At 41.1% G+C, this 284,916-nt stretch overlaps 17 protein-coding genes across 30 annotated transcripts in view; 4 read left to right on the forward strand and 13 right to left on the reverse strand.

Moving 5' to 3' along the window:
- Positions 1-18,736: 18,736 nt before the first annotated feature.
- lrrc69 (leucine rich repeat containing 69) lies at positions 18,737-20,666 on the reverse strand. Its single transcript, XM_065470442.1, is given in 7 exon segments — positions 18,737-18,835; positions 19,003-19,182; positions 19,276-19,369; positions 19,683-19,850; positions 20,039-20,111; positions 20,212-20,338; positions 20,472-20,666. Coding segments are annotated over 7 exon segments (936 nt in total).
- A 425-nt stretch (positions 20,667-21,091) lies between these two features.
- Positions 21,092-27,351, reverse strand: otud6b (OTU deubiquitinase 6B). Its single transcript, XM_065470909.1, has 8 exons — positions 27,084-27,351; positions 25,795-25,943; positions 23,305-23,406; positions 22,864-23,064; positions 22,249-22,369; positions 22,096-22,157; positions 21,880-21,986; positions 21,092-21,558 (listed from the first exon to the last, which is right to left on the reverse strand). The coding sequence occupies exons 1-8, from the start codon at positions 27,151-27,153 to the stop codon at positions 21,474-21,476; spliced, it is 897 nt and encodes a 298-aa protein (XP_065326981.1). The 5' UTR covers positions 27,154-27,351; the 3' UTR covers positions 21,092-21,473.
- Positions 27,352-28,295: 944 nt separating this feature from the next.
- On the forward strand, positions 28,296-36,172 carry LOC135933044 (ras-related protein Rab-5A). Of its 2 annotated transcripts, none has more exons than XM_065470912.1 (6): positions 28,296-28,477; positions 31,725-31,942; positions 32,180-32,331; positions 32,449-32,571; positions 33,062-33,155; positions 33,570-36,172. In XM_065470912.1, the coding sequence occupies exons 2-6, from the start codon at positions 31,777-31,779 to the stop codon at positions 33,683-33,685; spliced, it is 651 nt and encodes a 216-aa protein (XP_065326984.1). In that variant the 5' UTR covers positions 28,296-28,477; positions 31,725-31,776; the 3' UTR covers positions 33,686-36,172. The 2 variants fall into 2 exon arrangements, with proteins under 2 accessions (XP_065326984.1, XP_065326982.1); XM_065470910.1 differs by having other exon boundaries at positions 28,297-28,477; positions 31,722-31,942.
- Positions 36,173-36,614: 442 nt separating this feature from the next.
- On the forward strand, positions 36,615-47,296 carry kat2b (K(lysine) acetyltransferase 2B). The gene is made up of 18 exons (XM_065470913.1): positions 36,615-37,036; positions 37,910-38,036; positions 38,131-38,276; positions 38,368-38,454; positions 38,556-38,737; positions 38,828-39,019; positions 39,187-39,290; positions 39,415-39,540; positions 40,360-40,493; positions 41,439-41,647; positions 41,735-41,861; positions 41,961-42,071; positions 42,174-42,317; positions 42,419-42,533; positions 43,452-43,482; positions 43,688-43,751; positions 45,494-45,578; positions 45,841-47,296. Exons 1-18 carry the CDS (start codon positions 36,836-36,838, stop codon positions 46,032-46,034), a joined length of 2,379 nt encoding a protein of 792 aa, XP_065326985.1. The 5' UTR covers positions 36,615-36,835; the 3' UTR covers positions 46,035-47,296.
- Positions 47,297-47,861: 565 nt separating this feature from the next.
- Positions 47,862-51,545, reverse strand: sgo1 (shugoshin 1). The gene is made up of 9 exons (XM_065470455.1): positions 51,257-51,545; positions 50,509-50,717; positions 50,314-50,357; positions 50,159-50,220; positions 49,082-49,948; positions 48,823-48,954; positions 48,535-48,705; positions 48,128-48,311; positions 47,862-48,036 (listed from the first exon to the last, which is right to left on the reverse strand). The coding sequence occupies exons 1-9, from the start codon at positions 51,399-51,401 to the stop codon at positions 47,877-47,879; spliced, it is 1,974 nt and encodes a 657-aa protein (XP_065326527.1). The 5' UTR covers positions 51,402-51,545; the 3' UTR covers positions 47,862-47,876.
- Positions 51,546-57,248: 5,703 nt separating this feature from the next.
- Positions 57,249-71,409, reverse strand: LOC135932137 (zinc finger protein 385D-like). The gene is made up of 8 exons (XM_065469476.1): positions 71,256-71,409; positions 69,001-69,116; positions 62,389-62,496; positions 61,698-61,860; positions 59,947-60,195; positions 59,679-59,860; positions 58,165-58,266; positions 57,249-57,799 (listed from the first exon to the last, which is right to left on the reverse strand). Exons 1-8 carry the CDS (start codon positions 71,263-71,265, stop codon positions 57,551-57,553), a joined length of 1,179 nt encoding a protein of 392 aa, XP_065325548.1. The 5' UTR covers positions 71,266-71,409; the 3' UTR covers positions 57,249-57,550.
- Positions 71,410-78,011: 6,602 nt separating this feature from the next.
- On the reverse strand, positions 78,012-79,764 carry LOC135932139 (ras-related protein Rab-25-like). Its single transcript, XM_065469479.1, has 5 exons — positions 79,687-79,764; positions 78,958-79,153; positions 78,538-78,731; positions 78,278-78,358; positions 78,012-78,189 (listed from the first exon to the last, which is right to left on the reverse strand). The coding sequence occupies exons 1-5, from the start codon at positions 79,721-79,723 to the stop codon at positions 78,065-78,067; spliced, it is 633 nt and encodes a 210-aa protein (XP_065325551.1). The 5' UTR covers positions 79,724-79,764; the 3' UTR covers positions 78,012-78,064.
- Positions 79,765-81,955: 2,191 nt separating this feature from the next.
- ubqln4 (ubiquilin 4) lies at positions 81,956-90,112 on the reverse strand. The gene is made up of 11 exons (XM_065470914.1): positions 89,910-90,112; positions 88,193-88,344; positions 87,869-88,017; positions 87,507-87,769; positions 87,191-87,349; positions 86,805-87,027; positions 86,511-86,650; positions 85,935-86,018; positions 84,906-85,021; positions 84,662-84,827; positions 81,956-83,417 (listed from the first exon to the last, which is right to left on the reverse strand). The coding sequence occupies exons 1-11, from the start codon at positions 90,051-90,053 to the stop codon at positions 83,265-83,267; spliced, it is 1,749 nt and encodes a 582-aa protein (XP_065326986.1). The 5' UTR covers positions 90,054-90,112; the 3' UTR covers positions 81,956-83,264.
- A 3,186-nt stretch (positions 90,113-93,298) lies between these two features.
- On the forward strand, positions 93,299-94,238 carry LOC135932140 (lens fiber membrane intrinsic protein-like). 2 transcript variants are annotated; one of them, XM_065469484.1, is made up of 4 exons: positions 93,299-93,544; positions 93,676-93,829; positions 93,928-94,062; positions 94,177-94,238. In XM_065469484.1, the coding sequence occupies exons 1-4, from the start codon at positions 93,299-93,301 to the stop codon at positions 94,236-94,238; spliced, it is 597 nt and encodes a 198-aa protein (XP_065325556.1). The 2 variants fall into 2 exon arrangements, with proteins under 2 accessions (XP_065325556.1, XP_065325559.1); XM_065469487.1 differs by having other exon boundaries at positions 93,299-93,473; positions 93,680-93,829.
- A 2,359-nt stretch (positions 94,239-96,597) lies between these two features.
- tinagl1 (tubulointerstitial nephritis antigen-like 1) lies at positions 96,598-118,374 on the reverse strand. Its single transcript, XM_065470916.1, has 12 exons — positions 118,027-118,374; positions 115,292-115,602; positions 113,534-113,600; positions 108,393-108,485; positions 108,188-108,302; positions 105,646-105,772; positions 105,298-105,448; positions 105,026-105,212; positions 104,074-104,119; positions 103,164-103,287; positions 100,339-100,384; positions 96,598-99,722 (listed from the first exon to the last, which is right to left on the reverse strand). Exons 2-12 carry the CDS (start codon positions 115,593-115,595, stop codon positions 99,555-99,557), a joined length of 1,428 nt encoding a protein of 475 aa, XP_065326988.1. The 5' UTR covers positions 115,596-115,602; positions 118,027-118,374; the 3' UTR covers positions 96,598-99,554.
- A 16,810-nt stretch (positions 118,375-135,184) lies between these two features.
- cfap300 (cilia and flagella associated protein 300) lies at positions 135,185-137,357 on the forward strand. Its single transcript, XM_065469493.1, has 7 exons — positions 135,185-135,294; positions 135,404-135,485; positions 135,614-135,683; positions 135,808-135,965; positions 136,068-136,240; positions 136,326-136,392; positions 137,226-137,357. The coding sequence occupies exons 1-7, from the start codon at positions 135,185-135,187 to the stop codon at positions 137,355-137,357; spliced, it is 792 nt and encodes a 263-aa protein (XP_065325565.1).
- Positions 137,358-138,315: 958 nt separating this feature from the next.
- Positions 138,316-190,971, reverse strand: LOC135933048 (potassium voltage-gated channel subfamily KQT member 4). Its single transcript, XM_065470917.1, has 14 exons — positions 189,808-190,971; positions 160,267-160,357; positions 158,911-159,037; positions 158,426-158,601; positions 157,279-157,404; positions 156,437-156,547; positions 156,244-156,339; positions 156,046-156,134; positions 153,713-153,838; positions 150,630-150,859; positions 150,454-150,550; positions 142,619-142,750; positions 141,568-141,706; positions 138,316-141,417 (listed from the first exon to the last, which is right to left on the reverse strand). Exons 1-14 carry the CDS (start codon positions 190,107-190,109, stop codon positions 141,214-141,216), a joined length of 2,046 nt encoding a protein of 681 aa, XP_065326989.1. The 5' UTR covers positions 190,110-190,971; the 3' UTR covers positions 138,316-141,213.
- An 8,249-nt stretch (positions 190,972-199,220) lies between these two features.
- nfyc (nuclear transcription factor Y, gamma) lies at positions 199,221-219,879 on the reverse strand. 9 transcript variants are annotated; one of them, XM_065470919.1, is made up of 11 exons: positions 219,764-219,879; positions 208,931-209,037; positions 208,771-208,842; positions 206,968-207,081; positions 205,043-205,138; positions 203,823-203,999; positions 201,979-202,047; positions 201,376-201,534; positions 200,962-201,066; positions 200,760-200,819; positions 199,221-200,402 (listed from the first exon to the last, which is right to left on the reverse strand). In XM_065470919.1, exons 2-11 carry the CDS (start codon positions 209,027-209,029, stop codon positions 200,283-200,285), a joined length of 1,071 nt encoding a protein of 356 aa, XP_065326991.1. In that variant the 5' UTR covers positions 209,030-209,037; positions 219,764-219,879; the 3' UTR covers positions 199,221-200,282. The 9 variants fall into 9 exon arrangements, with proteins under 9 accessions (XP_065326991.1, XP_065326993.1, XP_065326992.1 ...); XM_065470921.1 differs by lacking the exon at positions 219,764-219,879 and adding an exon at positions 219,122-219,209; XM_065470920.1 differs by lacking the exon at positions 219,764-219,879 and adding an exon at positions 216,668-216,785.
- A 961-nt stretch (positions 219,880-220,840) lies between these two features.
- On the reverse strand, positions 220,841-233,525 carry si:ch211-13c6.2 (uncharacterized protein LOC100000125 homolog). 3 transcript variants are annotated; one of them, XM_065470929.1, is made up of 13 exons: positions 233,208-233,525; positions 231,788-231,856; positions 229,423-229,447; positions 224,936-225,034; positions 224,697-224,836; positions 224,473-224,592; positions 224,314-224,359; positions 223,281-224,196; positions 223,079-223,187; positions 222,934-222,999; positions 222,708-222,809; positions 222,373-222,601; positions 220,841-221,289 (listed from the first exon to the last, which is right to left on the reverse strand). In XM_065470929.1, the coding sequence occupies exons 1-13, from the start codon at positions 233,265-233,267 to the stop codon at positions 221,051-221,053; spliced, it is 2,220 nt and encodes a 739-aa protein (XP_065327001.1). In that variant the 5' UTR covers positions 233,268-233,525; the 3' UTR covers positions 220,841-221,050. The 3 variants fall into 3 exon arrangements, with proteins under 3 accessions (XP_065327001.1, XP_065327002.1, XP_065327000.1); XM_065470930.1 differs by having other exon boundaries at positions 220,842-221,289; positions 222,373-222,604; positions 224,936-225,019; XM_065470928.1 differs by having other exon boundaries at positions 220,842-221,289; positions 222,373-222,604.
- Positions 233,526-233,635: 110 nt separating this feature from the next.
- LOC135933052 (regulation of nuclear pre-mRNA domain-containing protein 1A-like) lies at positions 233,636-241,863 on the reverse strand. The gene is made up of 7 exons (XM_065470931.1): positions 241,480-241,863; positions 239,141-239,270; positions 238,610-238,716; positions 238,243-238,337; positions 237,917-238,043; positions 236,321-236,496; positions 233,636-234,664 (listed from the first exon to the last, which is right to left on the reverse strand). The coding sequence occupies exons 1-7, from the start codon at positions 241,628-241,630 to the stop codon at positions 234,566-234,568; spliced, it is 885 nt and encodes a 294-aa protein (XP_065327003.1). The 5' UTR covers positions 241,631-241,863; the 3' UTR covers positions 233,636-234,565.
- Positions 241,864-243,119: 1,256 nt separating this feature from the next.
- si:ch211-199g17.2 (uncharacterized) lies at positions 243,120-251,195 on the reverse strand. Its single transcript, XM_065470932.1, has 13 exons — positions 250,946-251,195; positions 249,098-249,131; positions 248,941-249,018; positions 248,711-248,853; positions 248,488-248,610; positions 248,341-248,398; positions 248,037-248,198; positions 247,848-247,898; positions 247,331-247,467; positions 247,099-247,215; positions 246,901-246,958; positions 245,252-245,317; positions 243,120-245,174 (listed from the first exon to the last, which is right to left on the reverse strand). Exons 2-13 carry the CDS (start codon positions 249,105-249,107, stop codon positions 244,021-244,023), a joined length of 2,157 nt encoding a protein of 718 aa, XP_065327004.1. The 5' UTR covers positions 249,108-249,131; positions 250,946-251,195; the 3' UTR covers positions 243,120-244,020.
- Positions 251,196-262,727: 11,532 nt separating this feature from the next.
- LOC135933054 (uncharacterized) overlaps positions 262,728-284,916 on the reverse strand; it is a 45,375-nt gene continuing 23,186 nt past the window's right edge. Inside the window, exons 12-48 of one of the 2 annotated variants that reach the window (XM_065470933.1) lie at positions 283,024-283,149; positions 282,866-282,923; positions 282,697-282,765; positions 281,346-281,434; positions 281,126-281,194; positions 281,001-281,022; positions 280,896-280,922; positions 280,714-280,779; positions 280,489-280,628; positions 280,102-280,221; positions 279,786-279,843; positions 277,864-277,908; positions 277,701-277,757; positions 277,047-277,195; positions 274,825-274,926; positions 274,683-274,731; positions 274,512-274,592; positions 273,735-274,283; positions 272,679-272,815; positions 272,189-272,246; positions 271,926-272,062; positions 270,732-271,563; positions 270,482-270,609; positions 270,264-270,377; positions 270,052-270,109; positions 269,112-269,219; positions 268,937-269,026; positions 268,726-268,854; positions 268,563-268,634; positions 268,156-268,452; positions 267,994-268,077; positions 267,774-267,907; positions 267,560-267,685; positions 267,404-267,461; positions 267,227-267,325; positions 267,041-267,136; positions 262,728-264,638 (exon numbers count right to left, since the gene is read on the reverse strand). In XM_065470933.1, the coding sequence (XP_065327005.1) occupies positions 263,332-264,638; positions 267,041-267,136; positions 267,227-267,325; positions 267,404-267,461; positions 267,560-267,685; positions 267,774-267,907; positions 267,994-268,077; positions 268,156-268,452; positions 268,563-268,634; positions 268,726-268,854; positions 268,937-269,026; positions 269,112-269,219; positions 270,052-270,109; positions 270,264-270,377; positions 270,482-270,609; positions 270,732-271,563; positions 271,926-272,062; positions 272,189-272,246; positions 272,679-272,815; positions 273,735-274,283; positions 274,512-274,592; positions 274,683-274,731; positions 274,825-274,926; positions 277,047-277,195; positions 277,701-277,757; positions 277,864-277,908; positions 279,786-279,843; positions 280,102-280,221; positions 280,489-280,628; positions 280,714-280,779; positions 280,896-280,922; positions 281,001-281,022; positions 281,126-281,194; positions 281,346-281,434; positions 282,697-282,765; positions 282,866-282,923; positions 283,024-283,149 (5,940 nt within the window). In that variant the 3' untranslated portion in view covers positions 262,728-263,331. The remainder of the gene's footprint in view (positions 264,639-267,040; positions 267,137-267,226; positions 267,326-267,403; positions 267,462-267,559; positions 267,686-267,773; positions 267,908-267,993; positions 268,078-268,155; positions 268,453-268,562; positions 268,635-268,725; positions 268,855-268,936; positions 269,027-269,111; positions 269,220-270,051; positions 270,110-270,263; positions 270,378-270,481; positions 270,610-270,731; positions 271,564-271,925; positions 272,063-272,188; positions 272,247-272,678; positions 272,816-273,734; positions 274,284-274,511; positions 274,593-274,682; positions 274,732-274,824; positions 274,927-277,046; positions 277,196-277,700; positions 277,758-277,863; positions 277,909-279,785; positions 279,844-280,101; positions 280,222-280,488; positions 280,629-280,713; positions 280,780-280,895; positions 280,923-281,000; positions 281,023-281,125; positions 281,195-281,345; positions 281,435-282,696; positions 282,766-282,865; positions 282,924-283,023; positions 283,150-284,916) is intronic. The other variant, XM_065470934.1, reaches the window with a different exon arrangement.

Below are 284,916 nucleotides of genomic sequence, written 5' to 3' on the forward strand. Positions count from 1 at the left end.
AGGAAAAGAAAAATCGCAAAAGAGACAGGGGCCAGAGATAGATGAGCAGAGCTGGTGGAAGAGATAGGAGTTGAGGAATCAGAGACGCAGAGAGAGGACGAGGAAGCACGGGGAAGTCTAGGGGTAAAGGATATGACGCTGAAATGCTCTCCTTTTATCAGCAGGGTTTGGTAATAATGCCCAAATCGCAAAGTTCAAAATGATTTATGACTCAGTGAAAGCAAATAACTCCAAACCTGTGAGTATTGTGTTGAGCACTGTGAGCTGCAAACCACTTTGGTTAAGCAAAGCCTGCATTATGTTTAGGTGATCCAGCAGAATGGGACGGAGAAAGTCCTTGCAGTAAAAGACAAAATCAAACACCAGTTCCACAGACACTCTGTATCTTGCTGTGCGCAGGGAAAGCACAGCCTTACATCTCCTCAACACTACAGTGTATTCAGCTGTGGAGGACAAAAGCTATTGCAGCTATCAATGTTAAGTAATGGCCTCCATACACTGCCCAGCAGGTGAAGTAGAAAAAATACACAAAGCCTCTTATGTCCCCGGGGAACAGTGAAAACTCAACACAAGAAGTCAATGAAAAAAAAAAAAACTCTTTCCTTTTCATTTCGTTACACTCCATCCCACCTCCTGCAATCTCACCCTTAACCGTGATAGCATCCTGTAATCCACCATGTGGTTGTTCTGGTTCAAACAAACACAGTTGTTTCACACAGATGTAGATGCACATTCAGTTCATACACACATGCAGCTTGAACAGATCATACAGTGAACATATAGTAACTGCTTTTAGCCCATTTTCAGTTATACAAATGCTGAAAACAAAGTTGAAATTTGGACATACATTCCTGTACAACAGACTACGCAGGAGATGGCCTCACATCTCACCTGGCTCTGGTGATAATAAGATACCCAAGATTCCTGTTCTAAATTCTCCTCCCAGTTTTACATGCCCTGAGAATCACCTATTTGTCCTATGTGTCCACCAAGCATCCCTGTCAGATACCTGAACCAATTTAATGAGCTCTTCTTTGGCTCAACTTTGAGATCCATCCAAATAACCAAGCTCTTCACCTGATCTCCAAGAATGAACCCAGATGCTCTAGAGCTCTCAATTTTCTTCTTCACTCTTCCTCCACATGTGAACAAGAACAACCTAGCTTTTCTAATTGAAGCATTAACTTATCTCTAATCCAGCAGGCAAGCCACCCTTTGTCAAAGCTTTGAACTTGTTTGCTAATTCTTATTCCCGAAACTTCACACTTGGCTGAAAACCAACCCAAGAACAAGCTTGAGCTCACTGCTCCTCAGACCAAAAAGAAAAACCTTATCATTTAATTATTAGGGTTTTTATTCCAAAGGTTTCCCACAAACTACAATTTTCAAAAGAAGAAAAATTCTAGAAACCAAGCAAATTCACTGGGAACAGGGACATCAAACCCATGCTGGATCCTGGATTATGGAGGACATGATTAACGGTGAGCAAATGGCAGCCTGCCCATTGTACCTAGCTGGGCTTAGCCCAAACAAGCCACACAAGATCCACCTCCTGTGGGAAGTAGAAGCCATAGGGGTGCTTTGTGAATAAAGCGGCAGTCAAAGGAGGCCTTGGTAGTCAAACTGGCTTCATGTTCAAAATAAGCTTGAAACAATTTTTAAAAGGAAAGATCTTAACCTTTTGCAAAGTTTATAGTATCCATGGACTTTCCGTGACATTTCCAAAAGATAAACAGGACAAACAAGCCATTTAACTTTAGGAACATGCAGACCTTCCACCTGCTCTCAGTAAGCAAACATTTCTCTGAAACTCTTTGACATTGTCTTCTTGAGGATGAGCGAGTATGTGTTTTTACTGTTTGCACATGTGGCTGTGTGTGGGCGAGTGTTTTAAGTGCCAAACTGAAGATCTTGCTAGGATGTGAAGTCAGGAGGTCTCTTCCCATGCAGGCAGCCAGTAGAGAGGAGGTGATTGATGGCTAATGAGGGCTGAACGAGGAGTCGAGGCCAAACACACAGTATACTGCCTACTGTGGCTTTACCACATGATGGATAGCATGCTGGGATACAGTACCCACACATACACATGATGCAGTTCCAAGTGTATGTGGAAAGGCTTCTTTGTGTGGTCTTAGTGGATGTGTCAGCATCAGACATGCATACTGATATCGAAAGTTGTTTTTTTCCTTTGTTTTTTTCAGTTCGGGTATTCTTGGGCGCATGCCCTTTATTTCACAGTTTCATGAACCAGCAAAAAAAAAAAAATCACATCTGGAAGTTAAAACAAATCTTGTGGTACCCCTGGAGCATTTCTGCTATGTTGTATCTTGTCTTCAGCCCATTTGGTTACAATCTAAGCCCACTGAGCCAAATCACATCCAGAAAGTTCACCGCGACACTCAGTGGGACATCACAGCCCATCAGTCATCTCGAACCCCACTGTTTCCTGCTCAGTGAATCCATCCCATACCATTCAAAAATTCCACAGACTTCACCTATATACACAGTGTGAAGCCTTGTATAAACCCTGCAACATATGGAGAGCTAGGAAACCGTGTTTTATCCTCCAGGTTGGCTCGGTGATTAATTGTTCTGTGTGGAGTCCTGACCTTGACAGAGTTCCCTGCATATCTAAGAAAATACACAGACAATGACACTTACAAGAGTAGTCCTACTAATTATTAGTTTCATCATTGCTTGTGATGCTTTTTTTAATTGTCCAACAGCTGAATCTATCAAATGTATTATAAACCATAAGATAACTTACATTGTTTTTCCCAGCAACATCGACATGGCATTTAAAGAATTTTGTTCCTAAGAGAAAAATATATATATATGTATATATAACACTTTATATTAACACTATTTTTTTTAAGTGGCTAGAAAATAATCAACAAATGTCATAATAACGAATCAATCATGGCTGTCTGCGACCTCAAGCTGAAGAAACTTGACATTATTCAAGTTACATCAACTCTTGACATTATTCAGCGTATTTAAACTTTCTTTTTCTGAATTGCGAACAGCAGTAGGGAGCCGTATCCATTACTGTGATATAAAGGTGATGGCAGTATATTTCCCTGAAAGGTGCCTGCTGCTAGAACAAGTGCGATCAACCTTTTTCTGCCTGGCACTTGAGGCTTGAGACTTGAGAATTTGTGGTTAAACATTGGTTGCATACTTCTGAGCCTTTTACCGCATTGTGAAAGTGACTGACAGTTGGTCCGATTGAACAGTAAGCCACCGTGCCTTTGAGTGCCTACGATGTATCTCTCTGAAGCCTAAATGAAGCACTGCTTATGCAACACATTTCTTTTGAGCTTTACCGCTTCTTTTTTGTTGTCTTTCTTTTGTGCGAATCGCCATGCTGCTTTCTCCTTTCAACTCTTGTCCGTCAACGGAGACAGCAGAGAGCACAGAGCAAAGTTTACGCTCGGAGGGGGAAGCAGCTGTGACCAAGGGGGTGTGATGAAATTGAGTTCACCACCACAGCAACAGTGAAGATTAGTAGTTCTGTTGCAATGGACAGGAAGAAGCCATAAGCACCCTTTACATCCCCTGGCCCCACTTCCATCCACCCATCCCTGGTCTACTGAGTCCCCAACTCTCCTTTCCCAGCACACTCTCCATGGCTTCCCCAGCTGTTATGCACCTGGATGCTAGCCTAGAAGAGAGGCAGCAATGCATGCCATCCATCTCTGTAAGGGGGCACACGTGGTGTGTGCGCACATGTGTGAGTGTGTGTTCACTTCCAGAAAGCCAAAGGTCATGATGGGCGATGGTTTGTGGGTAAAACTGAATGACAAAGATGTAGTTTTGTGTTGTTCGATTGCCCCTGTAATCAGTGTTGTTTAATCCTAAATAAAAATCATAACTATGTCTACCAAAGGAAACTTAAGAACACCATGTTATTGCATTAAAACATGTCTATTTATTTCGAGCCTGAAAGCAGGAGGTAAGATGTAAAAATAATAAAACCCAAGAGTGAGATGTGGTTTGGCATCAACCAGCATACATGCAAAGGTTAGGGAAAAGAAGAAATGTAATTTATTGATCTGTATGAACCTCTGAGATACCACAGATGAAAGAAATGTTTTAAAAAAATATGAACTCCTAGAACTTTTAAATTCGAGTGAAGGTCTCAAGGTTTATAACCCCGAGAATTGTGGCAACACGGGTTGCTACAATAATGGATGCAGAAGACATTCAGTCTAAAAACTATGAATGTATTGAAACGCTTTTTAAGGTCAGTCGGGAAACTTTTAAGCATCACAAAACAAAGTACCTCCTCTGCAAGTCTGCTGAGTGCATTGATTCAGATCCACAGTGAAACAAAGCAGCAGTCTAAATAGACTGTTAAAAAAGTTCAAATATAGGTTTGTTCTTCCCTGGTAGACACGAAGCTGTCTCTGTGTGATTTCAAGAAGGTAAGATTATACTATACAGCACAAGACAAACATACAATAATAACCAAACATTCTAGATTAACGGTAAACACCGAAGGAAAATGCATCATTTTACAAAACAAACAGTTCTTGTGTTTTTCAGAATTAGCAAGAAAAATACCTTGGAAATTAAAAAATACAATACAGTGGTTGGAGACTGTGGCAAGAGATAAATTATTACAAGTGTTCCTTTGAACATGGGAACCCGTTCTGCTACTACTTGCAGTAAGTTGCCATCTTCAAAGCAACTTCGTCAAGATGGTGATAAAACGGCAATAAGACTGAATCAGTCTGCTATCAGTCTCGAGTTGGCATGCAATCAGTTTGTGATAATTCAGCGATTAACTGTGATAAACCTGTGAAAATGACAAATCTGTTGTTGTCTACATGCAATCACATTAACCACTCACACTCAAAGTCCACATTCAAAGTAATTGCTGCAGGCTGGCAATTTATAGCAGAATGACATGGGTGCTAAGCAACCCTGCTTTTATGCAGGCATATAAACAGCTGGCAACCAGTTCAATAGAGACCCCTATTGCAAATACATCACAGACGACTTGGAGTCATCATCGCACACTGACTCTGAGTGTAACATGTTGGCAATTTGTCTGTGTTTACAAATTAGGCAGCAGTTATTTGCAACCCTTGACTACTTTTTCTGAGAGTGACTGTAGTCGGTTTACATGAGACCACAATTTTTGGAGGCCTTGCAATTGCCTTGCAATTAAAAGTGTTTGTCCCAGCTATTTATAGCAAATGCACAAAAATCACCTGTTCATTACAGTTTGCTACATATTGCACATAATTCTCCAAGAACAACTGAGAAGGCAAGGCTTCAAGCTATCAAACAATGCATCTGAAATGCAGTCAGGCTGACTTTGCTGTGACTCAATAGAGAATGTTTCAAACCTGAACCAAAAGAAAACTAAAAAAGGAAGACATTGTTGTTGATTAAATAAAATTTAAAGTTGACAGAGGGTATTTTAAGAATTTAGGATATCATAAAAATGTTCCAAAGTTGACAAAAAGTTGAAAAACCATAACAGAGCCAATAAAATATTAATAGTGAAATACTTAATGAGGCTGTCTCTGTGGACAATACAAAATTAATTATTTCCAATGCCATGTATTAATAAAAATATTAAAATGTGATAGCGGCACTGCAGGCGTGTCAAGCCAACATCTTGATTAAAAGCAATTTATTCCGGAACGGCTTGTTTGCAAAATCAATTTTTCATTCTAAATGTCACATTCCTCCAAGTTTTGCAATGCAGATTGGCTGAGATATTTTGTTGAAATATACATGGGACTTCTTTGCTCTCCCATGGCACACAAATTTGATTGGTTTGAGACGGAAGGAAGATGGATGAAGATTGTCCGTGGTTTGTTGTCAAGGGACCCGGAGAGGTTGAAACGTTGCTCTATATCTGCGTGAAATGTCTACGATCAGAAATGGCAGCTCCCATATGGATTTGAATCCAGGCACAACCGGCATACTAATAAATAAACTGCACACGGGCAGGGACGTACTTAGAGGCTTGCACAGGCAACAAATGGAGGAGAAACACAGTCGGCTGAAAGAAACTAAACAATATCTTCTAATGGGGTCTTAAATTTGTGGCATGGTCAGTTTGAATCTATGCTAACAAGAGATGTTAGGCTTAAAAATGTTGCATATTTAGTTTTATGGAAAAAAAACACCAATTTTTTTCTTTCAAATTGTGAATTAAACACAATTATATACCTGTACTGAGATTATACCTTATTCTGCCAGTAAATGGTGCTTTTGATGTGCTATGGATCTACTAGAAAGACTATAGCTAAAAGCTGAGCCCGTGTGCAGCAAAACCCAAATTTTGATTTCCCCTCTATTAATCTACAGGTCCTCAAAGCTTACATTAATATTGCTAAATTGTTTATAAAATAATTTTCATAGATCTGGCTTCACAGTGCTCCCTAGTCTGTGTGTGCTGTTTGCACCAGATTCCCCATAGGTCTGCGGTTGGTAGTACAGAATAAAGCAAATGATACTAAACTGTATTACCCAGGGTCTTCCTATGATTTCTTAATGCTATATGAAATACTGTTTCTTTATTTTAGATATCAATTTTTAATCAGTTGACTTCCAGTTATACTGAGAATCAACAAGCAACACTCAGTAATGAAGAACATCACTTAAAAAAAACAGGAACATCACTCCTACGTACACCAAAGAGTCTTTATTCATGTTTTTTTTTCAGGAGATGTGAAGTCAAACCAGAGCTGGCCTTGTATTTGATAGAAAGCAAGCAAAAGGACTCCTGTGGCTTGTGTCACTCTTTTTTTGTTGAATGAGTAAGCAATGTAAGGCGTTTGCAGCTTAACAGGTCCATGTCTGTTAAGCTGCAGAGACTGTTTTTTTAATACTTAGCTCAGTGAGAAATCGAGTTAAGGGGATTTAATGAGCTACTTGAAGTTGTTTTCACACGTGCCTTACAGCCCTAAACTTTGGACATCATCCAGTAGAGGTGTGTGTGAGAATGCGAATGTCTGTGTGATTTAATCAGACACTAAGCAGTTTAGTGATGGTATAGTCGACGTGATGTCTGATTGTACCCATGTAAGGATACCTGAGAGCTGTCTGGTGAATTAAAAGCGCTTAAGTGGTGGAGCATGTGTGCTACCTCCTGCATGCTCTATCCAGCAGCACCCTCACCTCAACCTCCAGTATTTCCACTACTGAAAGCACAGCTGAAGGTGACTGTCTCCTGCTCATGTGACCAAGGACAAGTTCCTCTTTTACTCTCACTGGGTTCTGAGCAGTGTTTGCATTTTGGAGGAGGACACAGCTTTTACACAAATGTCTCTGTGAGAATATTAAATTTAAGGATCTGCTAATGTCTAAAATCACCACTGCCTGTTGCTAAGCTTTGGGCTTTTTACCAAAAGTCACCAAAAAGAAATAAAAATATCTTTAAAAACATTAAAGGTATTATAAGTCCTTTCACCTGACCATTTTTAGCAGAATGTGTTTTTGTTTGTTAGACCACTTAACACTCACCTGTAAATCATTCCAGCATAAAAAAAGCATCTAACTCAAAGGATGAACCAGTGCTGTGTTACACATAACAGATACTTTAATAAGGTCCAGATACTGGACCTTTAGGCACTTTGTTGCAAGCAGGCATTCACAAAAACACACACATATCCCAATTTTTTTAGTCCAATCTGTGAAAAATGCCAAAGATAACACACTTTGGCAGATGTAAAACAGTGTTTTTGCACCAACAATGTGATTCCCAAAGAGGTAGTAGCCAAAAACATGGTATATGTGTGCAATGTTTCCATAAAAAATGTGAGGAAACTGGACAAGTGGAAAAGAAAATGTGGCAGCCCTAAAAAGGTATCTCCAGCATGTGAACAGTATCTGAAAGTCTTCTCTTGAAGAAATAAGAGAAAAAAAATCCAGTAACAACCTGACACACGATCTGAGAGATGCATCTGACCCTTCAGTTGATCTACTGTTCACAGAAGCTTCATCAGAAATGGTCTCAGTGGAAGGGTGACTGTCAAGAGACTATTTCTGATGAATGGAAAGTGGGAGAAAAGGCTGAAGTATGCCATATTACACAAGACCTGGGCTTAAAATCAGTGGCAACAGATCTGATGGAGTGATGAATCCAAAATTTTGGTTCAAATAGTTTGAACAGCTACTGACAGACCACTGTGAGCTTATTTCCTTGACCTCCCCACTCTGCCTGTCTGTCTTCCTCCTCTGACATCATATTTTCTTGCTACCACCCAGCTATTCTCCACTGTAACGTCTTGTATCTATGACTTCATCTGTTTATTTCCTTTCACTATCACACCACAAATGTCATCTTGCATTCATCAATCAACTATTTACTAGTCTAATAGGTTGGACGCATCTATTCTTTGTCACTTCATCACTCCATCCGTCTCAGTCTCGCTGTCTCTTTCTTGGATCTACAACAAATGTTTGACCAAGCTGTTCCCCACTGTATTATTCAGCACTGTGTGTGAGCCGGTATCATCAGACATGTATGCCTGACATGATGCATTGGCTCTGTTTAATTATAGAGATGCTGAATAAATATTTACAGATGGCCGATTCGTCTTCTCCAGCACAGGCCCAAAAGTGCAGCTTATGAACCGTCAGCTATGCAGAAGAAACTACTGTCATTGTTTCTATACAGAGGCTGAGCATTAAAATGCATGCATGTTTTAAAACCAGCCGTATTCAGGTCTCAGGCGCTGCTGTGTTAACACATGCAAGTAGAAGCTGTTATGAGGATGAAATCTGTCATTTAAACAGGTTCTTGAGGCTGTATTAACCTATAGAAGCATTGCTGTGTTATTAGCTTCAAAAGCTGGCAGGTCTTGTCAGATACGGAGGGCCTACTGGCAAGGTGAAAGAGTAAATGGAATATATTAAAGTTTTAAAACTCTACACTGGAAATGATCTGACTCAACCTGGTGTGAAATCTGTTTTAACTTGACCTTTACTGCAATAACATGTCACTTTAACCCTGACTTACTATTTAAATTGTTGTAAAATTACCTTTGTAAGAGCCCTTTGTTAACTGTAGATTCTGAATTGCACCTCAGCAGGCGGATAACAGGAAATCACTGGGTATTAACATCAAAAGTTAAAAAAAAAAAAGGAAAAATAAGACGAGAAACCTTGTTACATTCTAAATATTCTATAAATCTATAAAATTTTAAAACAATACAGTTTGAGAGGAGAAATTAGGAATTAAAATAAGGCTGGATCTGGAAGTCAAACAACCCCTTAACCCAAAGCAAAGTTATATATGATGAAGTATACAAATATAAGCAGTGTCAATCAGGTTAAATAATAAAGCAGAAGGGAAAAAATCAATATGAAATTGTTAACTTATAAATTAAGCAACAAATGCCTGCATAGTGTCTCTAATTCTTTAGGAACCATCGCTTGATCAAAGGGCAGGTCTCGTGGTAGCTAAAGTGATCAAGTGGCTCTGTAGAAGGAAGTAAGTGAAAGTACAATGTGGAAATATAATCCTCAAGAAGCTTGGAAAGACTCGTTTTTGCAAAGGATTTTGTGGGTACAGCAGATCAAAGGAAAAAAGCAAACCTCAACCCATGTTCGATCATTATTCACACAGTGTACCGTACCATATACAAACATGTGAATGCTTAGCAGACCCGTATTTAGAAAATATGATACCGCTTTAAAGTGCAGCAAAAGTTTCCATTAGTAGCTCGAGTCGCACGCCAAAAAGTCTTTATACACCACAACTGGAGCCTCATAAACTTGAAAATTCTTCCTGATGCAGTCCAGCTTTAGACTTTGTGAGTGACATTTATGTGAGCTCCGAGGTGCAGAGAGTTGTATATCGCCTTGTTGTGCATGAGTTCCACCTTGGCCACTGGGAGAGAACTACAGTAAAAGCACATTAAGCATTTCACATCCAAACTCACTGGAGGGCTGCAGTGTTTCCTAATGCTCGACTTTTTATAGCACACATCAGAGCGCCTGTGTGCGCGCGTATGTAAAATATGTGCGAGAAGGTCCGCTTGCATGAGCGCCTACGCATGCTCTCGTGTGTGTGCGTATCGTTGTACTTGCCAGCTTGCTGGTGCTCCAAAGCCATCTGGTATCTGGTCAGTCTAGTGAGCTTCTGGAGGGCACCTGGCCAGCAGCTTGCTCACCTGGCTCTGCTAGCCCCTGCCAACCACCACACCTGGTCTGGCCAGCGCACAAGGAAAGGGAACAGATTGCACAGTGCAGTTAAAAGTGCTCCAACACTAAAGCATGAAATATTGGATATGTTTACTATTTGATGTATATTGTAGGATTTATAAAGAATACGTCTCTCTCTGTGAGCTGTTAAATATCAGCGACCACACAGATCTCAGTGATTTTAGAAGACGCTGCACACACTCCTATAAGATTCCATAATGACAAATGTTCACTTCTATCACATCTGTCCCAACAGTTCGTGCCAGATTGTGCCTACCCATCCATTTAGCATATGATGGCACTTCCTTCCTGCAGGTTGTCCTCTACTATCAATTACACACTCCTCTCCCAGCAAGAAAGATGCTCTTTGTCCCCTGATGTACGCACACAAACAAACGCGCGCGCGCACCGCGGACACAGAGGGACAGACACCTGCAGAGTGTTTGTCACCTCTTCTGTTGACATCTGCGACCGCATGGCATTGTGGGAGAGACGGCCATCTGTTGTCGGCAAGGCTGGATTAGAAGGGGACAAGGGGGCGAGATGCATCACGCTGCTCTTTTCTGTTGGTCTGAGCTGTGTGAAGTGTTGTGCCGTGACGGCACATGGCGTTTGTTGTTTTCACTCCTATTGGTGTTACTCAAGTGAAATAATACAGCAACAGAAAAATTTACTTTTTAAATTATTATCATTTTTGTTATTATTATTAAATAGACTACAACTCCCCCTGCAAATGCTGCAAATTTAAAAGTAACTGGAGCTTCTCTTGTGGGCATTACCACCTTTTTTTTCCAGGAATTCAACATGCGTGCTAATTACACAAAAGCAGTGTCCTGTAAAGAATGTTTTGGATTCATTAAAACCACATTTAATGGTTGCTTTTTGTCAAATTGTACTCCCTCCTAATTATCTTGGAAATGTTTAGCCCGCTTCACAGGGAGACAGCACATGAATGCTTGATTGACATGATAGTGACTGCAAAGTTTCTTCAATTATCCTGGCAAGGTTACGATGCCTGCCTCTTGTTTCACAGCAGGTCCTATTCTGAGCACAGAAGTACTAAACTCTACACTTCAGTAACCTATGAATTTCAAGCCCATTGAGATTGTATATAAAAGACAAACGTGGAGTTCGAACCATTTAAAAAAAAGATTTTGATATTTAAAACATGTGGCTGATATTTGTCAGTCAGTTGGAGGCTATTCAGTCCACTTTTGTCTATATTAAAGTACATCAATAACTACTGGATTGACTTCATGATTTTTTTTTACAGCTTTGATCCTTGGAAGAGGAATCCTATACTGACTCAGATGATCAGTTATCTCACCATTTAGAGGCATCATCAGGTCAAAATCGTAATTTGTTATGATTCTTAATAAAATCATTTTAAAAATGGCATCCCTTTTAGCTGTGGTTTATGGAATGAGTAAAAAAAAAAGCAAATGTAAGGATGCTAACTGCCATCATGAGCATGTACTAAGTCACACGGGACTAAAAATAGGACGGCTCCCTGTGACTAGGAAATTCCATGGTTAAATTGTTGAATTGCTTTGCTAGGAGAGTGGTGGAACGACCAGTTGTTTGCGCAGAAGGTTGAGAGTGTTGCACGCTCAAACCTCTGTGCAACCCCTTTGGACTGCAAGGCAAACAGACTTGCCTGCAGTAACTCTCAGAGAGATTAGCAAATGATTGGTTGGTTGAATTCTGGATGTAAGTAGCTGATGTGAATTTATGTCTACGCAGATGGCAACAAAACAGATGAAAAGTAACTGCTATCTTAACCCCATTCAACTGCAAACTGAAAGCAAACTAACTCCACCTTGTTGCAGTTTCATCACCATCTTGACTCACCAAAGTTGCTTTGAAGATGGCAAGTTCCTGCGAGTGGCTGCAGACCTGTTCCTCATTGTTAAATGGACCATTTCAAAGGCTACGAGATCTCAAGTTCATTGCACACAGTTACAGTCATTTAGGTCTTGTTGAGTCTCCCAACTGTTTTCCCTTTTGTGACTGTAGCATTAGCGTTCTGATACTAGCATTTAGCTCAAAAGCAGCATCGTGCCTAATGTGCTTGAAGGACTGTAGGCTTGTTCAATATGATATCGTGCAGAATTTTAGCCATCTTCATTACTGTATGGATATTTTAAAAGCAGGCATAGACATAATTACAAAGAGTTTAAATTCAAGGAATCATTTAGCCCAGACCTCAAAAACACTGAATCAGTCAAGGATAGTATGGATAGAACCTGCTTATCTTAAAAACACGAGTTATTTAAAGTTAGTTTGAGAATTTACTGCAATTTGTATAAATATATGAATAACTATTAACGGTAGGGCTATATCTTTTGAAAAAATGCAGACTTTACTTTGATGCCTAAAGCTTTTGCACAACACAGTACAATCCCCAGAATGTTTTCGCGCAGAGAGTCAGCACCTATTCGCTGTGCTGAGAAAATTCATTCATGTAATACCCATATTTACAACATCAGGTTTGCTGGAAATACAAAACATATTGTTCAGAGGGTTAGAAAATACAAACTGAGCAACCATTTTCATGACTATGTAAAATTCTTCAATGTTAAGAATATACATGGCATCTTACTGTTAAAACAAAGGCAAATATTTGGTTTAAATAGGCACGGATAGAGTTCACTGGCGGCAACGGTACTCTGAGCCATGTGATGTTGGGAGAATAAATTTGCTTCACAAGAAACGAAGCGTTAACAAACAAGCAACTTCAGAGGATGTGGTCTTTATCTTCAGGGATCGCTGCAGAACGAAAAACAAACACCGACAGCAGCTTTGGAAAAAGTGATACCCCGACAGGAACGAGTAACGTACGGCTGAGATAACGAAGACATTAACCCACATATTCCTGAAGGACGTTCATGTCTGCAGGACGTTCATTTGGCTGGCTGGGTTGTGGGTCTGCTCATCCAGCCGGCCTGCACACCGCAGACAGATGTTTGGCCAGCCAAGCCTGCAGCGCCACAGGCAGTGTGTGTTCTAGAAAAACCCAGAGCAGATGCTTCTACCTGGTGTCCCACCCGCTTGCCGCTCCGCTCTTGTGGGTATGCTTCAGTGGCCATCACATGACCTCAAAGCCGGCTTTTCAGATTGTGCGCTGTCAGTCACACTGGTGACAAAGTGGAGCGGCTCTGGAACTGATAGATGTCCTCGGGTCGACTCAGCATGCTCGTCAAGGTGTATCTGACAGGCTGAATTCATTTGTTTTGAATAATGAAATCCGATAGTGACAATACATTAGAAAGTATAAGATGATTAAATCTTGGAAAATTGCATCAAAATATACATAAAAACACATCACATAGATGCTACTTCTGATAGCTATTGAGTAAGTAAGATCAAAAGATACAATGCCGCATCGACATCTCTTTCAGCCTCATTTTCCCATGTTGTTTGCTTCCCAAACATAAAAACAGTCACCATTCCAAACAAACAGAAACACACAATCTTTGTCCCTCTCCACGCTCCCTGTGTTATTACCAAACCCGAGGAAACTTTGAAGAGATTCAAAGACACTCAAGATTAAAGATTTATTTGTTCTTTTGATGTTGCTGCAGCATTTTTGTCTTATTTCTGCAGCAAATGCAGTCTGGTAATGGTGGTTGTTTTTTTTGTTTTTTGTTTTTGCAGTGTGGCTGGTGGTGACCCAGAACTGCCAGAGACAGGGAGCTGGCCTGACGGCTGGGCTCTTGTCTTACATCCCCCTCTAATGAGGAACAGTTCAGTAATGGTATCACTTCCTTGTAACCTCAAAGGACAGACAGTTTACTTGCTTCTGTTCATTTACAATATTCTATGGTGAGAGAAAGAAGAGAAAAAAACAAAAGAGTAGTAAGAAGCCTGGATGGCTTTGTTTTGCAGCATTTCTTGACAGTCGGGTGCACTTCAAGTCTAGCTCGTCTACATTATTACTTTTTACTTTCTCGCCTGTATGAGGGAACTTCTTTTGTTGCATTGTGTCGATTTTGATAAAGAGATTGTACAGTTATTGTCTTGTACATCTGGTGTCTTTGCCATTTTTTTCCTATTGCTATGCAACAATGAATGCAATGAAACTTTCTCCCTTTTCACCAAGGACTCTTTGGTCGCACTGATAAGATTTAAAAGTCAAACATGTCTTTGAATGTTTTGATTTGATGCGTAGATTCCAATTAAGCTTTGAATTCCAATAACAGCTCATTGTTCTTGCTTTTATTAACTGCTCTATCTCTTAGACTCGTCAGGCATATCTCAGTGTGCTGTGTGCATCAGTGCATCTCTCTCCCATCTGGTCAACAGCCAGCAGAGAATCACACTGCCCCCTAGTGCCCGTACTCATTAGTAACACAACAGGATTGTTGGGGCAGCTGTCAACCAGACAATGCTCTGGTACTCTGCCAGTGGCTCGATACCAAGATCTGTCATGGGCAGCAATGCACAACAATAGAATCTACTGATTGGAGTGGTGCACACTCCTGGCTATGACACTGGTCCACCGCTCGCTATCGAATGCCTGTTGTTCCCCTCTCTCCATTCACAAGACCTCTACTTCAGCAATCAAGCTACACATTTCAATAGACCCTGTGCTGCTGCCCCAAGGAGAGAAGATGAGGAATCCACGTGAGCTATTGTCAAATAATTCTGGTGAAGACCACAATCTTGGCTTTGCTGGATCTCTGAAAATGACCGAATGACCGGGCATATCACATCGTGGTGTTTGTTTCTGGAGTGAGCTGGAAATCCTTTGCTTTAAAGGGAGCTATTATGGTCATTTCCAGTTCCACGTTTTGAATTTTGGACACTGTCAAAGTAGCTTTGCATGACTCACAGTTAAAAGTCTTATTTAAATTTCATTGGACCTAGATGTATCCCCTCAATTAATCCTCTGAATAAAAAAGCATCATATTTTGGCACCATTTAAAACTAACTTTATTCTAATTGGCTGCCCCTAGCAAACAGAAGGCTTCAACGGCAGGTGGGAGGGGCTTCTGTCCCTAAGAAGATAAGATTAAGGATATCAACTCTGACGTCACACAGAGCCGAGAGAAGAAAAAACTCTGAAACTGAGCATTTAAAGGAGTCTGATTACTGGTACAAACACTTATTATTGGCTGTGTTTAAAATGAGCATCCACCATTGTAACAATATAACAGAAACTAAGCGAGAGCATAATATGTCCAGTTTAAGCATAATATATTTAAGATACTAAAAGGTGGGGATTCATATACAGAAGGGATAATAGTAGTGATGGATTGAGCTTTAACACCAAATAAGCGATGAGCAGATAAAATTAACCTGATATCTTCAGCAGCAACAACACACACTTTCATCATAATCACAGTCAAATCTTGTAACTAGTATCTAATCTTATATTTCAGTTTACATATCACTTGTCTTTCTGGCCCCAAGATACAATGTAAGCTCAAACATCCAAAGTAAATGCTCCAAATGACAAGACAGACTAAATACCTCCAAACAAACGATGCAAGACTACAGAAGGCGCTTTAACAAAGGAAGTATGTAATGAACCTAAGGTGCCTTCTCCCCAATATATCATCCTGAGTGAATTTGCCAACATCACTCTCTTTACCTCCAAGCATGGTAAATGAGAATTTATGCCCCCACTACTTTATCATTCTTTACTTTTTTTTTCACCCCCATGAGGTAGCCATGCCATGCGAGACGGATATTTTCACCAAAGGCAATATCCCCTCGCAGTAATTATATCAGAGTGAGAGAATGGCTCATTAACATATGTTAGGCATGTCAGGAATTTACAAGCGCCTTTTGTAGATGCCTCTCGTCAGTGTGCTGCTCCCATCCGTATGGTATCTCCTTTGAGGATGTAACCTCCTCATTTCCATACACGTCAATCATGCTGCGCATGATGTTAAGAAACACGCAGCACACTCTGTATGTGGCAATCATAAGGAAGAGCTCAGTGATATGGAAAAGGAATGCATGTGCACACGTGTGGGGGGTGTGTGACTATGCGTTTTGTGAAACATGATGAAAACAACGCTATGTGGGGAAAAAATATTGTGATGATGTGCCATCAGTGCAGAGCGAGTGAAGTGAGCGTGTCTGCTCCTCTGTAGTGCGTTAAAGGGGTGTGTGTGTGTGTTTGTAAGTGCAAAGACACGCACAAAGCTTGACACCAGAGACCAGACACCAGACCCACTAACAGACAAGTCCTGAGGCCACTGAGCGAGTGCGGCTGCTGCTGCACTGCTGCAGGACCCAACATCTGCTGCCCGCAAGAAGGCACATACTGTTGCCCTTTCACCCATTAGTATGATGCCAGCTGCAATGACCTATTTATCAGTTGTGGTCTTATAAAGTACTCAAATATATACATAGATTTTTGCCCATTGTGAAGATGTAAATAATGATATAAAGCTGGTCAATAGTTTTAGTTTCGTAGCCCTAACCTAATACTAGCTCCATAGTGTAGTGGTTTACATGTTTGCTTAACAAGTGAAAGATACCTGGTTTGATCCAAGGAAGACACACAGATCTATTTGGTGTTATGTGAGGAAGGGCATGTAGTTTAAAAAAAAACATGTGGAGCTATTTTAGGTTTAAGAATGTTCAAACAACTTTGTTTGAGGGTCTACACGGAGTAGTTTGGCATTTTCAGAACCGTGATTACTGTTAGCTTTGATCCTGTATGCTCAGAGACTTGTTGTTGCCATCAAATCTTGAATATTGAAACAATACAGGTCTGCACCCAAAAATTCCAGATATTTGGATATTCATTTATTGTGTCAGCTTTAAATATCAGCATTCATATGTTTGTCTTTTTGGTGAGTTTTGTGGAGGGAAATTCTAACCACCTCAACTTCTTCACCTCACGGCTGCTAACTCAGCAACTTTTTCAGTAGTTTTAGCCACAGCCAAAATGATCAGTACCCTACTGCTTTGCAGCAGTGTCTCCTGGAAGAGGAACAGCACTCTTTCTCTCTCTGTTGCGCCCACTGGTCGAGCGGCCAGCAAGGCTTCAGAGAGCGACAGAGAGCAGCAGTGCTCTGTGGGAGAGAAAAAGTAAAAGACCTTGTGCTGCACCTAACTTTCTCTCTGAGTGATCATTTTACATGTAAGTGTAGCTGAGATCACAGCACCCGTGTGCAGTAATAAAGTCACAGTTATAAAATCACGAGGCGTTGTGGCCTTACATGATAGTTCAAGACTGACTTGCGTGGTGTTCAGTTCTGTGACCTGGCCCTCGTACTCTCCCAATAAACTAATTAGGTTGACTGAAAAGGGAAATAAAAGCATGTCCACTCGAGCAACTTCACATTTCTTTCTTTCTTTTTAAAATGGATGTGGTACGTGAAAATGACTCAAGAATACAGATCCATTAGCTGAGATTTTTTTTAAAGCAACCCAACTACAGCAAAGCAGGGGTCTGACAGATAAACCTATAAAGAGAGAGAGGGAGAGAGATAAAAGCGTTTGGTCCAGTCCTGCCTTTTTGCTCCAGCAAATGTCGTAACAATGACTGAAGACACAACGTCCATTTCCATCACCGTCCGCGCTCTCCATCTCTCCCTTTCATTCTCATTCATTGTCATTGCTTTTTTCCTTTAAGTGCACTTTCGCCCACACCACTTGGAAATTGATTGAAACAAAATGTCACAATTATGCCCTGTAGCTCGCCGCTTCAATTATTCATCAATTAGGGGCTAGGCTCCTTTTTTTCTCTCCTCTGAGCTGATTTTTCATTCAGTTTGCTCGAGATGTATGGCTCCCCTGCTGTTAACCAGTCCAAAGTCATTAGTTTCTGGGTTTGCAATTAAACCTGATGCATTATGCATGAGGCTCCGACTCAGCAGACACACGCAGCAGCGGCCGCAGCAGCTAGCGAACGAGCTAGTAAGCTCTGGAGGCGTGGATGGGAAATTAATTTGCTAGAAATGAAGTTCTCTCTAGCCCTCCCTCCCTCTCTCTATCTTTCTCTTGTCTGGCAGGTTGGAACAGATGCCACTTTCTGTAGAAGCCGATAGAGATGGGGCAGCTATAGCTGTGCAGTTTGATCAGCGCTGACATGGGAAAAGGATGTGCCAAGGTGGACACAGACAGAAAAATAAAATATTCCATTGCTAAATGTAAATGGGTCTTCATATAGATTTTGTGCAGGTTAAACCCAGTGAAGGTCTCCACAGAATTATCTCTTTACTGAGAAAAAACAGGTGTAACAGGTCTTCTCTTACAAAGGTTTTTATGTTCAAGTATTTGTAAATAAAGTTTTTTTAACTGTGTTGTTTTATCTGTTTTCAAGGATTTTACATCGTTGTAGCTGGCATAAAGCCTGCATTTTAGAGCCCCATTGAAACGAGGGTCCTATCAATGTTCATTTGCTGCCATCTAGTGGCTACAGAGTGAAATGTCAAATAAATTTAAAGGACAAAATCACTGAGGAATGAATCCATGTATGCTTCCAGACCTACACACATCACTTTGATATTTATTGAAACATTTTGTGCCTTCAGTTTAAGAGATGAAAAAAAAATGTATGAGATGAAAAAGAAGACTGTATCTTTAAATAAACTTGTGTTTATCTTGTAGCAACGCCAAAGTAGGCGTGTCCTTCTGTGTTAAAGCACCTGTATGAACAGAGAACTGAAATAGTGAGCATACTCCTCATTTTCATGTCCTGTAACACAAAGGCAACAGAGCTCATTTACCTACTTCAGTCATTATGTATGTAGCATTTTTCAGCGCTGTATTGCATACTAATGTAGTCATATCTGCTTAGCAGGTGTCATAGAATTATGTTGTTTAAATTATGCAAATAGAATAGGGAAAAAGCAATGGATTCACCTTCTTTAGATTTACAAAATGCACACAATGCAGCCAGGTGGTGAGGAAGGGGCTGCAGCAGACCGCACAAGAGCTGGCGGTATCCAGCAGCGTCTTCAGATTTGGATAAGGGGGAAGCATCACATGGATTAGAGAGAACCTGTTTCTGTCCTACCCCAATACAAACCTAGCAACCAGTTCCTACTGGTAAAAAAGGAAAAGACAGCAATGATACGGGAACAAAGCCAGCATTAAAGGAGCAAAATATCTATGTTTTAAAAGACTGACATTTACCTTTAATGTAAGTACTTCAGCATACTGCACCGAAGTCATCAGCTCACACTGCACAAACCTGTTCCCTTCACAGTGGAGTTCCGTTACGGCCAAATTATTTCACAGTACAAAAGTAGAAGCAGAGATACAGCTTGACACAAATATCTTAAAAGCTACCTTATCAATATAGGAACACTATTTTCAGTCAAAGATTAACTTCAGGCAAATTTAGTTCGTGTGAGTGGCCAATCAAATTACTGATTTTCCTGAAATTCTTGATTTGCTGACTAAAACCAGAAAAGAAAAGAAAAGAAAAGAAAAGAAAAGAAAAGAAAAGAAAAGAGAAAAAACATGGAAAACTCAACAGGTAACTGGTGTGGGATTTTATGAGAACCCTCCTCTGGTAGGCTGGTCAAGTAGTTTCTGGCTGCATATACAGCTTTGTCAGCTCTTTGCACTGGTACAGCTGCCGAGGAAGCCAGGACAGCTTGCTGAAGTTTAGGTTTATCTCAGACAAGCGAGTGAGATGACCAAGCTCTGCAGGAACTTCCTCCAGCTTATTGTCCAGCACGCTGAGGTGTTCAAGCATACTCAAGCTAAAAAGAAGAAACAGACCTGAATTTGAGGGGGAGAGGGGTGCTTTTTTTTTACATGTAGCATTTTCACACTGTGTGCAAATGTGTATCAGAATTAAACTGTCGCATATTAAATGATTTGTTGACTTCAGAACCTATAATTGCAGGTATAGGGAGCCATTTTGCACACTGAGGCGCCATTAATGCACCTTTTAATCCCTGGCGGAAGTCTTTGAATCTGGTTGTGGTTCAGATTGAGGACAACAAGGTTCTTGAAGCCACCTGTGAAACATGAATATTGCACAGACACACACACACACACACACACACACGCAGATGACTGGAGCTTTGTGTTAATCATACAAAACCAGTAAGAGCCTACCTATCACATCAGGTGGCACTACAGTAATTTGGTTTCTGAACAGGTACAGCTTTTTCAAGGACTCCAGATGGCCCAGAACAGCGGGTAACTCCTTCAAGGCATTATTTCCTAAATTCAGTTCAGCCAGCTTTCAGGCGTTGCAGGAGGAAAAGTATTTAATCACAAATCTGCGTGATGTGTAAAACATTTCAAGTGGCACCTTGGCAATTTTCCAGCAAATAGATAAGCTGCGAGCAAACAAACGAAGCGAGAAGACTCACTTGATGTAAGGAGAGCAGCTCAGTGGGAAGGCCTGTGATGGAGTTGTTGTTTAACAGGAGGACTGACAGGTTTGTGAGTCTGGAAAAGCACTTGGGAACTTCCTTTACGTGCGTCGAGCTTAAATTTAAAGCGGTTGCTCCGGCATATAAAACCCTTATCACCCACTTTCTAGCCGCCGATTCCCTTTTAGCCATTTCTTTACGCCTATCGTAACGTTCTGTGAAGTTACCGTGGCAACAGCACGCTCTTTAACAAGTCAGATCTGATTGGGAGCAGCTGCGACCTCTGGTGGACACAGCTGGATATTAAACTGTTAAATGTGGATTGATTATAATGGCCAGTTTTACCATGACACACCCATGACAGTGAGGGTTTTTCATTTTTAATGCATGGTATATAAATTGTGGTGCCTATGAGGAATACAAGGATGCTCATTAGAAACATTCAGAATAAAGCTGTGACACACACACACTCATGGTATTGTATGCATTTATGTAACTTGGTATGATTTACACATTCAACAGCTCATTTCAGCCAAACAACACTTGGTAGTCACAGATGATAAGCAGCTCCTGAATCCTCAACTGCATGAGTGGAATTGTATTCTTTTTTCTTAAAAAAAAAAAAAAAAAAAAAGATTCAGCGATGCCTCTAAAAATGAGCTAAAAGGTAACCCTATAATCATTAGGATTAGCCAGGGGTGACCCATGTAAAATCTTTTCACACATCAACTTCTGTTCAATTGTGTTTTTTATTATTACTATCATCATTAACACAATGTTATTGTTTTAAAAGTTATTTATTCATTTAGGTTTCACTCTCCGTATCTGACTTCAACACAGACATTTAACCGATGTGAAAACAGAAGCATTCTCTGTTGAGCTCAGCAATGTCTCGCTTGACCAGGGGTCTCCCTTCAAATATGTCATATTTTAGGGTGCTTTGTGTTAGAAGTTTGAACACTCTCTGCATTACGCCAACAGGCTTATGTTAACTCTCTCTCAGCTGTCCTCAGCATTGACTGGGTCCTTTAGCTGTTCCACAGAATTGTAGTGCTCTCCTAGACCATAAGCGTGCCGCATATAGCTACAAGCAAAGAGACAGAGAAAAGGTTATTGTATAGGGGGAAAAAAATAACGGTATCAGTTTCCTAGCTTTGACATGCAGTTACATGAAAATCCAAACAGTCACATGTGACACATAGTCACATGACTATATCATGTATTTGGAATATTATTGATTGGATATTACAGATTGGATTTAGACTGGCAGTAGTGAAAAATGTGTTTGTAAATTTGTGATTGTCAATTTAAAATGTTTAAATGTTTACTACAACTACATTCATTTGCACATTTTTACTGATAGTGTTGTACTCTGAGCAAAAAACATATTTGGAAACATTCTTACACAAGTGTGATGGGTTCACCGTCATATTCCTCCCCAATTTTTATGGTAGGAGAGTCCGCCTGGATCACTTCGATCGGCAAATGAAGAACTTGCGTCAAAGCTCGAAGCTGCAAAATTTGAAAAATTAAAAAAATACATTATTAAAATGAATTGAAAAGTACAACAAAATACTTCACTGTGTATAGTACAGTATATGACAGTTAAGGAGGAACTCACTTCCAGTTGTCCACCCCAAGCTGATGTGTGCTCCACATCACTGCAGTATTTCTCAAACTCGTCTGGAAGCAAAAGACAAACATGTCAATTGAATATTAACAAATATAGCAGTGAAAGTTTTACTTTCATTACCAAAAACACAGATGGTCTCACCTGTTGTGTACATGTCACCTGTGCTTGGGTTGGTGAGGAAAGGCAGGAAGTCGTCAGGATGGCCTCTCATGTGCTCGGCAGTGCGGGATCGCAGTTCCTTCACACTTGTGGGTAATTGGAGCTAAAACAGAACAGAATGCAGTAGAAAATGTGTTCTGTGTGTCTAAACTTGACAGTTTCTCATTGAGTCATTTTCTGTATGACAAGCTGTACAGACTGCAAACACAGAAGGTGTCAAAGATTGTCAGCAATGCTCAATTTCTTATGTAATTCCTGATTCAGTATATAAACTACAGCTACAGTTATTATTCAATTCAATTCAATTTTGTTTATACAGCACCAAATCACAACAACAGTCGCCTCAAGACAATTGATATTGTAAGGTGGACCCTACAATAACTCATACAGAGAAGAACCCAACAATCATATGACTCCCTATGAGCAAGCACTTTGGCGACAGTGGGAAGGAAAAATTCCATTTTAACAGGAAGAAACCTCCAGGCCTTAGAGGGTCAGGGCTCAGGAAAGGCGGCCATCTGCCATGACCAGTTGGGTGAGAGAAGGACGACAGGACAAAAGACATGCTGTGGAAGATGCCTCTATAACAACATGTACCTTTGATCGCCGTGTCAGCTGATCTTCAATAGCACGGTACATGCAGTGGCCATCAGAGGAGATCTCCTTGATCTGAAGCTTTTGCTGGGCGAGTTTTTGGGCCAGCTTTAAACCCTCCTGATGTCTCACACCCTGCAGGTTCTGCACCTCAGCCTCTGCTATCCTGATCTCCCTCTCCTTCTCCTGTGCAGCCTTTTTGTCCTATACGAAATAATTTAAAAGTCAAAAGCAGGTAAATACGGGTGATTTATTAGACTCCAACTTATATCTAGCAGGCAGAACTGATCATCAGAGACCTCTCTAAAGCAGAGACATCATGAATGTGAACTGTGGTAAACAAGGACGATTGACTATGAGTTCTAAGTGTTCTTCTTCAGGAAAACCTAAAATGTAAATGCATAAAGGTTTGACAACACACAAGTCTTTAAAGTTGCACCTCACCCTTCTCTTCTGGGCTTTGGTTACTCGCGGCTGTTTCGCCTCGTCTTGTTCTCCATCTTCCACCTTTACATTCTCCACTCCATTTATGACCTCTTCCACCTTCTAATATTGAGTAAAGAGAGAAATGGTTATGTTGTAAACTGCAGCTGATACAGCACAAAGGCTAGAGTCATTTACATACTGAATGTATACTGAACAGGGGTAGGGACAGGCTTAGGGCGTCGGGGGGTTCCTCGGGAGCATCTTCCTTGGGGGGCTCAACCTGGGGTAGCGGTCATGGCCAATTAAGGGCTCTGTTGGCTCTTAGGTGACGGTTTCCTCGTGGCTGCGTGCAGCGGGGCTAGGGGAGGGTCTGTGCTGACGGACGTGGGTTACTGACCTGGTAGCCTGGCTGCCCCTGGGTGGGTCCGGGACGGGCGTGAGTTTCTGGGGGCGCTCCGTCTCTGGGCTGGGGCCCTGGCCGGGCCTCGGGCACTTGGGTCCTAGTTGGTGTGTTGCCGGGGTTGTGGGCGGGTGGGTGTATGGGGGCCCAGCCCTGGCGCAGGGTGCCGCCAGTGCATCGAGCCACCTGGGGGGCTCTTCAACTGGTGGGGGAGGTTGTCACATCTTGCAGGAGCTTTCCTCTCTTCAGGAACTCTCTCTGCAGGAGGGGGAGATACAGGAGAGGTGGAGGAAGATCTCAGCCTGGGCGTCTATTGTCTTGTGTAGTCTGGAAGATGAGTGGATGATGGGGTGGGTGCAGTTTTCTCTGTGGTGGGGTCAGGTGGACTGTCCCGGGCTCTGTGGGGCCGGGCGGCGCTGCTGCACTGGCCCCACAGTGCAGCGCTGCTGCACTACTCCGCAACCCGCCAGGGTTGCGGAGTATGGGGGTGCCTACTGGGGTCAGTGGGGGAGCTGGCCCCAGGGAGGGGTCACTTGCCCCTCCCTTCCTTCCCTCCCCATCTCCAGCTGCCTCCCTCTTCCCGCTCCACCACAATCACCCACACATGCAGGGCCTTAGGGTAGGGGTGTGTCACCAGGGTGCAGAGGAGGCATCCCCCCCCCGTCCCCTTCTGGCTACCTCTGCCTCAATTTTATCTCACAACTTAGACATTCACATTACTCACACTCTCATAACACATACATATAGGATCTTGGGGGTGGGCAGGCTACACGGAATCCAATTTACCATCAGGGTGTACAACCTCACCCCTGGCGTCGTTGCCCACCTCTCAATTTTAAATACACATGCCCTCCTGGGTTTTAAATGCACCTTAGAACACACATACATCAACACTACATATGAGCGGGTGGAGGGAGGTTTGGAGTCTTCTCACACCCCCGTTCTCTGCGGCCTGCTGGAGCGGGGGGGCTAGGAGGAGGAGCTGGCCGTCCGACTGGGGTCTGGAATGTGGGGCCTCCCTGCTGCTGCGGAGTCGGGTGGGTCTGCTTCTCCCCACCGCAGGGAAAAGGGTAACACCACCTAGGTTTGGGTGCAGTTTCCCCCTCCAGGGGCAAGGGTACCTAGACCCGGTTCTTAGAGTACGCTTGGGGAGTGTGATTGTGTGTACAGCGTCTCTTTATGTCTGTCTCCACGTTGGTTGAGTGTGGAGTAATTGCCTATGAGAGCATGAGGGTGGGAATGGATGTTTGTATCTGTGTGTGCCTGTATGTCTGTGTCTATATGTCAGGTTGGGTATCAGACGCCACCTCTCTGGGGACATCTCAGGCCCTCCAAGGTTTGGAGGCCTATCTCCCCCCACCACTTCCCCTGCCGGTGGCGGACGCCTTCAGACATCGGTGCGTTGGTGGTTCTTTGTGTCCGGGAATGGGCGTCCAGGTACACACCAGCTCACTCCTTGGCAGCTGCTTATCGGGGCCTGGAGCCTGGGCTTGCTCGGGCCACTTCGGAGGTGGGGTGCCCTCGGCCTCTCGGCCTGGGGCTCGGTCACTCAGGCACAGCTGGCTGCCGGCGGAGCTCACGGGCACGTCACTGCAACCCCCCCCTGGCTCCTGCTCCGCTGAGTGACCCCTCATCTGGGACTCTCCTCAGCTCTTTCTGGGATAGTGGCGCGGCTGCCCCTCTGTTGGTCTTCCTTGGTCTCTTGTGTTCTGGGGGCCTCTGGATGTCTGGAGTTTTGATCTCCTCCATACCTGCTTCATGCCTTGGAGGACGGGACTGTGGCTCCCCACACCCTCTAGCAGATCATTACATGAAGGAACCTTTTAAAAAAACAAGCGCGTCCATGCTCACAGGTGTACACACGGGTGCTCACACACACAAACTACACCCTTGTTGGCTGTCCAAAGCACACTGTTACACTGATATAGCACAAAGGCTAGAGTCATTTACATACTGAATGTATACTGAACACATACAAAAACCTTTTAACAGCTGTGTTCTTTCCCTTTCCATCTTACACTTGTTACCCCATTATGAAAGAGTGCTGCTACATTAATTACTAATCAAACTCTACCCAATTTGTCGACCATCTAAACATAATAAGTCACCTTTGTGTCAGCTGTTGCTTTGAGCTGCCTGAATTCCTCCTCGTGTTTCTGACTGAGGTCAGCCTCAAGTTTGGAGATCTCCTCTGTCAGCTGTTTCCTCCTCTTCTTGTCATTTTTTGGGACTGCATTTTTCATGCCCTGGATTTTAGCTGAAAATGACACAAAGCAGGCTATCAAACAAAACAGTACAACACAACAATACAGATCATGCTGCATACTGGTTAGAAAAGTTATACATGCACAAAACTGCCAACATAGTGAAGGATACACTGTCACAGACAGCACTAATGCACCTAAAAAAAAAAAAAAAGATTAAAATGTTTCTGCACCTGTCTACACAAACTGCACAAACAGCTGATTTTACATTATCAGACATTATTAATTATTTTGCCACATGTGGCATGTGAAAGAAATGTTTTGATATCAGTGGTCAGCTAAAGCAGCAACTCATTTTACATCATGAGCTACATACAGCCAACTTTCATAGTAAGTGAGCCAGACCAGTGAAACACCTTCTTTCAGCCAGTGTAAAGCAGTTAAACCACAAATTTAATCCTTGAGACATCTAAAAATAAGACAAAGAAGTGCAATTTCAAAAAATATCTCAGTTTTTTTCTACATGATAAAGAAATACTGCAGTAGCAAATGAAAGAAATCTTTCAAAATGACTCTTTGGGTTTAAACCGTAGGAAACAAAGGTGTAAAACTACAGAAGCATTTCTGGTGGCTAACTTGCAAGACTGTACTTATAAAACAGAAAGTTTTGTTAATTGACAAAATTCTCTTTTTATTTCTTTTCTGTTGTTTAATTACTTATCTATTACCTAATTACTTGGGTGTAGTATGAAATGCCATTGTGAAGATCTTTTTCATTCGGAAAAACTATAAAGCTTATTAAAATACAGATCACATTTTCCAAAGCCGTCCAGTGGGGCCGGATTGGTGTCGTTGTCAGACCGAATCTGGCCCTCGTGCCTTATGTTGGACACCCCCTGGGCTAAAGTCATCAAATCCTTAAAAGTTTCTCCCAACAGTGATCTGTGTATTAGAGGTTTATTACTCTAAAAGCAAAACAAACTACGCGATCAGGCTGGAAGTTGCCTCACAATAGTAACCACAGAAACGTCTGCGGTGACCATTATTTATTTACTTGCTGGTCACTTAATAGCGGCTAAAGTGAGACTACACTCCAACACATAAACAACACACGGGCACGCTAACTAGCTACCAGCAAAGGCTGAAATGTTAGCCCACCAAACAAAAGAGCACTGTTAATTAAAAGTAGCTACCCTGCAGATCCTTCTTCTCCTTGCGGTGCTGCTTTGCCAGGAGCTCCTCTAGTGTCTCCACCTCCTCCATGACTGGATGCTGCTGTTAAGGTCAACCACTGACAGTGCTTACGAGGTACATGAACCTGACTACCATATGTGTTATTAATGACTTGTTATAAAATGTAGCTCATCATTAGCACAAGATAAAAGCACTCAAATACAGTGAACGATAAATAAAACGTGCTGATATGGCCTTATCCGGAAGACAGGGTGGGGCTTCTTCTTCTTCGCCAAAGATAAACTCCGAGATTGTCTCTCTACCGCCACCTCTCGGTATGTTGTGTACTACAGTTCCAGGCTGTCTCGGGACTACGTTCTTTATTTTAATACATTTTTATTAAATATATTTTAAATAAATATATTTTCTAGACACGTCTTGTTCATTTAATCTCATCTTTATCTAAGAGTGGACAGGAAAAAGTGTTTCCTCTTTCTTCGTATCTTGTTTTTAGATCTTTATCACTGGTTTGCAACCTGGGGAATAACAATAACCCTCTGAGACATGAAAAAGAAAACAAATATTTTGAATATGAGGGTTAGTGGTTATACTGAACAAAGGATGTTGAAGGTGGACCTACCGGGAGGGAGGAGAAGAGGAAGACCTGAGAGGACATTTGTGGATACAGGAGTGAATACAGAGGGCCTTTGTGACAGAGGAGGATGCTAGAAGTAGGGTGAGATGGAGGCAGATGATCTACTAAAGGGAGCAGATGAAAGAAGAAGAAACGCCAAGAAGATCCAGTGGGTTTAAAATAGATTGCATGCTTCTTTTCAAAAGGGTATAACAATACTTGTCTGTAAATATTAATTTCAAATTAAAGGAACAAAAATGTATGTGACTATTAAAATGCCTTTGTCCTCGTGACAAGGTCATCTTTAACCCAAGATTACCATAGAAAAAGGTATGTATATTGTACCGAGTCTATCTATCTAAATATCAGCTGTGCCTGATTTCCTTTTGTTAAATTATCCAGTATGATCAAATACACATGAAAATATTATTTGTAATTTTTATTATTATTAATGTCTGATTTTATTTGTATCTCATTAAAAACAGATATCGAGAGCTGATCCTGGAGGGCAGATCATAATATACAGTCAATCAAATTTTATATACACCGTCTGCCTGTTAGCGGGCGTGTCGTGTGACGTGGCACGGGGAGCGGAAGAGCTTGTTTGTGTTTTGGTTCTAAGGGGAAGTTGCGAGAAGAAAGAAAGGAGGAGACGTGACAGGATTGTTGAAATTATTTTCTCGGTCCCCCCTCCCCTGACACCAGCTCATCACAGTGTCCCAGGTTCTGTGTGCGAACTGCAGCGGTGCTATTTAAAGTTGTACATCGCCTGGCTCTCAGGTAACGTACTTGTCACGAATCGACGAGTTGTGGTTTGCAGCTGGCTCGGTGACATGACGCCGCCGTTTGTTTAGTTGTCATCGGTGACTTCGTTAGCTAGCTATGTCGATGGTGTTTGGTGGCATAGGGGATGCAGAAATGCGGGCCTTTGTCCTGTCGAGTCCGCTTGTTCTCTTGTATACCAATAGCAAATAGCTTATAATGTCTGGTATAGCAGGTAGCATGACAGGCTTACAGTGACTTTGCTAATAGGTGGACTGGGTTCAGTGGGTGTAATGCTAACAGTGACAGCAAGCTAACGTTAGTGTTTGTTAATTGAGGGGCTCAGCTATTCCCCTTGAATCAACATTAGCTAAACAGCACCGGCAATCAGGGTTTCAATTCGGAAGAAAAAAAAACAATGGCGTTAGTTTTATGCAGATAGCTGTCGTGTTGTTTTTATGTCCTTACAGCAGTCGGGAGACTAATGACACCAGACAGCTAGGAATGCTAAGCTTTGCTAACAGCATAAACGCTAACAAGCTAGAGAACAAAAACACTTTGGGGAAAATGGCGGCCCCCTCTAACATCAAAACAGACCGATAGCCACTGCTAACACCGAGCGAGTGTGTTTATAGTCAACTAACTAACGAGGATTAAAGCCAAATATGCGCGTCGTAGTCATGCAATGCGCAGCGTTTGTTGACAAATCGTGTCATGAGTGTGGGTAAATACAGTCACTGTTCTCATTCCAGTTCCTGGAGCTTGTTTGTTTTCTTGCTGCGCGTCTTCAAGACTTCGTCTCAAGGATAAGTCGATTGAGATAAGGTTGAAATGTTTTGGCATGACCTCGCCGCTCAATTTATTGACTCGTTGACTTTATTTGAAATACACCCAGAAATCTGGTGGCTGTTATCTTTACCTTAATAAAGTGTGGTATATGAATGCCTTCAGCCTTTAGTGTTGCGACACAAGTAAGAACGGTTTGCCACAGATGTGGGCTAGTGACGCACAGGTTTATAATGTGTGTGAAAAAAACTAAATGCTATTTATAGAGCTCATTTTGAAATGACTGGAGTTGACCATAAGTGCTGTACAGGCACACTCATTTTGTAATCCACGTCTCAAGAACCCAATTACAAACATGGAGCTTACATAAACAGGGAACATAATAAAATATAATATTTAAGAAAAGAAATCAGAAAACAGCTGCATTCTACCCATGCTAAACAGTCAAGTAAAACATTAGCACAAAATATTTACAGTGTGTTTGACCAAACACTGAGGGACCTGAGGCTAAACTAAAAGCAGCTAAAACAGGTATGTCATTAGAGCTGATCTAAAATCATCAGTTGTTGAACCAGTCCCCATAAGCTTAGGGGCAATAACCACAAAGTCCCAGTCGACTGTAGTTTTAAGGCAAGAAGGGGACACTGAAAGAAGAAGTTAGGGTGATGATGTCAGTGATTTGGAGGCAAAAATATAAATATAATATAAAAATTGAATCGCACATTTGTAATGGCAGACATTTTTTTAATTTGCTCTGTTGCATTTGCACTTAAGCAGTCATGGCACAGTTACTTTATAGACTGACTTGCCTGTTTTTGCAATTTTGTTCAGAGTACTTCATAGCTGTATCCTCTTAGTTATCTCGTAGATTATAAGCACATGTTAACTCTTAACTTATATAATTAAGTAGCACTTTTCTACTTGGAGCAGTCACAGCTACTACTACTATTCATCCAATCACACATAAATGCATACAAGTGCTTTTTTTTCTTTACCTTAGCGCCTTTTCTATCGTTTGCATACACTCTAACTCACAATGCATGGATTGCAGGCAACTCAGGGTTCAGTGCTTTCCCCAAGGATACTTCAGCATGCAGACTGGAGTAGCCGGGGAATCTATCCATCAACCTTTCAAGCCACAGCCACTCAAATGTGTCGTATGCTATTATGTACAGCTACCTTACAGTATAATATAATTCAGTACAACATCTTCATAAACTGCCATTGAGGCTACAGCCACCACAGATTAATGCCTCTCCTCAACAGAGTGTGACTTGTGTGGTTAACAAAGGTTGCTTTGTGCTTTATTGCACTGCACCATATATGTGAGTTTGATGCGAGGCGAAAGGCCAGTTTTTGGTCAGGCACAAGATTCCGCTAAATTCACCCTGTAAGGTCAGACATAAGCTGTGATTATCTCCTTACAACAGCCGTCTGTGTTTTTTAGAAATTCTGAGCTGTTCATTCCCAAATAAGTTAGTAAGCACTACATGCACGCATGGTATGCATGCATGCAATGGTTCTCGCAGTTGTACCACACTTGTGTAATGTGGGTGGGTCTTTCCCCGGCTCTCTTTCGAGTTTGCCACGAATCACTGTTGTAGTTCATGACAAGGCTTCCTTTTCCTGGTGTTACTGTAAGTTACATTCATGAAGAAGTGTCCGAAATTTCTGCATCGCCTGTCAGAAATCGCACATGCATTCAGAACAGGCCTTTGTGTGTTTGAAATGCTCACATGTTATTTTTACTGACTTGAAATGTTCACAGAATAATTCAGTTATTAGCTTTATAAAATTGCATTTACAGCCATAATTTGCAGATAAAAAAGATAGCTAATTGATACAGGCTATCATTTTCAATGCACTGTATATGAATTATATTTGAATATATTTGAATTTATTGATCACATACATTTCTTCATGTTGCCTAAACTGCAGTGTGAAAACCACCTGTTTCTTTGAAACACTCTGTGTGTGTGAAAACCTTCTTAATTCACAACAAATTGAAGTGATACCAGTGGGTGAATGCTTGACTTTGATGTGTGAAAGTATGAGTAAGAGATGTATCATTTTTTTTATGTAGTCTGCTCTGAGGAACTTTCATTAACCTTTATGTCCCAGTCAAAATGTCAAAAGATTGCCTAATTTAGTTACTTTTTTCTAGTAGCCTATTCATTAGTCTGATTCTAGTTTTCATAAGATTTGTAATTTTATAATGATTTTCACAGGAAGCTGATCTTATATTTATAAATTTGTTGCATGATTTTAATATATGAGTAATGCTCATTTGTCTTAAATGTCAGACTGTCATCTATACAAAAATAACTGTTCCATTCCGGTTATGACTTGTTAAACTGCATTGGAAGAGAAAAGCATATTAGCAGATGTTTTGTTCCATTTGTGTGAAATTACAAATCTCTTAGAGTTTAATATCTGTTTTTACTCTGTGAACATTTTGTTCTCGTGCTTCCTGCAGCAGAAGTCCCGACAGTGAGGTTCGGCACACAGGACACCTGGGATCTGACTAGGTCATGGCCAATCGAGGAGGAGCTACGAGACCCAATGGACCAAATGCAGGGAATAAGATCTGTCAGTTTAAGCTGGTGCTGTTGGGGGAATCGGCTGTGGGGAAGTCCAGCTTAGTGCTTCGCTTTGTCAAGGGCCAGTTCCATGAATTCCAGGAAAGCACAATAGGAGGTAAGGTCATGTCATCAAATCAGGATGTTTCTGACAACCTGGCAGTTCTGTTGTTTTTTTGTTTGTTTGTTTGTTTTGTTTTGTTTGTTTGTTTTCCTGAGAAGTCCCCATTCAGAAAACTGATGCTTTTGTGTTGACACATTTATCAGCTCTTTTGTTTATATGACCTCATAAAGATATAGTTTTGGTGTCGTTAATGATCACGCAAAAATGACTCATCTCTTCCTATCTCCACAGCGGCCTTCCTAACCCAAACAGTGTGTCTTGATGACACAACAGTGAAATTTGAAATCTGGGACACTGCAGGCCAGGAGCGTTACCACAGTTTGGCACCAATGTATTACAGAGGAGCACAAGCTGCCATTGTGGTCTACGACATCACAAACGAGGCACGTTCATCCTTGACTAAGACCCAGGCCTTCCAGAGCACTTGTAGAGCAAGTTAAAACATGAAAGTAGCATTAGATGTTGACAAGTGGTACCGTGTCTTCATTTTTTTTTTCCAGGAGTCCTTTGCACGGGCCAAGAACTGGGTGAAGGAGCTACAACGACAAGCTAGCCCTAATATAGTCATCGCTCTGTCAGGAAACAAAGCTGACCTGGCTAACAAAAGAGCTGTGGACTTCCAGGTCAGTCTAGACAAGCCTTACACTGTGTCTTAGGCTTTCATGATTTTACAGTCATTAGTATTATTATTATTATTTTTTAATCTAATATCTCTGTGACCTTTCTGTGTGGAGTTTGCATGTTCTCCCTGTGTCTGCGTGGTTTATCTCCGAGTACTCCAGCTTCCTCCCACAGTCCGAGCACATGTAGTTAGTACAGTTATTTAATTGGTGATTCTAAATCGCTCATAGGTGTGAATATGGTGCGAATGGCTGTCTGTACCTCTCTGTTAGCCCTGCGACAGGCTGGCAACCCGTCTCCAGCCCCACCGCAAAACTGAGTTGGATGAGGGGAGGAAAATAGGTGGATGGATGATCACATTCCTAGCAGACGCTGCATTCTAGAGCCATGACTTCCATTTTTAATTATCCTCTAATTGTGTTTCTCCTATGCCTGAAGAAATGCGTGTTGGAGGATGTATTAAAAAATTGTTTGTTTACATTGTGTCAACAGGACGCCCAGTCCTACGCAGATGACAACAGCTTACTTTTCATGGAGACATCGGCCAAGACGTCTATGAATGTGAATGAGATATTTATGGCCATTGGTGGGTAACTTTTAGGACTCAATTTGTAGATATTTGTTTTTCTGCACATTTCTGTTATTCAGAGTTAGAACTGTTCCCTCATAGCAAGAAGGTGATGGCTTGAAGCCCAGTTTAGGGGTCCTTCTGTGTGGAGTTTGCATGTTCTCTGCCAGCCTGGGCTTTCTACTGTAGCTCCAGTTTTCTTCTGCTGAAAAACACACAAGGTTTACAACGCCGCTGTTAGGCTTGGACAATCACAAATTCCTAAGAGGTTTCAGTTCCTGCTTAAAATGCAAGTTAAAAATTAACTGGAGGACAAGGTCAAACTAGCATGATTGATGTGTTTTTTAATTACTTTTTTTTATCATTTGTAGCTTCTCTTTTCTGAAAATCGTTTTATTATTTGTTTGTTTTTTTGGTTTTGATTTCTTCCAGCAAAGAGATTGCCAAAAAATGAGCCTCAGACTGCAGGAGCAAACACTGGGCGCAGCCGGGGAGTGGACCTGACAGAAGCTGCCCAGCCAGCCAAGGCTCCATGTTGCAGTAACTAACATGAAGAACACCCTCCTCCCTACCAACCTGTATGGCAGTAACTAATGTGGTCAATGCCCCAAATGCCACTGCAGTTACTAATGCAATGTGTCACCTACTCTCTGAAACAAAAAATATGCCCTGCGCTCACCACCACACTCATCCACTTTTAACAAATTCATTGCCATCACACTGATCTTTCTTTGCGGCTCTGCCTCTTTTCCTCCATTATGGTTCTGCTGCTACCCGGGGAAGCCTCCTAACCACTTTGTCTTACTTTCTGCCATCGAGCTTGTTACATCTATCGTATTATTGATAGATCAGTGATAGCAGATATTAGAAACATTAGAGCACCCTTCCTCACGTTGTCATCATCTTTACACCGTGTAGACATGAGTTTCATCTGGAGGAAGTGATCACTTCTGTTTTCTGGGATAGCTTAAGTCTTTAATATTGCATTTCTAATACCAGTCTTCTGTTTTTGTTCAATTTTTTATAACTTTGTTGATTATTGTTTACTGTAATTTTGTCAAACTTGTGGATGCACATGCTAGCATATTTAGACGGCCTAAAAGTTAAAGAGTTACACATTTAATCTGCAGTAGAGCAGAAAAAGTTGGTTGGAGGAGTGTGTTCTTGTTAATCTCAGAAAGAGGAAAGGTGGAGGGGGCAGAGAGAAACTGTAGATTCTGTCTCTCTTGTTGTTTCTAGGGCCCTTTATCTCGTAGCTGGGGGGGGGGAAAAAAAGAAGAGTTGGTCCTTATAACCCCACTCCCTCCATTAAACCCAACGTAGCACTAGTGCATAGCTTCTCACACCACCTTGTCTCCATTCTGGGCCCGTGCCTGCTCCTAGCTGTCCTTCGTGGCATTGTGCAATGTTTCACAGTATTTACTCTGTGAGTTGAGTTGTCTGCAAGGACCAGTGCTGCGCAGCAAATCCCCTTGTGTCTACAAACACAGCGCAGAGGCCTCTACGGTACACGTCAGTGTCACCAACTGCCCACCTCATGATGTGTCCGTCCATAAACCTTGTGTAGACCACCCTTTTGTTGTCATACTGCGGTCTCTTGGGTTTCTGTTTTTCAATGATTTATTCTTGTGCGGTTACTTCTTCCATTGTGTCAATGTTGCTCGACTGCTGGGTTTGCACTGGGGGTAAATCGAAGGTGATAGCAGTGAGTGGGGAGTTGCAATATGTAAAGTTGCTTCTTAATTAATATCGGAATCATAAATGTTTGACATCTTCTCTTGATTAGAAAGTGCTTTAGACACGGCGGTGTGTCATTCTGTACAAAGCCCGGCCCGGGTTTGCTGTCTGGTGACAGATTACATCCTTCGACTTATTCACACGCATTTATCCGTGTGTTTTGTTGTTTTTGGCTCTTTTTTTTTTTAACACACATTTGCACAATTAAACACACACACCCCACTGACTTGTCGTCCCCCTCCCCACCTTCCCCTATTCCCTGTAAGACCTAAACATCACTGTACATGAACATACACACAGTCTGTTACACATCATCCACACCTTTGTCAAGCACACACTCTGTCCCACCGACACACAACCCCCCTAATTGTTACACACACACATGCACATAGAGTACTTTTAGTAAATAACTCTTTTTACAGGTCTGTCTTACTCATGCCTTGCACTAATGATGCTCATGAATATATCTTGTCATGATTTCAGCCAGTGTGATATATAAATATATATATATAAATATATAAATATAAATATATAAATAATATACTGTAAATAAGGTGTTGCAGTGTAGTCTACCTTTTTCAATTTACCAGTGACAGGACTAATGCTTGCTAGGGAGTTGTCTAGATAATCATAAAAAAAGTGTACAGTTAGCAGGAAGGGGGAAAAAAAACAGCTACAATCTGGGTTTGGAGTTTTGTTGCTGTTCCTTTTTTTTCTTTGTCCTTTTTTTTTTTTTACACATATAAATGGTTAAATTATAATCAGTGGTGGTCTTTATAAATGTATCTAGTGTTTATTAACAACAAAAAAATGAAATTGCATTTATTTAGTCATCTGTCTTGTATATTTGTCATAAAAAATATATCCAAACATGTTTTTTTTGTTTTGTTTTGTTTTTTTAAGATTATCTCTTTACTTTACACTTCTCCATTTTTTTCTTGTCTATGCCTTGTCCAGAACTATTCCTCCTCCTACTCCTCCCTGTAAGTAGACGTGAGCTTTCAGAGGCACAGGTTGTAAAACTCCAGAGGAGTCGGACACCACGCTGCACAGTTTTTGAGCTTTCTTCTGTCTGTCCTCCTACATCTCGGTAACATTGTGACGATAATTGTAGGAACAGTAAAACAACTATCAGCTGGCACGATGGCGGTTTATGAATAGATGATTTAACACATAATAAGGATGCAAATTGTAATTTTGTTTTGTTTTGCAGTGAACACTTATTTGCAGCCAGAAACATTTAAATGCAAGCATTTTACAGTACTGTTATGTAATGACCAAATAAATACTGAAATAAATTTGATCATTTATTATTGTAATCAGGCGGTGTGTGTGTGTGTGTGTGTGTGCCTTTATTTCCCCTGGACCTCAATAGTTTTTTTTTTTTGTTTTTTACACTTTTTATGTCTACTACTCTATATATCTGTTCGTTTTGTCCTCTGGAGGTTATGACTTACACTTTTACTTCCCTCATACTCATCATGAAACTGATGAAAGCTTCTAATCATCATCAATCCTGAACTTTAACCTTTTTTTATTGTTGTTGTTTGGGTGAGCATACTTAAGACATTTCCGTATGTTCACTGATATAATGTGAAAATATTTTTAAGGGTCTATAAATATATTTCTAAATGGTGTTGCTATTAATTTCAGTAATTTTTCAGTATAGTCTCGAAAGTCACCTGTGCCTGACTGAAAGTATGGATCCACTTTTTTTTCGCTCCCACCACGTTTGACCTTGAAATTTTGCTATAAATGGTTGCATTTTGTGACCTCTCCTCTTTGAATTGTTGTGGAGTTGGCCTATCCCATGAAGGTCCCCTAGCGGAGGAAAATGGGCCTACAGCGAGAAATTGAAAATAAGGATGAGCGCCATGTCTGATCCTCCGTTTGTGGAATAGAGCGGACGGCGCAGCGAATATTCCCCGGGCTGGCGGTCCCTTCGGGTTTCGGTGGGAATCATGGCCGACAGCGCTGGGATTCAGCAAGGTTCGCCGGCCATCGGAGCCGCGGGCCTGGTTCCGGCCGCTCCTGGAGCCGGAGGCACGGAGGGCTCCGGCGCCGCTAGAGGATCCGCACGTATCGCCGTGAAGAAGGCACAACTACGCTCCTCGCCTCGGCCCAAGAAACTGGAAAAACTCGGAGTGTATTCATCCTGCAAAGTATGCCACATCTGCAAAAGCAGGGCTTTGAAGCGGGGTAGTTTTCGGGGCTCATACTTAAAGTGTGCTGCATTTCCTGGGCTTGGTTGCAATAGTTTTCAAAATGCAAGCACAGCAAAGGAAGCCATTGCCGCACTTGAGTTTCTTGTGTTTTTTCTTTTGCATGCATGAACCAGTTACTAAAGAGGTAATACTAAAAAAATAAAATCTTGACACATTAAGTGTTTTGGAGGGGCTTTTTTTTACATCTGGACTTTTCAGCAGGGGCCTTGCAGCTGCAGCCTGTTACAGTGTTACTGCTTCTGTCAAGGTGGGGGGTTGGTGAACGTAAACATTGGCTTAACGCTGGTTTTGGGAGTAGCTGGCTGTGTGCACAAGGTCTGGATACGCGTGTGTGTTTGTGTGCGTGTGTGTGGTCGTGCACGGTCTCGTGTTTCCACTGGAAATTTCACAGAGTCCCCGTGCCGTCCGTCATAGCAGGGGGGGTAAACAGAGAGGAGTTTATTGGGCTTATGCAGCGTATGATCCGCAGAGAGGGACGGGGTCTTTGTTTTGACAGGGTGACAGCTGCTGGCGGGGGCGGAGTTTGTTGTTGTTTCAGGGCGCATGCTCAGAACAGCACCTTCAGCTGATCATATCCCCGCCCCCTGTTACTGTAAAAAGTCGGGTATAACATCTCCCGTTTAACCTGAGAGAGCCTGGAAAAGCTGCAGTTTGCTTTTAAGATATTTATGGAATAAAAAAGCAAAGCTTAACAAGTTGAATGGTTTTCCTTAATTGTTCTGTGTAATCTGCCCCTATTTATTGCTCATTTGCTTCTTTTAATATCGTGTTTGTGCCTGCTTGTACTCATTTAACCTGTATCTATCGCAGGCTGAAGGAGCCTGTAAGTGTAATGGCTGGAAAAGTCAGAACCCCCCTCCTACACCTCCTCAAACAGAGCAGCAATCCAACGCAGTCAACCTCCAGGAGCCCTGTCGGAGCTGCTCTCACACTTTGGGTAAGTCGGCATGCCCACCAGAGAAGCTGCATCAGAAAATAATACCAAGAAGGGTAAGCTAGATGAATTTCATTGGCTTATTTCTTCTTTCCAGGTGATCATGTGACCCATCTAGAAAATGTTTCAGAGGAGGAAATGAACAGGCTTCTTGGTATTGTTCTGGATGTGGAGTATCTGTACACGTGCATTCACAAAGAGGAGGATGCTGACACTAAACAAGTCTACTTTTCCCTCTTCAAAGTAATTTTATTGCTTTACACTCGATTTGAAGCAAGGTAGAGTTTTCAGATCTCGCTCGCTTTAAACAAACGCCATCTTTTTCCATTGTCAGCTGCTGAGGAAGTCCATCCTACAGATGGGTAAACCAATGTTAGAAGCACAGGAGAGTCCGCCGTTTGAAAAGCCCAGCATCGAGCAGGTAGAGAAACAAGTCTCCACTGCACAGACTCTTTCATCCTCTGATCTTTATCTTACTTTTGATGTATTTGTTCTTTCTTTTACTCCACGTTTCCAAAATAGGGGGTGAACAATTTTGTCCAGTACAAATTCAGCCACCTGCCATCTAAAGAACGCCAAACCATTATGGAGTTGGCTAAGATGTTTCTCAACCAGATCAACTACTGGCAGTTGGAAACGCCCTCTCAAAGACGCCAAAGGGTGCCCAATGACGACGCAGCTGGATATAAAGTCAACTACACTAGGTAGAAGAGTAGACAGATATCTTGTGCCTGCCTTTCCTGCACCAGTACAGGAACAAGCTGTAAGATAATTATGGGATATGCTTGTTCCAGATGGCTCTGCTACTGCAATGTTCCTCAGTTCTGTGACAGCCTGCCCCGCTACGAGACCACTCAGATCTTCGGGCGGACGCTTTTGCGTTCTGTCTTCACTGTGATGAGGAAACAGCTGCTGGAGCAGGCCAGACAGGAGAAGGACAAGCTCCCTCCTGAGAAACGCACACTCATTCTTACACACTTTCCCAAGTAAGAGATACAGAAGGCTCACATGCAGTTAGCCACACAGGCCTTCAAGTAGCTACACTCTGGGATGTGCTTCACATCCTCAGTATGAAACCAGACCGTAGCCACTTATGTAAAGTTGACTGCTTGTTTTAATATAGTTAAGTAGTTGTTGTGATTTCTCTGCTCAGGTTCTTGTCAATGCTGGAGGAGGAGGTTTACAGTCATAACTCTCCAATCTGGAGCCAAGACTTCTTGGCAGGGGCAGCGGGAGGGCAGATTCCTATCCACACAGGTGACACGCCCTCCCACACACCCTCGCCGAAACGCCTCTCAAGATGACACTTGTTTGTTTTTTTTAAGAAAAGGTTAAAGCCTATGACTGAATAAGTTCAATTTCCTCTGTGTTTTTTTTGTAGTTATAAGTGCTGCTTCAGTGGCCAGGCCGCTGTACTACAGCACCAGTCCCGTGTCAGTGGACCCGTCCACTTGCGGCAGTGTCAGTCCTGCCAGGAAGGCAGCTTCTGTACTGGAGCCAAACCCAGGTATTGCTGACAAACCTGTTATTACTGATGAGGTTTCAGTTAAGCCAACTTATTGCGTAACAGTACAACAACAAAAAGTGTGGACCTGAGTAAAGTCAGCCTTGTTTTACACATTTAAAAGTGGAACAGTTTCTACTTTACAGCGAAATTACTCAAGTCAGCCATCTTTTAAGATCGTTTCTAGTTTTGGAGATTTTTATGCTTTTAATGTAACCCTGTTTTAAGTGCTGCCTCTAAGATCTGCCATCACAAGAAGGTGAAGTAAACCCCACAGCTGCTTCTAACAAACAAAGTACATGTAGGTTTAAAATGAAGACTGAAGATAGTAGACTTCAGATGTCCGTCACTTGTTTACCAACCATACCAACAGTACCGTATCACCCCAACAGAGCACTTTGCTCTCAGACTGCAGGTTAACTTGTGTGTCCTAGGATATTTAAAGATAAGATAAGATAAGATAAGATGACCTTTATTAGTCCCACACGTGGGAAATTTATTTTAATTTAAAAGTAGAATGGGAGGCAGAGGCTTCAGCTTTCAAACATCTCATTCTGTAGAACCAGTTTCCAGGATTTCTGTCTCCACCTTCTTTCTTCTTTTTCCCTCTAACACCAGTAACAACAGATGGCTGCCTCTCCCAGAGCCTGGTTCTGTTGGAGCTTTCTTCCTGCTAAAAGGGAGTTTTTCTATCCCACTGTTGCCAAGTGCTTGCTCAGAGGGGGTTGTCTGATTGTTGGGGTTTTTTCTCTAATATTGTTTTTACCTTACAACATAAAGCCCCTTGAGTAATGAGAGCTTTCCTCTGTGTACACTCCCCAGCTGGAGAAAAGCGTAAACCTTCTGAGCCCCTTTCCCATGAGGAAAACAAGAGACCCAGGGTGGTTGGTGACATCCCCATGGACCTCATCAATGAAGTCATGGCGACTATCGCTGATCCTGCTGCCATTCCAGAGGTAACCCATTATTGTTTAGTCACAGCATGGAGCTCAATTAGTTGGAAGTGAATTTAATCTTCATATGATAAGTAGTAATTTGGGCTAAAATTCTATCATTTCTATAATTATAGCCCACTTATAAGCTGTTTGTCAGAAACTGTATCCGAGTGCTTGTGAGGCCTGATGATTTCCACTTCCTCTTCATGTATAACGCTCCCTGTTATGTTATCTTTGCCATGCCGAAAACTTAATCGCGAGCTTCATATGATTTCTGAACCAATCACTACGTCACGGTGTCATCTATGAGTGGGATAAGATAACGGCCCTTTTTACAGCTTCTCCTGCTGTTGCTGTATGTGACAAAAAGTAAAAGTGATAAGACACACCTTCAGGGTAAACCAGCGCATATCACTCCAGCTTCTGATACACAGCCGTTTTCTTGAAACCTTTCTGTCAGTCAAGACGTCTCACATCTGTAAATCAAGTGAAGACAAACTAAAATGGCCCGTGCTCTCTTCTTCAGTTGTTTTGGGGTTACTCCTAGTTTATTTTGAAACTGGCATCACCTGCGATGCTTTTCAATCTGACTCAAGTCTTGGATTTTTAAGAGAAATAAGAAGGCACTGCAGATTTGCAAAGGGCAGTTATGTAATCTTCACAGATACCATCCAGACCCACAGCCTCTATCAGATTTTCCAGGCTGACACTTTATAACAAGAGTAAAAAGAATTAAAGTCATTAGATAATTGTAAATCTTCTCATCCTTCCAGCCTAATCATTTTCCTGTCAGTGTCAGATCTCATGGTAACTGGTCTTGATCTCCTTCCAAGCTGCCATAATGTGTAGCACGTCATTTATTTTTTTAGTCATGGGTTAATTGTCCCTGCACAAAATGTTCAAGTCCTCTGCACATCACAGCAAATTTTGGACCATGATTTATTTGATACCTTCCTGTCTGTGCAGACCAGCCTGCTATCAGCTCACTCTGCACGTGACGAAGCCGCCCGCCTGGAGGAGCGCAGGGGCGTGATTGAATTCCACGTCATTGGGAACTCCCTAAACCAAAAGCCCAACAAGAGGATCTTGATGTGGCTCGTCGGCCTTCAGAACGTGTTCTCCCATCAGCTTCCCCGCATGCCCAAGGAGTACATCACGCGGCTGGTGTTCGATCCGTGAGTGTAACTCTGCCTCATCGTCAAGTTCAGAAGTGTTATAGAGAAGCAGATTCCCTCTGTAAAATTCGTCTTTTCTTCTGGCAGGAAACACAAAACGCTGTCCCTGATCAAGGACGGGAGAGTGATCGGAGGGATCTGCTTCCGGATGTTTCCATCGCAAGGCTTCACAGAGATTGTCTTCTGTGCCGTCACCTCCAACGAACAGGTCAAGGTGAGAGCGTGCCCCGCTTTATTTCTCAGCTTGGTGGGTATTCAGTGATATCTGGATGGCCGGCTCTAACCCTTTCCTGGTCTGACTGTGTGGTTGCAGGGTTATGGAACACATCTGATGAACCACCTAAAAGAATATCACATAAAGCATGAAATCCTCAATTTTCTCACTTACGCTGATGAATACGCCATTGGGTACTTTAAGAAACAGGTAACATTAATAACGGCCATTAGTAACAATAATATAATAAATAGAGGCAGAACTGCTAGCACATGGCAGCTCCAGGATAAATTATTACTTCCTCCTTATCAGGGTTTCTCAAAAGACATAAAGGTTCCCAAGTCCAAGTATGTGGGCTACATCAAGGATTATGAAGGAGCCACACTCATGGGCTGTGAGCTCAACCCCAGCATCCCCTACACCGAGTTCTCTGTCATCATCAAGAAGCAGAAAGAGGTGTGTGGTTGACTTTTAAATGAACTCTTTAACATTTTATTGATCTAAATGCTTCTTTCTGTCCCCTCAACTAAGATTTTTTTCTCATTTGTTGCCTTCAGATAATCAAGAAGCTGATTGAGAGGAAACAGGCTCAGATCAGAAAAGTCTATCCAGGGCTGTCCTGTTTTAAGGATGGAGTCCGGCAGATTCCCATTGAGAGCATTCCTGGCATACGTATGTTATTCTTTTTCAGTGTTGGGTAACCTTGGCTTTTAAAAGTAGCGTGCTACATTACAAGATTATTGCCATTAAAAAGTAATGATTGCCATTACAGCATTAAATGCTGAGGAAAGTAGGCCACTTACCACATACATCCTGTGCAATTAAGCTGTCCAACTTATTGGTTATATTATCTACTGGGTTTTTATGGGCTTTATCGTACATCTACCTCTATAATCACCACCAACCTTGTTAATTTCCTCGGAGCGACAGGTTAAGCAGAACTGAACTGGGACTTAAAGGCTGTTCTCTATGAAATCTGGATGGGTGGTTATTTTCTGTATGTATGGCTACCAACCGAGGACTAGAGCAGGTTGCACGTGAATGCAAGAATTATGATGAATTTTTTGAATTTGTTTTGTGGCAACAAGACAAGCAGTAATTGCAATGTCACACAAGAAAAACAGTGGTTGGAGACTGCAGGGCAACCAAAATTATTGCACTCAGCTCGCTATGTGCCTGCCTTTGAAGTGGTTGCTTTGAAGAAGGGAACCAGATTGTAAACCACTTCCAGTCAGCTACCATCTCTATAGAAACATTGGTGTGTCAGGACAGTGAGAAATCAGCAATAAGACTGAGTCAGCATCATGTCTGCTATTGCAGAGACTGACCGCAAGTTGTTTAGAGTCTTATCTTTTTAAAAATTAAATGGGAATTCATTGCAGACTTTTGCCAGGTTTAGAGTGCCACACGCTCAACCTCTGCGTAACTAATTGGTCGTCCAACTACTTACAAAAGAATTCTGCACAATCATTCACCCACCAGCATTTTTTTGTGGTTACACGGAAGTTGCTGACCTATTTTTCCTCTAGTGACAAGAGTATGACTCCATTCTGGTGTATGAGTGTAATATTAGTTTATTTATATCAACAGGTGAAACTGGCTGGAAGCCTGTGGGCAAAGGGTAAGATGCTCCACTAATGATCTGGCTAATGTATTCACATTATATATTTGATCATTTTTGTCAACAATGATACAGTCAGACATTGTCTCTGGCCTTCATTTATGACAAAAATTTGCAGGCAATAATAACACGCATGCACATCTGGAAATAGCACTTAGCTAGCCTCAGTTTTATATCGTTCTTTCTACCACTTTTCACTCTTCAGGAAAGAACTGAAAGACCCCGATCAACTGTATAGCACTCTGAAAACTATCCTCCAACATGTGAAGGTGAGGGATAGACACGTATAATGTGGTCTACATCTGACACACACATACAGTCAGGTCCATAAATATTGGGACATCGACACAATTCTAACATTTTTGGCTCTATACACAACCACAATGGATTCCAAATGAAACGAACAAGATGTGCTTTAACTGCAGACTGCCAGCTTTTATTTGAGGGTATTTACATCCAAATCAGGTGAACAGTATAGGAATTATGACAGTTTGTATATGTGCCTCCCACTTCTTAAGGGACCAAAAGTAATGGGACAATTGGCTTCTCAGCTGTTCCATGGCCAGGTGTGTGTTATTCCCTCATTACCTCAATTACAATGAACAAATAAAAGGTCCAGAGTTCATTTCAAGTGTGCTGTTTGCTTTTTGAACCTGTTGCTGTCAACTGCCAGGATGAGATCCAAAGAGCTGTCACTACCAGTGAAGCAAGCCATCATTAGGCTGAAAAAACAAAACAAACCCATCAGAGAGATTGCAAAAACATCAGGCGTGGCCAAAACAACTGTTTAGAACATTCCCAAAAAGAAGGAACGCACTGGTGAACTCAGCAACACCAAAAGACTAGGAAGACCACGGAACACAACTGTGGTGGATGACCAAAGAATCCTTTCCCTGGTGAAGAAAACACCCTTCACAACAGTTGGCCAGATCAAGAACACTCTCTAGGAGGCAGGTGTATGTGCGTCAGAGTCAACAATCAAGAGAAGACTCCACCAGTGTGAATACAGAGGGTTCACCACAAGATGTAAACCTTTGGTGAGCCCCAAAAACAGGCAGGCCAGATTAGAGTTTGCCAAACGACATCTGAAAAAGCCGTCGCAGTTCTGGAACAACATCCTATGGACAGATGAGACCAACATCAACTTGTACCAGAGTGATGGGAAGAGAAGAGTATGGAGAAGGAAAGGAACTGCTCATGATCCTAAGCATACCACCTCATCAGTGAAGCACTGTGGTGGAAGTGTAATGGCGTGGGCATGTATGGCTGCCAGTGGAACTGGTTCTCTTGTATTTATTGATGATGTGACTGCTGACAAAAGCAGCACAATGAATTCTGAAGTGTTTCGGGCAATATTATCTGCTCATATTCAGACAAATGCTTCAAAACTCATTGGACGGCGCTTCACAGTGCAGGTGGACAACAACCCAAAGCATACTGCAAAAGCAACCAAAGAGTTTTTGAAGGGAAAGAAGTGGACTGTTTTGCAATGGCCAAGTCAATCACCTGACCTGAATCCGTTTGAGCATGTATTTCACTTGCTGAAGACAAAACTGAAGGGAAAATGCCCCAAGAACAAGCAGGAACTGAAGACTGTTGCAGTAGAGGCCTGGCAGAGCATCACCAGGGATGAAACCCGGCGTCTGGTGATGTCTATGTGTTCCAGACTTCAGGCTGTGATTGACTGTAAAGGATTTGCAACCAAGTATTAAAAAATGAATGTTTGATTTATGGTTCTTATTCTGTCCCATTACTTTTGGTCCCTCAAGAAGTGGGAGGCACATTTGCAAACTGTTGTAATTCCTGCACCGTTCACCTGATTTGGATGTAAATACCCTCAAATAAAAGCTGACACTCTGCAGTTAAAGCATGTCTTGCTCGTTTCATTTGGAATCCATTGTGGTGGTGTATAGAGCCAAAAATGTTAGAATTGTGTCGATGTCCCAATATTTATGGACCTGACTGTACACAGACAAACAGTTTTCTTAAAGGACTGCTTTATGTGTTTTAGAGTCACCAGAATGCCTGGCCTTTTATGGAGCCTGTGAAAAAAACAGAAGCACCTGGGTACTACCAAGTCATACGCTTCCCCATGGGTACGTGTGTTAACAAGCACAGTTGTCTTAAAGGGGAGGAGATGAGTTACAGTTTGTGTATTACTAATTGTCTGCACTAGTCATTGCATAGTTGTACATTGTTTTGCAGTACGACAGCAGATCATTTCTAATTAAAGTCCACATCTTTTACTGTTGTTATTGAGCTGGCATTAAAGCATGAACTAAGTGGGGTTTATTTGTTAAATGCCATGCTCATCCAGCCACTGAGAGGTATCATAATTGAAATTTCACATTTTTACAGACCTCAAGACAATGAGCGAGCGTCTAAAGAGCCGGTACTACACGACACGGAAACTTTTCATGGCCGACATGCAGCGAATTTTCACAAACTGTCGTGAATACAACCCTCCAGAGAGCGAGTACTACAAGTGTGCCAACCTACTGGAGAAGTTCTTCTACACTAAGATCAAAGAGGCGGGCCTAATCGAGAAGTAAACCAGAGGAAGAAATTTGTCTTCACCTGAACAAGGATGAGGGTGTCCTGGGACAATGAACTGTTGTTTTAGACAATGCAAAAGACAAGCAAAGCAAAGGACACGACTACTGATTCTGGAGTAGATAGGTTTCAGAAACATATCTTAATGTAAAAGGTGCAAACGGGTCTTGGATGAACACTTTTGTAATGTTTGATGCTTGCTGGCCTAGACCATAAATCAGTAGCTTAGAATACCCTGAAAGATGGGTCACGAGGGGAAGGCCTCATTTAAGAACTGTGAGACTGTTTCCGTTTCCAGACAAAAGCATTGTAGTTTTTGTATTTGACCATGTGTCTCAGAGGCCCATGGAAAGAAAAGAAGAGCAGTAGTAAAACATTAAACAGAGCAGGTGTTGTTTGTGTGCTGAAAGCACTGTATCATGACAGCTGATCAGAGATTAACCACCCATCTTACTTAATCTTTGTTTTCATACTGCCTTTTCTGTGTCTGCCTCCTCCTCTCAGTTGACTCAGGTAGAGATGTCATGAGGAATTGCCGCATGCGCGGTGGATTAGTGTTACCTGTGAGGAAAGGGACTGAGAGTCCACGTTTTCCTGTCTGTAAAACTCTACTCTTGTGAGCACGCATGACGTTAATGAAGTCAAAGTTTGTCTGTGAAGAGTTCATCCTGCCAAAAGAGGAATACATACTTTAAATTTGTACAGATTTTAATGCACTTATACCCCACTGTACATTTTAAATGTGTATATAACATATATTTTCTTTCCCAGAACTGAAAAAGGACAACAAAAAAAACCCCAATCTTTTGCTTTTATCATGCCACATAGGGCAATTTGACTATCGAAATGCACTTTTATTTTTCCAAGTATTAGTTAACATGAATGAGAGCATCTCCTTTCCTTCAGAATTTGTTTTACATAGAAATTACACTGTTGACTAAGGACTAATTTAATTATCTAGAGTATATTCTTATTTATGTGCTGTAATTTAGAAGAATGATACTTAAGGCAAGTTCTTAATTTATTATTTCTTATTTTTGTCCGGCAGATGGAGATTGATAACTTTATACTTTGGAGATAAACGAAAAGATTGTGCAATACTATGTACTTTTACTGTTTTGTAAAAAAGGTGTTTGTACTTTTCAAGCTTTAGAAAAAAAAATACCTTTTGTAATGTCTGGAGAGATAATTTCATGCTCTTTCTACAGTTGGTTTTAATGACATAGCATTAGCCTATTTTATAGACTGAATAAAACAGAAGTGAGGCTAATTGCGTGTGCACTTTTTCCAACACAAAGACCTTGCTAGCCTTAATTGGGTTCAGCTGCAAACACGGCTGAGCTTCTCAGGCCCAACAAAACGAAACAGGGCTTTGATGAGAACCAGACTATAAATGGTTTGCGTGGCCAGTGTTCCTTTGCAACTACACAACACTAAAACTGATGTCCAGACCTCATTGAGTTGAGCCCAAACTTGGTGTGTTCGGATATTAACCTGTCACAATGATGTGTAAACACTTATATGAAGTTTATTATCATACAGTAGAAGAAACATAAGCAGAATTACAAACATAAACTTCTTAAAGAATTCATAATAAACTATTTAAAATGGCAAAATTTAAACAATTTAAAATTGGCAAATGGCAAAATTAGGAAATCTGAGAAGGCTAATACTACGTTCACCTAAAGACAAATAACAGAAATGAAAGCTTAAAAGAGACATAAACATAAAGAAAAATAAAAATTATCACAGTTGTTCTTTATCACAAAGAAATCTCACTGACAGTAATACAAGAAAAAAAAAACTAAATTAAAAATCACTTCAAAGTCAGGCAACAACTTTCAGCGACACCCAACAAAAGACTCATTGTACTTTTCAAAAGGCTGATGCCCACTCCTTGAATTCCTTGGTTTCTGCACAGACCTCCTGCCAGACTTCTGCTTGAAAACTGGAGAGCGGAGGAACTGCACGTCTGTGAACTTGTCTCCCCGCCGAAGTTTCCTATTGAGGAGAAATGTTGAGTTTTCTTGCAGTAACAAAGAAAATAAAAACACAGTGAACCACGTGCAGTAGAGAGCGTTTGTGAGCTTACGCGTGCAACGAGGGCTCCTTGTAGTTGACCGCCATGGTGCAGCGCCGCTTGCGGATAGGAACGGGGGTGGAGCATCGAGAATCAGACGAGCCTCCACAGGAAAATTTGCGATAGGCTGTAGGGGACAGATTGGTCACATCACACAGACTCAAGCCCCGCCCTGCTGGCCTTACACCAAGCCCACCTGCAGGAACGTGAAGGAAGACGTGAACCGTGAGAAAGAGGAAAAAGGAAACAGGAGTGAATTCACACGCATACACCAGTGCAACACAACAAAGAGGTGATTCAGCCAGCCCCTTGTGCTCAAAGATGTTGGCAACAAAAGGTTATTTATCAGAAAGAGAACACTTTCACAGTGATATGTAAACTGGACATGCAGTTTTGGATTGAATCCTGTAACAGCTTACGTTTCTTGCATGATTTGAGCCTCTTTGGAGTTTGGTGGGGTAAAAGTGGTGGAGCTTCACCGGAGGAATCTCCAAAATTGGACAGGACATTGTCTATTCTCATCATCTCAGCTTCAATCAGAGGGCTGACAGGAAGCAAACAATCATTCTCCATTCCTTCTCCACGAGCCTCTGAAGCACCAGAACAAACACACACACACACAGTTTAATTAGTTTCATACTTTTTTGTTTATGTTTATTATGTTTTTTGTTTAATTATTTTTTTAATGGTACTAATTAAACACCTACCTTGATAATTATCCTGTTCCATCTTTACAGGGTCAGGGCTGTTAGAACAGCTAAAATCAGGTGACTGATCGAGGCAACCTGCTGCCTCTTCAGAGCCTGTAGTCTTGGGACTTGCCTCTTCATCTCTGAAGACTACAAAAAACAAAATTCAATAAAATACCAGAAAGTCTTCAATTATCAAATGTTAAAGAAAAAAGAGACCAACAACAAATAAAAGATTAAACAAAAGCTGAGATTAAAAACAAATCTAAATGCTTACCAGTGATCTCTGGTTTTGGAGGGATGTTTTCCGTCTTCCTGACTGTGCTGGAGAGCCGGCCTCTACGAGTGGTGATGCCCTTGGTCTTGTTAGGAGAAGCTGGTCTCTGTCTGGTCTTGTGAGGAACATAAAGGCTGTCTTCTGATTCAGAAGATGGAGATGAAGAGCTGGATTCACTGTGCTTGGAAATCACAGGTGAAGTTTCAGCCTGGGCCTGTCCTGTTTCTTGAGCCTCCTCACTCAAGGGTGTAATTCGCTGATTGTCCTCAGCCTTGGCCCTGAATGGCGTGACGTGGACGGTCTCTTCACAGTCAAAGTCAAATGTGTCATTAAATCCCAGTGAAGTGTTGAGTTTATTGCCCTGTGCTGGAGGTGCCGTTTTGGCCCGTGTGGCTGATCGGTCCCGACTCTTTGACCTGGTTCTGGGTTTGGTATTCTCCCACGGTTTCTTTAATGGGGCACGCTCTGGTTTGCGCCCTCTCTCCGGTTTTCGTGAAACCTGTTCTGGTTTGGAGGACAGTTGCTGCTGCTGGGTCTGCTTCCTGGCGACCTGTTGTCTGCTTTTTTTGGGTGGCACTGGTTCAGGAGTAGAGTGCTGTAACTCCTCAGTGAAACCTGGATCTGCCATCTCTGGTTCTTCAAATTTTTGCATTTGACTGAGATTTTCACTGTCACTGCGAATAGGACTTGGGATCCAAGACCCAAAGCCAGCAACTGGACCTTCCTCACCCAGAATCCTCTGTTCTTGCAAACGTTCAGACCTCCTCCTGTTTTTATCTGTACGCTGACGCCGCACTCCTACTGTAGATGGCAAGGTCACCTGTTTTTCACACTGAAGATCCCCATTCTTGTTAGAGAGCTGAGGGTCTATGAAGAAACAAACGAACACACACACACACATTAAATAATTTCAATGTCTTGCTTGTAGGATTAAGATGGATGCAAATGTCAGAAGAATAAGATTGAGACAATGTCCAAAGTTACTATATTAAAAGAAGGACCTCCAATAAGTAATATATTTGGTTAATAAGTTAACAATAACAATAATCTGGGATATTGAAGTATTTTTATGCATACCTGCACAAACTGGTGAAGATTCACAGATGATGTGGTCCAGGTTCTGGCTGGTCCGCTTTCTTCTGTAATTTAAGAGGAAGCAAATCTCAATATTTCACTCAGTTTAAGGCATATAACATTTTTTATGTAAGTCATTATGAGTTTTAAAACCTTACCTAACTGAATGCATGTTGTGCTTGGCATCAGTAGAAGGTTTAGTCTAAACGAAGCAAATAAATAATTCATACATTTTCTTTTACATTCAAAGTGCAGTGTCTCAAAATAATTCATATGGTCTACTAATAACTTAGGACATTCCTAATTAAAAAAATAAAATAAAATAAAAAAATCTGACAGCTGACAGTGCGTACCTCTGAAGCACTCGCTGCCAGAGCCTCCTGCTCTTTCAGCTTTCTCTTGAGCAGAAGCAGGTGAAGGAAGAGTGCCTGCTGCTCTCTTTTCAGCTGCAGGATCACTGCATTAGCCTGCCTCACTTTCTCCTTTTCAGCCTGCAAGGCCACAGCCAGCGCCTTGTTGTTCATCTGCACACCCATCAGGATGGTGTGCGTGGAGGTACTTCCTGAGAAAAGAAAAATGGAATCCAGTAAATGTCAGTATCATTATCAGAATATTAACACACTGCCTCACAGTGTGGTATGCTGGCTGCTCAGCTGCTGACAAAAAAGCTCTACTGAAGGCCATTAGCACAGCTGTAAACGACAGCTCTCAGCCTGGCCACAATTTGTTTGAGTTGCAGCCCTAAGGCAAACACTCATTAAAAACCTGGGTTTCACAGATTCTATTTCTATTATCACAATCAATTTATATTTACATTCTGTTTATTTATTATACTTATCTCCCATGCCAAAAATCTTCACCTGCAGATTGGAAATCAGCTGACCCAGGAGCTTTATGTTCCAACTACCTTTTTTTAAACAATCTTATAGCGTGTTTCAGTAACTTCATGGATAGTAAATGCAAGGATGTGGGTTTAACATGGATGCAGCAAACTGGAGAGGCATTCCCAATCTCGTTATTTCAATAACAACAAATGTTTTCTATTCTATTAGGTAACTTTATTGGGGGGTGGGCAGAATTGTCAAAAGATTATTTCCTTACCACTTGTTTTGTTCATCATCCTTGACCGGCCCCCGCTGGGGGCTGAGGCACTGGCCAGACGTTTGTTCCTCTTCTCCTTCATTTTCTCCTTGATGTCCTCCAGACTTTGCTGGAAGGACTTCTTCTGGGTCCGTTCTCTCACCATGACTCGGGATCTGTTATTACGGCGAAGTTCAGTGTGCAGTTCAAAAGCTTAACGCTGTAGCAAAACGGTATATCGGAGCAAAACAAATGAGGAAGCTAATGAGCTAGCCGTTAACGTTTGTTAACGCACTTTTCACTAACTGCAGTCTGGCATTGTATTCGAAAGCAGCACCAAATGAAACCTACCGGAATATATATTTAAATCACCAACACAATCCGTTTATATGATACCACTCGACCAAAAAACACATTTAGCGCTTAAAATGAGGAAACAAAATAATCAATTTTTATCGCAGCCTCCGTCCTCCGAGAGTTGCCGTTCGAATTGAGAGCCTCGACTGCTGATTGGTAAGAATTTCAGACGACGTCACTTCCTCCGCATGAAACGGCCGTCCGCTAGATGGCGCTGATGTATAATAGAAAACAAACCGCGTTTCCTCGCAGAAGAGACGTAATTTATTTAGTATTCATTATTCGTCTGCATATTCTGCTCCATTGAGACTAAACAGGAGACCACCGCACACAAGTACAATTATCTAATTATAATCCCTGCCGCTTCAAGCTGTCCCTTTTTCACCCATATCATCCCTGTCAGCTGGAAACAAAGCAAAGAAAAAAAATCATCCACAACTGCGAAATAGAGCCATAGTAAACTTCTGTTTTTTCACAACTAGGAATTAGATTAAGACCCATTAAGGATCAGGCTCATTCAAGCAAAATGAGCATTTATAACCTAATTGACTGCTGAAGATAAGAGCATTCAGAGCTCAGTAGAGTGCTCAGCTGCATGTGGATGGAGCTGATAACTGTGTTCATCCTAAACCCCTCTGGCAAGCAGTGTTTGAGTCATATTCTTTTGAGTTTTTCCTGAAACTGCCGTGGCTTTTTCAGTATACGATTGTACAGCAGCTAAGAAAGACAGTCAATGATTAGATCAATGTATTTTTTTAATTGAGCTAGCTGGTCTTTTGACAGTCTGTTCCAGTATACAGACTCCTGTCTTCTTCTCTGTGACATGAGGCCTATAATAAGCACATACCTTTATGCACACTGTCGCTCTCTCACACACACACACACACATAGAGATCTGCCTCTCTCACAGTCACCCTGCACCCATAAGTACCCATCATTAACCTTCCCAGGTTTTGCTCAATAAATGTTCCATAAATACTGGATTACTTGGTATTACATAGTCATGAGCTGATTTAATTTTCCAAGCCACACAGGGGATGTCTTGCTTGGCATGGGATGGGGAGGAAACCTGGACCTTTCTGGCATTGCACTGCAGCTAATTCATTTGGACCTTCTGCGAGTGAGGAGGATGCCAGCCAAGCAAACCGAGACTGCAGCGAAGGTTTGGTAAGGTTTGGGTGTTGTCACTGTCACCCACTAAAAACAAATGACTTCAGAAAAGGTGCCTCAGCTGTAAACAGGCACCTGATATTGGACGAGACCATGGATCATTAACAGTCCTAGCTGACTTTTCTCACAAATGTTTGGTTCTTTGTGAATTCTAAGCGGGATTATTTCAACATTACCTGCACGAGGACATGTAGCAATCAAGTTTAATTACAAACAAAATAAATTACACTTATTTTGAAAGAGTGTAGCTGATGCCATTTTAGTGTTGGGGTGGAACTGAGTGAGTGTGTGTAAGCCTTACAGACCTGTGGTGACTCATTGGTGTTTACTTAAAAGGTGTATTATTCTTGCTAAAAGAAAGCAAATGTTACAGCTGTTGCCTCACAGCAGGGGAAATACTGAGTGGTGTTTGTGCCTGTGTGTGTTTTTTAGAGAGTCTGACTGCATTAAAGAGCTAAAGAAAAAGAGAGAGGAACATATAAAGTCAGACGGATAGACAGCCAGAGGGACTCCGCGGGTTTTAGCTCAGCTTGCTTTAATGGACAAATCCATCACACAGTCTTTTCATGCAGCTCCTCGCTACCCGCATGTCAGCTGCCTGGAGAGAAACTTATTATCACAGGTAGAGGAAAAGGGATAGGAGGAAGTGATTAAAATAAAAATAGAGTGAGTGCTGTGGCTGACTGTGAAATTAGGGTACAATAAAGATAATAAAAAGCAAAACGAGACATCAACACACACAAATAGGTTGCCTTTTTTAGTATAACAGTAGCCAGTAGGAGTCTGTCAACCTTTTGTGATGTAATACGATTATTAAGAGATCATAAACTCATCTCTGTCCACTCAGATCTCTAGCTCCTACATCCGTGTCCAGACATCCTGACTGGCCAATGAAACCATCATCTGCCTTCCTACCAGATGAAAAGTATTAACTCTAATCTGTGAGCTCGCCTCTACCGGGGCCAAAAATACAAAGTCCCATTTTTTAATATGGAAAATGTGCTTATGGTTCCATAATCACAATTTATGGTAATGAAATCATAACATAGGTTGTGTAATCAAAGCCTAAAATTAAACTTTGTAGAGGTTTATTAGAGGTTGTTTCATAGGCCTCAGACTGATCCGATACCGGTGGATGAATGAGTAGGTGGCCTCTTTCTTTCTTTCTTTCTTTCTTTCTTTCTTTCTTTCTTTCTTTCTTTCTTTCTTTCTTTCTTTCTTTCTTTCAGCAATGCAGAAGGATTCCAGCAGTTTTCCTTCTATGGATGCAAAACCAGCTGCTGCACTACTAACAAACATAACTGCAGCAGCACTCCTTCACACTCACATCCCATTGAACACAGACGACAGCAGCACCGGGCCCCAGACACACAATCAGCTCTCAGTGGGTTGCACCTTGGCCATTATGCCTTACAGCCTGCTCTTGAACACCCTGCCGAGACATTAACTTCACAGCCAACATCCGCTCCCTTTACTGATCTGCTGCTCCATGCCATACTGCTGCACTGCCTCCACAGGACCGGAAAGCCTTGCAGGGACCTAACATATCCTGTCTGGGGCTGCAACAACCACAGATGCATCTTAAGCAAGAGGCCAAATTGAAGGCTTTGTCTGAACTTTTAACTTGTGCTCACTAGATTGCCGTGGAGGTATGCTGACCCAGACAGATGGTGCTTATGCCGCAGCTCCCTCTCAGCCCGCTCACCTTTTGTCTGCCCACTCGAGCTGGAGAGACATTGCTCCCACAGGGCAGCTTGCACAGGTCTTGTGGTATAGAAGTGCCAGCCTTTAGATGTGCAATACTTTGACTGGATTTAAAGCCCACAGATTGCTATTAACCACCTGGTCAAATACCATGAGGTCTCTGAACAGGCCTGTTGTAATTCTTTTTTTATAATAGGTGAAAAAAAAAGAAAATTCAGATCCCTGAAAATGCATGCCATGTTCAAGTGGGCCAGTCATATCCGTACTGTTACAGGGTCAGTCTTTTAAACAATGTGATCAGTGTGTGTGTAAGTATTCCCTGCAACACCCCTAAATCTCAGGCTTTTCCACTTGTTTTACTCTTGGCACTACATGATGTCATAGAGAAGGGCAGCTAACAAACACTCTGAGTGGAGAGACCACACTCACCTGGTGTTTAAATCTTCTGACTGAAAGGAGCAGCCAATCAGATGAAAACTGTGGCCTTAAAGTAAGAAGAACTTAAAAAGTTTTGTTTGACATAGCAGGTGAATGAGGTGTGTGCATGGAGAGCTTTTACAAAACAAATTAGCATTATTATTTTTTTTGATCAACGTTTCTCTGGTTGAATGCAAGAATAGAAATACGGCGCTGGAAACGAGCACAACAGGTCCACTTTCATGTAGACTATGCGGTTGGTTTTGTTACACAAATAAATCCTTGTGTCTCTAAACCTCACTAATTAGCACATTTGTTGGTCTCAGTTGTTTAATGAGTTGCAAAAACTCAAGCGTCAAAACTGACTTTTTGTTTAATAGGTGGTGTGTGCAAGGTGTTTTCTTGTTGCCAACTGAGAAATTTCCCTCCACAGAGTCCTGATAAACATCCACGATAACCCCATAAAATGGTGAATTGTGTGATGGAGTCACAATAGAAGTGCTGGTGCAGCTATACTGGCACCTCCATACAGATATGAGAGTAGGATTAGTCTTCTTCTATGATTCAAAGGCTATGAAGCAAATCAGTGAATTTACCAAGGTATGCTTCTCTTCTTTCAACAAACTCTGGTCTAATACAATAATAAAAAAAACTTAAGTATTTTAAGCTTGAATGGTGATTCCTGTAGCTCATACTCATTGTATACACAACCTCCTTTGTTCTTACTTATTTGAACTGAGTTGAAATGTGTCAAAAGGTTGCGTTCACACGCCAAGAGCTTATTATAGCCTTTTTATAAACGTGAACAGCAAGCAGCCTTCACATGGCATGCATAGCTCTGCATTGTACTTTTGTAGTTGTTCCAGGTAGTACAGAATAAAAAATTCCCTGGATGCCAAGTCAGGCTTTTGTATTGTTGACATATGTTTATGTGTGCACGTGCACCTGCCAGAAAGCTGGTGGAGAAAGTAGGCGTGAACATGTGAGATAACCAAAGAAAGATGACAAAAGGTGAAGGAGAAAAGGCGGTGAAGGCTGGCCAGGGAGTGAGCCAGGCAGTTAGGGGGCCAGTGGAGGTCTGAATTCCAATAGCGTGTGGAGAATTGAGCATCCCCCACACAGATGTTCACAGTCATCACCCAGGCAATTTATAATAATATTAACTGCCGTGACAATGGGAAGAATCAGGAGGCAGTGACATATTGGATGATAACTCTCCGAACTGGCCGGTAAGGTTATTTGCTTTGGAGCGACTGCAGGAGACAGAAGTAAAACATCTAACAAATTAATCGAGTTTGGTGTCTGATGAAAGAAAAAACAAGAAAATATGATGAGGGGTCAGGAAAAGTCGACAAAGCAGCAGCACACACGAACAATCTTTTATAACAAGCAAATATAGACGGCCATCACTCACCTAACATCAGTGTGGAATGTCACCAGCAATCACACACATATTGTACTCTTGCAGCACACACACACACACACTGTATCCATACTAAGTGCACCAAACTGACCACATTGCTTGCAGCTGCAGTGTAGTAAACCTTATCAGAAAGACAGACAATAACATCAGACAGAACATTCCTGCACTGATTTATCTCAGAGATTGAAGCTGGAGGATATGTGGAGGGGCCTTCGGAGACATCCTGCCATGGATGTGTCCTTTTTACCTGAAACAAAAAAAACCTAGGAAAAATGTTCTGTGTGCTGCTAAGTATCAAAGGAGATTAACTGAGCTTAAGTCGTAGTCAGATACTGAGATTTATGATCTGGAGAGGAGTCAACGCCTGGCTGCGTCAACAATTCCGGCACATACACGTAGACACGTACACAAGGAGTTGAAATGAGAAAGTCAAATGTTTATTTCTTGGGTACGCTCTCATCTTTTTGATGCTTAAATTTTCATCCGACAAAGACATGAACACAGCATGAACTTGAATCGTTATTGCACTTATTTATTTGATAAATTGCACATTTTTGGAACATTTTCAACAATAACCTCGTGAGGATGCATTAACCCTCAGACAGAAAGAAAAGTAGGAACATTGTGCAATTGATGTGAGCGTCCCCAGGAATTTTTTACTAAATTGGAAAGTAATAGTTAAGCATGCTCTGAATAGCATTCATGTGCATATACAAACACACACAGCTATATTCATCATGGAAGTTCGCTATCCTGCATCTTTGTTTTATGTATATATATATATATATATATATATATATATATATATATATATATATATATATATATATATATATAGATACATATATACATATACATATACATATACATATATATATATACATATATACATATACATATACATATACATATACATATACATATATATATATATATCGAGAGAGAGGGAATTTCTTTAATGCGTCACAGATTATTAGCAAAAGTGCTACAATATAGAGCAAAAACTTGCACTTCTGTGATGAATACGTCTGTCCACGCACCCGGTAGCATTCACACACTCTCTCACATTTCAAAATACTCTGTTTTCGCCCATCTGCTACCTCAATCTGACCCACTCTGGTCCGTGACACCCGTGGTGTCTGTTGGCATGTGAAGTACAAAGGGCACTGGCTTATATCACATCTTGTTCGGGCCTCATGTCTGCTTTTAGCTGTAGTTCAGAAGCAATAGAGACATCGGCCGGGTCAGTAGGGGGAAAAGAGAACAGACGTGTGTGTTGAGCAGATGGGTCCGGGTGCCGGATGAAGCAGGGCCTGGGGGAGGGATTGACTGTGAAACAGGGCAGGGTTCGAGTTTGATGCAGGCGGGAGAGGGAATGGGGGCAAAGATGCCATGGCAGCAGCAGCGGCGGCGGCAACAGAGAGCTGACGCTGGAGGACACAAGACGCCAGAGGCTTGGTCAGATCTTGGTTCTTTCGTAAAGTCAGTCTTATCTGAGGATGATAGACAGGCAAACAAAGTAGTATCAAGGTGATTGTTTTTCCTGGGAAATTAAACAGTTTAAAGTAGGAAACTAGAAAGAAGAACAGGAAAAAGTAGAGTTACAAGCTGTTCCATTTATCACCAGGCATTTTTATTAATAATCTCACTTTCCAGTGAAATCCTGCCCTTTTGTCCAACTCATCATGTCAAGGGGTTAGAATTCAGAAAATTTATTATTCTTGAGCTATTGCTGACTATTTGTTTCACTGGCAGTAGGGAGTGGAGCTTCCTGGAAGAAGCCCATGAGGATCAACTCATGTACACAAACACAATGATGAGGGGGTGAAAGTAAGTCAAGCAATAGCATGGTACTCACTGCCTGGAAACTCTGGTGACGCTGGGTGGGAGTGTAGGGGCTGAATTTAGGCTTGGCTGGTTTACCTGCCGCTCTGTCCTTGTGTCTCCTGCTGCTGATGTGCTGGAGTCGAGGAAAGAGACATGTAGATAAGCACACAGCAAAAGAAACCCACACAGACACGGGCTGCAGCAGAAAGATGGCATGGGTGAAAGAAGAAGGTGATGCTTGGTAATCTGAATAATGTGAAAAGGAAATTAAAGGCAAGCAGGAATCAAAGCTCCTATTTTTGGCAATTCAGGCAGACTGTTTGTATTTTGTTGACTCTGACTTTGAGACTCCAAATATTTATGAGGGGCGGGTAAGGAAATCTTTTAAAATTTGACTGACAAGCACAAACAGATGGCTGTGGCCAACGCGCCACACAATCAGCAGCAAGCTGCTAAATATTCATGAGCACCTGGCCAAAGTTAACTTTTAAACAGTCAGCGGTGAAGACCAACGCTATGCATTCACATCACGAACAGAGATGCTAACATCATATTCAAATGCTCAGTGAAATAGCAAAGGCTTAGTAGCTTTGTGCTCATTATCTTGAGGGATCTGTGATTTTAACTCACCTGCAGCGACAGGTGTGAGCCGTTCACACTGTGATTGAGAACAAAATTTGCATGGCCCTGAGTTTCCCGTCTTTAATGCATGATGGATGAAGTGATGATGGATCGCGGTGGCTTTGTACTTCCTGAACTCTTTGAATAGCAAATCTGTGATGACCACCAGACACTTGTGCATTGCAATGTGCGTTAAGATAAATATCTAATCAGCCAATCGCATGGCAGCAACTGAGTGCATTTAGGTATGGGGGAGCAGATTGTGTGCCCAGAACACACAATCTCACAAATCTCAAATCATCTCAAACTGGTTTCTTGGACATGACAAGAGTTTAATGTATTCAAACGACCTCCACAGTCACCAGATCGAAATCTAAAAGCACACTTTTGGGATGTGGTAGAAAGAGAAATTAGCATCATGGATGTGTAGCTGAAAAATCTGCAGCAACTGTGCACCCGACCAAAATGCTTCCTGCACCTTTATGAATCTATGCCATGAAGATTCAATTCAGGTCCAAACACAAAGCAATTCTAATCTGGTACTAGCAAGGAGTACCTAGCAAAGTGCATGTATATTTCTCATTATGTAACTTTTCATGAAGCATCTCTGTTTTTTTTAGGTAAAAGCAGATGCAGCGGAATATTAACATTTATATATACAAAGTTTTTTGTATTAATCATGTTGTAATTGTAATTAATTGATGTTTGTATTAAAAATCTATAAACCACCTTTCATGGTAAATACATTTTAAGATGCTATATAATGTCAAACACATTATTATCTAAGATTCCGAGGCTTGGATGCCATATCACATTATATCCAAAACTGATAAAAAGTGACGAACTCCTAGAAGTTGAAACATATTAAAACACATCTACAGTTGTCAGAGTTCATTTTTGAGCTTATCATATTGCACGGATCACCTGTTTGAGCTGAGTCTCAGAGTTGACGTGCACGTCGCAGATCTCACAGTGGAAAGTTTTATTCTGGAGTCCTGTCGATGACTCAGATGGTGCAGCCATCTTGCCTTTGACCCCCATCCTGGGGAAGGATTTGATGGCTCCATCGCCACTTCTGGCCTCGAGCATGGTCTTGTGCTTGGTGCCTGAGCAGATATAAAGTCAGATCAACAAAGTATAGAAACACGCTTCATGTGGGCAAAGTCTGGCCGTGGCAGCGACTGCCTCTCACCACTGTTGTGGGCCTGAAGCTGGGAGGCTGAGTTGACAGCCACCTTGCAGAGAGAGCAGTACAGAAGACGTATAGCTTTTGCTTCTTCGGTCTCCTCTCCTGGAGCCTCTGCCTCTCCATCTTTTGGTGCCTCTTTCTCTGTTGTCCTTGAAATGGGTGACAAGGAAGGGTCAGAAGGTGCTTTCACAGTTTCAGTGGAGCCACTGGTTGATGGTGTCATTTCTGAGGTAGGGTTCAGCGATGAAGGCTCTAAAACAAAGGGGGGGGGGGGGGAAAGTAAGGTTATACTTTAATATTTGACTGTTTGGATATTCATCGTCTGGGTAGATATTCAGTTCTTAACTGTGATATTTGAATGTGCTTGCTTGAATGTGTTTTTTTTTCCTGTAGACTGGAGAAATAAATGCAGTCTCAACTTGGATTTGTGGTGATTTAGTTTAATATTAAGACACTGTAGCCAGCTTAGCAACATATTTTCTAGATTCAGTACATATTTATCAACTTTTATGGCCAGTGAAGAATCTCAGTCTACGGGGTCTTGCTCTCCACGGCTCACTCTCCCTCTCTCTGTGCTCTGTTCACAGAGCGGCACAGCGCAGCACCACTTTAAAGCTTTTAAACTTATGCGTGTGGTGATTTTGTCAGACAGTGTTGGAGTATTAAATTCAGATGGGAAGCTTTGAATTTTTTCTGTTGATTACAGCTGAAGCTTCAGAGCCCCCCCCCCCCCCCCCCCCCCCCCCAAAAAAAAAAAATTGCATTAGGGAAAGTCCTGTTGGCAAGAACGAGCACTAAGGAAGACAAACGTGAACATTTTTCCACTTCTATGAAATTTCTGAATTCTTTATGATAAGAGAAAGATAAAAGCTCAGCAGGCTACACATGATTATGAGCTCCATCAACCTCTCTAATCACACTAATAATCAATGATTTCTCCTGGGTTTCTGCCTCGCGGCACTTAAACGGACACTTTTGTATAGAGATGATTTGACTCTGTTATCTTTTGTGGGGCCCACTTTCCCCCGGAGGAGCGGATGGAGATTTAAGGATTCACTCTCTGTTAATAACAATGATTAGCTCTGCCTCACTGAGTGGGTGTCTGTTTGTTACCACTGATTCCCCACTCTCTCACTAAAGTAATCTTCAGAGAGCGCTCCTGCTTCTCATCCACTTCCCCGAAACTCTCGAAATGATCATTCACCCTCTCACTTTCTCAAAAACAAACTCTCCTGTTGGCGTTGTCAAGAATATTTCTTCAACCTCTTTCTTCTTTAGCTGTGGCGAAATGCATTATTTTCAATCCTTAAACGCCCACGCATGTGCAAAAGTAGCACATCAGCACTGGCACAAATATAAACACATGCTGGAAAGCAGTCAGTGCTTTGACACACCGCCACACTTGCATGCCTGCAGACGCGCATGTGCCCGAGGCCCTTGAACAATCGCACACTCATACATAGTGGAGGAGAGCTACCCACAGATCATATTCAAAGCATTTTCAATGCTCTTTTGATCTCAGGAGACCACTGAATGAGGTCAGAAAATGTAGACACGAAGAAGAAGCAGAGGATAATGCCCAACCTTTAATCACTTCACCGTGCAACCCAAAGCAGCAGGAGGTTTATCACATCAAAGAGTTAAGGTCGTGACTAGGAAAAGAAGGTCTGAGCCGCGCGTTCATATGTCTAACGGTGTCATGTGCGTGATGTCTGTGCACACATGTGCATGCATGGTTGCAGAAATGCCCTCACCTCCTGATGTTGTGTCAGAGCTGGAGGGCCGTGAGCACGATGACAACAGGACTGCAGTTTCCTTGGAGACCGGTTCACAGGTCCTGATCTTTGAATCTGGGGCGTCCAGAGCTAACAGCTTTTTCGCATGCTTCGTGCCGGTATAATGGGAGGAAGCCTGAGCCTTGATGCCCAACAGGAAAAGAAAAAAAAAGATTTTGCTTCATGCAGTAAAATGGCTATCTTTACTTTACACAACAATGCATGACTTGAATATGAATGGAAAAACTGCAGAAAGCTATCATTCTCTGACTTGCTTACTGTTGCCAGTGTAGTAAATAATCAAGTGGTAAGTTGTTAAAGTAAATAAGTAAAGCACTATATGCACTTTTTCCACATTTTTACAAAGATTTCCGTACAATACGTGACAGTACTTTGCAGTTGTTGAGTTGCTTTCTTATGAGTCATGCTATGGCACAAATAATTCAAAATGAATTTTCTACCAAGATCAAATATCAGGTGAGTTCACATTTGACCCAGTAATTAAGTAAGAACGCTTTAAACCTTCAAAACCAGTAAGACAGCCATGTGTAAGGGCAGGTCTTCTCTGTGGTTCAACTGTCATGTAAGGGCGTGTGTGAGAAAAACAAGCGCACCTTGAAAAACAAAAAACAATTGACAAAGCATGTGTTTCCCACACAGCATCACCCACCTCAGAGTTGAATCTAAGACGACAGACGCCACAGGAACTGGGCTTTCTTATTAAGGGTGAGGTTAGCCCGAAGCCTGGGCCAATCAGAGCTTTATGTATATGATCCATCTGCAACAAGGAAAAGTGAAATGTTAATGTCTGAACTGGTTTTGGATTATGCTCTAACAGACCAGACTGAGTTAGGTAGTGAAAGTGATCTCCTCTTTAAATGGCATGCTATCAGCAGATAATTTTATCTTTTCAGGACCTACTGAAGGGAGCGGATTATAAGAAGGAGTTTTTGCCCATAAACATAACAATATTGATGTTCACACATCTATCAGTGAAATCAACAACACAGCAAACCACGTGTTCTCTGCTGCCTCAGCCTGTCTGAGACAAATACCAGCATATCATCTTGACTGACATGATGTAACGTGCTTTCACAGTGCAGTCTGTTTGGTCATTTCAGCTTGGATTAATTACACTGACACTGAACTGTTTTCATGGGATAGAACAGGATTCAAAATGTTTATATGAAACCTGTCACACCACTCTGCAGCATAACCCACTTGTCTGCTGACCACCAGTTTTCTCCATATGTTCCAAATACTCACGTGTTTTAAAGCTTTTTGCCCTTGTGAACATAAGCACTCTGAAGAGCAAAGCCAGTTCTGAAAAATTCAGTGCACTGTGTTTAACGTATTTTATTCACACCACAATATAGAAAACACATCAAATGTTAAACTGAGAGATTTGGTATTTCATGAAAAATATAGCAACAGATCTCAAAAAAGTTGGCACAGGGGCAAGAAAAGGCTGGAAAAGTAGGTGGTGCTAAAATGAAATAGCTGGAGGAACTTTTTGCTAGTACCGGTAATTGGGTTAACTGGCAATAAGCCAGTAACATGAGATATCTTAGTGATGCAAAGTTTCTAATCTCTAAAACTGGGCTGTGGTGCACCAACCTGCTGAAAGATGTGTCTACAAATTGAAGAGTAATTTCAGAACAATGTTACTCAACGTAAAATTGTGAAGAGTTTGAATACCACATTATCTACATTGCACAATATCATCAAAAGATTCAGAGAATCTGAAGAAATCTCTGTACAATTTCTGAAGTGGAGGGAGGATGGATGGATGGATGGATGGATGGATGGATGGACAAAAAAAACACCGAGGACTGTTGAACAGAAGCTACTCTCCTCAGTTCCCAGACATTTACAGACTGTTAAAATAAAAAGGGATGCTGCACAGTGGTAAAATGGCCCTGCCCGTCTTTCTGCACATCACTGTTGGAGTCCACTCAGACCACCTTGAAGCCATGTTGACCACAGCCTTTGCTATCCATAACAGAGAAAACACAAAACTTTTTACAGGCACCTTTAAAACCTGCAGGGGTGAGAGTTTTACTCACACAGCCCTGTTCCAGGAAGACTTCATAACACCAAACGTGCAAATGGTCTTTCCAACTAAACAGCGAGAAACCATTACCATATTAAGAAAACTAAGTTAAATAGCTTTAAATTGCGTGCAGCATAATCATGTTTGTGTTGCCTCGTACTGCAGATCAGCTAATGAAGTTTCAGACTTTTTCACCCCCCAGACTATTTTTATTTATGCGTGTAAGAAAGAGGCAGTAAACCTGTCCATGCCTTTGCATATATGCGTGTACACAATACCATTATCTGACCACACAACACTGTGCACTGCTGGACATTACTGGAAATTGTAATGAGCACAACTACTCAGTGTAATAAAACCCAACTGGCCTTTGTGGAGCAAAACAAGACTATTACCTGAGATGAAATGTAGGAGGCCATATAAGCAGCCAAAACGGGCGGGGAGTGGGGAGTGGGGAGTGAGGAGTGGGGGTTTTATGGAAATCTGGTTAGTGGTAAAAGTAAAAATTTATGCATTCTTATGGGTCAGCCAGCTAGTCCTCTAACCCCAGAGAACCCTCAGTATAGCACTGCAGTGGAGATGTACCTTGTTTCTTTAGAGCCAAACCTGAACACGCTCTTCAAAAGTGAAAAACTCAACAGTGGGTGTGCGTGTCTGTGTGTGTGTGTTCCCACTACTTTTCTTTGATCATCACTCTGGGCTGCTACACTGGAATGTATCTGTGCAGTCGCAGGTCTCTTATCTCCCTGTTTCCCTGCAGCTGTTTGTCTATAGAAAACTCCAGCAACCTTACATAAAAACAAACATATATCATGTGTATCATGTGTAAAATGCAAAAAGTCGTAAAAATTTAAGAAACAAAGCAAAGGACTAAATCTGTCATGTAACGTGTGACAAACATCTTTATGTGAGAGTATTTTGACATCTTTTTATGCTTCTGTGAATGAGATTGAACAGTTTAACATCAGCTAACAGCCCGCTTGCTCCCTCCTCGCTCCACAGCCCCAAGGCTCCTGTATCTCCTCCTGACCTTCCATCACACGTTCCTCGCTTCACCCCTCCATCTGCTTACCTCTGAACCCTCTCCCTTCGCCTGCGTCTGATCAAAGTCACCTTCCCGGCTCCCCGTGGAGTCACCCTCTTACCCTCCACTCCCACTCGGCACTACGATGGACTAGCACCTGCAGCAAAGTCAGTTTGCCCTTCTTACTCATTGCCTCTTCAGTTTTGTTTTGCACACACACACTCGCACAAATACATATATCACATGCAGAAACAAATCTGCCACTGTGAGCTCATGAAGAGAAATAAAAGCAGTACATTCAGTGGATTGTACACTAAATAAAGGCATCACATCCACCACACAGCATCAATTATATCCAGCATATTCCCTCCAGAAACCTCCTTGCACACAGGGTGTCAGCATGTCAGACATGCTCTGCTCCAGGGAGTCAGTTATGGCTGAAACATATGGCCAAGTGAAGTAAAGCAGATTTCTACCTGGATCACAGTCAAAAACTTTATAATGATGAATTCTCCTGGATTTACACTGTGTACCAGCATGACAGCTATGTGTGAATGTCTGACGTCAAACACCTAAAAGGAGTGAGTTATGATGAATGAGCTGCTGCTTTTGGGCTCTTTGTCATTTCAATTATTTTATTCTTGGAAACAATATCTCTTTTTTTGTTTCCAAAAAGAAAGAAAAAAAAAAGAATACGAGCCAACTAAGCTTCTGAAGTCCAAGTTTTAAAAGCGGGGGTCCCTGAATCACGACAAGCATCCACACACATGCCTGCAACCCTGTAGTCATGACAACGCACATGTGGGCACCAAACAAACTCCTGTACAGAGTTTTATGGAGGCCAAAGCACACAAGCGAATGCACTGCTTACACACAAATACACACACACAGAAGAACCCACACATAAAGAGACACATTTCAGAAGAAAACACAGGCCGTCAGAGTTCAGCTGCGTGCCCACTTACTTCACACCCACAGGTTCGATTCAGAGGAGCAAGACGATTCTCTGACAAAATACGTTCTAGACAATATTTTATTTTCGTTCAGCTCTTTCCAAACACTCAAAAGCAACTGAAGGATATGGGGACATCAGAGGTGGAATTTATTTAATAAAGACAGCAAAACTGAAAGAGTTCAGCGATTCACAAATGAGGTTATGTCTGCATAACCCAAAGGGAATACAGCAGGATTAGTTCAACTAAAATGACAAAAGAGAAATTAAAATGCTCTGAAATATTTTTTTAAAAGTGCATCTGAACAGATTTGAGAAGAAAAACTAAAAGTAACACATAAGTATTAGAAAAAGGCATCCAAACTTCATTTATAAATTATGTTAGTTTGTTTCTGCCACTGAAGAAAATTTTAGTTTGTTGTCCAAAGTCAAAATTTAAGGTTTGTACCTTCGAATTTCAACTTAACATCTCAATTTTTGTTACATTTTGAGATAGTGAGCAAGTTGAAATTTTGAGATAATCAGAAATTTCAAATTATCTCTGTATGTCAATTTTTTTTTTCCAGTGGCAGAAACAAGCTTCCATAATAAATGATAATAGATTGTAGAGGTAGCTAAAATTAAAGCTAAAATTTTCCAATCCAAACTTCCAATCCAAGCCGTGTAACGTATATGCACAATTCAGCCTCGAAAAACACGCAGTGAAAAAAATTAAGTGACCATCAAGCAATGATGAATTGGTCATGATGCTTCTAAACAAGGAAAGTAAGAAACTAAGATTCTGGGTTCATCTAATTCTCACAAAAAGACAGCAGCAGGGAGAATTTCATGGTTTGATCCAGGAGTTGAATCTTTACCACGACCGCTTTCGTACATACTTCAGGATCTCAGTGGGGCAGTTTGAGCTCTTGTTGGCAGAGTTGGAGCAGAGTTTGAGGAAGGAGAGAAATAATTTCAGAGAATCGATTGACCCGGAGCAGCATCTAGCAGTGTGTCTGTGGTATAATGGAATATTTTACTGTTTCCATCTCACATACATTCAGTACTGGTATTAATTTGAGTTATGAGCGCACATATTGCCAAATGCAGTGATTGGTCAGATTTGGAAAAATAAATGCTACAAAACATCCAGTGAAATTACATGGTCGGTGTGAACGGTTACATTAAGAATAGGTGAGTCTGAAAAATATTTCTAACGAACAAAACATTTGCACAAATTTTACAGTGTTTAAAGGACCTAACTCTGGAAACTGTTAGCGCACAATATGGATAAACTATTGAAGCTACTAGCTACTAACTACAGTCCCTCAACTTCTACTCTCTTTTAATGTTTCTAGTAACTTAACAGTATAGATTAAATATTGCATAACATAATAAACTGTTAGTGGAATAAACAAAATGGAAAGTTAAACAGTCGAGGAGCTAGCTAACATTATGAATCGAAAGTTATCAATTATAAGCTAAAAAAAATGGCTAAACAGTTGAAATTATTAGCGAAACAAGGACGAAGAAACAAGCAAGAGTTTTTTAAAAACATCACTAAGCACTATTAATATCTATTAAATAGATTAGCGATTAAAAACATTGGCTGCCAGTTATGACTGAACTGTTGACATAATGGCAAGCTAATTAGCTAATGTAAATGCTAAGATGTAATGGGAAGCTAATATTTTAACCACATATCAAATTCTCTTATCATCAGTGAGGGCATTCACTGCTTTCCTTGTCATTTCTGACAGTAAAATTACTATATGTGGGTTTTTGACACTGTCACTATTTTCCTTAAACTTTACAGAAATAATGATTAGCAATTAACTGAGATAATAGCCTGTAGCTAATTGCAGATTTCAAGTTTACAGAGGTGGCAAAGAGGGCTTTTAGTGTGGAGATATGCTGGATTTTAAGTTTTTAGCCAATACTCTTTCTCTAACCTTGCTGTCCAAAAAAGGAGTTAAATCTCCAACATTACTCATTCAGCATTAAGAGTAGTGAACAATGTAGCACTCAGTCACTTTTTACAGGTGTTACACTATTTCTGTGGCTGCCGACTGGGAGATGTGTTGAACATGGAGTAAAATCAAAGAAATGACAGAAAGAGACAAACAGGGAAAAGACAGCAGGGAGAGTGCGAGTGAGATATTTAAAAACATTTTTCTGTCCGTGCTATATTAAGGTCACCCAGCAATAGCAACAAATATCGTAATATTAAGTTTCTTATTATGTGCCTTACATTTAGTAGTGAACAGAGGAGTTAAAAGGAAGGTGAAGAGGATCTGAAAGCTGCAAAAGGGAGAAAAAGCGCACAAGAGGATGAGGGAGAGGAAAGATGACAGCAGGGGACAAAGTGGAAAATACATATGAAGAGATAGCTGAAGTGAAGAGGGCGCTGGAGCACAAGCAACACAGAAAGTGGAAGGGGTGGATGAAAGCGAGGTGAAATGGAAGGCAAGAGGGCCGAGACCTAGAGCAGTGTCTCCCTGGGTGGCAGATGGGCTTTTTGACAAAGAGACGGACGCTACACACAATCCCTCACACACACACACATGCAAAATAACTGCTACACTGTGAGAAGCCACAAAAGGCAGACAAATACACTCTTTCTGAACCCTCACGTGTCTCTTCGGAGACATCTTCTAAACATCTGACAGCACGTCATGGGAAAGAAGAGTAAAGACGAGGGAGGAACAAAAGCACAATTGTCAGCTCTGCTTCCGAGCAGTTATTTGGTCAGACTCAATGGAGTTATGAGCATACTCTTATAGACACAGCCAAGGCATTTAACACCTTGGATTATACGAAGAGATATCACACGATTTCCGTGTAAACCATACATCAACCCTCAGCCTGACACATCTACAGTCCTCTGGGCTTAGACTTGGCCAGCCTTAGTTCTCTCCACCTTCACCTTTCACAAACACCGGGGCAGACAGCTCTAAGAAAAGCTCTGCAGGAGGAATACCAAGGATTCAGCTCCACACCCCCCAGGTTGTGTGGAAATGTCACAGCTCTCTGCATTAGGGATGATATATTTGGAAAGGTGTAGGCAGCGTGCTCATACATCTGTGCATTGAAATTTTACTTCATGCAGGCAGACTATTCCACGAAATTAACTCCTCCGCTTGAGGCAAAAAATTGGTATGGTAAAATGAACAATTTTGCTTTTGATAATAATAATAATAATAATAAAAGGCATGAGAGTGCAGGTGGTGAGAGCTTTGTTGCCATGACAGCTACGATGACTGACAGTACTCACGTCAGCGAATCCAGGCAGCAGGTGGAGGGGGAGGAGGGCTTTTGGGTCAGGGGAGGGCTGGGTCCTGCCCAGCGTGGGACGAGCCAGCGGCGGAAGAGTGCTGTGGCACACATTACCTGTGAGACATCACAGGAGGAAGGAGACAGGCAGATAGATAAACATATGGAGCAATGACTCGATGGCGATGAGGTGGTTCCTTTGAGATGATGATGATGATGATGATGATGATGATAAAAGCTAATAGACCAGAGCGAACCAGATGAACACATTCTGTGCTCAAAAACTTCTCTGGTTGCAGGGTCTTGATACATTTTTGATGCTTTCTTACACCTTTGTCTTGTCTTATTTTAATTTAAACTTTATTATGTAAAATGCTTTTCGTCATTTGTGTTAATGTTTTCAATTCAAATAAGATGTTGAGCCAATTTGAGTGCATTTGGGATCAGTCCTGCTATATTGTTCCCTAAAACATGAAATTTGCTTTCATGGGCTTTCTAACTGGAAAAAATATACCAATATTTGATCCTAGTGGTCTTCTCTCACTCACAGATCCTGGAAATTACTTAAATAGGCACAGCTTCTGTCTGAACAGCTATAACATCATCTTATGTTGCTTTGAAACACCCACTTTGCTGTAAACTGTGGTCAAGTACAACTTCCTACGTACTTAGATTGGCTCAGTGGTCAGTATCTCCATTCTGGCAACAGCAGATGGCCACACGTCCCTGAACCTGGTTCTACCAGAGGTTTCTTCCTGTTAAAAGGGAGTTTTTCCTTCCCACTGTTACCAAGTGCTTGCTCACAGAGGGTGGTCTGATTGCTGGAGTTTTCTCTGTATTATGGTAGGGTCCTGACAATAAAATGTGCTTTGAGGCAACTGTTGTTGTGATTTAGTGCTAGATTGAATTGAAATGGATGTCAAAGTGTCCTTGGGTAAGATACTGAACCCTTGTACATGGTTTGTTTTTGTCATCCATAAGTGGAAAAATTTAGCTCATTTAGCTCAAATTTTCAAGAACTAATCATCTGAAGAAAATAACTCAAAACTGAGAAACTAACTTTATCTAACTTATTCAAAATTTTGAGATACTAGCCTTAAATTTGGGTAGCAAAAATAAATTTAAAAAGAGAGAGAGAGAGAGAGAAAACTGAAGAATTTGAGTAAAACTGTACTTTTCATACTTTTGTTCTTTGACTAAATAAAGGCTCTGCAGGATTCTGCTACCTCTGAGGGGGGGAATGCATTGTATGCTGTAATTATGCTGGGTACAAATGCGGCCTATTATTTCCTTGACAACCTTCCCAGTTTCATTTTTCTTCGTCATTTTTTTTTTTTTTTTTTTTTTGCTTTTAAAATTATTTACTCAAATAAATCATTTTAGAGTTTTTTTTACACACACAAGCAAGCAATCAGCCCTTTCAAAACACTTTTTGGTGAGGTGGGGGGGGGGTTCTAATCAAAAACAAACTCAAACATGCCAAGCACGTACATAAGTGCACATGCAACCTGAAAAACAGTGCACGAGTACGTTGAGGCCATGGCTGATAAGGGTCTTGTTTGTTGTGCTGAGTGATTATAGAGCCTTATTTTCTATAGTTTGCATGTTCTCTCAGCTTGATTACAGTTTTGATTTAGGACCGTGTGTAATCATCGCAATCACAATCATAACACACCCATCCGCTCTGCCATTACTCTGATTGCCGTTAACTGACTAAAGTCTTGTAGGGTGCACGTGTGGGTGCGCGCACGTAACGTTGCGTGATTGATCTGATTTGCTTTTGGGATGGATTACTTTAAAGAAGTTATTATGCCTTTGAGAAACACGTGACAGACTGCAGTCTGTTAAGAGCAGCGGAGTGACAATCAATAACTTGCAGGCAACGATCAAAAGCAATAAAACAGCCCAATCGTGAAACCCGTTTAAAATGCAAGTTATGAAATAATCCAAGGAATGCAGTAAAGTAGCTTCTGTCTTCTCTCAGCATGCTGTTACTATATTTTGCATCTCTTTTATGCATAGACTAATATTTTCGATACTTATTTTTGCGTAAACAGACTTTAAAGTAAAAAAAAATACCGTGATATAACCTGTGCGCTGAGTCCCTCTGTCTATACCGCTGTGCAGGTGACTGACTTCACGAAGCTCACGTCCAATCCAACATAGCAACAAGTGACTCCGCCGCGTTATTACCAGCCTATTAAAAAACTAATGTAAAACAACAACAATAATAATAAAAAAGCTTCGTTTACATACCAAAATACATTGCGGCACCAAGTGAGATCCGATTGTTCAGTGTGTGATAAAAGTGTCTTTCATCTCCGAGCAGAGATGAGGCTTCGTGTCTTCTCCTCCAGTCTCTCTCCCTCTCTCTCCTTCTTTCCTGCGGCGCCGATGCTGCTCCTTCCCATCTGGATTCCCTCCTCCTCCTCCTCCTCAACTACTCACCCCTCCTCCTCATCTTTACACAATCCGTGTAGAAATCTGCCCGTGTATCTACATCTCCCAGAAGTCTGGTTTTAATTTGGCAAATACCCGGAAATTACCTTAATTGGTACACACTACCACCCAGGATTTGTGTAGCCCCCACACACACCACTGCACCCTCAGTGCCAGCATCCACAAACCAACAGGCACATTTTTAACTCGTTGGAACAACAGAAATTATTTAGGTTTAATTTGAACTTCTAGTTGACACATCCACCATAAAAGTGCATGGGAAAGGTGCTGCACGGGAAAGGAAAGGAGAGACCTGTGTTCCACTTATTGCTTTGGTAAGTGCTTTCCCATCCTCCTTTTCCTCTCGGGCCTATGGTATTTTTAGATGCATCCTTTCGCTCCATAGAGAGGAAACTGCACACGGACACATACAGTAGGTGAAAACATCACAGTCTGCCACGTGCAAGCACACTTTAATGTGAGCTTGCAAATTCTATAATCATTCATCCTTAAAAAGAACATGGCTCGCTCCTGTCTGTCTTTCTGACTTGCACGCACCCGCAAATGCTTGGAGAGCTCAGATGTACTGTATCTTTTGGCAGACTGACTTTCTTGTCCTCGAGCCCAAACATGTTTTCTCCCTGTGCCAATAAAGTGGACAACAACATGTGTTTTCCCACAATCCAAAAACTCTAGGGAGACTTATCTCAGGGAGGCTGTCAGTTCAACAAGTGCTGTCCTGAAACTACACACACACACACACAGAGAGAGAGAGAGAGCCTTTGTGTGCTCACAGGCTATTTTAATTGGTAATAAACAGACACGCACACACAAATGTGTGATTAACAAGTGAAGCAAAAAGAAGCCACACAAACCAGACATTAAGTGAACATAAATAATACAAAAGCGTGGCACGCAACAGGCCTCACTCGGAGTCATTCAGTAGTGTTTATTCAGTGGAACAAAATAGTGTGTGATGTGCTTGTTCGCAAATAAATGCGGTGTCTTCACACTCAGGGCATATCTCCAGCCTGAGCCATTTCATGTGGACTGCGCCTCCATTCATGAGCCACATGGAACAAAAGCTGAGGAGGAGGAAAATACAGACATGGAAACATCTACTCATAAACTCAATTTCACGCCCCTTTTGTCACTCGCCGCGCTGCCAGGCGTTTTGTGTTCCCCTGAGAAAGAGCCGAGGGCTTTTAGGGGGCTGTGTGCATTAGCTGTTATTGCCTGTCCCACTCTTTTGCTGGAAAAGTTTTGCTTCGTCTCAGTGTCACACATTTGGAAGCCCGTGGTTTCATATTCTAGTTTTAGCCACGTGGCTTCTTCTCCTCCAGTGTAGGAGTGGTGCCAGGGTGAGAAATCACCTCTGAAATATTGGCGCCAAACTTTTGTCAGGCCACCTTGAAGAAAATGGATCAGTGGAGCTGTGGTCAGAGCAGCAAAACTAGACAAAAGTCGTGTTATGACTGAGGATAGAAGACTTTATTGTGCTAATGTGCCAGAACAACCTTGCCTGCTTCCCACTCTCCAGATGTCATCACTTAAAGCAAAAATTCAAACTTGAGAGCGGGCAGAAAGCTCACCTGTGACAGCAAAGCTAATGTGTTAATGGCACTCTTACTTTACTTTGTTTCTGGACTCAGCTCGAAGCGGCCCACAAATAGCAGATCGATAAATAATTAATAATAGAAATAATAGCTTTACACCTGCAGCCGTTTAGCATCACTGACTCACAGACAAACACTGAGGCTGTCATGGCAACTGAGGTATGTAATATTATGTTAAGTGGACCGATGCTGAGGCTTTCAGCCTCGTTTGTGGCTGTCAACCTGTTTAATTGCATGCTGGAAAGGAATCTTGTGACCCCAGCTGGGCCTTGAGCACAGACAGCCAAGCACAACGGGCTCCGTTATGAAATTAGAGGCTTTTAAAGGAGTTAATTGACTCGAGTATATGGGGAGGCGATACAGCCAAGCACGAGGGGGCAGACAAATGTGCAAACACTAATCTAGAGAACTGAATTATAGGATGTTTTAATTCCACGATAAGCCGAGCCGAGACTAAAACACCTCCGGTCTTCAAGAGATCGATGAAAGCACTCTTTAACAGTTTGTTTGCGATGAACTCGAGGCAGTAACCCACCTCTCTGCCCATTTTCAGCATTCTTTTTCTCCACTGCGCCTTTTTATTTTTTAGTTTTTTGAGAACACACACAGGCACCCATCAGCTCACCTCTCTTTTTGATTGGTCGCCATAACAACATCACCATGGCAATCAGCGGGCATTGACTTGGATTCTATTTATGCGATGATGTCAGCTGATGTGGAAATATCAATGTGTGCTCTTTGCTGACAGATGCGGGATGATGCAGGAATGTAGGCCATCACACACTCACGCCCAGACGTTGTTTTCACGTCGTGTACGTTTGTAGCTGTGAACCCACACAGTAAGGCGCGGGGGGAAAAAACTCAGCAACAGGTGCAAGTTATGTATTTAATGCGTTTTTAAGCATGCCCGCATGATGCTGCTATTCAGTGAAAAGCAGGGACGTGGGTGACATGCATTCAAACCACTTTACCTCTTCTCATTTGCTCATTCAGGTTCAGTCTTGCTGAATGGCACTTGTACATGTGGAGGCACTAAAGGGCTAAACCTCTGATTAGTGCATGACCTTGTCTGCCACCTGCACAACAGCAAACTAGCATGCATTTCTGAATTTGGATCTTTTCCCCCCAAAGATAACTAAAAGTCTTCCTTAATGAGTCTAAACATCCTGCTGAATAAACATTAAAAATAAAAACTGCTGTCACTCTACTGCAAGCATTGCTGCTCTTCTTGATTCAAAAGCTGACAATTTATTTTTCAAGTCATGTGCATGTGTGTGTGTGTTTGGAGTACTTTAGATGTGAGGAAGTGAAAAAAAATCCATTTTTAAAAATGGCTACAGAGGACAGCTGGGGTTTTTTTGTTCTGTTTTGTTTTCTCTTTAGATGAAATGTAAATATGAGTGGAATTGTGTTATGATTGTAGGACTTATATCACTGCTGATCATGCGTATAAACAAACAAATACAGGAAGCGGATATAAACAAGTGAAAATGAGCTCTGGACAGGCAGAAACCAAGTGAGAGACACAATTTGCGAAAGCGGGATTTGGAGAGCAGAAGAGAAACTGCAAGGCAACAGAAATGAGAGTCAAAGGTCATAAGAAAAACATAGTTTACAACCCAAACTGTACAGATTTGATGCTCCGACTTAAAACTCCAAGAAGATAAGATTTCCCTGCGAGACAAAGTGCTGCAGGGATGGGGAGGGGGGCATCGTAAACCGGAGATAAACAGATCCATGTTGGGGTCAGAGGTGCCATTGCACTTATCACTTTAGCATATATACGAGTCCTGGTTTCAGACACACTTTTTACAACTTACACATGTCTAGTAGCATGCGAGTAATAGCCACCACATGTTTGTGCTAAATCCATTTCTTTCCAACCACGATGACAGCCTTACTTTCAAGGTTGGGTCAGAAACACACTGACACACTAGGAAAAAATTGGAACAATCAGCAGAAGGAAATGTTGCTGCACTGTTCAGCCCTCTTATTCTCAGAATAAATAAAGGAACCTGTATTTTTTTTTAATTTCTTTTTTAAAAGAGATTTAGTAAGTACAAACCTTCCTTATAGGCATGGGATGAAGCAAAATTTACAGGTTTGGTGACCAGGCTTTCAACCTGTGCAGCTTGCTCAGCCTGTGTGGATTATTACACCAGATGTCTTTCCTCAGCCTATAAAATATCCCCATTCACAAGGTATAATTAAACATTTACTGCCTGGTGCAGAGCCTTCCTATCATATTTTCATGAGAGAAGCTTAATAAAAGCATTTGTGGTCATTTCACTGTAGCAAAATCATCTCCAGCAGAGGAGTCTTGCTTGGGGACACAGCATGCACGCAGCACACACGCACGCTCATACCACAGCAAAGGCTCCTCATGCACATCTGTGAACCAGAGATAGAGCCCTATCTGTCCAGAATGTCATTAACTACCACCGCTGTAGATTTATATTCACTCAGTTGTGCCATATGAGCTTGTACAATTACATCCATAGTCTGGAGATCTTCTGCGAGTGGACACGTTGACATAAAATTACCAAGTCTGGGGAAAATGTAAATTAATACCCCACATCATAGGCAGCAGAGGTTGCTAACTTAATATTATGAACGTAAATGTGATGCATAGTAAGAGATGAGACAGGAGTATGAGACATGTAGGCGTTACTAAATGAATGAGAGGGGGAACAAATGTATTTCACTATAGTACCCTCGGGCTGTGGTTTCAACTTGTAACATCGGCAGTGCCATCTACAGGTTGAGAGGAGACATAGCACCTTCAAAGACCATCTCAGGACTCTATCATTGGGCAAGATCTGAAAACCAATCATGCTGGTCTGACGCCATTGCTCTGTGACTTGGGGAAACTACTACTCCACCTATACCTCAAACCTGGAGTTTTGTATATTATATTAATCTCGCCAAGCACTCCAGGTTCCTCCCACAGTCCAAAGACATCCATGAGTTTAGGTTAACTGGGGGTCCTAAATTAACCATAGAACGTGAGTGTGAATTTTTTATCTATATCTCTGCATTACTCTGGGACAGGCTGACAGATTGTCCAAGGTGTACCCTGCCTCTTGCCTCGTGACAACTAATATAATCTAGAGCACCCGGAAATGATAAGAAAATCAATAGATATAATCCATACTGGTCTATTTCCAAAAATGCTGATCTACTGGATTTTCCTACACAACCATTTCTAGGATTCACAGAAAATGGAATTACAACGAGAAAATATCCAGTGATCAGCAGGTCTCTGGGTGCAAATGCCTTGTTGATGGCAGATTAGAATGGCCAGACTGCTTCAAGCTGATAGGATGTAATAGTAACTCAAATAACTACTCATTACAGGAAACTGAGCCTAAAACTCACACAGACAAAAATTAGACAACAGCAAATTGAAAAGCCTTGCCTGGTCTGACAAGTCTTGATTTCTGCTGTGTCAGTCAGATGGTAGGATCAAAATTTGCATGGCTCCATCCTGCAATGTTGTGGTGCAAGGTTATTAAAGTTAACTTAAAATAGGCTAAAAACGAAGTCTGATAAAATAAAAAACGTAAACATTTTGTGACCCTGGAAAATTAACTAACTAAAATAACACATATATATAGAGAGAAAGGAAATGTTCTTACCTTTGGTATCTGTTAATTAAGCAAAAATGTATTATTAACCTGCCCGATGACACATGATAAATGTGTTTATTGAGACTTGTGAGATGTCTACAAGACTGTTAGTCAACCGCTTTCAAAACATTGTGCTGTTATTGGAATACCAATATCTTGCCTCAGACATATTACCTCCACACAATAATAATTATAAAAGACTAAAACTAACACTGAAACTAATGAAAACTAAACTAAAACAAAATCTTTTCCAACAATAAAATCTAAACTGAAACAAGAAAATACACTCTGTAACCTAGTTGAAACTAAAATAAACAACAAAAAAATGAAATAAAACTACTTAGAAAACACAAAACTTTAGTAACTCTGGTGTGGGAGATATTCTCTTGGCACACTTTGAGACCCTTTTCACCAACTGAGCATTGTTTAAACACCACAGCCTGCAGGAGTACTGTTGCTGACCATGCCCATCCCTTTATGACCACAGATTCCCCATCGTCTGACGGCTTCCTCCAGCAGGATAATGCACCATGTCACAAAACTGTAATCATCTCACACCAGTTTATTGAACAAATCAACAGTGACTTTTGGTTTCAAGTAGGACAACCTGCTCCTTACATTGATTTTGATGCTCTTTTTATTACCTTACTTCTACTTCAGTGTTTGTCAGAAAGCCGTAAAGACAAACTTCTCCCACTTCAGTCCCACCCCCCAAAAGTCACAAATCTGACAACACAACAATGTGATTGGTCCTAAAATAGCATTAACTATGATGATGCAGGAATACCATCGGTCTCACTGATCCCTCATTTAACTCCACCAATACAAAATTTTAAAGATTAACTTATCTAACAGCATATGAATTGATTCAAACTGGACCAGTCTTATTCAGCTAGTGTGTTAACACTATAACTTTATTTATTTCACCTCCTTTTATCTCCTTTTTCCACATAGCTCGAGTCTCATGGAGATGTTTCATGACTTTTTGTTGCAAGTACAAGCAAATAGAAGAAGCATAAATAACTTATTCCAAGACGTTCCCTCTGGATTCCTCTGGATAAAAGCAATAAAACATTACAAAGTATTTCTAGAAACATAAAGAAAAAATGCCATCTAATGCAGAAATTGCCCATCAGCCATCAAAAGAAATATGTATAAAATGTGAAAGTGAATTACCATTTGCAACACTTATTCAGTAAATGATATACTGTACAGATGGTATACTGAAAGAGGCCTGAACACTGAGAGCTCAGTGTCAAGCAGAAGCCTCACTCCTACAATAATGTATGAGCTCATGCTTGAGCTCGAATGACAGTCAAGCATGGTGATGCTTCAGTATGTACACAGCAAATCTTTCTGGGGGGGGGGTCGCAGTCTGTTATTAGCTCCTGCAGCAGCCTTTGCGCTCCTCCTGTGCCTCGCTGCTTGGCCCAATGGGGCTGGAGAGGGTCACAGCACTGATGGAGCCACGGGTCACCTCTCTGCTGGCCACCTTCTTATGGATCGCTGGAGAAAACGGAGACGAAGAAGATTGGCAATCAACACGGACACAAGTCAAAGTGAGGGTGTGAATGCTCTTTCTGGGCACCTTTACCTGTGAGAACTTCACTGAAAGCTGCTTCAACATTGGTGGAGTCCAACGCTGATGTCTCCATGAAAATCAGACCTTTCTTTTCTGAATCAGACCGGGGTTTGAAAAACAAAAAAAACATTAATACAGAGCAAAATGTATTTAGCAGTGAAAACACCATTTATGAGAATTTTTGCAAGACATAGAAATAAAATCATTCTCATATATTAGAAATATTCCAAAACAACATTAAAGAAATAACTATACAATACTACTTAACTTACCTGCAAAGTCTCTGGCCTCATCTGTGGGTACGGTCCTGAGAGTGTCCAGATCGCTTTTGTTTCCCACCAGCATGACCACGATATGAGGGTCTGCGTGGTCGTACAGCTCCTTCAGCCATCTCTCTGCGCTCTCATAGGTCAAGTGCTTGCTAATGTCATACACCAGCAGCGCTCCAACTGCTCCCCTGTAATACCTGAGGAGGAACACACATGGGCTGGGTGTTACATTCAAACAGGAAACAATGCCTTTAAGTAGGTGTTGTGCATGAAAGAGGTGCGACCGTTAATTAAACACAGTGCAATCAGTGTTACTTAAACTGGCAAACGTGTGTGAGCCAACACTGATAATCTCATAATTCCCACCTCAATTGTGTCTGTTACTCATTCGTAAATGGTGTGTGCTTATGTGTGTGTACCCACGCTGAGGTGATAGCTCTGTAGCGCTCCAGGCCGGCCGTGTCCCAGATTTGAGCTTTGATGGTGAGGTTATCAATCTGCACGGTCCGTGTGCTGAACTCGACACCGATGGTGGTACGGCTGTCATGGGCGAACTCATTCTTGGTGAAGCGAGACAGAAGGTTGCTCTTTCCTACGCCAGACTCTCCGATCAAAACCACTAAACAAACACACACAACAGGTATTGAAATGGCTCTTAATCCTTTATTTGATTAAAAAACTAGATACCAATAACACTGAGTATTAGAACAAATCAAGGATAAACCTATCTCATGGTAACTTCCTGAAACATATTCTTTTATATCCAGACTTTCTGTCACCCTCAAAAGATACTAGACACTATGACATCACACAGACGTGGCACATCACCCCTGGGGCTGATTTCACTTTGGAATGAATGGAAGTTTCTTTTAATAAGGAATATGCACATGCTCATGAGGCTCTTTGTAAAGTATGACGTGTAGATTATATGTTTCTATAATAGGTCAAAGGTTAAATGGTTTACAGCCGAATGGATACAGAGCGATCACTTCCTCCTTTCCCTGCTCTATTCACTTCCTTGGAAATAGCAGCAGGCAGCTACAGCCAGAGTTGTACCTGACAGCTTCATTGTCTACAAATACGCAATAATACACAGAGAAAAAGACATTCATGTCTTCCTACACAATCACAGCTTAAGCAAACATGACTCACCTTTAAAGACAAAATTGTACGAATCATCAGACCCCATGCTGCACTCAGAGGCGAAGGGTTCCTGCTTTGCTAAGTAAATATCCTGAAGGCACTTTAAATATTAGCTCCCAAAGTAGAGTTTAAAAAGAAAGAAAAACAGAAAGAAAGAAAAAAAATCCAGCCTCAGTCCTGAGTCTCTCTCTCCGATGTGGAGAGAGAGCAAAGGTGAAGAAAAGAATGGAAAGAAAAAAGGGAACTGGTTGAGCCGCTTGCTTCTTTATCTACGCATAGTGGGTAGCTTCAGATTGAGGGCAGGCAGTCCTGAGCTCTCATCAGCTGACACCCAAAGGAGGGCTGGAGGGAGGAGAGCAGGTGGAACAGGTAGAACCACTGGCAGGTAGTCATGAAGAGTCTCCACCCTCTGCTGCTCTATTCACGCACTGATTCTGATCATTTGTGGTGTGACCTCACTTAAAAGGTGGTTTCTGTGTGCAAACACACGTCATCATTCCCCACCTTTCTGATCATTAAACTTGGAGTTAAGAGTGCTTTATAGTGTACTAACTATTATGTAATACACTGGTCAAACAGAATTTAATAAGCATATAGCAACAAGTCAGTTAAACTTCTGGGATATTTAACTGATCAGTTAAGTAGCAGAGGGGGTTGTTATTCAGTTTCAGGTGCTTTAGTGTTGATGAGATTAACAACAGGTGCACTAGAGAGGCAACAGTGACAGTTGTCCCTCGTCTAGTTTTGCATTTGACAGTGTAAATATCTCTGACCGAACGATCAGAAACAGACTTCATGAGGGTGACTGAGGGTTCTCTATTGAGCCCTGTGGAGCCCAGCTGGCATTTAGTGTAGAATACCAGAATTGGCAGGTACACCACTCGTGAATTGTGCTTATCACAGATCAGAGCAGGTTCACCCTGACAGACCAGCTGGAGAAGCTGTGACAAACTCTGTTTCCTGTAACAATGTTCAGCATGACCAGTTTGGTGGTGGGTCAGTGATGGTCTGGGGAGGCATATCCATGGAGGGACGAAGGCTAGGCAACGACACCCTGACTGCCATTAGGTATCAGGAGAAAGTCCTTGGACCTGCCATCTGACCCTACACTGATGCAGTGGGTCCTAGATTTCTCCTGGTGCACAATACTTGGCCTCATGTGGCGAGAGTATGCAGGAAGGTCCTCTGGGATGTATGAACTGGTATCAGTGACCGCACCCACATTTTCTTGACCCAAATCCAATAAAACACCTCTTGGACATTATTATCATTATTATTATTATTATTGTTTCAGTCCATCTGACACCATCAGGTTGCACCTCATTCTCCAGATCATCGATGCCCAGATCTAGATCCGAGAGATCTCCCAGGAGACCATCCATAGTCTCATTAGGAGCCTACCCTGACATTATCAGGTATGCATACTGCAAATGCAAACTGAAGCTTTGGTCAAATTGACTAGTCTGCCACATCTTTTTTTCACTTTTGTCTTTAAATTTAGCCACCTGTAGGCTAATAATTACTATTTCCTTTAAAATATCTGGAATCCTTTCATTCCTAACCAATTACCCAGTCTATATCAATGTAGATATCAAGCATGATTTCTTTTTTTTTTGTAGATCTGATGTGTTCAAAATGTTCCTTTATGTTTTTTTAAAGTGTATTTTAATTATCGTGGTTAGCAGAACACAGCTACAATCGATCCTATATGAATACAAACCAGCAAACACAGTTCAGGCTCACACAGTAATTCATAACTCAGCACTCTAAGAAGATAGCGTGTCATTGTTATAGTGACATGTTTGTCTTACAGACTATTTGTGACTGTATAAAATCGGAATTACGTTATTTTTGTAAGAAATACAATATTTGAATCAATAGAAAAGATAAAAATAATATACAGTAAGTTCATTTTTGACAAGACATTTCCTTACAAATAGTGAAAATATTGATTTTAACTGACTAAACTAATATCAGAGATGAAAACACTTCCTGGAACTTTTAAGCATCATTAATAGTAATCTGTGTACTTTTCAGCAAGCTTCCAAGGGATTTAAAATTTAAATATTTAAAATATCATCCGTTAGTGGTACCAAACTAAAACTCAAACCTTAAAGGATGGCCAACTGTGTTTAAAAACAAAAACTAAAAAAAAAAACCTCCAAAAGTAGATTTAATCTTACAGATTTCAACATTTCACATTTAACAAAAAAACAGAAACAAAGTTCAATGACTTCATACAAATCAACTTTCATAATCAACTGACACATGTGTGGGCTGTTTTTAAATCATGTTTTATTTTTTTAGTACAGTACTGTTAAAAGTTAGTTCCAACATGTTCAATTCGGAGATGGATTTTAATTTTTTTTTCTTTTTTTCAGCTGAGGTCAACAGACAAAGCAAAGCTATAGCAGCAGTTGCCAAGGTTACCACAACTACATTGCTGAGAATTTCAAAAGGAAAAAAAATAATAAAAAAAAAAATAAAACAACCTAGGCTTGATTTGAGAAATTTATGATGCCACTGTACCAGAGTTGTTTGTAAAGCGTTCCATCATTCATTTTTCGTTACTCATTTGATTTCCATTTTATTTTGATGACACAAATCACCTCTAGGTACTAACTGCACCTCAAAAGAGAAATTAAAATGAAGAATAAGATTAAAACGAAAGGAAAACTTGTTTCATTCTTATTCATTCTAACTGCGCCCTCTGCTTCAGAGACGCTGCAATGTGATATCTGATTATGGCTAAAGTTCTGGATGGTGCGTGAAATTTGCTTAGTTGGGGCAGGGTCCTCAATAACCCGCTGAGTGAGGCAATTCACTGATGATAGGGCAGTGGAAGACAGCAGGCACAACAATGGTGCCTCAGAGGGAAAAAGCCACTGCACCTGTGAGTGGGCACTTTTATCTTGAATGACGTATTACGTCATGTTATTAAGAGCTTGCAATAAATAGTGAAAGCTGTTGGGGAACGACAGCCATTTAAGTAGAATCTTTAGAACAAGGAAAGGAGGAGGAAATAAGGTGGATCATCTGCGTGGACAAGATACCTTCCTGCTAACACTCAGGTTTGCCACCTGTAATCAGAAAATCTTCATTTATCAATTTGCTAGTTAAATACCAGCAAACCTCACAGTAGCCATGTAGGAAAAAGAGCCAGATGCCAATCACATCACGTGGGTTCAATTTGTATCATGAAAATGTTAACCTGTAGCACTCTACTCCAGTTTTACATGAAGAAAATAATATATAGTGAAAATGGTAGGGAATCCCTTTCCAGGAGAGATTTTCACTCTTATTCTCTGCACCAGAATACCCTTTACGGTAAGAGTGGTTCAGTCCAACTCTACGGCAGCACTCTTGACAGAGATCTGGTTGGATGGTGGCAAAGAGTGAAAGTATGGGAAATGGGGGATGATCTGAGAACAGATGTAGAGTGAAGGTCTTATAGATCCTGCCCACGTTCGTTCCGTTAAGTTGGGGACAATACACTGAAATTTATTTTGGTTCTCTGTAGATGCTGGGTGTTTTTGTGAGTTAGGTATGTATGCGCATGTCTGTGTATCACTAGGTACTGTATGTCTTTACGAGGGCTGTGAGCCCAGAAGTCTCTCGATTGCAGCATTGATGTCTCCTCCAGTAGCTATGAGCGCCTGCAGGTTGGCCTCGCGGTTGATGAAGCCCATAGCATTAAGCTGGTCCAGCTGGGACTGGAACCGAACCTCTGGGGTCTGGGTCTACAACGACAAAATGAGATGTGAGACAAATTATACTAGTACCATACTGTGACCATGTCCATCCCCCCCCCCCCTTTTTTCTGTAAAGCAGTCATTTCATCTGAGAGCACACATGTTCACAAATTGTACAGTATTGTGCAAAAGTCTTGAGCCACCCCTGATTTCTTTATATTATGCTTAGCCAGACTTTTCTGTCCTTTTAAAAAGTGTCCTTAAGAAGGCTTTTTGAAGGCCTTTCAATGTTTTTCTTTGGCTGATCTTCCACTCATTTCAGTCCAGTCCTTTTACCTGACCATTTTCACAGGAATGTTATTTGACCACTTAACACAGGCCTATAAATCATCCACCCAAAGATAACAACCTAACTCAATTAAGTGTTTCACCTAATTATGTTTATGTATGTGACTAGAGAGCTAGAGACCGGTGAAACAGCAGCACTTGATGACAGAAAAGTTCAGAATATCCTCAACAACTCATCACACTATTGCTGTCATTTGCCAGAAGTACGCTTCAGCGACTCATCACCTCGCCGTGGACACCTTTTACAAAGTTTATTCCTTATTCATTGCCAAGTGTTGACATTATTCAAATATTTTAAAGTGTAGTGTGTACCCCAGTGCTCACTGTAGCTATGATTACACACTTGAATTAAGAGGGGTAAGAAAAATTGAATTCAGTTAACTGCAATTTGCAATCTACTGACATCTAGTGAGATTTTACAGACTTTACCTTTAAGACAAAGGAAAAACTCCAGCAAAGACCTGACACAGGACCAGAGAGGTACATCTGGTCCTTCAGTGGATCGCTCACTGAAGTCTCATCATATATGGTCTAAACGGAAGGCAGCTGTCAAGAAGCCATTTCATAAGGAGGACAAACAGTGAGAAAAGGCTGAGGTATGTCAAAATCCAGTGTGAGATGATCTTGACAGAGGATGGAACAAAAGGCAGCAAACATGCATAGAAGACCTTTAAATGTCCTTCAAGAAGCCTAGAGATCTATTCCCGAAGACATGACAAAACAGCTGCCTAAGAGAGTTCAGACTATGTTGAAGAATAAAGATAGTGAAACCAAATGTTGACTTTAAACCTTGTTAAAACTGAAAAAAAAAAAAAAAAAAACAACTCAGTTTTTATACTTTTCCATGTTTCAATAAAACACTGGAACTATGTCCTATTTTACCACCAAAATATAAAAAGAAATGTGGCTCAAGACACAGTACTGTAATTCCTATTCATGTGTACCGTTGCGCTTCCGCCTCCACCTCCTCCTCCAGCAAACATCTGGAGCATCTGTTGCATCAGCTGCTGCTGGGCAGTGTTTGTTCCAGCACTGCTGGGTGAGGATGCAGGGTTCTCTGTGGGCATGGCCCCTCCTGTGGGTATTCCAGGAATTCCACCTGGCATCAAACTAGGATGAAGGAAAAATTAACAGCTGAGAGTATATCCACCTCAAAAATGAACGATGTTTATATGTGTGTTAGCATACCTGGGCATGAGGCCTGGTGCTTCTGTCTGCAGTGTCTGTAGGCCCTGCTGGATCTGCATCAGAGCTTGCATGGCCCGTGGATTGGTCATCACTGACAGAGCTTCTGGGTTCTGCATCTGCAACCCAACAGTTCAATGAAATTGTCAAAGGATTAGCAGTCTACATTGTGTGAGTGTTACAGCTGTTTTCACACATGCACTGCAGGTTTGTTCAGCTGACAGAGGTGCATTGGAGAACCTAAATGTCAGACGCAATTACATCAGACATTTTCTAGCTACCTAGTACAGAGTTCATGCTATGTCAAATGGTGCTGCTGTGTGAGCACCACAGGTAATATTCTGCTACATTTACTGTTAGCAAATATTTCCTGCATGCTAGGTCCAGTAGTTCCCTCAAGTGAACCCTGTGAAGTACTGCCAATAGTTTGAAAGCTGACAATTTGCCTTAAATTTGTGACATGTTGTGTGGTACATGTGAGAAAGAAGAACAGTAGAAAATGTATTGATGCAATTATCCAAAAACCGACTCAAGTGGGAAAGCGACTCAACTAACAAATAACAACTATTCAGGAGATTCTTCTAATATTCAGATTTCAGTTTTATTTAAAGAACCTGGGACATTTGCCAGCACTGCTCTAAGTGAGCGCAGCAACACCTGTGAGGGAGCTGTTTGTGTGTTGTCGTCTTGTGGTTTGGTTGCCCAGATGGAGTCTGTTAACTATGAAACCGACAGTCCCTTCCACCCTTCTGGGTGATCATTTGATATACTACTGCCAAATTCACTTCTAATTAAAAATGAAACACGTAATTTCATCATCTTTCAATGTGTTTAATGTATTTTAACTTCTAAATCAGGTATTAAATACATATTATTTAATGATATAATTCATCATGTACCCTCGGCAGATACATAGACTGAGGCTCATTATGCCACCCTGCAGATCTAATCAGCTCCATTCTTTGTTACAGTCTTTTATAGAAAACATGCAAATCTAGAACTGTGGTACTAAACTAAACAAATATGCTGTACCTGCTGCAGAAAGATAGGCAGCTGAGCTCTGAACTGTTCCTGCAGTTGTTGGTTTCCAGCAAACAAGGGGTTATTCATCAAAACCTGGTAGAGAAAAAGGGAAATACAGTCAAGCAAAATTATCTTTCCACATCAGGCTATGCTGCCTACTCACTAAAATAATAGAAAAATTTAAGTAAATTCATTTTAGCACCTCACCACAGCTTTCAAACTGATGCTGTACCCTAATCAATATGTCTTTAGTATCACTCAGCAGCACTTTTTCATGAAGCTGTTCTGGTCTGACACACAATCAACCTTTTTTATTCAAAGTGAAAAAGTCAGACCTTGTTGTTTACACCATACTATCTTCTGTAAATATGAGCTTAAAAGACAATCTCTGTATTGTCTTAATGCCAGTGGCTAACCTGATACTGACACTGAGTTGTTCATTATGATCCACTTGTCTATGTATAAACATGTGCACCTGTCTGATGCACATTCTGAACAGGAAAAGATTTTAATCTAATTGTTTTCTGCATGGCTGTGCATTATATGTATGTTTAAATGTGTGTTTGTATCCATCTTTAAGCTTACCTGGGAGGCCAACTCTGGGTTTTGAGCCAGTGACTGCATCATGCTGCGCATGTAGGGAGCAGACAGCATGTTCTGCATCAGCTGAGGGTTTTCAGAGATCTGCTGCAGTAGACTCTGCATGCCTGGGCTGTTAAACATGCCTACAATAAAAAGAAAACAATAGAAAATATACACAAGAAATTCAAAAAAAAGTAATGTATACATAATTCACTACATCAAAGTATTATTTACAAATAAATAATTAGATAGTTAGATAATATTAAATTTAAGGAATTCAGGCTCGCTCTGGCTCACCATTTCCCAGACTGCCAGGATTGATGCCCAGAGGGTTCGACACACTTGGGGTGGTGCCTGCGGTGGTACTACTGCTCCCCGTGCTGCCCCCTCCACTCTCAGAAGGGTTAGAAGAAGTTGGTGGCCCCCATGGATTTGGTAGGGGCTCTCGGTTCTCTGTCCGTGATGGCTGGGCACCAGACTCGGAGCTCCCTCCCAGAGCTGAGAATGGGTTGCTACCAAACTACAAGGAGGCACATTTGGAAACACAACTGTCAGAATACTGCTAGCTATGCAATGCTGACAAAAAAAGAGACAACAAATACTACAGAATGAGTGAGAAGTTCAACAAGCACAAACAGTGCACAAAAACAAAGCATTTGTCAGCAAGTATTCCTCACAGATACCTGTTCTCTGGCAGCGCTAAACATGGGCTCCTGGATGTCTGTGTACATCCTCCGCAAAGCATTGTATCCTCCTGGGATGCTCTCCAAGTTGCTCAAAGCCCGGTCCTGGTTGCGCATCATTTCTTGCATCATGGCTGGGTTCCTGGCCAGCTCCATGGTCTGTGAGGTGTTATAAGAACACGAAAGGAAGCAACTGAATCAAGGTATAATTTTAAACAGAGCTCGTAAAATCCTTTAAAAAAAGGCAGAAAATATAGTGGGAATTTAATATTGTGCTACCTCAATGACACATTCAGCCCTTCTTAGTTCTGTTTACCTGTCTCATAAGCTCAGGGTTGTTGAGCATGTGGGAGATCTCAGGGTTGCGTTCCATCAACTGTTGCATCTGAGGATTAGCCATAATCATCTGTCTCATCAAGTCTGGGTTTGACATCATGTTCTGCACCAGCGGGTTCTCCATAATTTGAGAAAGCATCTCTGGATTGGACATGAGCTGCCTCTGCATCTGCTGCTGTAGCTCCATGAAGTTAGCCGAGCCCATGCCCAGTCCAGCTAGACCAGCCAGGTCACCGAAGCCAGCTGAAGGAGGAAAGATTGGAGAGTGCTGGTTAAACACACCGCATTGCTCAAACAGTGAAAGGTGTTTGCTTGTATACAATTACACAAAGTTGCACTTACTCAGTATGTTGGGCGTCTGTGTGGGTGGTGGGGCTGAGCCAGTAGAGCCTGTTGTGGTTGAGGGGTTGGTGCCTGGATTTGAAGTGGAGGTACTGCCTGCTTGGGTGGATGTTGAGCTAGAGGCTGATGTGCTACCACCATCTGCCGCCCTACAGAGATGAGTTTTTGGGGGCAAAAGAAACTTAGTAATGCTGTGAGCGCCTTGTGCTTTGAAGAGAAACATGAATCCAAATGCACAAAAAAGAGTGAACTGTAAATCTAATGAATCCTTTTTGAAGACCGACACGAAGCATTTGGTTGAATCAGCATGGTTTGTTGACTTACTTGTGTGCTGTTTTTATGACCAAGTGCACTGTCAGGCCATCTTTGATGCCATGTTGGCTGAGGCTGTCGCCATCTTTTAAGATTTTCCCTGCAAAAATCAGAACCAGCTGGTCCTGTTTGGCTTTGAACCGCCTCGAGATCTCTTCTTTAAACTAAAAGACAAGAAAAAAGTAACAAACATAAGAAGTGAACCAGAAAATGTCTTACAAAAAGAGAAGAGATGGAGACAGAAACTGAAAATGAAAACTACAATATAAAGAAAGAGATGAATAAACTCACGTGACATGCTGCTATTATCTGGTTCTGTTTTAATGCAAACCTCTGGCATTACAGATGCCATTTCTAAATATCCTATTATCTGGGACCATGCACTCTAAATCTATCAGATTACCACTAGTCTTTCAACACTTTGTGAAAATTACTTTAAAAGAAAATAGTTTTTCCCTCTGGCACAAACTGGCGGCCTGTAATGGGTGTACTCCTCCTCTCGCCCCTATTTCCTAACATTAGCATATGGTTTGTTCTACCATTCGTATCCCATTGATAAAGTACACCTTTGATGAGTATTTTAAGGACAAAGGAAAAAGAAATCACTAGCACCCTATAATCGGCCTTCCTGACTGCAATCAGCCCATTAGAAAACCAGAGTACCTGTGGGTAGTGGTCAATGATTACCTGTTACTTTTCATCAACTTTACTCTGTTTGATAAAACATGAAAAGCTTTAAGACTGCTTTCTATAAAAGAAGGATTTAAAAAAAGGAATCAGGTATCAGTATCATGGTTTAATAATGGCCCAGAATTGTTGAGTACTATCGTTTTGTGTGTATCACAGGGGCCTAGCAACCTCTGTGTAAAAGCAGCACAGAATCTACACAAGTAAATACGCATGATTATACAATGCAACTTAAACAATTTAATACTTATACATGTAACCTGGTCATTGCACTAAATGTTATGTACATCAAACAAACACAGGCCCATGTGCATGAACAGATTAAAGAACATGGCTAGCATGTATGAACAGTGAAACCACAACCATTCAGTGGCAACACAGCCATAACAAACACAGCTGAAGAGATTATCCTTTTATTGTGATTAAAAAGACTGCGTTATGCTTTCACTGTCCCACGTCGCCAAGCCAACAGTAACACTGAGAAACTGTATATTCCCAAGAAAGCCCAATGACTCAGGGGCAGCACTGAGAATGTTCTAGAGGGAAAGCAAAGTTTAGCTTTCGCTAAAGCCGTCGGGCTGAAACAGAAAATTAAAGTATGTTGTAAATCCGAAACCCCTGTCGTGGTTACATCAGCTATCAGTTATATCGGTTCCTACTTGTGGCAGTGGCATAACTAAAGCGTCAGCTGACACTTGTTTGGCTACATAGTTAGCTAATGGCTCTGCTAGCAAGTTGGCTGGCTAACTTGCTAAGTGCTAACAGTTAGCAGGCTAACCGGTTCGCAATTTCATCTATTGATGTGTGGTCATATTCCTCGATTGGATGTCACCAACGTTAATATCACCGAACATTTGTTACCCTAAGCGGCAACACTTCCGCTACACACAGCCCCTTTAATTTCACAAAGCCTCTGGTTGCCGGCTAGAGTGACGACAAATGCTAACAAGGCTAGCTCGTTAGCTTCCTAGCTGAACTTGTGGGCAGAGGCATGACGTTAGAGGCGCAGCAGCTAGCTCCCCACCAGCAAAACACAACCAACCTGAGTAACAGAGGCATCTTCTGCGATGGCGATTTCTTCTTTGTCTTTAGGGGTTTTCACTGTGACCTTTATAATAGTTCCCTCGGAGGCTTCAGGTTTATTATTGTTGTTATTACCAGGATCTGCGGCGCCTTGGTCAGCCATCTTTACTCCGCCGATGGAACAGCTCGGGTCTTGGCGTCGGCTTCCGGATCATGAGAGGTCAAACCTCTTTCCAGAACGAATTTCACAAGCTCCCGTATGTACGCTGTCTCTGCCTGGTCATCATTGGTCATCACATGTATCACCAGAGGAAACGGATGTTCTAAAACATCACACGTGTGATTAACATCCCCACCCCCCAAATAAACAAAATCGGAAATGACTTTCTAAAACATGTCTGCACTGTAATCAGGCTTTTGGCAGCAAATCGGGTATCATACATACATTCTTTATTTTAGACCGGCGTATTCTTATTTATTTATTTAGGTATTAGGTGAGAGATAAGCCACCCAAGCTTTCATACATTTATCGATTTTCTCTATTCAAACTTTACAAAAACAAAACAAAATTTATTTAAACTTAAAGCATGTATAATCAAAACGTTCTGTTTTTAAAAGTACAGTGCTGAGCCATATTCGTCCATGGAAATACAATATATACGGAAAAAAACAAACTTTGTAAATAGGAAATGTAATAGTAAATAGATTAAGTGAAGGTCCAAATGCCTCTCTCAGGTTCTGTATCAGGACTTTACTGGATTTTTTCCTGTCCCTTAAGGACGTGACTTTCATCCATCATCTGCTGCGTTTTCAGCAGTTTAGCTCTTTGGTAATCAACTTTTTATTGCAAAACTGCTGTCTTATGCCAATCAAATTGTGTCATCTTTGGCCTTTTTCACAGATTCAGCTGTAGAAATGTAAAACAATCATGTGTTTTTGTGATAGTCTGTGCCTAAAATAACATGTAAATTGGTTCTTTACTAAGGTATCTATTAAGTGTAAACAAAACAGCGATTACTCTCGTGAGTTTAGGTGCCTCTTTAAGCTTTAATGATTCATAGGTCAGTGTTAGGTGGCTTAAAAAAATGGCCAGGCACTATGACTGGACTGAAAATGAGAGAAAAAACCATCAACGTTCAAAGAATAAGTTAGAAAGGCCTCCAGAAAGCCTGTAGAACTATTGCTCAAGACCACTTATAAATTTACAGGAAAGTCTGGCTCTCTGGAAGCAAAATATAAAGACACGATAGGGTGATCAATACTTTTGCACAGTACTATAGGTTTTTGTTAATTAATTAACCCTTGTGATGAACCTTTATGCAGTGTTTTTTATTTATTTATTTTAGTTAAAGTCTTTTAACATTTCCTTTTATCTGTTGGTTTAGTGTTTTGTCTATTAAGGATATGAACTCTGTCAGCAGTATTGTTAACACCTGCTTCAAAGTCACAGGAGCCAAGCAGAGACATCTGTGCTCACTCTTTGGAAAATCAGATAATGAAGCAGGCAATAAACATTATTAACCATCCTGAACATATTTTTCATCTGATTTCAGGAAGTTCCTCCTAGGTCACCATTTCTGTGTACCCCAGAGTGGATCAAATGTATACTTTAAATCCTTCATTCCCTCGGCTATTAGATTACTCAACACTGACAGGGTTCATTTAGATTAATTTTTTCTATGATTTTTAGACACTTGTCCTGTTTATTTATTTTATGTTTAATGTATTTATTTTAATTCTTTTCCCATGACCTCATTCTTTGTTGATCTCTGCCTTGACATGCAACAGTGTTGTGTTTAAGGACTAGGTTTTGTGAGTAGGTTGTGTCCGTAAGATGCAAACAAATTTTCCTTTTTTGGCATTAATAAAGTGATCTGAATCTCAATCGACTAAGCATAGATGATTTTCACGTATGTACCCCTTTTCCAATATACATGTAACTGTATCTAGAAAAAGTGGACAGATTTGCTAAAAAGCATCACAGGTTCGTCATAGGTAGGTTTAGGATAAGGGTGTGTGGGTGTGATAAGGTTTATAGTGAGAGTACAGAAATTCCCCACGTCAGTGAGTATTCTCACAGTGACCAAACATCCAAGTGTGTGGTGTGTTTTTTCCTATTTCACTTTGTGAATCATATAAGTTGTTTTTAAAATGTTTCAAACTAGTTAAAAACCTCCTTTATAACCCAGTCTGCAGGGTAGAGCTCCTGATTTTAACATATACTGTATCAGGTTTAAATTGTGACAGAGATACGGCTTGTATAGAGCGCTGCCTCTATATGTGTCTGTACATGCTGCCACAGGGGGACAGAGCTGAAAGAAAAGTGTTTACTTCAGCATGTTGCATTGACACTGACAGTCCTGCATACCTATGCACATCCCCAGTTCTAGAGCAAGCCATTTACAAACAAACAAAACCCCCCAAAAGGAACACCCCTTCTCTAAGGGCACACAAATGCCAGAGACTGCGCACACACGCACAAACACACACACACGCACACGCGTGTCATTTGCACCGTGGCCCCTGTGGTGTTTCATTCAAGTGTATCTCACTGAGCGAGACTCATGGCAGCAAAAGATTTTGCTTTCCTCAACAAAAAATCAGAGGGGACAACTTTACAGTTGTAGTATTGTCTCTGACTCTCTCGCTCTCTTTCCAGCCTGCTCTCTCTTCTCCCCCTCTGCCTGTTCGTATTTACTCTATCTACCTCTGGAAGGCGGGCAGTAGAGAAAGGTGCATTTCCAGAAACGAGGTAAGGGATCAGATTTCACTGCTGTTTTTGAGTGTTTATCCTCCAGTGTCACGTTTGCGTTCATGGTCACTTACTGCTGAAGAAGAACCGGCGTGACATGAGAAACAAACTGCGGCATCACACAGAGTAGCTGTTACACAGATTTTGCTTGTTCAAGTCACAGTAATGTTTCCTCTAAAGAACAGGTAAATATGTTTTGGCAATGTAAACTGCTAATCAAATGTTGGATTTCTGTAAAAGACAGCTAAAAATGTGATTGTTCTAAGATTGTATATAGAGTAATATTTTCAATCAGCTTCATGTTCTTCCAGTGTACTTGTTGTGGATTGGTTGGCTTTATGTGCTGTTTTCAAACAGGGCTAAAAAATCCATAATTAGCTCCCTTTCCCCTTTTTTTCCTGTCGCCTTTGTGTAGTTTTGGGATAATTTGAATGATCATGAACATTTAATTTTCTGTTTAACGTATTTTAGGTTGGGTAATGTTGTACTATCACATATGCACAGAGCAAAGGCAGAAACACACTGCAGGTGTTTGTTTCAGCTGTGACATATTTAACCTTTTCTTTGCAGGTTTTCGCTTTTACAGTGTAAGAAATATGTCTATCGTCTTCTGTTTTTACAGGTGCTCTACAGCGGCCCCATTATCTCTGCTCAAAATGTACAGCTTCATGGGAGGGGGCCTGTTCTGTGCCATAGTGGGTAATATCCTGTTAGTGGTCTCCACTGCCACGGATTACTGGATGCAGTATCGACTCTCTGGAAATTATGCCCACCAGGGTCTCTGGAGGTACTGCATGTCCAACAAGTGCTACATGCAGACCGACAGCATAGGTAAGAGATCCAGGGTGTCTTCAGCCCATTGGACCGCCACAGTATTTGTAACAAATCAAAGGAGTGTGTACATTTATGTGTCTGTTTTTCATTTTTGGATATTGACATGGCTGTGAAATAAAATCAATTGAATTTCTTTGGATCAACAATCAAAACAATCCTGTCATACATGCCTTACTTGTTCATTTCTGTCTGTTTTCACCCAGCTTACTGGAATGCCACTAGGGCCTTCATGATCCTTTCAGGGATGTCGTGCTTTGCAGGCATCATTGCTGGCATCATGTCCTTTGCGCACTTTTCCTCCTTTGAAAGGTTCAACCGCTCCTTTGCCGCAGGAATCATGTTTTTTGTCTCAAGTGAGTTGTCTTTCTTTTGACTCGGCAAAAACACACCAACAGAAACAGTAATGATGACACTAGATTTACTGACATGTGCGTCCCAATCTCCCTCTCAGCTTTCTTTGTTCTCCTGGCGATGGCCATCTACACTGGGGTGACAATCAACTTCCTGGGAAAGCGATTCGGTGACTGGCGCTTCTCTTGGTCATACATACTCGGCTGGGTGGCGATGCTCATGACCTTCTTTGCAGGTGAGAAAGGACATCCAGTTGCAAAAGTCAATAACTGCTTAAGTTACCATTAAATACCTAAAATCCGACCATTCGAATATTTGATGATCAAAGCCTCATCTCGGCCTGTTGCAGGTATTTTCTACATATGTGCCTACAGAATGTGTGAATGCAGGAGAGGAACCGGACCACGCTAGAGTGAGACAGGCAGCTTGTTTAAGAAAGTAAAGACACGCTGCCTCTTGGAATACACGAAAGGCAGAACCCATCAAGGTGGCCTTGACTGATCTACTGAAGAGATGACGTCTTATACCGATGCTGGAGGTCTTTGATGGTCTGTTTAGCATGTTTTTAAAAAGTCACTGCAGTACAGATTTTTTTTAGTCACAGTAACAATATAGAGGACAAACAAAACTAATAAAGCTATAACATGACTGATGCTGTTTTTACTAGTGTAATTTGTTACTGGCTTAAGTTTTGTGTGGAAATCTCACCAGGAGATGGCAGCACTAAAACACCACGGAAGTCCTAACGTAGTCAGATTTGATGAGGAATGTAGGGCCACTATATTAAACATCAAATCAGGGATTAAATACCTGCTAAGGTTGTAGTTTTTGTAGATCGGATTTTTATACAGTCACTCCTTTAACTTTCAGCACCGCAGACTAATGGAGCCACATTCCCCATCTGGAAATACTTTTTATTAATAAGCAAACTCTACTGGAGGAATGTATGTAATGCAAAAATATTAGTCCACAAAGCAAAGAACAGCACATCAAACCTCTGTGGTAAATATTCTTGTCTCGGGGTTCCCCCTGAAGCTATCAGATTCAATACATCTGACAAAGATTTCCCCAAAGTAATAGAAAAATATATGTTCTTTTTTGGGCTGTTGTTTAAAGGCAGAGCTTTGCCTTTGATTTTTGACATCCCCTTAAGGCTTGACAGCTCATGGAAAACTAGAGGGAGATTGTTTGTGTTTGTGTGTCAAACAGGCTACAAACAGCAGAATAGATTTTGAGAAGAACGCCAAGCTCCCGGACCGGGGCACACACCAGGGCAGGGTCCACAGCCAGCGATTGTTTTACTGCCTTTGTCTTTACTAACTGCTTCCGTCTTTTTCTTGGTACTCATCCACTTCTCGAATCAGCTGAAAGGAAGAGAGCAGGAGCTGTTCAGGTAATGAATGCTTGGCTACTCAATGACGCAGAAACAATGGGAGAAATGTAAACAGTCGGTGGTCCAAGTTTCCATACTTGGTCACCCGTGGCTGCTGTAGAGAGAGAAGCTTCGTAATATTGTGTGCTTTTCTCCAGATTCTTTCATAACCCTCTGTGAAGCTTTCACCCGAGTCAGGGTTTACAGTCTGTGGTATGACTTGGCAATTTTTTCAATTTTGTTTTTATTTTAAGGACTTGCAATGTTTATTTAATACAGTCCTGCAATAAGACATTTTTATAGCAGCAGAGTGAAACAAAGTAACAGAGTAAAGGGTACTGACATATTTTTATTCATCTATCTGTACACACATTTAAGATTTAAGGTTAACATTAGTTGTTGTTGTTTTTATTTGTTACCAGAATCAAGAGAGGTTTATTATCAAATGAAAAGGTTATTAAACTGGTAACTACACACGGTGGCAACACAAAGATGCAGGGGAGGTCGCCCCTCTAGGTCTGCTCATAAATGTTTGCTGCTGTCACTGAGAGCACCTGGAAGGTTTTAGGTTTCACTGACACAACCTGATGATTTATGTGACAACATCTCTAGTATATCTGACTTTGCAGACGTGTTATTTTTCTCACATCAAACACGAATCATCATTTTTTTTAAGTGGTGAAAGAAGTATTAAGACCCTCTACTTAACTAAAAGTCATAATACTTAAAAAATATATATATCATGAAGGTCAAGATCAAAATGTACTTTACATGTACCCAAAATGTATGTAGGTTTAATGCAAAATCTTATACATTAGATTATTGGATCAGAAATATTGATTCATTAATGGTCATGTCTCTTTAATGATGGCGATTGTCTAACCAACAGTCAAACTTTATATTAACATGTGAAACAAATATAGTATAAACAGACATTCCGGTTTGAAATTATTGGGCCATTTTACAAAAAAGCTTTTTAGATAACAAAAAAACCAAAACATTAAAATACACATTCATATATTATTCTGAATTTTTTTTCCTGTGGATTTTGGCTTCAAATTAAACAAGATGGAGCATATGAGCAAGAGCCAAATGTCTCTTTGCCCGGGTCGTCCACCGACTGATTAGTTATTGCCCTCGGAGATGGAAGAGTACGCTGACACAGCGCGACCTTATAAAAACTGTCCTCATCCCACCCCGGCACATCGTGTGGAGATTCATCCTAAACACCCTGTGCCAGGTTCCTGCTATTGCTGCTCACTCATTACTTTCACCATCAGCTTATAGTCATGCGTGCACAGTAAGTATGAAACGAGATGCGTTTTTGATCGCTTCTCGGTCCCTGAATGCATCTATTTTTATTACACTGTGATATTTCAGGGGCAAGTTACATGGACGTGGTTTTAGAAAGACTTTATTATGTAAGTGAACACTAATGTGGCATTTCACTTAGCGGACACAACACAAGACAAAGAAATAATGAAACATTTCACAGGCAAATAAAGAAGAAAAAAAACTATATAATTTAAACAACTTGTATAAATAAAAGTCTACACAGCAGTGAATATGAAATGGTTCATTTTACACTAAATACACATTTTCTGAGTGAAAGTCTGCTGCTCGTGTTTGAAGAAAGCATTTTGGTTAAAAGTAGGATCAGTTTCTGTGGCACATATTTGGAGTTTGCAGTGAACCTTCTGCAACTGTAATTGGTCCCATATGAACCTTGATAATATATCAACAAAATCACAACGTTAACTTTTTGAACATCTCCATGTGATAAGAGGGTTTTTAATATTTTATGTTTTCTATATATTCAGTGTCATCTATTGCATTTTGGTTAAAGCTAACAACTAATCCAAAGAACCACTAAGTGAACGTAATGCAGGAAAACGAGCATGATGATAGGAGGTTTCTGGTCAACAGAAAAAGAAAAAAAAAAAAATCCAGCTTTGGTCAAATTCCACTGCTCTCTCTGCTTTTTTTGCTTGTTTTTTAAAATCAAGCCACTGATATGCACCTTTTCACACTGAGACCTGTTACTGACAGGTAGCGAGGACTGCAACACACCTATATATAACAATTTAGCAGCTAGCGGCTTTTATTAAATCAATCCTTCCTCCCATGTAAAGGATTTGTCCACAAGCAAAAATGTAGACTTGATTGATCCTTCTTTGTGTTAATGACATAATCACTTCCACCCCAGGACAAGAAGCCCAGTTTCATACTTTTTTTGGTGTATTTTTATTTACTGTCAACCTCCTGTGCACCTCATGTCTCTTGATCCTTTCTAGAAAGCAACGATTCTTTGTTGGGGTTTTTTTTTGTTTTTTTTAACAATGAATGAGGAACACACAATCGACTGCTAATCTCTACCCTCTCCACCACATTGCACATTGCTTGAGCATCCAGACATTTCTCTTTGCTTTTATATTCATCCGCCAGTTCACGCCTGAAGGAATCAACGGAAAGGCCTTAAAGATCACAAGACGTGACGATGTAAAAATGAAAAATCCTTTTGAAATTGTTACTGAAGCAAACCAGGGTGTAATTTCAGGCATGCGGTAATAACACGCTGTGCTTTGCTTTTCAAGTGAGCCTATGATAACAATGAAACTGAAAAGAAAACATATATTTCAAATGGAGCTATCTCAGTTTGATCTCACAGTTCCAGCAGAAAACAATAAAAAAGAAAGTCACAACAAATAATGAGAACATAAAGTCATACAGCTCATCTGTTGAATCTGTGTTACAGTGTTACTCTGAAGTGGCTTTATATGTTTATTACCTATCAGATGCATGAAGCTAAACACAAACAGCACAGCGCAGACTGGCCTTTAGCAGCATTATCGCACATCGCTCAAGCTACTCGCCGTGTTCAGTTTCAAGAATGCAGAAGAAGAAAAGCAACAGAGTCATGAGTGGGTTAAGAGAATTTCTACATACAGTACATTGCAAAACAAGTAGTTAAAAAAAATGTAAATGTAACTGCCGCAAAAGAATAAAAACCTCTTTAGCTCAAATTGTAACAGTGTACACAGAACAGAGTACATTAAGAACATTATACATACTTCCTATTTTCTTCTGCAGTGATCAACTCTGTTTTATTTTTCTGTCTGTTTTTTTTTTTAAGACAATACGATCTTTAAACTCTGCAGACATCAGTTTTTAATTTAGTAAAATATTAGGACTGGGGAAAGCAGCATGGCTTTTTAAATCTTAATAACTGTCACAGAGGCTTAACCTAATTTTATCTCTGCCACAAAAAAACCCCCCAAAAGACAAATTATCCACAAAGTTTGACTTAGTAGCTCAAAACTCAAAAACTTGGTATTTTGGTCACGCTTTTTAATAATGTCACACTATTCAGGATTAAGAAGGTATTAGAAAGTGCTTGATTCACCATTTATATAGTAAATATAATAGATATATTATGATATGATCATTAGTATAATTATGATTATTACCAGCAGTGATATCTGTGCATGGTGTTAATACATCTGTATTTATAAATGGCATAATAAGGAGGAGTAAAAATATATAAATGATGAATTAAGCACTTGCTAGTAGCGTACTAAGGAGCCAGGATTGTGCCTGTTTCATTGATATTTCTTTAAAAGATTTCATAGTTTTAGGAGTAACTGTGACTTTCCTTGTAATCTTACACTTTTAAGTCACCTTGTGTTTCCAGTGTCAGATTCTACCTTTTTACTGGAATGTGTGAGAAACCCTGCAGCCTCCAGCTACTAACTCTTTACAAGTGCCCTCTCTGAAAACAAGAGAACGGGTCAAGCTACGCCTCTGTTTAGCTGACAGGTAAATGTCAGTAAGGTCATCAGTGATATATTATTGAGTTACATGGTTTAGAAGGGTGTGTCTTTCTAAAGGTGTCTGACATCTGGTATTTTAGCTCTCAGATTCCCTCTTTTCCAAGCCTGTCTGGTTATTACAGGTTTTGAGTTATAAAAAACTGAAGAATAAAAAGATCACATCCTTCGTCACCAGACATGATAATGCTTCACCAGATATTATACTGGGGATTCTGGGATGTGTGGTCTTTGGAGCAGTAGGTACCTGAGTTGCCTGATTGCAAGGCAAAGTAAAAGAACTTTAGCTTAGTTTGTCTTAGTTTTTGGTGCCATGAATCTTGAGATACAAAGTCGTTCTATTAAAAGGCTACAGAGGGTGGAGAACAAGGTTCTGTATCGATCCCCAGAGTAAACTAAGGTGTAAAAAAAGAGGACTAAGGCTCACTTTATGGCCAGTAGAGGGGATGCGATGGCCTGCGACGCAGCTGCATAGAAAGACCAACTGTAGTTCGGACAATAATACAGGTTTTAAGATCTGCAGTGTCTTTAAATGTGCCTGCGGTGATGGTGGTGATGGTGGTTGTGCATGTCTTCCATTGAGATTCTGCCCCACACGCCGATCACAAATGTTTCAATCTCACACTCGTTTTCCCCACGAGCAATCCGGAAGTAGCCGTTTTCACCCCAGTTCTTTCCCCAGGAGTTGGCAGCAATCTGGGGGAAATAAGATCACACTAACTGTAAAATACAATAAGACTTAAAGATGACAAATGTTTTATTTACTAATCCCTACACCTCACCAGTGAGGGAAAAAAAACCCCCAAAAACAGCTTTTTACAACAGACTTTTTATTTTAATATCGAATAACCACTTATAGTAATTAAGATACTGTTTGTAAATTTTAATCATATTGAAAAGAAGCTTTAACTGTTTAATCGTTAAAACATATGGCCTGTGCTACAGCAGCAGGGTTTTTCAGTCAATCTTTTTAAAAAGGGACCTATTACACTTTTCCTTATTTCTTGCTGCTCAGTTTGAAACTCATTTTCTACTCTTGTGTCGAGCTGACATCAGCCTGAAACAGACATCCTTATATGATCATTTCAAGCTGGGATGAGGACTTGCAAACACTATAAGAACTCAATTTGTGGAAGCCAGGAGAGGAGCAGCCAATCAGAAAGCAGTGGCCTTTTAGAGTGGGAGGATAGAGAGTAGATTTAATAGTAGCCATTTTTATTTTAAGTCTAAAAAAACAAAAATAAGGAGCTGGAAATGAGCATAATAGGCCACCTTGAACTACTGGTAAAGAAGGTGTAAAGTGAAAACTTACCCAATATTTTCTTGATGTTCCATCAACATTTCTCTCTTCTCCCCACCTAGTGCACAGATCAGAGATGATAGTGAATTAAAGCGCATAAAAATTAATGTATAGCTATATCTTATTAGAGCTGTAAAAAATGATTTAAGACATGTAATGCATTACTTTGCCTCAGATGTGCTCAGTGAAAAGCAGATATGCAGGGTTCAAATGTTTAAAAAAATTAAACTTTCCCCTTGTTAACAACATCCTGAGTATTTATAGCTGGACATCATTTTGTTGCACTTCTACATCATTCCAATACAAAGAAACACGGAGTTCCCCTCTTCATCGGGCGTAGGTCACAGGGAAGAGGAACAGCACCTCAGCTTTGTCACAGCACCGACACAGCAAAACACGAGCAGCCCACAGGCACACTGAACTTTATCTTTACCTTCTCCGGTGGCTGTGGCTTTGTTCTCAGGAAACCCTGGCAAAGGGCCATAAATTCCCATCATGCCATACACTTTGGTCTTAGCTTAGCTGCTGCCAACCCCTGCCGTTTCTGCTCGTCATGATCAAAACAGTCCTAAAGCCAATTCCCATCCTGTTTTTCCACACCCGGCCTTTCATTTCCCAAGAGACTCCCGGTCCGCAATCGGTTGTTATCTTTTATAGGAATGCTGGGAAATACACTGGACAGCCTCAGGCCCTGCCAACTCAGTAGCCTGCCACCAAAACACTGGCAAACTGTGCCAGGCTTCATTCAGCGAGTGACTTTATTAGGCCACTACTCTCCCAAGTGGATTATAACGTCACATTGACCAGGAGCAGACACATTAAAAGCAGCTGTGTGAATACAACATGCCAGCCAGCATCTAAAATAGACCCTGGCTGGTGTTTATGAGCATTGTTCACACCTGTATAGAAGTGTGTGGCCCCGTATGTTTACTTGTGTGCATATTTATTGGTATAGAGACAGGCAGACAGAATCGGACCACTGCTGATCTCTTATCAGTCTTCCAATCAACTCACTTGGGGACAATGATGGGCATGCCGCTGTGCCCATGTACCCCCGCCCTTGCCCAGCGCCCCTCATCCCAGCTCTGACCTCTCCTCTCGGGCACTGATCCCCCTCTCTCTGTCCAGTGCAGTCAGGATCAGCACCCCAGACAATGCTCTTTCCGCCACAGTGGACCTCAATGCTATCTCCACAAACTTTCCCAGGCCCTGGGCTTAAATGAATACACAGCTATGGGATTTAGCCTATCTAAACATACTGAAGCCTGTGGCTGGCAGGTTTGGAGCTCAAAACACTGTGCCTTTCACAGCCTCCATCCATCCCTAAACCTGCACCGCAGCTACAGCTACATCCAGCCAAACCACATCCAAAGCAGTCAGAAATCACAGTAGTTGTAGAAGGAGGCTGAATCTTCATCCTCACCATCATCTCACACTGTGCATACCTCCACAGTTTACTGACAATGAAGCTGCAGAGATGTAATTACACTCCAGAGGGTGTGGTTCTAACACGAGCGTGATAAGCAAACATGAATGCACTTGAAGGCTTGAAGAAAACTGAGAAAACTGTATAGGATTTAAATAAGCTAAGTACAGGTTGGAGGATGAGAAGTGTTTGGGGTTTGTTTGTTTGTTTTTTTTTTATCCTACACGTGCTTATGCATGAAAGAAAAACTACAGACAGTGAAAGCTTCAAGTAAATAGATTTGTGTTTTATCCTTATCAGATAAAAGCAGAGAAGTTGCTTCTGTCACAATGCAGGACTTGCATGTTTGCTGTTTTTTTGACACTCAGGTAAATGTTTACCTACAGTATGACACACACCCACACGTCATTGGATGAATTAGCCAGTAATTGGGGTTTTATTATCTCACATAAAAACTGGAGGAGCCGGGGATCAATCAGACAATGTTCCAATTACTGCCCATCTCTGACAGTCAAATGTTACCAAATACCAATTACTCAGAACCACTGTCTCAGTTTAAAAATGTAAACTGAGCCTTGAGAGTGCCAAATATATCAGTGACATATGTCAAAGGCAGCTGAATGAACTACAGCCTGTAAAATATTTAAAAGCAAAGAGCGGTTTATTCATCTTAAAGGTCAGAATATTTAAAAAAAAACAAACAAACCATAAAACAGTATCAGTCTGTCTGGAGTCTAAAATGATAAGAGGAATATTTTGGCTTAAATGTTAAGAGGAGTAAAAGAAAGGAAGTGGGACAGTCTGACGGCCAGATGAAGAGTGATGATGGAGACATCACAGAGCCAGAGAAACGCACGGCAGTGGGTGTGGGCAGGCAATCCAGGTGCGTCAGCCGTCTACCTGCCTGCATATTTGCGGTTGTTAAAGTGACTAGATGGGGGGGCAGGGGGGACTGTCTGGGGCAGATGAAGGAGTGGAGCCAAGGTGTGTCTCCGAGAGCAATAGTCTGGAAGGGAGGGAACGCTTATTCACAAGCAGACAGCTGGCTGTGTGCAAACACACGTGCAAGTGGAGCTTTGAATCAAACCCAGTACCAACAAGGACTCAATTAAAACCCTGATTCATCCTTATTAAACAACTTCTGAAGAGATAGGGCCACTGCTAAGCATGTAGCAACAGTTAAACCAGACACACTCTGGTTAAAGATGTAGAAAAGGTGAAAGCTTTTGTCTAGACAGGAGTCAGGTAAAGAAAAAAAAATAGAAAATTAAAACCTGGTGAGTTTATTTTAAGCCCAATCAGGTCTGTATAAGCATGTCTCAGAGCCACGTTGTGACAAAGCATGTTGGTTCACTAAATGGGGGCAAAAATATGAACCGTTTTGAATTGTCTCTATATTCTGGTAACTTACCCGGTGATCCTGACTGAGTGTGTGCCATGTTTGCGGTATTGCGGTGGTTTAGTGAAACTGACATCTGTGTGTTTGTAGATCCCAGTCTTATAGACAAAGAAGTCCTCGTGGACCTCCATAATAGCTGCAAGAACAAACAAACACGGAGAATTAGAAGGCGGAAATAACCTGCATGAGTGTACACACACACATACACAATCTGATTAGCCATTTCCCAAAACTATTAAGCAATTTCACCAAACAAATTCTGATTTCCCCCCTGAGTCACACACCCAAACATCAGAGCAGGTTTGTGTGCGTGTGTCAGTGTAAGCTTCACATCTAAGCTATGTGTGACTTTCTCATTCCAGCAGCTGTTTATGGATAAAAGAAGGAAGTTTTTAAAGCTTTATCGGCACTAGATGCAGTGTTCCCTCGTTGAGAATATAATGCAAACTTTCACTCTTATTAGAATCTCTTCAGCAGACACACACAAAGGGCCAAACACACTCATGCAGCTCTCCTCAACTTTCTCAAAACTCTTCCTGCCTGGACTGTTGAACAATAAGTTGGCACACGCTCCCATACACACATGCACACATCCTTCGACACGTGACTCCTTTATTCAAGTGTACTTGACAGCATTCCAGATGGGCTCCAGGCAGCTAGCCACACTAATACAGCAAAGTCAGATCAACCCTAGCAAGCCGCGGAGGCCGCTCATTTCTGACGGGGTGACTGGGGTCAGAGTTAAAACTCTGGTCAAAACCATTCAGATGAAAGGGTTAAATATGACATCAGTCTAGGTCAGATACTTCAAGCTGTGTGTGTTTTAATTTGTGAAAAGTCACACCCACGTGGGAGCAATGTTGACAATAAAATACAAGCATATTTAAGGAAGACATACACACACAGAAAGGCATCGCGTTACCTTGCACGGGGCCGTTATCCATAATCTCCTTCATAATCTCCTTTTCCTAAGTGAGACGATAGAGAGAACGATTTATAGGCAAAGGAGAGTGAGACAGACAGAATGATCGTTACATGTCAGTGAAACGGAGAGGATGAAAACAACCCCCTGGAAGTTAAAAGTCAGATAACAAGATTGAGTTCAGCAGGGCCCCTTGGTCTTAATGCCTGGCTTATTGACTTCACAGGCTATCAAAAGACAGGAACAACAGGCTGTAATGATTTTGAGAAGCATTAGCCGTCACTTAGCCCTGACGGATAGCTTCTGGTGAAACCACATGTTGGCTGCTGCTCAGCGGTTGTCTGAATTGGAGAAGATCCATGCAGCAGCGTGGAGACACCGCTTCGGGAGGCAGTTTGTGCAAATGTTACATGATACTAGTGCATGGGATGCAGAGAGGGCAGGGATAATGTCTCCATGAAGTGATTTAGATTCATCTACCCATATTAGCAACCAAAATAGAGATATTTTACTGTTTTTATTATTCGACTGAAGGATAGGGGCTTATGTAACTCACTTCTGTCTCTGAGCATAAACAGATGATAAGTAGAAACACTAATATGAAGAGGAAATCTCATTTCGGATTAACCTGCTGGTCCTGAAATGATAGCAGATAATGAGTGTTGTCTTTAAATTGGTGTAATTCACTCACTGCGGTGTTTCTCAAGGACAGCCTTTCTAAGTCATCGTACTAGAATAGTTTATAATTTAGTTTTATACACAAAGCTAACTCCTCAGTCCTGAATCCTACCTCCTGAAATATGGAAAACAAAAAAAAAAGCACATCCCACTGCCCTTCTACAATCTCAGACTCATTCCCAGGTGAGCCAGGCACAGCATTGCTGATCAGTGTAGTTTTGTGAATGAGAGTGGATGTTTTTGTGTACACTTGTGCAGCTATTCTTCCGCTTACATTGGATGAGAGCCTGTAGGGCGGCGTGGACTGGTAGATGTCGTTGTGGTAGTTTTGCGTGTTGGGACATCGCTGCGTGGCTTGCCTCTTCCCCCGTCCCACTGAGCGGCTCTGCATCATGCAGCGACCCACCTCTGCCGGCGTTTGCTGCGGAGGTTGATATGGGTAACAGTCTTCTGTCACAACTCTGTCGGGAGGGATGGGAAGATGTAAGTCACCCATCATTCATTCACGAGCAGTAATAACTTTGTCTGAGACGAAGGAGGGCTTACCCCCTACGCCGAAGATACCACCAGGCTCCATCTATGCGTCCTCCGCCACAGCCTCCCTGGTTGCGTGTGTCACAGGAAATAAGATTTTGGGGAGACAGCCGAGGAGTCATGTGGCCCATGGACTGGATGGAGATTCTGTCTGATGCCACAGCTGGTGGCAACAGAAGCAAACGGATAAACATGTAACTAAAATTTCATGGTGGAAGCTTCACTTCAAGAAAAAAACTTGAGAACTAAAGAACTTCTATTTCCTACAGTTCATGCACGCTTGCATGTGACACATTTTAAGGATATTTCCCTACAGTTCCCCCATTAGCCCTACAGATGTCATTTTCCCTAAGACAGCACCTGCTGTTGAGAAAGCCCAGGAAGCAGCACAGTTGCCCTGATCAAGCGGTTCATGAATCTTCCCCGGCCACTTCTCTGCTGAATTGAAGTAGGGCGGCAGATTGTCAGTCTGAGGATCCATGTTCATCTGCAGGAGGGAAAGAAGTTTGTTCGTTCTTGCTTCAACTCCATCTTTTGCAGCAACCCACGAAGAAAACATTTATAGTTCTCAGTAAAAACAGTCATTATTACCAACTGACAGTCCAAGATGTGTGACATGAATTTATATGGAAAAGAAAGGAAACTGTATTTAAAAACAGCCAAACATTTACGTGCAGCAGCACGGGTTGCTTGAATGTGGTGTCAGGTAGTGTAGTGTAAATGTTTGGCCACAGCAGAACAGAAACTGAAGGGTGCAATTAAAATACTTGTGGGCAGCTTCGTAATACAAGCTTGGATCATGGGCAGATTACATAAGTCTGCTAATCAAAGGCCACATAAAAAAAAAAAAAAAAAAAATTTCTTTACAACCATTTGAACCAGAATCCATTTCTGACATTGCAGAATAGACAGGACCCTCTGAAGCCACTCCTCTTTGTGAAACAACGAGTCTCTTTGGTTATATTAGGGTTTCATCATGATGATAAACTTCTGTTATAGAGTGTAACCGTCTCCCTGATAGAGCGCTTTCACTCAGACATGCTCCATCATTTAATCGCCAGCTATTGTCGGATGCTCTCTTCATATCTCCTGGTATTATGTGATGAACATACACTACAGATAGCTTCATCTCTCTTTCTCTGACAAAGACTCCGGCTGCCCGCGGTGCATTCCACTTAATAGTGAAGTATTCAGAGCACAGACGGCCACCTGATACATCACTAAGGAATGTGCTGCTGCTCAGAGATTTGGAGCTCTGGCAGGTCAAAGTGCAAAAAGCACCTGATCCGAAGGCATCTAAAATGCTGCATTGCGTGCGTTTGACACGAGTCTGCAGAAACAACAGGAAAAGGGAGAGAGTGAGAGTTTTATGAATGGGCTGTGATCTGATTTGTGGCACAGGCAGGGACACGCTGACGGCGGAAGGAGTAGGGGGTGTTACAAAATTTCGAGGTGGGATGAATGCACCCAGGGCAAAGTGGGGAGGCGCAGACTCAAGACTTCCTCTTGGGTCTGCGCCTCCCCACTTTGCCCTGTGTGGGGAGGTGCAGGGCAAAGTGGGGAGGCACAGACCCAAGAGGAAGTCTTGTCTTTATTCTCAAAGCCGCCACCATCCTTTCCATCTTCTCTATGTGATGTTTTGGTTGCGTCTTATGTAATCTTTCTGGGGTAAAATGTAAACAAAGACAGAGCAGGCTGAGGTCTCCAAACAGAGAGGCCGTTACATACCAGCAGGCCACCATAATTAAGTGAAGCAGGTTTTGATCAGTGCTCACTTGTTTTGTAATAGGTTTCAAGCGTGCAAGAGCTTGTAAAAAAAGAAGAAAAAAAGAAAAGTAAAGATATGAGTAAAACTATCTGTAAAACTTCCTGCTTCCACCCACATCTCTCCTCTTTATGTCATACACTCACACAAGTGGGAAACAGTTTGCGACTAATTCAGCATATGTTCCTATCATGACTACAGAATAGAAACGATAGTTCTTTAAATTCAGCGTTGATCAAATTTCATATACTGTGATTTTAAAAACTATTTCTATGCAATATTTCAAATGTCTGTGTTTAAATACAAAAATAAGCACACGATATATACAATACCAATCTTTTCTGTTGCCAAATATTAAGAATATTCTTTCTCATGAATGTAAATCTCTATGTTACTTTTTTCCTGGTATTCATGAGTGAAGAAAGACATGGAGTATATGGTCCAGCCAACCGGTAATCCAACGATTCACTGCTCAGGGAACCTGAGTATGTACGCTAACCACTTGGTTATCAAATCACTCCATCGTACAATTCTGAAAATATCTAAAGACATCATTTTGGTTTTCTCTCCATAGTTGTAGTATTAGTGGAATCAGGAGATGAATGATATGTTATCCGTATGTTATGCCTTTTGTCGTTTTTAAGTGGAAACTCAGAGTTTAAGAAGTTACACCTAGTGGCGACCAGTACAGTTATATTCTTACAGTTCCTGCGTGGATATATCAAGGGCACCTAAGTGAATTTAATTTAATTTTATGTAAAACTCAGCCAATAGCTCAATGTGTTTTATATTGCAAAGTAAAGATCCTACAATATTAGAAAGAAATCCCAGCAATCACACAACCTTCTATGAGCAAGCATCTGGTGAAAGTGGGAAGAAAAAAACTCCCTTTTAACAGGAAGAAACCTCTGGCAGAACCAAGCTCAGGGAGGGGCAGAAATCTGCTGCAACTAATTGGAGGATAGAGGAAAAAGAAGAAAGGACAGAGAGAGGCAGGACAAGAGCCAAACTACAGGTGAGAGATTTAAATAAGGAGTCCAATCAGTGAAGTTTTGTATCTAAGCCTTTAGAAAGTTCACCCATATATTTATTTTTCCAACGATGATTTGATGATTTAATGAACGAAGAGTCCTGTACCTGAATCTCATTCATGTTCATGACTGTTCTTGATGGTCTTTGTGTGCCCAGTCGGTAGCGGATGCCTTCATTTAAAGTCATGCCATACAACTCACTGTAGTTAGCTGCCCTCCACCTAAAAACAATATGAAAGAGGCAGAAATCATGTGTTTTTAACTACAAACAATGTATTGGATGTACGTGTCTATATTTATTTGTTTCTTACCCATAGTTTCCTCTGTTGACGGCTTGGATAATGTCCGGCTCAATCAGACAGGCGTTCTGCTCACACTCCCAACGTCCAGAAGTCCCACATGTACTACAAGAGAGAGAAAAAAAAGTTAATAGGGGACATTCAAAGAAACTACAAATGCCTGTAAAACTATGTATTTTTATGCTACAGTCACTGAAGTCTATTAAACAAAGGCAAGTGAGCAGAGGCTGAGTGGATTTCCAAAATAAGACATAAATTGAAAGAAGAATGTTAGCAGCCGGAAAAGGCTGGAGAAATTATGGAGTGGGATGGTTAAAAATAAAAAGCTTAGATTATTCAGCCTTTTAAGGCTGCAGAATTGAGATCAGTTTTTATTCGGCAAAACGGAAAATAAGTGAGCAGGATATTAACGATGACACACAGATGTTTACTTTGGAGATGCTCAGAAACAGAGGATTTACTTTCTGATGACTCACTGCCGAGAAGTGTGCCTTTGTGTGTGTGTGGTAATACAACATCAGAATGGAAAGGCTTAAAAACAAACAAACAAACAAACAAACAAACAAACAAGTACAAGCAGCCCCCATCGCTATCACGCATATTACAGTTGACAATTTCCAATGCACAGGTAGCCGTCCTGTATGTGTGCTCCCCTCCACCCCAATCACACCTCAGTCAGCAGTATTCCTCACTAGCTTATCAATCACTTGCCTCAAAGCTGAGATAATGCAGAGTGGATCTGTTCAGTGTTATCTTTTTACTTGTACATCCAGTATGCACCAGTGGATGTTTTAGCTATTTCTAATATATTTTCATGCACATGGCATGTTTCAGATTATTATTTTAAACAGAAAACCCCCGCACAAATCCTGCATAAATGAAACGGAGAAAACAACTTCATATTTCCCTATGAAACATAGAAAAGCATGAAAAAGAAATGCATTTGCAAATGTATTGCAGATTTTCACTGATAAATGTATTATTGCTACTTATTAATATTAAACACACTTTATATGTCTTAAAACCATTGCCCGTTTTGTGCAAACCTTGTTTTATACATGCTATAAATAGCTCTATGTAGCATACGACACATTGAGCTTGCTCGTTTTTTTGTTCTTAAAAATACATCAAATGTGCTAAAACTATAAACTGCCCGTGCAACTTTAAACAGACGGATCCACACATGAGTAGACAGTAAAATCTAGACACTTAATTTAAACCTAGGTGACATATACATAAAAACAAAACCAGGAACATAAAGATAAAGCAGCTAAAGTTCAACTGCTAAGAGCTCAAATACAGTCTGGCAGGGAACAGCGGAAGCGTATGAGACAGACAGGTAATTAGGTGATAAGACACGGTGAAACAAGACAGAGGGCTGTAAGTAAAGCCAACAGAAGTGAAACAATGTGATCTTAAAGTCAAATTGAAACAGAAAGAAGAATGAGTGTGTGTGTAAAGTGACTATATTTTTGTTTTTAACAGTCACGTGATCAGCAGCAGTGTTGAGTATGTGAGCCAAACAATAACAGGGGTGTTTCTCAGATAATTATGTAGCTAGCATGAATTGTGCATGAAATGTTTTACTACCCAGGACCATCACTAAACAAATGCGATGTGTGTGACTGAAGAGGAATTTGACCTCTTCAGTCACACAGAAACCTGCAGACGGTATTCCCCTCTCAAATGGCTCACTTTCCTGCTGGGACACATGTGCCACGTTCATGTTACATTAAAAGGTTACACCAGTGTGTTTCTGCTCAGCATCCTACAGGGACCATCTGATGGCTTTTGATTGGTTCAAAGCAACTGTGACCTTTCACCTCTTCCACCCTCCAGCAGGAACAGAGGCATGCAGCATAACAGTGCCAGTAGGTCTGCGATAAACACACAGGGATAGCCTTGATTTATGGAGATTGAGGGACAGAGTGGGACTGAATATAAAATATAAGGGATGTGAGGACATATTTAACATTCCCCATCACACTCCCAATTTAAGATCTACTCGCCTGAGAGAGCGTGGATAACAGCTAGACAACACAAGGTGTAGTATCTCACCATATCTGGCCATTGATGCTTCCAGATCAGCCGGAGCAGAGCCATGTTTGTGTGTGCGTCTACAGATACGGTGCATCTACGATATCTGAGCAAATAAATAAACTTAGAAAGTCTATGCTGGCATTGGCTGTTGTCCCATCTGACATAACGAGCCAACAGACGAAAGCAGCTGCCAAATCAAATTAGAGATCAACTGCTCCTTCAGACTGCTACCCCAGAGACCATCTTTGAAAGGAGAGGTCGCCGAGGTTCAGATCTTTCGGGACAGATAACATGTTATCGGGATGCCAGCAGATCTGTAAATAACCAGATTAGCTAGAAATCCCATTAACAAGACAAAAAGCTGACACATACTGTATTATACGTTAACACTCACAACAGTAAATATAAGCGCAGGTTGAATACACGACACTTAGTCTGTTCTAGAAACCAATCTGCGGATGATTAATTTTGTGCTGCACAGACAGATGATGTTTATACTGATTGTGGTGCTGATGTCAAAGCAAAAGTGCATTAAGTGCAGCTGTTAAACCAGTTAGTCATTAGAACAGTTTCCCTTTTCTGTTCAAATCAGCAAAGAAACATAGGCGGTACAGATAAGAGAGTGCAGGGGCGCTGCTAATGAGAGCCTCGGGAGGGGGAAAAGGGCGAGAGCCGATTTCTGAAAGAGCTGGGAGGACACGCATTTGGGAAATTAGTAAGTGGAGGGAGTGGGAGTAGGAGAAGCATGTCCGCGTGTATCCGTCCGAGCCTAAGTTGTGGCGCAAATTTTCAAACTCCTGTGTGTATTGGTTTGATAAGCACGTGTGAGAGCACATGATACCGAGACTCTCTTGTTTTCAGAGTGAACGGGGGAGTTAGCACATTAATGTAGGTTTTTGGGAACTGGAACGCCAGAGGCTATTTTGAATACATTATAATAAGTCTGTACACTGTAATACAGCTACAGTGTGGGTTTGCTCAACCTCCACAAGTCTTTCCTCAAGATAAAAATAGGACCCCCGCCCTTTATCAACTTCCATCAACTGTATTCCTTCCTAATTGATGCCGTGATAAGATTGTGTGTGTCAGTCACTCACACACACACACACACACACACACACACACACACACACACACACACACACACACACACACACACACACACACACACACACACACACACACACACACACACACACACACACACAACCAGCGTGGAGGACAGATGCGGAATTCAATTCCGCTGCTCCTGCCTTCACTCACTTAACCTCCCTCCAGACTCTTGGGAACTACTACACAGCTCCTTGACTGCAGCTTATATCATGCAGAAAAATGGCAGCCGTCGCACACGGGCTCTGTTCCCCTCAGGGTGCTGAAAATCACTGAGACAGAGATACTTTGCTGTCACTTAGAGTTAATCCACAATGCTCTTTGTAGAAGCTCCTGACTTCATGTCAGGGTAGTAAAGTGAATTAGAAACACACTGAATTGGAAAAATAATACAGGACTGTCAAGGAGATTTACTCAAGGAGTCAATTACAGAGAGCTGTATTACAAACTTATTATAATGTATTCAAGCAGAGTGGTTTTCTATCTCTATTAAAGTAGACTCAAACTCAACTGGAAAACTGTTTCAGTCCTGATTCAGTCTATCAAGTCACTTAGAAAGGCAAATGCAAACCTCTCTTCTTCCCTAGGGGGAAAAATAATTCGCATAAGGGCTGTCTAAGCTTACCACTAGGCTATCCTATAATTTATAATAACAGAAAAGCCTTTGGAGGACAGGCAGTAGTAAGTTTGAAAACAAGGATCTACACCTCAAAAACATGACATGAAGCAATGATTTTGAGTAAAATGCAACTCAAATATATAAAATCAAAGGTGTATTTATTCAAATAATTAATCATTAAGGGGAAAAAATGCTTGGTATACAGTCAGCTATAGCAATCGAGTTAATTATCTTTTGTGCTCACGTACAAAGTTACATGGGAAATTTACATGTTATCAAATTATTTAAAGTCAGCATTTTGGGCATAAATAATTTTTTGAGTGTGTAACAGAGTGCTTAGCAGGTGTGGTTTATAGACTGTATACAAAAGATGAACACCATGACATACTTTGGTTTGACTGAGAGGTGTCAATAGACCAAGTAGCCTAAAAGTACCCTGCTTTTTCTTCTATTTTCCTCCAGATGGGACCAAAATATACAAAATAAACTGCATTTTTTATCAAGTAAGACTTTAAGCAAGGGATTGAGAGTAAAATCTGAAGTTAAACAACAAGACAGACATCTCTACAACTAGGCTTCTATTTGCAGCCAGAGCAGTCACCCCCTGCTGGTCATTAGACAGAATGCAGCATTAAAACACAGATTCACATTTCAGCCCCAGAGGCTACATCCATCTTTTTATACAGTTTATGATGGAGGTGTGATGGAGAATCACCAGAAGTTATTACAAGGAATCCTAAGGTGGAAATGATCTCTAAACAAAATATCATAATGAGCTGAGATATTTCATTTTTCAGGCCTAAAGTCATTTCTCCTATTTGGACATTACCAGAGCCCTAAAACTAACACGGCTTATCTCTCATCTTATCTTATCTATACCTGCGCATTTCTTACGGGCATTTAAAAAACTCAACAAAATTATGCACGCAGAGCTGGGCAGAAGGAGGCAGACAGAGTTTCAGGTGCAGGTGACTAAAGCTCATATGTGAGTAAGGATCATGTGATCAGCGAAAGATTTTCACTCAAAACAAGGATATAAAAATGAATAATGAACATTACTCCACAAAGCCACCAGCATAGTTAGAAACACATGCTGTGCAAAGGCACATTTTGCAACCTACAGCTTCATTATAAACTGTGCAAATCCCCACAGCTTTTAGGAATACCAAGCGCTGCACGTCAGAGAGGGATTCGGAGAAACTTGATGGTAAAGACAGATTTTTCAGCTTTTGTAAAGCCAAATCCATTAAAAAAAAAAAAAAAAAAAAAAAAAACTGGGAACCTGAAAATGTTCAAACTTAAAGATACTTCAGGGGGCAATTAAAGGGAAAACCCTTGATTTAAAAGGCAGAAAGAATGCATGGAAAAGGCGGGGTGTACATACCATAAATTGCAATTTTCTTTGTATGTTTGCCCCGTCAAGAACGTGTTTCCATTTCTTTCACAGGTGCCTGAGAAAAGACAAAGAGTGGCAATTTAATATACGCAGGTTTGATGTGGCTAAACAATAAAGATCCTACCGCTAATCTCAACAAAAGCTACGCACAGTCTCAATCACTGAGACACAAATGAGACACATACTGTACATGGAGGCTTAAAAGCACACATACACACTTGATATTAATAACACAGTAACCACATTCCTTCACTTGCAACCACAGTAAAAGTTAACAGCAACTAGTTTTAGCAGTAACACACAGAATATGTGAGGTCTAAGGAGCTCTAAGCCAGTAATCCAGTGTAGGAATGTGGCGTTAGCTTCTTTCCTGCCTTCCCAGGCTTCCCGGGCTCTCGTCATGCTTTAACCAGCTTACGCTCCACTGCACCAACTCTACTGCGATAGCGTGGAAAGCCCCCACTTCCATCTATAATTAAACATCAAAAATTTTAAGAAATTTGGGAGTTGCACACCCTACGCTGTCACAACCCCAAAAGTGGCCCATCTTACTCGACTGTTAGAACGTTGGTGTTTTGGTGACAAGCTTACCTAAAGTGGAAGATGCTGTCAGTGGGGACTCCATGTGGAATTTAAGGCATAATCTGGCTGAGAATTTACAGTGTGAGCAAGTTTTCTCGGCCTCTGGTGTGAGGCCCCGAGCTGACAGTGTGATCTATGACTGATGCTCTCACAGCTGTCTCACCCGGTCTATCGTAATTCAAATTACTGCAGAGCTTCAGCAAGTGGCAAGTTACACATTAATACAGAAGGAATGTGTGCAGACTGAACATATGTAATGGTTACCGTGACATTTTTCGTATAGCATTCCTTCAGCGCAGACCGAGTGAAAAAACAGTAGCAGTTAAGAGGCAAGACCTATCGTAACAATGTGTCTTTCAGTGGCTTCCTACGCTGACTGTGTGATCAAACATGCTTGCGTGCACATGCTTGTACGTCGAACCTCCTGAGTGCCAAACCTTATCGAGCACGGCCCACATACCTGCATCGACCTCTCTAACTTTGTAGTCCTGTACCCATTGTCTGGCCGCATACCCCACATTCTTTCTCCTGACCTCCATTCATCCCTCTACACACCCCTCCTCCCACCGTCTCGGTTAATAAGAAGCCCACTGTTCCCTACACTGCTCTCAGGTAGCCCTTTGCCTTTGCTGGCACATTTCACACTTCGGCAGAGAGGATGGTGCTAGAACTGTGAGGGGAGTCCAAATGTAGTCAACCAACCAGTAACACAGGTGAACGAACAGGAGTTTAATCTGCAATACAATTAGATACTATATGTAGATGATTTAAGGGGCAGGGAACCTACAGATAATTATTATGTATGCTGAAATATAGTTTGACTTTCCTTTATTATTATTATTATTATTATTATTATTATTATTATTATTATTATTATTATTATTATTTCTTAAGAAACATTGGTATGATCACTTAACATAAATGCATTAACAAGCTGAAGCTTTTAAAAGAACGTTAAAATGAAAGCAGGTATGCAATTCTAATCCATTTTCAGCATATTAGGGGTGTCATGCTGCTTTCCATTGTGGCCCAGCGTGGAGCTTGTCAGTGGGGTTTCCTGCAGCTCTCTGACAGAGTTTAACTAACAAAGACATGCCCACACGCTCACACACATGGCTGCAACACTTTCTGATGCCCCCAAAACACATTTGTACCTTCACATACCAATGAAAGGCGGCTGCACGCCAAGACAGTGACCCCAGAAGTCGGGGCAGCAGTCGGACACCGTGCGGTTGCAGAACAGGTCACAGTAGCAGATAGTGTCCAGGTACGGCACGGTGCACAGGTCGTCTCTGCCAGGACAGCAGCCTCCTCGTCTCTGGCAGTAGGAGCCAAACGGGTCTCTGATGCCGCCAACATGGAGTGGACTGGCAAGCTCCCTCTTGGTCCTTCTGGAAAGGATTCTGTCTGCAGTGCCTTCTCCCACCACCAGGAGTAGCACGGTCACAGTCAACAGGATGAGCTTCATGATAAACCTGCGACAGGGAGAGGGCAGAAATTTAACATTTAAGAGTTGTGGATAAAGGCAGTGTTATCCAAGGCATACCTCTGTATGATGCTCGTTAGAACAGACAATCACAGGCCTGTGATAGCCACTTTTCTCAAGAAGACACACTTAAAATGCTCCACTCTGCAGGGGGAAGAGCAGCAGAGTGTAGCAAAGTAATTGGGCATTACTGCTGCCAACTTCTGAGCAGTTCATATAAACAATGATGCACACACACATGCACGCACACACACGTGCACGCACACACACACACAGGAGAAAAGTTTAAACGGACTTGGCAGCACATGGTTTAAATAGAAACCCATGTGATCCTTGGAGATTGTCTATTTATTTCCTCAACTTTCCTTTTAAACCGCCAAGACAAACAGCAGCTAAATATGAAAATACACACAGCGTGATGGAAAACATCGGCTCAGTGGCAAAAATTATGTTATCAAATATGTTGAACGGTGCATGATGGGCAGGTCCCTCTGACATGTGTATATGCACATGTAATACCTTCAATACCCAAGTTTAGTCTGTTTGTCCCTGCTCAAGGTCTCGGGATTATTAAAGGTCAAACAATCCCGTGCATTGTTTTTTTGTTTGTGTTGGTCTCAGGTCACTGGATAGGGGAGTCTCTGCAGGGTCGGACCAAGAGGAGGGCTTGCCCCCACTGCTTACATAAACAGCATCATTAATTATCCAATCAGATCTCTGGGCACAATGGACCCTGTGGACATAAAGCACAGCTCCGGAAAAGGCCTTTGCTCTGCTGTTTTCTGCATGACTGTGCCTTTACTTGGTGCACACACACACACACACACACACACACACACACACACACACACACACACACTAACATATGGCAGCATGGGATGGAAGGTCTTGTCCTTTACACAAGTGTTTTGTTGTGGCAGATTTTGAGCAGCAGTGCAATAAAACACCAGCCAGTCTGCTCATCATGCTGGTGATGTCTTTAGGTCAAGCTAAAGCTAAAAAAAAAAAAAAAAAAAAACTTCCGCAGAGATCATAATGCAGTTGTCTTTAGAGGCTCTTCTTTATCATCTGTAGCTTCTTTACACATATTAGATTAGATTGTTAAGCTATAAGAAAGTATTTTTGCTCAATTGCTTACTTAAATGAGACAGTATTTATAGATTTAATCCATATTACTGTGTAAAATATCCTGTTAACACCCAATATTTCAATCATACGATCCTGAAAAAAAAGATCTTAAAGCTTTCAGTAATGTCACAGATGGCATATGGTCCATCAGGGCTCCAGACAGCTGTAGCCAAGCTACTGATCCTCCACTTCAGCTACAGGACAGATGAACCCTCAGTAAGGGTTACCCGCTCACTTTCTAACACACACACTATAGTGCATGGACACATAACACAGTGGCAGATGAGACATGCGGAGTCAGTGTCAGCAGCTTCAGGACCACAGTTATGAACAGTGAGTTCATAAATCTGAGCAGTATTTCATTCCACAGCAGCACTTTTTTCTTTTTTAAACGGGAACAATATAAACCATAAATACAATAATGCATCAACATACTTTTTATTTTTATGCTTCACTGCTAATGAACAAGAAATTAAAACCTATCATCCAGTGAATTGTGGTGGAAGTAACTCATACAACCTTTTCAGTAACGAAGCAAAAGAACCTCCAAGGCTAGAAATATTAAAAGAAAAAAAAAAAGAAACAACCCACAAAAACATAAAAACAAGGGCCAAATCTTGAACTGTAATTAAGGTGAACCAAACTTTCAGCTGCTTACACACGTGACTCGATCACTTTCCTTCCCAAGACTGAACTTTGACACATTGTTGCAACACCCAGCAGATAATTCATTCTTCAGTGTGTCTCTATAAAAGTCCTCTCAGCACCATTTTTCCTGTGTTACACAGTCCTCGACTATTCTCTCAGCTGTTTGAAAAAACTAAAAAACACCAAACTCGATTTTTAAGGGGGAGTGGGTTGGATCATGTATAACACCTTACAGGTGTCCAGTGAGGACTGCACCTCAGCAGGTGAGTGAAGAGATTACTGGTGTCTGGAGCGGCCACTCCACCTGAACCCAACAACCCTCCATTAAAGAAAAAAAGACAAAACAGCCTTCCGTTGATATTAATGTAGCTCTAATGTGCCCAACACACCCTTAAGATACATATGTCGTAACAGCAAAGGCTTGACTAACCAATGTTCTGCAATAAATCTAAGTAATTATACAGAGAAAGACTAAAAACATGGAAGGTGATGACAATCCTCTGAAAGAGAGCTTAAAAGTTTCCTTTTCTTCTGTTTAAAGTAACTTGATAATAGTGTAAGCCAGATTGTGACGCTCAGGCTGCACCTGCCTGAGAGCTGCTGCTGAAAAGTGCAGAGAAACAGAAACTGCTGTTACCTTGAGTTTAGAGAGAAATCCTGGTTTTTTAATCCAGTAAGAAACAGCTTTTTTACTGCTGGTGTGCTGCTCAGGAAGTCCCTCACAGGTAGAGAGAGTTTAGGTAAAAGGTCAGCCTCCTTTTCTCTGTTCCTCACTCTCTCACAGGATCTGCTCTGTCAGTCTCGGTCTTCTCTATATACAGGCAACAAGCAAGCGTAACCACTCCCCCCTCCAGCCTCTGGCTTGTCCCCTGCTTCACTGCCTCTCCCTCAGCAGCTCACATGCACGCACTTTTGCCTTTCCCTGTGACTCCCACAGGTTGACTATCTCTGCATGCTTTTCCTCTTCTTATCAGACTGGAGCCTGCATAGTGAACTGGCTTGCACTCGGGCACATCTCTGTTCACGTCACTGCTTCTCTCATATTTTCTTCCCACTGTCGCTATCAGTAGCCATGACTTCCCCCCTTCTTTATCTGCGACTTTTCCCCACACAGGGCCAAATCCACTTGAGGTGGACGCCATTGCACGCCCCCTAGCGGCCGCAGGTTGAGTAGCTCCACCTATCAGCCACGAAATTATGGAGGAGCCAGAGGGAAACCTCCCTCCTTCTAGAAAGTTACAGATGAGTCTCTGGAGATGAGGTTTTGGTACGCATTGTCGGAATGTGAGAAATATTGCGGATGTTTTTTTGTTTAGTTTTTTTGTAAGATGATGAATCTGTTTGCATCATCAGCCTCTTGTTTTGTAACATCTCCCCTTTTCCAAACAAAATAATTTCAGTGAAGGAATTTGATTTGTTAAACAAATGAAGTTCATGTCTATAAAAAGTTTGACTTTATCTTAATATTGTGTGGTTTCCTGAGCAGTGAACACAAACAGGACACATTACACAGCTGCAGTGAGTGAATGACAGAGAATATCAGCTGGAACCAAATGTTTAACCCTCTTCTATATTTGGTAACCAATGTGCTGAAAGTCCTCTTTCCTTAAGTTTATGAAAGTACATAAATGACATAAATGCTTCTGCAGAAGAAGACTGAATAAGGTTTTACTGAAGTGTCGCGGTGCCCCAGAAAGACCCAGCTGACCACTTTTGGACTGATCAATGAGTTAAATGCTGAATCAATAACTGTGACACCACATGGTGTTGTACAGGGTGGGTGAGGCTGCCCCAGAAAATGAAAGAAAACACTGAACACACAAAGGCTCTGTTTTGCTTTGCATACATTTATTGTAGAATATTTAGAAAAACAAATGAAAACATTTCTTTATTACTGAAAAATATTCATAAAACATACAATCATTTCCCATTTATTAAGTAAAGGAAAAGATAAATCAAAGAACCTTCTATTACTACAATAACAACTACTACTAATAATAATGATAATAATAATAATGATTACCTGTTAGCTACAGAGGCGCTCCTTGCTGCCAGATGGGGCAGGTAACTACTTAGGGCTCCAGGCCATTTTTGAAGGGTTTGGGACTGATATAATTAAAAGTACAGCAGTGGCATGTGCAAAGTTTTCTGTGACAATAGGAGAGCCCTGACCTCCCTAAGGAGGTCAGTCCAGCTGCAAGTGGCATGTGTGATTCTGTTTAGACAAACCCAATGACAAAAATAAAAATGAAGTGGAAATGAAGAGGAGTGATCCAACTGGGAGTGAGAAAGAAAGAGGGTCAACAGAGGAAGAGGAGAGAAAAGCAAGACAGAGGTGAGCGAAGGAGACAATAATGATTAAATGTAATGCTAGATAACTAAATGCTGCTAGTTTAGCCTTTACTGTGGAGGAGAGACGCTCGCGTGTACGGAGGAGTGTTGGAATGAATGTGAGGCTGTATGTGTGTCTGCATGCTGGAACATGTTAAATCTGTGGTCTTATTCAAACTGTGAAACACTGTAACTATATGATTTTTAATAGTGCCATACAAATAAAGTTCTTATCATTATTATTACCAAAATAAAGAATAAATGGTCTCTGCCATTTATAGTGTACTTTTTTACATGTTTTTTCATAAGACTCTTCTTGTTGTTGGTAATGTTTGCATCAAGTTATTTACTAAATAAATGTGGTGAATGCTGGTCCGAGGGGCCCCCTGTAAACTTTTGCCTAGATGCCCAAAAGGGCTCTAGACTTATCACTGGTTAGCTGCTGAGCTGCAACAGTTAACTTAATCAAATAATCAGTCCAAAGGGAAACTTCAGCATAATTAAATAACTGTTTCATAAGACAAATAAGCTAATCCTCTCACAATATAAATATTAACTGGTGTACTAAAACAAATTATTATTATTATTATTATTATTACATTAGACTGTAGAGAAAAGTGATTACTGTCTAATTTTGTAATATCTTGGATGGAGCCAAAAATTTAATTGAAAAAAATGATCCGGGTAAGCCTCAGCAGAAAGCCCACTGGGATGGTTTTCTTTATTAGATAATATGCTGTAGGATTAACTCACTTGGCAAATTAACATTTATAGTCATAAGAAAAATTAAGAATTTAGAAAGCAATAAAACACAAAGTTGATCACCACTAAAACAAAGCACTTTACATTTCATGTTGCATTTTGAAAAATAGCTTGGGGCATCTTTGAATGTGAGCCAAACGTGGCGTTTACAGTTTCTCATGCAAGTCCTTTCTCTGAAAAACATTTTTTACTGACTTCAGAGATTTTTGTCAGCCTTTACTTCCTGATTGGAGTCTTTTGTCCAGCCTGTGCCAGTCATCCCCAAGATTCAAAGCAGCGTCTCTAAATTACACATCATATCTGAAAAGCTTTCAGACGGCTTCTGTCACTGATGTGAGCAAAGATGAGGCCGTTCTGCTTCTGCTTTTCATACAACTCGGTAATTATAGCTATAACATCTCTTACACAACCTCATACCTTCTGAAGAAAGGTGCTCGGAGCCATGTATACCTCTGTTTCACAGTCATCGCCTTCTCAGTCATTATCATACCTCTTTACTGTACATGCTGTTTACCTTTTAGTGATGATTGACTCATTGGCGCTAACATGCGAGGAATGCTGTTTTCCACACATATTGGTAGCTGCAGAGTAGCGTGGCTCTGACGCTTCACTGACCATAAACATACAAAAGCTTGACTGTAGCAATCTCCAAGAGAAGGTGTGTGTGTGTGTGTGCGTGTGTGTGTGTGTGTGTGTGTGTGGACCTCCCTGAAAATAAGACCCCTGAGTCAGACGTCAATAGACGAGGAAGCTTGTGTGTGATTCATCAGTGAAGGCGAGGATACTAAATCATCTTGGATGATTGTTGGAAATGTATTTCACAAGATCTGTAGGTGGTGTGTTGCAAACCTCGTGTACGCGTGTACATTTAACACAAAGGCCTGACCCAGACTGTAGTGACTCAGGCCTTAAGAAGCCCTCTAGATGTTTAACCGTGACACATAATCTGTCAGAGGAAGAAGCAGAAAAAAGCAACCCTAAACCGATCAGCAGTGCTTCTGTTTGTGAGGTCATTTCCCGAAAATAGACTGAACTGTGGAGGCTGAGGCCACACGTGTTAACAATAGAGGCCATACATACTCACGGAGCTGTCAGAACGTGCAATCAAGGGAAAAGCAGCACGTTTGCACTCATGCTGACACACAATCAAACACGCACACACAAAAAGGAGTTGTGTGTGCATTTTGAGCGATTAGCTCTGTATTTTCCTGACAAGAACCTTCAGGAAGAATCAATGATGCTGGAGCTGACATGCGCATGACAGCAGCCAGTCACACACGCATGCACACATGCTCATCCTGAGGAACAATCCCCCTCTTGAGCTTTGCCTCATAATCCTCCCATGACACTACGCAGCAAGGCCAGATATACCAGCTGCACTGTGTCGGGGTGGAGGTCTGCACTTCTGACCCTGCGAAGGAGTGGACATGTATCCATCTCCATTTCTCTGGAGCATTTCCTGTTCCAGGAAAAAGCAGGACATGTGGTTGATAGTAAACAAGAATGGGCGTGCTGGCAGCACACACCAGCGAAGTACAGAGTGTGTCAGCAGTGTCTCTGGGTGTTTTTGAGGCAGTTAGTCGTAGGTGTATGGAAAAATCACCCACATGTCAGTGTTGATGAGAAGCACAGACATTTGGGAGAATTTCACTGTACTGTTTGTTCTTCTCTGCAGCTGCACAGGGAGCAGTGGACGTATCTTTGTTTGGTGGCTACGTATCTTACAGAGCTTGAAGATTATGATTCTCTCTATCATCTACTGGTTCAGGTCACTTTCAGGCTCAGATTCCTACTCGTGTAAAACAGATCTGGGGGGGATCTATATCTCCATTTGCACTAAAACACTGGCTCACGGTCAGCTGGTGTTGGAGCAACAAGGGTGAAAAAGGAAGACATTTACTGACATTTATTGACATTTAAGTTTTTAACTGTGGAAACTGTGGAAAGAGGATGTGAAAACGATTGACTTTAAATGAACAGTAACTATTGTCTATGTTCCCATTACTGGACTGCATTACTGGATTGACTTCCAGAGATTTTTAAAATTAGAATAATTTCTCCACAAATGGAGGTAAATATAAGTTTTACAATCAGCTCAAAAAATTCTCCTGAGGGGAATGAGAGGTTTCCCAATAAAATTTGTTCACTGTCCTAAATTTCTTGGTAATATATCTGATAGCTACCAAGAAATGTCTCCAAATTTGGAGAACCACAGATACCTGGAAAAACAAATCATATCAAATCAAATAGCTGTTCAGACTCACAGTCAGGAAAAATGGAGCGACCCCCCGCTGGCACGACAGAAGGATGTAAAGTTCAGCCTGTCTGTCACCCTCACATGTCTGTCACCTCTGATTCATATTGATTGTGAAAACGCCGACTTCCATATTGATTATTGCTGACTGACATCAAGAGATTCTGAATCATTCAGTTATACTAAAAACTAAACTGCTGAAAATCTAGAAGCTCTTTTAATGTCAGCAGAGTAACTTCTGCTTAATACAATTCAGCAGTGACTGCATATGTCTTTATGTCCTGGAATAAGCAAGTCTAGCAGAATTTCAGTGGCCATAATCACTTTTCTATAGAACAAAGTGCAAGAAAATGTGTGGCTCATGCATAATCATGAAACTGTTTACATGCTAACAAAAAAGATTATTGAGTCAAACATTTCCTGCTTAAATATGGGACAGATCTGGACCTGCAGTCACTTTAAATGCATTCAGGGCCAACAGTTACATATTATGGAACAAAGTTGTAGCCTCAAGGTGTTTCTGTATAATCAAATAAAAATCTCCTTCATTTTTCCTGCCACATGAAAAGGTGGAGGTGACTGCATGTTGCATGCAGGGGCTTGTCGTTTTATTTCCTTTTTATTCGTCCTGATGCATGAGAAGTGTTTTCATGGAGCTTTTCAGATATCATGGATTAATTGGTTACATTGTATTGCAAGCACTACATCTTATGTAATAAAAACTGATTTTTTTTCCTACCAAAGTAAGGAAAAAAACAGGGGATAGTGAAGGAGGAGCTGGATAGATCTGTGTCCGCTGTGAGTAGAGAGGAAACGCACCCTCGAATACACACCCCTTTCCCTTGTTGATGATGTCATCTTTGGTCTTTAAAAAGAAAAAGGGAGGCCTCAGGTGGACCTTTATACACCCTTCTCCTCCAAACCCTCCCCCAGCCATATTCCATCTATGCATCTCCACAGGGACTGACCCTCGTTCAATACCTGTCACCCATCCCTGTGTTCATCCATCTGAAGGCAATCATCTCTACTAATGGAGAATACATCCCAGGGCTGCTCTTTGGACCTCTTTGAGAATTCCAGCTTTTAAACAATATTCCCTTTGAATTACTTCAGTCTGTAGCTTCACTCACCGGCCCAAAATAAATTTTTACTTTGACACTTAAATTCACACTATCACAAACCAAACTGAAAGCACACAAAGAAGTGTTTAGGGGTACTTAAGCCTACCTGCAGCGGCAGCTGTCACTGAAAAGCACTTTAAAACTCACCCCACCCCATTTAATGCTGTCTGTTATTTACCCAAGAGCCTCTACAGCACCAGTGTCAAACATAAGGCCTGTAAAGAAGGTCGTCTTTATTACTTAGTCAGATAAACATGAGTGATTTTAATATTTATATTAAAGGAAAGGGCACTCATATAAAAGTTTGTGGGGGGGGGGGGGGGGGGGGGGGGGGTTGTTGTTGTTTTGCTTATTTGGCTTATTTGTCTTCCAGCTGGTACTGTTTAATGTCTGCCTAGGAAAGAAAATTTCCATTAGTACGAAGAGTTTGGTTAAGTTGGTGGAAGCCAACACTTTAACACTTACCTTTTGAATAAGATTATCTTACCTGTGTTTGCTCTTAATGGTGAGGAAGGGATTGAATAGCTACATTAGTTTATTGTAGATTGTACAATAAACTAACTACTAAACTAAGATTGTAGATTGTTGTCGTTAGGCCAAGTGGGCAATATTTAATGGATGTTATTATGGTTGTCTGGAATATTGATTTGATATTAATATAGTTTATTAGGCAAGCAACATGTGTGCAGTTTAGTTTAGTATATAACCCCAGATAGTGGTATGTCTTCAGGGCCAGATAGCAGCAGTTTATAAAGGGCTGCCAGTTAACACCAGAGGCTGTTGCTGGAAACAAGTCCCACCACTGGGCTACATTTTTTATTTTGTGTTATGTTTCTGAAATTTTAATGTTGGTGAATAAACACATGGCTGGTCAGCGCTTCATCACCTCACCTCTGCCTCAAGCCTCCTGTTTGAACCCAGCTGCTACAGGCTATCCTAACAGGCCCAGGGCCAGAATGGGCCCACCAAAGACTCTAATGCACCACACTGGAAAATAGAAAACAAATATTTTTTACTTTAGAAATTTCTATTTTAGTGGATCCACAGTGAGAAAAAAAAAAAAAAAAAAAAAAGGGCGGGGAAAAAAGAGAAAATAGGACATTTTCTGTGAATTAACCAAAACTTTGCTACCAGCCTTGGTTCTATGTGTTCACACTTCCTCTACTTTTATTATTAACCTTTAAATGTTATGTGACGGCTGTGTGCAGGCAGGAAAAGGACCCAAAGTGCAGACTCCGGAAACGGCAGGCAGGCAGGCAGGCAGGCAGGCAGGCAGGCAGGCAGGCAGGCAGGCAGGCAGGCAGGCAGGCAGGCAGGCAGGCAGGCAGGCAGGCAGGCAGGCAGGCAGGCAGGCAGGCAGGCAGGCAGGCAGGCAGGCAGGCAGGCAGGCAGGCAGGCAGGCAGGCAGGCAGGCAGGCAGGCAGGCCACACAGCTAGATAAGGGTAGATCACGACATCGACACAGAGAAACACACGGCTTAAATACACAGAGGGAGCAATCAGGGAATGGGTAACAGGAGGGAAACACAGCTGGGGCAACTCAGGCCTAACGAGACAAAGGAAGCACAACCAGACATATTAACATGAGACACGGACTTTCAAAGTAAAACAGGAAACATAACACAGACTCACAGGCAGGCACTGTAACAAATGGAACAGAGACGTAGACTGACACAGCAATACAGCAACTATGGAACAGAACAGAAGCCAGAAAGCACAATTCTGACAAAGAAACCAAAAGACTAGAAATGATAAATAAAGGCAAAAATCAAAGTACAATAATAATGAACACTCAGAACTCTGGGTCGACAACCCAGGCACCCCAACATTAAAACTTTTGTTCCTGATAAAGTCTATAGTTAGAGCTATATCAGGTGACCCTGACAGCTGCGGGACTTCCTCTGATTCATTGCGATGCATCGAGCATCTCGTCCCCACTCACCTCTTGTCACTCCCCACATGTTTATATACCACTGTAGCAATCATTAACTCTTCCTCTTCTTCCCTTAGTCAGTGTTTTGTTCTGTCCTTTTCTATGCTCTTTTTTTTTTTTTGTCTTGTCTTTCTTCTTTTCTCTCTCCCCTCACCCCAACTGGTTGCGGCACATGGCTAACCATCCCTGAGCCGGGTTTTGCCGGAGGTTTCTTCCAGTTAAAAGGGAGTTTTTCCTTCCCACCGTCTCAAAGTGCCTGCTCATACAAGGTCACTTGATTCTTGGGGTTTTCTCTAAAATACTATAGGGTACAAAACAAAGTCCTTTGGAATGACCGTTGCTGTGATTTGTTGCTTTATTAATGACAGTCTTGGAAACAAAGTAACAGTCTATGAGAATAAACCCTGCAAGGAGCAGGAAAAAAGAAACACAAGTTTGTGAGTAGTGATGTTTCTTGATTACTAAATGTAGCCCTACAAATTGTCAAAAAGTCAGAAAATACCTTTTACAAGGACTAAAATTTTGGTGAAAAGCTTTTGCATTGCAAGACTCCTCACAGAATGACACGTATGCAGCACAAATATTTGTTCCATCAAGATCGGGTAGGTTGGTCCAAAGGAAGAGTTTTATTGTGTTTGGAGCAGAGAAGAGTTCAGGGGGCCAACAATGCGGGCAGCAGCATCAGCAGTGCTCCTCAGCTCTCTTATGTTTGTTATCTGTTCATCTGATCTTGTTCCCGTAAGTGTAACACAAGCCTTTCACAGGTCTCAACAGGGATTTGAGACTGAGGAAAGAGTTCATGGTTCAGGATAATTTGGTGTCTTTGTCAGTATTATTTTAGGCCATTATTAGACATTCTCTGGTAATTTTATCTCTGTACATGTCTCCCACTCCTTTCTCAGAGTTTAGCAAGTTTTTCATATTTCGTATTAAAGCACAACAGGACGGCATGGAGCTTCACTTCCAGTGAGCATGTTGGCATGTAAAATAATCACACAAACATCAACATATGCCAGGCAGGCAGCAGTACAGTACGAGCTTGTCATTAGTTGTCAGTGTCACAGAAGCAAGATTGTCTCCGTCAGAGGCTACAACAAGCTGGCAAAGACTCGAGGTTACATTCCTGGAACATTCAGCTTCATGTTCTGTGTTAGGCGACTGCACATGGGGCATAAACACGGAGATGTGGGTGCAAACAGGCCAAACAGTGGAGAACTGGGATAAGGAGGGAGTCTCACAAATGTCAAGAGAGAGGGGGAACAAGTTCAGTCATCAGCTTGAAACTCAAATGATGTAAATGGAAAATGACATCAGCTTTGTATTCAAATGTTTGCCATCAAGGATTATAATATTGACCTGAAGTACAGTAAAAAAATAAAAAAAAAAGGTTGAGCTGCAGATTAAGATTTTCATTGTGAGGTACAAGATTAGAAATGAATATATCAGAGGAACACCTCTGGTTGTGCGGTTTCAAGACAAAGTCAGAGAGATGAGGCTGAGATGGTTTGGGCGTGTGCAGAGGGATGGTGGATATATTTGGACAAAGGGTGCTGAAGGAGGAGAAGAGGAAGACCACAAAGGAGGGTCATGGAACCTAGGGAAGGAGGACATGCAGAGAGTTGGTGTGACAGAAAAGGATGCTAGGGATCGGGTGAGATAAAAGCTGGAAGAAGAAGAAGTTGTTGTCTGTGTCACTAAGGATATCGCATACTGGAGATCAGTGATGGGAATAACAGCGTTACAAGTAACGGCGTTACTAACGGCGTTACTTTTTTCAGTAACGAGTAATCCAACTAATTACTATTCCTATCGTTACAACACCGTTACCGTTTCTAACAAGAACATGCGGTGCGGTCGCGTTACTATTTTTCAACAAACAGATGGTTGAAGCTGTCTTCAGCTTACCGCATCTTATATCAGTTGCACGGAAGTAGCTGACTACGTAAGTAATCTGGACGCTACAGCTTTAAGCAGCTGCGCGCGCTCCCGCGGAAGGCAATCACTTTTTGGCACAACACCTGGAGCTCAGGGGGACAAAACAATTGCATGAGTGCTGCTGTTTGACTGAGGAATATAGTAGTCGTGGTAAGCCAATCACATGACCACTTTAAGATGACAAAGCAACAAGGTGATAGGCCACGTAAAACCAGAGTCATGATAAGCACTCTCTGCTTACGACCAAAAAATTAAAAACAAAAAACAAAAACTGTCCTTTCCTGTTGGTGGAAAAATGCACCATGTCGACCAATCAAAAAATGATATGGCGACATGACATTTGGTTGTTTAGGAAGAGGGGGAAGTTTTAGGAGTGACGGAGAGAGAGAGAGAGAGCAGAAAAAGAGAGAGAGCGAGTTTTGAGATGTGAGAGATTTGTGACGTTTAGCATGTTTGGAGTGTGTAGTTAATGTGTTGTCTTGTGTGGTTAGTGTGTAGTGTTGTGGATAGTTTTGTGTTGTGTGTCAGAACAATGAGGCGACTGCTGTCTCCAGGTAGAAACAGGAGTGATACACCTGCTGCTGTCAGACCTGCAGGTATCAGGCTGTGATGTTCTCCTTTATAGTGGACAGAATCTTTTTTTTTTTCTTTTTTTTTTTCGAGTGGCACAAATAATTTGTGTGGCATCTTATTTAAAGCAGAACACCTGATTGTTATGTAAATAGTTTGAAATGGTTATAAAAAAGGGGGTAAAAGGTAAATGGCTGCAAATAACTTTGTTGTTTGCAAAACCTGTGCATATGATTTTAAAATTGACAATTTATATTTGCATTTAAAGTTATGAAATATGATTCATTAAACATGTTTGTGGTTGTTACAGTAAAATATATAACTTTCTACTCGGATTTTATGTTTTTTGTCTGATTTTAGATCAACTGTGTTAATACAGTATGTCAACATGAAAACATAACTGTAAATTCAGACACGTGAGGTTCTGGTGAAAAGGATGATACCAAACAAGGCAAAGTAAATCGTTTTTAAAGGTGAAATGTAGAGGGGAAAAATGGCCAATTATACCCTGGACCCCAGAGGGTTAAACATTTTTTTTAAAGTAACGCAATAGTTACAATAGTTACTCATACTGTACTGCTGCCTGTCTGGCATATGTTGATGTTTGTGTGGTTATTTTACATGCCAACATGCTCACTTCCTGGAATAGTTACAAGATTCTAAAAGTAATTAATCTTGTTACTCAGTTACTAACTCAGTTACTTTTTTGAAGAAGTAACTAGTAACTATAATTAATTACTTTTTCAAAGTAACTTGCCCAACACTGCTGGAGATTTTCTGAAATTAAGAGGAATTTCAGCAGTGAAAGTGGCCAATGGATGGCTGTCAAACAGAAGAAAGCTGATGTGAGATGGATGGCAGAGAGAAATAGAGTAAACTCCTGAGCCAGAGTAACGAGTGAAGACCAGACACTTCTAGAAGGACTGTGCTGAAACCAGCAGAGTTGTATTAGCAGATTATTACCTTTGTGATACTGAGGTGAAAGCAAATTATACTTTCAGAACCTCAGAATGGGAATCAACTGATAATGATCTCTGCAGGTTCACAGAGCTGCAAGAGTTTATGCTACATCAAATGATTCTGACTTCTCACCTTTGCACAGCTGAAACCTCATTGTCTGCTAAACCACCACGTTAATCCTGTAAAGAGACCATAGCCACTGCTCCCCAGGGGCCATCCCTATCTGATGACTCCACCTGTTATCCATCAGTAGGTTTTGAGTTGCTGACAGCACTGAGTTAAAGCGAGTGTGGTGAGGAGCCTCAGAACAGACAGTCCACAGATATAATCAGACACACGCTAAAGGGCAGGCACACTGGTGAAGGTCTTATCTTAGCAGGATTTTTATGTCGGTAGCCCCCCACCCCTCCTCTATCCCTCTTGTCTCTTCTCTGATTTAGTCCTCCACCTCGGCATGCCCCTACATGGCTCCTTAAGGAATCCCAGAATCTCTTAAATGCACTATCACTCAGTGAAGAAGGAAAGTAAAAGAAGAGAGTGTTCTCACAGGAAGATGGTCAGAAGTAGTTCAGGTTTCTGGGTTTGTCCAATGAGGCGAGAGCAATAAAAATAAAAGCTGTGCTCGCATGTGTCTTTCCATAGTTGCTCAGAGCTGTGTAAAAACCAGGTAAATATATTCATAGTGGTGAGAAAACAAGTCTATGGGGTCATGATGTGATTACATTATGTTAATGTGTTTTCTTTCTAAGTCAGGCATTTCCCTTTTTTTATTTATTTTCCTTCATCTTTCTAAAACTTTAATTGAAATGATTTAAAATGATTTTAGGAAAACAAACCACTAAAGAATAAGCCAGACACAAATGTTAAATCTATGACGGCTGAACTAACAGTGATAAATCACGGCGTTTGGGTATAGTTGCTGTATTTAATGTTGACATGAACGATGCTGCTCCACAGCATCACAATATGCCATGCACACACACAGCAGCTGGGTGCTGAGTGACTGAGAATAACTAAGATCCCTTTGGGACTCCCAACTTGTGCTGACTGACCCTGAACAGAATCAAAAGAGCTCAGTTACGCCATGACATCATCAGGAAAAGCTTCAGATAGTGATTCATTATTATCAAAATACTCCAGCAGCATTTTTCCATTGTTCTCCAAGTCTGGGCACAGCCCTTTCTTTCGATTCCTTTGTTTCAACAGTGCTGTTTCGTCAATACGAGCATTCTGTAACTAAAGCAAATGTTCATGCCTTTCTTTGTGAGCTGGAGTTGTTGTTTTTTTCCTTTTGCAATATGTTTTGGGAATAGGAAACATGGCCATCACTGAGTCCATATCAGGCCAGCTCAGTTCAGCAGCACAAACCAACCGGTCATGCCGTGGAGACTGAGCACGCTGCTGCCACAGAGGCTTCACACAACGCTGGCTTTCAAAATGTTGTTAGCATTTCAAGCACTTGATCTTGAACTTTTTGTATCTGTCTTCGTTTGCTTCATGTCACTGTCGTTCAAAACATCTCCCGCTCCACAACACTTTCATATTCCCAGGCACAGTGAGCATGGAGCATGGTGAATAACTGTGTGTTACAGTAGCCTCTTGCTCAGTTGTGAAGGCACAGATAAGAAAGAGTCCCTCTTTTCAGGGATTCTTCTATTACTGTTATGCTTTTGATGTGAAAACAGAATAAATTGGACCTATTGTGATTTTTTTTTCTTTCTTTATTTTACTGCCTTGTGTATGCAGCATCATGCAAATGTTTTAGCCACTCCTATGCTTATGTAAGACTTTATTACTGTTACATAAGCATGCATTTGCTTTTACTGCATTGGCAGTGTGTTTTGACAAGCTCTCCCCTGGTGAAAATGCAGTGCCCAGACCATGATAGAGCCTCCACCATGTTTCACACATGGCTGTAAACTTATTATTGTCATTTTGTTCTGTTAGATTTATGAAAAAAAAATTACATTTGGATTGATCACTCCATGAATCCAGTTCTTGTATAATTTGACATACCAAACTGAAAGGATGCATCTCTCAGGTCTTGTGTCCGATCTTTGTTGGATTTTTATTTTTTTCAGGTCATGACTTTCAGATACTGTTTATCCGCTGTAAATAGTTTTCTTCTTTTCTCCTCTACTTGTCCAGTTTCCTCTTCTGTTTTTATTTTTTCAGGTTAAGACCATTAAGTTTTGGGATAATGGCTTCTTGAGAATAACTTCACTGATGGAAAAATAAAATGTTATGCTTGTCAAACTTTGTTTTCTGGAGCATTTTTTGTACATTCAACTAAAGTAAAGGGAACAAATTATGTGTTGTTTTTTCCCAACAGGCTGCGAGTAACAAAGTGCCTAAAGATCCACTTTAAAATTGTATCTTTGGGCACTTTGCTAATTTGTGTGTTATGTGTGGATTCAACACTGATTCATCTCTTGAGTGAATGATTCATAGGTCAATGTTAAAGGGCTTGATTTTGAGTCAAAGACAGGGCTTATCTGAGGGACACAGGACTGCCTGTGAGCACATGAACCCCACATAACTAGTTTTTAAACCTGACTGCAAGAGACAGCCAATCAGAAGAGAGGAGAATGGGTGATCTGATCTAAAGGGAAACACTGTGCTGAGAAAATCACAATAAGCTGCACAGGGATTTAGTGTTACTGATGAGATTTTCTCCAGTATAAACTACTTCCCCCTTAAGCAACTTATCAGGGAAACCAAAAATCAAAAGAAAATGTATAAAATATATAGATAATTGTATTTTTCTTATGATTTATTCACTAACGGTAGGTATCAACATGCAACATGCATGCTACAATTTAATACTATTATATAATGCTCAATATATTGAAAGCAGATTGTCTTCACTATATCCTGACATGGGTGTAAGAGAAGAAGAAGAAAAGGCAAAAAGCAGGAAATACGTATTCGTTTATTCATTCACTGTGCTGTGGTGTCACTATGCATGTACATATTATTATGATTATTGGTTTTTAATAAAGCTTCAGTTTATTTAATGAGCTCACTTTCCATTGTTTAGCCACTGTATGGCCATAAAAGCAGTGAAAATAGTATATGAAACATAATTTCTTACACAATTGCATAAACATTTTAGAATATCTGTCATGGGTAAAGAGAAAGCTCAAGGTATAGTAGACGCAAATGATGATTTTAGTGGGTAAATCAATCATCATTGAATATTAACAACAGTGTTAAAAACTGACTTCAGAGTATCAGCCTTGTCCTTACTGAGCAGAACTACAGTGAGGGAGCTCCTCATATCCTTCATATCTGCCCCTGAATCTGTGTGGAAAGACTGAACTCGCCTCCCAACATTTCTCAGCTCTTACATCGTCTCACCTGCCTGGGCCTCCTGTTTGCCAGGCTGCAGTGTTTTGATCCTGATAGATCTAATGAGCAGAAATCAGGCATAATTACTACAAAGCAATCAGCTGAAAATGAGAATAATTCTTTTATTTTAGTAACCTGAATCAGTTATGTTATGTTATTCCCTGGCTGTACGGTGTCAAAACAGCAATTTGGCATAATTTTCTGTCTCCTCCAATCCATTCATTGGGATGTAATTTGGCCCCATTTTGGTCCCATCCTGCATCCTGTGCTCTGAGCTTGTCACTGTCTAGACACACCGAATTATCCCCCGGCTGTGTGTTTTCATTATGACAACATGATATTTAACTATGGCTCAGTTTAATGCTCCATTTATCATCATTATTTTTAAGGATGGTCTAATGCTAAACCAGTATGGCTAATGAGGTTTCATAGAGTGGTCAGGCTCACAGGACTAGTTTTTAACCACTGTGTCGCCAAATGAAACTAATTAAAAAATACCATAATTTTTAAAAAACATTAACTCTTAGGATATGTTGAAGTGTTTTCTTTAAAATGGTCTGCTATTATTCATTTCCTTCCTCAGATTTATCAGTCGGCTCCCTGTATGCTTCGTGAGACCGTGGCAAATAAAAAATAAAGACACAACATTATATTATCCTGTCTCCAGGAAGGGTGTCCCCATATCCTCTCTTAGAGGGATACGGTGTCCTGCACTGGAATGTGGACCAAAAGGATCGCACATCCTGGAATGTTGGGAATGTTAGTAACGAAATAAGTATTGGTGCCAGGAAGAAGTTTGTAGGGTTCTTAGTAAGACCTTCCTAGGATTTTTTTTTCTTTTTTTTCCTAGAAGACTCTTTGAATGTGACGTCCAAAAATGGCATGTAGGGTAAATGTTAAATGGCGCCTCGCCTTTGTGGTGCCCCAGGTGTTCCTGCCAGATTGTGAAATTTACAGGGAACATTTTGAAAGGTTGTTTTTTGGAATTAACCGAGTATGCAGAAAGGAAAAAAGAGAAGTTGAGAAAGAAAAATGACAGAATGAGGAATTAGTTAACAAAACCAGGAAAGAGGAATTTACATTTTGTGTTGACAAATGTCATGGAAATAAAGTCTGCTTTCTCTTTGGACGGCATCACAGCGTCCTCATCAGCAAATCCCATTAAACAGCCGACAGCAGGAGTTCATCCTCATACTGATAGATTCATTTCAGTGTCACTGGTGTTTATTATCATTTGAAACCCATTACAAAAGTACCAGACTTTATATTTAAATTCTTTTGTCAACAGCTGTTTCCACATTCAGTAATAAACTGTTAGATCTGGACTGTGATCTCACTGCACTGTAACAGGAGTTTATTACCCTGAAAAACTAACAGTTCCACGTTTGCCATTTCTATAGGAGATAGAGAAGGAGGAAACAAATCCAGAAGCATAAATAAGACAGTCGTTGAGATGGTAACACAGGAGCACTGACGTGGGTACACGATTGACGCAGCACAGCAGACGTGCGGAGCGTTTTCGCAGCCGGATAATGTCGCCCTCTTGTGGTTGACAGGAGAGGATGGCCTGCCAAGTGAGTTGATAAACAAAATATGACAAAAATATGCTTTACGACATTTTTTTACACGATTATGTGGGGTTTTTAAATAAATTATTTTAAATTTTTTATTCTTGAAAAGTCTAATTTTAAATGTACAAATTTAAAAGTACAAATAACTATTTTCATTATTAACGTGAACTAATGTTACGTATTTGATGCGGAGCATGATCATCTTTTCCATTACCCCAAGGTCATTACCACATTTTTACTGTTCTATCTAATATGTATGTGTACATAAAAAGAACATGTTTACAGTGTGAACTACAACAGCTAGTAATTGTCATAACTATTATGTAGTATCTGCAACATGAAAAATTAAAACAGGGGTTCCCCTCACAGCTGCTTGTCTTTTTTTATTAACTGCGTGAATTTTACACTCCACGCTAAAAATTAAAAAATAAAATAAATAAGAAATAAAACAAATATGAATCAATAATTTTGAGTAAATGCAACTGGATATATTTAAAATCAGATTTATTAGAGTAAATTGAATGTATACGTATCAGTTACATTTCTTTTAACCAGATTCTGTAAAATTTAATATCGTAATTTTACATTGTTTTGTGTTTCAAAATTAGACAGAAAATGGGCAGATTTTTTATTTTATTTTAGATCATTTTATTGTATTTTATTGGGCCTTTTTTGAGTGTGTTTCATAAAGCATAAAGCATACATTTTCTTTTTTGTTAATGTAAATTGCACAGTATTTTTTTGAAAAAGAAGCTTCCAGTCCAATTTGGGACGTCACCGGAGTCCGTTGCCAAAGCAACAAGTAAACGAAACAAACCTTAGATTGGGGGGGGGACAAGATACGTCACCTTTTCCTTTCATCCAACCGGAACAAACCTACTACACGAGAAGTTTATTGGCTGGTCGTGAGGACACCTGTCGCTGATTGGCCTGTGAACCGCCTGCACTCGTTTATGGAAAAGGAGCAAGTCCTCATGTTTCCCTTAACGATCAATTAAAGAGTAAACATGGACGAAGAAAAATACGCGTTTGAGCAGACTTTTTCTTTTAACGCTCTTCGCACTAAGACGTTTTCTTTCCTACAAGACAAAGACACCTTGGCGCGGTTGATGAAATGGTGACGTAAGAAGTTACGCCTAAAAAACAAAAGAAAAATCATCTTCCTTCGTTTATCTGCGGTGTTGCTACCTGTTGGATGCTCTCTGATGGTTGTTTGTTACGTTCAGGTCCATGCTGGGGAGGATTTCCGCTCAGTCGTTCAGTTTTGACCACAGTTTCTCCCCTTACAGCAGTGAAACGTTTGCTCTGGTACGTCTCTAGGATTAAAATATAAAAATGTAATGCTGCTTTGTCAAACCCAATGTGACTGATTAAAACGATGAAAAGGCGTCTTGGTGTGTTTGGTCACTTTTGAACCCCCCTCCATGTGTCCTCAGTGTTTCTTCAGAGACCCTGAGGTGCTGGCCAGCCTGAGAAAGATGGAGGCTGGAGGCTGGATGCCTCTTGGTATGTCATGTACCTTTCATCACTGATATCAGGAAATTGCTCTCATCTGCTCCTGTTTTTGCAGTCAGATCTCTTCAGATTTATTTTTTTTTCGTGTGTGTGTGTGTGTGTGTGTGTGTTGCAGACAAGCCGGTGGTGTCGGTCAGTGTGGAGCCCACGCCTTGCACTAAGGTCTCCATGGAGCTGTTTGATCCAATTTATTCTTGCGGCATCTTGAGGCCCACTGGGCATGTAGTTAAATGCTTTCATGATGTCTACCCTGACTATGATGAACTCCGACAGGTGAGTCTCTCATCGCTTATCTGGCAGACTTTTTTTTTCTTTATTTTATTTTGTTGTTTTTATGAACTTTGAGCCAGTTCATGACCTCTTCGGTTGTTCCAGATGTTGCAGGACGAGGAGTCTGAGCACTACTATGTGGTTGGGAGGGAGGAGCGGGGAGAGTTTCTGTTTAGCCTCTTCAAGCACCTGTGTCTTGGGGGTGAGCTCTGTCAGTATGAAGACACCATTGATCCTTACATCAGCACCACAAAGCAAATATACAAAGATCTGATCAGGTGAGAAGCATCTGGCTCCATGTTTATTTATATGCATAAATGAGTCATGACCTAATGGTGAGATTTTGATGCATTTGTTTCGCAGTGTGCAGAAGGACCCAGAGACGAAAAAGATCGCTGTTGTCTCCAAAGTGCTCAAAGTTTGTGCCTTTGTAAGTCTCTGGTTCAGTGCCTGCCTGTTCCCCTGTGAAATATAGAGAAAATGTTGTGCTGCTCATAAAGTTAGTCTAAATAAGAAGCTAGAGTCATTTTAGAAAAGTGAGTATTAGGGGGAGGATTAACATATGATGTAAACATGCATGTACTGACAGTACACAGACCTATATTCACTTACAGCTATATTTTATATTAATGTTCACAGATAATTTTATTTGATGTCAAGTACACCTTTTTAGGCATATCCGAAACATTCCTCTGAGATTTTTATCTGTATTGACCTGATAGCACATCCGAAAGGTGCTCTACTGGATTGAGATCTGATGATATTTAAGTATGGTGAACATGAACAGATAGACATGCTCGGTAACAGTACTCAGGTAGGCTGTGGCATTTATAAACAATGCTCAATTGGTACTGGGGGGCCACAAAGTAACCAAAGAAAATATTCCTCTCACCATTACCCCACCAACAGCATGAAGTGTTGATACAAGGCTGGACGAATCCATGCTCTCATGTTGTTAATGCCAGATTCTGACCTCACCATTTGAATGTAGCAGCAGAAATCAAGAGCAGTCTGGCCACGCTATGTTACGTTCAAAGTCTCTTAAATCACCTTTCTACTCCATTCTGATGCTCAGTTTGAACTTCAGAACATTCGGTTCATTTCTATATGCCTAATTGCATTTTCTGCCATGTGATTGGCTGATTACACTTATCCACTAACGAGCGGATGCCTAATAAAGTGGGCAGTGAGTGTATTCTTGAGACAGATTGAGACAAATCAGAGACATATGTGTTAACCACATCATAATTTTATCATCTGTAGGACGAGTCTGGCCGATATTTCCCTGGGATGCGAGAGGAGGAGCAGACATTTGCCTATTTGATTGTCGACCCTTATAAACGTCACGTGACTTTGTTCTGTCACTTCTATGGTGTGGGCAACTTCACAGTGTGACAGCAAAGAACTGGAAATAGAAAACCTGCTGATTTCCTGCTGCTCACCATGTATGCATAATAGACTGTATATAAAAGATGGGCATCTCGTATGGGTCTGAAAAGTAAAGCAAATGTTAAAGTGCCTTGACCCTGCATTCTTGGCCAGGACAGGGCAATTGTATAGAAACCATTGAGCAAGCAAATACTACTGTTGCATTCATTTATGACCTCAGGAAACTCTTCCATGGTGACTTTATAGTCTCAATTTCTACTAGCTTCACTGAATACAGCATGATTTCCATTTTGTAAATTAAGGTCCTTTAAAAAAAAAAAAAGACTATAATTTTAGGTAAAGTCTCCAACAGCAAGATGGTGACAGTCAAAATGCTCAAAACAGGAGTACACAAATCAGTGGATGACACATCCATCTTTTATATACAGGCTATCATACATTTTCAGTTTTCTTCCTATGAGGAAAGCAGCTGAAGACCAGTTCCCTGTTTGAGTGTAAACTGTGCAATAAAATGTTTTAATCCTGTCACATACAATTTACTAAAAGTGTGTCTTTGCAGCTGAATGTTTGGAGATAAACATCTAAATAAGGATGTCAGTATTTTAAATAAATTGTGGATTTTTGGTCAAATATTCACCTTTAAACAATCTTGTCTCAGAAAGTCTTGAATAAATTGACTTATTTCTTGTATTTATTATTATTTTTTTAGCTCCATTTCATTTCTACCTAAGGTATGATATGTTGCAGTTGTCATGCGCCACCTACTGGAAGGCTGAATTAATTTGAAGTTTGAGTGTGGATGATGTACATCGGAGCCTTCAGGGAGTTGAGTAGCAGCTCTTTTTCCACGTTCGTTGGAAGACCTTGAGTATCATTTTGATCTTGAAACAGAAGTATTTTTATAGTTCCTTTTGAAAATTTATATTATTGCCAGATAAAAGACACCCAACAGCAAACAGTCCAAAGAGCTTTAATAAATTAATAATTAGTCAAATGATCCAATTTCATCTCCAGCAGATACACTTTTTTGTTGTTGTTGTTGTTGCATCTCCTAAAAGGATCAAATGGAGGTGCTCATTAGATTAGAAAATAAATCAGTGCCATGTTTCATTCAACCAGTAGCCACATCAATTAGAGTTGGAAGACTTTGTTCAGTTTTCTTATTGCTTGATCAGTTTGAGTTTCACTTTAACGACAGTTCAGACAAATAAGAGAGACGCTACAGAGCGATGAGCTGGAATGTCGGATGGCAGCAAGTCAGTGAAAGATGGGCGTCATGAAGAAGAAGAAGACATGAAAAAAGAACGTGCAGATTGAGTCATGCGTAGCATTCAGTCAGACAGTTAAAGTTTCTCATACTCGGGTTTCTAGACTAGCGCCCCCCTAGTGGCTTCAGAGGTAGTTGTGTGGAAGCCATTCTGAGCTACGTGACATGCTTATGAGAGGAGACATGACAGCAGAGACTCCTGCGACGACACAAATGTCCATGCCTCCAGCCTCCACATCTAATACAGAAAGGGTGTCGATGCAATAAGGACCTGGTACGTACAATGATATCCCGAACATACAGCAAAATTCTCAAATATACCAAAGTTTACAGCAGTCAGAACAAATCTTTAGAACAATCTTGACGTTTTGCGGTAACGTAGCATGTGACCATCCTCACGTGGTTTCAGTTAAACACGTCTCTTCGAAGCGGGCTTACAATAGAACGAGGGAGTAGAAGGCACAGGTAATTTCCTTTCCTGTCTTAACTCTAGGTTTTACATCCTTAAAGTTGGTCTTCTAATACTGGGGCTACCACGAAACAAACAACATGCAATACAGAGATCTCGCATACATTTTCATAATGCTCGACATTCCAGGTGACAATAAAGTGACGGCGGCACTGTTCAGTTTAATAATGCCTCTAATAAATAGGCACCTCTTCTATAATCTAGGCCACGTAATAAAGCTACCGAGCGCCTCTCCGTGAATTAAATGAGAGCAAAACTGCAAGCTCATAGTGCCATTTTATTCCTCATGGCAGCAAGAGCAAAAGACCATAAACAGATCTAAAAGGACCGTGCGAGGAAGTACATTCACTGTGTAAAAGTCTAAAGTGGAGCACCTGAGTCAACTGGCGTGACTGGACCAAATGAATGAGTGATTTACAGGGACAGAAGACGTGTTTTTACTGGCCAAATACAGCAAGATGGATGTTTTCTCAGTCAATTATCCGAAGACATTTAAAAAAAAAAAATGTATATATATATATATAATACATATGAGCTCTGCAATTCATGCGTGTGAACCATGATTTAACTTGAAAATAAAATGCTACATTAATTGAACAATCATATCTAGCCTAATTAAATATATTAACTTAAATCCTGCATTCACAACCGAAATTGTTAAAAAACATCCTCTCTTCTAGGTTACATGAAATCGAGTGCATGAACACAATTACAGTAACGGAATCAAAACAAAAGATTCATCAAGTGCCAGAGTATTTAAGTAAAAAGGACTTTCATTGATAATATATGTATATATGTGTGTGTATGTGTGTGCACTTGTGCACTCTCCAGTTTTTTCCATCAGCAGAGAGCATTTAGAGCGCAAAAGGGCAATGAGAAAGAAACCAGAAAAGACAAAAAGAGAGCAAAGTACGCCGGCTGCAAGCTGAGGCTGTAAGGCTGTAACCGTTTCCCAGCACACGAGCGTTCATCTGGGTAAGGAAATTCATGCATTTGACCTGGATGCCTTTCAGGATATTCAATGTTTAACAAAACTGTGCCAAACTGGGTCAAAACGTCCCAGTGAGAGTAAGAGTGTGCACTGCAGACTGCCTGAACCAGCTGACCTGAGGGTAAGGGTGAGTGACGAGAAGCTCCGGAGAAAGTGACGCGTTCCTGTCCATAAAATTCTCTTTTTTTTTCTATCTGGTCTGAGGAGCATGCGTGCCGGGAACGTGGGCTGCAAGACAGCAAGTTTTAAAGGGCAGGTTTAAATTTAAATACAGGTTACTGAGATAAGTGGCATTTGAAAGCCTGTTAAAGAACATTTTGGCTCTATTAAATTCTAAACAAGTACAAGCATTCCTTAGTTCAGTCAAACAGGGATGTGTGTGGGTTGTTTTCTTTCTTTCTTTGTTGTTTTTTTGCACGTGGGCTTGTTGGAGACCAAACTTCTAAGGAGTAATGTACTGTATGCACACCAGTCCAACACATTCTCCTAACTCTGTTTCATGTGTGTAGTTTGGGCAATTAAAGCAGGATTTACACGTTTAACCCTTCCTTTTTTTCAGATGATACCACTGAAGTCTGGTGGCTGTCAGCCGAGCCTGAGAGATTCTCCCCCTTTCCACAGGAGCACCTTGTCTCAGCTCCTTTGGTGCTACTCAAGAGCTGTGATGCCATCCTAAATTATCAAAGTACTCACAGACAAATCAGTGTCTGATGAAAACTGATGGTGTGGACAAAGGATTTCTCTAAAACTTTAAAAAACTTCAGTGAACCGCACCGATTATCTACAGCTTTAAATTAGGCATCGATGTATATAGCATGAAGTGAGCGGCTGAGAGTGGTTCAGTAGTCAAGTATTAGTCGTTCTCGTGTCCTTTCTTCATCTCCATCCTCATGTACAGTAGTGGGTTCAGAGGTGTGTGCGGTGAGCAGCTTTGGCTGTGGCTCCCTGTCAGGTGGAGCCATCTGGTGGCCTCGGGCTGGAAACGTTCACTCGAGGGAGAAAGTAAATGGGGGATGCGGAGTGAAGACTGAAATGAAAGGAAGTGAGGAGAAGTCATTTAGGCTGAGTGAGGACACAGCCTTAGGAAGACATACTGTAAAGGGTTTGTGTCTTTGTTCAAACAGTCAGCTCATTGTCATTCCAAGTTGCCGCTCTCAGACTGAGAGATGTTGAGTGTGTTAGCAGAGGGGAAGAGGTCTCTTTGGTCCGTGGGGCTGTGGTAGTCAGAAGTCAGGTCGGGGTCGAGGAGGGAGGACAAAGTAAAGTTGGACGAGCCTTTCTTCAGGCACTGGGAGTAAAAGTTGAGCAGGAGGTCCAGCTTGTTTTCTATGGACTGAACCTGAACAAACACACACAGACATGAATGGCACTCGGTTTCAAAAGCCAAGCTACATCTCATCACTTCCTAACAGCACATGAGAGCTACAGAACAGAAAGAAAACACACTTTAACAGCTCCATTGTTCATATATCAAACTCTACTCCATTACCTGTTTCTCCACCTTGACTACACGGCCCATCATGCTTAGCTCATCCAGTGAGTCCAGTTCTGGCTGTGTCTTCTCTCCCTTTTCAGGACGTGTCTTCTTATCTGGCTGAACAGCTCCTCGTCCAATTATCTGGTCCACCCTTTTACACAAAAACAAACCATAAAAAGAATAAGTACCCGAAAACTACAAGACTTTTTTTGGCTCAGCATGATTGTTGGGAGGGCAATGGAAGAAGTGAATAGTTTCACAACTGAGTTCAGGTACTTTAATTTAACAAGCACAGTTCAGCTGCACAAACAAGCAGTCGTTGCTGCTCATCAATCTGGGAATGGTTACAAGGCCATCCAAACAATCTGAAGTCCATGTTTCAACAGTGAGGAAGATTATTCAGAAGTAGAAAACATTCAAGACAAGAAATCTCCCCAGGAAAGGACATCCCAGCATATGCACAAAAAAAAAAAGAGCTATGACTCAGACTCTACAGGCGTCAGTTACCATGTTAAATGTTAAAGTTCATGACAGTACATGTTTGGCAAAAACCAAATAGCCTATCAGGCAACAGATTCTGTGAAATGCTGCCTCTGACGTTCACAGATAGGACATCTTTATGATCTGATACCAAACCATTTTGGTCAGGATCAGAGTCATATTTTGGGTTTTTGTGTTCAGAGTATCTTTGGCTTCATGCAGTTAAACCATCTTTGCAGAGAGTAAAGGAGTAATGCAACTTTTTCTTTTTATTAGCTTTTTTTGGCCTAAGTTCATCTGCATTCACAGTCAGACTGAAAGCACTCAAAACAAAATGTTTTCCATAATCTGCACCTGACTGAAGTCCCTAAACACTGATTATTACCCTAAAAGGATAAAACATGACACAAAAAGCCAGTGAGTTTCTAGACTGTCCTCATAAAGTCAATTCTTCTACTGATTTTTCTTTTTTTTTTTTGTTAAATAAACAAGAGATAAGATGTTGTTTGTTGAGCTTTAAAGAGTGCTTCAGAGCAGATTCACAAAAATATCTTCTTATGAAACACACAATTAAAAGAGCTACCTGGTCTGCAGGCTCTTGATGCGGCCCAGCATGTCCAAGTGTCCAGCAGAATACTGCTCTATGACATCCTTCACATCGTACGGGCGTAGTGTCTCCTTAAACTTCCTCTTGGCCACAAGAAACTTCAAGATCCTACACACAGACAACACACACAAAACTCACTGTTAACGCTCCTCCATCCACCTTTAGATGGCTTCAAAGCGAACACTCACACAAACGGGGGTTGCGTGAACTTTTGGAAGACTACAGGGGCGGGAGGCTATCACATGATGCAGCCCACCTTGACAATAACAAGATTAATTAAAGTCAGCGTGACCTTATCGTTCACAAACAGCCTCATAATGGGAGCAGTCACAAACCTGCTAAACCATGTGGATATATTGTGACGATGAGAGCATCTCCCAGAGACATTTCCTTATCAGTATTTGCCGTTTCAGCTTTTCTTCGGACAGAAACGGGTAACACACGCACACATGCCTCTAGCCCCCCCTCCCCCTTCCTCTTTTGTCAGTGTGACAGCCACACTGGAGCCACTGGTGGACCACAGCTGCTCCGGCTCCCAGTGGATGCAGCTCATCATCCACATCCACATCCCGGCGTGGGGGGAGTCACACACCGAGGATTGTCGAGCCAGCACTACTGTACCCAGCAAACACATCAATGACAACATCCGCTGCCAGAGCTGTTCTGGTCGGACGTTTCACTGGAAGGAGCAGAGCGAGTGCAAGAGATAACGGGAAGAGAGCAGAGGAAAGTTTGAGGATGGGTGCGAGTGCGCGCCAGGCTTTCTGTGTTGGATGGGTCATTCAATTTCCTTCTTATCACTTAGTCAGCTTAGACATGCTGGACACAGATACACATTCAAGCTTTCTCCACACCCTGTGATAGATTGTCCTTCACGTCATGTCAAGAGAGTTTTGGGAGAATGAGGGAAGGAAAGGCAAGGAAGCAGAAGGACAGAAGATGTTTTTTTTTTTTTAATGAGACAATCCTATCTCTCTAACCCCAGAAGACAGAGTCCGCTGTAATAAGCCGGAAATCAGAAATGCTCAGCTGTTTTGGGAAATAAAAAACAAACATGCATAGGTAACTGTGTGCACAAACACAATAATGCAATGGCACAAATGCATACATGAATGTACCTGCTGCTCGCTGTTGTACACACCAACACAAGTGCACATGTGGGCGATGCACGAGCAGTGAAATCTCAACTCGCGAGAGGGGTCATTTTCTGTAATAACCACTGTAACCTTTGTTGAGGTCTGCAGCTCTTGCATTTCCAGTGACCGCGTGTTGTATAGTGACCGTCCTGCAAAGAAAGGGAGAAGGTGCAAGCGAAGGAGAAGAGGAGCGCGAGGAGGAGGAGTGGAGGTCTGCAGCTGGTGCCGAAGCAGCCGTCAGCACACTCCTCCTCCTCCTCCTCCTCTCGCAGCACTCTATTTCTTGATGACTTCTGCGTTTGGGGGTATTTTTGCAGGCGATCTTTTCTTATTTTGCAGGTAGGTGCAGATTTTTTGCCAGGGTGGGTCTCAGGTGTGGGTAAAAGAAAAGGTTGAGACAGGACGGGAGGGGGGGTGGGCTTAGATTTGGATCCTCCAAGGATTTCTTCAAAATGCTGACTCTCCTTCCTGGCCACTGATATGGTTTTCATAATACACAGTCAGGTAAGAGTAGGGCTCCCCTCTCCCTCCAGTTAACTTCCTGTCAGTCGCAGTTCTACACTACAGCTGGCACTGCTCACTGAAAGATACCATCACCACCCCCCCGACTTCTCGGAAGCTGAGACGTAAAAACACAGTAATGACTGAACAAATAGAAGTGTCAATTGTGCCCTAAAATGCTTGCTTAGCCAATGCAAATATTTTTGCAAGTCAGCAAAGGTGGATCTCTGATAGTGTCAAATGGCAAGGTTTTATCTGGGAATTAAAAACGACTGTTGTGCTGACACAAATTCTACGTGGCCCATGTAGGGTGAGCCCCTGGAGGTCTGATCCTTCACTAGATTACTAGTCTGCCTGCCAAATGAATAAACCCTATAAGCTACAGTATGTGGCTAGGTATGCTTATGGACAATTTGATGTGTAAATCTGATAACTTTAAAAATATTCCGCTGAAAGAACACAAAATCTGATGATTCAAGATTAAACACTATAAATAGTGGCCGTGTCCAAGCTATTTTTGTCACTTCGTCTGAGCCCATCATTTCTTTATATTTTGCTTCCCAGGAGTCAGACTTCAAAGTGGGCTTGAGCAATAGTTCTCCAGGCTTCCTGAAGTTCTTTGTGAGGAGTTATTTGTTTGACATTGGCTGCTATTTCACTCATTTTCAGTTCAATCCTTGTACCTGATCATTTTCAGAGGAATATTTGTTTTGTTTGTTTGTTTGTTAAGCCACTTAACGCAGACCTATGAATCATTCTACAACTACAAAGAAAGTTACAAATTACAAGAAAGCTTTCCTAAGAGAGTTCAGGCTGCGTTAAAGAATAAAGGCCATAACAAAAATTCACTTTGATGCTCATTAGATTTGTACAAACTCAGTTTTTGCCTCATATACTGTATTTTCATGTGTTTTTGCACATTTCAATAACTGTCAGCACCTATTTCCCATTTTTCTAGCATAAATATAAACACATCAGCAGTGGCTCAAGACATTTGCATAGTACTGTAGATCAGCGGTCCCCAACCTTTTTTGCGCCACGGACCGGTTTATGCCCGACAATATTTTCACGGACCGGCCTTTAAGGTGTCGCGGATAAATACAACAAAATAAAACTAGTACCGGTACCGAAAAAAGAAGATTTATTCATAACACACGTGAAAAGACCCAGGAAAAGTGTGTTAACGATAAAAAACGATAACAAAATAACGCTGAAAACCGATAAAAACCCTGAAAACCATACATTTCAAACCCGAGCCTCAACTCTCGCGGCCCGGTACCAAACGACTCACGGACCGGTACCGGTCCGAGGCCCGGGGGTTGGGGACTGCTGCTGTAGATTATTGGATTTGTTTTGAGGAGACTTACAATAGAGGAAATACAGAAAAACACCAGACCTAATTTCCCCACACCCTCCTCCTTTCTCCCTCTACCAATCCCTTCGCACATACGCAAACAGAACGGGCATTTACGCATTTATTCAGTCAGCCGGGCACTGATTAATAACATGCACCGAAAATGAAAGATCAGCACTAAGACCTGCTGCAAAATGTGGTGTTTTCACTTGCATCAATCAAACACCTTTCTGAGAAGCTGCATGCACGTGTGTGTTAACACAGTGATGCACCTGCTGTTTACACACCTGCACTATATATAGGAAGCGCCTCACTTCTATTGTCTGCAGCACTGAGCAGCTGAGGTCAGAGCTATCTGCTGAGTCAAGTGAAAACCCGAGGAGAGATCATATAATGGCCTATCAGTGGCATTACACTATCAAACCATTATACATCATCCCTGCAATGGTAAACATCCATCTGCTGTGCACCCAACGAGGAGAAAGCATCACTCTATGTGTTAACAAGCGCTGTGTTCAGACAGCTCATTAGTAAGTGGACAAGAGTAAAGTCTGATCGGTTTAAACAGCATCAAACTTAGAAAACCTGAGAGACGGGACAGAGATGTCCTGTTGACCTTGTTGGGTAAGACGACAAATGTGCTGCATTTCATAACTGCCTGTCTTTATAACGGATGCAGCTTTTTCCATTTCTGATATGATACTGATACCAATCTGATACCAGTGATAAATTAACAAGCTGTATCCACAGATACAGACACCTAAAAAACACCATGCGACAAATCCAAGACTGGTGTTTTTATTAGTGAAATAATAAATGCGGGCAGGCCTCAGACAAATACAATAAAGAATCAAAGCTGTAATATAATCTTCCATTTTTCCAGTTTATTTCACTAGTTTAATTTAAGCATATTACCATATTAAGAGTCAATATTTACACTCACACCAGCTGACAACATCTTTTGCCAACATGCATGGAGGAAAGCAACAAGTGTGGTATGAAGAACAACTTCATCAACGCATTTTGGTCTGTGGCCTTTGTCCAGGTAATCAAAACCATGTTATGTGACCATAAGTGTAATAAATATTCCAACACAATCAAGCTTTTCGGGTCCAGATCAGATCATAAGCTGTTCCCTTGTTAAGTGTCTGCATCTCTACTGTTAACTGTTCGATCATAATACTCTTTCAACCTTAGAAAATATTCAATTGATTGTTGTTTCTCCAAGCTATGATGTCACCATGGTAACTTGCACACCTTACCTGCTCTAGAGCAGGTCATGTTTGAGGTAGGAGAAACAAAAATACCACCTACTCAGATTTGAAAAATATTGGTGGATTCTTTCTCTAGCTTGCCTCTGATGCAGCTAAAAAGCTAGAGGTAAAGATGATGGCTTATAAACACATAGGAGGTGTACTGTACATGAGATAGCAGCTACTCTGTACCTAATGGAAATGCTCCAAAAGGTCGTAATTATTTATGCCATAAAACTTTTTGTATTTAAAGTGTAGTCACCCTCAGTGTTCAGGGTCAGGGTTAGCTCGTTGTAGTAAAGCGTTCCCTATGCAGTATGGAATGATTTTCTTCACAGGAAAATATCTACAGTGTTCTATGTGAGATTATAAGAAGAGGGAAAAAAACATTTCTAAAAAAGGGTGTTGATGTATAATACACAATATAAACCAAAAGAAGAGGTTTTGAGAACTGTCCCATACTGCACTTGAACTGGCAACCTTCAATCTACAAGAGAGAGGTGAGCACATATGGTAACTTACCCACTAAGCAAGAGATGAGCGAGAGTTTAGCAGCTTTACTGTCCTATAAGCCTTCATGTAGTCAAATAATCCTGAAGCATAAAGGCTTGAACTTGTAGTATAAAATTTACTTACCTAGTTTTGCACACACTAAGTTTACTGACTGACACAGTCTGCACTTTTTCCTTCTTGGCTTTAAATGGACTTTATTTATTCAGTGCTTTTACACTGCAGGCTTTTTCACTTAGCGTACACATTCGTACCTTAGTTTTAAATAGATTACCATAGGCTGTACATCTCCTCAGACACACTGAGTGGCTACACCAAGAGTGTTGCTTTTAGCCCGTGTTACCTCTATAACCTCTTTGGCTTTTTCAGCTCACGGTTTACAGCCTTAGCTGATAATAGAAATGTTTACAATTAGTCACATGTTGTCAACACCACTTGTGTTGTAGCTGGACTCTGGTACCTTGAGTTGACTTACCAACTGCCTCTGTGTGATTGCATCAGGGAAAATGAAGTTATTCTGAATATTATGAACTTACAGGCCAGAAATCTGTCTAAAACAAGTTACTGTTGAATGACAGCTGAATTTCACAATCCCTGATGTCGTGATATATAGATTTTTATTTTATGCATATGACCGCTATTTTTTAAAGTGCATATGGAACCACACAGATGCCGTCACGCTATCAAGAGAAATGCTCTGAGGGTACAGTGCTGACATCAGGGACCAGAAAGAGAGTCATTTTAATGTGCTCTCATCGTCACCCCCCCCACCCCAACCCGCATCCCGGGCGGGAGACCAGCTAGACCCTAACACCAGATGTTTGCTAACAATTGTAGTTTTTCTGCTACAATCAGGGAAAAGCTCTTACTATTATGTGAGAATGAGTGTGACTGTGTACATGAGGTGGGAGGACACTGGACCTATGTCCACATGTCTCTCCACTTTTCTTCTAGTGCAAAGAGATGACAGTGTGACAGGAATTAACATCAATCTCAGCACAGGTATAAACAACTTATTTTTGGTGTCATTGTTGAAATGACACAGCATCATCTGGATGTGTGTGTACTCTCTAATTTTTCCAGTCACGCCACCTCACACATGAATGAGTCGGGCCTGCTGAGACACAAGGTCACATGGAGGGAACTAACCCTGCCTGCAGGACGGCTCAGTTACCTCTCCTAAGAGGACATTTTTACTCAGTCAGCTGAATCTGCGCATGCCAGCTCTTAAATGGAGGGGAGGCATGTTCACCTATTAATGAAGGCTGTGTACAATAGGAACCACCACTGGTGGGTGAGTGATCTTATCCAGTCCATAACAAGATGGACAGCAGCTCCGGCTTGTAGGTGAAAATTATGATTTAGTAGAGAAACTACACTCATGTAGAAAAGAAAGTACAACCTTGTTCAGTTCAAAGGTTTTACATATCAAAATATAAAAAAGTTGCTTTCTGCTTGGAGCGTTACAACCATGTATGAACAGCAACATATTACACCGTGTCACTATTTACTCAACAAAGGCTAAGCCAAATACAGAAGCAGTATTTGTAAAACTAAACAAATCCATGATTCAGTAGCTTGTAGAGTCACCTTTGCCAACAATAAGTTGAAGTAATTGTTTTATCACTCACTCACATCACTGTGGAGGATTTCTGACCTGTTCTTCTTTACAGTGTTGCTTCAGTTCATTAATGTTTGGGTGCCTTCATTTAAGCAAAACTCTGTTAAGGTTCCTCCACAGCTTTTCAATCAGGTTAAGGTCTGAGCTTTGACTCAACCAATGAGACATCTTGATTCTTTTCTTTTTCAGTCATTCTGTTGTATATTTGCTGCTGTGTTTGAGGATCATTGTCTTGTTGGATGACCCAGTTTGGGCCCAGCTTCAGCTGTTGGACAAATGTCTTCACATTTGACTCCAGAATGCTTTGGTGTACAGAGGAGCTCATGGTCAACTCAATGCAAGGTGTTCATGTCCTATGACTGCAAAACAAGCCCAAGTCATCACCCCTCCACCACCATGCTTGACAGTTTGTATGAGGTGTTGGTGCTGATATGCTGCAGGTGGTTTTTGTGCATTATAGCCAAACATCTCCGCTTAAGTCTCATCTGTCCAAAGGACATTTTCCAGAAGACTTCTTTTGTGTTCAGATAACAGCTTTTCAAAAATAACTCATGCTGCCATGTTCTTTTCAGAGAGAGGAGGATTTTGTCCCAACAAGTTATATTAGGTTTTCCACTTGTGAATATTCACAAAGTTAATCTGCAAACATGCAAACTGCCAAAACCTCTGCTACCACATAGGTCTGCACAGTTGCTGATGGTCAGTTAAGTCCATTCTTGCTACTACTGGAAGCAGTAAGGGTGTTTCTGCATTCAGGTTAGGTTTTTTGCTAAATAAGTAACGAGACAGTGTAATCTGCCATGTGCTGTTACTCATCTGAGGTTGTATGACCTTATTTTAAGATTTTTTTTTATTATATCCTGACTCCTAGAGAGAGATGAAAGATAGTTTACTTTCTTTGTCAAATGACTGTAGTAGTTGACTTTATATTATTTTCTTTTATTAAATAGAGAATATTTTGATGTCTAATATCAACCAGCTAAAAGTGTCATCACTAAAACTTGGCTGTATTGCGATGGAGACAAAGGAATCAACCATAAAGCGCAATAAAAGACTAGATTAAGTATGGTTTCAGTATTGAAATTATTATTTCAGTATTATTTTAGATGTTTCTAATTAAGTCACAAATTACAAAAGATCAAAAATACAACAATGGATCAGCAAATACAAGTTTTATACTTCAGCGTGGTCACTAAGAGAGGAGATGATTGAAGCATAAAGGAAATACTTGTAATAGAAGATATGTTATCCAATAAAACTCCACAGTTAAAGCTTCTGCAACAAAATACAGATAAACTAGTGTTTAAGTTTTTGATGTCAAGTACAGAAATACAATTTTAAAAATAAAGGAAGGACCTCCAAATGTTTATTTCACACTCACACAAAAAGACAAAAACCTCAATTTCAGGAAGTACACAGCTGATGGCAGGACTCACCTGACAGCTCGTATAAGAGTCTTCACTGCTGGGATCACCTCCTCCATGGTTACGTCACAGTATGGTTTGTCTTCCACGCTGTCCTCCCCGAGTCCCTCTATTAGGCCAGAGCAGAGGTGAGTTACTCAGACACATTTAAATGCAAAGAGAATAGAAAGTATGTGTGGGCTGCTCACCGTCAACAGGGGGACGCGGTTTGAGGCGCAGGGAGGTGCGGAAGCGTGTGCGGTCATTGAAGCTCCAGCTCTTTTGGACCTTTCCCGGGCTCGTGGCCTCGGGGACGTTCTCCTGGCTGGGAGAGCGTCGGACACCGGAGCTAGGGGGCAACGGCGAAGCCTTGTTCCGAATGGTTTGGGATGAACGGGAATTGTTCATCCTGATCCGATCCCGAAAGCCTATTTTACCGCTGACAGAGAAGTAGAAAGAGTTAAACATATGCAGGCACTGGTATTCATTTTGGATAAATGCAGTTTTGTCACTGATCGCAACGTCCATGCCTTTGACTTTACAGGTCACTACACCGTGTTATCCTGCGAGCTTAGGGAAGCGGGAGAAGGGCAGCCTGAGCTTGTTGGAAAGGAGTCTGTTAGTAATTGTGGAAGAACACCAAAAATGTGGCCTGTCTTTCTAAACAGTCATCACATATACAAACAGACGAAGCAAGGAGACGGACAGACATTTATATTTTGTCTCAACGAAAGACAGACTAGCTGACTTATCACGGAGGCAGTGTCCAAATGCAGCACTCTGAATTGCTAGAAACTCATTCTGCCCTGAGGATTTGTTCATTTAATGTGCCTATCACAGCACCTGAATCAGCAAAATCAAAACCTGAAACCTGATTCAAGACTTGCACTAGTGCTGGGATGGCGGAAAAATGCTCCACCTACCATCAGAAAAGCTCTCTTAATCCGTTCAACAGAGTGTATAAGCATCAAAATATTGGCTTCAAAGTGCAGCCATATAAAAGGTGTCTCATTAAGTACTCTATACCACTCACCACAAGTCAGCCCCATACGTGAGGTCATCTCTTTACAGTAGAAAAGCTACTTGGCAGCCATTCTCTACGGATGATTGACTCCTAACGCTGCTGTTATAGCATGCACTTGTAGTCCAACCCAACACTATGGCCACTCACATGTTCCTGTCACGGATCCATAAGGCAACACAAACATCATGCACCACGGAGCAATTTCGGCCAAGTCATTCGCTCAAGAATTTTGTTTTTTACGATGATATACTCTTTGTTTTGCGTGTGTTACAAGGTAGCCGGCCATTTAAATGAAAATATAAACAGCTTGGGAGTGTTGTTGGGAACCACATTTCATCCAAGCAATGAGAAATGCTTTGGTTAGAGTAGAAGAAATGGGGGAGGTAGAGTGAAAGGAGTTTGCATGCTGCTGGGAAAGGACGTAAAATGATTTGGATCCACTGAGGACCACAAACTTTACTGAATCTTTCCACAGCCATGCAGGAATACTGCATGCAATCAAAAGTATTTGAGCACTAAATAATACACTGTATGCAAACTAATATGACTAATATGAACAGGAAAGTGGAAAGCATGCTTAATCGTTTAAACAGTTTCTCCAAGAAGAGACTAAAAACTGAACTGAATAACTGAAATGAAAGCAGGAAGCAAGACTAGAGCATGACATTTATCAGACTTTTCAAAGAGTAAAAAGTCACAGATTTTTGAGGGAATACTCAATGTCCTCAAAATCCTCAAAATCCATGTGTTTAACTTGTCAGAGCCGTAAATCACCCACGACTTCTGTAGTGATTTTAACACATGGTTTCGTCGCTTCTTTGCCGAAACAAAAACATTCAGCTCTACATTCTCCAGCAATTACAATAAAGAAGAACTTGGAGAAGTTTCCTCATATTAAAACATAGGAGAGCATGTTTTTATAATAAAGGATTCACGCAAGCATTTGTGGACCAGAACGTAGTGACTGTTTGAAGTTTCACATGATAGCTTGTTGATTGTTTAAAACAAAATGAAATGCTTTAGCATCAGCTAAGTCGTGCTACTTTAATTTAAGTGATTATTGTTAAAAAAAATTCACATCAGACTTTTTTTTTTCCATGTACAAAACATTTAAATCACTGCACTGGCCCACAATTATTTGGGTGTTTCAGGCAAGGTAAGGAGGATGTGCCGTTAAAGGAGGATGCTAGGTATTGATCTGTGACAATTTAGCGTGCCCCGTGCACAGGCTTGTTGCCGTGGATACCTCTGCTTGCGGCCAGCGTGTATCCGGAAGAGACCCCGCTTTTTAGAGAGGAGTTGACTGGGGAGACACACAAGGCAGAGGGAGAGAGGAAGTGAGGGGAAGAGAGGAGTGGAAGAAGTGGGGGAGGATGGTGGAGAAGTTCTGGGACACAACCTGAGTACGTGTTGTTACCCGTGAGGATAAAACGCAGCAGAAGCAAGAAACGGAGAGAGGAGGAGTGAGGTGTAACATCTCAATAGTCCAAACAGCCTCTTCCCTTACCTTCAACTGGAAAATATATTTCTGAGAGGCAAGTTTGGATTACTGAGACACGCTCAGTTAGCAGTTAGGTGGGATCAGTTGGTGGGGAAGGGTCATGCCAGGGTAGAAGGTAATGCTTCACCTGAGTATATTCATCAAGACAGTCCATTAAACATCACGGTGGGACAGCAGCTCCTCAATAACGAGACAATCCTACCAACAAAACTTAATATTCAAAAACCTTAATGTGCTTCGCTCTCATGCATAACTCCACTGTTTACAAATTAGATAAACAGCCCTGTGTTACTTTGGTTTGAGTTTATGCTAATGAATCTATCCCAGCTGTAAATGCCCTTTACTCAACAAGCACATCTCATGACTTGGAGAACAAACCTGCATGGAACTTCTGCCTTCCTGAGAACAGATGGAGGATGGAGGATGGATGGCATGGAAAAGATACGATGGAAATAATAGGGGAAGAAAGATGAAGACAGGAAGAGGAAACTGGTGAGTGAACAGCAAGAGGTGGTGGAAATGGCAGGAGTATGCGCTAAAGCAGACAAAGATGCAGAGAAGCAGGAGGGCCTGCAACACAGTGGTCTCAGATCACATTAGTGAAGAACTGTTAGATAAAAGGCGTCCATGCAGAAAGCTCTGGAAGCAGCGTGTCTTTTGCATGTGTACACCTGCTGAGTGTATTGTTCTGTGTCTTATTGCCTACAGCAGGACTATAGGCAGACTTTTGTCGCCCTGCCTGGATGTACTGTGAGGCTGTTGCGTACCTGTCCCCCGACAGGTAGGGGGAGCTGTAGGGCCGCAGCCCAGACAGCAGCGTGTGGTAGGAGTTGTGGAGAACCTTCTTGGTGTTACGCTGTCTCTGGAGGTGACTGAACAGTAGCGTCAGTTCTCTGACACCCACGTGCACAAATAAACAAAAAACACATGAACAAATGAACAAAAAGGCAACAAATGGAGGAAAAACTAACAAAAAGGCCAAATCAATGGTCCAAACGCTCAAAAGAAGAGGGATACATGAGAGATCTAAGATGTAGAGTACTGTGCAAATGTCTTGAGCCAAAGCTGATTTGTTTATATTTTGCTATGAAAATGGGAAATAGGTGCACAGGGATATTAAAAACACGTGCAAACATACATGGAAACACAAAATACTAGGGAAAAGGCAAGCTTTCTTATCGTGTCTTTAAGCAGTCTTCAGGAATATTTCTTCAGACTCCTTGAAGGACATTCAAAGCTCTTCTGTTGGCTACCTTTTGTTCGGTTCTTTGTCAGCATGATCAATAATGTTGATGTCTGGGCTCTGGGGAGGCCTATCCATGACTGATAGTGTTTCTTTGTGTGTTTTTTATGCAGGTTTGCTTTTACTCAACAGGCAATGTGTTTGTGATCACTGCAATGCTGAAAAATGAAGCCGTTACAAATCAGATGATTTCCATATGGTACTAAATCAGTGGGTTTTTCTTGTGTTCATAATTCCATCAGTTTTGACACTTTTTGATCCCTCTGGCTTAAATGTAGCCCCCAAACCATGACAGAGGATTCAGCATGTTTTACACATGGCTGTTGACACTGTTCTACCTCTCTCCTGACCTCCTCCATAAATTCTGACGATTCTAAACAAAAATGCTAAATTTGAATTCATCCCTCCATCAGACCTGCTGCCACTGTTTTTCAGTACAGCTCTGGTGCAGTTTGGCATACCTCAGCCTTTTCTTCAGGTTTCCATTCCTTAATAATGGCTTCTTGGCAGCCACCCTTCCACTGAGACCATTTCTGATCAGGATTTAGTAAACAGGAGATGGATTGACTGAAGGGCCAGATGCATCTCTTAAGTCCTGTGTCAGGTCTTTGCTGGATTTCTTCCCCATTTTAACAGCCATAGCATAGCATAGCATCTTTATTTTTAACGCACTTTACATCCAACAATGTTGGCCAAAGTGCTACAATTAAAAATTAAAAATAATATAATTAATAAGAAACATATTAAGAGACATCAACAAGTCCTGCTGTGCTGAAAGCCAAGGTAAATAAATATGTTTTAAGACGTGATTTAAAAACAGATAAGGAAGATGCCTGTCTAACATGTAAAGGCAACTCATTCCACAATTTTGGTGCTGCCACAGCAAATGCCCGATCCCCTCTGTGCTTACGATTTGTCCTGGGCACGCTCAGGAGGAGCTGGTCTGTTGACCTGAGGGACCGGGAAGGTATGTATGGATGAAGAAGCTCAGAGAGGTACAGAGGGGCAGCATTGGACAAACATTTGAAAACAAATAAAAGCAGCTTAAAATGCAGCTTAAAAGCTGCTTTCAGATACTGCTCATCTGCTACAGATAGTTTTATTAGATCTGCCACTTGTCCACATGTTCAGTTTCTTTAAACTGATACAATTTAACCTTGGTTCTTTGTCATCTGTTATGCACAGAAGCAGAACTAGTTCAGCGCTTTATTTATTTTTTTGCTTGAATGATTCATAGGACAATGTTAAGTGGCTTAACAAAATAAATAAATAAACAAACAAAACATTCCTCTGATAATTGCCAGGTAACAAAACATAAAGAAATGGGGAGTAGTTCAAGACGTTTGCACAGTACTGTACATGTGTGAAGAGTAAGAATCGGGCAGTGCAAGTCTGACTTAATTTAAATGTAAACAGATGCACGTGTCTCTTCATGTTTCTCAGGTTCCCCTCCTTTTAAGCAAATAAAAATTAGTCAAATTAATACATAAATGCAAAATGTAAGAAACCACTGCGTAGAAGAAAAATATGAAAAAATAAACAAGGTGGCAGAAATCTGAAATAATAAATGGAGAGCAAATCAAAACCATTTCTGTCACTACAATCCTCAGTTTAACTGAGAGAGGGTTGCAGGTAGCAGACATGATGTGTGCAGTTTTTACACAGCGATATGAACGCATGAGCAGAAACCAAACTACAAACTTCTCTACACGTTTCAGGATGTGCTTTTTGACAAATGTTCTGATGCAACTCTCAAATCTCTGTCTGCCTTTACACTCCAACCAAACACGGCCAAAGGTGCCCGCAGATTTCTGATGGCTGAATCCACTCAGTGCTCAGCCTGGTAGGAGCGCCTACCTGAAAGAAGGCAACATGCTGTCGTAGAAGTACCAAGTAGCTGTTAGATAGGAGTGTTTGGCATCTGTTGAGTAGAGACGCCATGCAGCCTGAAGAAAAAAAACACAAAGCAATAAAAGAGTGAAAGTTAACAGCTTGCGTGGTTTCCTGCTTGAGTGCGAATGAAACAGCTTTTGTGACTCTTGCTGTGGCCGTCACCTGTATCAGGTTTGCTGCAGGCATCCTCCTCTTCTCAAAGTGTTTCTGCCTGTGTTGCTCTTGAACCTTTAAGGCAAAGCCTGACCCCAAAATTCCCTGAGGGTCAAAGATCAAATTAAAGTCAGCAGTGCAACTCGTGACTTTGGGCTATGCCGAAGGAGTCGCGAACTGTTAGTAAATATAGGAGACTTACAGCAGGCAGGGCAAAGAAAGAGACTCCCAGAAGAGCAAAGCCGGCAGCTAGCAGCCGTCCCTGCCACGTATGAGGGGTCTTGTCACCGTAGCCAATCGTAGTTAAAGTTATCTGAGTAGAGGAAGAAATACAGATCTCGAGCTCAAAATAGGAGAGGCCTAATAAATTACCAGTTTTCACAAACTGCACTGACATGTTGCACTGTTTCTTTTAAAAAGAGCAAATTATTTCAAGCATTATTCACGAAAGCTGAAGTTACTCCCACACTCTACAAAAGATCTGATATCAAAGTGCACTCACTCCCACCCGTGATTTGTGTCATTTAAAAAGCACAGCAATCTTTCATGACATGTTTTGCAATGGCTAGAGGTCATAAGTTTTGTTAATTATGAAATCACTGTGAATTATCTCACACTGAACCCTCCTCTAAGACTAAGAGTGAGAAGTTTAATAAAAGCTCTGTGGATCCACGCCAAAACTTAATGGGCTCTTCTTTTGCTTGTGCTTCATTGCGGAACTCAGCCTGGCAGATTTTTTGCAGTCTTGCTGACAATCAGACGGACAAAATGCACAGCTCACATGCCTAAATGTTTTTGGAATGCACAGTCAGATAACACAACACAACAATCAGTCACCTACAGCTGAGTCTTCTTTAAAGAAACTGGCCAAAAACAAGACATTTACCACCTCCTGAATCTTAATTTACAGATCCCAGAGGTCCTGTGATTATGTTTGTGTCATCTGGGTATACTCGAGCATTTAGATCACAGATGATAAGATGATAAAGGGATGTTTGCATAAAAGAAGGGAGTCCGTATATGGGCACAGTTAGCAATACTCACAGTCCCCCACCAGAGGGAGTCTGCATAAGTGTTGAAGTCTGAGTTGATGTCTTTCTCTGCCAGGTAGACGAGGAAGGAGGCAAAGATCAGGACCAGGAAACCTATGTACCAGGCTGTGATCAACTCCTGTGAGACAGACAGTGGTATTAGTCACACCTGTCAGCAGCATCACAATCCACCACAGTCTCTGCTGTATCTCTATTATCATTATGGGCTAAAATCTCATCATAATCACATTTGGCTTCCACTTTGACTTTGTTGCTCTGACAGCTGATGCATCAATTCATCACCATTATCATCATGACAGCCGTATATACGTGTTCTCCAACCGAATGCTGGGTGACAGGCGATGAAGTCAGCACAACAAGGTAACAGCTAATTTGCCAGAAATGAGCAGCGAGTTTGATGTTTGAGGGCTGTGAATGTAATCAAACAACGGCTGGTCATCCATTAGAGTCACAAGATATTCCTTAACGCTGAAAGCTATTGAGATATTTATCCCATTAGTTCCCATCATGTCATCGCGGGCCTTTTAATGGCAGCCCTCAGCCTCCTCTCTGCTCTTATAATAATCCATAATGCTGCAAGTGGCTAGTGTGTATTAGCTTACTTTTCATTTTCAGTGTACAACTTAATCAATGAAATGTTATTGCTTAAACATAAACCAGATAAACAGTGTTTACATGGCAGAACATGTGTATGATGAGTTTGGACAACGTACACCACCACAGTGGATTTTAAATCAAACATTCACTATGCCACTGAAGTGCAAACTTTCACCTTTACTTAAAAGTTTTTACCAAAGTATTATGTTAACTGTTCAGAAACTACAGATTATACACAGCTCCCCATTTTCACAGGTTTAAAATAACTGCCAAGCTAAATGATTGTTTTTAATATGTAGATGAAATTTTGCATTTAGTGACTGAAGTGTAGATCCCAGGGGCATCATTGAAAGCCATGTTTCCTCCTTGCTTGTTCGAGGGTTTCTCCACCTCCAGTTTTGACTTCAGTAACTGAAAAGCTACTCTGTTGTGCTGAAATTAAGAAACTGATTTGGCCGTTGTTTGATTTGAAAATCTTACTTTGTGTCACCGTCCAAAAACATAGGGACCTAACTGCATATTTATCAGCCTCTCATTCCCACCTTGCTGTGAGCATACACCACGGAGCCCAGAAGTTTCCAGGTGCCTCCTCGTCGGTCCATGCGTACCATACGCAAAATCTGAAGAAAACGCATGCTGCGCAGGGCGGACGTAGCAAAGATGTTGCCCTGCGTACCTGCTGCAATCACTCCCAGTGACGCCACGAACACAATGAAGTCTAGAGAGAAGATGCTCACATCATGAAAAAGAAAGAAACAGCATCCGAGGGATACTTTTATACGAATACATTAATAGTTTCACATATTTTCCAGCGACGTGGCGCAGGCTTATTCCAGTGTTACATAATGTAGCTATTATAGAGGCAATTCCCATAAGAGGAGAAACATCCCTTACAGGCTCCTTCTGTGAATTATGAAATTTCACCCCCTCTTAATGCCATAAATGTCAGTGGTTCCAACTTTAAGCTGCTTTTTCAGCACCAAATCAGTAGAAAACAGGTGGAAAACACAAATAAACACACTCTAACCTATGACACAAAAAGGCTTCCTGGCAAATTTCAGTCGTCCTTTCCATCCTCGGTATCTGCAGCAACATCCGGCTGCCCAAATCCTGATGAAGTACTCCAAGCCAAACACCACGATCATGACAAATTCCTGCAAGCGACACACACAGAGTGAAAGAGGGGTCAGTTATGTTTGTTCAACTAATCATCATTTTACAGGGTTCCCATTAAATTGTTAAACCAGTGTCACGCTCACCAACTGCCTCCCAAACAGAGCTGTCTATTTTATTCAAAGTAACAATCTGGTGTTTATGTGCCCAACGTCTATCAAGTTGCCAGTGATCCATTTTGGGTCATGGTTATGTTCAGCTTGTGTTGTAACCACACGCTAAACACCTTTTTCGGAAAAAGGACCATGTTACCTTTCAAGTGAACTCAACACAGCCTCTATGTTGAGAGACCACAAAGAAAAACAAAAGGAAAAATATCAGTGCTGTGGAAAGGATCATGGTAACATGAAAAGTACACAATATGTCACACTGCATGTGATGAACATCTAGCTGGGAAGCATATTTTACATTTTTTTACAGTAACACATGAACTAATGTGAATCTTCATAACATGATTTACATTCCCTGCACTCTGTTTATTAAACCTTTCCCATGATATCATTTTAAAGGTCTTTGCTGAGAGAGAAAAACCGTAGCCTGGGACATTCGTGTCATATGTTCAGTTTCTAAACTGAAAATTTAACAGCTTTAGAGTTCTGACTTAAGGCAAACCATTTTCCACGCGTCTTTCCTGCTTTCAGGTTTCTGGACCGTGCAGACAGTTTATAATGCGCCGAACCAATCTGTCATTAGAGCAAATGTTCATGTAAGTAAAATCCACTAATGGGTGATTGTCTGCTAATGGCCAGGTGATTGATCGAAAGAGTGAAGGGAGGGAATGTGGAAGTGAAGAGTACTACCATTAAATAACACGTTATGAAGCGCAAGGTGGGAAGAGAGAGGGGAAAAAGGTGGCTGAGAGAGGACGAGTCAGGTTAGGAAGGAGGAAAAGGGTGTCCATTACCTTTCACTAAAGCAGCTGAAGTACAGAGGAAGAGAGGAGATTAAGGGATAGCTATTAGGATTAGTGCATCATGTCTGTGATTTCCTGCGCAGTCAACAACACCTGAATCCTCCCACCTGCTTACATGGCTATCTGCGCCGCTAACGGTAAAGAAAAGCACATATGCAAGCACGCATGGATGGACTGCAGCAAGTGAGACGGCATGCATGCAAGGACAGTGTGTGACGATGTGCACTGGAGCTGCCATAAATGTGTTTGTATAAGTATAAACAAGAGGGCAAACTAGAGGGAAGAAAGGGGTCCTACCAGGATGAAGAGACCTTGGTTTGCGGCTTTCTGGTGTTCGGGGATGGTGGAGAACACAGACAGCACTAAGCAGCTGAACACCAGAAGAAAACTGAAACACACACAAAAACACACCAGTTACACACACAGTTCATTGCATATATTGTTTTGTCTCTGCATGATTAACCGCTAACACAAAAAATTACTGCACACAAAGCAGGAAAACACTTGCTGATCTGTAACACAATGCAAACGGTCATATTCAGTGAGTAGGACACAAATCACTCTAATGGAACCAAGTTTGTTTGTTTTTTGCATAAATTGTCAGGCCATTCAACTGCCACCTTATTAGGTACCCTGATTTAACTGTTCATTATTGCAAATATCTAATGAGCAGCAATGGCAGCAACTCTGTGCACAACCATCTCTAGGGTTTACTGAGAGTGGTTTGATGAAGAGAAAATATCCAATGAGCAGCAGTTCTCTGAGTGAAAAAAAAAACCTTGTTGATGTCAGCGGTCAGAGGAAAAGGGGCAGACTGCTTTGATAGGAAGGCAACAGTAACTAAAGATATGCAGAACATCTCTAAATACACAGATTAGCTAGAGCAGCAGAAGACTGCACCCAGTCCTGGGAGCTAAGAACAGGAAACTGAGGTTACAATTTGCATGGACTCACCAAAATATCCCCCTGGCAAGTGAGTATATAAAAGTTATAAATAAATAAATTTTTAAATTTTATTTCATTTTCATATTTAATTGTATTTTTATTTTTATTATCAAAAAATAAAAATGTGGTCCACATACAAGCCAGAAACTATTTCATTCTGTTGTGAAACATCCTGAACAAACTCTGCGAACGATCAATGAAATCAATAAAACAGCTAAAGATAAATCAGAAGACAAGAAAAACAGCCGCAATCACTTGATCTTCTGAGTGTGGTTTGTGTATCAGAAGTACTGCTTATTCCTGCCATAAACCTTAATTGTGACATGCTAATGATATTTTAGTCTCGCTCTCCACTCGCAGCACAAAACAAGCCAAATTTATACAATAACTTTCCTACCACACACAATTCAAACATCAGGTAAAGTTTTTAGGGTTGTATATCTTGGTCAAGGACAAGTTGATATGAGGAATGCAGGAACCACAGATTGAACCACTAATCTTCCAATTAGTGAAAAAACAGCTCTGCTTCCTGCCACACCAATGAGCCACTAAGTTTTTGGGGCGAGCGTGGTTCAGGGGGTTGGGAAGCTCATCTTGTAACCGGAAGGTGGCCGGTTCAATCCCCAGCTCTGTCTGTCCTGGTCATTGTGTCCTTGGGCAAGACACTTCACCCTACTGGTATTGGCCAGAGGGGCTGATGGTGCGATATGGCAGCCTAGTTTCTGTCACAGTGGCTACAACTGTGGTTTGATTCACCAGTGTGTGTCTGTGAGAGTGAATGAATAGTGGAATTGTAAAGTGCTTTGAGTGTCTAGAAAAGCGCTATATAAATGCAATCCATAATTATTATTATTTTACTGAGTGACAGTATTGTCAGGCAGTAAGTTTCCACATATAACATCACAGTTATATATATAATCATCAGGAGTATATATATAATTATATAATAAAAATTCAGCAGGGTTGGTCTCATGGCACATAATTATTATTATTATTATGGATAAAATAACTCAGAAACACCACAGATTAATAGTATAGCATAGTATAGTAAACTATAGTACTTAATAGTATAGTACTTAATTGTTTAGATTAGGACAATAGATCTTTTAAATTAGAAATGTCCCTTTCTTAAGCAAATGGAAACCTGCGGTTCAGCTAGGAAAAAAACTTCGCCCCACAGAAGTAATGGCCACTTGAGCTGAAAAACTCCCCTGAAATTAAACACAACATAAATTCTGACTGATTCTGTCTCATGCTTAAGCCGCTCTCATCTTAATATAAACACTTAATTTTTTTCAGTGTCTCTGCAGATGTGGGAAGACAGAATTTCCATCATTAAGTTCAGGACAACTGTTAGGGAACATTTTAAAATGCTGAATCTATTATCACGATAAAGTTCTCACATGCAGACATTAGCTGTTAACAATAAAATATTTGATGCCATTCAACAATATTTCTATCACTACGCACAGGGCATCAACTCTAATTTCATGTTATTGCGTGGGGCCTAAAAGAGAAAAACACTGGCACTACTGTACCTCGCTGTCCCACTTAACAGGCGGAAAAAGTTATTGTTAGATTCAGTGTAAGTGTTGACAGCGCGATTAAAGGAGGCTCAGTATTACCCGACAGCATGCTGATTATGTTAGAAAATAATGTTTCTTTTTATTTTCATTATCCGTTAATGATGTTATTGTTTTTATACATATATAATTGGTCCCTCAAGAGAGCTACAATGAATTTATTTAATCGCCTATTCTCGGTGAGAGGAGGATTAAAAACTAACTGTCAGGCAACCACAAGAACTTCATTACCCACACCGAGATTACCTCAACAATGGTAAGATTATCACAGATCACCCCAATAGCGTGATGGAGCCCAGCTGCTTTGCTTTTGGCTTTAACCACATACTGCAACTCTGCAGCTCCACAACATGATCCACAGCACAATAACAGTGAACATGGAAGGACCATTTAAGAACAAAGTGGGTAAAAGATACAGCAAAAAGAGCTGAGAGAAATGAACAAACACACAACCACTCCCTGGCTGCCCTTTGTGCCATTTGAAATCTAGAACAGCAAGGCAGGATTATCCAGGTGGCAGCTGCTGGTCCAGCTGGTCTACATGTCACAGCCCAAAGTTAGAGAACGCTTGCTGGACCCCAAACCAGTTCTCAAAGCCTCGCACAATGGTGCCCTTTATCTTCGATCAGTAATACGATCAACAAGTCTCTAACCGGGCTAATGTGTGAGAAATGAAATGCATTTAAAGCGTTTGCATTAAAAAGCTGCTTTGCAAAAATGCAGCAGGTCAGACGACAACAGCTGAACTGAGAAGCACACAAAGCCTGATCTGTATACCGTTTCCACTGAGAAATTTTCCACTGGGACAGAGGACAACAGCCAAATGTGAAACAAAAACAAAAAGAAATTGGAAACCTATTTATGTTCAGCAGAAGAAGAAATGATAAGAAAGACCTGATTCGTCTCGCTCTATCACCATCTCTTGGGTTCACATGAAGTGTAAGAAAACATCAGAAATAACAGACAGGAGCAAGACTAAATGAGTAGATCTTTTTTGTGACCTCTTGACTGATTGATCAGGAAAAACTAACAAATGTCCAGGGAAGACGGCACAGATAGACAGGAGGCAATATGTGGATTTATTTCTTTGGTCATGATGTGAAGAAATAGATCTACATGTTTGTTTTTAGGGGGGAAATAATCATTTAAACAGCATCGTCCATTTCTGTGTGACACCAGGCTGTAAAGTTACAATTACAAATGAGCTGCTTTACAATGTGGCTGATGAGAACATACAGCTGCACATAGTCATTCATTGCTATATTAAAAAGCTGTAGCAAGTTGACGGAGATCAGGCTACATTGACATGTGCATGGGTATATTTTTAAATGGGGGCTTTCTGCTTTTACTCTTTAAATCCCATGCACACAAACACCGTCTAAAACACATCTCCCTCCACACGAAAACTTTAAAAACTACATCAAGCGCTGCCAAGACCACGCCAAAGCGACTGTATGTATATAACTGTAGGCCAATCAGAAGCCTGGGAGGACATCAATTATTAGGTGAGCAAAGCTGGAGCATAGAAGAAGTGAGTGTTTGCAATGATGTTGTACTATTTCTCAAAATAGTGTGAACGGGTTAAAAATATGGTCTATACTAAAAAGTAAATTAAGTGTGTGAAAGTGTTGAAGGAGTATGTTTCATTGGAGATAATTTATCTGAATTTCAGGAGCAGGACCACACAGTCATACATGCTCCTTTTTGGCGTTCTGTCGGCTTTTCCTCGCTCCCTTTTTCAATTCATTCACCTCTCATTAGTGCATGGGGATCTGCCCGGCCCACTGCTACTCCCCTCTGAGGCCTTTCCCCAAAACCGCAGGCTCAGTTCATGCTCACGCCTCCTACAAATGAGGATGTGGTCCCAGCTACTGAAAAGTTATTTAAGACAAGTGAAAAGACCACATTTGGAACATGACGACAGATGAAGAGGAACTTATTAAAATCAGACGAAAAGGGTGGCTAAGTACTGCTTTAAAGGGCTACTATAACCTGCTAAAATGTATAGTAACACTAACAGTATATCATTAATATCAAAAATATATTTAAAAAATTTATAATGGTTAATAAATTATAGAGACTGACTGATTTTTAGGAATTTTAAATGATTAAAATGGAATGATTTAAAACTCTGATATTCCAATATATCGGCTGATTTTCTTTCTTTTTTAGACACATGAAATAATCAGATTTGTTTGAGTTTAGTTTTTTATTTACTTGTTCACACTCTGCCTGACTTTTCTTGGATCAGCTGACTGTGTCTCACAGGAAAGTTGGAAAGTGCTCTCTGGTGGACAAACTATGCAACCCCAACACTCGTAACACCGTTTATGGGTGCTTCTCTCATTTTTTCTTTTATTTTTTTCATTTTCACTTATTGGCCGTTAGAAATTTCAATATAAAAACAGCTAATATCAGCCGATAATATTAACCTTCATTATCAATTTAGCTGATTAAAATCCAGCAGTAAAGATTTAGTTGATCTGAATGGTCTAACTCGTGCTCTCGTAAAAAAAAAAAAAAAGAAGCAGCAATTCATCAACACTTCTCACTTTCACTCTTCTCAACTGAATGTGAGATGTGAGTCAGTGAGCGACTTCTCAAACTGTTTTTGTTTTGTCTGCCTGCCCAGCCGCAGTTTCCCAATAGTGAGACGCTACAAATAGAAAGACAGAGTAGATCTTAGACAGCTAGAAAGACACCGGACACCACGCGTGAATAAACAGACACCTCCTAATTACCATTGTATATTTTTTAGCCCACTGATGCGTAAACAGTGCTCCAGCCACAGAAGGGATAGTTTGAAAAATACACTGAGATGACTCTCGGCAAACAATGCATTTTGGTCATTCATCAGCTGAGCAATGTGCTGACTAAACCCTCTCCTTCCTCTCCAATTAACTCAAAGTGTTGTGTGTAATACAGTGAGGAGGAGATTCGTTGGAGCAGCATTTCAGGGGGGTTCATTGACTTGTGCTTTATGACAGGAAACAAGTTAGAGCACAGACAGCGGGATCGACAGCTTGACTTTTACAAAATGCAGACACAACATTCCCGTAGAAACACAACTCTGCATTTACCTGAATACAATACTATCCCTTGCATACAGCAATTTCTATACAGTTCAATGAGTTACCGCCAACACAGTCATCGTATCCGTTTATGCAACTAGACTGCATATTTATAAAATCTACTTCTTCTGTGACGTAACAAACCCTTCAAAACTCATCTCATCCTGTTCACAAGCCACAGATGAACATTAATATCAGCCAAACGTACATGTAGCATTAAAAGACCAAAGTAGATTTTAAATCAAACAGTCATTTGATTTGAAACACAAAGTGCAGAATTTGAGCTTTAATTCCACATGTTTAATAAAACTATTTCATTGAAATACAGGCTCATGAAATACAGGCTCCAAATTGTTTGATTCAAAATCCACGGTGGTGCTGCAGAGAGGTAAAGTTACATAAATTTTGTGGACATTATCACATTTTCTCCAGTATGTTGGATATGTACCCTTATCTGTCACAACATTAAAACAAAATGTCAAGGAGGTCCCCCCTTGTGCCGCCAAAAATAGCTCTGACCAATCAGGGCCTGGGTGTAGAGCCACCGTAGGTCAAGATCGCATCAACATCTGGGGTGAACACCTCAAGTGCTCCTCAATAATACTCCTGAGTATTTCTGTTCTAACGGGGGAGGCTGCTGCCTTCGGGGAGTGCTGTTGCCATGCAGAACTCTGCTCTGCTTCTAATATATACATGAACCCTATGACCCCAGGTTTCCCAGCAGAGCATTGTAATGAGTGAATAAATAACATTTATTCACTTCACCTATCAGGAGTGTGCCTGATTGGTCAGAGGAAAATAAGATACTAAAATCACTAAGCACAAAGTGTTACTCCCCCTTTCAGCTTCCCTCCATTTTTTCTGACCACCAACCCCACTTAGCTCTTTGGCTCAAATAAAGACAAAAATCCTTTGAAATAATTCACTGATATATTGTTTATTACTAATACAAATAACAAAGCTATTTGGATGGCAATGCTGACTAGTGCTCGGGAAAATATAATATGCCCAAATTCAGTCAAAGAGACCTCTGATACTGCATAATATCCAGATTTTTGAAGTTATCTGACATGTATGATGTCCATTTTTATTGCCTTCACTTTTACGTTCTGTTACGGCTCTTCTATATATTTAAGAGACCTGTTAAGATCCACCAAGTAGACGCATTTGCTTCTTTCTATTTATCATACATTAAGATATAAATGCATAATTAAGCAAAACAGACGAGCAGACAGTTAGGCCACGCATGATGAATATCGAGAGGGAGTCACATTTCTGCTGAAGGCACATTTCTCCATCCACCCCAGTATCACCACACACCATCACGCCCTCCCTTTCAGGGAAATGTCAATTAAGAGCAAAGCATCAGTTGAAATCCACCAATTCAGCATGGTTGGCCTCATGGGACACTGAAAGAAAATTGACTCAGCTTTGACTTTAACCTGCCTCAATAAAGTACCCTTATATTGAGGTTATTTTTTAAAGATATTCAAAATGGATTGAGATGTAAGAATTTTGAGAAGAAAGAACAGAAATATCAGAATTTTTAATGCCTACCTCAAAAATGCTCTTTTGAGGTAGGCATTAAAGATATAATGTTTTTTATGAGGTAGAGATCAAAGTGCCGTTGCTTTACATATTCAGCACAGGATGATGACAGGCCCGGGTGACCTCAGAGGAAAAGAAGGTTAAAAGTACATTATAAATAAACATAAATCCAGTCCTGTGAAAAAGAAAGTTTTCACAGCACTCTGTGCAGTCCTGTGAGGACTTAAGTACAGCCCATGATTCAGTAGCTTATAAAACCACCTTTGGCAGCACTAACTTGAAGTAATCATTTTTTGTTTGACTCTCACATCGTTGTGGAGGAATTTTGGCCCAGCCTTATTTACAAACCTTCAGTTCATTGAGGATTGCAGGCATTTGATTATGCACAGCTCTCTTAAGCTCCCACTACAGCTTTTCAATCAGGTTGAGGTATGGACGTTTACTGGGCCTTTGCAGCTCCTTGATTCTTGTATTTTTCAGACATCCAGCTGGAGATTTGCTGCTCTGCTTGAGCGCGTTATCCTGTCGCATGACCCACATTTGACTTGTGTTCTTCGAGGTCTTGGTCGACTCAGGTCAGGTGGCTACATCCTTCCACCATCATTGTGACACTTGATGTGTGGTGTTTGTGCTAATATGCGGTGTTCTCCTAACTTGGTGCTGTACATTATGGCCAAACATCTTCACTTTGGTCTCATCTGTCCAAAGGACATTGTTCCAGAAGTCTTGAGTCTGAGATTGCTGCTGATGTCGTTCCTGCTTGGCACTGTGTTAACACACACATGAATGCTCCAGACAAGAAGCCTACCAAGACTTCCGCTTTTATAGCGATGCTCACACTTATTATTTATCAGTTAATCAAGTGGATTTGATTAGCAACACATGGTTGTTACTTAATTCCTATAGTGAGTGTGTACTTAATTTTTTTCCACAGGACTGCAAATGTGTCCTGTGAAAACTTTCTTTTTCATATGAGTGTAGATGTTTCACATCAAAAAGATTGCCATGATGTAATAAATACAATACATTATGTAAGTGAGCCACTCAATAAGTTTACTGAAAGGCTGTCTGCTCAAAGGCTTAGTAATTGCCCCAGAAGTTTATAAAAAGAATAATGCATGCTCTGCTTTGTACAGAGAATATCTGACTTTTCTCCAAAATCCAAGAGTGTAATTTGTCTGGTGGACACGGTGGAGAATCAAGAAAAATGCAAGCACAGTAAGAGAGGGAGAGATAGAGAGACCAAGAGAGAAAGAGAAGCATCTCTATGCTGAAACTCTAAAGATCAGTAATACAGACCACAATCCTCTGTATGTATAAAGTGCACAGAATTTGGCTCCGGGCCTTTAGACCTCCAGAGGGTCATTGGTCTGCTGGCAGGGCAGACAACAAATGAATGTTCGGCAGCTCGCAGAGCAGGAAGATTGCTTTTAATGGAAGCTAGGCAAGGTGCTTTTACTGCTGTTTTCCTGTAAGCATACATAAGTGAAAAAGGAGTTCTCACATTACTTCGGCCGGCCTGTGAGTACGCTGAAGTGAGATAAAAAGGTGTTACCAGCTCTAATAAACATACATGAAATTGTGTATTGTTTCATTACACTCTGTGTGCATGTTAGCACTCTATGCGTACACCAGCCAGTATACCAGGTCGAGAGAAACAGAGCTGGATTGTGGGAAAATGCAGGTTTGATTCGATCATGACTTGGTGATAAAGCAGCTATCAGTTACAGAAAACAGAGGAGGGGGAGGACGAGGAGGCGGCAGTACAGAAGACAGAGAAAGAAAAGGAGATAATGTATTCTTTATTTTCACCATATATTTATAAGAATTAGGTATCAAGTACCTAAAGTGAAAGTGAAAAATAGTTCCACAATTTCAGTCAGTGAAGGGAAAGAAGTTAAAGAGAAGCAGGAAAATAAGAGCAGGTGAATATGGACATGAACTGAAAGGGCCATGGGGTCACATCATAGTACCTATTACTGTACATGTGTGTGTCTGCGTGTTTGTGTGGACGGCGCCGGCCTGGATCCCTGAGGCTCTGACGACAACTCTCAGGCATTGACCTGCAATCTGTGCACATGCTCCAGGTGCACAATCACAAACAACAGCACGGTCCAATTATTGAACACACACTTGCAGTGACACCTTCTGCAAGGGCACGCACTGGCAAACATATAGACCGGCTTGAACAAATGCTCAGAAAAGCTCGGTTGGAACGTGAGATTTATTTATAGTCTGACAAACACATCAGAATCTATGTCAAATGCCACTGTGGCAATTTAGCATATCACAGTTACACGTAATGGGGACACAAAAAGAAAACTACAATAAACACAGTTCTAGACTTTAATTGGACTAATGAGCTGTGCCTGGAGAGGAAAAAGGGAGGAAAAAGGTGAAGTAGCAGGGAGTGAAAAGGAGGAGGAAGCGTGTCGTCGGCAGAGAAAAAGAAGAGGGAGAGACTGGAGAAAGGTGGAAACGGTAGAAAGATATTAATAGCATTTCACTCTCCTTAAATAGCGACTGCAGGGAAAATGTGCGCAGGTTGGCTGCACGGCACCAAGCAGGCCAGCCTCCAGGCCTATTGGTTACCCCACCCCTTCCCCCTACTCCTACTCCTTCTGGGACAGCAAACTTTTTAAGGCAAAAAAAAATGCAAACAAATGAGATGAAATGTGCTTTTTCACAAGAAAAGAAGCTGACTGAGCGATTCATAGGTTCTTGTACTGGCACACCAGGAAAGGCGGGAGCTGATGTGTGTGGTGGCAGCAGTGGGTGTGTGTGAGAGGGGGGGGGGGGGGGGGGGGGGACATAAGTGTCTTGTGCAGGAACAAGAGGAACACGTTTGTTTTCCTCTGAATGCTACAACCTACAGGAATATTAGACTAGATAAATTATTTACATCTTGAGAGGTCAAGAGAGAAGCGGTGCTGTGCAACCTTGGCAGTTTGCATCACGAGATGTGGCGCTACCTGACACTTGTGAACAAACAGTTTGTTTTACATACGCAGGCTCCTGCTGCACGTTCTCATTACGTTCTCTCTCAGTCGCAGGCCAAGCCTGCTGCAAAGCCAGACAATCAAACGTAGTCACCAAAGAGCCACTGACTGCCACGCTGTTCCACAGTCTGTCCACAGATGATGAATTTTAAACAGAGTGCCAATTAGACTGATACATTTTCCCTGCTGGGGAATGTCACTCCCAGTCACAGCAGCCTCAAAAGTATCTGCCAGCCACACATATATATATACACACACACACACACACACACAACTAATGTGACATCACAGTGTAATCGAGTCCTTTGTTCCTTGCTTTTGATTCATTGAAACTATTCGTTTAGGTGCAGGAAGAACAGGAAGCTTCTTCCGTTCCCTGGATGTTTGCTCCAGGCTCTCACTGACTGTGAACATGAAATTTAGCTTAAAGGATTATTGAAAATAACAGTGCACTTTTAAAAGGCCACATTTCTTTAATGGTTTTACTGTGTGTCTGAATATCAGTAACATAATGTTTCAGTGACTCTCCACCAGAGCATCAGGTCTAATTTGTTTGTTTTTTTAAATCCACAAATTCCAAGGGACATTTCCAATATTTATTTAGTTGGTTTTCCAACAATATATACTTCCAAAACATATTTTCAAACCATATCATTTTGAAAACACTTGACTTTAAACTCCCATGTCTATTTTTCTCCACTTTTTTTCCATTGCTGTCAGGATTAAAGTTGAAATATGAGCTTAAGACTGTGCACCTCTTAAAACCACAGCAGACATCCATCCCAGCAACAGTCGGTTTATAATGTTTTAATCTTTGGCAGGCAAATTTTCCCTTTTTGTTTTCAACTTCAGTCCAAAACCTTGAGTTAAAGAACTCATAAAGGTACTAATAAACATGTCAGTTTTAAGAAAGGCCTAAGCAAACAGGTGAATGTGGTCTTACAGCAGATCCAGAGATGCTGGAGTTGCACACAAGCTGTCCTTTGGCTGCACAGCTTGAAGGTCCAGTTTATGGCATTAGTGAGACAGGTCTCTCACTCCAATTTGTCATTTTTCGACATGCACGGTTATTTGTGTGAAGTGGCAACTTTGATCCTAAACCTGAACCTTTTCCTAAAATGACCAAAGTATGTTTTAGTAGCTACATCTAACCAGTCAGTGAAAGTAAAACTGAAACAAATTAGCAAGTGACAAAATAAAAGCACACAATATGTAAAAACACACAGTCCCACTTTAATCTCATGGGTGACATTTAAAAAAGATTTTTTCCTTTGTTACTTTGACCAGCGAGCAACACTTTGATTAACTGATCATTTCATGGACATTCAGTAAAAGTCTAGCAATCTTCACATAAATTATAGAGGACATGACCCTTGTGGTGTCAGTGGCTGCTCTGACCTTGACATTATGTGAAGACCTTACTGAAACATGTAACAGTTACATTTGAATGAATTGGAATGGCTTGGTTTCAATTTAATTCTCCTAGTTTTTCATTCCTGTTGTTATTCTATTATGCTGAGTATTATTTCTGGTTGCATATGAGTTGATGGAGTTTGTTTAGTTCCCTCAGATTTTCCTCTTCGTCTTTCTGTGCAGAAGCTTTTTTTCTGTATTCTCATAGTTACTGTTCTTGCTGTTCTACAGTTTTAACTTTCTGTGTGTCTGAGTATTTTGGCTGTTATCTTTTAGGTTATTTCATATTTTATTTGACAGTTGGTTGTCTCTTGTGCCTTACTTGAATCTTTGCCCTCTGTGATTGTCCTGATTGTCTGCGCCTGGTTCATTTTCCTCAGATGTTTCTGCTCTCCTGGGAGTCTATACTTCCTTAAGCCTTTGTTGGGTTAGTCTGTATGCCTCCCTGTGTTCCTTGTGTGAGTGTCTTACACCTAGTTTGTTTTCTGGAGTTATGTTTATTCACCTATTGTTGCCTTTATCATGGACCTATCATGCTTTCAATAGAGCTAGTTTTTCTGTGTTTTCACACCATGCCCTGGTCTGCAATCGGGTCTCCCTTCAAACCAAATAATGACAGAAGAAGGTTTTCCTCTTTGTCTTTCTCTGCAGAAGAGTTTTTTCTGTAAAAAAATTAGTATTTGATTCTTGTGATCTTGGGGCCCACAGGCAGGCAATACATTAAAAACAGGCGTGATTCTGTCATAGAAATCATTGTGGATGAACACAGTTCATCCACAAATATGGATTAAAGATCTATCATGCAAGGAAGATGTGAACATGCTCCAGAAAAAGCCATCATCTTCTCTTCAAGTTGAAAACTGACTCAGACCAGTCGAATCAAAATCTGATTTTTTTTTTTTTTTTTTTTTTTTTTTTTGGGGGGGGGGGGGGTAATATGGACTCTACATTATCCAAACTAAAGAGGAGAGGAACAGTTTAGCTTGTTATCAGCACACAATTCAAAGGCCTGCATCTCTGATTGTATAGGGGTGCACTAGTGCCTATTAAATTGGCAGCTTTTACTTGGAAAGACAGACGCTGAAAAGTCACATGCAAGTATATACAACACATGCTCCCATCCAGATGATGTCTTTTTCAGGGAAGCCCTTGCATATTTCAGCAAGACAATGCTAAACTGCATGCTGCATCTATTACAGAAGCATGGCTTTTGGTTTTCCTTTTTCAAATGTGAATAAAATAAAGTTTAATGAGATTTGCACATAATTGCTTCTGTTTTTATTTACATTTTATACAGCATCCACACATTTCTAGAATTGGGCTTATATCTCAGTGACATTTAAAGAAATTTCAGTGTACTCAGAAGAATCCAGCGATGTGAACAGAAAGTAAATAAAATTAAAGCCTCCCTTAAACACCAGTTACTCCACTCTTGCACCCGAGAGAGATACTCAGCTGAAGAGTGAGGGAGGACAGAAAGTGAAAAGAGACTGGAAAAAGAGGTAGCAAACACAAAGGTAGGGCACAAAACACTGCTTACTGTTTGTGTTGCTGCTTTTATCTACTCTGTATGCTTATTTGCATTATCAGCAATGATTCACTAAACAAATTGATTTAAGAACTATAATTAAGCACCACCATAATCTGTCTTGATGCAGTCATCTTACACTTTTATATCTGTGCAGATGCATTAACTCATCCTGGAAGTCTGAGGGTTTTGTTTTTGTTTGTTTTTTACCTCTCATGCGCTACGCACACACATTTTGTGCGCTAATGTAGAGTCAGCGTATTCTGATGGTTTCCTGTGGCTCAGTGTTATGACGATTCATATACAGTATACAGTACGGATGGTTAGAGACTAAAGAAATATGTCTGATGTGGTCAGCTTTTTCAATAGTAAATGGAGTGAAATAATAGTATAACCACAGACAGAGGGTCATTTTATGATGTCAGAGTGGTTTCATGGGGGCTGCAAAAGCCTGCGTGTGTATTTTATAACCAGACTTGGATTGATAGAAATTACACATGATTTTCTTGGTGACTGTTGAGATGTTTTCACCTCAAAGAAATCTGTTCAGTGTGGGGGGTTTTTTGTTGTTATTGTTGTTATTTTTTTACATCTGGACAATTCAGTATAAAATTGTTTGCACGCGTTATATAAGATTTATGTTCCTATAGACAAAGAGGCTGGAAAATTGAAACTGTGAGATTTATATAAACAATATTAGCATAAAGTATCCACTAAGCTGGAAAATAGTGACCTGAATGAGCTTATAATCAGGCTTACACACTAACCCACACTCCCACACACACAACCTCCCACTCCAGCCCAACTCACGGGGTCTATTGTCCCCTGAGTGGGTTTTTTTTTCTAATCAATGAAGAGTATTATACAGAACTGAGAAGCAAGCATGGAGACAAAGTGCTGAGGGAGCCCTGACATTTAGCTGCTGTATTGTTACCAGGAGCAGGCCAATTAGTACAGTGCCTACAAACCCTTTAGTAGGTGTATGGGCAGCCACTTCACACACCAGTGTGCTTCCATAATGCTGACATTTCACCAACACGAGCTCAGCTTTCACACAGCTTCCATCGGAGGGGCTGGAGGTTGATTAAGGGTGCTCACTGAAACCTTGTTTTTGAACAAACATTTAAATTTTTTCCTGGATATCTTGAAAACTTCTCCTAGAAGAGAAATTAGTCTTGCTCAGAAAACCACCTGACTTCACAGGGGTTTATTGGGCATACATCCCCGTGACTCAAAACACATGTTCACACTACTCTACAGATACCGCTGCCCCCCCTTGACTGAGGCTATGACTGAATTTCAGGCCAATCATCATTACTCTGTGACACGTTTAATTTGGTTACTATGGCAGCGGGGATCTCCAGTGATGGATTACAAAGGGTCAGGGGCAGCTCTCAAGGATTGAGAAACAACACAAAGAAAGCTGTGACTGTAACATTTGAACTCGGTGTAATGGGATTGAGGCAAAGAGTGTGAGAAAGTGAAGACAGGTGGGACACAACTGAGGTGGTCAGCGGATCTCAAGAAGGAGCTGATGGGATTTAACCAGAAGTAAAGCTGGGGCCACCATTACCAAGGTTTGAGCGCATTTAGAGAACTGCAATATGAGCAATGACCTCACCTAAAGTCACACAGGTTTGTTAATAATACTTTGTTGGGTCTGACCCTAAATTAGTGCAAATGTCATTATATCTATTAAATTATATATTTGTCAGTATATTAGTCAGGCTCATCAAGATAACTAGCATTTATTTCACATTTCCTCATCTGTAAGTGCTTTGACCTGACAGCCACACAAACATGACCTAAAATAGACTACTCCCATTAAGCAAAAAAAAAAAAAAATACAAACATGAATTCTTTGAATAAACAGGAACTGTAAAAAACTGCATATATCCACTGCTTTGTTTATTTTTATTTTTTAAAGGAAAGGGCAGTTACAAAAACGTGGAGTGAGGAAAAACAAGAGCAATGGCGTGCAGTAAAACCATCCCGCAGGAGCTAAACTGGGTAGTGACACATTATGTGTCTTAATCACGACTGACTGCAGGAAAGGCCCGCACTCCAACTGCCTCCAGCAACTTATTCACTGAGAAGCAGCATAATATTTTGGCCATCTATTAAATTGACACAAAAAGACAGCTACAGGTTGTCCACGTCAAATGAAGGACGCACTGTCTCAATGCTGCTGCATGCTTTGCACTCCTACTTACTATTTTAAAAGCAAATATGGCTCCATGCAGCGCACCGAGTAGCCAGATGGTGTTCATATACCAGTAAAAATCTGGCTTTGAAATACTATACACTCCTCATTCTCAACTATCACCATCTTGGCTGCACAGCAGACACCAGCACCACTACCACAAAATTCCCACTCAATATTCATTTCTAATAAGCACCCAAATGGACATGGGTGATTTTAAACAAATGCACTGTCAAAGCCAACATTTATAGCTTATAGCACATTTGAACACAGAAGTCGACCCAAAGCGCTTTAGCGACCGGCATATTTACATTCCACAACCCATCACACAGCGCTACACAGTGCACTACTGAAGCCTATCTAAGGTGTCATGGGGCAAGAAGCAGGGTACATCCTGCACAGGTTACCAGTCTAGACCAACACATAGAGGCATTAACACTTGCATTCATACCTATGGTCGATTTAGAACCACCAATTAACATAACATCCATGTGTTTCGACTGTGGGAGGAAGCCAAAGTGCCTGAGGAGAGTTCACACAGGCACAGGTAGATAAAGCAAGCAAGCAACACACAGAGGAGGTGCATTCGATCCCGAGACCTTCTTGCTGTGAGACGATAGTGCTAAATACAGTCTCACCACCACTAATTATATATGAAAATAATGCCCATAATTGGGACACAGCAACTTTTTCTTTAAGCTGTGGGAATGTAATGTCTGTCTGTAATGAGTTCAGATCATTCTGCTAGTTTAGTCTGAACGAACTAAAAATGATTTCAAATGCATTAAATTGTATCACAATTAAAAATGCCGAATGAAGTCTCTTTGATGGTGGCCTCTCAGTTGAAATGGGACAGACAAGTAGCAGCTATAGGTGTGATGAGTTCTCTAATGAAAAACTAGAGTCTGTCTCACTATTCATTTATTAATGTCAGTTCTATTGTTTTTATGGTTAAACACATGTATCCAGGTCGCATCACACGGAGGGGCTGCGCTGTGTTACTCCTCAGCTATCGCTTGCTGTCACACCGAATGTTTCTTTGTGTGCCTCTGCGTGGCTTTGTGTAACTGTCAGTGTCTCTATGTGTAATTTTAGGACAGAGTCCAGAGCCATTTGAAAAAGGCTTATAGTACATCACCCTCCAGTGAAGCTATTTTCCACACAGACATACCACACATATGCAGGGACTTTGCCATTTTCCATAACGACTTCCTGAGTTGCGCCACTAGCTACAAACATCTTTGGCAACACTGAGAGTTTAACACTGGGCTGGTTATAATTTCTCATTGTACACTGAGCAATATCACAATCTGAGACAGTGGGTAAAAGAGCAGAGTCAGTGCAGGCTGTGATACTTGTAGGGCGAAGGGCTCCGCTCCTCACTGTACTACTTCGAGTAAACAGATGCTGATTAAATAAACACCAAAACCACTCTGTGAAAACTGTTGACCTTTGTTGAACGAATATAGCGAAGGCAGGATGTGTGCACTACTTTAAAAAAAAGGACTTTTTTTCTTTTACTTTCTCTTACATTTATCTAAACTATGAGCAGTGTAGTGTTATTTTTTTCCCTCTGACACACATCCCCCTACAGACTAACAAAAACATGAAGCAGGATGGAAAGCAGTCATCAAGCTCCCACTGTGGGTCCAACACACAGAGTCCCTCCTTCATGTTGCTGGGATGGAAATGCAAACACAAGTGAAAACCCCCGAAACTCAACATTTCCCTTCACGTTAATATAGAGGACTGATTATGTGATGCTGCTGAAACAGAAATACGAGAAAGTTATGTTTGGAGTAACTTTATCCGTAGCTGCTCCGTGACTTTCAATTTTGATCTTTTTCTGACTTGTTCACTCTGCCCTGCTCTTGAGAATGGACCACTTTCAAGCCTCTTAATTACACGTGCTTCCCCTCTTTAACTCATTACAGCCAATTAGATGATAGCGGAGTAGATAACCCTCATCTGCATTATTCATTCCTATACTGAACCTCAGCATACCTCCACATTACTCCAGCTCTCCTGCCACCCAGACATGGTAGGTTGCTCTTCTTTCTCTGTTGTCCCTTCAGATTCTCCCTCAAACTGCTGACACTACAGATCTCTGTACTGGGACCAGTAACTATGTGCAGAGCCAGTTTTGCTAAGCATGGCACAGTCAGTGAAGAGGCTGCATAGTAAGCTGTGAAGCTTATGTTACATTGTAGCGCTTAATTTGAAATTAGAACAGGGTTCATTACATTAATGTTTAGAAATAATTTCAGGTTATGAAAATTGCCCTGAGCTTAACGACTTAACCTCTGCAGCTTCTGGGAACACATACTGGCACTGTAGGGTGTGCATATAACTATAAGTGCATATTATTTATGGGCGCTCGAATAACTTGATTCTCCAACACATCAATGTAAAGCTCTATACTTTAGTCTGAGATGGTCAAGTGTTCTCAGCCTGATGCCACTTAACTTATGTTGTCTTTAGCGCTGCGTTCCATTTACCTCGGAAGTCAGATGTTGGAACTGGGAATGACCACGCCACTGTAGCACGTTCACGGCTAGAGCCTGGTCATTGTTCCACGTGTGGATCATTGAGCGAGCCACAAATTCTGCACACGGGCAGCACAAAGTTTTACAGTTTTACTACTGTTTACATGCACTGCTGCCATCTTGGATTGTGAAGATGGGTCTGGTGTTTCTTCTCCTACTCCAACTACCAAGTTGGAAATCTGACTTGAGGAGCTATCCCAGTTGAATATTCGCACACCAATAAGGCAGAAAACCAGCTGCTTAATATTTACAGGTCTCTAGTGCTACCAAACACAACGTTGAACCACTTGAACCAAACTGGAAAGTGGATTTCTGGGGGAGTCCTGTGGTGTACGGCAGCCCCTGTGGCTCCTCTGACTCTTTGTTGTGTTTCTCGAGCTTGGCTGGCACTGTTTTTTGTAGTGTGACAGGGCACACTGTCCTGCAGGGGAAGCGGTTGTCCTTACAATAAGAAGGTGTGCTCGGTCTCCAACAATGATGGGTGGCAGATGTCAAAGCAACATCCAGATAGATGCCAGGACCCAAAGCTTCCCAGCAGAACGCTACAGTGTAACAAACCTATTACTGTTACTGACGTCACGCATCAGCAGTTTTAACGTTTCTTTCTTTCTTTACAATTTTATTTTATCAGAACATAACACTTTCAGTGAAATCGTGCTTTTGCTGGTCCTGTGAACGAGTCATTTAAAAAATCTTGTAACATAAGAATTATAAAGGCGATTATAGAGCAAAAATGGAAAATCTTTACATACATTCATTTACAGATTTGACAGCTTAGTGTGGATTTCTGATCGCACAGCTTCGTGTCGTATTCATCCTGCTCCCCTCAGTAATGTTAACTCGCACATCACAGGAAACCACAAGGTCTGGCAGTCGGAGGGCAAAATGATTGAGTGTGTAAGAGACAGCGAGAGCGCTAAGAAGAGACGGAGGATGGGAGAGGGAGAATAGATATAGTACAGTAATATATATTAAGATAGGAGGAACTGCACTGACCACAAGGAGTTAGTATCAGTCAGACAGCGAGAAAGATAATGAGAAAAAAATAGTAGACAAGAGACAGAAAGAGGTGGCTGAATAATGGATTGGACAGACGAGAGACAGCGAGACAAGGAGAGCCAGAATGGAAAAGAGCTAGCCATCGTCTGTGAGGTCTCATCACACACTTGCTGACATTGCTTTAATCTCGGGGCCAAGACAAGACCAGAGAGTCCGCACACACTCGCACACACGCATGCATGCATGTAGAGACAGATTTACTGTTTCCCTGTGTGTGTATGCATGTGTGTGTACAGCAGTAGTTCTGAAAGCTGTTTTTGCAAAGGAAGTGTGAAAAAAAAAACTTCAAGTCAGTCAGTCCTGCATGACATCAAAACATGCAAAAATGAGGACAGTTTGATTTGGCAGCTTTATGTTTATGTTTGCATTTAACCTTTTGCAAGAAAACATGTTTTGACATCTTGCGTCATCAATAATCATTCATTACCTTCAGCTGCTGAAAAGAAGGGGGGAGTGAATCAGGGGGTGATAGAAGCCATGAAAGCAGCTGTAGATGCAGAAGAGCATCTATAGCTTGTGGGGTCGTGGAGTGGGGGCAAAGAGCTTGAAAACAGGGGCAAACTGACTAACGAAAATTCTCCCCTCCTCCTCAGCTTACAGTGGGACTTGTTGACACAGAATCACTTCACGTAGCGCGTAACGAGCAGAAGGAGGTTAAAAAAACAGATAATATGGAACTGAGAAGAGGCGCAAAACGGAAGCAAAACTTGCTGATGAAGAGACGAAGATAAGAGAAGCAAATATATCACAACAGGAACTGAAAAAGTAACCGTTGAACAGGAAACAAAGAAAATGGTGCCGTGATCAAAGGAAGCAGTTGCAAATAAGATATTTGAGAGCAGTGGCAGGGTGTAATGGAGGAAAAGAAAACAATCTCACCAGAGTGACAGCCAGCATGGCGTAATTATGGCTTCCTCGTTAAAATTTGATTACTGTTTATGGTGTGCCCACAGCACCACTAACCAGGCCTTCACACACACACACACACGTGCAGGCAAACCCACACACACACTCTCCATAAACACACACTTGCATGAATGCGCGCATGTCTTGCAAAAGTGCCAATCAAGACTTCTTCTGACAGCATGCGCTTTCAACCACATGAGCAATGACACACACACACACACACACACACACACAGCTGTACCCGGCTTTTTGCACACAAGGCAGGCCTTATAAATACTGTCTTACATTGTGATTTTGTTTGAGCTCCATCTCCATGGTGCTGCTTCCTCACATGTTTATAGTGACTGCCATTATAAATTAAGATGATCTTAACAACTCTTAAGCTGGGCTGTGCATGCGGGTGCAGCCAGGCAGGGTCAACAGGAGAAAGAAATAGAGAGAGAGAGAGAGAGACACGGGCTATCCCAGCCTTTACAAGAGACAGAGCAGAATGAGAAGAGAGGGGAGAGAAAAAGAAAGGCCAAGGCTTTGAAGCGGCCGGCTGGCCTTTCTGTGGGGAGTTTCCATGTTCTCCCTGTGCCTGCGTGGGTCCTCACAGTGCAAACACATGCATGCTGCTTTAATTGATCACTCTAAGTTGGCCACAGGTAATGTATGTAATTGGAGTTGTATAACAAGAAGCTTTTGCTGTACATTTTCATTTCACTTCCTTTGGTCCAGTCTCATGACAAATGAATTTAACAGGACATATATTTCATGTGTACAGTTTCCTCAACTGGCCGTTGTATCTGAACCTAAAGCAAGTTTAATCACATCATTTTGATGCCTGGCCCTAACAAAGCGTCTGGCGCTTTTTGAGTGAACAATATTTTCAAAATAAAAGGATGCAAATGTAAAACTCTGTCCTCTGTAGGACTCACACAACAGTCTCCAGTGTGAACAGTGAAAGCTTTCACGCCACACACAAATGCAATGAGCCTCTAAATGCAGACTCATTCATCCTTCAAAAATGGAAATATTCATTTTGTGTGTATGGACACAAAACAGGAGACCGGTCAGATATAAATATATATTATGGGCCACAGAAATAAGGAGGGGAAATTTGTGCCCAGCAAAATGAAAAAAAACTGGGAAGTTCACGTCCAGAAATATGAAACAACAGATTTAAAGTCTATTTCAAAAACCTCTATGAGGCTGGGTTGCTCCCTCGCCAGCAGTTAAAGTCCTCACCCCTATCTGCCTTCACTTATCCATGAATGCCTCAGTGCTGTTGAAATTAATTCAGTAAATAAGATAAGGAGAGATGGGCAATTCCACATTTTATATAAATTAACATGTTAATCTCTTATCAGCGGTTAGCTACAGTTAGTTTCCACATTATTCAGCAGCTGCTGATCATCTGTGGTGCGCTGGTACAGCCACCCATTAGGCTGAGGCTTTAAGTGTGCTGCTGAGAGATAATGGCTAAAGCTATTGATTTATTTTCGACTTGCTTTATGGTCTTCGCAGCTGCTGGCGACACACAGACCCTGCTTCCTAAGGACTCTAGCCACTCACACTGAATACCTTTATGGACACATTCAACCTGCTCACTGCATTCACTGAAATCGCCAGAACTTGCAATCACAGGAAAAAACCACCCCGAACTCGGGTCCGCGTTCACACACTGAGCAAGCTGGGACTGTCGCTGCGTAGAAGGTGCACGGTGCTTTTGTGCACAATCATATTTAAAGTAAGTATATTCAGTGGATAACGGCAGGTGATTTTAGAGAGCAGCTTTCACATGGCTGGTTGATTTGAAAAATTGGTCTGTTTCACCTACAGAAACTGGTGGCGTGCAGCTTTAATTAAAATCAGGGCAAAATGAGAATGAGGCTCAGAGAACATGGAGGTGTTGGGTGAAAGAGAAAAAACTATGTTTAAATCGAATGCAAATCAGAATTAAATTATTAAAGTCTCCTAACGACTTCGTCACTTGTCTGTTGACGTGTTTGTTTAAGTGTGGCTTCAGCTTTTTCCACATACGCCCTTCAAGTGAGTAATCTGACATCTAATAATTAACTTATCATACATGTGATGGAATGTGGAAATCAAACTGAAGCTAGCCCACTTAACTTCAATGTGTGCACAGAAATGTATCTGCACATAAAGAAAGAGGAACACTGTTATTTATTAGGCACCAACATTTATTTTAAAAGAAGACTTGCTCTTAGCGATAATCTAATATTCATGTTTCAATTAAAATAGTTACATTTACACTGACGATCATCCTAAGAAGTAGGAGTGGTGTGTTTTGAATTCATTGACTACAGATTACAAAGTATCCCCCTACACAGGGGTAACAACAATCCCAGACAACTACTCAACCCAATTACTGTTACTATACAGTAACAGTAATTTCACTGTGTACTGAGACATACAGCAAACTGGAGCTAAGAGGCCGTCTTTGGATTTTCCTGGCTGTCAAAGCAGAACTGGAGTGTTTAGAGGGTCTTGAATAATCAAAATAAACTCTTGGCATTCCCCTCAGAATCCTCCTGTCTAAATGCTACAGTATTCCTGGCATGCTTCCACGGCAATAACATTACATAAACACAGATTACAGCAGATTAGATGGTGTCAACACCCCTACTAGTCAGTTATCTCCAAGAGAATAAAACAAAATCAGTGTCGGTGGCTCAAGGTCTCTGCTGTGTGTGTGTGTGTGTGTGTGTGTGTGTGTGTGTGTGTGTGTGTGTGTGTGTGTGTGTGTGTGTGTGTGTGTGTGTGTGTGTGTGTGTGTGTGTGTGTTGGATTGTTGGATTTCACCTTCAGTATTTTGACATGTTTTGCACTGCTGAGTAAATAAACAGCAGTAGTTTGTTTTCCCACTGACCATAATGGTATGTGTGTGTGTGCGTGGTGTGTGTGTGTGTGTGTATTTGCACTTGTCCTGCTCCTTGGTGGAAGTGAGCACAGGGAGCAGGGCTGGTTATTGGAGGGAAATCTGATCGGCCATCCCAGGACAGACAGTCCCCTCCCCAGAGAGACACATTTTGCCCCGAAAGGAGAAATTAATACAGCAACTAACCTCCACTTTCCTCTCTCTCCAGCTCACTGCCTTCCACTTTTTCCTGTTTCTACCGCCACACAGACACTAATCACATGTCCTGATACAAGCTCTTTCTTCCTCTGAAGGGCGATCAGGCTATGAACACCAACGTCTTTCTCTGACTCTCCAAAGCACGGGTGTTTTATTTTTATTCATTTCAGCTGTTTTGGGGGTATGCACTGTGTGTCCTCTCATATTTTTCAAGCCAACCTTTAGCATATCAGTCACCAACAGCAAGCATCTGCCAAACTGGCATTGTCCTTGAGCAACATTTTATACCTCAGCCAGCTGTAGCTGTTGAAGTAGGGGACAAGGGGAAACAGAATTTTCCTACAGGGATCAATATAGTATCACATTATCATTATTAGCATTCATTCTTAGCAACCAAAATGAATCTCTCTCCTGCTTCTTCCTCCTTCTTGCCCTCTGTCGCACACAGCTGCTGTCAGTGGGTACCCAGCCGCTCAGTGGAAAAATAAACCCAAGGATGTTAAAGCAGTGGCTCCGGAATGTGACAGGCCTTTGAAAGAGATGTCAGGACACATGACGTGAGAACTTCAGAGAAGCCGAGGTACACGTGGGCTAGGTGTAAAAGGGCTGGGGAAGACCTCGTAACCTTTAAAGCATGAAAGGTCAACATCGAGTAACGCGGCAGCACGTTCTTTCAGTGTCACGTGGATTGTTCCATCTCAATTCATCAAAATAAACATTTTAAATATGGCCATTGAGGATTCGCCTGAAAAAAACTGAAAATATTCAATTCAATAAAATAAAACTTTATTGATCCTGAAGGTTGACCCCGAAGGAAATTGGGTGCATATGCATTATTACTTAACAGGAATTCAGATCTGAGAGGAAGCCTTGACAATTTGAGTCTGAATGAAGTGCTGTTTTTAGATGTTTTTCTAGCATCGTTTTTGAGGGGCCAATTTAAAAATCCATTATCCAGAAAACTGCGTGAGCTAGGGCCTTTAATTTTTCCTATGGTAAATATCTGGTGCTATGTTATTCTGTAGCTAAGGACAAAAAAAACAGGAAGCTTGAATTCACTAAAATAATTTGATGGTTTACCTCTCACAGCAGATTTGGAGGCCTGCAGAAACGACAACTTTGCAAATGCAGGACTGATGTTTTGATTACAGCTTGTCATGTATAAGGCACAATATCTTCTTTAAACAGTCCAGATGACAAACTGTTGTTCTTACAGGAAGCCAGGCCACACCAGATCAGACTGATCTCCAGTTGAAATGACCACTTGCATTTCCCCAAAACAGCCTTAAAAATATCAAGAACACAAAGCAGACAAAATCATGTTCTCCGAGTTCCTGCCCAATGAAGTTACTCTGGGCTTAATCCGATTAGCAGCTCAGATGGCTTTTGGTTCCTCCTTCAATCAAATCAGAGGAAATGCAAAAGATGCTCTTTCAGAGAAGCACAGCAGAAGCCGTGTTTTAGGGGGGCTAGAGTCTAAACATGAGACAGAAAACAATACAAGAAGAAAGCCTCACCTTCATACATCATCGATGCAGGTTTCAAAATCTTCCATGTTTTGCTAAAAGGTGACAAATTTCGCCGTTCATCAAATGATTCGAGTGGCAATCAGATTATGATTCTTTTTGTAAAATGTCAGAAAATAGAGAAAATCATCATTTCCAGTCTGGCCAAAATCCAAAAGATAATCACTTTTAGTTTATCGTGTTAAAGAAAAACATTAAGCTGTCACATGAGACAGGAAGCCAGTTATAAACACAAGAAGTTTGATTAACTGACAAATGTCTTGAATTATTGACTCGCATTTATGTATTTACATATGTATCCTTCCCATTTAAGCATACACAGAAAGGAGGAAAGGAGATGATGAAGACGTGAGGGAGGGGAAGTCGTTTGGTAGACAGGCCAGTGCTGCAAATAAGATGTTGTTGGCACAGGAATAAAGGGAAGCATGAAAGGAGACACGGACAGAGTGAAGGAGGAGAAATTCTTATATTAGATCCTTATACAGATATTCCTAATGGAGCAGAATTTGCACAACTTGCTGAGGTGAACAGATTAAAACAAAAGCAGCACTAAATGAACACCAAGCATCTAATCTGCAGCCCGGAGCAGGTTAAAAGTGCAGCGTAGCTCTCTCCCCACACCATTTCACAATGGCACTTCGCTCTGGTGAGACTTCCCTCTCACCTTTCTTTCTCTCTTCCTTAGTCATCAATAAAAAACACTTTTGTGTGCAAGCTAAAAATGCAAACAACCAACAAAAAGCTATTTTCCAGCATTACTCAAACTATTAATAATAAAAAAAGGTCCAGCATCAAACGCGTCAGTGGCTCTTTGGAGGACGGCAGAGGGCGGCGATTTTAGCGGATTTTGTGTCGCGTGGTTGAAAACCTGGGGGGAAAAAAGACCACACGGTTTCCCTGAGCCAGGTGAGAAAGTAGATTAGCTGGCTCAAAGTGGCTTCAGAAGGAGGCAAAACTGCAAGAGTCGACGGATAGAGGGAGCACATTCAATCAACAAGCTGTCTGAGCTAAATGAGTTTAATAATGTCACAAAGGCAATTCACCTTTAGTTGAAAAAGCTTGCGAGATGCATTCGGTGTGGAGCTGCTCTGTTTACAGAAAAGATGTGTGAAAAATTAACTATAGCCACACAGGCGCTCTGGGTAAACATCGGTGGAGAGGTTATGGAGAGCATTAGGCCGTATCTCCCTTAACATCTATAAATAATGTGGCTTTAGGCTCAAGCTTTCATAAACACACACCATCACTGATGCTTGTGCCATAAAAGGTTGAAGTAAAGATATTCATACATGGCGTGGAGTCTCAGTGGTTCATCTGACAAAGATTAAGCTTGCTTTGGAAATGATTGTTTACAGATCTGATAGATTAACGATCATTTCTTTAGAAACATTAACATTTGGAAGAGTAAAGTGAGCTCCCTTCAGATGTAATGTAATGTGGGTTAGAAGAAAGTCATCTTAAAAGGATTCCATGTTTTTTTTTTAAAAAGGAACGGTAAAGCAGGAGAGGCCTTTGAAAGAGAGCCTTTGAAAGGCCTACGAGTACTTCTCCATAATTTCTCTCACCTGTCTTTCCTTGTTAGTAAAGTCCACACCTTCACTTTGTGTGCTTGACTGGATATTTTGAAAGCTAGTGTGGAAATTTGACATCTTTTCATCTTTACAAATAAAAAAAGGCTTTCAAGCAGTTATTGTAATTAGGTTGGGAGCAAAGAAGAAAGGCAGGTGGACTTAAATATGAGTTACATATTTAGAGGTACATTTTATCCTGCAGATGACTGCTAAAATAAGCCTGGTGATTCCCCTTTGACTTCATCAGGTTTTGTTTTGTTTCTAGGACTTGACAAAGCATCTGCAGAGCAACAAAAGGTATTGTATTACTGTTTTCACAGAGTGCACTTGAGCAAAGCCAGAAAAGAGAGGAGAAAGTGTCTTTTAACCTGCTAATAGTCCTACATGGAGCGTTTGCAAAGAGGTCTTCGTAGAAGCAACTACTTGTAGAGGCATTTCTCTCATTTCCACTTGGTGATGACACTGCACAAGCTCAAACCAAAACCTCCATGTGATATTTTTCCTGCACATCTCTGCTCCTTCACTATAGGACATCAATAATACATGACCGGTATATTTTTGCCCTCCTTCGAGCCAATCAATCACTCTGGCTGGCCAATGCTCAGTCTCTTTTTCCCGTCCATCCTCACACACTCTTTCTGTATATTAAGAATGAAGTCCGAATACTGCACCAAACCATAGACTTAAGATCGAGCACAGAACTGTGCAAAAGTCTTGAGCCACTTTCCATTTATGTATATTTTGCTAGAAAAACAAAAAATGCGCAGATGTGAAAACATGCAAACGGGCCTTGTATGGCATGCTTACATATTAAGTAAGGCAAAAAGAGAGTTTGTACAATTCAAATGAAAGTCATTTTGCCCTAATGAGTCATATGTCAGCGATAAGTGCCTTAATCCCCAAGAAGAAAATCACATATATGTAGAATAGAATAGAATAGAATAGAATAGAATAGAATAGAATAATCCTTTAATTGTCCCACAAGGGGAAATTTGGTTGTAACAGCAGCAAAAAGACACATATACAAACAAACAGTACACAGGACACAGAACAGAAACATACACAATTTTTCTTAAATATTTATATGTATATGTAACACTGGGCTTCCGCAGCACTAACAGACCTCATGTGTTGGCGCTGGCTAAAATATCTCCCTGTTTTCTGGGAAACTGTGATGGGACATTTACACAATTTTAGCAAAATAAGCAATTTTTTTGAAAATCTTACAGGCTAATTAATAACAAAAACAATCATTAGTGACAGTATTAATGAATGGGCTTCTTGTCAGCCAGCTGGTCTTTAACAGAGTTAAACACCATAACAGCTGCCGCTATAGATTTATTGCAGCTGAAATAAAGCTGTGGGACTCAAAGGTGTCAAAGAGGTCTTGAGCTTTGACAGTGAGTGAGGGAAAGGCTATCAAAGGGCACGCCAAACTTAACACGGTTCAAAGGCTCCACTCACCATTTGAACCAGAGCCTCTGCAAGAACCTGTCTGCCATCTACACAACCGACCAAGTTTACGAGCAAACTCTCTCTGTGTTTATTACAGAACTTTCCATGAACGCTATCATCCCTTTTAACAAATTCCTGCCTCAACGCCCTTTATTTTATTTTATTAGTAAACACAAAAAAGAGATTTGATGAGATGATAGAAGGGGAGAGCAAAGGATGGAGAGTAGAAGAGAACTTTTTGTCAGTTCTGAATCAGCAGCTGTTACACCTGCAGGAGAAAGTGTGTGAGAAATGTTTTCTCCATCCCACACACTCAAGATCCAGACATTTACAACACTGTAACCAAAACCTTTAAAAGGCAAGATTTAAAGAGCAAAATCTTTCTCTGTGTGTGTTCGCAGGTTTGACAAAACAGAGGTGAGGAAGTTGTGAGACTTCATTGGACGTCTGTGAGGAGTCATTACAGTGGAGACCTGCTTCAATGCTTTTCCATGCACACTCAAACAGCTGCAAAGAGAGGCCCTCTAAGCAACACATCTGTTCCAGGGTCCCCTGTTACAACACAGGATTAATTAAAGGATCAAGGGAAAGTTAGCACAGCACCCTACACAGCAGTGTATAGCTCAATTTAATTACAACAGATCAACACAGCCTTAATTGAGCTTCATCGTACAAAGAGTTTTCTTCACACAGTTATCCTCTTGGAGAGCAACACACATGTAATTAATCAAAATAAATGCCCAGCTGAGACGGATGAAGTACCGTGGGAATGACGCGCTCAGGTAGACATATGTGCAGCAAATATATTTCACGTCTTAGTGCAAGGCTTCTTGAAAAGCTTTGCACATTTTATTCTCAGGTACATTCTGCAGTCAACGTAAAATAGGCCGCCACAGGAGCAACTCGCTTCCAAAATCAGCTTTGAGGCCGTGACATCTGAAACTCGATCTGGGCACCTCCGAGTGCCTGCTTTGCCTCTCTAACAGAGAAATAACAACAATGGCAGAGCCACGATTCGCTCCAACACCCCAGTAATGTCAAGGAGAATGTCACGGGCTGCCACCCTGTAAAGGCCATCGCTCTTAATGAGTAACACATCAGGTGGAAGAGGTGCATGACACGTAGTCCCGTGTGTGCTGGAAATGCATGCCCACAGTCCTGTAGCAATGGCATAAGAAGAAACAACTAGAGAGAAGTGAAGTGGGTTAAAGTGGGGCTGTAGCATTTACTGACATGCTCTTGTTAATATACTGACAGTATAGGATGAGGACATGTGAGAATCACTGCCCTGAAGTGGGATTTCCCTCTGTTATAAACACATGCAGACAGCTGCACTTGTCTAAACAACGACGCCGAACGCACGACCCGGTCCGAGGAGCTCCCAAACATGAAGCTCTGTCCACTATGTGCCAGCCGCAGACACAGCTGGGAGACAGGTGCCGGTGCACAGCTGCCCTAGGCTTGACTTAAAAAGACGCTGAAATATAGTGAGACATTTAGGCTAACATATATATGCAGCTTTGAATTCTAATGAGATACAATTCAAACAGTATATTAACTGAAGAGACGTGAAGAGGGTAAAAACCCGACTCAGTTGGGTTTTATGTCTTGATATAATGAATGACTTATGTCTCACATACTACTCTTAAGTTGCTGGTGTGTGAGAGGGGACCGGCACCACCAGCAGTGAGCTCATACTCTCCCCGTGTTTACATGTTGTATATACATTCTTGAACATATGGCCATACAGGCTGCTCTAAAGCCCTGACTTAATACTTTCTGCAGCAGGGGAGTTGCTTTAGTTTCACATCTATGTTTAGTACACGCTTTTAATTGTGGAACTCATCTTTAGGCTTCCGGTGTTAGGGTTCAGAATGAGTTCTTACTCCACCGGTGAGGAGAGTTTCTATTTCTTAATAGAGCTTTTTTAAAATGTATTAATTATTATCATCATAATCCACACTTTTACTTTTCAACGCCTTAAGTGAAGCATGTAAACCTACAAAACACAAACTTCAGACAGACATCCAAGTGTTTACAAAATGACTACGATTTAAAAAATAAAATAAAATAAAAACTCCCCCATGTGGATTTGAGCAAATTAAATTTAACATCATAAGTCCCCCTGATGATTTAATGAGACAGAGACAAGGGGAAATTGAACAGCAGACCCCATGTTGAGATGATGTATGGCATATGACCAGGCTAATTGCCGCATAAGCAACTCTGTTGGCTAATTGGGAAATTTATCTAATAACTGCTGGCATGCAGAGATCAAAAGGCTGGACTGGGAAGTCCAACATTTCCTTGTTTTTCCAAACTTTTTGATACTTGTATAAAGTTATAATTTAATATGTTAGGGATGTTCACACTCACACAAAATTAAAGCCATGAAACACTTACATGAATGCATGGTAGATGAATGCCCATCCTCTTGGTCTTTCTAGCACGTTGTACAGGCAGTTTTGCAACTTTCTGTAGCGCTTGCTTGAAGCGGACATGTTGGCCCGAGGTCCGGGCGGTCCAGGCAGCGGGGTTCCCAGCAGACCCGTGCGGTGAGACGGGTGTCCGCGCTCCGGAGTGGACGGCTCGCTTCTCTCCGTCTGGACGGCGGTGAGAGCCACAAACTCTACCCGCCTCTCGTCGTTCGGAGCCGGAGGCGCCAGCATCCTGATGCCGCCGTTGTTTGATGGACTTCCTAACATCTCAAGGCTGTCGCGATTAAACTACAGACAACTTGACACGTTTCACTGGATCATCCGCAGGAGCGCAGAGCAAAGTTTGGACCAAGTCATAGTCCGACTGAAACTAGTCCACAGCCTGAGTTTGAGTTCAGATTCAAAAGTTATCTGCAAATAAAGTCGCGTCCGCAAAAGACGAGATGCACATGCACAGTAGATGTTGTGTAAGCGAGTCGCGCTGAAACGGGACCTCCGGCGATCATTGTTAACAGTCAGGTGTGAGAAGTAATCAGAGGGGTGCAAAGAAGTAATCACACACACACGCACACACACCAACTCCGAGAAAACTGAAAGCAAGCTGCTAACGACCTGCCATCACTTTGCAAAAAAAAATCATCTGGGCTCAATCAAGTGAAGCATCTGTTCCTGCGCACACTTCACAAAACAAGTAACCCGCCAGGACAGCGGCCGTGCAGCGGATCCATGGTCTCTAAACCGAGCCCAGCAGCCACAGTCGTTCATTAAACGAGTCTTAGCTGTTTCTTTAGTTTTAAACTGGCAGACAGAGCCTCACCACAGCCGCTAACATCAGCCTGCTCTCCCCTGCTTGTGCGTCTCTCTGGTCCAGCGCTCCCCTGCTGACTGGGTGGAGAGCTCAGAAGTGAAGAACATCAGCGTGATGTCAAGAACTGCAGACGAGGAACCCTTCCAAAAAATTATAATAATAAAATTAAGAAGAAAAAAAGACCAAATATCTGCATTTGATTTGGAAACGCGCACGAAGGTGAGAAGCCCGCTCTCCGCTGAGTTGACGTGCACAAACAGAAAAGCTAGCGGGCAGGACTCTGCGCACGGGATGGGTACGAGCGTGGGATGCTCTCAGCGACTGGAGGCGCACTTTTTCTGTTTTGTTTTTTAATGACGCTTTCCGGGAACCGTGAGCGATCTCTGACAGAGCAGCAAAGTTAGCTGGTGAATGATACATGCTGCTAACAGTTTGCAAGTACCAAAAGTGAACCGGACACCATCTGTGAGGCTTCCAAAAAATATACATGGAGTCTAGGGTGGGGGTGATCAGTCAATCTGGGGATGAAGTGTAAGTTGTCTAGGGTATTTTTGTGTACATTCTAATATATTTAAAATGTATTCAAATGATTTTTCAAATTGTTGTTGTTTATTTTTTAAGAAAAATGTCCAGTGTGTTTTATCATTATTTGTTTTATTCTAATTCACTCATCACTTTTAGCTCTTTCCCCCACTAACTTCTATTCCTCCTATATATATATATGTATTTATAACCCTTCCCTGTCATCATCACTGCGCGCTCTACCTCTCTCTACACTCTGAAGTCATCACAATGATCACGACACGATATTATCAGTAATTGTTATCAGTAAAGATGTAGTTCTGGTAACGGCATGACTAATTTTTTCTGACTTCAGTGTCCATGGTCATTCTGTCAGTATTTTAACCAGTGTGTAATCATCTTCGTTTTCTCACAGCTCTCAAATTCATTTTTTTCTTTTTTCTCATTAAATATACCTCCACCTCTTGGTATCTGTATGCATGTATATACGGTAAACTATATGATCAATGCAATTCACAATTCAATATAATTTAAAAAAGTATTATATTTATACTTTTTTCTTATTTTGGAACTTGTTTACTAAAAATTTTACCCAGAATTAGTTGGTTTTCAGACCTGAGTGTGCTTTTTTTTTTTTCACGCAATGTTCATGTAAATTTGACCTTTTCACCCCCCCAAAAAACATTTGCTTCCACCCCTGACGATTACCAACACTTTGATCCACCATTACACTCCCAGCAAAAACTAAGCTCCCCTCCTGCACACATTTTGATTACGTTGTTGCTTTCCAATGATAAAGTGTTCAAACAACAAAAGTTTAATTTGACTTTCTTTGAAGTGAAAATGCCACTTGTGTTTATTGTGGGAGGAGGTTTAAATCCATGGCTACAGGAGTTTTGGACAGCAGAGACAGGTGCTCTGCGACACAGCAACACTGATCACCACAGACCGCTACCCCTCCATGGACACAGCTTTCTAAATCTATGACTGTGACACACAGAGGGGCTTGTGGTTATGACACAAATATAGGGTTATGGAGACTGTGCCCTGTAGAGACATCACCTGTCGGAGGACCTCTGAGGAATGTAATGTGAGGTAGTCCCCAAACTCCTGCTGGCCTGACTGTATCATCTGGCGGCCAAAAAAATGACATCAGGGAATAATGATATAATTCACAATGATGTGTTTTTTCTTTAAACCTAAACAAGCACCGGGTCAAATGTTCACAAGGAGAAAAAGAAGAACAACAAACCTGCTTTTTGTTTCTTCCCTCCACTACCTCATCACTTCCACCTCTGACATCTACTTCTGTCCTCTGCTGTTGAATGCGAGTGAAGTATATAATCATTCATCTTGAATAAAAGCAAACCGCACTCTCAACAACAGAAACCGACAGCCTGCCCTAAACATACATTCAGCATGGTGTAAGTTTTACGTTGTCCTACAACAATAGCAGAGGCAGGTTACTCATGCTAACTATGTGCATTCCTGTCAATTGTCGTGCAGCAGTTTATGGAACATGCAGGTCGGTGGCATGAAACGTGGGAATGCAGCTGCAGTCTTTCACAAGTCACAAATCTCAACATTATTCCCTGGGCTCGCTCCCATTACATAACATAATATCACATAATCCTTAACTCTTTACTAGCATCTCATATAGAGACGGGCTGACAGCTGATCTTTACAGCGATGACTGGTGAACTCTTCCCAATGGATGTTCTGCTTTTAAGGTTCAATCAATTATTTAGTATTGTTTGTTTGTTTGCTTTAGTGTTGGCATTTAAACAGACCTTTGGGCTGCAATATTTAATCTGGTTATTAATTGATAAACTTTATTGATACCTGCAGGGGAAGTGGAATGTCACAAGTCAAGGTGATATAAAAGAGTGGAAAATTAACATGGCGGTCAGCATTTTCGCATAGAAAAGCTGATTGCTAGAACCAATTGAAGATTGCAGTGCTTTTATAACTGCAGCAACAATTAGAATTAATCCTTTTGGCTTACTAAAATGAAGTTTGACAAAGTTCTGATTGGAAGTTTTACGAATATCTGATTTAAAGACATACTGATAGTTAGAAATCACAGTGTTTATGAGACAGGGTAAGGCCGGGTTTTATTTTGAATTACAATCATCGGAGAGGCATGCAAACTAGTCAAAACTATGCAAGTTAATTTAGGGATAACATTTAGGGTGCAAAGTTACAGCCCAGGGCTTTTAAAAACAGGCAAATGTACGATATCTATTTCTGACTTGGAAGGTGAGACTGACAGAAAGATAAAGGACAATCAGTGGGGGAAGATGGTTACATAACAGTAGGGTATTGTGGATCCTAACGCTCCCACCCCACAATGACATCCTGTAGGAGGAATCCCCCCCTACACTACAACCCTCTCTCTTTTAGTCCGGTCTCCTCTCCTCCCCTCGGCAGTCCTAATGAGGACCGGCAGCAACCTAAGAAAAAGCTGTTGACAGACATATCAGCTTTACTTGTACCCTCAGGGATTAAAAATCAAAGTTTCGCTGTGGCAAAGCTACTCCCAACCCCCGTCTCTTTCTATTACAGTACCCTTCTTCAGCGTTGCTTTCATCTAGTAATCAACACTAAGAGCCGGGCAGTGGCCTCTGAGCTGAAGGCGGCCCCGTGACAACAAACAACAGCTGAGCGAGGACAGCGGGTGGTCGAAGGCACAAATGTATAAACCTGACCACGACGAAGAGCTCTCACACTCATATACACAGATTTGGTGGCACTCATAAACAACTCTGGTGTGAAGCTGGAATTACCCTTGGAGATGACCCAGAGTGGACTACAGGGGCCTCAGTGTTAGGAGGCTTCTGCCCTTTATGCTGTTTTTCCACCACACTTCCACCCCTCCAAGCATACACTCACGCTCCACAGAGCCCACTGAGCTCCAGGAGCCGACAGTCACTCAGGGAATCTATGGGAACGTAAAAATACTCGCATCAGCAAATGCGCGGCACACATAGTACAGCGCAAACTTGCTCCGCTCGACCCCCATCAACCTTTTATTTCTACTGCCGACGTTTACTTACACCATTTAATGGCTTTCCCGGACAGCACGCTTGTTTGTCTTTATTTAATCTCGTTTCTGTGCTGCTTTTCATGTATCATCTCCTCTTTAACACAGATCCCTTCTTAAAGGGAAGACCTCAGAGGACAAGGGAAAGAGGAGGAATAGGGACAGGGCAGTCGAATTGTTGATATAGTGTCTGTTGTGCTGGGTTAATGTTGTTGTGATAAGTCTGGTTATAGTCTTTGGAGAGTTGAAATGACATTGTCAAACAGCGCTGTGCTTGGAGCAAGAACCCCCGGTGAGCTGCACACTCCAACCATCACGTAGACACTGAAAAAAGACCAGCAGGCGGATTTCCCCGTTCCAATCAATGTAACAGCTTGCCATTCAAACGTATGAATATGCCAAAGTGTCAACCACAACACTTCGTGACTAAGTCAGGAAATGACAGCATGGTGGGTAGAGATGTCACTCAGTGGTCCATTCATAACCAGTCAAAAGCTCCTTTGTAACTTACTGCAACTTTTAGTGCCAATATAGAGGTGAGTGAGCAGGCTCCTCAAAGGACCCTGCAGCATTTTACTAACACTCACAGGGGGTAGAGGGGGGCACACAGTAGACACTACCTCACTTCCATCAGTCAAAAACAATCCTGAACCATAAATCCCCGAGCTAAAAAAAAAAAAATGACTACACACACACAAAGTAACACAAATGTTAACACTGTGTCTGATTTCTAAAAATAATGAGAACACATACTGTCTTGTTTTATTTAACAAACGGTTAAGGGCTTAAAGGAGAGATCAGTCCTTTATTATAAACACCAATATGAGTTTGAAGTTGTATAATTTTTGCTACATTTGACATTTTTGTGTAGTTTCAGTCAGAGTAGCAGTGCAACTGTCACTGATCACGTTTATCAGGGGGAAAAAAATCACAATGGTGACGTAGAGGTCTCAAAAACTCAAATATGATAGACTGGACGCTACAGAATAAATATAGTCATCTCAGCCTGACTGTGAGCAGCCCCGCCCACCTGCTGCTCAAACCTGTTTGTGAGGGGCAGCCAATCAAAAGAAAGAGAGAAAACTGTTTCTCCAGCTGTGGGTCATAGTGAGAAGTTGGAATAATATTTTTCTTTAAAAGATAAACAAGACTTACAATCTTTCACCTTTCATCATATTTTAATTATTATGTTAACATTTTGTTTTACTTTTTTTTGTATTTTTGATAAAAATCCGTAGAGTATGAGCTTTTTTTTTAAGCTTCTGATTTTGCATGTGCCAATAGGGACTTTTTAAAACTGTGAATCATACTAATCTACTGTTGTAGAGTTAAAAAAAATAAAAATGTGGAGCTGAAAAAGGACATAATAGGCTCCAATTAAAAGATCCAGGAGGTCTCACATGAAGAGAGGGTCATGAACATTCCTGCAACATTCCTGATTCAACCAGAAGTGAATTGGGAACACAGTTGTGCCCTGTAACCAGCTTCATTCAGGAAACTACAGATTAAAGTTGTTGTTTTTTTTGCTGAATAAATATTAACTGATAGAAGAGAATACATTAAATCCCAGGTACATAGTTGGAATGAAATAAATTTCTTAATTGAGATGGGAATTATTTTATACCTTCATAACTTAGAAGATCAATCACTGCAAGCACGAAGCCTTTGTCGAGGTTTACTGCCTCAAATTTTCAGAAGTGACGTGGGTTAGCACCAGAATTAAACGGATCCCTTCTTTGCCCCTGATGGTAGCTTTTGCACCATGTTACATTCAAACAAACTGATCATGTATCTCTGCCTCAGTGCTCACAGCGTTCAGGCTCTTTGATGCAACTTTCCTGAGTGTTAATGCGCAGAATAGCTCAGCTGCTTAACCCTACAGTATAAGCTTATTATGAACAGACATAAGCAATAAGAAAATTACTCTACATGGATCATTGAACTGTCACATTATTCTTATACAACGCTGACATGCCAAGACCTGGGAAGAGCTCACACTGAAGCCTGACAATGATTAAAGGAAAATATCCTGACACCTAAGGAGGAGAGAAAAGAAGATCAAACACGAAAGCCGAGTGAAAGATGATGCTCGGCCTCCAGCCGAACTCTTAACGCGGGTTTGTCCCAAAGTTGGTGAGGGCATTTGGTGCTGTGGCCAAATCACAAGGTCTAGACCACAGCCAGAGCAGTGAGCTCGAGTTCATACGCCCAAAGCTGATCTTTGATCTGACCAGACGAGGCAGCCAAGAAAAATACCACCAGACAATCCTTTTCACGCTCAACTTAAGCTCAAACATTCTCACAATCCTCGTTCCTCTCATTAGAAAGAGCCGAGCATGAGTCTGCATTCATTAATGCAGTTATTGTTCACTGATTAAGTCGATTAAGAAAGGACCCCCCGGTCAGAGTAATGTTTACTTGTGCCTCCGACTACCATGGCTCAAGCAGGGAATTGCAGAGTGAGTGATATATATAAGTGCAATTTTTTAAAAACACAATTTGATTGACCAGCATTTCAAAGTACTTCCACTTTTGAACTTTGACATTCAGCTCTAAGATAGAGTTAAATATGACATTTTATATTCACTATTAGTATTATTATTAGTTATAGTATTTTCTCTTCCACCACAATTACTTCTCCTTCCCTTTTAAAATTAAATTCAATTCAGGTTTATTTATATAGTGCCAAATCACAACAACAGTCACCTCAAGGTGTTTTATACTAAAAGGTAAAGACCTACAGCATACAGGTGACCCCATATGACCAAGTACTTAGGTTGGAGAAGGAATGCAGTCTGATCTCGCAGGAGCTGAGCGGCCTCTAGCCAAATAACTCGTGACTCTATTGTTAACCGCTGACCCTTTGTGGCACACAAAGCTTTTCCAGGACAGCAGCACTGCTCACGTAGTCTTGTTTGGGTGCAGCGTGTATAGATACTGATGGTGCGGTCGTGAGAGCACGTTAAAGATAGATTTGTTGCTAAATGTCTGCTCTTACTGAAAAATAATGAACCTCTGTTTGGACATAAATCAGGTGCCCAATTACAGTATATCAGTAGTGTTTAAAATGTGTTAGATCAGTGCTGCCCTCCTATGGCCATTTGGGAAAACAACAACGGGTTCCAATCTGACATAGCAAGCACATGATTGTTTGAACTGAGTTTTTGTCTTTTTAAAATTGTAAATGTTAATTGGATTGTTCTTTTCTATTCTGTCTACCTGAGCACTCAAAGCGCTATATACAACTTGCCTTATTCACCCATTCATACAAGCACCTTTTTTCTATGCATAATTACTATCTAACATTCACACATTCATACTCTGATGAATGCATTGGAGAGCAACTTTGGGTTACTATGTTGCCAAAGGATATTTGGCACATAGAGTGGAGCAGCCCAGGACTCATACCACCAACCTTCCAATTAGTAGATGACCTCCTCTACCTACTGAGTTACAGCCACCCCAGCTCGTCAGGCTACCTGAAGCCTGCCTTTATCACTCATTTTCAGAAGAATGCCTTTTTGTTTCTTAAACCACCTACTGCTGACCATGAATCATTAAGTATATTTAAAAAAAAGAAGTTTAAATTGTATCTTTAGTCACTTTGTTACCAGCAGACTGTCACAAAAGGCACATAATTTATTCAAATTTCTTAAGCTGAACTTATGAAAAGAGACACAGATGACCCAATTTGACCTATAATATAATATTGTCGCACAAACAAGGTGACTGCCAGAGATATTAGCTGAAAACAGATGAAACAAGCGGAGCGCAAAAGAACAAGGATCAGGCCTGAAAAACTATCTACAGCAGGTGAGCAGAATCTGAAAGTCATCCATCTACTGTTCACTGAAGCATCTTCAGAAATGGTCTCTGGAAGGGTGGCTGCCAAGAAGCCATTCTTAAAGGGAAACGGGCAGAAAAGACTGAGGTGTGCCAAATTACACAAGAACTGAAATAAAAATCAGTGGCAACAGGTCTGAAGGAGTGAATTTTTGGTTCAAATCGTTATCAATGTGTACAGAGGAGGTCAGCAGTCAGCATCTACAGCCATCTGTAAAACATGATGGAGACTCTGTCGTGATTTGGGGTTGCATATCAGCTAAAGGTATTGGGGATCTTGTCAAAATTGATGAAATTACAGACACAGAAACTGATTTTGATCCACCACATAATACCAACAAGAAAGCATCTGATTGTTAACACCCTGCCAATTCAGTAAAAGCACACTGGGATAGAAACACAAACACTGGAATACTATCAGTCATGGACTGGCCTCCTCAGAGCCCGAGCTCAAAAGTACTAAAGCAGTGCGGAAAAATCTTGACAGAAAGCAGAATAAAAGGCAGCCAACATCCGAGCTTTGAATGTGCTGGAGAACTATTCCTGATAACGACTTAAACTAAAGACAAGAAAGAGCAATTGCCATTGAAGCTCACTAGAATTGTACAAATTGTTTTTGTCTTATATACTGTATTTCCAATCATAAATGGTGTATTGTATTTTGTAAATCACTGGACCCATTTTCCTGCCAAACAGCACTATATGGCAAAGACCTGTTGTGGTGGGACATGTCTACCTGTAAATATAGCATATGGTGATGCCTAGGTTGGTTCAGTCCTATCTCGTGGTCCTGGTGAATTTCTCTCCTGTCTCCCTGTATACTAGCAAGGTGCTTAACTGCCCTAAAACAATAAACAATGGAGACGTAGATTAGCTCTTAATAACACAAACTCAAAGATAACCAAACAGACCTTGTTGAGAAGGTATGGCTTTTAATTTTTTTTTCGTCACAAAGTTTGTTTACAAAAAAAACAGGAACATCAAAAATAAAATTGTACCTATCTATTGCATGTCATGCTGGCAGTTTGAACTACATGCAAAAACAACAATAATAATAACATTGATAATACTCATTACTGTACAAAAAAAAAATAAAAATAATGGGCAATATATCGGGCCAAACATCATTTTAAGCCAAAAGAAAAACACTCATTGAAAAAAAAAGGAGAGTTCTATAAAAAGGGTGCTTTTCCCCCTCCAGACGGAGTCATGTGTTTGTACATGAGACTTAAACCAGGGCACAAGACTCGAGACTCAAAAACCACCCAAGCCGAGAGGGCTGTGTGAAACTGCATAGAGGCAGAAAAAAGTTTCCCCACTCTAAGGACAAAGGGATTTTTTTTTTTTTTTTTTTGGGGGGGGGGGGGGGGGGGGGGGGGGGAGATAATCAGAAGAGTAAGGATGAATGTGCGTGTGCTTCCATCGCAAACACACCCCGCCTTTCATCACATTTACAAATAGCCTGTACAGTTTGAAGCCCTTACAACGTAAAGTCATGCGTCATCATCATTATGGAAAACACAACAAACTACATGAAAATATCCTTAAACCTCAACCTCTTCACTATCCCTTAGATTGACTTGGTGTATAAAGTGATATCTGAGGTATATGGTTTACTTTTATCCAACTACATGACAAACAATGAGTAAGGTAGGGTTTTTATTATTATTAATAATAATAATAATAATAATAATAATAATAAAAAAAAAAAAACTTCCCATGGCTACCCTAAACCTAGAGCAGCTTCTGTAGACAAAGACGGACATTTTCCAAATTCATTTCCAAATGAAGAGTAAGGTGTCGGGGGAAAAACATCAACACTTTATAGTCTAAAAATCTGTAAAAGGTTGGAAATGACAGGAAGAAGAATAAATTTAGTCTGTGCAAAGACTGTTGTCAGGGACTGTGGAAGTGGATGCACAACGTAAAGTCATCCATTCAATAAGGGTGACACAAGTACAAAAAGGTACACCATGTCTAAGATTGGATGATTATAACGTATGATTGTGAAAGAGTCAATCAGCGTCCCTTTGGTTTTTGATCCAGTGTAGTAAATTTATTACAAAAAATGAGTGTTACAAGATTTCAGGTCCCTCGTTGCAATGAGCCGTGCTTAAAATGAATTATTGAGAGTCCTTTTTGTCAAAGTTGATGGCATCCGTCTGCATCGCGCGGGCTGGTGTGCGTGCTGTATGTGTGAGAGGAGAAAGTCTCCTGGCAGGGCTCATTCAGTGCTGACCTGCGTGACCTGTGTGTCAGTTGTCTGGTTGGTAGACTGGATGAACATTGGCTGGGTCAGCTCCTGTCCTGCTGGCATTGTCACCTGCTGTATCTGATACAATTGCTGAGAAAAAGGAGGAAAGATTGTGAGGTTTAAGGTTGTGTGTTCGGTTTTCTGTGGGCTTTTTTTTTTATTAGATCTTAGTGGATTACACACCTTTCATTGTTACAAGATGACATTAAAAATGCTCAATAAGACATTTAATTTATGATCTTCTGATAACAATTCCCTCTACTGTTTGAATTAACAGGATTTAGAAGTGCAAATGTCCACTGGTTATCAGCCAGTAGTTTAAGTAGTTAAAATGAGACAATCCAAGAAAGATAGAAAAGCGTAAATAAGAACAATGTGCCATTTGTCACCTGAAAACAAATAAAACACTCAAATTACAAAATTGTATTTATTTGTTGCATGTGTTACCTGGCCATCAGTAAACTGGCCGAATTGCTGCTGTCCTTGTTGTACTTCTGTCTGTGTGATCTAAAGAGAGAGCAAGTTATTCACTCACTGGGATTCACAAGCAGCTTCATACCATAACTGACAAGTGTAAACACATCCAGTCATAGTTTACTACAACTACGTGCTTGGACATCAGCTGGATTTCTTGCTGTTGGAGGGTTACCTGCTGGGTGTTTGCAAGAGTCTGAATCTGCCCCTGGACCACTTGTGCTCCAGAGACGGGCTGGGCTAGGCGGATGTATTGCAGCTGTCCCGTATTTAGTTGTACCTACAGCCAACCGACACAAGGGGGAGACAAAGTTTGGTTTAGAGAAAAGGTCATTTGAGCACAGAGGTCACAGCCATTTTCCTGCTCTGGACTACAGGAATGAGAAACCTTAACGTTCCTCTAGTGAATTTTTAACCTTTTCGAACTTAACAGCTCCCATCAAATACTGATGGATGTCAAATTCACATGTTTGTCTTGCACCACAATATCAAACAACATCATGCAGCAAACACATTACACTGTAAATCATCTCTCTTTAAAAAACAAAACAAAACTGATAATTTCCTTTTCCATCCTGTCATTTCTTACTGGGATTTGCTGGATCTCTCCAGTGTTGGTGATGATCTGCTGCATGACCTGCATGGTCTGGCCTTGGGCTTGAGCTGTCTGAGCCTGACCCTGGGCTGTGGCAGCCTGGACAATCTGCACCTGCTGGCCTTCACCCACCTGCATGGCGACAGGTGCACTCTAATGCAGACAAGAGCAGAAAAGAGAAGAAAAACACAGATAAACATTAAACAGATGCAACCAGTTGTTTACGTAGCAGAAGCATGTAGTTAAGCAAGGAAGCAGTAAATCATTATCTTTTCTGGAGTACAATCAATCTTAAACCAGGAGTTGGAAGCCTAGGTATCCTTAAATTTTAAGTCTGCGAGTAGCTTATTAAGCAGGCACAATAAGATTCAGGCACATAACGTGAAAATGCAGGTTTCACGTCCTCTCTCTCTGTTCTGTCTGCAGAGTGAGATCAGGTGGTGGTTTTTAGGATCATGTGACAATCACCCCTAAAGACCTCAGTCACCTGAGCAGGACAGAGTTTGTAGGCGGCCATCACCTAAGAGGCTGTGGCACAAAGCAGTGGCCTCTTTCTCTGTGTGTGGTTAGCAAACATATGAAAGCATGTGTGTTTACCGTGATGGGCGTGCCCTGTGATTGCACCTGCACCTGCTGTAACTGCTGCATGGTGGCACCTTGCAACATCTGATGGCCGACAGAAAAGAAATGGGAAAATGAGAGAAAGACACATAGTGAGAAAGCAGCGAGTGCACAAACTCAACACAAAAACGTAAGCGTAACTGGCACGTATGCAGAGAAAGATTGAAATGTAGGAGCAGCAAACAGTGGCATATAGGCAGTTGATGACATTTACGAGCATGTTTATGAAATATGCAAGTAAAACGGGAGGAGGGTGATAAAAAGGATGATGTGAAATGATAAAAATTAAATTGTAAAAAACAAAAAAACCCAAAAAACCCCCAAAAAGAAAACATGGTGGTAACTGAACAGGTTGTTAAAAATGTATAAAATACATCACAGTTGCATTTACAGAAGCTCAACAAAGGCCAACTGCAGATTTTAAGTACTTTGAGGGTTGTTGACCTGAGAGAAAAGTGACAGAATCGGTACAGCACTGACAGTTAGTGACACTGAAAGCACCACACACAGACGCACAAATAAAGGATGTGAAATGGGAACTCGCCTCATTTTAATCTCTGCACTGACTTATACTTCTTCATCCTGCAGGACTACTGCTAACACCTTAATGCGCACTCCAAATCTGTTGTACCAAACATGACATCTGTCTGATGAGTTAGAAGTAATCCAATCAGCTCCGTCTTTCACATGGGAATTATGTCATTTGAATAGACAACTACGTAACCTTTAGTCCTGACATTACTAAGTGGATAAAAACAATCAGAGAAATGTTGCAAAGCTTCAAAATTTAACAGATTTTAATTTAAAACGGAGTTAAAATCCCACCTTTTTAAAGTGCCACCTTGTAAACAGTCAAAGATTGAGTCTACATAAGGTTAGTGTCAAAGTGTGACTTGGGACTGCAGCAGGAGCAGGAGTGTGAATCACACCAGGTCTAAACAAGTATGACAGCTCAGCTACAGGCAGTGTGCTGAAGCAGCATGAAGCATCACACCAGCCCAGCAGCAAGGCTACATGACATGCAGAGAGCAAACCGGAGAGGAGGAGTGCTCAGCAGAAAAAGTAGCAGGAATGAAATAATTAGAGAGATGAACTGAATGGTGCCCCTACATATGCGTGCTTGTTATCTCGATGGGTGGTGAAAATGCAGAACCCTCAGGAGAAAAACCTCATCCTAGGACTCTGAGTGTGTATTTGTTTGTATATAAATGGGGACGTTGTTCCATTAAGAGGTTATTGATTAACAGTTTCTCCTGTCTTTTAGCTCAAACAGGAAGTATTTATGAAGTTGAGGACAAGTTTCTAGGGCAGCATATACCCCTCTATCACTAATATGATATGCCGCTATACAACGCCTCTATTTTGGACTCAATATTACAGTAACTGTGTAAATTACTTTGTTTTTGCTTCCATAATAAGACGTATTTAAAGTTGAGTAAATAAGAGATCAGGGAACGTTCTGTTCCCTGTGTGCAAGGTGTCCATGTATGTGTAAAGCTGGATTTGCTGGGTGTGTTTTGATGTCCTATTAATCCTGCTGGCAGGAGAGTGGTCAGCTCCTACATGTTAGCTACGAATAATATCAATAAATCCAGTGAGTCAATCCAAGAAATACGAGACTCCTAGGACTTCTAGGAAGAGGACTTCTAGAAAGAGGTCATCTTTCAGGTGTTACTCCAACACACAATGAAACCAATTTTTTTCCCTCTAAAGTACCATACATGAGTCTAACGGGGAATTTGCAGAATTTGTTTTTGCAGTTGGTTTCACTCTGAGTGTTTCCTTGCGACGTGCACTACACAGCACATTGCTAACCGTACCTGTCCCTGTTGCGGCTGTGCGATGATGATCTGTCCGGGCTGGATGGTAGCCGCTGTCTGCGCAGCAGGTTGCTGGCCCTGCTGTGCGCCCTGCACCTGCACGGCTCCGGGCTGCTGGGCCAAGGTGAAGTAGTACTGCACTGGCTCTGCTGGAGCTACAGACTGACGCATCTCCTCCTGAGAAACATACACACATTGGACGCCTATCAGTCCGTTGCATCTCCATGAATTATTTTTAACGGTGTAACGGTAGACCGAGTCTGATAAATAACTGATGGGATGTGACTGGGGAAGAGTAATGTAATCTGGGTACAAGATCCATCCATACTGGTTGATAACATGCAATGCAAGTCTGGAGGCATGCTGAGGTGATGTGTTGGTGCTAATCAGCCTTAAAATTTCAATATTACAACCTGTAATGCTAAAGGGGTAACTTACAAATCGAATGAAACTTAATAATGTGATAACCGCTGGCATGCTTTCCCTGGTCCAGCAACAGAAATGTAACATCAGGGTTGTCAGATAAATCAGGGCAGTTCAGCACCTTAAATGCTGAGCTGGTATACAGGTGTTAAACTTAAAACCCAATAAACTGTCCATAAACACCGAGCCATATCATTTTGTTTTGTAATTCACTAATGAGCAGGCTTCGTCTTGATGAGGTTTCTCCATCACCAGAAGCGTAAACACCCCTCTCCCAGCTCCATGACAACACAGCTGAGAGTGTAGGATGTTTACATGTCTGGAGACAGTCTACGTGACAGCAAATTTAAATATCTCACTCCTCCATCTTTGAAAGTTCCTTATACATCAATTTAATGTAACTGATATTGGCCATTAATCGCCTGCCATAACATTTTAAGCAGTTTTCTTTCAGCATCTTCACTGAGTTATGTCCTGACCGGAGTCATGGTTTTAACACTTTATTATAGCAGACACTGTATGGTACCAGCTTCCACAAACTAGTTTAATCACTGAGGTTACTGTTGGCGGTCTGAGGCAATAAGACGCTGCAAACATCCGACTGAAAGCCCTCGCTGTCAAAACCTCAGCTTCCAGTCAAGGATGTTTACAGCACCTCCAGGTTGCCAACAATGGAAAGTACCTGAGATGAATACCCAAATCATCAGCTCTTTATCCTGTGGTAACTTTAATGAGATACCAGCTGTTTCCCTGTCACAGTGTAGGTAATAAATACTATAATGAGGCCGCTTTCCTACCTGTCGTTTGGGAGGCTTCAGGTCGTCCCGGGGCACGATGTCAATCAGGAAGTCAAACTGGTCGAACTTTGTTATTGCCATGGCAATGTCATTCCTCTGTGAATATAAAATATAAAGAGAAAGTCAAGCAAAGAGGTCAGAGCTTAATTATGCTAATTCTATATGCGCAGCCACCTATTTATAAACATGCCTCTAGGTCTGAGGTCATCACTCCCAAAACAACCAGACAAGGGAGATTTGAATACAGTTCCTAGTAGTACTTAGATGGGTGTTTGCTTTAATATTTGAGTTTAAAGGATACATTTAGAGCTTAATCAGTTAGTCAGCTCAAACCTCTAGCAACACATGCAGTATACAAAAGGACTGTGTTGCTAGACCAACATATCTTCATGAGGGTTATCATATAAAAGGTATTACGCAGGGAACCAAAAACACCCTAACACATTCATCCACATGCAAATCGACCTCTAGAGCACCCAAGTCAAAACATGCTGGTCTACCCATAAACGTCTTTGTTCTACACGAGTTTTGACTTCTAGCAGATCAAATTGATGATTAATTGTGTGATTCACTAACACTGTCTCCAAACAAAACATTACTAAAGGCAAACGGAATAATAAACCCACCACCAGAGGACCACAGTGAGAATCGCACATGTGTGTGTGAGATAAGTGTAAATGAACAGGAATGACACTTTCCTGCCCTCATGAGCACATGCTCTGCTTCTATACCCCTTCCTATATCCACACCAGTGTGCTGTCTCTGTGGAATTTTCCACAGGATATTGGCTGTCAGGACCCCCCACCCCCCTCCATTGTGACCCTCCCCTTCACTAGAGGCTATATTTAGTACCTTGATTAATATCTGGTAACATCAGGTCACATCCACACTTGTTCTATTGATGAGCGTTGCTATGGTGACCCCAATTGGCGTGCCCTCTTCACAAAAGGATCAGGCTCTACATGTGTATGCGTGTGGAAATGGAGGGCACCACTTTCCCTCACTTAGGTAAATGAAAAAAAATCCTGTATTCATGAAGTGAAGCATCACATGCAACTAATGCGTCATCTGTAGTGTACAAGGCAATTAACGTGTGCACAGTCACAGTAGATGAAGTTTCTATTTTAAAGTGTGCACTGCAGAGCTCTAAAAAACAGTTTCTTGACCAATAAAAAAAAAATAAAAAAAAATAGGACTACCATTAGGGACAGAGCTATATTAACACCAAAATGAGTGTACTTCCAAAGCAGGCCTTCAGCGCAAGACAAACTGTGATAAGATAGATTTTCTCCTCTTTCTACCTGCGTTGGCATACACAAACATATCCATGGACTGCTAATCTCTCAGAGGTATGTGAATGGATAAAGTGGACTTAAGGGCTTTCATGTTCTGCTCCACAGTTTTTCTCTACTTGACATCCAGGTGAGACATACTCCAGACTGATTTTTCTCAACCGCTTCCGTCAGTGCTTTCATGTTCTCCGATTCCTTTTTCATCTGTATCTTTCCAGGCCCCACCTTTATTCAACTCTGGTACAGCAGAGGATGCTAAATGGCACCAGGGGAAAAGTGGGTCACCGGCACCCGCCTGGATTTGCTTTTAAAGTGAATGGAGGGAGAAGGAACTTAACAGAGAGACAGTCCTCAAGGGGATGCTGGTATGGGGTCTCTGCTTGTACATGCACACTTACACTGGCACTTAGTGAATAAGAAGCACGAAACCAAAAAGCTAGCCAATTGATGTCAGAGTGTGGGAAAAGGGATGAATTTGGGAGACAGAAAGAAGAAAGGTCAAGTAAGCATTACAACTGGGGCTGTGTGTGTATCAGGAGGTCCAATCCACTTAAAGTAGGATTTGCTAAGGATTACAAAAAAGCATGTCATATGGAGGAGTTTAAATATAAACAAAAAAGATATGTCTATAACCTGTAGTGTGCGTCGCTTGTTGTCCTCAGTGTGGATCCACGCCCTGAGGGTGAGCTCTGTGATGAAGATCTGAGCTGCTTTGGCAAACAGGACCGGAGCTTCTGCACTGATCATCTGTACAGTAGAGATAGTGTTACACCTGGTTAAACACACCCAGAGTCCATCAATCAAACATCAGCAATTACATGAATCGCTCAGGACCTCAGTCACAGCCGGCCACATCAAAGTCACAGCTGCTGCAAAAATAACCAACAGATACATTCACTTGTTAAATAAAGACTGCGTAGTTACTAGCATAGATGCTTACGCAGAGTTGAGTGGGTACCTTTAATCCATTTCTTTCTGCTCATAAGCACTGAACTCTAAAATCAATTCCCATAAAAATGTATTTCTTATATGTTCATAATAGCAATGCTTAAATGAACAGTTGTACTGACGCTATAACACTCACACATGCTTGCACTGCATCTGTGCAAGGTGCTGTGTCAGGACGGACAGAAGGGTCTTTCCTTCAGATATGTTAGTGATCTCCTGATCTCTTTACCGCTGTAAGCTGCTGCTTAACTAAGGGGATAGCATTCTTGACACGCCATACTCAAGCCACACACAAACACAGTGCAGAGGCTTTCTTTTTAGAGGCTATGAACAATCCTGGCTGACAATCAGGTGCAATGGGGGGGGGATCACTCCTCCATGACTCATAACTGCCTGGTGGAGTGGTTCCTTCTGACACATCAAAAAAAAAAAAAGCCATGTTAACCTGAGCAGATCTTCAAATGTAGCAGTGGTATTACAATATGGCCAAAATCAAAGCTTTTATCTGTAATAACTTGTAATATTCTTCTGGTTCATTTTAGCCATTAACATGAAGTGCAATTCCCAGCAAAGTGGGTTTTATTTTAAAAAGTCCACAAGTGGAAAAAAAGAAATCTTAAAACCAAAAAGCAGTTCACTGCTACAAATGTCTGCATTAGCAGCTTTTTACATAAATCACATTAACTAGCTACTTGCTACACTGCAGGTCTTGCAATGTCACAAAATGATGCCCAATTATTCCTTCACGCATCGATAATGTTTTAATGTAAACCCATTTCATACAAAAAAAAGAGCTACTATCACCAGTGGCTGCTGAATGCAAAGAGTTGATACAACTTTTTAATTGAAAAATTATCTTTAATTATGAAATAATAATTGCATCTTTGAGTCCATTTATTGAGTGGTCTGAGCACAAAAAGCCACAGACCAAGAACTTGATAAGAACCAAGCTTCAAATGAATCAACAATTTCCAACACGGCAATACATTTTTGTCAGAAAATAAAGTTAAACTAGAAATATCAAATGGGTAACCAATTAAATGAAAACAACAGAACTACATTTTGCCATAATTTGTCCTGTCCCAGGGGACTGGAGTAGTCCCTTCCATATAGATGGATCACGAGAGGTCACCGTGTGGTCTGGTATGTGAATTATATGTTATGTAACTTCACAGTTACCAGACACAACCCAAATCACCAGCTATGGAACGTTTTGACCCAACACGCTGGACAGAGCTCTTTATTGCACGTCTGTCAAAAAACACCATGAGAAAATATATCTGCAGGGAAGTGGAGTATCACCTCACAAGATACTTTTTTTTTTTATTTTGGGGGCCTAGGATTAAGCTATACGTTTCCCGCTTTTGATAGCATGTTCTTTAAAACAAGTATGACACACCCTTCATGAAAGGCATAGTAATAAAGATATCTAGTTCTTTTTAATATACACCCTCTCTCTCAGTTTCATTATTCAGGTTCTCCTCTTACCTTCACATCCTCATCCAACTTCATGATTTTCTTGATTCGGGCTAAAGGCAACTCCTGCACACGGAAATCCTTCTGAGGACAACAGATTGATACAGTTAAGTACAGAATAAAGCTGAAACTGCGACTTTTTCCTTTTTTTCTGTATTATTTGTCTACGTACCACAGTCAAGTTCCTGATCTCCTCCATGACACGAGGCCAGAAGGACTGCAGTGTTTGCTGGGCATCGCTGCCCGTGGCTCCAAAACCATCTCCAGACATCTTCTAATCTGCTCAGAGGAAGAAAAGAAAGAAGATGAGATGGATACAAGAAAACGATCGATCATTACAAAGCAAAAAACAAGCAACATGGAGATTCAGAGACAGATCAAGAATGTAACACCATTGCAAAACAAGGCCTTACTGCACAGAGCTCTTCCTGTGTGTCAGAACCACATATCCTATCAAAGTCTATAATTATAATACAGTGAAATTGAAAATAGAACCCAGGCAGGCTTCTATTATTGTCCCTGTGGGATGTTGACAAGCCTAAGAACCCACCAATAGACCGGCTGCACACTCCATGATTATGAATGGGTCCCTCACCTTTGGCACATAGCTGCAGCTCCTCTACAAACACACGCACATCATGTGGAAGTCAACTGCTTTTGGTGAGCCCGCAAGTGAACAATGTTGAAGCAACAGACGCAAGAGAGACAGGTGTGTTTGTGCCATAAAGAAATAACCTAATGGCAAACTGACAAATTTGCAAAGACACGCAGAGACACAAACCATCCAAATAAATTGAAATAAATTCCTGCTAACACAGCCAGAGCTCCTACAGAGGGTCTGACGGTTGAAAGAGGATCCAGCAGGTTACTATGGCATGCCAGGAATCTGCTGGAGGAATATTAGCCGGCCTGTCTGAGCATGTAGAGCTTCAAGTGCCCTGAGCGTTGCACCTCACTCTCCCCCTTTTCTCCCTACCTCGATGAAAAGATTGAGCAGGAGGGAGAAGACGGAGAAACGTGAAGGGACAGAACAAGAGATGAGTGTGTAAAGCTACTCAAGAGAGACCGGATGTGTTTGTGTGTGTTGCTGTGGGAGGGCTAGTGCCTTGTCCAGTTCAGCATTAATCCAGCGCTAAGACAAAGTGCCAAAGGCTTTAGATAGATACTTTAGGGGAAGTAAGAGACAGACAGGGCCACAGCAACACTGCTATGCAAACCAGCTATGTGGGTCAAACAAGACAGAAAAAGGGAGACACAGAGTGGAAGAAAAGGAGATATGTCACTATAAAGAAAATGTTAGAAGAATGAGGGGGGGGGGGGGGGGGGGGGCTTCTCTCTTTTTCTTTTCTCACCCTGGGCCAACAAACATGAATAGTTCCATGTCTGGTTCAGCTGACAGACCAATACAATACAAGAAACAGCCTTTCAAACACGCCATCCAGTGTCTCTCCCTCTAGGTTCAGTCACAGCTTTGTTGTAAGGGACTGTTTGACTTTGGGGCCACATCAGCTCTTTTAACTGCACTGCTTAAGTGCAGTTATAAATATTTTAAACCAATGAACGACTGATTCTGGATGCAGGCTCGTTACCTGATTGATTTTTGACAGGAAAGACTGAATCTCCTGCAAGTTGCATCAGTAGAATAATATAGAAGAAGCACTGCTGCATCCTGTTCTGTTGTTCAGTTTTCGACAGACAGTAGCCTAAATCGATAAGACAGAATGCCGGGTGAGAGAGGGGGGAGAGGGGGCTTTATATAAATCAATCAGGCCGCTTGTAGCTATGGCATGCCAGGCTAGTGATTGACCTTGACAGTGTCTCTCCTTCCCTGTCTGACGCTCCAGTGTCCAGTTGCATTTCAAGGTTGATTGAAAACCTGCAGTCTCCAGAACAATCCCAGCATCCCACAGGGCAGGAATGACTGATGGGAATTGTAGCTTTTTTTTTTTTCTTTTTTTTTTTAAATTCCTCCATTCTTCCCAAATAAGACAGGTGGACTGACCTCTGCCAGTTCTTTTGCTGCCTCCAAGTACTTTGCAACAGCATGAACCCAAAGACGGAATGAACAAAATAAGCATCATCCACATAACACATCATCTTGTAAACATCAACTGTAAACAAGACAACCTTTGGTATCAATGAATGTGCATTGTATGTCAGACTGTGTGGTTCAAACTGCCTAAATAGGATGATTAGAAACAAATAATTAGGCTTAAGATTGCAGAAGCCCTATCAGCGATAAAACGGCAACTATAAAACACATAAACCTCCCAAGTTCCTCCTCCTGCGCCCTTATACACTTCACTTCTCATAAACTAAAGCTGTTAGAGTGTGCCAATATCAAACCACACACAAACCCCCAACCCCCTCTTTCTGACCCTGTGACCTTCAATGTAAATATACGCAACTACATTAACCACAGCGGCAAAAGGAGGGAGGGGAGGTGCAGGGGAAGTCGATATGTGAGAAGAAATGAGAAAGCATATGTGAGGAGAGGCATGCTAAAGCGTGAGAGAGGAAAAAAGCAACAGAACAATATAAGCGAGAGAGAAGGCTAAGTGTCAACATGCCCTTGAGCATTGCTCCTCCAGCTTGGTAGCATATTCTACCGAGTATATAACTGCATAACCAAATTGCCCAAGGCTTTGCATCAATGGAAAGTTTGCGTGGGAGCCTATTCCGCTGACTTTGTGCAACACCTTCTATGGTCTGGGCCTACCCTTGTCAAATAAACACAGTGAATGGGGCTATCCTCTGCACGAAAAAAAAATGTTGAATCTCCTCAAAAGCTAATAAATGTCAACACTGTAAGACACGAAAAAGGTCTGGAGATTGATGCAAAGTCAAGACGGCTTATTTTATCTGAAGGGATAAGCACCATTTACCTCCATATTTCAGTTCAGTAAGCTTTAAAGCACTACTTAAATGGAAACTTGTACTAGTACTAAAGAATTTTCTTGCTAGTCCAGTTCACTTCTTACTACTTATGGGGAGCGTTATCAGTCACTCAAGATAAAGTCTCTGTAAATGTTGTGCTTGTGTTTGCTTTGAAGCAGACTCGCTATTGCTAAAAATTCCAAATTATTCTGTTGAATCACGCAATGAACTTGACAAGCTCATTCCTGCTGCGTTGTTCTAATCTGCTGCTGTTGCTATATTAGGGTACATGGTGTTGTTCTCTGCTGTGCTTCTCTCTTCTCCTCTTCCCTGCAGCTCTGTTGTCCTTCATCAGGTCATTGAGACAGAATCGCTGGTGTTGGGTTTCCTTCAGCTCTTTTCTATGTGTGCATCTTTGAGGACAAACGTCTCGACCTCGTCGACTTCGTTCCAACACAGCAACTTGCTCTTCCTCCTTCAGCAGCCCCTACAGTCTCTTCTCCTAGTGCTTCCCTTCTCCCTTTATCACTCACGAGTATGCTTTTCTTGCATTTTCTGTCTTGTCTTACTTTCACCTGATCTCTTTGAGAAAGTCAACGCTGCTCGGCTTCCAGCAGCTGAATCAGCGCTAATGCTGTTCTGCCAGCCGGGCCCTGCATCTCTATCTCATCCTCACCTCCCTCCCCACTCTTTCTGGCACGTCACATTACGTGGCCATTCACAGCAGCACTGGCGTCTCGCTCGAACTCTGACATCACACCGCTTTACATGAGCTTTCAATTCCTGTCCAAATAAACCCGATAGGACCCCGGCTAGATGGCAGGCAGAAATGCAGCAAACTGGAAACAAGGAGATAGTATCGCTTGGCTGATCCGTTTTGGTTTTTTTTTTAAAGATTTTAAAGATAAGTGAAAGAGAAAAGAAGAAGAAGCAATGTGCTTCTTTCTGCACAGTGACAATGTGCGAGATAACAGAGTTGGAATTAATTAACTGGTCTCTAGTTAAAGTGAAATGTTCTGCTTTTAATTGCCCTCTTAATGACCTGACAATCTGTGTAAACTGAGCCCAATTCTGAGGAGCATATTTGAAAGTGAACAAGTCGAGGCAGTGTGGGAGAACCTGAAGCCCTACTCGAGGCTACCGAGTGAACTTTTCACTGAGGTGTTTCAGTATCGCTATCACCGTCATGGATGATGAAGAAGCAGGCAGCTCATCTCAGATCTCTCTGTCACGTCACGTGTAAGCAAATGTAAAGCTAAGATAAAGTGAATCATATACTGAACCTTTATATACTTATACTGAATCTTCAAAGCTGGTTGACCATTTTTAAAGTAATATTAAATATGAACATAAAGAGTTATCACTATCTAACCATTTTTTCAGATTAGTGTACAACTGCATGACAGCTACTACAGCAGCTGAGTTAATTTTAAAGAGTGACTTCTTGTTTTACAACTCTCCTTTCAATTCCCAAGGTTATCATATCTTTGCACATATAAAGACAACTGAGTTGACAGAAGAAATAGATTACTTTCGGTTTCTGTGCGTATTATAACCTCAGAGTAACCTTCTGCATTGTACCCTTCACACTTTCAAACGTCAGCCTGGACAAAGAGTAAATACATACCCACATAGACTAGTTACCACCAAGAAGAAAGGTGTGATTTTTTTCTAAGATATAATACCAGCTATTGGATAGTCACTGGTCCACTGAGAGGTCTTAGGCAAGAAGTTAAATTTCCACATGCTGCTTTGTCACAAAACTGTCAGTGATGCAGAGTGGGCATTTCTGGAGGAAGGTCACGTAAGGTAGAAATCTGCTCACATAAACCAAGCTATATCATTTGGACATTTGAGAATCTAACCAATGTTTAATGATGACTGTTTAATAAGACAGCTTTATCCTGATTTAGTGCACTCAGTCTGTTGGAACAAATACAGCCTAAGTAACAAACGTCACACTAACAAACACTGATGTTAAATCGTGGTCATAAATCCAATGAGTGTATGCACAAATTCTCAAATATTAAAGCACTAACCGTGCTGAACCCGATCACAAATACCAGTCAGAAATAAACTGGCAAGGATACAGCATACAGGGTAAATGATCTACTCAGGAAAAAACAAAAAACAAGAAGTTCGCAGCCAAGAATTACAGATTAACTACTCAAATGCACGCAGTGGTTTCACAGATGGTGGTACAATTAAATATGAACAGACAGGATTTTAATGACACACATGCTCACTTTGACCTACAGCGTAACATCCTTTTGGCATGGCTGGACCGATCTAGCCGACCCAACGGCCCTGTAAACTTTGCCCTTGGTTCTGCTTCAAGCCAACTCCAGGAAGTGCTAGTCACTGATCTCCCAAGGTCATTCAACAGAGGAGAGAAACCAGAGAGGGGGGGAGGGAGAGAGAGAGAGATGAAAGAGAGAAGGGGACGGAGAGGGGGAGGATAGAAAAGAGCAGGTTTTCCAACTTTCACTGCAGCACTTAAGTGACCCCAGCGGTTCAGGCTGTGTACTTTCTAAGAAGCCTAATGAAAACACCACATAATGTAGATACTAGCTGTGTTCTGCATCCCGCTTTTAATTTCACTTCTTCTTGGGCCTCTCCTTCCCTCTGCATGTTCCCTCTCGGTGCGGTTGGAGAGACTGCAGGAGTCAATCTCACATTCCTGTGACCTTCATCCAATGCTAGGCCCAGTCTCTGGCGTCAAAGTAGGCAGGGCTAAAGGCACCTGCATATTACAAGCTGGGATACAGCCAACTCCCCCTGGGTGCCGACACACACTGTCTTTAGTGAAAGTGTACACATGTAAGAGCACAGTGGGGGCGTTAACAAAAGAGTAAACCTACAGTTGCTGTGGTCACCTTAGTGATGAGCGGAAAGGCCTAGCTATGTGCAAGAGGTTTGCGTGTTTCGTTTACTTTTTCCTCCCCTGGTGTGCCTATGGTTCGGCGTAGGGTACAAATGATATTCAAATCTCATGCAGACAGCAGCCAACCCTGGGATTTGGCAGCAAGGGCTTCAACTTAAGAGTTATTTTTAGTCTCCCTCTCTCAATCTCCCTCGCTCGCTCGCTCGCTCTTTCCCCAACGGGACTTTGTTTTGTCAAAGGCACCAATGGAAACTTTCAATTAGGGAGAAAAGGAGGAGAGAGGCACGGAGTCAGAGGCAAAGTGAGAGAAGAGGCACCCTACACAGATTCCATCAGAAGAGATCAGATCAAACTATTAGCCTCCTCTGCCCCTGAAGCTGACAGGCTGACAGTCTGTCCCATCTGGGTGTCTGGCACTGTCATGGTGAGGGGCCTGGGGGGTCCTGAGGTCACTGCAACCAGCTGCACCTCCACCCCTGGGGACTACTGACGCCAACAGTGACAACAACTCTCAGAGATATCCTCTCCACATATACAGCAAATCTTCTTTTAACATGGATGTCTTCTTTGCTGCTGAACTCTGCGCCACCATCTGCCACGAAAATGTTAATTGGGACATTAGGAGAAAAAGTGGGGTCTTGGCCAGCGACCCCAAGACTCTGGCCACAGGGCCCAAGGACACCATCGAAACAGCAGAGTGCATCTAAGCACAAAGTCAGTATCTGGCTGCCGTGCACTTCTATGCAGTCGATAACGGGGCACTGAGTGCGTGCTGAAGCGTGTTTGTGTGTGCACACTGGTCCAAAGTCAAAACAAGTGACATCCAAAGACAGTGTAATAATGCAAAGTGAAATTCGACGATGAAAACATAATGCAAAACAGCTATATTATTTTATGAACACCGTTCTGTAAAACCTTATAGCACTGAAATGACAAATGAAGGACGTAGATGACAGCCATGCACGTAAATACACAAATTGCACAACACCAATCTCCCAAGGTGAGAACTACAGGACAGGTGAGGGGAGGGGGAGGAAATGGGAGGGGGAGGGGGAGGATGGCTGTAAAGGACAGACATCTCATCGTTGCAGAGTGATGGAGAAACATCAAAAAGTGGACATTTTAAAAAAAACAAAAAAACAAAGACAACTTAAGGTCTTCTCGCTGTGTATGTGTTCAGCTGTCAGACTTACCCCTGTGCCCTTCATGGTGAACGGCCTGGAGCACAGCAGAATAGAGAGAAACAGACAGCCCTGTCCAAGTCTCCTTGAAAGCAGCAGCAGAGGCAGCACAGAGGTTGACAGAAAAACTCTCGTGCTCCTTCACTTCCTTCAGTCCCCCTGATCGTATCAACAGACAAAAGGCACTCTGGCTGGCTTTAAAAAGGCTTTAAGCCCGGACACAGAGCGAAGAGCGAGCCCCCCCTTCTTCCACCCCTCCCTCTTTTCTCTCTCTCCCCCACTCTGCCTTTACACATTGCCCCGTCTCCTTCAACAGCCTCCCAATGTCCTCTTCCAACCTAGACATACAACCCCGTCTCTGCTGTTTCTCTTCAGCCCAAGTCCCCTCAACTCGCTGACCTTCTCTCCCTTTCTCCTCCTTTTCTGCTCCCTAACCCTCCTCCTCCTCTCTAGCCGGCGACCCATGTGTTTGTCTTTGAGGTGACCCCTGGCCTGGTGCAGAGAAGAAGGTGAGAAGGAATAGAAGGACCAGCACAGCGGCAGGCAACAGCAGGCAAACAGTACAGCGGCACTCCCGACTCACAGACAAAAATCTCTAGCCTCCTTCCCCTTTAACATTCAAGAGTAATCAATCTAGCATGCTACATGATACTCAAACCCCGCCTCGCAGCCAGCTCCCACCTCACTCCGATATTCGAAACCAATGAGACGACTGTGTCCTCATACACTATTGGTAGCCACACACACCAATCAGCTCTGACAAATCCCCTGCTCCTCCTCTTTCCTCTGCCCAACCCCCTTTTACCGACAGCCAACTTCCTGCTCTAAGTTACCTTGAGCTGCAGGATAGGGGTCAGGGAAAAGAAAAGAGGAAGAGAGAGTAGACATGAGTATAGATGGAAAAGAGCAGATAAAGTTGTGGAAAGCTCTGCAGGGAGTGCGTGAGGGTGTGCTGGTTGTGGCTTGCCTTGCCATTGTCTGTCCTCAAGCGATCTCTACTTCTCCTGCTGCTGGACGGATGAGAAAGCTTCCACGGGCTGCTCTCTGACAACTGCTCTCTGCTTATTTACAATGTCAAACTAAATGTCTCCCTAAGCCCCGCCTGCGCTCTGCTTGTACAGGCTGATGGCAATGTGATGCAGGCAGCTATGCGGGCCCCTTATTGGCTGAACCAAGTGCCAGAATTGATGCCGCATGTTGCATCCACATGATTTAAAGTACAAAAGCATACTAAACAGACTCCCTGTCTCATACCTGTGCACGGTCTTACATGCACACCCACACACATGCACATTTTGTCCTTGCATTCTCAGTTATCCTTGCTCACAGTCACAGGTACACAACGAAAACATCTAACCTCCAGCCAGCCTACCTCTAACAATGAGATCACATCACTCTTAATATTATTCTAACAGAGGAACAAATATGTCTACATGCATGGTCATGCATTATTTATTCAGAATATGAATTAGCTAGATAAACTGCATTCAACAAATTTTTTGACTCATGTGAACATTTAATGAGGCAACTTAACGCAACCACTATAAATCCCATGACATCCTACACAGTGTCAATCAAATACACACAATAAACTATTCTGTGCAAAACAAATCAATGGAGAGCCTTTGTACAAAATGGAACAATCAGCTGACTAGATAGCAGTTGTGGAAGAAGGAGGAAAGAAAAAAAGAAAAAAGAAAAAAAGAAAGAGTTCATTTGACTCTCATCCTATTTGTGGATAAACAAGACTTAAGAGATATGGGTGAAAACCCGTAAACAAAGACAATGTTGTCTTGACCCCAAAAACTGTGCTCACAGCAACTTCCACAATGGAAACGTCATCAAAAAAAAAACACGTCAGCAATGTCACACAATGTCCTTCTTGTTAAGTCTCCATTGCTTAAATGTGCATACTTTCGACACAAAAACCTTTAGTGTGCAACTCAAGAGAGTGATTTTAGTACTCATGTGCACAACTCATGATGTTTAATGCACCACCTACGGCGTAAATGCTTCTACTTCTAATGGGCAAACCTGTTAAAAGCTTAGAGAGTAAACTGCTGAGATGTGACCAAGTGGCGGTGCAGCCCGAAGGTTAAGCTTTAATAAAAAATAAAAAATATACAGACTTTAGAGAGGAACACATCCAGCTACACAAGAGTCAGGGAAAGATAATAAACTGCCCTATCAATGAAAAACTGGGGTGGGGGTGGAGTGGGGACCGGAAGGATGGAGAAGGACAGAGAGGAGAGTTGCTACAGGATGGGAGGGGTAGAACAAGTGGAGGGAGGGCGAGAGCACAAGATAGACTCAAGAGAAACAAAGCTAAATGTTCCCTTTACTATTTTTGTGAGGAGCATGGGGACTAGAGCAGGTACTACAGACATCCAGTTAATGATTAGAGCAGAGCTGCACAAAGACTAATCTCTCCACTGCTGTTGCCATGCTCGAACAGCTCTCTGTAGCTGCATTCAGCCTACCCAAAATGCCTCAGTAATGACACCTGGCAAGGTCACCACAGAAATGAGACCTTCCCATGACCTGTACTGCCCATAGCAGGAACATGTTTGCTTTCTCTGACGCTGTTTAGAGATAAACATGCACCAACCAGACGTTGGGTTTCATAAACACAGCAGCTACCCTGAGGGTAGCCAGGCCAAGCCATGCATTCACCTGCAAACATGGAAAAACACATGAGCACCTGCAAAACGACATGGTAAGCTGGGTGACTTGCACACAGCTTACTTAAGCTGTCTAAGGTGCTCTAATATCCCAGGCTTTTTAAGTATGATCTCAACTGCTCAATTAAACCTACACACAAATGATGACGTAAAGCGTACCTCCTCTAGTGAGATAAAGTATACTAAGCTGCACACCGTTTTTGTCCCGCTGATAAGAACTGATTAAACTCTCCTATTCTTTATTAAGTTCTTATATTCGTGGGAACACAACAAAGAGACTGTATTGTTTTCTGCACACAGGTCGTAGTGAGAATGGGGTGAATATCTGTTAGGTTTAAAGCATAACTAAACTAAATATTAACTTGGTGCAGCTTCATGTTGTATGACTTTGTTTGGTTAGTATGGTTGAAAATACAGCTGTATTCATTAATTAAACATTGTGTGAAGATTTTTTTTTTCCAAGTACTAAATAGTGGAAACAAAGGCATGATATAGTCGTCACAGGGAATTCACACGAGGACTAGAGAAGCTTTGCTCTTTAACACCCCAGCATTTAGCACGGAGGTTGACTTCAAATAGTCGCTACATTATAAGGTTTGGGTTTCAACACAGCGGCTAACAGGAGCCACTGAATTCAATGCTATATTCAACGCTAGCATACGGAAGCCGGTATATATTCGTCACACAAAGGATGCTAAATAAACTACAAAATACTAAGATGCACTGTAGTGCTGTCGTACCCACTGTGAAATGCTTAACGGAGCAGGCGTAGGAAGACACATGCAGTATACTAGCTAATAGGATGGTCACTGCCGACGGTGACTTTATGCTAACGTTAGTGGAGTTAATGTTAGCTTGCTGGGGATGCAGACTGATGAGCGCTGTACCGCTCAGCGTGTGTAATTTTAATTACCAGCTGACAGCGAGCCCTGCCAACATATGAAAGTTTGCAAAGGTTTGCAATGCTAGGAAGAAACAGTCTAACCAATAAAGACAACGTTTGGATCTGTCCTTCAGACCAATCAAACCTCGGACTAGATTCCACCAATCAAGGTTTTTAGGGCTAAGTTCGTTCTGCAACTGGCGCCATTCGGGGTCAGGCGCAAATAGCCAGTCTGTCTGACAATCGCTCAGATATGAGCCAAAATGGTGGACACAAAACATCAGTTTCCTGAGCGTCCGTGATCCTTTCAGCGGGCCACCAATAAGCGCCTCAGAGAGCGGGGAGGGAAATGGCGCCTATGTTCATCTTCCAAAACAATCGTCTATTGGTCAAGAACAGCAAATGAAAAGAAGCGAAGTAATTACCGCTACCTCCAGCCAACACGGACAACTTTCATGTAAACACTCCACATATAAATGAATTTTAATTTCTTACTCACTTTCTTTAACGGGTTCGAAGTGAAGTCCAGCTCAGCGTATTATTTATTTTATTTAGCCTGCAAGGGGAAACAAGATGGCTGCTATTCGAACCGGAAAGAGTCCAACGCGATGACGTAGAGGTTACGTTCCCTGAGAAACAGCGTCAGTTTTTTTTATTTTTATTATTTGATTCACTAAACAGTTAATTGCTCAGGTAGTCTATATATCTCCAAGTCCTCATTTATAGTAAAACTGGCAAAGTGACTTGGAAAAAACAACAAATACATTTTATATATACATACACAGATACACAAAATGAGCATCGGAATGGGGAAAAAGGTGATTTCATTGACTTTGAATGACGCATGGCTGCTGGTCTGAGTATTTCAGAAACTGCTGATCAACTGAGATCTTCACAGTCAACCAAAAAAAAAAAAAATATATATATATATATATATATATATATATATATATATATATATATATATATATATATATATATATATATATATATATATATATATATATCCAGTGAGTTCTCTGAGAGAAAATGCCTTGTTGATGTCAGTGGTCAGAGGAGAACAGACTGTTTCAAGCTTAGAGGAAGGCATCAGTCACTCAAATAACCACTCATTAAACACAAATTATGCAGCAGCGTATTTCTCAATGCACAATACGTCCAACCTTGAAGTAGATGAGCTTTAGCTGCAGAAGATCACATTGGGTGCCACTTGTGTCAGCTAAGAACAGGAAACTGAGGCTACAATTTGCCCAGGCTAAGCAAAATTGGGCAATAGAAGATTGTAGACCAGTCACTGTTTTCCTCAGAGTCTCACTTTTTGCTGCAACATTCAGATGGTAGGTTCAGAATTTGGCATAAATATGAAAGCCCTTCCCTTTATAACCAGTGTTCCCATCTTCTAATGGCTGCAGCCAGCATGATAAAGCACCACAAAGCTCAAATCATCGCAAATTAATTCAGTTAATTCAAAATAAATTCACTGAAAATATGAAATACAATGATGGCAATAACAGTATTACTTTTCTGGCTGTTGGTCAGTAAGGAATTTGAAAAAATGAAATGATTACAACTGCAGTAGACAAGTGTTTTAATTCTTACACCAGATGTCAACATTTGATCAACCAAGGTCTTTGCAAATATCCAACACAAACAACAACAAAAAAATAGAAAGAAAGAAAAATGAAGGGAAAGAAATTTAAACCCAAATCACATTTTAAAATTTGAACTTTACCTTAAAACACTGCATTACAATAAATGATTATTAAGGAGATTGCAGTGATGACATTTATTTCCTTGCCACAAGTTCCAGGAGGGCAGAGGTGATTTTGTCCAGGTTGTTAGAGTACCGGGGTCCTCTGGGCATCCTGGATTCTTGATCCATGTGGAGGGGAGGTGCAGAAGAGTGGGAGTCGAAAAACTCTCCAACAGGAGGCTGGTAGTCACGAGAGGGCAGGGATTCTGGAAACCTTTCAGGATAAAAGGGCTGCTCATCTAAGCGGTTTGTATGAGGAGCTCCAGATTCCTCTGAAAAAAAAAAAAAAAGAGGAATGAAATTGAATTACATGAAAGAAAGTGGAATCAGCCACACTTCCTCTGACACAGGGAAGCTGAATATACAACTTATTGTTTATTATCTTATTTAACGATGCAATCAAATTCATTCATTACATAAAATCAAAAGGTCAACTTGGACACCTTTCCAAACTATGCCTCATTATACATAAATTCAACTAAACTATCCTAAAATGATACCACAACAAAACTCAAAATACATTCAAAGAAGAAAATCCCATCAAATTTCCCATCAAAGTTCATAAGGTTATTTTATTAATACGTCAATAAATTGGCATTCGATCCATACAACAACACATACAGCACAATTCCAGACAAAAGGCATGATTATACCCCTCCCTCTCCTGTTTATCAGACCTGAACCATGCCTGTCGTTAATGTGATGAACTATACCTGTGGTTATTCTGCTACAGACACATGTTCATGTGGAACTGACCTGAAAGCACAGAGCTGGGAACATCACAGCCTGCAACTGTGCAGATAAATTTGTTTTTAACTGATAAGATATAGAAAGGATTTTGAAATGAAAAAAAGCAGCCAAATGATGATTTAAGCCACAGAAGAGGATCTTTCAGCAGGACAATAATTCACAGCCTACCAGCTGCCTGCTGAAAGAATATTTTCTAATAGAGAGGCCCTCCCAGAGCCCTGACCCAAATCCCACACATCACCCGAGGGATACCATGGAGAAAATTACGTCAGCTGGTCGAAGCTCTGGTGTGGATGAACTGAAAGCCTTGCTGACTGGAACATTAGGGAAAACTTTGCAAGTATTATAGAAACTGATCTACCCTACCTTTCTGGTACAAGCAGCTCTACTAATGGATGAAAGGATCTTTAAAGAAGCAATTATTGAGTGGCCATCTACTGTCTGCCTTTATTTTGAGCTGTATATTGATTTAAAACCTACCATACTTATTTTTGCCTAAAATTTTTCAAGAAAATTATGCGTGTGTTATTTTTATTGATATGTCTAACTTTTACATAAGACTATTGAACTCTAATGGGTTTAAATAAACTGCACTGTGCACATACCTTCAAAGCGGCCTCTTTTTGAGTATCTGGAATCTTCATGTGCAGGGGGGGGATAAACATTGTGCCGCTCCTCTGGAAGATGCTCACGCTGCCTCCAGTCTCTGAAGTCGAGGTCTTCTGGCTGTCTGTGGTGCGAATCATCTCTCATGGTCCTCTCGAACGGCGGCTGTCGAGGGTCCAGCTCCATGTTGCTGTAGTTTCTGGGGATCCCTTCTCGACCGTGGCTGTTCTGCTACCATGACAAAACCAAACATTTTGTTAATATAAGCAAAGTCTTTGTGTTCTTCTACTAATATTATATTAAAAAGACAGGCGGTGTGCAGAATGACACATACCACAGCTTTCTCCATCTTTTTCGTTTTGAATTCTTTAAGCAGGTTGCAAAGTTTACTTTTCAAGAAGTCAGCCTCTTCAGCATTCTCAATTTCAATGTTGCTCTAAGAAAATGTGAAAGGGAAAAAAAAAAAAGAACACACTGAGAACTCTTTGAGTGAATAGTTGCATAACAAAAACATGACGCACAAACATGTGCAAGTCGCCAATAACGATTAATTATCTTACCAGCATATCAAAGACACCCTCCGACTCAGAGCCTCCTCTTTGGTTCATTTCAGGATGATGTGGACCCTAAAAAAGCAAAAGGTCTTGCGTCAATAAAGACTTGTTTTACTGAATATTACTCTACTGTGATGTCAAAATAAACTACCTGTGGTTCTCTGTAGAGGTCTGAAAATTGTCCTCCACTCATTGGTGCACTACCTGGCCTTGGGTCACCTCCAAACTTTGGATTTGGAGATCCATAATTATCCCCATACCTGAAAGCAGCAATCAAACATGTAAAAAAAAAAAAAAAAAAAAAAGCAGCCCAAAACATTTTCAAAAAAAACAACTACAATTTTTACACTTACATCTCCCTTGTCCCTTCCACTTCCTCTGGAGTAGCATCAGAGAAGCGGCTCTTTCTTTTCCTTTTACCGTGAACATCATCTTCAGCGCCTCCTTTCAGGAACCGCCTGAATGGCTCTGGGATGTTAGAAATGGTTCTGCCAACATCCACGTGTCTCTGTGTGGCTGGGCCTCCTGCTCGCCTATCAACTGCCTCATCTTGATGCGCTTCTCTCATCTCATGACGATAATCTTGAATTATATTGAACAAATTGTCACGTGATCGGTCCCCCTCCATAGATGGAGAGAAGTTCCTCCTCCTGGCTTCTGGTTCAGTTGATCCCTGTCTACCTGCTTTGTTCATACCGTCGTGCCTATCAGCTTCCCTCTCCAGGGACCACCGCAGTTTATCAACTTCAGGGTACATAGCCTGGGAGGGTGAATACTCAGAACGACCATTCCCGCCCCTGACATCCTCAGAGTGGAAATCCTGAACAGACTCTCTTTCTGGAAAGGCTCTTCTATAAGGAGGCGCCCCCTCAGGGTAATAGTCAGACTGACCGAAGCCACGAGGCAACTCCTCCCTAAAATCATACTTGGGAGCATCACCTCGCTCAAGTGCCAAACTTCTTTGTGAATCTCCACCATATCCCTCTTCATACTGATGACGATAATCAGAGTCCATGTAGCCTTCTCTGTACGCATGGCCTTCCCTGAAATCTGACCTTCGTGGTTCATCTCTGGTGCGCTCATTGCTAAGCCTGTTCTCCCGCTGGCTGCGCCTGTCTATGTTCACGTTAGGTTCATTTGGAGGAAACGCAGATGCGTTTGGGTAACTTGAGGCATGCTTCCTTCGGTGATAGTCCTTGAGTTCGGGTAGGAGTGGTGGCAAATCTTGTGGGTTCGTCTGCTCCCTGTTTTGCCTCGGCCTTTGGGAAGCTAATAATAAAGTCATAATTAGAGAAAAATACAAATAAACGTTTTCCCAATGTGTCTGTAACTTTTCCTTGTCTTTTAAAATGACTTTTTAACCATGTTTAATATCAATCAAGGTACCTTTTGAGCTGTTTGATCTACTCTCATTCCCCTTTTTGAACAATGACTGAAAACAAAACAAAACAAGAATAATAAACATTTACTGTATGTAACAAAATGTATAGAATTTTAGAAGCATGTAAAATATGGTGTGTAATCTGGGTAATTCATCTGGCATACCTTTGGAGTCCCTCTCCCATCCTGTCTCTCTATTATTTCTGCTTTGGCGCGCATGATCTTCCCCCCGAGGGTTTGTACAGAGGGTCTATCCCAGGTCACCAAGTCAGGCCGCTTCAATTCCTACATAGACAGAAAGGGAATGTGTCTCTCTTTGCTTTAACATCTTATTATAAAGAAAAACAGAATAACAAAGAAGTTTTTAAGTAATGCTCTGAATGCTTTACCACATATTTCTGCCTGTGTTTGCGTCCAATCACATGACAGACCATTTCTGCAAGGACAGCTGACTGATTACAGAGCTTACATAAGTATTTGGGGCCTATCTGTCGGTCACTAGGAGGCCCCTCTTCCAAAAAGTTCAAACCTGGAAATTAAGAACAAACAAAAAGTAAAAACAATCAAATAATCTGGTATTAAAAAAAAAAAAAACCATCTGCTTAAAACTTTCTGCAAAGTTATTCACCAATGATAGGCTCATCCAGATTCAGGTAATCCAGGTACTCCATAATATCCTTAAACTCTGGTACGTGTCTTCTGACAGACCGTCCTGGGAAGCCACATGCTGATAGTTAGCAAAAAGAAAACAAAAACTACACGGTGTTTTTAAAAGTCATCATTACAGTATAACAATAAGACAAGAGCAATACTAACTGGTGATGACTAACTGCTTCAATTTAAACTCCTTATTAGAGGATGAGTCTTTATTAAGGGTTAACAGGGGTAAGGGAAGATTATAAGTGAATATAAGACAAGGCCTGGTGTACTGTAGCTGCAGCTGAATGGTATAAAATCTTCAGCTTAGATCTTAACTATCTTAGATTTCTGATATACTATCATCTAATGTATGAGCTCCAGTAGAACTTCCAGTCCAGACATTTTATTTATTTCATGTTGCTTTCTGAATGTCATCAGACAAGGAAAAAAAAATGTTCCCATGATTTTCTGAAACATGTACCTTGTGTGGCATAATGGATTTAATGGCAAAAAACATCTGAACTCTAATGGTACCTATATTACCAACTAAGAAATGTTTTTTGTTGTTTTTTACATTATCCCAATATTGTATTAAAAAATATCCCAATAATGGTGTAAATGTTTAATTTACTTGTGCAAAGGACATAAATAAAACAAAGTTATCGAAGTGCATACTTGTACAACATGTTCCTTTATGAAAGGCAGTTACACCAAACTCTGGACAGATCTGCAAAGATGTTTACTTCGTCATCTGAGTGTGGAGTATTAGTGCACCCACAGATGTCCTGCCACTAGAATAACTGAATACATATGTATAGCTGCTAAATTTAGTCAGAGTGGATTTTGAGGGAGTCATACAGGCACAGGCTGGCCAGTGCCATCTAATTTTGTGCAAACAGCTTGTTCGACTGACATTTTTAGAAGTTGTGAAGATTTCCAACAAGCTGCAGCTGTTGCTTGAAGAGCAACACTGGAAAAGCTGCATTTTAGCAGCCGTGTGTGGTTTAAGAGCAGTACGGTATTTTTTCTGATCTTGATACGACAATGCTACACATTCATTTCAGCAGCTTATCATGTAACACCATAATTAAATCACAAAAAGGCTGTTAATGCAGCCAAATTTGGCAAAAAGTGCAAAGATCCAGAAAGGAAAAGAAAAACTAAATGAGCGGAGAAACCCAACAAATGCAGATCCTTCTACAAGTGCACTTCATGGTAAATAGCATCCAGTCACGCTCGGCGGCACGTATACAAACGCAGGCCCAGTTGGTTCTGTTTTTGAATCACGATGCAAGTGCAAAACATCAAAGTGGCTTTGAAACAGGGTTCATTCTTGGGGCACGAGTGGCAGGAGCTTTAATCGCTTGAGGCACCAACACGCTCTGCGGCAGTGATCTAATAAACATGGGTAGGACATCAAGTTTGATGCATGAAGGCTGTACGATAATACCTACTGACTCAAGGGCAACAATGTACAGCTGCAAAATCTTCATTGTTTGTTTCCTTGCTACATCCACCTTGTCACGGGTCCTGTTAACAGATGTAGACACACTGCAGCTGCCACAGCTCTGATACATTTTCCTCTGTGTTGGAAACAGGTGGTAAAAGGAATGTAACACTTCCATTTATTCAGTTTTTCTGATGTCTCTCTTGCATTCCCATTGGCTGGGTAGTAGACACAGGTCATGGCTGACGTTTCACTGTGAGCTGTCCTAAACTTCTGACCCTGTCAGAAATTTTCCCCAGCCTGTGTTTTGGTAGAAAAGCTGTTAGAACAGCCAGCTTTGATCCTCTCTCGCTGTAAGATGTTGGATCACCGCTTTGGAGCCACAATCAAAGATGGCACCACTGCCATCCATACCCAGCTCCCCTAATATGGGATTTTGGGGGCAGATGCTGATACTTATTTTCCATCCTTCCGTTCATTTAAAAAAATAAAAAATAAAAAAAATCCACTTATCCAATTCGAGGTGGTGGGGAGTCTGGAGTCTATCCCAGGTGGCTTAGTGTGAGCGGCAAGGTAAACCCTGGACAGGTCATCAATCCGCGACAGGGTTAACATGGACAGAGAGACAGCCATTCACACCTATGGGCAATTTAGAATCACCAATTACTTTAACCCCAATAACTGGATGCCTTTGGACTGTGGGAGGAAGCTTGAGTACCCGGAGAGAACTCCCGCAGACACAGGGAGAACATGTAAACTCCACACAGAAAGGCCCCGGTCAAACAGTAGATTCAAATGATATGTGTATTATGCATCTGTGAAAGGCCCATATCTGCCGATTTTAATCAGCCAACCAATCAGTCAATTCCAATCCTTTTGGGTCATTAAAGGAGTTTTATGGGTTCACCTATGGAAGACTTTGGGAAAATTTGTTACATAGGTGTAACAATAGCTCCATACTGCAGTGGTTTTAACAGCGAAACATCCAGTTTAAACTCAGGAGGAGACAAACATCCCGTTTGACCTGCCTCGGGAAGGATATCCAGAGTTTAAAAAAAACCTGACAAATCATCTACCCACTGTGGCGACTCCTGGTGAATAAAAGAGCAGCTGAAAGTAGCTTTTTACACAGGTGTAATCATTTTCACCATTCCAACTATGGAAGGGTTCAAACTGGGTCCACGTGATGGAAATTTGATCATCAGATGGTTAGAGCGACGCTCTGACATACATCCACATCCCTCCAAGTTTTCTGTGACCCTGTGGACCCATCTACAGAGATGAGTCCACCGGGTAGAAGTGAAAAAAGTATGCCAAGACTTCTTCTCCATAGCGTCTGCAGCTGTCCGAGTATAATCTTCTACTTACGGCTTTTCCAAGGTTTTAAGTTGGTAGTTTGCAGAGTTTACCACCAGCTCTGCAGACCATTGTTACATGGTGTAGCTGTTTACTGTCAGCAGGGGGCTGACAGTAAACAACCAGTGCCCAGGCTTGCTTGGGCTGCTGTTGGTTGATCCTTCAGGCACCCGTGGAGAGGCTTTTTTTTTTTCTCCCGTTTATGTTAGACTCTGCTGTCGGTCCCTTTCCTATTCCAGGCAACTTTTCAACCAGTCAGCACTGGACTTGCATCGTCCACATTGAGCTATGTGCTATTGGGGTTTTGGAGAACCGCACGCAAGCGCATTTGCGTAGGTTGCCTCTGTGTGGGCAAATACCTACACAAACATAGTACTGTAATTCCCACATTAGACTGCACCTTTCACCACCACCAAAACCAAAAGATGGAGTATCTTTTGGAAGAAATGTATTAAATCCCCCAGTTGAAATCCAGACACTTGTTGAATTAATATCCACTTCACTTCTTGGAGACTGTGTTTACCCACTGAGGTGATTACATACCTTCTGAGCCTTGCTTCCCGTTTGCACTCACATCATTAATACGAACTCTGAAGTCATGTAGTAGCTTTCCTGACACGCCACCCCTGTTGACATCTTACGTTTTCCTATAATTGTGTTTCATGTTCTTCACTTTCTGTTTGCATTTCTTCATTGCGTGACAGATGCCAAGCACCGCGATGAGGGGATTTGTTTCAATACAATGTTTACGCTTCTGGTGCTGCATTCCTTTGTTTGACCAGTGTACACTTATATCTGGACCATTCACGGTACACCTTCATCACTCAAAGTTTCTCTTTCCCTGCTGGGAAAGTACCTACCCTAAAAACCCTGTGAAGAACTGTGATGATTCCGAGTTCCAGGAGTGTGGATACAGAAAAATGGGGGTACTACGTCCAACAGTCAGCAAACCTAAGAAAAAGTTCTTGCAGTCCAATAGGACCAAATACCAAGGTGCTCTGAAGATGGTCTGGCCCAACGCCATAATGAAAAATAATAACTTGTCTGAATATCAACTTGGAAACATCGAAGTCATGTGACCATTTTAAAGTCCATATTTGTTGGAGCAGAAAGCTGAGTCGACGTGAATCCAGTTCCTCATACCGACTTCCATTTCATTTTCAAAAATAAACATGAAATCACTGCACTGTGCTAAAGAAAAAGTATAAATCTCCTCAACAAACTTCAAATTTCTAACTCTCCATACCCAAATTAAGAAAACAAAATGGCTGAACACACACTGGCAGAAAAAAAAAAAGCCACAACAGCATCAGTGAGATCACACACTGATGTTCAAAAACAAGTCCTGACTTGCAGCCGATGTTAACCAATTTGATCACTGATGTTAGGTTTGGGGCTTTGTGTCAGTGGTCCAGATATAACCCGAGATGCATCTAAGGAGCCTAAGCCAAACCACTAAAGAAAAACAATAAAATCTGGACAAACTATTTGTCCTCACACGTTGACTTCTGGGTATCTTTATACATTTACTTCTAAACTAAACTGCTGCCCATTAAAACCGGAATGGGCACTATTCACATGTACATTTAATTACCCATCAGAACAGACACATGGCCAGGGAAGGAATAAAAAAAATAAAAAGTAATAAAAGAGGGAAGATGAATTCTACTTACCAGAAGTTACTAAGCCACCCTCTTTCTGCCAGGAACGAAAGGAGAACAATAAAAATAAAGTCAATCAGTGCTGGATAAACAACACTGGATGTAGATCACCTCTGCTACAAACAGAAAAGGAGTTATTTTATGGAATCAAACGCATATTAAAACCAAAACCACAGCTCAAATGAGGTGCAGTAAAGGTGCCTGTCCACACCTGTCTTCTTAGTGTGCGTTAGACCATAAAGAGATAAAGCAGTTAAGGACTAAGGAGTTTGTACTCCAGTCACTTTTCACACAACTGTATAAATTAAACCCCCACCGCGGGAGACGGGAGTTATATCTGCATGTGAATATCTGAATGCAGAGAAACAGGATGTAGCTTTCTTCAGGATGACCAAAAGTTCTATTGAAACATCTGGAGGGATCCTTCTAGGAACTGTTTATAGGAATGAAATGCGCCAGCACACTGCTGGGGCTAAACCAAGGTCCAAATAAAACTTTACCATTACAAAAAGTGTTTTCCATATGAGACAACAGAGCTTCAGTGCGGATGTGAAACTGAAGCTGTAGTGGTCTGCAGAGTAGCCTCCTTGCGCTTGTTGTCGTCGTCGTTGGTGGTGGTAGCGCTGCTAGGAAAGTATAAATGTATACCTACGTATACATTGTTCTGGCTCATAGAAAATAAAACCAGTTTTAAGTAGGTCTGCGACTCAGCGGAACGCCAAACCAGCACCATCCAAGAATTAGCAGCTGGTTTGCCATAGTGGTTAGAAGACAGCCAAAAGACACGAACTCCGTTCAAGCAACTTCTGCTTATGTGCTACACAGATTCTGTATTTGGCAATAAGGTCTGCCAAAAAATAGCTACCCAAATAACCAAACAGTGGCTGACTTCCTCTAGTGTAAAGACAAGAAGAGAAGGGCACCAGTTTAGTTCAGCGGGATGAGCAGGTGACCATATGCCATATGGCCAGAGAGCAGTAGGCCCGGGTTTGAGTCCCACCCGCGGCCCTTTGCTGCATGTCTTCCCCTATCTCGCTCTCTCCCCGCTTTCCTGTCTCTCGACACTGTCACTATCAACAAAAGAAGAGAAAGTAAGACGCTGATGAAATGTTGCCATGGCTCCACAGTCCACTGTTTTTGTTTTGTATTTTTTAATTCAGTTTCTCTTCCAGGCTTGACTGTGCAACAAGTCACTTGTTAAATCAGCACGTGTGTCTTGGAAGGCACACTTCCCAACATAATGAACCAGAACAACCAAGAAAGCTCACATGACTTTACCTAGTGGAACAGACCCGAACCTGGCTCAAAGGCACAGCAGACAAGTTCCTGAAATTTTCTTGGGCATTAACAGGAAGAAGTTCAAAGACATATGAAGCTGACACATCATACATGACATGGTTCAAGACCATTTCCTTTATGAAACTCCACTGTGTCAGCATAGTGTGTGGCCACTATCACGCTTTATAGTTAAAAAGAAAAACAAGTTTGTTTTCCTCATTTAAAACAAACACTATTGGCACCAAATTCAGGATGCATTGATGTAAAGGGGCCCCTAAAAAAGGCAGATGGTGGTAGGGGCCTGGTTTTAGTAGAACATCTGCATCTGGGGAGGTGAGTAAAGTGTTGAGAAGAAATGTCTGGCTTTTCTTTGCAGAAATCCTTAAAACCCTTCACCCAAAGAACCAACCAAGCCTGCCTTTTTCAAGATTTCTTCAGAACTTGCCATTTGCAGGTTGTCAGTTGCTCGCTCCAAGAGTAATTGTAGTTGTTTCCCAGACTGAAGGAGAAGAAGAATGCTGTGTGAAATACACAGCCAGGCAGGCTTACACACTCTGTTATAGATCATCGAACTAAATATTACCCTGTCATCCTTGCATAAACTTACTGCAATGGCGAGAGACACAGTACTCTTCTGAAATGGCCAATCCAGCTTCTTCATAGCAGTCAAACACAAAGGGGGAAAGCATCCAGCTTTCCTGGTTGATTCTGTAGCTCAAAACTCACTGAACACTTGACGGCGATGGCTGAAGAGAGGCTTGTACTTACTGTAACACGATTTTTTTTTTAAGTCTTCAGAAGAAACAATGTATTCGACTGGCAAGACTGAAATAAGAAGAGCTGCCAGATGCAAAACCAGGAATTAAACCACGAGGGGAAAACTGTAGGTGGGCTTCAAACAAAAAATAAATAAAAAAAAGATGTGAGCAGCTTGGAAAACTTGTTTCTCGCAGATGTCTGGTACCTGTGGAGATCTGAGACTAAAGAGAAAGTACATGGAATAATGCAAAAACGATGATGACATCACTTTTTAATACATTTTAAATGACTGCATTACTATTAATGTTTAGCTTTCTACACAAGTAGATTTCTTGAGTACCTTTATATGTCCTGGGGTGGTCAGGTGTATCTTGTACAGGGTATCACCCCTTAAGGATTTTTCACAGATCTTGATTGAAAAAGAGCAAAAAACAGATGAATTAATAACAATAGGCTGACAGACACAAATAGACACACTAAATTAAGCCTTATTCTGTATTTTAGTTACAAAAGGTAACTTAACTCTAAACTATATGACCACTTTTAACCCTTATATACTGTTCATTTTATATGCTTTCATAGTATAGTCTGTGTCAAAATTGAACTGGGCCAAGAATTCCTTCACATCAAGTGTATAAAACAAATTCTAATATACATATATCTTTATAAAGTATAAATAGTCTATGTGACATTAATAAAATGATGAATAGTCCTTAATTGATGTTTCAGAGAACAGGGTGAGTGTTTTTTAGATTTTACAACACTCATTTTTGGAGAAAAACATTAGATATCACAAAATATGATGACCTATTTTACCTAAGGTGAAAATGTAAACTGGTGAAAATGTAGCACCTGTAATGATTAAAAGATATTATAATGAGATGGAAAGAATGTTACAACCATTAAAACACTCAACTCTTCATTCTGGATCATATAAAAATGCTTATGACTACCATATATCAATTCAAATTTAATAAACACTTAGAGCAGGTACTTAGCATGTGTGGGACACATTTTAGCTTTTCGTGTACAACTGGGATTTTTGGAGACCTGCAATGTAAATGTGTCTGTCTTAAAAGCTTTTAAGTTAACTTCTGTTTAAATGTGCTATTGGCTATAAATACAACAGATTTGATGGTTAACACAAAAAAGGATTTTACACGATTCATTTGGCTACTTACTGAACTTAGAAGAGAAACAAAGTATCAATCCTAGCGCACTAGTATCTGGTATATCAATACCAGCGTTGTTATCGATACTACAGATATTTGGATCGATTCCCCCACCTCTACAACAAAGGCAATTTTCGTGACTGAACGAAGGTTCCTCTGCCACCTTTGTCCCGTAAAAAATACGCACAACTTGGTATGTACAGTTTTAGTTTCAGGGTTGCCTAAAATCAACGTTTCTTTGATTTGCCCCACAGTGATGGATCCAAAATCCTTCTGAGTAAATACGCGACCCAGATCCATTCAAATTATAATTTTATTTTTGGCTCACTTCATGAAAAGTCATGACATTTTCAAGCTAAAAGAATCACATGCAAGGTATTCTTACTGCAGTCAAACGTATAAACTGATGGAATTTGACCCGAACAGTATGCAATGGTTAAAAAGAGCAGGACCAATTCACGTCCGATGTCATAGACTTCCAGAGGCTAGCTAAAACGTTAGCTTTGCTCGCGGCACGCTTCCTTTTTTCCGTGAACCTCGCTTTCGCCAAATTATTACATGTCTCTCAGCTAACGTTAGCATGCTTACCTCGCATTCAATAAACGCGATATCCTCCTCCTCGTATGGCGTTTCGAAGTTATCCATCATGAACCTTAATTAGTGGCCGTACCCTCTAGAGGTAAAGCTACCTGCTTAGCGACTGTTTACTAGCTAAATCGCCTGAACCAATCTAATTAACTATTGTGATCAGATGGTAGCAAGCGTTATTGTTGTAACACTAGCGAATTGGCGTGTTTTGTTTCTATATTAAATACAGTGTATCCTATCCAACAAATGTTTACACAGCTCTTGTATTATTAAGAAACTAGAGAAAAATAGCTTCGTCTTCCTGGTTGATGGGCGGACGCTCGCTCTAAGAAACCCACGTGACCGGAGCTGTCACCACAGCCGCGGAGCCACACCGGCGTAAAAAGGGACTCCCCCTGGTGTTCACATGTTTAATTGCACTCAATAGCACATACTGCAGATAAGACTATAAAACATTTGTGCACTTTGTTTATTTGGTTCTAAGAAGCATTTGCTTCATATTTACAAAAACAGCTTGTTTTTTTCCTTTTCCTTTTAAGTCTGGCTTTGGAAACCGGGGCACTTCTCAAGCTGTGTGAGGCATCTGCACAGCATTCAGGAGACTTCCAAGATAAAACTATGGAGCGATACAGTAAACAAGACAACAAAACCCATTATCTCACCCTTTCAGTACTGTGGATATCTGACATAGCTCAGTAATTTGAATGAGCAACATTTTCTTCACCATGTTGACACAATTACAAACCAAAAGCACTTATGACAAGGAGCAGGTACAACTCCATATTTACATGCAAACTACAATATGTACACTGACCAATGATTTACATTCCCCTTTCACAAACAGTAAATCATAAATACACACTTGGGTTTGCTTTAAGGAACATGGCTTCCTACTCAGTTTCAGACATTTGAGGCTATTATTACAAACAAACAAGGATCTATAACCCATAACTTAAGACAGTTAAAGGGAACGCAATGCCAGCAGAATACTGCAAATTATAATGAATGACCACACTAGAGCGATGTACTCTGATGCATTATCTTAATCAGTATAAATACAAAAATATCACACCAGATTCATCCATACAACTGTAAAGCTGGAAAGTTAGGCAGCTGGGGCCAAAGCACAACAGGCCTGTGTCGAGATGATTTTAAATCTTCTAAATGATAATAAGATGTTTATGTTCAAATAACCCACATTGATAAATAATTGGCTGTAGACAGAATGAGAACCACAGATTACTGCACAGAGACACAAAGATACACCCCAAAGTCAGGAACAGAGGACTATGGCAAGGTCACAGATCAAATATTAAACAGGTGTCTGATCAGATGCGTCAGTAGCACGGGAGGCGAAGTCAGTTCGAAGAGTTGTAGAGTCCTTCTGGGAGATTGTTCAGACGTGATCGCAGCTCCTTTCGAACCTGGGTGACCCTCGCCAGTTTGCGTTTGTATTCCTGAAAAAGTCCACAATGACAGACAGCCATCAGACCCCAAAGATCCTGCAGTCTGAATCACACCGATTTATGGTGTGTTTTTTTTTTCCCCCTAGTCTCAGTAGCAGTATTACATGAGATAAATACACACATATTGTAATTTTAAATTATAATTTAATATAAGAAACTGAAGTGTTGAATGTGCGCTTCATAGATTACAGACCAACAGCAGCTTAAAGCTCCAGTTAAAGTTTAGATTCAAATTCAAGGATTTCCAATAAACATGTTTCATCTATTTAAATTAGTGGCCACCACTAAACAGTGTTTTAGTTTTATGCAAACACCCAAAACATTCAGCAAAAATGCCACTCTCTTTCTCTCCATGTTTATGAATGACTTTGCTAGATTTAGATCAACCTCCACTGTAATGAGCCACATTGAAGGGCACCAAAAAACATTTACCTTTGCAACAACTTTTTTTTTCCTAATAAAAGACTGACCACACAAACTGCATGCAAAGTACAGTGTAAGGGACTGAAAACAAGTCTGCAACAGGACTGCATGTGGACAAAATGATTTCACCTGATCCATGTATTTGATGTCCCCCCCCTTAATCTTGTCCCATTTTACTTTCTGCACCATGTTTCTCAAATGTGTTCAGTGAATATATCTGCCAGCCAATGCATGCAGTGTGTGTGTAGGTCATCAGTACTTTTTCAGCATAGATAACAGAAATGTCCAAATGAGGGAAGGGGAGGGGGGAAAAAAAGAAAAAAGAAAAAAAAAGCTTTTGTTCTCTTTGTGTCCCATCATGTTGCAAAATGACATAAATCTCTTCAGCAAGTATTAAGCAAAAGTACCAAGAAAGATAAATGAACAAGATTTTAATCAAATTTGAATCTCATTAATTTATGTTTATTAATCATGACAATGATTAATATCTGATCTACATCTCCCACTAATCAGAAAATCTTAAAGTGTATAACTACCATTTACTGTCAACTCCACAACCAAAAGTACGTTTCATGAACCACCTTCAAACCTGAATATTCGTAAGAGGGTAAATTGTAGGTGTTCGAGCACAAAAAAAGGACTCACAAAATCATTTTCACTTTTTATTTTCAGACTTTTTTTTTCTTTTTCTTTTTAAAACAAAAGGTATTGACTGAGTCAAGATACAAAGATGAAACATGGGATCCTTGTGGCGCCCTGTGGATAAGATCTGAACAATTACCGTCAACGTGAAAAGCACAGCTATGAGCAAACAAGAAAACTCAGTGGTTACATTTTCAAAGCTCTAGCAGGTTCATTTTGATTACTACTTACCTCATGGGCAGGACACACTGAGTGAAGTGAGTAGAAAGAAAAAGGCTCAAAGAGAAAGCAGGTGATGAGGGAAAAGCTAACTTAGATGTTAAGTCTGTATCTAATCAAGAGGCTTCCCCTCAGTTTGCACATCAGCAGGGCTAACACTAAAAACATGCAGGCTAGTTTTTTTAAAAAAAAAAAAAAGCATGACAGAAAGCATGCAGCATGCTGAGAAACCTGTAAAAATACTTCTGGAAATTTGTGCTGAAACGTAATTTGTCCACACAGCACAAAAAGATGAACACCAAGGAGAGGCGAGGCAGACAGGACGCACACAGACGTATAACAGAGAAAAACTTATTCACGCACTTCAAGTTTCTGCTCATTCTGGGCCAGGCCGTCCTTCTGGCTCTGCAGGAAGACCGTTAGTGTGCGCGTGAGCTGCCTTCTGTCGTCAATCTCTGCCGCCAAGCGGCCGCTGTAGTCTGCTAGCAGCATGCAGGCCTCCTCCACCAGCCGGGAAAGTCGCTCTCCTGATTCTTTATCTAAAGCACAGAAAGCACAGAGACAGCAGAGAACAAAGCCTAAATACACCTCACTCAGTTATGCATCAATCCTGGAACAATGTAAACAGCATCTATATAATCAGTGCCAAATCAAACCTTCAATTTGTTTCTGCTGAGGTAAAGGCAAGGGCATTGTCGGACAGATACGAGGGAGACTCAAACACACAAACAATCATGTGTCATGTAATCAAATCTGTAGACGAATACTGAGTACTGTGTGCTACACATTCATGTAAATGATCCCTCTTTGTCATAAGGTCAATATCTTTCAGAGCCATCCCCTCTCTCCCACAAAGAGCATTATAAGCCTGCAGGTGTCCTTCAGAGCGAAAGAACGTCAGTTGCAGAAGTGAGTGTGTTTGTTTGGCCCAACAAGGACGTCCAGGCGACTGCATATCCCATGTTTTGGTCTCAACTCTCCCTTGTTTGTGCACACCTTATTTCCTCTGAAATACAGTCATGACAAAACTAAATACACCTCATGATTCAACAGTTTATATCAACGAAGATGTGGTTTTGATTAATATTAGAATAGTTTTCAGGTTATTCCAACGGTAGCTGCAGAGACAGAGTCCACCCTCACTAACTTCTGATGCACACCCGGTCATTTTGTTGTGTAAGCGGGTCTGAAGTATGACAGAAACCACTCAGTTCAGAAAAGAGCCTCAAAGCTTACTCCTAAGAGGCTTTCAATGGGTAAAGAGTAAAGTAATCATTTCTTTTAAGACTTTATCAGTCTCTCATTTTGTCTGGAGGTATATTGGCCCAATCGTCTTTACGTTGTTGTTTTAGTTCATTAAGACTTTGAGGCAATTGTTTATACACAGCTCTCTGAGGGTCCCACCGCAGCAGTTCAGTCAGGTTCATGTCTGGACTTTGGACTGCAACACCTTGAATTTTATTCAGCCTCTCCGTTTTAAAATTTGCTGCAGTGTTTGAAATCATCAGCCTCTTGCATGATCCGATTTTAGACAGGCTTTAGCTGGTGGACAGCTAGAGTCCACAGCTAAGCAAGCCAAATCTTTAACTGCCTGATAATAAAATAGTGAGAACTGCTAGATTGTCTCCCAGCAGAAAAAGGACACGACAACTTCAAACAGGAAATGGGCCTTAATTCCCAGATTGTTGGCCAGGAACATTTGCTTAGAACAACTGTTCTAAGATCATTGTTGATGTTTTTCCTCCTTTCCTTCTGCTTTTATAGAGGTCCTCACGCTTGCTAATGATCAGTTAATTCCTGTGGAAGCACTAAGAGTATACTTAATTTTTCACAGGAATCTAGATGTTAAGTGTTTTACTGTAATGTGCAGTATATCAGAGTGGTTCAACAACATTTTCTCAGTCTAAACAACACAGGTTCTGTCTAAAGTTTGTTATAAAGTGCGCAGAGCTTCCTTACCTGTGATCCTGTGAAGCAGTGACGTGTCCTGCACCTCAGCAGGAAGGGAGGAGATACGCTGACGCAGCACTGAGTCGCCAGAAGCAGCGTTCTCCAGCTCCTGAAGAGCTCGGATTAACTCTGCCGTCTGAGGTATAGCAAGCATGATAAAGGCAAGAGGTGAGGGAGGAGCAGAAGAAGGTATTTACACTCAGGAGGAGAGACACAAAGGCAAACATGAAAATACGGACAGCTGTAAATCATTATTAACTAGCATGTGTGTGGATCAAAGTGTTATATGATTAGCACTCTGTATTTATAACTGCTCTGTATAACAAGGACAGCACCTGTGGGGGCTCGGTTGGAGAGCTCTGGGAGGCAAAGCCTTCATCATCTGGCTGGATCTCCTCATATGACCTCTTCTTTGTCTTCTTTTCTCCATCTAAGATTTATAAAAACCAAGAAAAAAAAAATGTCAAAGTCCAGTTTTGAAGGTGTGCATTTTATGTATTAAACTACATCTTTAGCCACTTTAAAGCCACAAGCCTGATTAGCTGCATGTTTAGAAATGAAGCAAACATTTGCAAAATAGTGCAAGTAATTAATATAACTACGCTTATCAAGTTTAAACCTGCAGGCACACAGCACACTTGCTATAATTGAATGGTAAGCACTACTGACGAGCCGGTACAGGTTTCGGCTCGTTGAACTTACACAGGACTTGCGAGAGCTGATCGAGCAGGTTATTCTCATACACGGCTCTCTCCTGCCAGATGGATAAAACCCGACCCAGCTGTTTCTTACAGCCCTCCTCACCATCTCTGCACAGGAACACACAGGAAAGAAAAGAAAGAAAGAAAAAAGAACACATGCTTTAAACAGCTTTGCAAACCTGAAGTCAGGACTGGACAAAATTGAGGAAAAAAAAAAAATCAGTTCTTGGATAGAAATTCTGTCACATTTTTTTTTAAATGGAAATAAATTCAAAGATGGAGAGCTGATGGCCAAATTGTCATTTTAAACATTGTAATCAGCTCATAATATATCAATGTGTGCATCCCTAGAACATACAGTATGTGTGTGTTTATACAAGTCTTCTAATCAAGCCTAATTATGGCTGCCACCCTTAACCAGTTCTAAAATGTTACTTAAATTTCTTACATTAATTTAAAATCCAAAATGATGACAAAATGAGAAAGTTGAAATCAGGACAACTATCCATGTTTTTGTCCAATAAAAACTGACCTGTACACATGTTTGAAAGCATCAACGATGACTGGAGCAAAGTCCTGGGTGAACTCTGGTCCTTTCCTCTTGCTGTTTTGGATGACGTCATTGGCCAAATACAGGAAGGTCAGCTTGCGCGATACCTGAGCTGCACATGTTTGAAAAAACAAAGAAACACACATAATATCTGATTATGATTTACAAAAAGTTACAACACAACAATGCCTATTAATGGGCAATCGCATTTTAACCACTAAAGAACTAAAAAAAAAAAAACCAGAGTCAACAAAAATCATGACATACAAAAAAATGAAATAGAGCTGATTTAAATCTTCAACAGAATATATTATTTTATTATTGTATATATTATTTTATTTTATTCTATTGTATATATTATTTTATTCTATTGTATATAGTATTTTATTTTATTCCATTCTATACAGTTGTGTGCAGTATCTTATTCTATTCCAGTGTTCTCTAATTTTTGCTATATAACTTTGCACTGTCCACTTTCTGCTGTAACAAAACAAATTTCCCACATGTGGGACTAATAAAGGTCACCTTATCTTTAATATGCAAAGCCACGTTTAAAGAATTCAAGATACTCGTTATGCATCACTATAAGCAGGGCTACGACCTTTGCTAATTTAATATGAGCAATGCACCAGATGCACAGGCGAACTGTGCAGTCACATCAGCTGCATGATGCAGAACAAGGTGGCCCTGCAGAAAGAATAATTAAAAAAAAAAAAAGGATTTAATCTGTGGATATTATTTCACAAATTTAGTGCACGATATGAAGAAGCAATCTGACAAAAATGTATGTTCAGATTTGTATGCCCCAGGATTTTGAAGGCATCAAAGAGATCAAAAACAAAAGCTGATTCTTCTTACTATTTTTAACAATAGAGCACTGGCTCTTCCCTGACTTTGTTCTGGAGAAGCCGAGTGCCCGATTGAGTTCCAGTGAAGGATACTTAACCCCCCCTCTCGGTTTGTTGTTTTTATTATAAACTGGTGCATAAGCCTTTGTTGTTGTTGGACGAGACACAGTCGACACTGAGGTGAGTGTAAAGCTCAGTGGAGAGCCATTTCTATCCCCACTTGCCATTAACACTGGTCTCAGTCACAACCCAAAATACTTCACCCACAAGAGGTATCATTAGGTTGACTAGCACCCCGAGGAAAAATGCACCATTATTAGCTACAATTACAGCAATGCCTGATGTCCCTACAACCCAACTCACTGAATAAATTCAACAACTCCATTATGTACTGTCTACTTAATAAACTTTGTGAACATTTTCTTATAAAAAAAAAAAAATCATTGACAGTCATCAGATACTATGAAAATCAGAAAAAAGCTAGATCCACCAGTCATTGCTTATATTTTATCACACAACAATGTTCAATAGTCTTTCTCCAGTGAAATGATTGACACAGCTAAATGAGCCAAAAAAGCAATGCAATTAAAGAATAAATATGCACTTACTCTTAAAACTGTTACTTATTTTTAATTAAAACAATGTCATCTGGTTCGTTTAACCTTTACTTATTATGCTTCTCCTTATATAATATATGCACCGCTGCAATTATGTATTTTTTTAAATATTATTATTTGGGGCTTTTCACTTTTATTAGGTAGTGCAGTGATGATTAGAGAGGAAAGTGGGGAGAGTGAGTGCGTCTTGTATGTGGTCATCTCAAGCAAACGGCTCTGGCTGTGAGCACAATCTCCACCCACGTGCTAGTCAAACCTTTTGTTTGTGCGGAGTAGCCTATCAGAAGAAAGCTGGCTTAAAGCAAAGCTAGACTGTGTATGAATTGCGGTGCTTTATCAAGGGTTAGTATAGGATCATTTTGATGGGTTAATCATGCAAAGCTACTGTAGCAGAGCAAAGAAATGAGCATAAGTGGCTTCCTTTATGTTTTATAGTAAAGCTCATTGTAACTGTTGATGTGGGTTTAATTTAAAGCTATTCCCTCAGGTGTTATAAAGTTTAATTTAGTGCAGCTTTAACTGATCGAGACTTACTATAAGCAAAGAGGGGTCGACTTCTTAAGCCTTTATGGAGGAGATTTTCTAACACAAACACAGTTAAGGGGACACATTGCCAAGTTGTCGTCACTTTTCGACAGTGTTAGTTAGACAAAGCAGTGCAAACCTTTGGCTAGTGACCGAAAGTTGCCAGCCTTTAGCAGCCACCGTGCTAACAAGGACTCGGTGTTTTAACTTTAACAGCAGTTTGGTCTGGCAGCTTTAGCCAGAGCTAGCCTGCAGCTACATGTTACTCACTCTCTGAAGCATGCTCGCTGTGTTTGTTTGGAGGAACTCCGGCGGCTCTCACCAGCCTTACCTTTTTTCAGTTCGTTGAACCAAACGTTGACAATGGTCTTCGAGTGTTTTCTGTGGTGGATGAGCCACAGCGACAGTGTCTGTACACTTTGCTGAGAGTTGCTAAGCTCGGACAGTTTCTTCTCTAAAGCCGCCTCGGAGAAAGCTGACATCTCGGCGAGATTAGGGGAGGGAGTGCGAGGCTAGACGCTGGGAGAGGCTGCTGTAAGGTTTCTCCCAAATGTGTGGACTACAGCACGCTAGCCGGTCACAGGGTCTTTGCAGGAGTTTCAGCCATCCAAACTAAATGTCGCAGCCTGACTCTGCTACACAAAAGGATGGCTGGTAATACTAACTAGCTATCTCCGACCTCTCTGTGACTGCTCGGTTGCCTGTGCTTGGGACTGCTTCTTCCTCCTTATCTTAATGGCAGCTGGGGATAAAACTTTTGGTTACCTTAGCGCCACCTTCCGGACTGGAGTGCGGGTCTCATTGGTTATTATGCTAACCAACGTTAATATACTTAAAATCTGAAGTTAAATACAAAAAATCTGCAATATTCATCTACCATTAAATGGTAATTCATTTTTCTGAAATGCTAATTTAAATATCAATCTCTATTGTTAATATATTGGACATCAGAATTTTGTAATTCCACAAATTTCTTTACTATCCAGACTGATGAGTATTGCATATATTTATACAGTCTAAGATTCATGATGTCCTCCTCCTCTCAACTTTTACTTCTGCCTCTCATTCCTCCTACATTTCTTAGGAGGCCACTGCAGTAATATCAACCTGTTTTTATTTTCTTCATGACCACCTCTGTTGTACAATCATTCTTGCAGCCTCACAGTTTGACTTGTATTCCTGCCCTCGCATTTATGAATTTTGAGCTGTCAGTCATATGCACATATTTTAAAGTTGTTAGTTCAGTACTGGGAAGTACATGATATTGTGTTGTTCCTGTTCCAATCTGTTGCCCAAAGTTTACATGCATCTACATAAACATTAATATAATGTATTTTTTATGTATTCACTGTTCATAATAAAAATTCTGTGCATATAGAAATTACAATTACTATCTAGCACTACCTGGATTTACTGGAAGTGTGATTCACATTCATAGATAGCTCACACTTACAGTCCTGTGAAAAAAGAAAGTTTTCACAGGACTGTAAGACAAATTCAGTACATGCTGTTTCCATAGGAGCCAGGTGCTGCTAATCAAATGCACTTGATTAAATGATCATCAGCAAGTGTGAGCACCTCTATATAAACAGAAGCTTTGGCAATTTACTGGTAGGCAACTGATCTGTGTTAACACAATGCCACAATCAATCCAGCAGTAAAGAGACCTAAAAGATTTCTGTCCAGTGTTCAGTGATCCTGCAAAGAAAATGTACAATTTCAGAAAGACCGAACAAATGTGGCTTGTTTGAAATGGTTGCCAGGAGAAAAGAACACGGCAGCACAGCTTAGGTTTGCAAAGTTGCACCACAAGACCTCAAAGAACTGAAACGATGAGCTTGCACAGAAAGCCACTACATTATTGCTGGTAAACGTGATTCTGCAAGGTATTGAATAATGGGCGTATTACAGAGTCAAACTTACTCCAAAGCAAACACAGAACCATTAAAGTGTTTTTAATATTTTCAGTAAGACTGGCTCTTTACAGTGATATGCATTAATCACTTTGTGGACAAAGTTCGTGTTTCCTCGCTGAATTTGAGCAAGTTTGCGAGTATTATGCCACAGGATATTACATAACCTACCGTGACTGCTTGAAAGGAAAAATAACAATAAACTCTTGTTTGAACCTGCAAGAAAAATGATATTTGGTCACACATTTGGTTAAAGTTCAAACTTTACTGGTGCAAAAAAAGAAAAAAAGAAATCAGCCGCACGGTCAGAACAGTTTTAAAAAACAAAAAAACAAAACTGTTTTTTAATTTCATAAAACCAGTCAAACATATCTCAATATTTCTCCTAAAAAATACAGTGAATCCACTTAAACCTAATGTGATGTTTCACACATTTGTCTTGTTTTCTGGAGTTAAAAATGCATAAATGTAGATTAAAAAAAACAAAAAACAAAACCTGCTGTAACGGTCAAAAACAGAAAACAAATAGCCAGTTTGAACAACTTCATAAGAAACACAATAAAAGAATAAAAATACACACACAGTCAGCTGTTTAGTGTTTACTGAGCACATTTCTCAGTATCACTCTATCAGGCTGAATGTGAACTTGGAAATACACAAGTGAGTTCTATTTAAATTCTATTTAAATGCCCAGTATCTTCTACTTCTACTTCTCTTATAAAGAGTGGATTAGTGGATAGGGAGTGCTGTTTCACCTCACTGGTGCTCTTTGACTTTCAGTCTCCACAAAGTTTAAACCTAAAAGTCCCAGCAGACAAAAAAAATACCGACACTGCTTATATTACTGCACCTCCATCAGCAGGCTCCCATTCATTACAGAAATCAGCAGAACTATAATAAAAAAAAAAATGTCACATTGCAAGTAAATCCCCCACTGGACCATCCAAATGTGATTTGATTCAGCTGAAATACAGATCAGTGTGGGACGCAGCACACTGAGGTTTATAAGGTTGGGTGAAGGCATAAGAGTGTGTTAGACTCCAGTCCGTACCACTGCTGCAGACCGGAGGTAGAAAGTGCTGGCCAGGGTTTGCCAGAGGGCCAGTGTTGTAGCTGGGGTAAGACATCCACCAACGCTGTCCTTGGCTGGCTTCATAAGCTGTAGTCGGTATCCCATAATTGTGTGAAGCTGCCTGGGCACAGTCATTGGTGAGCGCTGTGTACTGTGCAATGCTGCCGCTGTACACACAGGGATCTACTGAGTGAGTTAGCATGTTCACACCAGCACTATTTATATAAGGACCCAGATGACCCCACACATCATGATACCCACTTACACTGCCCGTCTGAAGACTTGCATTATCGCACGGCATGTGCGGATTCTGAAAGTGTTGTTGGTAATAATGTGGAGCAGCGTCTATGCTGAGGTCTTTGTGTGCTTCTTCTCTCAAACCCTGCTCTCTTGTTCCATTCTTATCCTCTGCAGCTGGCTTATACCCCTGCTCAGTCCAACACTCCCTATGTCCGTAGGAAGAGTTAGAGGAAGATGGCACAGCAGCAAACACTGTTTCATTATTCATCTCTTCATTTTCGCACTTTTTATAAGATATCTCGGCTGACTTTTCTTGGCCGCCATGATGCCTGTTCTCCCTTATTTTCCAGTAAACATAGTCGTTTCTCCCCGTTATGTCTTCAGACTGACTGACGTGCACACCGTCACGGACATAACCATCTCTGTTTTGAAAATGGGGGGTTGTAAAGTTTCCTTCTGGCGTGTACCCACCAGTCTCTGGACCTCCATCACAGGGGTTGTGCTGTAGTGGAGAGGTTTCTGCATGGTTGAATTCAGATGACATACCATCACAGTCTAACTCCACAATCTCTGACCCCGGGGAGGACATGAGATCTAAATTAAAGGGAGGTGATGTAGCTGATGGAGGGAGGCTGTTCCTGCTGAAAGGCATCCTCTTCAGCAGTAATAAACCTTCGGTAATAGGCAGGCTGACATTAAAAACAGTGTCCCTCTTTGCTTTTACTCTTTTCTTCCTCTTTGACTTCATTAAAGTGCATTTCTCTGACATGCCTTCAGCGGATGTCTGGTTCATGCTCAGCCCTTAAACATAAAGAAAAGGAATAAGTTAAAAGCAGTTTGCTAAGAAAGTGTGAACTCTAGCTTGCAAAGATACACACCTTTGGCGTCTATTTCCTTTTTTTTAATATCAGCACCTTTCCATCCAGATTGCAGCATCTTTATGCCTGGAAAATATCCAAAACAATACAGTGGCATACAAAAAATAAAGAAATGCAAGGAACACTGAGTGAAAAAAATGTATTCAAGTGGGCATTAATGAATACAAGCAAATCTAGAGAGCTGACATCCCTGACAAGTGGGAAACTGCACTGAACAAAGGACACACTCCAGCTAAAGTGAGAAATTTGACCCTGTATGGTGAATGCCAAAGACACACACTGACAAAATGTGATTCAAGCAAAATTCAGAAGGCATAAAAGTTACACTTCTCTGTAAAAATCCAGTTATAGCATAACTGTACACATAAGTATACAGTTGTACAAGTATACAAACACTCGCTTACATTTTTAAATAAGTGGTGGTAAAGGTTCCACGACGTCTTTTGACATTTTTAAATTGTTTGGGATTTTCAGGAATGACCCAGGAACACCATATTCATGGTCCACAGGTTTATACTGCAAGAAAGAAACCTGTGCTCCAAAAATTCACACCGTCAAGCTGAACATAAAACCAAAACGTTTTATGGTCAGAAAGATTGAGCTGTTTGCAGCTATAAAGGTGAGGTTTTCAAACCTGAGAGCATGGCACCAACTTTCAAGTATTGTGGTGGTAGCAAATATTTCAACTTCACCTCAAATTAACAGCTAGATGGTTCAAATTGAACACAATTAGATGTGCCAATAATATAATGGTTCAAAAATTTAATAAAAATTGGTTTTGGGGATGGATAAAGCAGGCTAATATTAAGCTGCTGGAATGGCCTTCCCGAAGTGCCGACCTCAACCAATTTGTAAATTTGTGGACTACACTTAAAAGCCGTGCCAGGAAACAAACAGATTTAAACAAACTTATAGAATTAATCACTCAATCATTCCACCCTGGAAAAAGAACAGTTCAAAGAAATCATTAAAAGCCCAGAATTGCCATGATATTTATGCCCAGGATGAGTGGATGTAACCTTCTTTTTTTTTCCTCCTTAAAAAGTTTCTGACCACAACTGTATTTAGAGTATAACACTTTCAACAAATCACTGATTGGGTACCTGTTAAAGTGAATTGTTATGAAACTGTGATGAAAGGAATTCCTATGTCCCCCTCCCCAGCCTCTCGAGGTTCGGGGGTGGGGGCTGTAGTGTTTTATCACAGGCACATCCTTGTGAAGGTCTGTTTGATGTTTGGTAAGCTTCCTGCCATTTGTATGGCTTCACTGTGTTATCCAGGGTGAACCATACATTGGGTGTGGGGGAGATTACCCTCTTTATGACCAAGGATGTTGCTTCCTGCTTTTATGACCCTTTTGGTCAGCGGCAGGACACACACACACACACACACACACACACACACACGCACGCGCACGCATGTGCCTGTAGAACAACTCTACGGCATTTCTATTTTGTCCTGCCTTTTTACCTGTTTCAATAATGACACGTCAGAAAAAAAGCCTGTTTTTTGCAGTGGTTTGATCTATCACAGACCTGCTATCAAAAAAAAAAAAGGAGACAGGTAAATGTTATACTTACAAGAGCAGAGATGTAGAAAATTAAGTGAACGGTTTATGGCTAAGCAAAAGAAAAATAACCTATACTTACACCAGTGGTAACTTTTGCCAGTGAGTAGCGCACAAAGGTTTTCTGGAACATGTACTACCTGAGAACAAGAGAGGTTTATAAACTAAAGGACAGACAAGTACAGGTGAAACCAAGACTGGGGGGAAAAGACACTGAGAGTCACGTCACATGCGCAGAATCCCAGCAGGAAATTCTGTGCTGCAAAGAAAAAAAGGATACCTTCAACTCTCCTCGGCCCGTTTCTTGCTCCACTTTCTTTGCCAGAGACTGAAGAAGGTGAGGTTTGTCTTTAAGCTCCGCAGTCACCTCCTCCACCTCCTCAGGATGAGTTTCCATCTATAAAAATGTATATTCACTAACTTTAAACTATACTTACCTCGCTTTTTGCATGCATAATACTAAAGAACGTTTGCTATAGTCCATTCTGATAACTGATCCAGAACAAACAGACCAAGTAGTTGATGAGGTGTGAGGGGCTGGTCAGGTGTTCAGTGATGTCCTTCTTGTTGGATTTGATGCGGCAGCAGTGGCATAAGAAACAGTACGAGCAGCCATCTTCACTTCTATACTCGGCCACACAGTCGAGACCTGTTGAAAACATGAGAAACAGCTTTTTAAACCAACAGTTAGACATTTTAGAAAATAAATCTCTTTTCTGGCACGTTTTAGAAGATGGATGAGTAGCTGGAGACGGGAGTACACTGAGTAGCTTGTGTAATCCATACACAAAAAATAAAGAACATTTCCATTTCATGGGAAAAAGACAGTTCATGTTTGTTTCAAAGCAGAACATGGACTACGATCACCAGCTGGGGTTCGAGACTGTGGAGTTGGACTGTGAGACGAGAAACTTTACTGGAGAGGCACATGAAAGAGTTTGCAGTCCGCCACAACTGTGCAACTTCAAGGCCTTTTTTTTAATTATTTGTTTTTTAACTCTATTGGTGCCATTCTTTGTGTGTTCTCACCAATGAGAGTCTTGGTTCCTGCGTAGTCATCAGGAAAGCTGCTGATGTGCTCTGAAAACACAAAGGGTTCGGGAGAATCCAACTGGGATGTGAATGGGTTGACTAAGTAGACCTCTGACTTAACAGAAGGATCAAAGTTTGCATGTATCAGCTGCGGTGCTGGCTTGTTAGTGTGCATGGAGATCTTGCCTGAGTTTGTGTCAGCCTTGAAGGATTTCTTGGACCACGTGGGCTGGTTCTGTGCAAACACTACAGTCCTCTGGGATTCGGTGGGATAGTGCAAAGCTGTAGTCTCTGGATAACTCTCAGTTTCACCCTGTGCATCTCTTAAGGAACCTATGAGAGTTACTGCTGCAGTATCAGAGAGATAAAAAGATACTTATGAAGGGAAAAATAATCACGTGCGTGCAGAAAAATTGCCAAAAACATAAAAAGTGAGAGTAATCAAGAGAAGACAGTGAGACGGGGAAAAAACAGTCAAACATTTACTGACCGTCATTTTCACTGGATGTTTCCATCCTCTGGTATACACCATCTTCAATCTCTAACAACTACATATGAAGGTGCAAAAACATATGAGCATCCACAATAATTTGCAGTTTATGACTACAAGAAAGCATACACAATAAAAGCAACAGACCTGGATGTCTCCCGGTCCCTCTTTTTCCTCAAGCTTCTTGGCCATCTCCATCAGCGGCCACGCCAGCTTGGACAGGTCGGAGCTCTCCTGCCATTTAGATACCAAGTGAGGATGCCGGGTTTTCTGTTAAAAAACAACAACAAACAAACAAACCATAATCTGTTAGTAAAATCCATCGCAGCACATGATCTGCTGTCATCAAGCCTTCTCCAGTACTACTTACAATGTAGTTGAATCTGTGGAGACTTCCCAGTATGTGGTTACGCATGTCAGCCTTACTGAGGCGACACACGCATGCCCCACACACGTACAGCGCTTCTGTGCTCCACGAGCCAGCCTTCACACATTCTGTAATGCAGCCCAAGCCTAAGTGCACATTAAAAGCACATTACTTCAGCACACACTGAATAAAGAACAGTTTACACACTAAAAGTGGGATTTGCTGCGGCACACCTATTATGGGTTGTAGTCTCCCCTTGTTGCTCAGGTACGCCTTCAGAGAATCCAGCAGCTGGCTTCTTCTTAAAACACCTACAAATGGAGGAATTACAGAAAAAGAATGGGCTATATGCAGCAGGTTTACATACAGTTAGTAGAAGACATGACTTACCTGGCTGCATGCTGCAACTGTAGAAAAACACCACCTGAAAACCCAAGATGGAGTTTAAGTTTCAAAGCAATGCTGGTTTGTTCACCTCATGCAGAGTTATGGTAGAGACACGGGAGATGTCTCCTGGTAGGGAGGGGGATTCCCACAGTGTGTGTGTGTGTGTGTGTGTGTGTGTTGGCTAATCGCTCTTTGGGAATCTCCTTGTTGGTACAAAAATACTATTTTTGCCAATCGAGGTGTGTTATCATTGGCATTTTTATAGATTCAACTAAGGGAATGGGAACAAATTACAAACCCAATTCAAAAAACTCTGGATGCTGTAAATACACACAAGTTTTTAAGCATAATGAGTTTTTTTTATTAGTAAAATATAAATAAAAATGCATTGATTTGCCAATGTTATAAACCTATATTTTATTCACAACTGAAATTAAAGCATGAAAGTTTAAACAAGTGGATTTGACTTTTTCACTAAAAAAAAAAATTTCCGCTCGTTTTCAGTTTGACGGTAGCCAAACTCTAGTCCACACTTTTCAGATGCTCACGGGGGAAACAGCTCACGGGCTACACTTTCTGCTCAGATGCTGCTAAATGTGGACCATGCTTCACAGTCCAAATAAATATTGAACCCAAGCACGCTGCAAAAGTAACCTGACCTTTCAAAACAAAGAAACAGCTAACACAGCTAAGGCAAGTGTCAGACCGATTGTCCCTCCCCAACTCTTGGATTCTGACCCGGTAAAAGAAACAACTCGAGACAGAACGCTTCAATCCAACAATTCATAATTCACCATGTTCATGGGAGATGCGCACAGCGTGAAGCCTCCTGCAGATCCGAGGGGTGCTCCCTCAGTCTGTTACATATATAGTATTTCTTACCAGATTTCCTCCTTTCACACCTGCTTTTTGCTTGTTGCCCCATTATTCATGCGCAGTTTCAATAAAAACACTTCCTTGCATGGTTATCCTCCCCAACTTTTGTTTCCCTGCACATACCCTCATTTCTTATCTATGTAGGTGGCTTTTAAATGAACTCTTTAGGCACCTTAAGCTTCCCTTTCTAGTTCTGCTTTCCACTCTATACTTATCCAAATGTGTTAGACAGCTGTTAGTGCTGCTTTTTCTGCAGCATTTCCTGTAAATGCTGTTTTCTCTCTCTGACTATTTTTCTCCTACAGCTACACACAGAAGGCTGTCTTTGCACAAAGGCCTGACTCTAAGATAATACTCTCATACTGCAATGCAGCTAGATAATATTATTAATCTATATAATGCAGCAAGCTAATACTATCACACTATAACACAACTCCACACAAGTCAACTGATCTTAACCAGTAAGTGGAGGTGGCTGCAGTAAAGCACCTGATGATGCCCATGGGTTAAAAACATCAAACACAAGATTTTCATCCAAGTATTAAAAACAATCCTTATTTGAGTTAGTTCGGTTACTTTTGAGCCTCTAAAAATTGAGAGGGTGACTGTGTATAAAACTCGAAATAATTCTAAATTCAGAAGTTTTGTAAAACTCCTTGAAATATGCAGCTGCAATTACACTGTCACCATCAGGTGGCGCTGCATGCCAGTCTGTTAAAGCAGCACCCTGCGGTCCTGGACAGGACGCAAAACAAAGGTCCACATATTTCACAAAATATCAGAGGATTTGTTGCTGTAACTTGTCTCAGAGTTGACTAAAAAAAAGTCCGTTTTAACTAATGAACTAATTTAACTTTGGGAGGAACGTGAGCAGGAACATTAAACAAACCCCGGAGCCGCTACTTTCTGGATAACAAAGTTTCTCCGTGGTGTCTAATACCGCAGTATGCTGAAACAGGTAGGTTGGGTGCTTACCTGTTGAGCTGGAGGGTCTCACAGCTGCAGTGAGCTTTAACCGTGGATTCAAACGACGCTGGTAGTGGTAAGACAGCGTAGCGTCACATGTTTATTGTTCCGTCCGCTATTAGGCTGGGTGGTAATGTGGTCTATGCCACACCCACTATTATAATGAACGCCAAGCAATCTCATCTAACCTGCTTCACCCCCATGATTTGTCTAATCTGTTCATTCTTTAAAGGTAAAAAAAAATGAAAGACACGCTGATCCTGCTGCAGGCAGTTGATGTCAGAAAGTTAGGGCTCTCCTGCTTGTTTCCTCGTTGAGGTATCTTGAAGTTTGTGACTTCACAGTATTGTTTCAAACACCCTTGCCTCCAGAGAGCTGGCCAAGAGAGGGAGTAGCTGTGCTTCAAGGTCTATGGAAGACCAGTTGTGCCACAACTCTCCTCATTTCATTATTGCCGATCCACCTATGTGCATCAGCAGTTTGTAATGCATTTGCTTATAACTGCACACCCCTTCAGACTGAATTCAACTCATCTTCCAGTCATAATCTTTTATCACAAGGCCGACACGTCCTTTTTGTCCTGTCTGTTCCCAGCACACAGACAGAAACAGCAGTGAAAGGATGAAAGATTTTTCAAGCTGCTTGAGGAAATACAAGACTTTATTATCCCAAACTGAAGACTAATGTACAATTTGTTCAATATGAGTCTTTGAGAAATCTTTATTTGTAACTTATATTAGCTTTCTTGTTATTTTTCCTTTGAGCCTACATACATTAATACCCAATTTTCAGTTGGCTATTGTTTTATTTCCATGCTTTCCATTATTTCATCCACCTGAAACTTGAAATATTAGCAGTCAATCAGCATGCACTATGATGTGTGTAATATGTAGAGTTACTGCATCTGTGAGGATGTAGAGAAACTGCTAATACAGGGGCGTTTTTAGCCCATTTTTGTAGAAATGAATCAAAGCACCCCCAAAGATTTCTTACTTTTTTTGACAATATTTGCTGTTTGTGTGTACTAAAATTATAAAAACCATCAGAATCAGAATACTTTATTGATCCCTAGGGGAAATTATTTTTCGTTACAGTGCTCCATTATAAACAAACATTAACAAAGACAGACAATACACTAACTAAGAATAGCACAACATATACAGGCATATATATACATAAAAGTCACTTATTAATAAATAGCTGAAAAAGAACATGTGCAAGAAGGGTGTAGCTGTTGCAGTAAACAGTGTGTTAAGTGGATGAGTTGTACAGGGAGATGGCCACAGGCAGGAATGATTTCCTGTGTCGTTCAGTGGTAATCTCAGTCTTTCACTGAACGTGCTCCTGTGACTGACCAGCATGTCATGGAGTGGGTGGGAGGTGTTATCCAACATTGTTTTTATCTTGGACAACATCCGCCTCTCCGACACCACCTTGAGGGAGTCCAGCTCCATCCCCACAACATTACTGGCCTTACGAATCATTTTATCGAGTCTGTTGGCATATGTGACCCTCAGCCTGCTCCCCCAGCATGCAACAGCATAGAGGATCGCACTGGCCACAACAGACTCATAGAAAATCCTGAGCATTTTCTGGCAGATGTTGAAGGACCTCAGTCGCCTCAAAAAATAGAGACGACTCTGGCCCTTCCTGTGAAGTGCTGTGGTGTTTTTAGCCCAGTCCAGTTTATTGTCAATGTGTACTCCAAGGTATTTATAGTCCTCCACAATGTCAACACTGACCCCCTGGATTGAAACAGGGGTCAAGTGTTTCCTGGTCTTCCTGAAGTCCACTATTAATTCCTTGGTCTTTGCCATGTTGAGCTGCAGATGATTCTGCTCACACCACGTGACAAAGGAGTCGACCACAGCCTGGTACTCTGTCTCATCATCCCATACAACCACCGTGGAGTCATCAGAAAACTTCTGAAGATGGCAGGTCTCTGTGCAGTGGCTGAAGTCTGTGGTGTAGAGGGTGAAGAGCAAGGGGGAGAGGACAGTCTCCTGTGGTGCCCCTATGTTGCTGATTACCTTGTCAGACACACACTGTGGGAGACATATATATTGTGGTCTTCCTGTCAGGTAATCAACAATCCAGGACACCAGAGAAGCATCCACCTGCATCGCTGTTAACTTATCACCCAGGAGGGTCGGCCTGATGGTGTTGAAAGCACTGGAAAAGTCAAAAAACATGACCCTCACAGTGCTCGCCGGCTGGCCCAGATGGGTGTAGACACGATTTATCAGGTAGATGATGGCGTCCTCTGTTCCGAGACAAGGCTGATAAGCAAATTGAAGGGGATCCAGATGTGGTCTGACCATGGGTCGCAGCTGGTCCAGGATGAGCCTTTCCAGGGTCTTCATGATGTGGGAGGTCAGTGCCACAGGCCTGTAATCCTGGGGGCCTCTGGGACGTGGCGTCTTTGGAATAGAGGCGAGGCATGATGTCTTCCACATCACTGGTACCCTCTGCAGACTCAGACTCAGCATAAACAGTTTATGAAAGACTCCACACAGCTGGGGGGCACAGGCCTTGAGGACGCGGGGACTCACTCCGTCTGGTCCAGCAGACTTGCCTGAGTGAAGTCTCCTCATTTGCATCTCAACCTGGTATTGAGTGAAGGTGATGGGTGGGGGAGGGGTGTCAGTAATCTCACAGGAGGCAACAGCGCCATGTGAAGAGAGAGGCTGGCACAGTGGTGTGGCTCTGGATTTCAGGCTGACTACAGGTGAGGTTGTGGGGGTGTGAGCAGACACTGTAGTGTCGAATCTATTCCTCCCTCAGCTCCCCTGCTGTTGGTTGGCCTGAATCCAGTGATGGTCTTCATGCCCCTCCACACATCTCTCATGCTGTTCTGCTGGAGATTCCACTCCAGCTTCCTCCTGTAATTGTCCTTAGCCTCTCTGATCTTGTCCTTTAGTAACACCTGGACCTTCCTCACCTCCTCTTTATTGCCCCCTCTGAAAGCCCTCTTCTTGTCGTTGAGGAGGGCTTTGATGTCCTTAGTCACCCACGGCTTGTTATTTGGGTAACAATGAACAGTCTGAGCTGGAACAATGGAGTCGGTGCAGAAAGTTATGTAGTCTGTGATACACTCAGTAAGCCCATTGATGTCCTCGGCGTGAGGCTCACAGAGTGTTTCCCAGTCGGTCACCTCGAAACAGCCCTGTAAGGCCTCCTCTGTCCACCTCCTAATGCTTCCCGTGGTCACAGGTTCCCTCCTCACAATTGGCACATAGCGTGGGGTGAGGTGAATCAGGTTATGATCTGACCTACCAAGTGGGGGGAGGGAGGAGGAGCTGTATGCATCCTTGACATTAGCATACAGTAGGACTAAAATTTTCTCTCCCCTGATGGGACAGTCCACATATTGTCTGAATGTTGGTAGTGTATTGTCCAGTGATACATGGTTGAAGTCACCCAAGAAATGTCTTCAAGCAACTTAAAGAAGTCCAGACACTTTTCTTTCCAAGCCTTAGACTTTTCCGACGATGTTTGCTATCCTACAATCCGTCATACTTTGTAGTAAAACCAGTGACATTTGACCGTCCTGTTACTCCCACTGAAATTTATACAGCCTATTTAAAATCTAAAACTTAAAATTGTCCGAAGCCTACTGTTGTTACCACTCTCCTGTTTGAAATGGAACGAGAGAAGCTGGTTATTTTGTCAGGTGACGATATTAAACCCAAGGTACTAACTAGCTAACTGACTGGATGCCCATTAACCTTATAACTCCTGTTGTGTGTGTGTGTGTGTGTGTGTACAGAGACAGCCAGGTTCATAATGGATATAAGGAAGTTTTTTCAAAAACAGGAGCCACATTCAGGTAAAAGTGGAAGATCAAATGATCCATCAATAAAGGATAATGTTGGATCAGTGTTTCAATATTTATATCTTTTATTAGATGTACATGTGGTTTGGTTATTTGCCTTTTGGTTGAAAGTACACCGAGAGAAGACTTTTTCATTAGTGATCTTAATAGTATTTTTTTTTCATATTAATGTAATTTTTTCATCTAATTGAATACAATCTATTTGTGTATGATTGTCAGTCCAAAGAGGGAGAGAGGAAAGAGGGGAACGTCAGGAGAAAATACAAGGTCAGGAAGAACCAGGTAAGAAAACAGACAGGGAATAGTGACAGGCAAAACAGAAACTGTTAAACTGACAAAGAAAAAAACAAAAACAAATTTTACTTATACAATCTGGAAGTTGTGTCCTCCCTATATTAAAGCTGCTATAAGGAATCTGCAAAACAAACTGGTTTGAAACATTTTTGACCCTCTTTAACAACATTCCAACATAACATTATCATTGATTGGGGAGATTAAAATTATTGATATATTTTAATGTGGTTCAGCCAAAACTACTAAAACCACAGCCAATAATAATTAGGCCAACTTTTGGACCATCTAGTTGTCTTTATGACTGCTGTAGTACATGCACCACATTTGCGCACTATCAGAAAGTGCCAAACAGTGCCCTGGTGGAGTGAGGAGCTGTAAAGAGAAGCAGAGTGCTCTCTTTATATTCCAAAAATGTTTTAAGCTAGCTTGTTTCAAAGATTCTGTACAGCAGCTTTAAATGTTTTCCAAAAGCACACATACACTTACGTTATCAGTGTTTCTCAAACTTTTTACAGTGTGTACCACCTGAGAAAATGTCAAGCTCTCCCAAGTACCAAGCATGAAACTCATAAATCTTACAACACAAACTTACAATCTGTTACTAAAATGAAAAGTCACATAGGTTAAAAAAAAAGAAAAAATCTGCCGAGCCATAGCAGTATCTGCAGTAAAGATCTTTTCATACATTGTACCATAGGCAAAGTTGCCTCCATTTTAATAATTTTTTTTATTAATATTTTGCACATTTGTACATTTCAAGGACTCTTCTTGTTAGGGTTATATTTTTGTCATTTGTACTTAGAAACATATAATGATATATGCTTAGAGATATATAATCGATTGTATAATGATAGTGTTGGGTTTATCTAGGCACAAACCCCGCTGGAACGCAAGACCATCAACTGCACGGCAAAACACAACAAGAAGGCGCTCTCCGTGTTTTGTGGCTCATGAGGGAAGTCAGCCCAGGTCGAGGAAAAGATCCCTTCACTTGAACTCGGCCAACTTCGACTGACTCCGTCACTACAGCCCTTTTTATTGTCACATACATGAATATGCAATTACAAATACACGTGACATTCTCAAGCAGGCATATCTGCATCAATGTCTGTATTCTGTGTGTGTGTGGGGGGGTGTGTGTTTTCAGCCATACCATACATAGACATACGACCTTTCAATGAACTTAATGTGTGTGTATGAGGTATGGAGAAAAGGCATGCAGAAAACAGAAGTAAGCGTCTCGCTAAACTATAAAAACAGGAACTTGCAGTAGTTCATGTCTCAAATGAACATTTAAAGGTGTGAAGTCTCGCACTTTTTTTAGAACAGAACAGTCTGGTTTCTAAAGCTTTATATAAAGGAAATTATAATGTCGAGGCAGCTTCCTCTTATCTCATGGTACACAAGTGCACACAGAATCCTATCAGATCTAATAAGGATAAGATATTTTATCAGCATACAAATGATTATATATTTCTAAGCATAAATGACAATATAAAAAATATCAACTCTCACAGATAGAATGTCTGATCCTTAGTAGTCTGCAAAGACTCTGTGTACCATAAAAGAGGAGTACGTTCACTCCTTTTCCACAGTGTCCTGGCATACCACACACATCCTAAGGTCATGAGAGAGGTCGCACCTTCTCTTTCTGATATATGGTATGGTAAACACATCTATATCTGTCTGTATAAGAGCCTTTTGTTTAGGTGACAGGGTCACCTTTTGACACACACATACATAACACTTCTATTTTTGGAGTGTATTTTTTTTATGTATCTGTATTATATTATACATACACATTAAAAGTGAATCTCTATCCAAAAAATGCACTCAGTTTACTTCTTACTCACTATGAGCATCATTCATTATTCTCCCTCAGTAATTAAAGTTAGGATATGTATTATCCTAGTATTTTTTTTATTCCAATCCATTCTTCTTTTGCAGTAGTAGTCTTTTAAGATTATTTAAATAACCTTTATCAGATTTGATGGTTTTGTTACAGACTTTTTTTTTAAAAGTGTTTTGCTTTTCTTTCACAAATGTGGGGATTAAATTGTGTTAAAATGTACAAAACAGTGATGTCATGTTTTGTGATGAGGACCCAGGCACAGAGAGACTTCATGAATTTAAGAATCTTATGATTTAATAAAGAAATTTGCAGACTTGCACAGAGATGGTAAAATTATGATGACTGATAACGGAGACGAAGACAACAGACGACGATGACGGGGAGGAGCAGGGGTTTAAATGCACCCAGGAGACAGTCAGAGAGAACTCAGGATAACTGGAGACATTTAAGGATGCGGGGACTGACAGAGACAGGGAAGAAGTCTCATCGTGACGAGTAAAGTTTATCTTGCCTGCTGGGCAGCTCTCTGGGTTCTCAGCATCCCCGAAGCTCTGATCCTAGAATCGCCCCTGTACTAACATATCTTTAAAAACAAAGCCAGAAGGAGCCGTGCACAGACTTTAGTGTTATCTCATGAGAAGGATGACCTTGTGTCTTCCACAAATGCTGTGGAGACAAAGCAAAAAGGTTTCAGCAAACAAGAGGGGGGCTGTTTAGACCAGCTGGTACCAGTCTAAGGGCACAGCCCAAGGGATGGTGTGGGGTCAGACAAAATGCTTTGGATATAATAAAATCTGCAGCTTTCATATTGGGTTGATAAGTAGTTTGAAGCTCTCAGACTGTAATTGACATGAGCAAAACATATTGGCAATCTGGGGAAAAACATTTGTTATGAAAATGATTTTAATCTTTTATACACAATTGCATTTGTGCTTATTAAAGAGCTGTGGCTCCGTGGTCAAGAGCTTTTGGCAGGTGCTAGGATCAGCCAATCTACTGTGAGGATGACTGGAGCTGTGGAAGGAACTGCAACCCACGCTTACATGACATGTTTATCAAGTTATTTTTTATTATCTTTTATTGCTTATATTCTTTTGACATTTATTCAAGAAATTACACATATAGTTTCAGCTGTGTACGTGTGGGCCTTTTGTCTGAAGATGAGTAGAGGTGTGAGGTGAGCCAGGGTGCAGGAGAGGTCATGACATTTACACAGCACATACACACACATCGTAGATAGACTCAGTTATATAGGTAAAAGTTTAATCATGTTTTGCTTGCAACTGCAAAATTGTGCGTGCATATGTGACAGATTGTGCAGAACGTGTGCCTGATGTTCCAGACAGATAAGCGAGCGTCCGGGGACAACAGGAAGACACCTGGATGGAGACGAGACGATGTTCTTTTTAAACTATGTCAAAGTTAACTGAACGTTTGTGGTTTTGGATTGACGTATGCTGTATTGTGCCTGCTGAATGCAAAAGAGGGGGGGCTGTAAAGCCTTTGTTTTGAGTCTTGTAAGACAGTTCAACACTGATTCTGCACAGTGTTGGGCTCCACGCGTGTAATCATTAAATCTTTGTCTAACTTCACCCGGCCGGATCAGTGGTCATTATTTTGGATTTTCCTCCTGTATCTTTCTCCTTAATTTCTGAACCCTAACAATGGTAAGAAATGCGATACAAATGTATTCCTGTTCTGATTTGTGATATAAGGGATACTGTACAAGTTTCTGTCCATGCTTGTAAACAATAAAGATACTATGACTCTATATGTACTATGATACTATATAACCAAAGAACTGCATTTCTCACCTTGCCTGTGGAAAACTGTGGAAAATTTCCCCAACAGCACACACATACAATTTTGCTCTCATTGTAATGGCGAGCGAACTACTCAGCCTAATTTCTGTAAAATGAAAATCCTGATCTCGTCCCTTGCTGGAGTTCAGCTATGACAAAACAGCTTTCCAGGCACCTTTATACCACTATCAGTGGGTCGCTATGACCTGTAAGACTCCACTATCTCACTCCAGAAACAAAGCATCGTCCGTCAGAGCACAGGCACCGTCCGCCTTCCACTGAATTCAAACTGTGGCCATGAAAACTCTGATGATTCAAACACAGCACACAGAGAATATTTCTCTGGCAGATACTCACGTGTCCGTGTTGAATAAGACTTATAGTAGGGAGTGATTTGAGTGCTCAAATTGAGTATAAAGGTGATAGAAAAGTATCAGAAAAGTATCAACAAAATTTAAAAAAAAAAACAAAAACCAACTATTCATTTATTGCTTAAAAATAATTGTTTCTTCATTATTTTGTTTCTTTTCACTTCGGGACCGTGTGTACATAATTTCGTTCCACCTCATGTTAACATGTGATGCGAAGGACAATAAAGCTCCTTGAATCCTTGAAACACACTGATTAACTGATGATTACTGAATGAATAATGATTATGGTTTTGACACATAATGTTTTAAACTGAAATAAGTCCAAAGGTCACAGAGGTTATATTTATGCAACACTCAGCATCATGCACAGTGAGACATAAGGGGAAAAATCAGCTTTGATATCATAACAGACATGTAGCAGTTTGTTTTTTTTTTGTCAAGTTGCTACAACTGTGCATGATTTATGAGGAAGTAGTTGCTGTGAAGTTCTCCAAGGTCTGGCCTTGCTTGACCTGAAAGTTCCAACAAATACCTCACATGTGGGGGAGGCCGGTCACAAGCTGATGAAAACGCCCCCAATTTGCCTCAGACATGCTCTCCTTTCCTCTTTCCCACGCTTATATTCCTACCACACTGAGAAATAACTCACATTTTCAATATAAACAAAAGCACAGGGGGACAAGTGGATAAACCTGAATGTATTAAACACAGTTGTCACGGTCATGTTCATCTTCTTAAAGATTGCACAAGAAAGAAATTCAACCTTCAGTTTAATTCCACATTCTGGGTCATCATCTACAGCGTTAGCTTTACTGTTATTGTAGCAGAGAGAAAATGCTGTTTCAGAATGGTCTCAAAGTGCTTTGATGCTCTCTACTCTGCAGACACAGCTAAACATTTACGCCTTTCTGCCCTCCAATGATGCTGCTAAAAAATTTAATATAAATATTAAGGGAACATTTAAATTGAACATCAGAACCAAAATCATAACCCATATGAACGCTGGATTCAAAATAACATCAAAACCAAAAGGTAAGTTCACATCTTCTATTGATTTGGGTTTTTTTAATATATTTATTTTTTAACAGTGTATGTTCCCCTAACGTTTCCAACCTGTCATTTGGTGTAAAGTTTTAATATCTGGCATTTGCACACTTTCCAGGAAGTCCCTACACAGTTTACACAATCTATGTCAACGTCTGTGGGCACACATAACATCACCAGTCAAAAACCTGCCTGCTCTACCTCAGATACAGAATGCTTACTTCCTGACATACTCATTAGGCGCAAACGCTGTTAATATAGAGACAGAACAAAATAAAACTGCAGTGTTCTTTCATAATCAGCAGGGCACTAGAGCAAAGGGAGCAACAGCTTTGTTACAAGATCAGTACACTGTGGTTACAATGGCGTCAGTTTCCTGTTCTGAGGCGACAGGCATACATCCAGTGAGAGCTTCTGCAGCTGTAGCGTATCTGTTTCAAATCTTCACATTGTGCCTTCAGAGATGCTCTTCTGCATACCTTATGCGAGTTACTGTTTGCATTCACTTCTGACCTTTATGTCCCAACGAGGAGTTTTCTCCCAGAGATCTGCCACTTTTTCCCTTTTTCCCTATTTTTGGACCCTTGACCTATAGATGGCTGTGAAGTAACCAACAATAGTTGTGTCCTTCCATTAATCTGGGTCCTCATCTGCTACCTGGCAACTTGTTAATTCATCATTAATTATATGGTATCTAAGCAGATCCTTACTCTGGATGGCATTACCTTGGCCTCCAGTAATGCTGTGAGGAACCTTGGAGTCATTTTTGACCAGGACATGTCCTTCAAGGCACATATTAAACAAATATGTAAGACTGCTTTCTTCCATTTGCGCAACATCTCTAAAATTAGAAATATCCTGTCTCAGAGTGATGCTGAAAAACTAGTTCATGCCTTCATTACTTCCAGGCTGGACTACTGTAACTCATTATTATCAGGATGTCCTAAAAACTCCCTGAAAAGTCTTCAGTTAATCCAAAATGCTGCAGCAAGAGTACTGACAGGGACTAGAAAGAGAGAGCATATTTCTCCTGTTTTGGCTTCCCTTCATTGGCTTCCTGTTAAATCCAGAATTGAATTCAAAATCCTGCTCCTCACATACAAGGTCTTAAATAATCAGGCCCCATCTTATCTTAATGACCTTGTAGTACCATATCACCCTATTAGAGCACTTCGCTCTCGCTCTGCAGGCTTACTTGTTGTTCCTAGAGTATTTAAAAGTAGAATGGGAGGGAGAGCCTTCAGTTTTCAGGCCCCTCTTCTGTGGAACCAGCTTCCAGTTTGGATTCAGGAGACAGACACTATCTCTACTTTCAAGGTTAGGCTTAAAACTTTCCTTTTTGCTAAAGCATATAGTTAGGGCTGGACCAGGTGACCCTGAATCCTCCCTTAGTTATGCTGTAATAGACGTAGGCTGCCGGGGATTCCCATGATGCATTGAGTTTTTCCTTTCCAGTCACCTTCTCACTCACTATGTGTTAATAGACCTCTCTGCATCGAATCATATCTGTTATTAATCTCTGTCTCTCTTCCACAGCATGTCTTTCATCCTGTTTTCCTTCTTTCACCCCAACCGGTCGCAGCAGATGGCCGCCCCTCCCTGAGCCTGGTTCTGCCGGAGGTTTCTTCCTGTTAAAAGGGAGTTTTTCCTTCCCACTGTCGCCAAAGTGCTTGCTCATAGGGGGTCATATGATATGATTGTTGGGTTTTTCTCTGTATTTATTATTGTGCTATCTACTGTACAATATAAAGCGCCTTGAGGCGACTTTTGTTGTGATTTGGCGCTATATAAATAAAATTGAATTGAATTGAATTGAATTATTTCAGTATAAATAAAATGTTGCTCTTCCATATGAGATTAATATATAGATATATTTTTTATGCCTGCAATTGTAACCATTTATAAGTTCCGTTCAATTTTATTTATATCCACCAAATCACAAGAGTTACCTCAAGGCGGTTTATATTGTAAGGTAAAGACCCTACAATAACACTGGGAAAATATCTCAAATGACCCCCTATGAGCAAGTGCTTTGGCAAAAGTAGGAAGGAAAAACTCCCTCTCAACAGGAGGAAACTTGTGGCAGACCCAGGTTCAGGAAGGGAGACAGGACAAAGACACACCGTGGAGAAGCTAGGTTAATAACAACTGATGAGTAAATGCAGTGTTTTTAAAAAGTGAGTGAAGAAGAAACCCTGCAGTCTGGGAGACATGCAGATAAGCAGGCTAGACCGAGTGCAGCATGATTATGGGAGGATTCACAGTCATCTGATCCAGGACTCACTATAAACTCCATCAAAAAGGCAAGTTTCAAGCTTAATATTAAAATAGAGAATGTGTCTCTCTCCCTTCCCCTTAAAGTTTGTGCCCAATCATACACAGATCTCCCCTTAGTGTATAGGCAAGCACACAGCAAAACACTTCATCTCAGACTCCATAAAAATACATTTGTTTAAGAGGAAGTTTCCCTCCCTTTAATTCATCAGACAAACGAAATCTATTATTAACTGGTCAAAAAAAACTAAAAACAAAACAAAAAAATCAAACATAAACATCAAGTTTCTTTTTGGTTTTTTAATCAAAAATCAGCCAACAAAACATAAAAACCCACAAATAGATATAAAAACTGCTATTAGCAGATTAAAAACAAGCTACCAATAAATGAGACTTCCCAAGATTTTGTCACACTCTTCATACTGAATACAAACAGTTTTAAACATAACTTTTTGCTACTTGCACAGAAAATCTGTGCGCTTTACTCAAAATGAACCACAGGGCAAAAAACAAAACACACAAAACAAAGAGTTTTAACAGGCTAAATCTAGCTTCTTAAATGTGATCAGAACATGTGCTGTACAGGAGTGCAAGTGAAAACACAGAAATACTGAGAAAAAGGCAGTGAAAGTGTCAATTTGCACCTCAGGTTTTCCAAATGCTAATGATAGCTAGTGCCCAACTATAAGATAATGAATTCTTTTTTTTTTTTTTTTTCCTTTTTGTTTTTAAAGGGGAAAAAAAGAAAGGGTTAATATGCATGTTAAACTATCCATTTAAACATTACTTTGAAAGAATAAAACTCACTTAATATGGCATGAATTTATTTATTTTTTTATCCCCCCCCCCCCAAAAAAGTGAGAAAAATCAAATGTCAAAACGCACAACAGCAAACGGGTTTTTTTTATACAAAAACCAGTCACTTATCTCCTCATCACTGATGGGTAGTAGTGCAACATATCCACACTCACCCATCCTGGAGTCACCGCAGATTGCCCAAATAACTGCAAACTTGAATGGCTGATGGCCAGCTGTGGATAAAAATTTCCCGGGTAAATTGTCGCTGCAGTGTATCCTTCACTTGGGTTTAAAGCTCCAGTATAAACTTGAGGGTTTTCTCCTGTTGTGTAACCTAATACGGCCTGAGGCGGTGCGTACCCTGGATGTGAACTTGCGACATAAGGCATTTGGCTGTGTGAATCGTATCCGGTTGAAGGCACCAAAAAGTCAGTGGGGTTGTCTCCAGAAATTGTAGGGAAACTGCCCTGATGGCTGCTGTTCACATCGGTGTGGGGCTGTTCTGTATAGCATCCCATAAACCTTTGCGTCGGCCTCTCGGTTACAATGGTACTGATGGGCAACTGGTGAACTCCAGAGCTGTCAGCCTCTGAGTCAGCATGTGGCTGTGGGATCTGTCCTGGGTTATGGCTGGTGCCTGTATACCAAACAGGGCTGAAATTTTCAAAGACGCTTTGATCAGCAATAGTTGGTGGATACTGTGGGTCTTTGGGCTCAACCGTGGCGGTAGTAGCCCTTGCATCAGATGCAGCTTCAACTTTAAAAGGATTTCCAGTCATCAAATGGTCCAGGGAAGATGAAGTGTCTTCTGAGCTTCCACTCAGACTGACGCGTTGGTTCTCACTGCCTGCATTAACAGGGTTTCCTGTCAGAGGCTCGCTTTTCAATGAGCCAGAGGAAGTTGGAGTTTTTGTCACTGTATGCAAATTCAACCCATTTTCCACACTTTCAGATGAACCGGCAGCACAGGAGTCCAAAGTCTCAACAGTATCAGGAGTTTTCATTCTACCATCTCTCAGCGCAGCAATCAGGTGTGCAACCAATCTCCAGTCTACATCATTTCTGCCTAGCAGAGTATCAGCTGGGAGACACTGATCTCTGGGAGGCACTGACAGCGTTTGGCTGACAGTAGGATTAGCAGCTGAAGAGCATGCTGGTTCCGAGTGTGCCTCTTCCTGTTTCACATGCAAGCAGAGGGCAGGCTGCTGATAGTCAGAGACTGGTGGCATGAGCTTTGGTTGCACGGGAGGCTTATAGCAGGTCTCTTCAGGGCTGAGACATGAGCCAGGATGGGGCAACAGTGAGGCAACAGGATCATCCTTCGAGCTGGAGCCGCTCACATTGAGAGGACTCAAGAGTCGTCTTTCTTTGAACCCATCCAAGTCACCAACCGTTTGAGTTGTCTCTAACTGAGGCTCCTGTGTGAGTTGAGCTGAAAGAAACAGAATAGCACAAGAAACACACAATTAGAGCCTGCAGAAATAAAAACAAATCTTCCCCCCCCCACACTCTTTGAATAATCTCCATCTCCAAACCCATGGAGAAGTTTCTTAATTTCAATTTTACAAACGTATAAACACATTAGTATAATGTAGATGCCACGCTGAATTTGGCTGATTTCATCATACACTCGCAAACACACGGTTAAACTGTCACTGTTCATGCAGTTCACAGCACAGGTGAGGTCGGTAAACCAATCAGATTACAGCACTAATATACTAATACTAAATATATACATATATATCTGCCAGTGGCGTATAACGCAAAATGGAAACATGCAGAGCCGGGCTAGCAAGCTTCACCTCACTTTTATTTTGAGCCTCCTCTCCCCTCCTGTCCATCACCGAGAGATCGAGGAGCAAGGAGGGGGGAGGAGGCTTGGCGGTGGAGCAATAGCTGAAAATTCACAGGTCTTTATCCTTTGTAAAAGCCTATGGACCTGCGATGAAAAGACAATGCATCAGTTATTTATAGCCCCCTATGCTGTAAAATAAAAATGTGTTTATGTGAAAGAAATAAAAGTGAACATCTGGAGCCTATCCCAGCTACCATAGGGCCAGAGTCAAGAGAACCAATCACAGTCAGAACTGTGATGCAGGCATGCCTCTTAAATAATTATTGTAACAAAGATGCAGAAAGGCAAAGCAAACTAACAGTGTGAAGCTCAATGCAAGAGGAAGCCAAATGCAGAGTTAGCTCACCTGACTCACAAACCATTACACTTCAGATTACTGCAATAGGTAAAGCACAAAAACAACATTGCAGGCTTTGTTGTCATTAGTTGCTTGTATTGCTCAAACTCAAATTAAAACTAGTTACTCAATAGAGGATAAGTTTTTGTCCCATCAACCACTTTAAATAGCACAAAAATCAAATTTTTATTGGCACGTTCAAATTTAAAACTCAGAACAGAAATGTACAAGAAATTCATACATGGTTCTGCGTTGAGCTTAAGTCAAATTTTACAGAGTTGGGAATAATTATTATTATTATTATTATTATTATTATTAATAATAATAATAATAATAATAGTTGTTTATTATTTACAACTACCATTGAATTTGTAAGCTCGTTCACATACAGAGAAATAAATATTAGCTAATATTGAGGGTAGTTTCATTTTATGGAGAGACAATATCAACCAAAAATCCATAAAAACACCTTAAATAAAAGTTACATATTGATGTGTGTGCATTTGATCACCACACAAACAAATGACTTCGTACTTAGAAACCCTTGTTGAGTAACACAGTGGTAAGACGTTTCTTGTAGTTGGCCCCCAGGTCTGAACTCTCCAGAGTGATTTTGGACCACCACTCTTTACAGAAACTAAAACAAAGTTGAAATAAAGCTTTCAAGTTGCCAAGCAGGAGCCAAGAAACAAAACTTCACCTTCCTGCACAGATTTTTTTTTTTTTTTTTTTTTTTTAAATAAATAGGATTGAGGTCTGAAGACTGGCTAGGCAGTACCTAGGCCCTGACTATTGGCCCCTCAATGCAGTGAGGTCATCCTGTACCCTTAGCAGAAAAACTAGCCCAAAACAATCTTTTCTACCTCCAGTTTGACAATGAGGATGGTGTTCATACATTTCTCTTCCTCCAAACATGGCAGGTCGAGTTACCAAAGATCGCAATTTTGATTTCCATCTGTCCACAGCACTTTCTTCTAAGTATTCTCTGATGTTCACTGCCAAACTTAAGATAGGCCTGCACATGTGTCTTCCTGAGCAAGGAGAGCTTTGGCTACGTTCACACTGCAGGTCTTAATGCTCAATTCCGATTTTTTGATCAAATCCGATTTTTTTTGTCTGCTTGGTCACACTACAAATAAAATGCGACAGCAAACGCTCTCCAGTGTGAACGCTCAAAGCGGCCCGCATGCGCAAAAGAAGATGTCACACACAACGCGCTGTTTGGACCCAGAGCAAACAATATTATTTGACTGATGGCCCTTAATATAAAGACGTCGGGCTTTACGTTTCCCAATTTTTGCTTTAAGTTATTTTGTTATTTACATAATAATGTAGATAACCTAATAATTGCTGTTTTAGAGGAGCGGTGCTTCAAAGGATAGTTGCAGATTTCGGTCAGAATCTGCAGATTATACAGTACAAATAAAATGTTCACATTTCTCCAACGTTGTCTTCCCAACAGTTTTACTGACATCTACACTGGATGGCCAGAAAGCGTTCGCGATGTCTTCTCGAGCGCTATATAATGCAATATAAAATTACATAAAAATTAGAGAAGTAAAAAACTCAGCTGGGCATCAAATAATTAATTCCCCCTCAGCCTATGGAAAAAGCTCAGTTTTGGAAAAGCGATCAGTCTCACCATTGTCACTTCTCTGGTATCGCTCAGGTCTATGAGCTGATTGAATTTCTGTGGAAAGAGACTCTTTTGGAACTGGCCGCTCATCAGACTGCTGACCTGTGCAACAGAAAGCAGAGGTCACACTTCATACTCCTCCTCTAGTTAACATAAAGAAGATGAAACATCGATTTAGCCGTTTGGACTCACTGTTGTGCTGTGGAACCAAGACCCTGCATTCATCGATGTCCTGCGGCATGCCCTGCTTACTTGATTTGTCCGTATGCGTATTTTGCAACATTTTTATAGCTGCAAGAACAAACACAGTTACTGTGTATTCACTTCACCTAAACTGTGTGGACAGTTATAACTTGATCTTAGTCTTACCTTCACTGAATGAAGCTGTCTGAACACGTTCATGCAACTCCTTTCTCAGCATTATAACCTGTGTACAAAAAGGGGGAAAATATTATTACTATTGTCACTGATGTCAAAGCAGATGAATCGAGCCAATCTTTATAGTATATGGGCTTAACAGTCTACCTTTGAACTTTCATCTGGCTCCCACTCTGAGATCTTCCAGGAAACTTTCTTTAAGAGTTCCAGTTTCTTGTCTAAAGGCAGGTCTTCATACCAGAACTTGTGGAGAAACTGAGGGTGTTCTTTCCGCTGAAAGACATATTTTAAAATTGTAGGAACATATGCTGATCACTTATTATTCAAACATCTGAAAACCCATTATTAGGACAATACACACCATGTATTCGAGCTGGTGCTCAGAGCTGACCATGTGCTGACAGATGTCGCGGTGAGAGAGCGCCTTCTCACAGCACGTGCATAAGAAAAGGGTTTCCAAAGAAATCCCGCGGCACTCCAACACATAACCCTGACCTGATGGAGAAACACCAGGGGGCACAAAGAGTGAGATAAAGTAATGAGAGTGGAAAGGAGTTTCAGTGTAGGATGGAGACACCTACCAACAATTGGTTCAGCATCCAGTCCCTTTGTTTTCAAGAACATGGACAAATGGCTGTCAGAACTAGAGCACCGATTTCTTCCCTCTGTGGTAGCACAGACACAATAAAGAGTTTTTACTTTCAATCATAAAATGAAACACCATCAACACCACCGCCACCAACCTGTTGGAGTTGGTAAGAATGCCTGTGATGCACTGTGCTCTTCTGATACTGGATTGCCTCTAGACACATGGTCCATCTTCTGCCTTGGTCTCAGCTGGTTCTGCCCTTCTGTATGAGCTGAAGCAGCTACAGGGAGTGGCTCTGAGCAGCTGAATTTGACAGGCAAAGGTTTTTGTGCGGATGCTGGCAATGTCCAGTTGTCCTGAAATTCTTCACTCTTCGATTGCTTTGGTTTGTGGTCTCTAGTGCCTCCACCAGGGGATTCAGCAAAGATGTCCGAGTCAGTGCCACAAAGCTCTGCCAAAACAACGTTTCTACATTATGACTTCTGCTAAAATGAGTTAAAGCAAGAAGAGGACCTATAAAATGTTACGGAAGCAGAATATGTAAAAATGCTCTATATTTACCAGGACACTGCATTTCAGACATAACTTCAGTGCAAGTCTGAACCTCTACATCTTCCTCTAAATCCTCAATTTCTAAATTATGTAGAAGAGATCTATTACTTCAACTTTAAACATTTTATGTGTGATTTTATAAAAAAGCCAGTGACAAGCATGGATGCATTACCTGCAGTTTCCTCGTCTTCAAGCTCGTCCAGAATCATGTCATCAGATTTTATGTCTTCACCTTCCGTGCTCTGTCCGATTGGCTTCCATGCAGCCAGGTCCGCCTCCACTTTTGAGTTAGAGCTCATTTCTGAGTTAACAGAAACATAAATAGGTTTTGAATATGATTTTTTTTCTCTTAAAGATATATTCATTTGCATTTGGGGTCTCACCTTCCTTCTGGATCAACAGTGCCTGGTGCCGGTTTTTGTTCTCCACCGCTGGACATTCGTAAGTAGAAAGTTCTGACATTTTATTTAGCCCTAAGAGACAATAAATGCATTTTTGAAATCAGCTGCTGGTATCCATAAACTAGGACCTGTTTGGAGCTTTTAATGTCTGATTTACCATCATCTGAGCTTGAAACGTCGCATGGACTGGCAGAGGCAGAATCAGCTGGGGAGGTTGATGAGAGCCGCAAGCTTCTCTGACTCATTGACTTCACATATTTGACAGCTGAGAATCAAAAGATGGACAGGAAAAAGAGTTCAAATCTGTGACTGCTGCGTCTATAAACTACACATACAGTACACTCATCAGATACATGGCTAATTAGTTACTGTACATCTTTCGGAGGCGGCTAAGATCTTTTAATGTCTGTTGTACAATGTGTCTTTTGGGGCCATCCTCTATGCGTTTACATGCTAGGTCAGCAGGTTGACAGTTGCAGATGCCAACAGATTCGATAAACTGATCAGCAAAGGCAGTAAGGTTTTGGGGAGTGAGCTGGACTCTTAAGGTGGTGTCGGGGACCGGTTGTTGTCCAAGATAAGGACAATGCTTGACACTACCTTCCACCCACTCCATAACATGCTGGCCAGTCACAAGAACACATCTGGTGAGAGACTGATTACCCAACTGCATGACACAGCAAATCACTCCTGCCTGTGGCCATCTCTCTGTACAACTCCTCCATGTAAAGTGCAAGTACACACTACAATATCTATTTAGTAACTTTGTAATATAATGTATCATTTACCTTATTGTGTTGAAGCAACTGGACACAGTTTCATCAGGGATTAATAAAGTAGTTTGATTCTGATTGCCAACTCTGAATTCTTCATGGCACAAACTCAACTCACAGTATACTCAATTTTTTATTTTTATTTTTTTTAAATCATACATGAAGTCAGAGATTCTCTGAATGTTTGCTTAGTCATTCTGACCAAGCAGTAAAGTCTCCCCCTCCCCCTCAGACAAGGTCTGGGCTGTGTGCCACGTTTACAGTCTCAAGCATTAAAAGACTGATTCATTTTTTCCTAAAATGGAGAATCCAATCTTTCTTTACCTTTATCTTCTGGAAGATGAGCCAGCTTTTCATACACGTCCTTCTTCACTTTCAGAATCTAGCAGGATAAATATAAAAAATTGTGATTGAAAGCTTTACCTTATGAGCTGTCACTTTAATGTTGTACTCTCATGTGTATTCGTTTTGCCACACATAATGTTAAAAATGCAAAAAAATCTGTTAATTGTGATCTAAATTGTCTGTTGGTAGACCTGTGGTCTGCGAGGTCCGAGACTCCTCTCAGCCTCAGTCAAGGGAATCGCTATCTCATTCAGTTTTCTCTCCATCTCTGATGGCTTTGTGGTCCAATCAGGATACTTCGTTTTCTAATCAGGGAAAAAAAGAAAAACAAACAAAAAAGATCCAATTAACATCTATATTACTGAACTGCTTCACAAGCTACACTGCATAGAGGCTTAATAGCACGCACCACATATTTTTTCCAGTGGTCTAAGCTGATCAGGTGATAGTCACTGGAACTGGTTAGCTTCACTGAACACAGCTTACAGTAGACTTGCTGCTTCTCCTCGCACAATACCACAATCAGCTCATTTAAGCCTAAAAAGTAACAAAAAACACAGGCTTCTGGTTAAAAAAAAAAAAAAAAAAAAAAAAAAAAAAATGAAATAGTGGAAAGAAATTCACTTTTTACAAACAGAAATAATAACTTTAATACTTGCCTACTTTAGGAAGGCCTTCACTTGGTTTTGTCTTATTACTCATGGAGGTTTGGGGTGGCTCTGTGGGTGGTTTCTTGTGTTCAGACCTGACAGACGTGCCCGTGGCCTGATGAGGAGCGCCAGGTTTGTTACTTTTATGACAATGTGGTGCATTTGGCCCCACTGAATTCTTCACATGTACGGCCTTTGCAGAAGTCTCCACACTCTCAGGTCTAACTGAGGTTCTGGGCTTTTTAGCCACAGGTGCCATTTGAGGGGTGGCTTTTGTTTTTAACTGATGAGATGGAAACTTTTCACTTCTGGAGGAAGGTGCAGTTTTGCAAGTAGCCTCTCGCACCACTGTGGATTCAGTCTGAGGAGGTGTTCTGTTTGAAGAAGTAGCCGTCACTCTCGATGGAGCTCCGGTTCTGCACACTGCTGGAGATTCTGCAGTTGACTTTGCACTTGAGGCAGATACCTTAGAGGTGCAGGCAGTTCCTATCCGTTGGGAAGAAGTTGCAGTATTTTTAGCAGCGGCTGCAGTGCACATGGATGTAACTGGTCTCACTTCTTCCATGTCAGGCTTGGGTCCAATTTTAATTGGTTTCACACTTGTGTTTGGAGTAATACTGGCTTTGGAGGCGGCTTTTGTGCCACTTGCATTTGACACACACAGACTTACGTTTTCTCCACTTCTGGGAGTAATTGGACAAGTGACAGATTTGTTAGCTGGCTTGGGGGCTTTGTTACTCTTTGTGTCCTCTTCAGTTGATTGAGGGAGGACTTGAGTTATTCCGGTGCCTTTAAATAACGCAGACTCCTCCTGGTCGTCATCAGTCACCATGTTCACCACCTTCACAATGAAACAATGGCATTTAGTAGCAGTAGTTAGGTTTTTTTAAGCAGTCACAAACATGCAGTGTTCAGGTTGTGGATTTCGACCACGCACATCAATGCAGTAAGGTTTGGTACTAATGTTATCTGTTTGAACCTGTGCAAGTATCTCTGTTTAAAAAGTCAGTCTCTGATCCTATGAGTACTAGCTAGCAGGCAAACAGGGTTTGGATGGAGCCGGGAAGGAGAGCTCGGTCAGCTCTAACATGAATATACTTTCCTTCATGTCTTCAGTTTGTGCCTTTACTTCAGAATTTTCCATTATTGCAAATCTCACATGAATATCACGCATAAACTCTATTCATAACACACTTCACTTACTTTCACGCTGGCCTTTGTATTGTCATCATGTTGGTCGACTGAAGTGTCCACAGGTTTTATGCAGGTAGGAGCTGAGGATGAAGGGAATGTAGACCCAATGTCCTGCTGAGTCTGAAATGCCTTCACTGTCTCTATGGCTGTAATGATAGTGGGATCCAATGAGGAAATTCTGCACTTTGGTAGTTCTGTCTCTCCAAATTAGCTTCACTAAGGTGAAGTAACAACAAAACAACCCAAATACAGAAAGCAAGGTGCATCCTTACCCGACTGAAAGCTTTGTTTTGAGACCTTACTGTAAACTTCTTCATTTACATCAACAGTCTGCAGTCAAGACAGAAATATAATTAGTACCCCAAATGAAGAATTTAATTTTGGATCTTAGTGTGAAAATAAAATATAATTAAGGTTCAGACCAAACTTGAGCTTGTATATTTTTTATGCTAATCTCAAGTAGCTTTTAGTTGGTTCCCCTTTCTCCAGTTCAAGTGAACACAATATTTTTAGCCTTACAAACATATTCTTCCTTCCTCTTGAAGAGCTAAGCCACAATTAAAGTTAGAGAAACTTCAATTATTGCTCCCAACCATATGATCTCAGAAATTAGGCAGCATATCAGCTTCTTACATCCTTCTGTTAAATCGAGCCTTAGAAACTTCGATGTCAAATATGACAACGAGTGCAATGCTCAAATATAACATGTGCATTGCACTGAGATAAAAAAGAAGCCCAACTTAAAACTGAACATGTACTCACCACCACATGCAGCTTGTGATGGTCAAAATCAGTCAGATGGCTGAAGATGTCCTTCTCTGAGATCTTCAAAGAGCAGGACTCGCAGGGGTAGACTGGCTCATGCTGAGGACAGCAGCATTTAAGCAGAGCGCTAAAACCTGTGGGACACATTTGTTTACCATTAACACTGTGGAATTAAAAGAAAATATATCATTGCTAACACGGCTTGCATTAGTGCCACCTTATTAAAACTTATCAAGTGCGTAGTTGTAGTTATTTTATACACACTTTGCAAATGCGCTCAAAGAGTTGGCGCTCAGTCCTTTTGAAGGTCATAAGCTTCGTCTGGCGTGAATGTCCAGGTGATCTATTGTGTAAGGTGACCAGAGCGCAAGAAGGCCAAGGCAAGCATGCTTACAGACACAACTAACTGTAGATGAAGTTCTAAGTCAGAGGTGAGAGATACACTTTGCTTGTAACTGCATTTGTGTCTGCATAGCAACAGTTGATGCAAGAGGTTTTAAAATACGCATGAAATGAACAAGTCAACAGGAACCATCTGGAGGGGGCGACTGTTGAAACAAACAGCCATGTATGGTAAAAATGTTGCTGATAATGACAGTTAGACAAGTTCCCATTAACTGTTAATCAATCATTAACTGTAACTGATGCATGTTATATTCTTTGCTGATGCAAGAAGGGGCCGAACCCTGACATATTAAAACCATTTTGAAGTGTGCTTTTTAGCGAAGATCTATGCTTATGTTGTTACAGTATACATCTTCACACGCGTGTGCTTAATAAAATCATCGTTTGACTGAACTCATTTGGGCCAGTGTTGGTTTGTTCTTATCCTCAATATCAAAGAATCGGGACAATACCATCCATGTTTTCCCCTTCCTAGAATATTTTTAGATAAATATACTTAGCTCTCCTTATAATCAAGAAACAAGTAAAGCCATAATTATTAAAATAAATAAAAATCTATTACACATTATTAAAAGCTAAGAGGAGAAAACCAACTCTCTTGACATATCAAAACAAAAACAGTAAGATAGTCTTCAAAACCTTCCAAACCTTTGTCAATTGCCGCATTGCAGGCTTCATCTTCATCGTTCTCCTTCTTTATGCTAACATCAGACATTTTTGGGGCTTCGTCACACGAGTCTTCTCTGGAGGTCAGACGCTGTCTTTTAGGGCCCATTTCTCTCCCCACACACTCAGTAGGACACGAGTCCTCTTGCGATGTTTCAGACACACTGTGCTGTCTTTTTCTTTCCATTTCTTTGTAATTCTTCAGCTGTGCTGGGACATCTTTGCTAGTTCTGCCATCTTCTATCCCAGCGTCTGCACCATTATCTTTGTTAGCATTGTGGCAGCTTTGCTTCGCCCCAGCTGATCCTTTTATTTTAGCCTCTTCTGGCTCCTGCTTTATCGCCCGACACACCTCACCTGGATTGTTCATCACTTCTGAAGCCGCCTTACTTTTCAACCCAGAGTCATTTTCACTTGGTGTCGGTGTGTCACGCTCTTTTTTGATTTCTTCTACACCGACTGTGTTGATGCTGCTATTTTTCTGACAGACACCTCTCACACGTTGCTCGTCTTTTACAGTTATCCTCGGAACTGAGACATACATAAATAAATAAATAAATAAATAAATAAATAAATAGGATATACAAGTCAGTCTGAGTACAGTTCTCATATTAGGCATCCATTCTGTAAACAAAAAACAGCAAGTCAGCTTTCCAAATAAAGACAATGCAATGCCACCCTGGGAGCCACACATGCACATTTACTGCTTGGACAACACTGAACATCTATGTGATTCTTAAAACATTTTAGTGTACTTACCCAGTTTTCTATGAAGTTTTATTTGGGGTTTAAGCTTTTTGTTCTCAGTTTTCCACTTTACACATTCCAAGATTTTTGTTGCTGGAACAGAACACATGAAAAAAAGTGTCCAACCCAATGTATCTGCAGATTCCACTGAAAAAAAACAGTAACTGCAACATAAATACTCACCTACAAAGTAGGAGTATGGCTCCTTAATGGGACGCTGCAAATATATTACCTTAGAGAGATGACAGATTCAAAAGCGTAAATGTGTGGAAAGAGCAAAAGTTTAAATTAAATCAACCATCTTTATCAACCTAGTAGAGAATACCTGTATGTGAGACTTATTGTGAATTGTTGCTGCCTGTTTTGCCAAGTCCAGTAATGTCTCTGCATCAGCGTTGGAATCCAGTGAGCCTGGGTGGAAACCGTCCTACGCACAGAGATGAACACAAGCTTTATTGACATGTCTTCAGTTCAGTTCTCTGGGATTCATTTCCCTACATCATTTGCATTTACTGGACACTTCAGACAGTAGGAATTAAACCTGATACAACATTTCCAACTTTCATGACTCAATAAGCTTCCTTTTTCCTGCAGTTGCTCATATGACTCCAAGCTGCAAGCTTTTACATCGTCTTCAGCTAACACTTCCTAATAAAAGTTTCTAAACTTTGTTACAAAGACTGATTCTTTAAGTGAAAGACTCAGCATTAGTTCTTTTTAGTTTTGATCTGCAAGTTAGGAACATCACTTACAGTTACAGAAGGAGGAAAAAACAAACAAACATTATAAACCATTTTTTTTTAACATTTTGATATAGTCTCAGATTTGATTTGAGAACAGAAATGCAGGAGGAAGAATACACTTCTTCTGGTACCTCCTGTCATCATTTTCTTCAAATTTACTGCAAATGATTAAAGTAAAAATAATTCATACTGGAAAAGTGAGAGTGCACTATAGAAAAAAAAAGCATTTATCTCACAACACATAGGTGTAAGACGAATAGTGTGTGAGTGTATGTACCAATATCGTACCAAGAGTTCTCCACATACAGCTCTAACTGAAGTGAGAGATTGAGACCACATGCACCCTCAAGTTTCTCTGATAGCAGGTAGATGGGCTAATTGACTTGGGATACACAGTGCCAAGGGGCCTCATAGGAGATAGAGCTGGAACCATACAGGGATGGAAGTAGGGAGAGCCGGAAAGTACTAGAATTTCTGAATTCCTGGCAGGGTAAGGGAGTCACTGATTCAGTGACCTTGCTAGAGCTTCAATAATTTAGAGGTGCTTTTTGTCTAGCCTTTTCAGTTTAGTGAACTTGTATTGCGCAAAAAAATATAAAATAAAAAAATCCCCTTTGCCATTTGAAGCTCCAGTGGGATTTTTTGCCCCTTTTAAAATACAGTAGCGATAATTTTGACAAGTGTAGTTTAAACAAATTATCAGTTCTCTACCTCAAAGTTTGGGGTTTCCAAATCTCAAACTCTGCTGAGATTGACCATCAAAACATTTTTGGGATGACTGTAAAATCCACATTTTAAGAGCCATTTAAAACAAACAAACCCCCAAAAAGGGGGGCGGGTGGCGGCCACCACCTGTTCTGAAGATTGACTTCATAATGACATTTTATCAGCGGAAACAATGTTTACCAGTTAAAAATAAATGAAATGCAGAATTTGTTTTAGAAAACATTAAAATTACTTTTACCCTAATTTTATCCAATTCACTGAAACCAGTAACGCGATACAGAGCTGTCCCATTATCTTTTTAAAATCCTACAGCAGCATCGAGTATCATTAGCTAGCATTAATTTAGTTTGCTAATAGCTTTAGCAGAAAACCATTAGAGCCACAGTGTTAGCCCACAAGCTATCACAACCAACATTTGCACAGCTAATTTTAGCTATGGGAACAAAAGAACCAACATTTAGACCATCTGGTTTTACCTAGAAGCTTCATAATTACATAACCACTTTCTCGTGATTTCTTTCCATTTGTTTAATTAATAACTACTGACTAGCTTAACAGGATAATGTTACTGTGGCTAATATGCCTGGTAGCTAACAAATTAAACTAAAGATTATTTTACACTCACCTGAAAAAACAAACAAAAAACAAAAACTGTTGCTTGCACTTATTTTAATAAATGATCTGTTAGTGTTGTCTTTTTGGCAGTTGTTTAAGTCGTTAAATATAAATTAAATAGAAATAAAACGTAAAGTGACTAAATTAAGTTGCCATGGAGTCAATACTTTCCCCCCAGGGTCCTAAGTTCCCCCTCGTTTAAATTTAGAGTTTACCAAAAATATACAAGTCACTCTTCCACGGTACACACTTCACACCTTTAGTATCATGCATCAATGTATGCAGACATGGGTAAGTGGGCCTGCTGAAGTTCAGAGCATGTGAATGGAGAAGAAAAATGATTAAAGTTGGTTACTGGTGCCACTGCCAGATGGGCTGTTCTGAGTATTTCAGAAACTGCTGATCTACTTGGGATTTTTGCAAAAAAGAACTTGGATATTCAAAATAAAAAGAAGATATTCACCAGGAATTTTGCCACGTGTTCACGGCTGAATACATGGTCGTGGCATTCGTGCTCTGACAGCCTCCTCTCACAGAGCAAACACAGAAAATGTGCTTCTGGGGAATTGGGTTCTTTGACATATAAATCATACATCACGATGAACTCGATGCCTGCAATGAAGAGATTAAAAGGAAGAATGTAAACAGCAGTTACAATCTGAGTAAAATTTTATTTCTATAGCGCCTTTAGAGATAAACATCCCAAAGTGCTTCAGAACAAAATACCCAAGCACAAAAACAAAACATTAACCAAACCAAAGTCTTAATTTTTTATTTATTTTTTTTAAGCCGTTTCTGTTATAGTGCCAGCATGTGTGGGGGAGGCAGAGACCATCAGATCCCCTCTTTAGGGCAAACACGTGTGGGGATCACTATGAATACAAGTATGGATGGGAGCGAGGAAATCTTTTGTTGCACTGTAGAATGGGAGATGTCAGCCCATGTGTGAAATAAATATCTCAAACTGTCTTGGCATTATTCTTTATCATCTCCTTCCTCAACTCAACCAGCATCATTACAGTGGGATACAGAATTGGTGATATTCACTATCTTCTGAGTCATAATAGGAATATTTTATAGAGACCTTGACAGACAGTCTTATTCTAGTAGTACTTACCAAGTAGAGGAAATGATTCATTTCCTTGACGTTTGCTATATGTCTGACAAGGTGGAACTGCAGAGGCATAAACAAAAACAAGCACAAATCATTATTTAAAGAAAAAAAAAGTTGAAATAAGTGACCCTTTCAATTTTAAAAACAAAACCAACTTATCACTAACCTTCATTCTTCAAGACATTGCGCTGTTGTTCAAGTCCCTCCAGTACTGCAGTCAAAAAAGAATTTTTTTTAAATCTTGTGGGGTTTTTTTTTTTAAATTTTATTTCTATACAGAGTTTCTATCAAACATGTGTAAACATTTCTAAATGTTCAAGTTTCAGATTCATCCTAAAAAAAATGTATTAATGTTTCCCTCCTCATCGACAAGCACAGAATGTCTGGCAAATATAAAACAAAAATAATTTAAAAAGTGTGCAAGCACAGCAGCAGGGTACACAAAAGCCCCCACTTGTTTGCTTCTAAAAGACAACACACCATGTGCACTATTTTTGATATTAGGAGAACAGGCTGCTCAGCATCTCTGGTCTCTTCCTGTGATTCAATCAGTACAGCTTGGCAACTCCGTTTAAAAAAGGTAGTGCTCAATTTTTAGTTACCACAGACCAACATCAGCACACAAAAACAGGATGTTAACCATGAATCAAAAGCAACAATGCAATATCTGTGTGTAGTGGTTTGCACATTCGCCTTATGCACGAAAGGTCACCTCGGGGTGAGACTGGGCAGCGACTGTGTGGGCCATGAGCTCCAAGCTCGGATAAATGGGAGGGTTGTGTCAGGATGGGTACTCGGCATACCAAATCAAATATATGGATCCGTCCCACTCCTAGGGAGGAGCTAAAAAGCACCTCTTTCTATAAGCGTTGAATTACATACTTATGTAGGAAGGACACTCATACTCCACAACTGTTTGCTGTATTTTGCATGATTTACAAAATTTTAAACCCAATGTGAAATTTACATATTTATTCAGTATTTATTCACTTCATACTTGAGTAAAATTTATCTGGCAGCATCGAGCCTTGTTGAGAACGATCTACCAAATTTGGCAAGTTTTTTTTGCTGAAGCATTTAACTGCTCAGGCCGAGATCCTGAGCAGAAAATGTTTTCATTAAGAACTGCCAAAGCTATGCACATCTGTAGCAGGGATGATGCGGCAAAGCAAAGCAATCCTTGATGCACGTTTCTCACTTTGGCCAAATACTGCTTTTTTGCTTCTCATGCTCTGTGAAATAGTCAGGTAGTTTTTGGCAAACTTTGAGTGGGCGCTTTGGCAAAAGTGTTCTTTTACCAAAAAGTCTCTTACAGAAATGAACTCTTCAGTGCCCACCCCAGTGTACAAATAAACACTCCTGCTTTGTTGCCCCCATTATATTCAGATCTTATTTGGCACCGTTTCCATCATGCGTTCAGTCATAAAATCTCATTCTTGAGTTTTAAGGTAAAACACAAGTTTTGTAATCTCCCTATAAGGAGTTGTTTTTCAGAGCAGAATACTCATTTTTGGTCAAGCCCAAAACATTTTTCTTCCAGTTTTACAGATATGGTCTTGCTCAAATCATTTAGCTAACAAAGTTCTTCTTAAAACATGGATTACACAAAATCAGAATTAGTAATGAATAAGATTAACTGTGAAAGAATGTGCAACAGGCTGGACAGCCATGTCTTGATAGACTGCTGGTGGTTCCAAACCCTTTTCATTGGTACTACTGCATTCTTCGGCACCTTTATACCATATAAACGTTACTTTAGTCTTTTATCTCTAACTTGGATCTCGACAATGAATAAATATTTTAAAAAATTGGAAGTCTCTTTTTCATTGTCTGGAGATGGATTTGCAAATTTTGATTTTGCACACCAGATGGTCTTCCTGACTGGGAAGGACAAATCAAGGATCTTCTGTGTTAAACAGAATGTGTTAACCACTACACTATGGAGCCACTGCCTCCTTTCTGACTCCCCGCTTTTTCTTTTGGCTCTAAAGGCTTTTAGAACCTTTTTCTACTTTATTACAATGTCTTGCATTAAACTAAAGCTGTCTGTATATAAAAATATATAGCTCTCTTATATATAGTTCTTACCTTTTTCAAAAGTAGGAGGGGTGAGCCTGTAAAATACTGACCATGGCATATCAAGAACCTGGGAAACAAAGATTACAGTGTAATATATTAAAAAAAACAAAAAAAACACACAACAGAAGAAAATAATGTTAGAGTCAGCAGGAAATGATTCCCCTTACATTACAACTACATTAACGGGTGTTTTTAAAAATTTGGGATTTTCCTGCTTTAATTTTGAAACATATCTCCATTCACATAAAGTGAATGTTAATTCAGTTTTAATTTCTGGATTTATAAAAAGAGCTGAGCCCCCTTGGTTCATTAATTTGCATTTTACCTTCAGAACCACCTCCTTTGGTCTTCTCTCCATCTCCTCCTCCCACGCCCTTGACTTTAGTGTTTGATCATCCTGCAGATTCTCCCAGCCGAAAGGCAGCCGCCAGGGATTCTCAAACAGCTAAGAGTAGAAGACAAGAGTCGCTCATTACAAAACTGTATGTTTCATCAGAGCCCGTCTATGTAATATAGAGTACTGTGCAATTAGGGGCTTGAGCTGCCCCTAATTTCTTGATTTTGTAAGGAAATGTATGAACTAAATGAAGGAATTAATGTGATACTTGTGATATCAGTACACTGGAGCAACAGCACAAATAAAAATATAATTTCAGCTACATCACTGTCGCTTATACTAATCAATGCAGTAAATAATAACTTAAAACCTCACCAGTGTATGCACAACATGTTTTCGGGAGTTTAAGTGTGGCTCGATCAAGGACTGACAGACACACTCCTGACAAGCAAAGCATATGTAAAAAGGCTCTGTCTCAGCTTCTGTGGTAATGCAGGACACAATCAAGGGTGTACCTAAAAGAAAAACAGAAACCAAAAAACAAAATTATATCAAACGTTTTTCAAATCTACCGTATGAAAACACAGCGAGCAAACTTACCAATGACTGGCTGTTTTTTCTTGAAGCACTCCTTGACATAGAAGTGTAAGTGAAGGAAAAACTGAGCTGTGATAAAGAGAATGAATTGAGCAACAGCAGAAGGCCATCTGTGACTTTTCTAAAATACAACTATACAAATGTGAAAATAATGAGTTCTGTGATCATCAAATACTTATGTGTACCTTTTTTCTCATAACCTTCAAATCCTTCTGTTGTAAGAAGAAAAAAAAAAGTTAAGATCATCCAATTTGAACTCTTATTACACAAAACATGAAAAAGAAAAGTACCTTCAAAGAGTTTCCACAACATCTGCAGAAGATCAAAACAGAGTTTTTACTACACGTTTAATTAGCAAGTCTCGAGGAAAAAACAAACAAAAAACCCACTAAGGAAATCAAAACAGTCACTGTACCTCCCTGTGTCTTGGTTTTGACAGATGATTGAGATATTGAGATATGTTTTCCAACGTCAGACGGCAGTCCTGTTGCAAAGATGCAAAGAGACAGATGTGAAACAAGACTGTCCAGACGGTCGGTGCATTGGAAATTTAATTTATTTTTAGTTTATTTTATTTTTTTAAAGCAGCCAGCGGTACAGCAGCAACATCAAGGCTATTTAGGACAAATTATCACCTGACACAGCAGTTTACATCTTGGGTGGTATGTGAGCAGCTTTGAAGGTTCGCTTGCAGGTGCTGACTGATTTTTGACAGCATGATACTCTGAAAAGAGAAAGTATTGTAATGAAATTAAAAAACTGTTTTGAAGGTTTTAAAGAACATAAAAACATGGATTTTCTGTCAACTGATTTCTTTAATGAACTTATCCAACAGCCAAACACCAACCAAAGTTTTGGCGAATTTTTGGCAGGTCCTAAATTTTGTCTTCTTTAGACAGTGTGTCAGTTTATTATACTAACTTATTATACTGGCCTGCCATTCTACATGCGTGTCCACCTTATTGTGTGTCTGTGGCCCACATTTAGGTGAAGTGGTGTGGCAGCTCGATTGGTGCCGATATGTTCTCCCCCATGAGCCAACTGTGTGGTTTATGCTCTTAACTATAACCAGTTTTCACTTAGAAGTACAGATGCACTGCATAGACCAGAGTACTGGGCCAGGCCTGTTATCAAATTCAGGTGTTTTCAGTTGCATTGCCACAGCTGTATCAGATCAACTGATTAGCCATGCAATCAAACATACGAACACTTGTGAACGAACGGGGCGCTCTCTGGAGCTTACTGGATTTGAACGTGGTACTGGAATAAGAGGAACTTGTTACAGCTGGTCTGCTTGGGGAAAGTCTTCCCTGCTAGATATTCAGCTGTAAATTGTGTTGTTGCAAAGTGAAAGCATTTAGGATTCACAGCAACTCAGAAGACCGCGTAAAGTTACAGAGCAAGGTTCGGCAAGTGCTGAGTCGCTGACACTGACTCAGAGCTCCAAACCGCCTCTGACATCAGCACAAAAACTGCCCCAGGTGTTTCATGCTGGTGTGAAGTATAGGCGGTCCAGGACTTTTGTCCTTATATTTAAATATTTAAAATTTGCTTGGTATCCTATAAATAAAAGTTGGATAGAAATTGAAGCACCGATTCATCCAATTTACTCAAGTAAAAGAAAAGGACCTGAAATGTACTGAAATTATATATAGTAGGTCTTTGAAGCACATTTTACCAGCTACTTTTGTGGCACGCTAAATGACCATTGTCTTCATTTTCTGCCAACCGTTATTGGTAAAAATGCTTTTCTATCACAGATAAGTCTTTGCACTCATTCTCCTACTGATACAGAGTATACAGCATACAGATAGAATATATATAGAGTAAAAGTACAAATAGTCATATTGGCTACAGGTAGCTGAAAACTCTACACATGTACAGTAACAAAATATACTTCAATTTGAACATCTCCAAGTTTGACATAGCTGTGCTGAACACAGAAGTTACTCAAGTCTGATAACATAAGACTCCCTGATACATTACCCAGCTTCTTCCCTGGTTTGATGGCTGGTTTCAAGCTGCACTTCTTGATCGATTCCAGGGTCGTCAAAGCTACAAGATCAATTGGCACAACATTACTCTACACTGCACTAAAAAGCCAGTTTGTGCAGATGAATAAATCCTAAACCAAGGTTTAAAATTAGACACCCACCTTCTGTGTAGCTTTTAAAGTTTACAGACTTGAATTGAGCGGGCTCCAGGCTCACTTGCTATAGCAAAATAAATAAATAAAATTGCTTTTTAACATTAAGAAAAATGAATGCCTTCAATCATTTTAAAAGCCTGAACAGAAACCTCACATATACATACTTTCAAATCATTTTTTCCATGAATTTTCTCCGTCTGCTTTGCCAAGTCAAGCATCATGGATTCAAAGGAGGGCGTGTAGTCTGTGTAGCACTCTTTTGACAACAATGTAGAGGGATGCCACACTTTCTGCACAGAAAGAAATTCAAAGTAATTTACATATTACTCCCCACCTTTCGACAGTGAAGGCCAAACATAGCTGTTCTTACATATCGTTACAGAGTCGCAGGAATGACAGAGCACCACAGGTACATTCACATGGGGGGGGAGGGAAAAAAAAAAAAAAAAAAAAAAAAGTACACTCAATCGAAATAACTTTCCCATTTGATCTGCACAAGAGATCTATCTATCGAGAGAGAGAGATACATTTGACACACCTTAAAATCTCTGAGGATAGGAAGATTATTAAAAAACTAAGGAGCAAGTATTAAAGCATCTGATGTTCTCAAGAGCTCCCAGATACATTAAGGAAGAAGCTAGGGAGGTTTAAAAAAAAATATATATATATATAATTCCTGAGAGTGTGGAGACAGGGTGGAGCCTGTTCCAGCTGTCACTAGCAGGTCATGAGCCCAGCACAAAGCTGATATACTCAAACTGTCAAACAATAAATAACCAAACAAGCATGTCGTTGGACAGTGCACGCAGGCACAGAAAAAAGGAAACTCCCTACCACCCAGCCAACCAGAGATTCAAACCAATGAGCTTTTTGTCACGCAGCACTCACTTCCCCACCACTCTGTCTTGTAAATCTTGCTACTGACAGCAAAGTCATTCAGATTGTCCTGAGGCTTTTAACCCACTTTTCATCAACTGGCTGCCACAGGAGCAGATCAACCGATACAAAACCTCCAAATTTCATTGCTAAAAGCAACTTAAAGTCCTTGTATCTACGTCAGTAAGAGACGACTGCACATTTGATTTGTAAAGGAAGTATGCTGGGAAAAGCCTTCGTTTTAAAAAGCAAGTACACTTTAAGTATAAACTATAGTTTACCAATGAACGCAAGCAAAATAGACAAATCAAAGAGAGTTGGTTAGCCATCATAGTAACAGTAAGTCATTTAAAGCAGAGGAACCTCATGAACTATAAAACTAAAAACGTGGTAGAAATACAATGGACTGCCTCTGCCTCAGGGCTGGGCATGTGGCAGATGTAAACGCTCTAAGTAGTGTCTCAAAGATAAGAGACTGTTGTGGAACGGTCTGGTGAGTGGAGTGCAGCTGGGCTGAGAGGCAGAGCTGGAAGGCAAAGACAAATCCTCTGGACACAGGACAGGCAAATGCTTGAAATCAGAACCCTGAAGATGCTCCTCTAAATGGAGGTCACGGACCATATCACCCTCTGGAGCCAGAAGGCGGCTGGCCATGTGGGACGACACCTGCCGTCAGTTTTGCTCCGACGATGCTGAGGACAGGTGAAAGTTGGAAGGGACACAAAGGAAGGGAGGATTTAGGAAGAGATGAGAGAGTTGAGATCCAAAGGGACAGAATCTTTTTGGAAGGTTTGGTGCAAATAGTAGTAGAAGCATTCCCCATATAGGGGATTCCTGGGAATTATGAAGGGAAGCTGAAAGGTTCTTTGCAAGCTGATAAAAAGGAAGCCAGCAGGCTGGAACCAACAAACTGGAGGCTCGGGGCTTGACTGGAAAGGAGACCATCTTTGGCTTCAAAAGTCACTGGAGTAATCCAAAATGAGCACAAAGGCACCGATCTGTCACATGTGGGTATTCCAAAAACCTGAGCTTAGAAAAAAAAAAAAAAAAAAAAAAAAAAAAAAAAAAATTACCAATACAGTGGGCTTCAGTTTGTGTTGAATCTCTTCAGGGATGTTAATGCTGGAGAGGAAACTTCTCCTTGAATACAGCACCTTCTTGGCTCTCTGCAGGAGCAGTCT

Source organism: Pelmatolapia mariae, linkage group LG22 (genome assembly GCF_036321145.2).
Source record: "Pelmatolapia mariae isolate MD_Pm_ZW linkage group LG22, Pm_UMD_F_2, whole genome shotgun sequence".
Taxonomy (NCBI): Eukaryota; Metazoa; Chordata; class Actinopteri; order Cichliformes; family Cichlidae; genus Pelmatolapia; species Pelmatolapia mariae.

Bases quoted from the DNA above. Each gene is read 5' to 3' on its own strand.
- otud6b (XM_065470909.1), bottom strand. From the start codon at position 27,153: ATGGAGGAGGTGGAGACACTAGAGGAGCTCCTGGCAAAGCAGCACCGC. The intron at 25,944-27,083 runs GTAGCTACTTTT...TGTCATTTTCAG, and splicing joins GGAGAAGAAGGATCTGCAGG to CTAAAATCCAGGGCATGAAA. The intron at 23,407-25,794 runs GTGACTTATTAT...ACTCAATATTAG, and splicing joins AAGCAACAGCTGACACAAAG to AAGGTGGAAGAGGTCATAAA.
- LOC135933044 (XM_065470912.1), top strand. From the start codon at position 31,777: ATGGCCAATCGAGGAGGAGCTACGAGACCCAATGGACCAAATGCAGGG. The intron at 31,943-32,179 runs GTAAGGTCATGT...CTATCTCCACAG, and splicing joins CCAGGAAAGCACAATAGGAG to CGGCCTTCCTAACCCAAACA. The intron at 32,332-32,448 runs GCACGTTCATCC...TTTTTTTTCCAG, and splicing joins TCTACGACATCACAAACGAG to GAGTCCTTTGCACGGGCCAA.
- kat2b (XM_065470913.1), top strand. From the start codon at position 36,836: ATGGCCGACAGCGCTGGGATTCAGCAAGGTTCGCCGGCCATCGGAGCC. The intron at 42,072-42,173 runs GTAACATTAATA...CCTCCTTATCAG, and splicing joins TTGGGTACTTTAAGAAACAG to GGTTTCTCAAAAGACATAAA. The intron at 42,534-43,451 runs GTATGTTATTCT...TTATATCAACAG, and splicing joins TGAGAGCATTCCTGGCATAC to GTGAAACTGGCTGGAAGCCT.
- sgo1 (XM_065470455.1), bottom strand. From the start codon at position 51,401: ATGGTGAGAGAACGGACCCAGAAGAAGTCCTTCCAGCAAAGTCTGGAG. The intron at 50,718-51,256 runs GTAAGGAAATAA...TTCTTTTCTCAG, and splicing joins GATGATGAACAAAACAAGTG to GAAGTACCTCCACGCACACC. The intron at 50,221-50,313 runs GTAAGGTTTTAA...CTTAAATTACAG, and splicing joins CACAACATGCATTCAGTTAG to AAGAAAGCGGACCAGCCAGA.
- LOC135932137 (XM_065469476.1), bottom strand. The intron at 60,196-61,697 runs GTGAGGGCATTT...CCTTTGTTTTAG, and splicing joins CTCTGACACAACATCAGGAG to AGCCTTCATCGCTGAACCCT. The intron at 57,800-58,164 runs GTGAGTACCATG...TATCATCCTCAG, and splicing joins GTCACCAGAGTTTCCAGGCA to ATAAGACTGACTTTACGAAA.
- LOC135932139 (XM_065469479.1), bottom strand. From the start codon at position 79,723: ATGGGGTCTGATGATTCGTACAATTTTGTCTTTAAAG. The intron at 78,359-78,537 runs GTAAGTTAAGTA...GGTCTGATTCAG, and splicing joins TGAGGCCAGAGACTTTGCAG to AAAAGAAAGGTCTGATTTTC. The intron at 78,190-78,277 runs GTAAAGGTGCCC...CGTTTTCTCCAG, and splicing joins TTTCAGTGAAGTTCTCACAG to CGATCCATAAGAAGGTGGCC.
- ubqln4 (XM_065470914.1), bottom strand. From the start codon at position 90,053: ATGGCTGACCAAGGCGCCGCAGATCCTGGTAATAACAACAATAATAAA. The intron at 86,651-86,804 runs GTGAGCCAGAGC...TTTTTATTGTAG, and splicing joins TCCTGGCAGTCTGGGAAATG to GCATGTTTAACAGCCCAGGC. The intron at 85,022-85,934 runs GTACAGCATATT...GTTGGGTTGCAG, and splicing joins TGCCTATCTTTCTGCAGCAG to ATGCAGAACCCAGAAGCTCT.
- LOC135932140 (XM_065469484.1), top strand. From the start codon at position 93,299: ATGTACAGCTTCATGGGAGGGGGCCTGTTCTGTGCCATAGTGGGTAAT. The intron at 93,830-93,927 runs GTGAGTTGTCTT...TCTCCCTCTCAG, and splicing joins AATCATGTTTTTTGTCTCAA to CTTTCTTTGTTCTCCTGGCG. The intron at 94,063-94,176 runs GTGAGAAAGGAC...GGCCTGTTGCAG, and splicing joins GCTCATGACCTTCTTTGCAG to GTATTTTCTACATATGTGCC.
- tinagl1 (XM_065470916.1), bottom strand. From the start codon at position 115,595: ATGAAGCTCATCCTGTTGACTGTGACCGTGCTACTCCTGGTGGTGGGA. The intron at 104,120-105,025 runs GTAAGCGGAAGA...CGTCTCACTTAG, and splicing joins CCTACAGGCTCTCATCCAAT to GAAAAGGAGATTATGAAGGA. The intron at 99,723-100,338 runs GTAAGTTTTCAC...TATTTCCCCCAG, and splicing joins GAACATCAAGAAAATATTGG to ATTGCTGCCAACTCCTGGGG.
- cfap300 (XM_065469493.1), top strand. From the start codon at position 135,185: ATGGACGAAGAAAAATACGCGTTTGAGCAGACTTTTTCTTTTAACGCT. The intron at 135,295-135,403 runs GTGACGTAAGAA...TGTTACGTTCAG, and splicing joins TTGGCGCGGTTGATGAAATG to GTCCATGCTGGGGAGGATTT. The intron at 135,966-136,067 runs GTGAGTCTCTCA...CGGTTGTTCCAG, and splicing joins ACTATGATGAACTCCGACAG to ATGTTGCAGGACGAGGAGTC.
- LOC135933048 (XM_065470917.1), bottom strand. From the start codon at position 190,109: ATGTTAGGAAGTCCATCAAACAACGGCGGCATCAGGATGCTGGCGCCT. The intron at 156,135-156,243 runs GTGACGGCCACA...TTTTTTCTTCAG, and splicing joins CTGCAGCAAACCTGATACAG to GCTGCATGGCGTCTCTACTC. The intron at 153,839-156,045 runs GTAGGCGCTCCT...CGTGGGTGTCAG, and splicing joins AGCATGTTGCCTTCTTTCAG to AGAACTGACGCTACTGTTCA.
- nfyc (XM_065470919.1), bottom strand. From the start codon at position 209,029: ATGTCTGGAGATGGTTTTGGAGCCACGGGCAGCGATGCCCAGCAAACA. The intron at 204,000-205,042 runs GTAGGAAAGCGG...TATGTTTCTCAG, and splicing joins TGAAGCCTCCCAAACGACAG to GAGGAGATGCGTCAGTCTGT. The intron at 201,067-201,375 runs GTAAGAAATGAC...GGTTGGCTGTAG, and splicing joins GAGAGATCCAGCAAATCCCA to GTACAACTAAATACGGGACA.
- si:ch211-13c6.2 (XM_065470928.1), bottom strand. From the start codon at position 233,267: ATGATGGATAACTTCGAAACGCCATACGAGGAGGAGGATATCGCGTTT. The intron at 223,000-223,078 runs GTAGTTTATTTT...TTGCTTTTTTAG, and splicing joins ACCTCTACAGAGAACCACAG to GGTCCACATCATCCTGAAAT. The intron at 222,810-222,933 runs GTAAGATAATTA...ACATTTTCTTAG, and splicing joins AGGGTGTCTTTGATATGCTG to AGCAACATTGAAATTGAGAA.
- LOC135933052 (XM_065470931.1), bottom strand. From the start codon at position 241,630: ATGTCAGCTTTCTCCGAGGCGGCTTTAGAGAAGAAACTGTCCGAGCTT. The intron at 238,338-238,609 runs GTAAGTTCAACG...TATAAATCTTAG, and splicing joins TCAGCTCTCGCAAGTCCTGT to ATGGAGAAAAGAAGACAAAG. The intron at 234,665-236,320 runs GTGCGTGAATAA...GGACTTTTTCAG, and splicing joins AGAATGAGCAGAAACTTGAA to GAATACAAACGCAAACTGGC.
- si:ch211-199g17.2 (XM_065470932.1), bottom strand. The intron at 248,611-248,710 runs GTAAGTAGTACT...GTTTTTTAACAG, and splicing joins TCCACAGATTCAACTACATT to AAAACCCGGCATCCTCACTT. The intron at 245,318-246,900 runs GTAAGTATAGGT...GATATTTTCCAG, and splicing joins TGGCAAAAGTTACCACTGGT to GCATAAAGATGCTGCAATCT.